At 50.1% G+C, this 284,141-nt stretch overlaps 4 protein-coding genes across 10 annotated transcripts in view; 3 read left to right on the forward strand and 1 right to left on the reverse strand.

Moving 5' to 3' along the window:
• Nucleotides 1-26,356: 26,356 nt before the first annotated feature.
• Myo18a (myosin XVIIIA) lies at nucleotides 26,357-133,170 on the forward strand. 5 transcript variants are annotated; one of them, XM_059271263.1, is made up of 41 exons: nucleotides 26,357-26,461; nucleotides 39,682-40,761; nucleotides 85,544-85,631; nucleotides 85,827-85,933; nucleotides 86,031-86,207; nucleotides 86,525-86,738; nucleotides 86,967-87,109; nucleotides 87,928-88,028; nucleotides 88,778-88,841; nucleotides 89,021-89,165; nucleotides 91,282-91,458; nucleotides 91,668-91,758; nucleotides 91,996-92,188; nucleotides 92,979-93,065; nucleotides 95,621-95,762; nucleotides 95,877-96,036; nucleotides 97,101-97,287; nucleotides 97,578-97,821; nucleotides 100,331-100,440; nucleotides 104,163-104,228; nucleotides 108,292-108,420; nucleotides 109,045-109,188; nucleotides 109,529-109,618; nucleotides 109,750-109,869; nucleotides 110,060-110,171; nucleotides 110,743-110,870; nucleotides 111,126-111,280; nucleotides 112,924-113,047; nucleotides 113,132-113,332; nucleotides 113,901-114,011; nucleotides 114,501-114,605; nucleotides 114,917-115,063; nucleotides 115,574-115,687; nucleotides 116,996-117,112; nucleotides 117,416-117,499; nucleotides 117,945-118,082; nucleotides 120,425-120,610; nucleotides 120,990-121,129; nucleotides 121,888-121,932; nucleotides 125,412-125,534; nucleotides 131,884-133,170. In XM_059271263.1, exons 2-41 carry the CDS (start codon nucleotides 39,763-39,765, stop codon nucleotides 132,032-132,034), a joined length of 6,159 nt encoding a protein of 2,052 aa, XP_059127246.1. In that variant the 5' UTR covers nucleotides 26,357-26,461; nucleotides 39,682-39,762; the 3' UTR covers nucleotides 132,035-133,170. The 5 variants fall into 5 exon arrangements, with proteins under 5 accessions (XP_059127246.1, XP_059127247.1, XP_059127248.1 ...); XM_059271264.1 differs by lacking the exon at nucleotides 121,888-121,932; XM_059271265.1 differs by lacking the exons at nucleotides 26,357-26,461; nucleotides 39,682-40,761 and adding an exon at nucleotides 70,210-70,307.
• A 14,952-nt stretch (nucleotides 133,171-148,122) lies between these two features.
• On the reverse strand, nucleotides 148,123-189,356 carry Pipox (pipecolic acid and sarcosine oxidase). 2 transcript variants are annotated; one of them, XM_059271268.1, is made up of 10 exons: nucleotides 188,994-189,356; nucleotides 186,952-187,091; nucleotides 161,217-161,388; nucleotides 159,565-159,713; nucleotides 151,313-151,526; nucleotides 150,737-150,919; nucleotides 150,104-150,250; nucleotides 149,593-149,751; nucleotides 148,988-149,063; nucleotides 148,123-148,733 (listed from the first exon to the last, which is right to left on the reverse strand). In XM_059271268.1, the coding sequence occupies exons 3-10, from the start codon at nucleotides 161,328-161,330 to the stop codon at nucleotides 148,603-148,605; spliced, it is 1,173 nt and encodes a 390-aa protein (XP_059127251.1). In that variant the 5' UTR covers nucleotides 161,331-161,388; nucleotides 186,952-187,091; nucleotides 188,994-189,356; the 3' UTR covers nucleotides 148,123-148,602. The 2 variants fall into 2 exon arrangements, with proteins under 2 accessions (XP_059127251.1, XP_059127252.1); XM_059271269.1 differs by lacking the exon at nucleotides 161,217-161,388 and having other exon boundaries at nucleotides 188,994-189,355.
• A 24,988-nt stretch (nucleotides 189,357-214,344) lies between these two features.
• On the forward strand, nucleotides 214,345-243,320 carry Sez6 (seizure related 6 homolog). The gene is made up of 18 exons (XM_059270676.1): nucleotides 214,345-214,403; nucleotides 215,114-215,256; nucleotides 219,263-219,931; nucleotides 220,687-220,820; nucleotides 228,505-228,700; nucleotides 233,618-233,803; nucleotides 237,123-237,291; nucleotides 237,392-237,558; nucleotides 238,104-238,298; nucleotides 238,531-238,669; nucleotides 238,781-238,977; nucleotides 239,509-239,703; nucleotides 240,792-240,983; nucleotides 241,064-241,261; nucleotides 241,532-241,570; nucleotides 241,819-241,936; nucleotides 242,022-242,124; nucleotides 242,278-243,320. Exons 1-18 carry the CDS (start codon nucleotides 214,345-214,347, stop codon nucleotides 242,308-242,310), a joined length of 3,132 nt encoding a protein of 1,043 aa, XP_059126659.1. The 3' UTR covers nucleotides 242,311-243,320.
• Nucleotides 243,321-248,481: 5,161 nt separating this feature from the next.
• Nucleotides 248,482-284,141, forward strand: part of Phf12 (PHD finger protein 12) — a 50,221-nt gene continuing 14,561 nt past the window's right edge. For both annotated transcript variants that reach the window (XM_059271270.1, XM_059271271.1), the window contains exons 1-6: nucleotides 248,482-248,677; nucleotides 249,317-249,498; nucleotides 273,784-273,856; nucleotides 276,714-277,107; nucleotides 280,248-280,368; nucleotides 282,943-283,075. In XM_059271270.1, coding sequence (XP_059127253.1) covers nucleotides 248,612-248,677; nucleotides 249,317-249,498; nucleotides 273,784-273,856; nucleotides 276,714-277,107; nucleotides 280,248-280,368; nucleotides 282,943-283,075 — 969 coding nt within the window. In that variant the 5' untranslated portion in view covers nucleotides 248,482-248,611. The remainder of the gene's footprint in view (nucleotides 248,678-249,316; nucleotides 249,499-273,783; nucleotides 273,857-276,713; nucleotides 277,108-280,247; nucleotides 280,369-282,942; nucleotides 283,076-284,141) is intronic.

Genomic DNA, 284,141 nt, shown 5'->3' on the forward strand with positions numbered 1-284,141 from the left:
CTTGACTTTGAGCAGGAAATCTGGATCCAGCTTCCAGGTCTGAGGCCACATCTTTTCTCCCCAGAAGGGCGTTACATTCCTGATTCTGATACCCCACGGGACTCTGGGCTTCAGCTCATGATAAGTTGAGTCCTGAGCGTTGTCCTATGTAGAGGAGTTTTTTGTTTGTTTGTTTTGTTTTGTTTGTTTGCTTGACTTGTGGTAAATATTTGAGACAGGGTCTCCCAGTGTAGCCAGTTGACCTTGAACTCACAATCCTCCTGCCTCTGTATCCTAAGTGTTGGGATTACAGGTGTGTACCACCACACCCACCTCCCACCAAGATATTTTAGATGTCCTTTTTATTTTAAATATAACATAAGCACAACAGTTCACAAATTATGAACAAATAATTTGATGAGATGTTAGGAAATACACTGAGATTGGTTCATGGAGCCTCCCCAGCATCCCCAGCTGAGACCTCCCCAGGTACTTCCAGTCACCCTCTATCCACTTAAAGCCAGCTCCTACTCTGTTCTGGCATTGTGGATTCATTTCAGCCAGTGGGGTTCTGCATGCGTGACACATCCAGATAGGCTCTTCAGCGCTGGCCTCCTTCCTCTCACAGCTGTGTGAGTGAGCTCTGCCATGCTGTTGCCTGAAGCCGGGTTGTGTTTACTGTCAGTGCTGGGGGGTACCCTGGCCTATAAAAGTACTATTCTAGTGTTGCTAATCACTCAGGCCAGTGCTCATCAACCTTCCCGATGCTCGACCCTTTCATACAGTTCCTCAAGCTGTGGTGACTCCCAACCATAAAATTATTTCATTGCTACTTTATGACTGTAATATTGTTACTGTTATGAGAAATGTAGCATAAACATCTGACATGCAGGACATCTGATATGTGATCCCTGTCAAAGGGTCACTGGGTCCACCCAAAGGGGGTCTTGAACCACATGATGAGAACCATTAACTCGGGCACCTTTCCCACTTTGCATCTATCATTCACAGCATTGGTAAAAACCTTCTCGTCTGTGTTTCAGGTTCACATAGCTGTTTGGGAGATACACAGGATGGAATCACTGGGTGAGAAATACATTCAATTTTAGTAGACACTGTAAACAGATTTTCAACATGTACTAACTTTACATTTGCACTCACAATGTGACATGGCTCTGAGGTCCATAGGTCACAGAGGATTCAGAACTAGGACATGTCTTGTTCCTCCACTGCATTGAAAATTATTGCTATTTTTTTTTCAGGATGGATGATTTAAGACTGATGTGAGGCCAGGCAAGATAGCGCACACCTGTAATTTCAGCACTTTGGGAGGCTGAGGCAGGAGGATTTTAAGTTCCAGATTAGCCTGTCTCAAAGGGAAAACAAAAATCTGTGTGGGATGGGATGGTACATGCTTATAATCCCAGCCTGGAGGTAGAGGTCAGCCCGGCTACATGAGACCTTGACACAAAAACAAAACAAAAGAAAATATCTGTGAAGTCTTGTAAAGTCCTAGAATCTAGAGCTACATGTTGTAAGATACAAATAACTGGACCAGATACAATCTGTCCACCTGCAGTTTGGAATGGATATATCTATGGGTTAAATCAGGTGGACAGTCACCCTGGAGGATCTGGCATATGAAGTCTTGTTTCTCTTAGGTATATTGTGTGTGGCACTGGCTTACTGCTGGCAGGGGCTCATTGGCTGAATGGAATTCTAGAATATTGGAATTTGTCCTGTTGACAAGGATCCTGTTGGCTAGCCTCCTGATCTTTTGTCTCTGACCACCAGGGGGCATATGTCCGGCTTCAGAACACAAGCATTTCCTGCCCATCCAGAAAGCAAGTTCATTGGGGATGAGGGATCAGAAGCATAGGAAAGACTTTGCTAGAAGAAAAGATGGGAGTTTTCAAAGTGACAGGCTATGCAATTAAAATGCAATCCTGCTTGTGATTTGAGGCCCAGAGAGTCATACTCTCTGGGGATGGAGCCTGGGAATTCTATGTTAAGCAATGGCAATAGCCATTCCCTCTATCCACAGGGCAGGACTGACTGTATTCAGACTACCTGGGCTCAACACTGGCTTTGGGCATGTTAACTACGTGATCTTCACTATTATCTTTCAGGCTGATACAAAATCACATTTAGCTCTTAGAATTTTTATGAGCAGTAAAGGAATCAATTTGCTTAAAGAGTAGTACCTGGAAGCAGCTATCTCCGTAACACACACACATACACTACACATACATATACACACGCACATACACACATACGCACATACACACACACACACACACACACACACACACACACACACACACACACGATAAAACCCAGAGCCTCACACATGCTGAAAAAGTCCTCTACCATAGCACTAATTTACGTCCATCGCAGCCCTATCTTAGCACTTATACCTTTCCTTCTTTCCTTCCTTCCTTCTTTCCTTCCTTCCTTCCTTCCTTCCTTCCTTCCTTCCTTCCTTCCTTGTTGCCTTATAGACAGGGTCTCACTGTGTAGTCCTGGCTGTCCTGGAATTCACTATATAGACCAGGCTGTCCTTGAACTCACAGTAAGACATCTGCCCTGAGTGCTGGGATTAAAGATGCCGCGAGCCACCATGTCCCACTTCTTGTTTTGTTTTTTAGATAAAGTCTCAGGTAAGCCTTGAATTCCTCATCCTCTTGCCTCCTGCTAGGATTGCAGGCCTGTGCCACCACGTCTGGCTACACTTCAGAAGGGAGGCAGGCAGACCTCTGTGAGCTGGAAACCACATTGGCCTACATAGTGTAGGCCAGGCAGGACTATATAGTGAGTCCCTGTCTCAAAAGCAAAACAAATGTCTGGAGAAATTGGCTTGGCAATTGGCTGCGTTAGGATCCAGTACCCACTGGGTGGTTCAGTGGCACCCAACACCCTCTTCTGTCCTCTGTCAGCACACATGTACACACACACACACACACACACACACACACACACAAAACACACACACACAAAAATAAAAAAAAAAAAAAGAAAAACTAAAAGAAAAAGAAAAAGAAACACACACACACATTTTTATAAGTCAGGGGTTGGGGAGAAAGCTGGGTGTGGTGGAGTATGCTTTAATCCAATCCCTCAGGAGACAGAGACAGGTGGATCTCTATGAGTTCAAGACCAGCCCTGATCTACATATCAAGTTTCAGGATAGCCAGGGCTACATAGAGAAGCCCTGTCTCAAAAAAAGCTAACACCCAAACAAATAAATGTCACTTTTACTGAAGGAAGTAGAAATACAAAGAATGTCAAAAATGAAGGTGTAAAGATAATTTTCATTCCTACTAGATTTTTCTTTGGTGGAGGACTTGAGAGAGGGTCTCACTATGTAGCCTAGGATGGTCTTGAACTTGCCGAAGTTCTCATGCCTCTGCCTCTCAAGTGCCTGACTCTAACCTATTTTTTAGGATGGTAGCAGGGAAAGGCTGGCAAGATGTCTTAGCAGTTAAGAGCACGTGTACTGCTCTTGCAGAGAACCCAGGTTTGGTTCTCAGATCCCACATCAGGTTCCCAGCAACCACTTGCAACTCCAGCTCCAGGGGGACCCAACACCTCTGATCCCTGAAGGTATCCACACTCATGTGCATATACCCACCCACAGACACATAGATAATTTAAAATGAAATAAATATATTTTGAAAGGAGAGGGCAGGAATGGCTAAAGGTGGCCTGGGGGCCTAAAGAGGGCATTTTCAAGCAGTGAGTAGACAGGGAACTTGGTGGGGAGATGGGGAGAAGAGAAGCAGGGTGAGGTAAGAGCTTAGGATGTGGCTCACCTGCCAGGGTTCTCCAGCAATTAACTTGCTCTTCCTGATAGGGTTTTTCTTTTCTTTTTTTCTTTTTTGAGGTGAGGAGAAGGGGGGGGGGAAGGGGTTAGTGTCCTGTACCCTGCGCTCCAAATATTTAAAATAATTTAACCTTAGCTAAAAATCATAATCATAGGACTAGAGAGCCAGCTCAGCAGTTGAGAACACTGGCTACTCTTCCAGAGGACTAGGATTGGGTTCCCAGCATCACACAGTGGCTCACACCATCTATAACTCCAGTTCTAGGGAAACATGCTTTCTGCTTCCTCAGGCACCAGGCATGCATGTGATATACAGACATGCATGCACAAAAAAACAGCCATATATATATATATGTGTAGCTAGAGTTTTCCTGCCTGGCCCACAGTCAGGACAAATCTCTGTTACCTGCCAGTCCCACAGACGCTCAGACCCAATCAAGTAAACACAGAGACTTATATTGCTTACAAACTGTATGGCCATGGCAGGCTTCTTGCTAACTGTTCTTATATCTTAAATTAATCCATTTCTATAAATCTATACCTTGCCACATGGCTCGTGGCTTACCGGCATCTTCACATGCTGCTTGTCATGGTGGCGGTTGGCAGTGACTCCCACTCAGCCTACCACTTCCCAGAATTCTCCTCTCTCCTTGTCCCACCTATACTTCCTGCCTGGCCACTGGCCAATCAGTGTTTTATTTATACAGAACAATATTTACAGCATATATATATATATATTAATTCTTAAATTATTGTTATAGTTTAATAATAACAAAATGTCAGGGGTAGAAGAGAAGAGGAAGGCCTATGGTATCCTTCTTCTCATTTAAAACAAAATAGAAAACTAGGAGGCCAGGTGGAGGGCCTTCATGTCACCACACATTGGGAAGAGGTTGGTAAGGCTGTGGGTCAGATCCCTGCCCTGGAGGCTGATTCCTTCCATACTTTGAAAAAGGAGAGAGACTTGTAATTGTTTTGTTGTTGTTGTTGTTTTTAACTCTTTACTCTTTTAGGGGGTCCACCACCCAGCTCCCAAATAATCACACATGGAGGCTTACTCTTTTTTATGAATGTCCAGCCTTAGCTTGGCTTATTTCTAGCCAGCTTTTCTTAAATTATCCTGTCTATCTTTTGCCTCTGGGCTCTTACCTTTCTCTATTCTATATACCTTTCTTTACTTCTTATTCCACGGCTGGCTGTGTGGCTGGGTGGCTGTGTGGCTGGGTGGCTGGCCCTGGAGTCCTCCATGGCTGGCTGGGTGGCTGTGTGGCTGTGTGGCTGGCCCCTGGAGTCCTCCATGGCTGGCTGGGTGGCTGTGTGGCTGGGTGGCTGGCCCTGGAGTCCTCCATGGCTGGCTGGGTGGCTGGGTGGCTGGGTGGCTGTGTGGCTGTGTGGCTGTGTGGCTGTGTGGCTGTGTGGCTGTGTGGCTGTGTGGCTGTGTGGCTGGGTGGCTGGGTGGCTGGGTGGCTGGGTGGCTGGCCCTGGAGTCCTCCATGGCTGGCTGGGTGGCTGTGTGGCTGGGTGGCTGGGTGGCTGTGTGGCTGGGTGGCTGGCCCCTGGAGTCCTCCTCTCCTTCTCCTCTCTTGCTCCTCGAACCTCTCCTCCCAGATTTCTCCTTCTATTTATTCTCGCTGCCCGCCAGCCCCACCCCTCCTGTCCTTTCTCCTGCCATGCTATTGTTGTTCAGCTCTTTATTAGCCCAATCAGGTGTTTTAGACAGGCAAAATAATGCAGCTTCACAGAGTTAAACAAATGCAACATAAAAGAATGCAACACATCTTTGCATCATAAAACAAATGTTCCACAGCATAAACGAATGTAACATATCTTAAAATAATACTCCACAACAGAGACTTACAGACTCTGAGGAAAATCCAGAGCATCTACTTCAGAGGAGCCAGAGGCACACAAGCTGGGGTATTTCTGAATGCCCAGTATGCCATTTCACCGTCTTTGGGTCCCTCAACTCTGTTTCTAGCTCCCTCCAGTATGGCTGCACTGGCTGTTTTCTGGTTCCTCCCTCCCTATTTGTAATGTAGGGGGCTCACACTGAGCTTCTTACATCTGCCCGAGCCTCCTTCTCTGTCTCCTCTTTCAGCAAACAGTGTCACTGGTCATTTCCACTCTCTGTCTTTGCCTCCTGCTTCCCACAACTGTCAGTGCCTGTCAACCTGTCTCCTGCTCTCTCCCCATTTCTCCCATCACATTAACTGAGGCCTCTTTCACCAAAAGACCTATCACTTCAGTCACCTGGCCGGAACAGGCTTGTAAGCAGACTCATGGTTCTACACTCATCTCCAGTCTCCCGCAGCCCCGAGTGTCCGGAATGTTGTACAACATGAAGCTGCTCAAATATTAATCGAACCCTGAGCTTGGTGCAAAAAGGATGATGACAGTGTGAGCTGACCTGAGCAAGGATGATACAGACAAGTGCGTCTTTGATCACAATGGTGCATGGTGAGGAGCACTGGGCAGGGGGAGCCGAGGGAGGTGTGAGTGTTGGAAAGAGAGATGCTACATGTGCTATGTTGAATGAGTTCATGTGAGCACACTAAAACGACCCTGTGCCATTTCAGTGTCTGCTGACTCCTCCTGTCATGTGGGCTGAATGTACTTATCTTGGGAGAACATCTGTGTACGTATGTGTGAGGTAGTGGGCTGAATGTACTTATCTTGGGAGAACATCTGTGTACGTGTGTGAGGTAGGACAGGAATGACAGGTAAGATAACCAAGAAATCAGTGGTGTAAACCAGTTCAAACAAAGTTCACTTTTTCTCTTAATTAAGGTGTAATCTAAATGGTCTGCTGCCACTTGTTTGATTGGTTTTTTCCAGTGTGTGTGGGGTGTTAGTATTTAGCAATGAACAAATTAACTAACAAACAAATAGGGCTGGAGAGGCGGCTCAGTGGTTAAGGGCACTTGCTGCTCTTGCCGAGGATCTGAGTTTGGTTCTGAGAATGTACAAGGTGACTCACAGCAGTCTAACGCCACTTCTAGGAGATCTGACACGTCTTTGGCCTTTGGGTACTATCTGCACATAGAGCCTTCATATACCTGCAGGCAAACAGCCATAGACATACCTTTTTAACCTTTAATGTGCATTGGTGTTTGGCCTGCATATATGTCTGTGAAGGTGCCAGATCCCCTAGGATTGGAGCTACAGATAGTTATAGGTGCTGGAAATTGAACTTCACCCCACCTCCCCAAAAAATAAAAGAGAAACTGGTATGCATCTGGAATCCAGCACCCAAGAGGCAGAGACATGAAGATTGCAAGTTCAAGGCTGGCCTGAGTTACGTAGTGAAACCCTGTTTCCAAAATGGAGTAGGGGATAGAGATATTGAGAAGAAATGGAAGTAATAACCATCACAAACTTAGGGCTGGAGAGAAGGCTCAGTGACTACGAGCTTTTACTAATCTTCCAGAGGACCTGAGTTCACTTCCAAACACCCAGATTGGGTGGTTCACAATTGTCTGTAATTCCACCTCTAGGGGAATTCACTGCCTTCTTCTGGCTTCCACACTTCTGTAAGCACCCATGAGTGCTGAGATTAAAGGTGTGCACCACCATCACCCTGCTCTTACTAGTGGTTTTTTTTTTTCTTTTCTTTTCTCCCCCCCCCCCCCCCCCCCCCCCCCGAGATAGGGTTTCTCTGTGTAGTTTTGGTGCCTGTCCTGGATCTTGCTCTGTAGACCAGGCTGGCCTCAAACTCACAGAGATCCACCTGGCTCTGCCTCCCGAGGGCTGGGATTAAAGGCGTGCGCCACCACCGCTCAGCCTGGTGTTTTAAAGAAAGATTTATTTTACGTTTAAGTGTGTGTGTGTGTGTGTGTGTGTGTGTGTGTGTGTGTGTGTGTGTGTGTAGTATGCGCACACATGACTGCAGATGCATTTTGAATCCAGAAGAGGCCATTGAATCCCCTGGAGCTGGAGTTCCAGGAGGTCATGAGCCACCTGGGAACCAAACTCAGGTCCTCTGCCAGAGCAGTGCGCGCTCTGGATCCCAGAGCCAGCTCTCCAGCCAGCTCACCACTGTCTCCTTTCCAAGGGGCTTGTCTGTCCTGTGCTCACTGCCTCAGAGACAAGCCTCAAGAATCAAGCTTCTTTTTGACCCGGACTGTGGGGGACCAGGGTGTCCTCCTGGCATAGCCCAGACGATCCAGGAAAATACAGAAATGAAAGGTGGGTGGCGTAGGCACGAGGGGGCAGGAAGCCAGAGAAACTAGAAACTAGAAAAGAAAGTAGAATCTAGGCCTTCTCCATCGAAGAGGAAGTGACAGAGGGGACATGATGCCTGTGGGGGTGGTTACTCCAGCGAGAGGGATCCTACTGTGTTTGGGGGGACAGAGCCTGGGGACACGGCAAGGGAATGGCTGTAGCATGAGGCTGGGAAGGTAGAAAACTTGGCTTCAAAACCTAGGACCTCATACCTGGAATGGAGGGAGCAGGGAAAGCCACCAGGCTAATCATTAAAGTCATCTCAGTGGAAACCCACATGAGGATCTTCCCCCCCCCTCCCCCACCCCCAAGACAATGTTTCTCTGTGCCGCTCTGGCTGTCCTGGAACTCACTCTGTAGACCAGGGTGGTCTTGAACTCAGAGATCCACCTGCCTCTGCCTCCCAAGTGCTGGGATTAAAGACATGAGGTGGGCACCATATGTCTTTAAATGGATGGATGGTTGGTGACCCAGAGATACCAACCAGGAACAGAGTATGTAGTGGCTTAATGCTTCACACCTGTTTAAGGACATTTTGACAAAATGCTGCTGTGGATGGAAGAAGAACTTAATGCTGCCTGGCTATACAAAAGTGACCATCTGTTCCCTATGGCCTGCAATTAAGGACAGCCATTCCTGTCCGCTTAGGTCAAGTACTGTGTGATTGATGACATAAAGCTGTAGCCTGGGTTAGTCTCCAGGCCTTGCTTTGAATTTCAGCTATGTGGCCCAAGCTTGCCTTTTTTTTTTAATTAAATTTTATTTTATTTTATGTGTATTAGTGTTTCACCAGCGTGTTTGTCTGTGTACCATATGTATGCCTGGTGCCTAAGGAGACCAGAAGAGGGAGTCAGACTCCCTGGAACTAGAGGTGGTGAGCCACCATGTACTCTACCAAACTGACTCACATCCCCAGCTCCCGACACAGAGATTCTGTTATCAGCCTAATACTGTTGGTAGGAAGTTTTGAATGAAGCAAGGGATGGTAGGCGTCCATGGGTTTGGCCCTGGGAAGCCATCAGGCGAAGTTGGTTTATTATACAGTGGTGGACCAGAGAGATGGTGGGAGCCCACGGAGGTTTCCTAGTGAGATCTGAGCTTGCTTTACCCAGCATTACTGCATAAGAGGATGATTGGACCACGGACCTGGGTACCAGGTGTTTGGAAGGCTTTACACTTGGCTGTAACTAGCAAGGGGGAGGTTTTTTGCCTTACCCCATGGCATTGTTATAAAAAGCCCTTTTGAATAAAGTTCTGCGTCATTGGGTATTGACCCAGGTCCTCCTGAAGCTATACTGTGTTTCTGTCTTTTCTCTCTTCAGCTAGGCCTACCATTTTACCTAGTATTTCTTATTCCTTTCTCCTTCTCCAAAGAACCCTAGAAGATGTGGGAGCAGACCTCCCACAAGAGATAGATTGATTGTGTTGACCAAAGCCACCCAGGAAGTGATGGAGAGCAGGATCCCTGTGTTCAGGCTGATATAGAATAGGGAGCCAAAGAAGCAGGTAAAGCTTCCAAGTTGGAGCATGAGGGTATCTGACCCCCCTCTCTGGACTACTCAAATATCTGCACTCATATGTGCACACACACACATACACACACACATAAATAATTAAAAGTAAAATAAATATTATTTTGAGACAGGGTCTCACTGTGTCTGAATAGCCTGGGACTCGCTGTGTAGGCCAGGCTGGTCTTGAACTCGCAGAGGTCCACCAGCTTCTGTGTCCTGAGTGCTGGGATCAAATGAGTGTGCCACCATGCCCTGCAAAATAAATCTTAAACAACAAAAAACAAGAAAAACAAAAGAAGGCCGGGGATGCAATTCAGTGGGGTGCTTGAGTGGCCTGTGTGAGGCCCTGGGTTCTATCATCAGCATTACCAAAGAAAAGGATGTAGCTCTCCTGCCTCTAGCTAGGAAACACTGCCTGGTGTGGATCAGTGAGTCTTAGATTGGGGCAGGGGAGATTTTGCCTCTCAGGGGACACTTGGCAGTAGCTGATTTTGATTGCCATGACTGAGGATGGGGTATTGCCAGCATATAGGGTAGGCCAGGTCAAGATGTTGCCATAGCTCTCCCAGTGACCTCGAGAGACCCCAAACTGTGTCCCCAGTGCCACTGTGCTGAGGTTGCAGCTGAAGTTGAGAAACTGGCCTGTAAAGCTGGAGCTCTGTCCCATTTTCAAAGTCCTCCTGGGAGTCTGTTTTCTTCCATCACCTTGGAGTCCAGGCTGCAGAACCATCTAACCCTGTTCGCTCCTAGTGTTATTCTTATGGCCTTTTCTTCCCACTAGCCTGAAGACAGACAGACAAATTCCTCAGTCCCATCCTGTCCTTGGGCTATCTGGCATTTTTATCCCAATCCCTAGGTCTTATTGATTTCTTTTTCTACAGTCAGTTTTGGAAAATATTTTTATTATTTTATATGTATGGGTGCTTTGCCTACATGTATGTATGTCTGTGCACCGCTAAAGTGCCTGGAGTCCAGAAGAGGGTATTGGATCTCTTGGAACTGGAATTTCAGACAGTTGTGAGCTGCCATGTGGGTGCTGGGTAGGAATCAAATCCCAGGTCCTTTGGAAGAACATCCAGTGTTCTTAACTGTTGAACCATCTCTCCATCCCTTATTTTATTTTTATTCATGTGTGTCTCTGTGTGACTATGTACGTGTGAGAGCAATGTCTTCAGAGACCAGAAGAGGGCACCAGATCATTGGAAGGTAGAATTGCAGGCAGTTGTAAGCCACACAACGTGGGTGCTAGGAACCAAACTCAGGTCCTTTACAAAAACAGTATGTTCTCTTAATGGCTAAGCCATCTCTCCAGCCCTGACTTTTGTCTTTTTTTTTTCCCTTGAGACAGGGTTTTTCTATGAAACAGTCCTGGCTGTCCTGGAACTCACTGTGTAGAACAGGCTGGCATTGAACTCACAGAGATCTGCCTGCCTCTGCCTCCCAAATGCTAGGATTAAAGATATGCTCAGCTTCTGCACTTATATGGTTGAATAGTGTTAGACTTATTAAAATTTTTATTTTATTTTTGCCGGGCGGTGGTGGCGCATGCCTTTAATCCCAGCACTCGGGAGGCAGAGGCAGGCGGATCTCTGTGAGTTCGAGGCCAGCCTGGTCTACAAAGCAAGTTCCAAGAAAGGTGCAAAGCTACACAGAGAAACCCTGTCTCAAAAAACCAAAAACCAAAAAACCCACTTTTATTTTAATTTATTTAAAACTTTTTTTAAAAAAAGATTTGCTTATTTTTATTTTATTTTATGTGTGTGGGTGTTTTGCCTGCATGTGTGTATGTTCACTATGTGCATGCCTGGTGCCAATAGAGGTCAGAAGCCGTCAGATTCCCTGGAACCAGAGTTACAGACAGTTTGTGAGCCACCCTGTGGGTGCTGGGAACTGAGTGTGGGTGGCACCATCCCTTCCCACCATCCCTTGGGCTGGGTTCCTGGGCTGAATTAAAAAGAGAGTGATGCCAGGTGTAGTGGCACACACAGGGACAGGTGGATCTCTGTGAGCTTGAGGTCTGCCCGGTCTACATAATGAGTTCGAGAACAGCCAGGGTTACACAGACAGACTCGTCTCAAAAACCAAACAAAAACCATGGGGATATTGAAGTGAGCACCAGCATCATCTCTCTCTGTCTTCCTGACTGTAGCTGTGACCCCTTCCCACCATGATGGACTGCATCCTTAGATTGGGAGCCAAAATAAACTAATGCTTCCTTCCTTCCTTCCTTCCTTCCTTCCTTCCTTCCTTCCTTCCTTCCTTCCTTCCTTCCTGATGTGGTTTTGTCAGGTATTTGTCAGAGTAGAGAAAAGTAGCGACTTTAGCTGTCCAGAGCCATGTGACAACTATGGGAAGTCGCTTTACCTTTCTACACTAGTGTTTCTTCATTGGTGTGCTAGGGAGCACAGTGACTTTGGTCTCATCAAATTGTGCTGGTCTCTTTCTTTCTTTCTTTCTTTCTTTCTTTCTTTCTTTCTTTCTTTCTTTCTTTCTTTCTTTCTTTCCCCGAGACAGGGTTTCTCCGTGTAGTTTTGGAGTTGTCCTGGATCTCGCTCTGTAGACCAGGCTGGCTTCGAACTCACAGAGATCTGCTTGCCTCTGCCTCCCAAGTGCTGGGATTAAAGGCATGCACCACCACCGCCCAGCCCAAGTTGTGCTGGTTTCTTTTTTTTTTTTTTTTTTTTTTTTTTTGAGACAGGGTTTCTCTGTGTAGCTTTGCGCCTTTTCCTGGAACTCACTTGGTAGCCCAGGCTGGCCTCGAACTCACAGAGATCCGCCTGGCTCTGCCTCCCGAGTGCTGGGATTAAAGGCGTGCGCCACCACCGCCCGGCGTGCTGGTTTCTTGAATGAATGCATATAAAGCAGAGAGAAAAGAGCTGGGCACACACAGAGTGGGTGCTTCATTAACAATGGATGCTACTGTCGCTGCTCTGAACATACCAGTCTTCCTGTGCTGGTGAAAGGCACCATTGTCTAAACCCAAACCCTTCCCACAATTATTGTCTTTTGCCTCTTCTCCATATCTAATCATCCCCTCAAGTTACCATTTTAATATAGCTCCTATCTCATTGTAGACAGACTGCCTCTCCTTCCCCAAGGAGGAAGGTGACCTGGGACATGCTGAGTTACAGACGCTTGCAGCCTCTTCCTAACAGACTGTTTTCAACAGGACTGGGCAGGGGCTGAGACATCTTAGGAGATGTTTTCAGCAGGAAGGGAGTGAGTGACATTTTGGCCACAATGGAGCAGCCATTCATTTCCTGAAAGCTAAAGAAGAGGTCTACAGGCAGTTGGGGTGCAGTTTCTGAGGCGGGCAGGGATGGCCGTCCATGAAGGCTTGCCTGCTTCGGACGTACCCTCACTCTGTCTGTCCGGGAGGCTGAAGGAGGGTGTGCATTCTCATCATGGGGTGCCACTGTCCTCCCTAAACTACAACTTGTTGATTTGTCCAGAAGCTCTCAGGGTCAGAGCTACAGAGATGTAATGTCAACAGTGATGGGACAGGGACACGATTCCATACTGTCACCCTGGTAACCTGAGGATTTCCCCCGAATCTTTGAAGGACCTTGATGCAGCTCAAATCAGGATTCGTGGCTTGGATGCTGAAAAGAATCTCAGGAATAGATGGCATGATGAAGCAGGGCTGGGGATTTTGTTAACCTTATGAAGGGAGGAGGCGGGTAGGTAAAGTGCTTGCCAGCAAACCCGATGACCTGAGTTCAGCCATGGGACCCACACAGTAAGGGGAGAACTGCCCCCGACAGGCTCTTCCGCCAGTCAGCTCCCGTGTGTCGTGGCATGAACGCATTCACAGACTTACCCACTGAGCCAGCTCACCAGCCAGTGCTTGCCCTTTTGCTAAGGGAGTTAAATGTGGTGGCTCCAGAGGTACCTTGCTTGGAACTGTAATCTGATAAGATAAAACCAGAAACCACTAGGGTTACCCCGGAAGTTTAGTCCAGGTCTTTTTTCTTGTAAATGGGGTTTCTGGTAAGATTCCTAGAAAACTGCAGGTTCAGAGCTGGGGAGGGAGGAAAGCATCTGTTCACTGCGCTGGAGCTTTTGCTTCCTGGCTGACTGGAAGTTTCAACTGAGTACCTGGATACCAGTTTCAACTGGATAACCTATGCTGATCTCTGTGAGTTCGAGGCCAGCCTGATCTACAGAGCGAGATCCAGGACAGGCACCAAAACTACACGGAGAAACCCTGTCCCGGGGGGGGGGGGGGGGGAAAGAAAGAAATAAAAAGAAAAAAGAGAGAAAGAAAGAAAGAAAAAGAAAGAAAGAAAGAAAGAAAGAAAGAAAGAAAGAAAGAAAGAAAGAAAGAAGAGAAAGAAACCAGCACAACTTGAGGAGACCAAAGTCACCGTGCTCCCTACTACATTGGTGATCCGTGCTCCCTAGTACACTGTTGAAGAAATATTCTCATAGAAAGGTAAAGCGACAAGGTGATTCTGGGACCCAGAGGAGAAATGAAGCTAAGTCATGAACTGACCATAAGATGTCTTGGAATAGATTTACCTGATTCGCTGTAGGGCGGGGGAAAATGTCTGGGCTCTCTGGAAGCCCTGAAGGCCTACTGCGCTGAGAGCATTTCTCCAGGAGAGTGCTGGGCCCTCAGCTTGCAGTCCAGTGAAGTAATTTGGGGTCAGGCTTGAGCTGCATCCGAGGGTGGCTGTTCTGTCTTTTTGGCACCCATGTCCTTCTGTCCTCTAGTTTGTTCCTCCTGTCCTTGTCAAAGCTAGTGGTATGCCTGGTCATCAGAAATAAGTCCACTGGAGCTCTTGCTGTGGGTCTGAAATAGCTTTCCATGTCTGGAAGCTCCATCTTTCCATCCCCGTCTCTCCAAAGCCCCGTCCTTTCAATCTCCTCCTGCTGCTCCTTCTCTTCTTCCTCTTCCACCTCTCCTCTACCTCAAATTAAGTTATCTGACTAATTGGCTTAATTCATTTTGAGACAGGGTATTGCTATGTAGCTCATATTTGATCTGGAACTGTCTCAGCCTTCCAGGTGTGATGATTACAGGCATGTGTCACTATGCCTGGCTCCTCCTCCTCTTTCTCTTTAATTTGGAGACAGGTTTCCTTATGTATCCCAGGTCAGCATTAAATTCACCATGTATCCGAGACCTTACTAGAACTAACAGTCTTCCTGACTCTGCCTCCTAAGTGCTGGGATGACCTTTGTGCACTATGACACCTGGCCTTTCACCTTCTCTCAGGCTTGTGATTTCTGTGTCCACAGATGGTGACCGGTCCTTCCTGGTCTCAGCTCCTGACCAAAGAGCCTAGACACTCTGCAGTGGTTGTCAGTATAACTCCGTGTCTTGCTGGGCTCCCTGGTGGGAGATGCAGTGAGGACAAGCCACGTGAGTTCATGGGCCACATGTTGCAGTCAGGCCTCACTAAACCACTGCATCTGCTTCTCGCTTATTCCCGTGTCTACTTGCAGAGTTTCTAGAACCTACTGCAGGCCATTCCCTCCAGCTTCTATGTTCTGTACCAGTTTGTGGCAGAGGTGGGATTGGAGGAGAGGCCTTAGAGAAGCTGCCAGTCTGAGACTCAGGGTCTTGGTCCTTCCTAGAGGGACCTGGCTAAAGAGGAGGTTCCCCTTACATTCTTGGGGCTACAGCCTAGAAGCCTGGTCCATAGTCACACAGGGTCTTGTAGTGCCCATCACCCTAGGGTGCTGCAGAACCTCCTGGAGCTGGACCTGTGGGGCAATGCTCTCTGGGTTTGGTATTCTAGCTTTATTTCACTGCCGGCCTTCCCCTGACTCAGAAATGCCCATCACATTCTGTCCAGTGTTTCAGAGAAGACTGTCTTCTTTTTTTTTTTTTTTTTTTTAAACATTTTCCTTTTTTTTTTAAAGATTTATTTATTTATTATGTATACAGTATTCTGCCTGCACATATGTCTGCAGGCCAGAAGAGGGCACCAGATCTCATTACAGATGGTTGTGAGCCACCATGTGGTTGCTGGGAACTGAACTCAGGACCTCTAGAAGAACAGTCAGTGCTCTTAACCTCTGAGCCATTTCTCCAGCCCGAAGAAGACTGTCTTCTTGCCATCCATGTGTGGTGGGTGGCGGGCTGTTCCCTTCCATACCTGGTGGAGCTTGAGATGACTATTCTTGGTTGTCAACCTGACTGCATCTGGAATTAACTAAAACCCAAGGGGCTGGGTACACCTGTGAGGGATTTTTTTTTCTTAATTAAATAATTTCAAGTGGGAAGACCCACTTTTTTGAAAAATAATTTATTTACTTTTATTTCATTTGCATTGGTATTTTGCCTGCATGTATGTCTGTGTGAGGGTGTCAAATCTTGGAGTTAGAGACAGTTGTTAGCTGCCATATAGGTGCTGGGACTTGAACTTAAGTCCTCTGGAAGAGCAGCCAGTGCTCTTAACTGCTGAGCCATCTCTCTAGCTCGGGAAGACTCACTTTTTTTTTTTTTTTTTGTTTTTGTTTTTCGAGACAGGGTTTCTCTGTGTAGCTTTGCGCCTTTCCTGGAACTCACTTGGTAGCCCAGGCTGGCCTCGAACTCACAGAGATCCGCCTGGCTCTGCCTCCCGAGTGCTGGGATTAAAGGCGTGCGCCACCACTGCCCGGCGAAGACTCACTTTTAATCCAGATCTTTTGAGGTGGGAAGACCCACCTTTAACCTGGGTCACATCATCTGCTGACAGCCTATATAAAGGACATTAAAGAAGGGAGCTTGCTCTCTTTGTCTTCTTGCTGTGTCTGGCAAATCCATTCCTTCACTGGCATTAGAGCCTACTTCCTCAGGATTCTGGCGTATACTGAAGTCCAGCTGAGACATCCAGCCTCATGGACTGAACATCTCCTGGATTCTTGGACCTTCCATTGTTAGACAGCCATTGTTGGACTAGTTGGACCACAGTCTGTAAGCCAGTGTAATAAATCTCATGTGTGTGTGTGTGTGTGTGTGTGTGTGTGTGTGTGTGTACGCATAGTCTTTCTTTCTACCAGATCGTTCCTCTAGAGAACCCTGACTAATACAGAGCTGCAGTGCCAGGGTCGAGCTTTTCTGCCAGATTTCCTTGCAGCCTGTGCCAACAGAAACCATGGCTGAGGGCTGCCCATCTACCCTCCACTCTGAAGAAAGACTGGGCTTCAGCTGTTCCCATTCTGGTCAGTGCCTGGGCACACCAGGCCCTAGAATGGTGTTCCCCAGGCTTACAGCACAGGATAGCAGGAGGGACGCAGACTCTGATGAGGCATCACCCTTGTCTTAGAAAGGGTTTCTATTGCTGCAACAAAACACCATGACTTTTTAAAAATAAAGTTGGGAGGGGAAAGGTTTATTTGGCTTACACTTCTGTATTGTAGACCATCATTGAAAGAAGTCAGGACAGGAACTCAAACAGGGCAGGAACCTGGAGGTGGAAGCTGATGCAGAGGCCATGGAGGGGTGCTGTTTACTGGCTTGCTCAGTTCCTGCCCCCACTTCAATCACTAATTAAGAAAATGCCCTACAGCTGGATCTTATGGAGGCCAATTCTCAATTGAGGTTCCCTCCTCTCAGATAACTCTAGCTTGTGTCAAGTTGATATAAAACTAGCCAGGACAGCCATCCAGGGAAAAATCCTGGCATCTTGTTTATCCTTGAAAGTGAGGAATGTGGACTGTATACAGTAAATCCCTCTTCTTCCTCCGGAGGGTGCTGCCTCAACAGAGATCACAATGATATGAGAGGCCTGTGGTTCTGGGGAGATGGCCCAGTCAGTAAAGTGCTTGCTGCACAAACGTGGGAAGCAGAGCCTAATCCCCAGCACCCAGAGAACCGCTGGACACAGAGGCCTGTGCTTGTAAGTCAGTATTAGAGAGGCCGAGACAGGAAGATCCCCAAGCTTTGCAATCCACGGCCAGCCTACCCCATCTTGTGTCTCCAGGTTCAGGGAGAGTCCTTGTCTCAAAAAATAAGGTGGACAGGCTGGGCTACCAAGTGAGTTCCAGGAAAGAGGCAAAGCTACACAGAGAAACCCTGTCTCAAAAAACCAAAAAAAAAAAAAAAAAAAAAAAAAAAAAAGGTGGCGAGGGACTGAGAATGACGCTTGTCACCAGCCTGTGCACACCCTCCCGGTACTGACTGGCTGTGTTGCCTTGGGTAGGCCATGTGCTACTGTGGTGACACTTTCCCCATGTGTAAAAAGGAATCTCATAATGCTACCTGCTGCAAAGATTAAATTAAAAAATGCAAGTAGCCGGGCGGTGGTGGCTCACGCCTTTAATCCCAGCACTCGGGAGGCAGAGCCAGGCGGATCTCTGTGAGTTCGAGGCCAGCCTGGGCTACCAAGTGAGTCCCAGGAAATGCGCAAAGCTACATAGAGAAACCCTGCCTTGAAAAACCAAAAAATAAAAAATAAATAAAAAATGCAAGTCCAGTTGCACACACTCTTTAACAGGCAGAGAGGCTGGATGGAGCCCCACAGGAGTGCCTGACTAGCCTGTGTGAGGTCCTTAGGTGCCCGATCACCTCTCTTTCTGGGAAGCTCCTGCCCTACCCATCTCCCGCCATTTCTTCCCTCTGAGGCCCCAAGTCCATTTCACTTCATAATTAGTCACCCGTTCCACTTCATAATTAGCTCTGTGACTTATTCCTGTTGTGGTCTTGAACATTTCCATCTGTCCTGCTGGGTTGCTTTGAGTCATTTCAGTCTATCCTGCTGGGTTGCTTTGCACTGTTCTCTGGGCAATCCATCTCAGTCACAAGGAGGGGCAGGACCAGGGGGTGTGATGCAGGGTGTGGTATGTGTGTGTGTCTTGCAAGGGATACATGGATTAGGGGCTCAGCTCATTATGCTAACTTAATTGATTTCAATATATTTGGAAACACCAGGGTGGCACACACCTGTAATCCCAACATGGGGAGGTGGCCACTGGAGGATTAGAAAATCAAGGTCATCCTCAGCTATAGTGAGTTTGAGGCTGGCCTGAACTATATGTAATCCTGTCTCAAAATGAATAAATGTATAGGGGCTGGGGAGATGGCTCAGTGGTTAAGATTACCTGGCGTACTCCAGAGGACCTGAGTTAACTTTTCAGCATCCATGTCAGTCAGCTCTCAACTGCCTGTAACTCCACCTCCAAAGGACCCCACTGCTGTGGGATGTTCTGTGTGGCAAATGTGTTGTTCCGATTGGTTAGTAGATAAAACACTGATTGGCCAGTAGTCAAGCAGGAGGAAGTATAGGCGGGACAAGGAGGAGAATAAAGCTGGGAAGTGGAAGGCTGAGTCAGAGACACTGCCAGCCTCCACGATGACAAACAGCATGTGAAGATGCCAGTAAGCCACAGAAATGGATTAATTTAAATTGTAAGAACAGTTAGCAAGAAGCCTGGTATGGCCATACAGTTTGTAAGTAATATAAGTCTCTGTGTTTACTTGGTCGGGTCTGAGCGGCTGTGGGACTGACAGGTGAGAGAGATTTGTCCTGACCGTGGGCCAGGCAGGAAAACTCTAGCTACACCTCACAACCATACATATGTGGCATATACTCACACAAATATACACACATACATATAAATAAAAATAAATCTTAAACAAACAAGCAAACAAAACACCTGACTCTAAACGGACAAGCAGGGCCGGGTGGCAGTGGCGCACGCCTTTAGTCCCAGCACTCAGGAGGCAAAGCCAGGCGGATCTCTGTGAGTTCACGGCCAGCCTGATCTACAGAGGTGAGATCCAGGGCAAGCACCAAAACTACATGGAGAACCCTGTCTCAAGAAACAAAAAAACTGGGGCTGGGGGCTGGAGAGATGGCTCAGAGGTTAGGAGCACTGACTGCTCTTCCAGAGGTCCTGAGTTCAATTCCCAGCAACCACATGGTGGCTCACAACCATCTGTAATGAGATCTGGTGCCCTCTTCTGGCATGTAGGCATACATGCAGACAGAACACTGTATACATAATAAATAAATAAAAAAATTAAAAAAAAAAAAAAAAAACTGGGGCTGGAAAGATGGCTCAGTGGCTCAGTGGTTGAGTGGTTGAGAGCACTGGCTGCTCTTCCAGAGGACCCGGGTTCAATTCCCAGCACCCACATGGCAGCTCACAACTGTCTATGACTCCAGTTCCAGTCCTTCTGACACCCTTGCACAGATATACATGCAGGTGAAACATCAATGAACATAAAATAAAAATAAATTATAAACCGGGCGGTGGTGGCGCACGCCTTTAATCCCAGCACTCGGGAGGCAGAGCCAGATGGATCTCTGTGAGTTTGAGGCCAGCCTGGGCTACCAAGTGAGTTCCAGGAGAGGCACAAAGCTACACAGAGAAACCCTGTCTCGAAAAACCAAAAATAAATAAATAAATAAATAAATAATAAAAAAACCCCAAAACTAACTAAATAAATAAATAAAAATAAAAGAAGAGGTTGATAAGGCAGCCTATAATCCCAGCTACTTGGGAGGCTGAGGCAGGAAGATCTAAAGTTCAAGGCCAATTCGGGCAACTTATCAAGACCTTGTCTAAACAAACAAACAAATAAATAAATAAGAAAAAATATATTTGAAATAGGGTCTCTCTATGTAGCCCTGTAACTATTCTGGCTGTCCTGGAACTCTCTGTCCAGGCTGGTCTTGAACTCATAGAGATCCACCTGCCACTGTCTCTCAAGTGCTAAGATTAAAGGCATACAACATTATGCCTGGATAAAAAGATTTGTTTTTAATGCTAGGGATGAAGCTCAGTGGTAGGGTGTTTGTCCAGCATGCATCAGACCTTCCTTTCAGTCCCAGAACCACAGAAACTGAAACAGAATGAAGTTGATGGAGAAACTAGTACATTTGGTTTTGGACAAAAGTATTTTAGGGTATTTGCCGCCAATCTTGACAACCTGAGTTTAAGTCCTGGGACCCACACAGCAGAAGGGAGATCCACCCCCTGAAAGTTGTTCTTTGACCCCTACATGTGTGCTGGGGTATGCACACCCCCTCCTTACACATAATAAAAATTAAAAGTGTAATAAACAGTAACAACAAAGAGGGGGCTGGAGAGATGATACAGCAGTGAAGAGCACTGGCTTCGCCGGCAGTGGTGGCGCACACCTTTGATCCCAGCACTTGGGAGGCAGAGGCAGGCAGATCTCTGTGAGTTCGAGGCCAGCCTGGTCTACAGAGAGAGATCTCGGACAGGCACCAAAACTACACAGAGAAACCCTGTCTTGAAAAAACAAAACAAACAACAAAAAAGAGCACTGGCTTCTCTTCCAGAGGACGCAGGTTCTATTCCCAGCACTCACATGGTGGCTCACAACCACCTATAACTCCAGTTCCAGGGGTTCCAAAGCTCTTGTCTGACCTCCACAGGCACCAGGCATGCACACACAGACATACATGGGAGCAAAACACTTACACACATACGATAAGGTTTTTTTAAAGGTTTATTTATTATATATACAGTGTTCTGCCTGCTGTATGCCTGCGGGCCAGAAGAGGGCACCAGATCTCACTACAGATGGTTGTGATCCACCATGTGGGTGCTGGGAATTGAACTCAGGACTTCTGGAAGAGCAGTGGGTGCTCTTAACTGCTGAGCCATCTCTCCAGCCCACGATAAGTTTTTTGAAAAAGGAAAAAAATTAAAAAAAAAAGAAGACAATTAATTAACAGTAATATGTGGATCTTGATTCAAACAAATTGCTTTTAGAAACACATTTTCGGAAATAATTGGAATCTGCACATTTGAATATTTGAATTTTTTCTTTTTTCTTTTGAGACAGGGTTTCTCTGTGCAGCCCAGGCTGTCCTCAAACTCAGAGATCCCCCTGCCTCTGCCTCCTGAGTGCTGGGATTAAAGGCATGCGCCACTGCTGCCCGAAGGAAAATAAGCCTCTTTGTGAAGACAGCTACAGCGCTGACTCAGCCGTTTATTTAGCATGTTTATTGCTCTCCCAGAGGACTTGAGTTTGGTTCCCACACCTACAGCTCACAACTGCCTGTAACTTCAGGGTCTGACATTAGCTTTTGACCTCTGCAGGCACCCACACACATGGCACACACTCATACAGACACACAGACACATACGTGTAAGTAAAAATGAAAATACAGTTTTAAAAGCGTAATAGTCCTTATTTTAGTGGAACACTCAAAACATTTTCAGCTGGAAAAATGTGATACCTGGGATTTGCTTCAAATTTATACTGACCAGGGGGCAGTCAGGAATGCAGCTGAGAGATCTCATGAGTTGGTGACTCCTGAAGTTGAGACAGGTACCTACAGGTTTAGGTTTATCATATTAGTTTGCTTACTTTTGTATTTGTCTGAATTTCCCCAAACAAAGTCTCTTTGTGTTTTATTTATTCATTTTTGAGTCAGGGTCTCACTATGTAGCCCTGGTTGGCTGGGAACTTTTTATGTAGATAAAGCTATACTTCAATTCACAGAGATCCACCTGCCTCTGCCTCCCAAGTGCTGGGATTAAAGATGTGCGCCACCACACCCAGCTATTTTATTTATTTGTATGTGTATCTGTTTTAGCTGAGGCAGTGTCTTGCTCAGGCTGACTTTGAACTCGCAATGATCCTTCGGTTTCTGCCTCCCAAAACCTGGAATGACAGGCATGTCCCACCACACTCATCTTCATCTATGTTCTTAAAGCAAACACAAAAATTTGAGGGCCTGGAAAGATGGCTCAGTGGTTAAGAGCACTGGTTGATCTTCCAGAGGACCTGGGTTTGATTCCTAGCACCCACATGACAGCTCACAACCATCTGTAACTCTAGTTCCAGAGGATCTGACATACTCTTCTGGCCTCTGTGGGTACTACAAGCACATGGTGCACAGATATACACACAGGCCAAACACCCATACACATAAAGTAATAATAATAAAAAGATAACTGGCTGTGGTGGCGCACGCCTTTAATCCCAGAATTCGGGAGGCAGAGGCAGGCGGATCTCTATGAGTTCGAGACCAGCCTGGTCTACAAAGTGAGACCAAGACAGGCACCAAAACACCAGAGAAACCCTGTCTCGAAAAAACAAAAAAAAAAAAACAAAAAAAAAAAAAAAAAAAAAAAACAAAAAAGAAAAGAAAAATAAATAAATAAAAAACTGAATATCTTGATTTGCAAGGGTTTGATGTTGTTTGTTTTAAATCCATTCTCATCATGTGCCTAAGCTGCTCTCAAACTCCTGGGCTCCAGGGATGCTCCTTCAGCCCCCCAAGTCCCCAGGGCCACAGGTCCCCACCTAGTTCTCTCTGGAGGAATATAGCATGGTAGCTAGTCATTTTGTGAGTTTTACACCTGCTGTCTCCTAAGCCTCACACTAACTCTGTGTCATACATGTTATTAGCACCTCCCATTTTACAGATGAGGAAATAGAGGTCCAGAGAGATGAATAATAGCTAACGTTTGCTAACCACGTACCACATTTCAAGTACTGGGCTAATTGCTTTAAGTGAATTTATTCGTTTAATCTTCTCCCAGCCTTCAGAGCTAAGCTAAGCACTATTATTATCCCCATTTTATAGATGAGGAAATGGAGGTTTAGAGAGGGTAAGGAACTTGCTGGCAGGCAGCTGGTAGAGTCAAGGATCCTCTCTGTGTGGCTCCAAAGATCAGGGGCTATTCATGGAAAACTCCCAGGATGCAATTGATCTGAGCAGTTCTGAGCAAGCGCTCAGATCTGCTACTTGTTAGAGCCACGGCCTGGCCTTGGGGGGCGGGGGAGGGGACAGGGAGGGAGGGTGTCTTGGCTTTCTGAAGCCTGGTTTCTAACCGGTAAGATGGAAACAATAATAACAACTCTCTAATAGGGCAATTGTGGAGATTAAATGAGACAGTTCTGTCAAGGAGTCAGCTGGTGTCTGACCCATACCAAGGGGATTTTAATTACTGTGCTTGTTTCTCACTTGGCCTACCAAAGTAAGATTACCTTAGGAGTTTAGAAGAAGTCTATAAAAAACAAGATGGGTATGGTAGCCCATGTCGGTAATCTGAGTCCTCTAGAGGCTGAGGGAGGAGACTCACTGTGAGTTTGAGGCCAGCCTGGGCTACCTAGTGAGCTGCAGACCAGTCAGAGCTATATAGCAGGACCCTGTCACAAAAACAAAAACAAACAAAAGAACAACCTGGAGTATAGCCCAGTTCCTAGCATGCGTGAAATCCTGGGTATGATCTCAACCCAGGCTCCCATAAAATGGCATGGTGACCCATGTGAGGAATCCAGCATTTGGGAGGCACAGACAGGAAGACCAGAAGCTCAAGGCCAGCTCAGGCTACTTAAGACTGTGTCTTAAGAACAATGATTAGAGAAACGGCCCCTGAGTTATTTTATGGGGAAATCCCTCTGGTATTTTTCTCTGTGAGAGGGGAGAGGTGTTTTACTTTTACTTCCATTTATAATGAAGACAAAGCGGAGGAGCACATCTTTAACCCCAACACTCAGGAGGCAGGGGCAGCAGGTCTCTGTGAGTTCAAGCCTGGCCTGGTATACATAGAGCCAGAGCTGCATCCTGAGACCCTGTCTCAAACCAAAACCAAAAACCAAAACCACAAATCCAAACAACCAACCCTTACAGTTTGACATTTATGGCAAAATTGAGTGCAAAGTACAGAGGGTTTGTTTTGTTTTTGTTTTTGTTTTTTCCAAAACATGTCCTCTGTCTCCCAAGTGCTGGGATCAAAGGTGTGTGCCCCACCGCATGGCTATACCCCTTCCTCCATCACCCAGGTGTCTTTTTTTTTTTTTTTTTTTTTTGGTTTTTCGAGACAGGGTTTCTCTGTGTAGCTTTGCGCCTTTTCCTGGAACTCACTTGGTAGCCCAGGCTGGCCTCAAACTCACAGAGATCCGCCTGGCTCTGCCTCCCGAGTGCTGGGATTAAAGGCGTGCACCACCACCGCCCGGCTTTTTTTTTTTTTTTTTTTTTTTTAATTTGGTTTTTCGCAGGGTTTCTCTGTGTAGCCTTGGCTATAGACTAAGCTGGCCTTGAATTCAGAGATCCGCTTGCCTCTGCCTCCCAAGTGATGAGATCAAAGGTGTGTGCCACCACCATCTGGATTCCCAGATGTCTTAGTGTTTCTATTGCTGTGATGAAACACCATGACCAAAAGCAAATTGGGGAGCAAAGGGTTATTTCTGCTTACACTTCCACATCAGTGCTCATCATCAAAGGAAGTCAGGACAGGAACTCAAACAGGGCAGGAACCTGGAGGCAGGAGCTGATGCAGAGGCCACAGAGGATTGCTGCTTACTGGCTTGCAGCCTATGGCTTGCTTAGCCAGCTTTTTTTTTTTTTTTTTTTTTTTTAGAACCCAGGACCACCAGCTGAGGGGTAACCCCATCCACAATGGCATGGGCCCTCCCCATCAACCACTGATTAAGAAAATGCCCTCCAGGCATGCTTGCAGCCGGATCTTATGGAGACATTTTCTCAGCTGAGGTTCCCTCCTTTCAGATGACTTTAGCCTGTGTCAAGCTGACATACAACTATCCAACACACCAGCTGAGGTTCATTGAGGTGATATACAACCTGTGGATTGCCAAAAAATGTATCGTGACATGTGTTCACCAATGTAGTATCATACAGACTAGTTTACCACCCTAAAAGAAATCCCTGTGCTCTGCCCTTCTGTCCATCCTTCCACCCTAGCTCCTGACAACCAGTAACCTTCCATCACCCCTATAGGAATCTCACTAGCTCTGCCTTTTCCAGAACAACATATAATACCCAAAAAGTATGTAACCTTTTTCCAATTGGCTTCTTTCATCTAGTAATATGCAACAGGGCTCCTCCCCATCGTTCCATGGCTTAGTTGCTCATTTCTCTTTGGCATTGAAGATTTCATTGTCTAGATGTACTATACATTTTACTGATTTATCCACCTACTGAAGAGATCTTGCTCACTTCCATGTTTTGGCGATTATGAATGAAGCTATTAGAAAGTCATGTGCGGGTTTTGTGTGCACATGATTTCAATTCGTTTGGGTAAATATCAAGAAGAGGTTACATTTTGTAGGAAACTGTCTTTCAGAGACGGGTGTGGTGGTTCTCGCCTTTCGTCCCAGCACTCAGGGGGCAGAGGCAGAGTCAGGTGGATCTCGGAGCTCAAGACCAGCCTGGTCAACAGAGAGAGTTCCAGGAGAGCCAGGGCTACACAAAGAAACCCTGTCTCGAAAGACCAAAATAAATAAATAAATTATATTAAATAAACCGTCTTTCAATGTAGCTGTGTCCCCACCACCATGGTGTTTGAACTCGTTCCCCTTCTCTCCCATGCTGGGCTCTGGACTCGGGGCCTTGTGAGTGTTAGAGACTCTCAGAGCCTCAAGGGCTTTCTCTGACTAAGCTACTGAGAGCCTGTTCCCACCTTGGGGTGTAGCCTTGGAAGTGCCCTCTTGGGTTTAGCCCGTTGGCATCGTCCAGCAGGGACTTGTGCATACCTCTGCAAAGCCACTCTGGGAAGCGGCAGCCACCAAGACTCAGTTCCAATCTTTGTACAGCCCTTTCCTGAGCAAGCCCATGAATGTCCAGTGCCTGCCTTGTGTAGAACTTCCAAACCTTTAGCACGTCCCTCTGGTGTCTTCCCTGGACAGTGCAGCTCAGCCCCTTTCAGATCTGCCCGCAGCCTTCAGCGGCTAGAGCGGACGGAATCTCCAGGCAAGGCCTCTGGGACAGGGCTTCCAGGGTCTCGGAGTCCATCGCGGACCATCTCTGGGCAGCGCCGGGCGCCCCCTTGCCTCTGGGTCTGGCGGCGCGCCCGGGCCTTAGGCCGGCGGGTGTCTATCCCGCCAGTCGCCAGCAGGGGGCGCCCTTCGGTCCGCTCGACTCGCGCGGGCGCGGGGGGCGGCGCTGCGCCGCGCCGTGCTGCGCTCCAGCCCGGACCCGGCCGGGGCCGCTGGATGCCGCGTCTCCGCTCCTGCTGCCTGCCGGGCGGGCTCCGGCGGCCGGTGAGTGCGGGGCAGTCCGGCGGTGGTGAGCCGGGCCCGGGAGGGTGGCGTGGTGGGCTCGGGCCGGCCGGCGGGGCCCGCGGGCTCCTGCTCCTCCCCTGTCCCCTGGAAGCGGCGGCCCGGGCTCTAGGCTCGGTCCCTGGCGGCGCCGCGGGGCTGGACAGCCTGGGTGGGGGCCGATCGGGAGCGGCGGGCAGGGAAAGCGCGGGGCCCGTGCTGGCAGGCTGGGCGCCGGAGGCAGGGTAAGGGTGGCCTTTGGCTTGGGAGGGACTGAAGGTTTAGAGGACCCCGGTGGCCCAGAGCTGCGGGATGGGGGGCTGCAGCCTCGGGACTGGGTCGGGGGGGGGCGTCTCTGGGCTAGGCCCGAGACCCCCAAATGAAGCGAGCGGAGGAGGCACTGAGGAAGACAGCGAGGAGAGCGAGCACCTCCGCCGAGTCCTTTATCCCTGCCAGCGGCCTTCACCCTTTCACTGCCGGGCCGACAGCGGGCTCCTCTCAAAGGAGCAGCTGCTAGACAGCTGGCAAAACAATGGAGACCCCGCTTCCCGGGCCCCCTCCTCTTGGGACAGATGATGGGGGCGGGTGGGCGAATGTCAGGCTCGGGGGATTAGCAGGGTAGGCTGCCCCGTGTTGTAACTGGTTGCCCACTTCACCTTTCCCTGCAGGGGGTGGGGTGTGTGTGTGTGTGTGGGAAGGTAGGGCAGCCTGCCCCAGGCCTCTGGGAGAGCGCACCGACGCCCCGCCCTGCGAACCTGCCATGCCAGTTGTTCCGCCAATGGAAGGGGAGGTGGCAGGGTCAGGTGCCCCCGCCCTTCCCTGGGCTGGAGGCACACAGGTTGGTACCCAGCCTGACCCAAGGAGTGGGTCACACTCCTGGAAGAGATAAGGCCCGCCGGGACACACCACAGGTTGGGGCTTTGTTGTGGGGGGTGTCGCCCGGTGGCAAGGCACATGTGTCCTACTGATTAGTTGGAACGGCTGCTGCCAGAATGAGCTAGAGGTGGCTGGAGGTGGGAAGGGAGGGCAGCCAGCTTGGTCTTGTATTCATTTTGCCTGGTCTGTTAGCCAACAAGGCATGTGTTTGTCAGCCTCCTAGCGTGTGGAGAGGGCAGGGAGGCATTTCCTGGAAGGGGCTCTCCTGTAGGGCCTTCCTGCCCTCAGGGAGTCCTCCAAATAATAGAATTAGGGTCCTTCTCCCTTGGTCTCACTAATGCCCCGGGCTTGTTTGCATAGGTTGACTTTGCCTCTCTGCGTCCCTGACATAGCTGTCTGTGGTTGAGGAGACCCTGAAAGCTCCCCTCTGGTAGGTAGTTGAGCGAGTACATATTGGAAAGAAGGTTAAGTTCACCCCGGGACTAAGAGCAGGGCCACTCTAGCAGATGATGAATCCAGAGGACGCTGATTCAGGCTGCCTTGGCTTATGCTCACCAAATCTGGAGCCTTTTCCTTGAGCAGGTTGGTGTCCTGTTGCCATGGCAATAGGCCTGGCTAAACTGTGCGCCCACCCTTTCTGGTTCTGGGGCTACTTTCTATTTGGGGATGTTGAAAGTTGCTCTCCTGATGTCCCCGGCTTCCTGACAGGCCTTGTTGGGTCTTTCTCAAAGGCCTGCCTCCTCAGCTTCCCCTCTGTCCTTTCATGAAGAGGCTTTCCAGGAAGCATCTTCCTGGTTGTTGGACAAGACTTGGTTGGTTATATATAGCCTTGGGTGGAGGTGTGCTTGGCTACTGGGGAATGGAGGATATTGGGAGTGGAGCCTCAATTCCAGGAAAACAATGGCTTTGGTGTGAGCTCTTGTGTTGCAGGCTTAGGAGACTGAGGAAGGGTTGTAGCCAGGGGAGGAGGGAGGGAGGAGGAAGGTCACTGGCTATGGACACTTCCTTTGAGAGCTTGGACTTTGGATAGTTGACTACCGGATACCAGCATCTGAGTATTTCACTTGTTTGCTCTCTCCTGGCCTGGCTCAGGTCCCGGCTTGTATGTCAGAAGGCTTCTTCCTCAGAAGCCTTCATCACATGGACGGTGCCCTTCCTGACTCCAGGGCTGTCTGGGCTTATTGCCCAGATCCCCTTCAGTAGCTTCTCCTTGAAGAGGGCATGTGTTCAGGGTTCCCCAGAAGCAGGTATTTGAAGGGGAACTGGGTGGGGTAGAACTGGGCATTACATGCAAAGGGAATCCACCCTGCTGGGGTGGAGGAGGGAATCGGGACTCCGGAAGTCTTCATCCAGACTTAGTGTCAAAGGATTTCAGGAGAGCAGGGCTGTTCTTGCTCCTTCCAACCACAGATCTGTCCCTAGCCTCTGGAGTGGGCACCACAGCCTAGAAGCAGAGCATCTATGTGAGTCCTGGTATGGAGGGTAAAGCTGAAGGGCTGGGATCCACTGTGCGTTGTGATTGACAGGTTCTCACAGGACTCAGGACCTGCCGAATGAAGCTGTAAAGTTGTACTCTGGGTTTGGTCCTGGCTGCTCTAAGATCTGTACACCTCATCCTACCCCAGTCATCACTCTGTTTCCTCACCCCAGCTCTACTGAGGCCTTTTATTATTATTTTTTATTTAACCACTTTCTGGGGTAGCCAGAATTAGGGGGTACAGAGCAGTCAAGTTTGGAGCTAGAGTGGTGGGAGTGGGTGGCGACTCTTCAGTTCCCCTACTTGCTTCATCTCCCCGCCCCCCCTTTGTGGAGGTAGGAATTGTGTGGCTTGTAAATGATACACGTTCCCTTGACATTTCGGTTTGGACAAACAGGGGTTTCAAGTTGTAGACTGAGGGTTTTATAGGGCTCAAGGGCGAGTTTCTCTTTTTGCCAGGTACTTCATCATCTTAGAGTATATATATATTTTTTTCCTCCGGTATTCAGAGAGATGTTGGTGTTGGGTTCAAGGTCACACAGCAAGCCGGAGACAGAGAGGGATTCGAACCTGTATTTTGTAGTAGAACAGAATTTCTCTCAGGCAGAGGTTAGGGGCCAAGTCTGGGCTGTCAGACCCTTGAAGATTTTACAGCTGGAAGACCCGAGGCTGGAAAGGAGATGCCCCTTGCTCAAGGTCACACAGAAGGGGTGGATGGCCTGCAGGGCCATGGCAGGGCTGGGCTGCGGGCAGGAGGCGCTGGAGGCTGAGGTGACACTTGGCCAGGCCGGGCTGGAACTCAGGCATTCTCCCGCCCTGGTCTTCCCCGGCTGGCAGCTTGCTGCTTGTTCCCGGAGTGGGTTCCGCAGCAGCAGCAGGCGGTGCGGGGCTGCATGCAGATGCTGCTGCTGCTGCTGCTGCTGCTGCCGCTGCTGCCGCCGCCGCCGCCGCCGCCGCCGTGCGGGCTGGCTGGCAGGGAAAGGCCGAGGGCCGCGGGGCGACCGGGCTGCTCTGGGCGGGCCGGCTGATGTCATGTGAGAAGCGCGCACACCTGGAGCCAGATAAGCTCCGTGTGACCTGGCTGTGAGTCACGCGGCACTGCGGAGCTCAGCAGAACCCGCGGGCGCGGCGGCGGGCGCGGGCCAGGTCAGCCTGCGCGACCCTGCCTGGCGCGGCATCGTGGCAGGCCGGCCTGGGGAGGGGGGCCTCGGCTGGAGGGAACCGCGGCTCCCGAGGTCAGAGGCCAAGGGAGAGAGGCCGGCCCCCTCGGGAAGGCATTTCCTTTGTATTTATTTATGAGTGTGGGCTGGGGTGGGGGCTGGGGGACCGACCTGAGGGTCCATCCACAGCAGCCGAGTCAGGGCCTCCGTGTGGGGGATGCTAGTGTGGTGGTAGTTTCCATTTCCTGGGGTTTCTTCTTTGCCCACGGCAGGATGGTCCATTTAACTCTGTCCTAAAGCTACAGGATGCCACTCAAAGTATTTGAAGACAAGAAGGCAAGCCTTATACTGACCATGGCAAATCCTGTTTACAGCTTTGATACCGGTGGAGCTCACGACCTTGTCAAGACTCCTTTTTTCATTTTTTGAAGTGGCCACCGGCTCCCCATCTCCAACTCTGGAGTCAGACCTTTTGGTTTTGGTGCAGCGCTGGCAATTCAAACCCGGGCCTGTGGCAGGTGCTGGTCAAACCCTTTACCGCGGAGCTATAGGCTAGCTCTGCAGAGCTTTTAAAAGCTTATTGTATGGATATGTAGAGAGGGTTACATCAAAATATAATTTAACATACTTATTTTTATGTTTTCTGTAGAAAATAAAGCATGCAGAAAAGTAGAAGAAAAGTTGATCAGAATCCCATTCCACTCAATTGCCGTGCCCACACTTGGACACACATACACATCTACCAGCTGAATATTCATGCCAGGCGATGGTGTCACACGCCTTTAATTCCAGCACTCGGGAGGCAGAGCCAGGCGGATCTCTGTGAGTTCAGGCCAGCCTGGTCTACAAAGCGAGATCCAGGACAGGTACCAAAACTACACAGAGAAACCTTGTCTCGAAAATTAAAAAAAAAAAAAAAAAAAATTATAACATGGGCCAGAAAGAAATGCCTAGCTGGAAAAGGTACTTACTGACGTGCCTGATGATCCGAGTCAATTCCTGGGGCCCACATGGTAGATAGAAGGAGAGAACTCTCACAAGTTGTCCTCTTCTGTCCACAGTGGTGCTATGGTACATGAGCTCATACACACACAGATAAATAAATAAAATGTAATAAAAATTAAAAGCACACACGCACATATATATCATAAACCTGTTTTTAGCTGTTCTAAACTCTGTATCTCCTCCTCGAAGCATACATTCCCCACCCTATGAACATGCAAATAAAATGTGTAATATACATGTGTACATGCACACACACACATAGATTAAAAAATTTTAGCTGGGTAGTGGTGGCACACGCCTTTGACCCCAGGACTTGGGAGGCAGGGGGAATCTCTGTAACTTTGAGGCCAGTCTGGTCTACACGCACATGGTGGTTCACAACTTCTGTAGCTGCAGTTCTAGGGCATCCAGAACCCTCTTGTAGCTTTCATAGGCACCTATAGGTACCTATAGGTACATACAAACAAAACACTGGTACACATTAGAAAAAGAAACCAGAATACACTATGCAACAACTTGCTTTTTTTTTTTTTAATTTAATAGTATAGAATTTTTCCATCCAGTATATACAAATGTACCCTCACCCCTTTTTTTCAGCCTGGGGAATTGAACCTAGGGCCTTGTACATGCTAGGCGAGCACTCTAATGCTGAATTATGCCCACAGCCTGTACCTCATTCTTTTAATAACTTCCTAGTTATTTTGTAATTTAGCAATTTATTTAGTAGCGCACATTTATGTTTATAGATTTGCTGTTATAAACAAAGCCACAAAAGATTAGTTATGTTTATTGTGTGAAACGTCTACAGATGATGTACCAGTAGATTGACCAGGCAAGGCCTGGAGATGGCTCTGTGATTAAGAGCACTTGCTTCTCTTCCAGGGGCCCAAGTTCAGTTCTCTACAGTTCATAACCACTTTGTTGTTTTTTCCTTTTTTGGTTTTTCAAGACAGGGTTTCTCTGTGTAGCCCTGGCTGTCCTGGAACTCATTCTGTAGACCAGGCTGGCCTTGAACTCACAGAGATCCACCTGCCTCTGCTTCCCAAGTGCTGGGATTAAAGGCATGTGCTGCCAGGGTGCAGATTCATAACTACTTGTAAGAGCAGCTCCAAGGGACTGGACACCCTCTTCTGGCTTTTTCATGTACCAGTGCACACGTGGTGTTACTCAAGTAGACACACACATACACATAAAACTTAAAATAATTGGACAGGTCAAAAAACATGTATATAAGTAATGTCATAGGCACCACCACTTGCCCTACTAGAAAATCATGCCAGGGCTCACTCCCTCAGTGAATGATCCAGGGATTAGCATGGCTCCTGGCAAGGACCACATACAAGTTTATGAAGCAGTTCCTGAGTTTGCCCCCCCCACACACACACACACAGACACACACACCGCCCTCAGACAGGGTTTTTCTGTGTACCCTGGCTGTCCTGGAACTTGCTCTGTAGACCGGGCTGTCCTCAAACTCAGAGATCTGCCTGCCCCTGCCTCCCAAGTGCTGGGATTAAAGGCTTTCACCACCACTGCTAGCTAGCTTAGCAGTTCCTATTTTTATAATAAAAGTGGCCTGGCCTTTTTGATAGTCAAAAAGAAATTCTGGGGCTGGTGAGAAGACTCAGCAGGTAAAGGTACTTGCCACCAAGACCGGCGGCCTGAGTTCTGAGTTTGAGCCCTTGAGCCTACATAGTGGAAAGAGAGAAATGACGACTCCAAGTCGTCCTCTGACCCCCCCACTTGTGCACATCGGCCCCCACCCCTAGAATAAATACATATAATTACAATTGTTTAAGGAAATCACATCAGTTTGTACTTTAATCAACATATATGAGAGTCTGTCTCCCATGCCCTAGCTGATATTGCTCTTGAAGCCCTGCTATTAAACTAAGTAAAAAGTGCTACGTGCTTGTATCACATGTCTGTGACTACTTCGGAAGCTGAATTGCTGTTCTCGTTGGCCAGCCTTTTGTGTTTCTGCATCTGTGAATTTCCTGTCTATATTCTTAGCAGTAACTATGGAGGGCTCTGGACTCAAGCCAGTAGACCCATCTGGCCACGTGCTCACTGGCTTGACTTCACACCTTTGGGCTTTACTGTCTGTATACAAAGGTCTAAAGCAGGATGGTGGTAGTGCATACTTTTATTAAGCGCAGCACTCAGGAGGCAAAGGCGGGTGGATGTCTGTGAGTTCGAGGCCAGCCCGGTCTACAGAGCGAGTTCAGGACAGACAAGGCTACACAGAGAAACCCTGTCTTCAAAAACTGAAACAAAACGGAAACAAAGATCTGGACTTAATTTAGTTACATTTGTGCTGGTTCGCGCACTCTTCAATACTAAAGGCAAGGATTGTGCCTTGGGAGGTGGAAGCAGGAGACTCTGATGTTCAGGGTCATCCTTCTGCTGTGGGCTGAGTCTGAGGCTAGCTCAGCCTGTCCCTTCCCAAATAAAAATGCTTTGCTTCTGTTAGATAATTAATTAATTAAAAAATAACTAGTGTGTGTGTGTTTGGGGGAAGTGTCTGATATGCTATGGCACACATGCCAAGATTGGAGAACAACCTTGTGGAGTTAAGTCTCTCCTTCTACTCTTCCAGGGGTCCGGGGATAGATAATTCAAGGCATCAGGCTTGCATTTCAGGTGACAAATGCCTTTAGCTCTTGGACTCTCTTGGTAGCCCTTTGGTGCTGTTCTTGAGAGCTTCCTATGTGGCTAGGCATTGTAAGAACATCTCTATGTACATAGGATATAGTAAATGATACCTATACATATTTCATTCCCACTCCTTTTGTGGTACGTACTATTATTTTGTTCACCTTACAAATGAGGAAAAGGAAGCGTTCAGGGTCTCTAAGTGACTTACCCCAAACAGCTAGATATTAAATTTTTGTTCTTACGTTTTTACCTAAATCCAAAGTCTGAGCTCTTTACTAGGTCCGTTTGTTTTTATATCATTTGTATTTAGTAGGTACTTGGTTCATATTTTTTTTTCCAACATCTTATCACAGAGATTGGCAAATACACCAAAAAGTTCAAGAATTTTACCGCTACCCCAACTCCTAGAGTCTACAATGACTATTCCTCATTCTTGTTTTGTCAAATCATGTTTATCCCTTTTCATCCATGAAGTTGTATGAAAAATTTGACAAATCGCAAAGTAAATTAAAGCTATCAGTATGCCCCACTCCAAATCCTGTAGCAAATATTCACTAACTAGAATTTGATATTTGTTTACAGGTTTGTTTGTTTGTTTGTTTTTTAATGAGACAGGGTCTCACAGTGTAGCCCTAGCTGTCCTAGAACTCTATCTGTAGACCAGGCTGGCCTTGAACTCAGAGATCTACTTGCCTTTGCCTCCCAAGTGCTGAGATCAATGGCATGTGCCACGATGCCCAGCAGTTCTCTCTCTCTGTCTGTCTGTCTGTCTCTCTAGTAAATATTTATGCTCAAACAAATGCACTGATCTTACAGCACACTATCTGATAACACCTGACAGATCCATAAACTTGTCACCTCATACTTCTATGAACACACATGGCATGACCATTACTCCAGAAAGTCCCCTCATGCCCTTTCTCATGCATTCCTGGCCTCTAGGCCCCAAGGATAACCGCTGCTCTGGCCTTTCTCCCCATAGGTTAGTTTTGGTTGCAATAAGTAGACTCCTATCACCAGGTATATTGTGGCACATGCCTGTCAACCCAGTGCTCAGGAGGATCAGAGATTCAGGGTCATCCTTAGCTACACAGTGAGTTTAAGTCCAGCTTGGGCCATATGAGATCTTGTCTTAAAAAAGGAAAAAGAAAAAAAAAAAAAGAAAAAAAAAACAAAACAAAACAAAAAAACCAGAATCAGCTGGGGCGGTTGTGGCGCACGCCTTTAATCCCAGCACTTGGGAGGCAGAGGCAGGTGAATTTCTGTGAGTTTGAGGTCAGCCTGGTCCACAGAGCAAGTTCCAGGATAGCCAGGGCTACACAGAGAAACCCTGTCCAAACAACAAACAAACAGAATCATATTAATGTGTACGCTTGTGTTAGTGGTTTCTTTCCCTCCTGTCTCAAATGTTTTTGAGATTTATTCTTGTTACGTGAGTAGTATTCCGTTTGTGGATATGTAAACTGTTTATTCTTGTACTTTGAGCTAATGGAGGCACATCTGAGTCGAGTGCTCCTTGCCTTCAAGAGGCTCACTGTCCCAAAATGACATAGCTGAGCTGACAGAGTGTCCTTGGAGACAGGAGGGTCAAGATAACTTACAGACATACTTACCTTTCCTCCAGTCAAAATTAGGAGAAGCTTCCTGGTCAGGGGAGTCAGAGAAAGAAGTCAGGATGATTATAAGGCTAAAGTCACTGGAAGGAAGGGAGAGGGTAAGAGAGGAAGGGGCGGGGCGGGAGAGCTGTAACCAGAATGAGGATCTGGGAGATGGTGGTTTCCAGCTGCCGGAGGTTTCCATCTGAGGCCAGGGCAGCCAGCAAGTCCCAGGACTCCGAGAAGGGTATGGAATCCAGCTCTTCAGGGAACTGAGCAAGGCCGAGGAGGGCAGCAGCAGCGGTAGCTGCCCGGCAGATTTGCTTCTGGAGAGGGAGGGTGTAGGAGTCAGGTAGTGGCGGACACATGGCTCAGCAGAGACTTGATCCACAGCCAGGCCCAACCACATGGGGCTGGCTGTGGGGAAAGGCTGCCTTGTGAGCTGTGCAGATAATAGTCGCAGGACAGGAGTGGTAAGAGACTCCACGACGCAGCCTCTTAAGGCCTCCGGCTTGCGATGAGTGGAGTGTCTTTGACAGAAAGTTAATAGCTAGCTTGTGTCCACAAGACGCTTGGACTGTTGGAGTTTTAGGGCTGGAAGAGGTCTAGATCATTTAGTTCAACCTTGAGCAAAGTGACAGGCTCAAGGTCCCCTGGAGATCTGTGGCAAATCTGGGCCTAGACACAAAATCCTTAACGGTTTTAGTCAGAGCTATCCCCTGTGGTACGGTCTGGTCCTGTCTATTGTGGTGACAGTGAGGGACAAGCTGTCAATGGGAGAGGGGTTTACATGAAATTACTTCGAAGGGACTTTTCCAGCTCAAAGATTCTAGAGTCCTTTTTTGTTTGTTTGTTTGTTTTTTTGAGACAGGGTTTCTCTGTGTAGATTTGGAGCCTGTCCAGGAACTCACTCTGTAGCCCAGGCTGGCCTTGAACTCACAGAGATCCACCTGTCTCTACCTCCCAAGTGCTGGGATCAAAGGCGTGTGCCACTACCACCCGGCAGATTCTAGAATCTTGGGACTGTTTTCCGTTAATAGCGCTCAGTTATCTAACCTCCAGCGAGCCAGGATTGGGTAAGGACAGCATGGTTGACAGTTGGTTCTCTGTGGCTAAGGTCCCCTTGTTTGTCCCCTCTTAAGTCCTCAAGTGTTCTCCATTTTCTTCTCCAGGTATCCTGGAGCTGTCATCTAAATTAGTCCCCTAGGGCAGTGTGGGTGGTGACCAGCCAGAGATCCCACAGCCTGGCATAGGGTGGATCTGTGCCTTACTCCATCAGCACTGGGAGGAGATAGTCCCCCTAGGAAGTACCCCACACTTTCTGCCCACTGCACTGAGTCCAGACCCAGCTGACCAGGAATGCTCCTGATTGGTGCTTTTAGGGGTCTATGTTTCCTGTCTTCCAGCTTCCAGGGACTGACTGTTCATTGGAACATTTCGAAGCAAAAATTTCAGTTTTACCAAGGAGAAACTGAGGCCTGAGGAGCTGGAGGGATAGCTTAGTTACAAAGGCTTGCCTTGTAAGCGTGAGTACCTGAGTCCTTCCCCAGGACTCAGGTTTAAAAACAAACAAACAAACAAACAAACAAACAGCAAATGAGCAAGTGGGACGTGGTGGTGGTACAGACTGTAACCCCAGGGCTGGGGAGCAGAGACAGGCGGGTCCCTGGAATTCGGTGGCCTGCCAGCATAGCGGACTCTGTGAGCTCCAGGCTAGTGAAAGACCCTGCCTGAGGTTGACCTCTGGTTTCCATCTGCACATGTACAACCACACCTATGTGCACCAGTGCACACACAGAGAAACTGTTGGTCTACAACAGCTATAAGCAGTTAGTGGCCAAACCAGATTTCTTACCCCTATGAATACGTTCTGTCCTGGTTTGCCTTCTTTTGACTCGATAAACACCATGACCAAAAACAATCTGGGGAGAAAAGGATTTTCAGAGTTCCTCCTGAAGGGAAGTCAGGGCAGGAACTGAGGCAGAGGCCATGGAGGAGTGCTGCTTACTGGCTTTTTTCTCATAGCTTACTCAGCCTACTTATACCTCCTGGGACCTCCTGCCTAGGAGTGGCATTGCCCACAGTTAATGGAGAAAATGCCCTACAGGTTTGTCTGATGGGGGCCATTCTCTGAATTGATTCTCCTCTTCCCAGATAACTCTAGCTTGTGTCAAGTTGACAAAAAACAAACCAGGATGCATTCTATGGCTAGAGCTCTCTAGAGCTGTACTGGCCCCTCCAGCAGTCCTGGACTGAATATCTGAAATGTAGCATGTCTGAATTGAATTGTGCTCTAAATGTAAAATCCACACCAGAATTTTATTTGTTTGTTTATTTATTTATTTAGAGACCAAAACAGAACCAAATATGGAAAATTGAATATAAAATATTTCAATGTTTTTTTATGAAGATTACATGTTGAGATGACAACAGTTTGAATATATCAAGTGAAATACATTATTAAACTTAAGTTCATCTAGTTTTTTTGAAACAAGGTTTCTATTTCCTGTTCAAATTGGCCTCAAATTTAAGATTCTGTCTCAGCCTTTCAAGTAGTTAGAATTATAGGTATGCGTCACCCTACCCAAATTCACCTCTTTCTTCCTCTTTGTTATTTATTTTATGTGTATGGGTGTTTTACTTGCATGTATGTGTGTGTACCACATATGTGCCTGGTGCCCACGGAGGCCAGAAATGGCCACTGGGTCTCCTGGAACTGGAGTTACAGATGATTGTGAATTGCCATGTGTGTGCTGGGATCAAACCTGGGTCCTCCTGGAGAGCAGCCAGTGCTCTTAACTGCTGAGCCATCTCTCCATCCCCTCTGCTTGTTTCTCTTTATCTTTTTAAATATGGCTACTTATTTAAAAAAAATGTCTGTACACATATATGTATTAATTTGGGTTTTATTCCATATAGATAGTACTGCTTTAGAAGGAAGATCTGCTAGGGACCACATGGATCAGGGTGATTTGCAGAGGTGAAGAGATTGGGCAGTACCCAGGAGTGTACTTGGGAGTTCCTGGTCTTGATGCCTTCCTGGGCATTGAACCTTGGTTGGTGAGGATTGGTCCCTCTCAGTGGAATGGGGATACTGCAGGACTTTGCCTGGCCATGGGGGTGGGATAGAGAGAGGAAATGCCTGTCCAGGGCCTGGCAATAGGCCATTACTGGAGGGGGTAAGCTCATAGATCCTCTGTCTGGAATTCAGAGGGGAGGCTTTCATGGAGAGAGAAAAATTACAGTTAATTTCTAATTAGATGGTATGGCCTACTTCTGTTTTGTGTTCCCTGCTGGTTAGAACAAGAAAGGCTCTCTGAGCTCCACCCCCACCAGGTTTTTCTTAGTTCTGCCCCCAATTGGGTGTGCAGGGGAGTGGGGGTCGGACCAACCGTAGGTGCTCACATCCTGGAGCTGGGCCTTTCTCTCAGGCCACCACAACTTTCTTCTCGAGGCTATATTTAGGTGTTGGTCTGGGGAAAAGGATGTGAGTTTTTCAGGATCCTGTTTATCTAGCTGACCCCACCCCACCCCCACCTCACAACTGTCTGTCCTGTGTACAGTCTGGGATTTCCCCTTCCTTCTCTCCCTGCTTTACTTTGGGCACCCAGGGCCTGAGAAGGGACACAGTAGTATTGCCACTCAGTTCATGGGTCACACCTAACATATGCTCAACTTCCTAAGCGCATTTTTTTCTGATTTGTGAAGCAGACACGAAGACATATACTTTGCAGGAATGCTGTGAGGACTGAATAGGAAGGAGCGTGTGTGTGTGTGTGTGTGTGTGTGTGTGTGTGTGTGTGTGTGTGTGTGAAGTTCCTGATAAAAGACATCAAATAATACTGGGTCCCAGGTGCTGGAAAGATGGTTCAGTGGCTAAAAGCACTTGTTTTTGCAAAGGACCTGCATTCAGTTCCCTACATCCCCCTGGGGGGTTCACAACTGTCTGTCATTCCAGTACCAGGGATCTAACACCGTTCTGGTCTTTTTTGGCACTGGATATACATGTGGTGAATATACAGGCAGGCAGGCAAGACACTCATACAAATGAATGTTGTTTTAAAAGGTTGGACCCTTCAAGGTCTTTGAGGCAGGGGCTAAGGCTGCTGCTCTGGGGTTACCAGGCATAGGAAAGAGCCCAGTCACATGGGATGTCCATTGCTTCAGTGGACATGCTTTTGGGGAGGTGATGTTGCAGAATTCCTTCTGTTTGCTTTTGCGTTCTGCTCTTCATTTGGGTTCCAGGTTGGCACAGGTCTTTCTGTAGGTCAGGTCTCTCCAGGTACACCTACACTTTGGTCTAAAGAGTGAAGTGAAGTTAGGTAAAATTATGTAAATTAAAGTGTCTGGTACATCATTAGCGCTTGGTGAGGGGCGACTGGTTTATCATTCTCAGCTGCTTCTGTCTGAACTGGAAAAGACTGAATAGCTTTTCTCTATTTCTGCTTACAGCTGCAAGGTGGGGTCCAAAGACGCTGTGTTAACCACCCATAATCCGCTAGGGGTACATCCCCTAAAAACAGCACACCCACCATGTTTAATCTCATGAAGAAAGATAAGGACAAAGATGGCGGGCGGAAAGAGAAGAAGGAGAAAAAGGAGAAGAAGGAGCGGATGTCAGCCGCAGAACTGCGGAGCTTGGAAGAGATGAGCATGCGCCGTGGCTTCTTCAACCTGAACCGGTCCTCCAAGCGTGAATCCAAGACACGCCTGGAAATCTCCAACCCCATCCCTATCAAGGTGGCCAGCGGCTCTGACCTGCACCTGACTGACATTGACTCTGACAGCAATCGGGGCAGCATCATCCTGGACTCAGGCCACCTGAGCACAGCCAGCTCCAGTGATGACCTCAAGGGTGAGGAAGGCAGCTTCCGGGGCTCTGTGCTGCAGCGGGCAGCCAAGTTCGGCTCACTGGCCAAGCAGAACTCTCAGATGATTGTCAAACGTTTTTCCTTTTCCCAACGGAGCCGGGATGAGAGTGCCTCAGAGACCTCCACCCCTTCAGAGCACTCTGCAGCCCCATCACCTCAGGTGGAGGTGAGGACGCTTGAGGGACAGCTAATGCAGCATCCTGGGCTAGGTGTCCCTCGACCAGGACCACGGTCTCGAGTCCCTGAGCTGGTGACTAAAAGATTCCCAGCTGACCTCCGCCTCCCTGCTGTGGTGCCCCCACCACCTCCTGCTCTCCGGGAGCTGGAGTTGCAACGCCGACCCACGGGAGACTTTGGCTTCTCACTTCGGCGCACAACTATGCTGGACCGGGCCCCTGAGGGTCAGGCCTATCGCCGGGTGGTTCACTTTGCAGAGCCAGGTGCAGGCACCAAGGACCTGGCCTTGGGGCTAGTGCCAGGAGATCGACTGGTAGAGATTAACGGACAGAATGTGGAGAATAAGTCCAGAGATGAAATTGTGGAGATGATCCGGCAGTCTGGGGACAGTGTACGGCTCAAGGTACAGCCCATCCCAGAGCTTAGTGAGCTGAGCCGGAGCTGGCTGCGGACTGGTGAGGGACACCGCAGGGAGCCGGCTGATGTGAGTGCTTCCCTGGGCATCAGGGGTGAGCAGGGGAGTGGGCATGTGAGCATCTCCCGTTGGTGTACGGGAGTGGGTGATTGAGGGTACCCAGAACCTTGAGCAGAGCTTAGCAAGTGAGCAAATGGAAAGCTGGGCCAGTAGGTAGGCACCACCCTCCAGGAGAGGGTGCCCCATACTAGATACTCGTGGAAATCACACCTTTGCTTCTTCTGTGCCTTGTCAAGATGCTGAAGGCAATTCCCCAAAAGTTCACTGGGACAAAGCCCTCAGCAATTCAGCTGGGCCTCCTGGTCCGATGTTTCCCTCTAATATCCTTGGGAGGCCGTTGGGTCTCCTGAACTTCCGCCGCTTCCCTGGCACTATCAGGAGGAGTGAGATGCCATGGGTAGTTGGTGAGGAAGTATTCAGCTTCATCATATAGAGATAGCTTAGGGGCCTGGGTACCATATTTCCTGAGCCCTAAATTGGAGGTTAACAGGTGCCACCTCCAGATCTGAGAGTATGTGAGCATCAAAGTATAGGAAGTCCAGTGGCGGTGGCGCACGCCTTTAATCCCAGCACTCGGGAGGCGGAGGCAGAGGCAGGCGGATCTCTCTGAGTTTGAGGCCAGCCTGGTCTACAGAGTGAGTTCCAGTATAGTCAAGGCTACACAGAGAAACTCTGTTTTGGGGGGGGAAAGATAGGAAGCCCATGTTATTTAGATCTCAGAGGTGAAAACAATATGATAAATGACTTACAATCGTGGCTATCTGGGGGTGTATAGCTGTTGTGGTGACAGTTCTGGGGGAGATGACTTCTGCTAGGGCTTTCCTTTTACCCTGAGTGAGTGAGGCATGGCACAGCAGGTGAACTAGGAGGAGTCGGGCCGGAAAGAACCTGTGAGCCATGATTGCAGTTTAGATTTACTTACACTACAGAGACAGTTTGCATCCTGACTGTCCCCGAGCCCCACCAGCTGTGATCTCTGTGAAAAACCCCAGTGGAAGGCATGAGAGCAGAGATTCAGAGCAAACGCATGGGTGGGTCTCAATGGAGCATCAAGACTTCTGACCTCAGGGATCTTTTGGTGCAGGGAGAGTGGAAGGATGTTGAGTGTCCTGTGTGGACATGGTGTGTGAAGGACAAGGTGGCCTGTAGTCGTTGTTCTTGTCCAGCTGTGTGTTTCAGGACTGTGCAGATGTAGGCCCTGCTGCCTGAGCGGTGCATGACCTGCCTGGGACCTTTCAGCATTAAGTGACTAGCCAGGTGTGCCCAAGTCAGGAAAGGGAGGAAGCAGGCAGAGCCCAGCTCCCAGTGACGGGGAGCAGGATGCCGGGGGTGATGGCTCAGTCTTACAGTATGCTGTGTCCAGAGGAGGCTGAGAGTGCAGGTCGGACTTAGGTGGACACACTGGACTTGTGTTCCAGGCCTTCCTTTATACTGGAACTGGTTGGGTTTAGGCAGCTTCGCAGGAGGTAGGTTAGCGGCTAGGAGGATGCCTATGTGGGATCCAGAGAGGAACCTGGACTTCTTCCTTCTGGAGATACACGTTGAGGGCCGGATGGCTCAGCAGGTACATGTACTTAGCTTGCAAGGCTAGCAGCCTTGAGTTTGGTTCCCAGATCCCAGAGAAGGAGAGAACCGACTTCTCAAGTGTCCTCTGACCTCCACATGCATGCCGGTACTCACACATACACACTCAAAATAAGAAGAAAAGGAGGAGGCTAGAGAGATGGCTCGGTACTTAAAAGCTCTTGTTGCTTCTGCAGAGAACCCGAGTCTGGTTCCCAGCACCCACATGGTAGCTTACAACCAAACATAACTCCAGCTCCAGGGGATCTGAAGCCCTCTTCTGGTTTCCTGGGGCACCAGGAATGCTGAGGTGCATATACATACATGCTGCAGGCAAAATGCTCCTACATCATACACATAAATAAATCTTAAAAAAAAAAAAATAAGAAAAAGGCCAGGTGCAGTGGTGCATGCCTGTAATCCCCACACACTTGGGAGGCAGAGGCAGGCGGATCTCTGTGAATTTGAAGCCAGCCTGGTCTACAGAGTGAGTTCTAGGACAGCCAGGGCTATGTGGAGAGACCCTGTCTCAAAAACAGAAACAGACAAACAAAACACACAGAGAGAGCCATACACACTGAGCATCTTCTCTGTGTTGTCCACCCAGCTATGCTGAATTCAAGAAACGATGATTTAAGGGATGAAAAAGAGAAACATTTTATCTCAGATCCAAGGTTACAGTATGCTGCCGTGCTGTATAGCTTCTCCTCTGCCAATACTGCTTTTAACAGATGGAATTTTCTTCTTCAAGCATGAATCCCCCAGAGTATTGTTGCCAGCTCCCTGCCGAACCACACAGCCAGGCCTCTGGGGCCCTGAGCCTGGCATCCCAGATGCCACTACGTTTATTCTTTATAGTTCAGGGACCATCCGGTATCTCACGTTTCCCAGCCACCTTCCCTTCCCAGCTAGCTGCTGCTACCCCATCCCCAGGGAAGAGGATGCTTGGAAGGTGCGGGTAGCATCCCCCTTGCAGCTGGTATCTCCGGAGTCTGGCTTTCTCTGGCCCCCGTGGGACAAGTCTGGCTGGTGCCCAGAGGACATCTTCCCCAGACTTTAGCCTAGCAGATCTGACAGAGGACACCGTAGGGAACCCCATGCCTATGTGACTTCTGAAGCAATGCGACAGCACAGTGAGACACAGGGGGCTGAAAGAACCTCTGTATCTTCTTCCAGTCGGGTAGTGGTGAGGACTCACGCAGAAGCAGAGGAGCGTGGCGAGCCCAGCATTCCCAGCTTGAGCTGAGTGGAGAGGCTTGCCAACTCTCCTGGGGGCCCTCAGCTTATCTTCTTCTCTTCTTCCCACTCCAACTTCTGCTCCTCGTCTTGGCAATAGTTCCAACCCCACTTCCATGCCAAGAGTCTCCCCGCATCCTCGAGCCTCTGGGTGGGGTACCCTGATGACAGTAGCTCCATAGGGACAGCTACTGGCAGCCACCCTGCCCATCAGGCCATCCGTCAACTGTGTCCACACGCTGCCTGTCTCCAGGGAACTCCGAGGGAGTCGACTAGCCATCTGTTCTCTCCCCCACACAGATGGGGGCCTGAGGCCTGGATTCTGTGTGGTCTCTTTTGAAGGCCCCGGGGGAGAGACAACCTTTGGGATTCCCCCTCACAAGGTGTAAGCAGAATATGCAAACCCTCTTCATCTGTCCTGTAGCTATGAGATGAGTGCCGTTGAAGGGGGTGAGGGGTGAACCAGAGTGGTGAGGGAGACCTGGGGTCTGAGTGACAGAAATCACTCAGAAGGCCTGGGAGAAGCACCCAGTTCTCACGCCACTGACACCTGTTCTCCATTAAATAGACATCTGTTTGAAGAGCCTGGCTTGGGCTTTGCCAGTTTCCAAACTTCTCTGAGCCATTAACTCATTCCCCCAATAGACAGAGAAGTCTGATTAAGGGCCAGGCACAGTGCTGGGCATGAGGAGGTTAAGTAAGTAAACTATGACCTTGAGGAAGCGCAGCCCTGGGTACAGATGTGCCACGGAGCATCGGAGCTGCTTTGGCATGAGGCTGGGCGCGTGCACAGAAGGGTGGGAAGGAGGAAGTGGCCAAGTCTGATCCTAGGAAAGGTGGCAGGCAGCACAGGCCACCTTAGTGGAAGTGACCCTTGATTCTATAAAGATGTGTCTGTCCTCTCCTCCCAGAGATTCAGGTTAGATTGGATAAGCAGCGACACCCAGCAACTTTCCTCTTGGGATCTCTGGGAAAGGCAGAGCTGGAGGCGAGCAGCTTAGCCCAGGGCGCTGTCCTCTGTGGGTCTTTATAGAAGATGAGCATGTTTATGGTAGGAGGTGAGCCGGCTCATGTGAGACTTTGGGAAGTTAGTACCAACACCCCACCCCCACCCCATCCCCTCCTCCACCACCATCACTACCACCACCACCTCCACCCCTCCCCACCCCCCTCCACTACCATCACCACCACCCTCATCACCTCCACCATCACCACCACCTCCACCCCACCACCACCCCTCCCCCCACTATCACCATCACCCCCCCCACACACACACCCGTACCCCCCACTCCCACCCCTGCCCAGTCTGTTAAGCCATCCAAGGATGCAGCTTCCTCATTCAAACTCTGCAGTACTTCCTTCTGGTACAGTTTTCTATCTAAGAGGATTCCCAGGCTTTTACCTAAGCTTTCTCTTGAAGATGGTCAGCAGTGGCTGGGCTATCGCAGAGCATTGCTTAGCTTGTGGGGAAGTCCCGAGTGTTATCCCAGCTCTGAAATAAATAAATGAATAAACAAATAAATAAGTCAGCAGAATGGGTGTTCCGAATCCTTGTCCAGGTTTCTGTAGTGGAGACTCGTGGGAGACCGGCTGGTCAGGGTTGTCTCTGTCTGGGAAGAGGGCACCAGAGTCCTTTTGGCTGTTGTGGAATTTCGAGACTCCTGGGTGGAAATGGTGTGAACCGTTAACCTTGTCAATGAGGTTCCAGGTGCCATCAGGAATGGGACCTGCAGGGTTCCAAGGGCAGCTTGGAAACTGTGCAGCTTCCAGGGTCTCCAGGCCAGCCGTGGAGCACTGGCCTTGCTGTGGGTGGGGATTCAACAGGGGCGGAGCTGCTGGGTGCTGCTGGAGTTCGGGTCTGATGGTGCTTCTGTTCTTAATTTTTTCCCCCAAATGATCCCTAGAGGACTTTTGAGACTTTTGTTTGTTTTAGACAGGACATTTTTATTTCATTTTATGTCAAAGCTTCAGGCCCCTCTGGCATCAGAGTCTTACCACGTGAGAGCCCAAACTAAGTTCTTTTGGTAATGAAGGGCCAGTGGGCAGGTGTCAAAAGTGCAGGAAGTGGTGAGTGGAAGGTCCTGGGAGTGCTTGGGGTTCACCACCCTGCATCGCTAGGTTCCAGGAGCAGAGCAGTGAGCGAGGCTAGCTCCATTCAGCCAGGTTTCCTTTCTCTGTCCTTAGAGGCACCATTCTCCTACTTCCTTGTGGTGAAGGGCAGTCCCAGAGTGCTCTGGTCATGCAGCCCGTGGGTGGTGGGCACAGTGCCTAGGCCACATTGAACGGGGTGTGGGTACATGCCCTGGTCAATGGTTGTTTTTGTAGGCGCAGCTCCGCATGGGGGCAGGGTCTTAAAAGTAGCTTGCTCTGAGCCACCCAGGACACTGCCCTCTGCCCTCTGCTTCCTTCTAATCTCTTTATTTACATTGAAATGGTTCTGGAAAATACCAGATAGGCAAGCACCCTGACTGGGGGTGGCTGGGGAGTGGGGTGAAGGGGGGTGTGTGTGGCGGGTGGGAACGCAAGTATTTTAAAAATGCTGCAAATCTCTACAGCGTTTCCCAGAAACCACAAGCATGTGCTCTGCCTGCCAGCAGGGTTCCCGCCACCCCACTGCACTGAGCAGCTAGATTCTCCTGGCGAAGCCTGGAGTGGAAGCCAGCATGGTGGGGGAGCAGTGGGGATCCACCACCCAGTTGAGGTAGGGGCTCCCCTGCTGCCAGGACAGGACGTCTGTCTGGCGCCTCCTTTGTCAGTCCTGTGGTACGGAAGTGCCCCAGGCACCAGGCAAGTCTGTGGGCACCTACTGTGTCAGATGGGCATGGTTTTCATGGTTTCCTTGTCCCCTGTTGAGCGGTTTGGGGGGTGTGGGGGATGGGGGGCAGCCGATTCCAGCTCCCGGACGGTGGTTGGCAACAGCCTTGGAGCTGTTAAACACGGAGGACAGTGTCCGCACACTTAGTTTGCAGTTGGCTGCAGTTGGGTTGGGAGACTATTTCCTTAGACCTGGGTCACCACTCTGAGTCCCTTAATCCTCCGCCATATGCCTCTGGGCAGCAGGGCACGGCCTTCAGCCCTGGCCTCTGGGCAGCAGGGCACGGCCTTCAGCCCTGGCTGGCTCAGCCTCTACTTTGCATAGACTCTGGCCCGGAAGAATATGTGGTGGCCAGTCCAGTGTGGATGTGGGGGCAGATGGGCTCCCTAGTGGCGATGACTGGATCTAGATAAGATTACACGGAGCAGAAAGGCCTTGAGGAACGGCCTGGCAAATGATGACAGGCGAGGCTGTCAGCCTCACTTATAAACTCACTGCCGACCTGAGCCCTCTGATGCCCCAAGTCTGGAACCCTCCTCCTTCCTCGTCTTTCTGCAATGGAGGAAGGAGGAGCTAGAGGTGACCGTCTTGTCCCGCAGAAGGATGTAACTGGTGTTCTCAGTTGTCCCAAGAGTTCGCTGGAGGAATGAACAGCCGGTAGCAGTCAGTGTGACTGGAGACTGAGGACTTAACAGAAGAAGGGGAGCTGAGGAAGCCTCCAGAAGGGCTAGGGCAGCTGCCCTTGGCAGGTTAGGGTGTGGTTCCCCCAGGCCGGAGGAGGAACTCACTCTGTCGCCCCCTTCACAGCTTCCCTTGCAGACCCTGGATCTAGGAGGCATGGACTTTGCCTTTCTCACCTTCGGCCCATCCTCTCACTCTCCTCAGAACTTCTGGTAGCAGGGCCACTCCTCTGACAATGGCAGGCCCTCCGCATCACGCAGGGCTGGGCACTGTTGTTCTTCTGTGTGTACTGTGGGAAAAGCTGAAGGAGTAGGGCCAGTGGAGGGCCCGTCAGGTGGGTGTCCAACCCTGAGGTTCTCATTGGTTCCTAATCTGGAGTTCTGGGGCATTCCTCTTGTCCAGAGTACTTTGCCCTGCATGCTGCATGCACCCAGGCACATTTCCCAAAGTTTGAATGTCACTTCCTCTGGGAAGCCTTCCCTGGTTCTCTCAGACCATGTCTGGGTCCATCTTAGCAACCCCCCCCCCCCCATAGCATCTGTTGGGACTTGGTTAGTTACCCGCTTGTTTCTCCATACAGCAGGTGGAGGTCAGCATGGGGGGGGGGGCATGCAGACATTTGTGGATGATAAGACGGTCCTTTAGCCAGAAACTGGGTTCCCATTCTCTTGTTCGGTATTCTTTGTGTAGCTAAGGTTTGGTTGCTAGAGGCTCTGGTGACCTGTCTGCAGTGTGTTGCCTTCTCTCGCGTGTTTAGGACTTGGCATCTCTCACAGGCGTGGAGAGAAGGAGGCTCTTCAGGTATCCGGGAGCAGGATCCCGGCTAGGGAGAGAGACCCAGGTGCAGCCTGTTCCTGTGCCTGCAGGGAAGTCCCCATGAGCCCCTGGAGACCCAGGGCTACAAGGGAGCCTACAGAGTCCGGTCCAGGAGACCCCAGTGGAATGTGCCTATCTGCAGGTCTCTGAGGGGTTGGAATGTGGCCTGGGCTCCCGGCTCCCGGCTCCCTCTTCCCTCTGCTGTTTTTCTCTAGGCTGCCTCCGTGCTGGAATGTCGGCAGGCTGGGAAGGTTCATGGTAAGGATCTCTTCCAGTCTCAGCAACAAATTCCAGCTGGAGCCTGAGGACAGCTCCCACATGGGTATAGAGGCCACCAGACACAGCGGCGGGAGCGCTAGGCCGGTGGGAACGGATGCATTCTTGGATCCCAGAGCGGTGGGCTTTCAGTCCCCCAGGCAGATGTAAACATCTCTCACCCTGTTGGCCAGGTCCTGAGGAACCTCGGCTTCAGGAGCAGCAGGACTCAGTAGTGGGAAGGGAAGGCCTGGGAGGCTGGTCCTTTCCCACAAGGCCTTGCCTTGTCCAGCCCTGACATGAAACAGGAAGGGAGCAGGCTCAGATTCCATCTTCAGGTGGGGCCTGCCTACCAGCACCAGGTTCTCTGGTCCATGGGGACCATCCAGACTCCCCTGAGTTCGTCAGCCATATCTGCCTTCTTAACATTTCTCGGACCTGGTTCCCGTCTCGGTGACCTTTGCAGCTCCTGTGCCCTTTGTCCCTTGATCTCATTTCTTTTCCCTCCCATTCCCATCTCTGTAAGGAGCTGACTCACTTCCTCCCTCCTCCCTGACTCTTCTGACTGCCAGGCCCTGTGGCAAACAGGGTGTATCGGGAGAGAGCTCTCACCCAGGGCACTTCAGTGGGACTTGGAGGCTAGCCTTGGCTCTGGAGTAGGACAGCGCTGACTGTGAGGTGGTGAGGAGGTGACTCCAGGCCGTAGGGATTCCCCCTCCTCCCCCTGCCATTGTGCAGTCTGGGTAGGGCTTCAGGGAGCACCTGCCCGTGTCACACTGTGGGCTTGTCGGGAGGGGACTGGCTGTCCCAGCCCTGTGATGAAGGAGCCCATGCTTTCACTGGAACTGTAGGCTCCTGTCGAAAGCTAGATCTCAGCTCTGGGTGGCATGGGCCAGGGGCCAAGTGGTGACAGCACCGTCAGGCAGCCTGAAGACGTCATGACCCTCTGTGACACCCCGTCATGCCCAGACCCATCACACTGAAGGGGCAATATTTGGAGATGTACGGTGAGGGACAAAGATTGGATGCTGACTCCTGTGTGAGTTCTTGCTGCTGGGCTCTGCCTCCTGCCTCCTTAATGAACTGGTTTGGTTGTGGAACCAACTACAGAAGCCCTGGCTGGGCTGGCATCTTCCACCTCACAGGCTGTCTAGGCTGTCATAGCCTGTGTGCCTGACAGTGTAGACACTGGGGGGACCCAGCTTGTGCTGAGTCTGGCATAGCCTTGTATCCTTCGGAGAGGATGCCTGGGTTACTACCTAAAGGACCAGGCACAGGGTGGGATCAAGTCCCTGCTCATTTGGATATATATCAAGTTTAAAAAGAAAAAATAGTGGGGACAGGCAAGAAGGCTCAGTGGATACAACGGATAGAGGACTTGAGTTTGGAGCACTGTACTCATATAAAAAGCTAAGTGTATGGAATGCCTGTAATTCTAGCATTGGGAGGCACAGATGGGAGATCTTGAAGGCTTACCACCGGCCAGCCATACTGACTGTCACTGAGCACCTGGTTCGGTGATAAACCCTGTCTTAGTGAAAAGAAGCGATGGAACTGTAGAGATGCTTAGCTCAGCAGTTAAGAGGTTATTGCTTTTGCAGAGGACCTGGGCTTGGCTTCTAGCATCTCATGCAGGCTCACAACCATCTGGAACCCCAATTCCAGGAGACCCAATGCCCTCTGTGGTGTACATACATATATGCAGGCAAAACACTAATACACATAAAATTAAAATGAAATAAATCTTTAAAAAAATAAAAAAAGAAAGAAAAGGTAGAAAGGTAGAGAAAGATGCCTGACATCAGCCTCTGGCCTACACACACAGACAGATCACACACACACACACACACACACACACACACACACACACACACATACACACATACATAGAGGCACACACAAACATGCATACACCACACACACACACACACACACACACACACACACACACACACACACGAGTTGGGGGCAGGGATAGATATCAATAGAGAAACTGGGCCCACGGCCTTTGAGGCAGGGTGTGTGTGTTGGGGAAACATGGCTGAGGTCTCCTTCCTGGAATCCAGTGACAGCAGACAGCCCTGTTCCCCACAGCACGGAGCTATGCCCGACAGTGCCGCCACCGCTGTACTGTAGCTTCAGAGTCTGGACTCAGGACTTCGGGACGACAGGAGTTTCTTGTGTAGGCTGTGGGGACTGGGGAAAGTGAGGGGTACCCTTGCCCTTGCTGGTGGAAGCCAATCACACTGCAGGCGCACGGAGGCCCCTCTGTGTTCGCTTAGGCACTGTGACTGGTTCTTGCTCCACTGGACTCTGGCTTTACCCTTAGTGTGAGAATGGCCTAGGTGCCGCCCATGTACCCCTTGCAGAATCTAGACAGAGCTGTTATTTTTTCCCAGACTCTCCAAGTGTTTTTTGCTATTAGCCTCCAGTCCTTCCTTGGTCCTTCCCTTCTCTGTCCATATGAAACTCCCCAGCAGAGGAGTGGGTCTCTGGGAAGGCAAAGCTGAATGTTTCCACTTTACCCAGCCCATCTGTCTTTTCTTCAGCGGTTGGTGTTCAGGTGTCTCTTCTCTGCCATTGGAGAGAGACCTCGTTGGGTGCGATGGACATCTGTAATCTATCGTATTTCTTGGGAGTTGGAGGCAAAAAGATCAAGAGTTCAAATTTAGCATCAGCTACATAGCAAGTCTGAGATGAGGCCAGCCTAGGCTACATAAGACTGCCTCAACAAAAAAACAAACAAACAAACAAACAAAAACAACCAAAAGGGACCGGAGAGAAGAGACGTCTCAGTGGCTAATAACCTTGTTCTTGCAGAGGATCAGGATTCAGTTCCCATATGATGGCTCATGACACCCGTAACTCCAGTTCCAGGGAATCTGACACCCTCTTCTGACCTCTGTGGGCACCAGGCATGCACATAGTCCACATACATACCTGCAGACAAAACACTCTTACACATAAACATATGAAAGTAAATAATTCTAAAAATATTTGACTTATTAAAAAAGAGTAAAGACGGAGGGGGTAACACAATCTGTAGAAGGTGCCCTTCTGGTTGCCCCTCCCACTCTCAAAGTCCTCAGTCTGGCACACAGGGCAATGTCAGCTGGGGGCTGGCTTTGTCTGTAGGAACTGCTCCCAGCTCATCTGGGACAAGAAGGAGGAGGAAGGCAGGGAACAGAGAAGGGCCCAGAAATCAGAACTGTTGTGTGCTTGTGTGGGCATTTTCAGTGTGTTGTAACATTTTGGGCAGTGTGTGGGCTCTAGCTGGATTGCCTGGTCCAAATCTGGCCTTTAGCTGAATGACCTTGGACAAATTCTTTCATTTCTTTGGCCTTTATTTCCCTCTATAAAATAAGAGTGATGATGGTACTTTGTTCTGAGTGTTCTGAGGGCTGATGCAGATAGTGCATTTATAGTCATTTTGAGTAATGCCTCAAAACTATTAAGGTAGTTTCCCACATCCTCAGAGGGTGTAAAACCCTTAGTGGATGCCCCAAACCCTGCACATACTGTTTCTTCTACATGCATATTTATAGTAAAGTTTAATTTATAAATTAGGAAACAGTAAGAGGTTAACAGTAATAGATAAAATAATCCTAACAGAATGTTGTAATAAAATTTATAAATTACTATGTGCAGTGATTGACACCTGTAATCCCAGCATGTAGGAAGCAGAGGCAGGAGGATTAGAAATTCAAGATCACTCTGGACTACATAGTGAGTTTGATGCCATCCTGGGCTACATGAGACCCTATCCAAACACACACACACACATACACACACACACACACACACACACACACACACACACACACAAACAAGCACATGACAAACCTGAAGAATTATTTGTTGCTGTGAACTTGCTGTTACGATGTTTTGGACCGCAGTTGACCGTGGCTGACTGAAACTGTAGCAGGTGGAACCATGACTAAGGACTGCTGTACGGGCTCAGAAGTGAGCATCACTGTCATCAGTCCAGCTCTGAACCCCAGGAAGTGCTCGTGTCTGGCATGGAGACCATCTGCCCACGGGAGTGCTGCAGGCTCCATTCCTGCTCATGACTCAGCTGAGCGACTCATGCCCTCGGGCTAGTGCTTTTGCCCAAAGTGTCTTTCCAGTGGAAACAGGGAAGCAGCCCCAGCTTCCTCGGGGCCACTCTGTAACCTCTTCCTATTTGTTTTCCGGTGGGCAAACCTCCTCTGCTCTGCTGTTGTCTGTCTTCATGCCTGTCTTGCTCCCAGCAGCCAGGCTCCAGCAGCGCTTCTAAGCGTGGGCAGAAAACTAGAGGCAGCCCCCGCCTGCTATTTCCTGGCTTCGTCCTCATCACACATAGGAGTTTGCCCAGACTCTCTTGTATGGATTTTCTAACGAATGTAGCAAGACCCTCAGTCCCTGTGGTAGAATGTTCTGGCAGTCAGGTCCACTCTGTTGCCTTGTTCTTCCATGCACCCAGGCCTGGTAGAGCTTGTCTGAGCCGCTCTAGCAGGTGCCCAGAGTCCACTCCTCTTCCTCATTTACTTCATTTGGCTGGCTAGAAGTTGATGTCCAATTATGGCCTTCATGGCCCCATGACCGAAGACCTGACCTGGGACAAGGTGACTTCGTTGCTTTTATTTGCCCTGGAACATTGAAGGTTTCATTTAGGTCTGTTCTGGGGGACTACTGACCATTGTGAGTCCGGCAGCCAGTGCTGTGGTGGGGACCCCTCAGGCCGTTACATTCCAGACGTCTTACCCGTTCCTGGCCCAGAGACTGGAAACAAGGACGGATTGTGCTGGACTGAGGGGCTTTCTCCCAAGCCAGGACGCCTTGGGGTGGAGGCAGGCTTCCATTCAGTCTGTCTTTTCAGCCCTGTGGCATCTGGCTTCTGCTGGTTGGCTGGATGCTAATTGTGATTTCTCCCTCTTCCCCACTTCTTTTTGAGGCCCGGGGAACAAGATGCGACACTTGGGACAAGGGTGGAAGCAGACTGTGGGCAGGGGTGGAAGAGAACAGTAGCAAGTCAGGGACACCCTCCGGAGGAGGCTTGCACCAGGCTGCCCTGAAGCACCCTGAGGGGGATCTCCTGGACCAGAGCTGTCCGACAGAAAACGCTGTGAAAACAGAAATGTTCTGTGGTCCTGCGGCCGCCGAACACTTGGAATGTGGCTAGTGCAGCAGAGAAACGGGACTTTATGTTTTATTTGATTTTAATTTAAGGAGAAATAGTCCTGATGTTTTGATTTAACTTAGATTTAAATGGCCACCCAGTGGCCAGTGGCTACTGTATGGAACAGTACAGCTCCACAAGGCTCCCAGAAGTGTGGAGTGGGGGCGGGGAGACAGGTCTGGCAGTCTTATCTCCTTCTGCAGAGTGCCCTCCTCCCCCTCCCCCTTCCCCCTCCTCCAGGCTGGGCCTGGTGGCATTTCCCCTTCCTTTCCGGAAGGAAGGTTGGTTCTCTCTGGCAGTTTCTCCACTTCACCAACTCTGGAATCCTGATGCCCTAGGGACAGCAGGTCCCTGGCAATGTGCCACCACAACTGGGGCAGTGCTTCCTCATCTTGCCAAGCATGACTTCTGCCCGGCTTGGTAACGACACAGGTGCTCACACGCCCGCCTGGTGGGTTTGGCGGGCTGTGCACGTGGGGGCGGGGGTGGAGACCAGGTAGGGAAAGCAGAAGCCTTCTCTTCCTGCTCCTGTAGGGACTGGGATGGGCTTTGTTGTTACTTCAAAGGGTTCTAGAAACAGGCCCAGTAAAGGCCTCCAGAAGTGAACATACAGATCTTCAAACACTGGCTCTGTGTCGTCATCCCCTTCCCCCACCCTACCCCAACCTGGGAACCTGAGGGTGTCTGGAGGGGCCTCTCTGACTTTGAGAAGGATTCATACAGTTCAGCATTCACACCCTGGAAGACCTCCCTGGGGCTTTGCTAATCAGTGAAGCCAACCCTGACGCTGGTTTTCCTTCCTTCTTCTGTGGAAACAGAGAAAAGTGGTCATTTATATGAAAAGAGCACAATACTTCATTATGCTCATTCTCGAGTGTTGGCCAGACAGGATGGGATGGGAGTATAGTTGAATGTGGTGTGTTTAGGTAGACCCAGAGACCCAAGTCTCCCTGAGATTGAGGCAGAGCATGGAAGGCTTGGGGAGACTGTCATCAAGACTGGTCCTGGGCTTTGGGCCTTGTGGAGGATTGGGAAAGCAGAGGCATTTTGGAAATCCCCCAGGAGCTGAGGAAATCCCCAGCAACTGAGAGTCCCTAGAGAGAAGCAGGACCCTGGAGCCACCAATCAGGTGGACTCTCCCTTGGATCTGACTTCTTAGTTTTGGGGGCAGACACCAGTTCTTGGCAGAGTAGGCAAAATGGTGTGGCGGTGCAGGGCTCTGAGCAAACCTTTGGATGTGTTAAGCTAGAGTCTGGTGGAATGGAGGGTATGGGGAGTGGCTGATCCCTGACTCCAGGACAGTGATCTCCTCTCCTTGCCCACTGACTCTACTGACTGCTTGTTTCATCCCTCTCTCCACTATAAAATCCAGGGCATCCCTTGAATTTTCCAACTGTATCCATTCATTCATTTTATTCCATCAGTAAACGCTTATTAAATGTCTTCTATGTGTTGGAACTATTTCAGGTACTGAGGATAAGTCAGTAGTGAAAAAAAATGTAGGCGCCAGCTCATTTTTGCACCTTCTTTTCCGTCTGTCTCCTGGGTAAAGCGAGAGGCCATCTTGCGGCTGCAGCCCCCCTGAAGCCTCTGCTCCCCGGGATGCTTGCTGGGGGCGGGGCCCAGCGGAGGCGAAGTCCTGCCACCTCCTGGGTGCCAGCAGATCCATGAGAAGGGGAAGGCTGCCCTCTGCCGGGCTCCGGTGGAGCTGCAGGGCGGAGCGACCGTGGAGCTCCAAGCGCATGTGCTAAGCCTGGCTCCACCCTTGCGCTGGCGGCTGGGCGGAACAGGAAGTGCGGAGATATTTCAAGGCTAAGACGTATTTGACCGCCACTGAGAACTCTCAGTGTCTGGACTTTGAGCCAGTCCGGTTTTCCTTTTACCGGCCCCTACCCTCTATGAAGTCATCTTTAAGGAGTTTAGCCTCTTCCCTTTCAGAGTCCACCAATCACTTTAGCGTATTAAATACGGAGACACCCCTGCTTTGGTGTTTTCTGTAAATACTGTCTTTAAAGCTAGGAACCTAGGAAGTCCTCTGATGGGGTGCACGTGTCTGCACTGGTGGCTGGTACACTCCTACCCAGGAAGCATAAGTTCTGCAGTCTCTCCCTAGTCCTTGGGGCTGAGTGCTTGCAACAGGGCTCCCCACAACTTCCCCAAATAACGCGTTCCATTTACTTTATGTTATTACATACTGAAAATTAGTAATACAAGCGTTATGTAGTTGGTACGCATTTATGGAAACAGTGTTTATGAATTCTTTTTGTTTTGTTTGTTTGTTTCCAGTCAGGGTTTCTCTGTGTAGCCCTGGCTGTCCTGGAGCTCACTCTGTAGACCAGGCTGGCCTTGAACTCAGAGATCTGCCTGGCTCTGCCTCCCAAGTGCTGGGATTAAAGGCGTGCATCACCACCGCCCTGCTAGATTCTTAAAAAAAAGTTTTATTTTATGTGCATTGGTGTTTTGCCTGCATGCATGTCTGTGTGAGGGCATCAGATCCCCTGGGAACTGGAATTACAGACTGTTGTGAGCTGCCTTGTGGTCGCTGGGAGTTGAACTCCGGTCCTCCGGAGCAGCAGTCAATACTCCTAACTGCTGAGCCATCTCTCCATCCCTATAGATTCTTTCATATTTATTTATTTATTTATTTATTTATTTATTTATTTATTTATTTATTTATTTATCTATCTATCTATCTATCTATCTATCTATCTATCTATCTATCTATCTATCTATTTTGTGTGTGTGTGTGTGTGTGTGTGTGTGTGTGTGTGTAAGAATGAACATGCTACAGCACACATGGATGGAGATTAGAGAACTTGTGGACTCACTTCTCTCCATCATCATGTGGATTCCAGGATCAAACTCAAGTTTTCCTTGTCCAACTTGATGGCAACTGCCTTTACCCACTGGGCCATCTCAGTCCCATAGACTGCCTAAAAATGTTTATGTGTTTATTTATATATTTAGAGACAGGGTCTCTCTGTGTATCTCTGGCTGTCCTGGAACTCACTGTAAACCAGACTGGCCTGGAACTCACAAAAATCTGCCTGCCTTGCCGGGCGGTGGTGGCGCACGCCTTTAATCCCAGCACTCGGGAGGCAGAGCCAGGCGGATCTCTGTGAGTTCGAGGCCAGCCTGGACTACCAAGTGAGTTCCAGGAAAGGCGCAAAGCTACACAGAGAAACCCTGTCTCGAAAAACCAAAAAAAAAAAGGAAAAAAAAAAAAAAAATCTGCCTGCCTCTGTCTCCTGAAAGCTAGGATTAAATTTGTGGGCCATCACGCCCAATTTGACATGTATACTTATATATGCACTTATATATATGTATGTATATATATTTATAAGAGTTTTGATTTACAAAAAAAGAGGAACAAGGGACAAATGAGGTTGGGGACATGCTTTTTTTTTTTTTTTTTTTTTTTTGGTTTTTCGAGACAGGTTTCTCTGTGTAGCTTTGCGCCTTTCCTGGAACTCACTTGGTAGCCCAGGCTGGCCTCGAACTCACAGAGATCCACCTGGCTCTGCCTCCCGAGTGCTGGGATTAAAGGCGTCCGCCACCACCGCCCGGCGCTTTTTTTTTTTTTTTTTTTAAGGTTTTGAAGAGAACTTCAGGGGCTGAAGCGTTAGCTCAGAGGTTAAGAGCACTGACTGCTCTTCCAGAGGACCTGGGTTCAATTCCCAGCACCCACATGACAATTCACAACTATCTGTAACTCCCATTCCAAAGGATCTGGCACCCTCACATAGATATACATGCACATAAAATCAAAATAAATAAATCTCTAAAGAGAACCTCAGTTTTAGTGTTTTCCATACCTCATCTTTTCTGATAAACCAACCATCTATGATACCAGCACTTGTGCAGCTGAGTGAGGTCACTGTGAGTTTGGAGGCCAGCCAGGAGTACTTATCACAGTGAAATCTTGTTTCCAAAAACAGATAAACAACAAAACCCCTGGGCCAGGAAGTGATGGTGCACGCCTTTATTTTATTTATTGATTTATTTACTTTTCTACTTGTTTTTTTATTATTATTATTATTTTTATTTTTTCTTATTTATTTATTTTTCTATTATCAGCTTGATACAGTATAAATTCTTATCCTAATAGTGAAATGTTTCATTGAGGCTTGCCCAGTAATGTAGTAAAACCAAAACTTATTATAAGACACAGTCATCCTAGGGTCCCCCCTAGTTCTGTGGGTTGCAGTCTGATTGTTCTTTGCTTTTTATCTAGTATCCACTTATGAGTGAGTACATACCATGTTTGTCCTTCTGAGTCTGGGTTACCTCACTCAGGATGATATTTTCTAGTTCCATCCATTTGCCTGCAAATTTCATGCTGTCATTGTTTTTCTCTGCTGAGTAGTACTCCACTGTGTCTATGTACCACATTTTCTTAATCCATTCTTCAGTTGACGGGCATCTAGGTTGTTTCCAGGTTCTGGCTATTACAAATAGTGCTGCTATGAACATAGTTGAGCATGTATCTTTGTGGTATGATTGAGCATTCCTTGGGTATATGCCCAAGAGTGGTATGGCTGGGTCTTGAGGTAGATTGATTCCCAATTTTCTGAGAAACCTCCATACTGATTTCCACAGTGGTTGTACAAGTTTGCATTCCCACCAACAGTGAAAGAGTGTTCCCTTTGCTCCGCATCCTCTCCAACACTGACTGTCATTAGTGTTTGATCTTAGCCATTCTGACAGATGTAAGGTGGTATCTCAGAGTCGTTTTGATTTGCATTTCTCTGATGATTAAGGATGTTGAGCATCTTTAAATGTCTTTCAGCCATTTGTGATTCTTCTTTTGAGAATTCTCTGTTTAGCTCTTCAGCCCATTTTTTAATCGGATTGTTCAGTATTTTGATGTCTAGTTTCTTGAATTCTTTATATACTTTGGAGATCAGTCCTCTGTCAGATGTGGGGTTGGTGAGGGTCTTTTCCCATTCTGTAGGCTGTCTTTTTGTCTTATTGACCGTGTCCTTTTCTCTACAAAAGCTTCTCAGTTTCAAGAGGTCCCATTTATTAATTGTTGTGCTCAGTGTCTGTGCTGCTGGTGTTATATTTAGGAAGTGATCTCCTGTGCCAATACATTCAAGAGTACTTCCTACTTTCTCTTCTATTAAGTTTAGTATAACTGGATATATGTTGAGGTCTTTGATTCACTTGGACTTGAGTTTTGGGTGCACGCCTTTAATCCCAACACTTGGGAGGCAGAGGCAGGCGGATTTCTGAGTTCGAGGCCAGCTTGGTCTACAGAATGAATTCCAGGACAACTAGGACTACACAGAGGGACCCTGTCTCTAAAAAAATAAGAAACAAACAATCAAAAAACCCTTTTATGGCCTTGCTCCGAGCTGTCTGTACCGTGTGTCTACTCCTCTCCCCCCCCCCAGACATTCTCAGCCTTTGAGTCTCCCCAGAACTCGGTTGGCGCCCCTTGCTGGAGGAGCACATGCTGACTTCAGTTGTAACTATTATAGTGCATTTATTCTTTCCTCTGCTGGCCATTTTCTGGGGGGAGGTGGGAGGGACTTAGAATCGAAGTCCCTGTTGTGTGCCACTCACCCATTCTTGTATATGCCTCATCTCTAAGCAGAGTCCAATGGTGGATGAGTGACATCCCACCTCTGCCTGCTCAAAGGGTGGTTTGTTCTCTAGAGATGGAAAAGAACCAGACCTTGTGTTTCCCCACCGCATTCATGGTGAGGTGGTACGCTGCATTGCTAGCAGATGGCCAGCTTCCTCAGCCTCTCCAGCTTCCCACCAGTCTCACCGCGGCTCTGCTAGCCACCTACAGGGCCGACGACCTCTTACCTCATCATTCTACCAGCATGGCAGGGCAGAGTTTTGGCACCATGTGGATATCCTCTTTACTCAACCTCATTCCATCCAGCTTATTATTGCACCTTCTAGATGAGTTGGGTAAAATCCAGTGGCTTGTTGAATACCTACTGTGTGCTTAGTATTGGAGAGTAGGATGGTGTTGAGTAAGCCTTACAGGAAAATAAACAATTAAATATGCCTCAGCACCAACAGCCAGAAGAGCGGCTCATTCAAGTTTGTTGTCCCCCAACCTCCCAGAGTCGGGGACCTGTACTAGGTCTTGAACACAGGACTTCAAGCATACTAGGCAAGCATTCTACCACTGAATGACAGCCCTTCAAATTCATTTTGTTTTTTTGTGTTTTTTTTGTGTTTTTTTTTTTTTTTTTTTTTTGGTTTTTCGAGACAGGGTTTCTCTGTGTAGCTTTGCGCCTTTCCTGGAACTCACTTGGTAGTCCAGGCTGGCCTCGAACTCACAGAGATCCGCCTGGCTCTGCCTCCCGAGTGCTGGGATTAAAGGCGTGCGCCATCACCGCCCGGCTCAAATTCATTGTTTAGCTCCAGGGCCGGACAACCCAAAAGCATAGACCAGAGCAGAGTCTGGGAAAGGTGCATGCATGTGTGTAACAGGTCTTTCTTTGGACTGCCAGCTCCCCAATAATGACATGGAGACTTATTACTAATTATGAAAGCTTGCTTGGCCTTAGCTTAGGCTTGTTCCTAACTAGCTCTTATAACTTAAATTAACCTGTTTATATTAATGTACATTCTGCCACGTAGCTCATTATCTCTCCTCAGTACCATGTGTCTGACTTCCTCCCTAGCTGGCTAGCAAATCCCCACCTCAGTTTCTTCCCAGAGTTTCTCTCTCTGCCCAGAAGTCCCACCAGTCCTCTCCTGCCTAGCTATTGGCTGTTCAGGTTTTGATTAAACCAAGCAGAAGGTACCTGAGGCAGGTAAGGAAGGACAGAGACACATCTTTAAGACACAATGTGGGGCTGGAGAGATGGCTCAGAGGTTAAGAGCACTGACTGCTCTTCCAGAGGTCCTGAGTTCAATTCCCAGCAACCACATGGTGGCTCACAACCATCTGTAATGAGATCTGGTGCCCTCTTCTGACCTGTAGTCATACATGCTGTATACAAAATAAATAAATAAATCTTTAAAAAAACAAACAAACAAAAAAAACAAAATAAAAATAAGTCTTTTTTTTTTTTTTTTTTTAAAAAAGACACAATGTGATCAAATATCCTGCAACACATGTGTGTGTATTCCATGCTTGCCCTTACCAGAGCTTCTGCCAATCCCTGCAAACACCATCCAGCTGTGGGAAAAGATGACCGCCTTTTGTTGTAGCCTAGCTTGTAGAACAGCTAGACAGCAGCTTGCTGGCTAAAATGTGGAGGACCAGTCTCTACAGATGGCATATAAAGGGGGCAGAAAGTGGTCCTTATGGGAGAGCAGGCTTAAACATCAGACATCAGTCGATAACCACTCAGAACATTAGATTAGTCTCTGTAGTCACGGCATACGCACAAGAAACTTCAATGAGTTCAACTATATGTTTGTGCAAGAAATCATATTGGCCTAAAATTATAAAAGTAGTATTTTGGGTATTTTGATTATGTGTTGTACACCCTGTACATTGTACTTCCATGGTGATATATTGTATAGAATGGTACAGTGGCTCCCCCATCATCCACAGGGGATGTGTTTCAAGATCCATAGGAAATGCCCAAAAGCTTGGCTAATACCAAGTCCTATAAATAACTTTTTTTTTCCTGTATGCATACCTATGGTAAAGTTTAATTTATAAATTAAGCACAGTAAGAGATTAATAGGAAGTAATAAAATAGCAGCAATAATAACAATATGCTGTGATTAAAGGTTACATGAATGTCAATTCTCTCTCCAAAAGTCTTACTGTGTTCCCTTTGCAGCTTCTGTTCGCATGTCTGAGTTGCTGGCTGTTCTCATGTCTGAGTCGCTAGCTCCACTATTCCCCACTTCAGTATTTTTTTATTTAACAGTTCTGGTGAGTGAACCCACAGCTTTAAGCATGCCAAGCAAGTACTCTACCACTGAACTGCCTTCCCATCTCTGAGGTCATTATTAAGTAGAATTATTGTTATTGTTATTGTTAGAATTATTGATCTTGTGACAGTTTGCCTCATAGCCAGGATGGCTACTCAGTGACTCTTGGACAGACAGCATTTGTGGCATGGATTCATGTCTTGGTTAGGACAGAGTGGGATGATGGGAAATTTCATTGTGCTACTCAGAACTGCATGTAATAAAAACTTGCTGGGTGGCAGTGGTGCACACCTTTAATCCCAGCACTCGGGAGGCAGAGAGAGGCGGATCTCTGTGAGTTCGAGGCCAGCCTGATCTACAGAGCAAGATCCAGGACAGGCACCAAAACGACATGAAGAAACCCTGTCTCGAAAAAAACAAAAAACAAAAACAAAAAAAGCTTATGAAAACTGTTTATTTCTGGAATCGTCTAATATTTTCAAACCGTGGTTAATCTCAGACAACTGAAAGTCTGGACCATGAAACTTCACAGAAAGGGATTACTACAAAACCACGTGTACTGTACTTGCTGAACAATTTTAGGGATTTTAGATTTATTTATTTGTGTGTGTGTGTGGGGGGTTTGCCTACATGTATGTCTTTGCACCACATGTGTGCCTGGTGCCTGGGGAGGCCAGGGCATAGGATCTTCTGAGACTGGAGTTACAGATGGTTGTGAGCCACCTGTGGGAGCTGGGAACTGAACCCAGGTTCTCTGGAGGAGCAGCAGCCGGCGGTCTGCGCTAGTGAGCCGTTTCTCCAGCTCGGGGAGTTTTTGACACTGTCCTACTTTTGTATTACGTGATGATGGCAGAGTCGAATCCTGCGTAATGTGTGACTCTCCATCCGCAGCAGAGCCCCACACCAAGTGTAATCAGGAACCGCTGCTGAGGTGTGTAGGTAGGGAAGAAGGTGATCGCTGTGGTTTTACATGATAATTTAGTGATGTTAATCATGTAGTTACCCCCTACAATTTAATTTGTCAAGCATAAGCTTATATGTGCTGTCTTCTATTCTCACAACAACCACACAAGGCAAGAATCACATCACACTGCCGTGACGGGGAAGAGAAGAGGTGACGTGAAGAAGTGGAATAGTTCTGTCTTAGATCAGATGGCGGGAAACGGGCTCAGCCGGGATTCAGCCCCGGGGCGCTATGGCTCTGTCCCTTTCGCACTACACTTCGGGGTGGACCATTTATTTATTAATTAATTAACTCATCCATTTATGTGTTTGTTTGTTTGTTTGAGGCAGGGTTTCTCTGTGCAGCTTTGGCTGTCGTGGAACTCACTCTCTACACTTCGGGTGGGCCATTTATTTATTTATTTATTTATTTATTTATTTATTTATTTATTTATTCAATCATTTATTTATTTATTTGTTTGAGACAGGGTTTCACTGTGTACCTCTGGCTGTCATGGAACTCACTCTATAGACCCGGCTGGCTTTGAGCTCACAGAGATTCACCTGCCTCTGTCTCCCGAGTGTTGGGATAAAGGCCTACGCTTACCACTATGCAGCCGGTCTTTTATTTTTTAACCTTTTCTTACACCCCAGAAATGTATCGTAAAGAAAGCAGAACTATAGGTGGTCTCTAGGAATGAGGCGAGCTGGGCAAGATGGAGGGGCCGGTGACCACGTGGGCAGGGAGTGTAGGGAGATTTCCATGAGCTATCATGAGAGGAAAGGCCCACCATGGACAGGGAGAGACGACTAGAAAAGTAAAGGCCGAGGGCAAGTGGAACGGGCAGGTTCCAGACGGCTTGGAGGCAGGCGGCGTTGCCTGGGCCTGCTCTGACGGGCTGTGGAGCGCTGCATGGCCACAAAGATGTTCTTGGTCTCCCTGAAGATGTGGACCATGTGGGCAGCGCCTGCGCAGTAGGACTGGCTGTGGTAACCGGTGAAGCCCAGTGGGCTCTGGGTCTCGGGTATCTCTCTCTGGCCCAAGAGCCTGCCCTTTTCTCCAGGGGAAGGGAAACTGCTTTGGGATGATTTCCCTGTGGAGCCAAACAGCTCAGGGAGCTGACCGGAGTCAGTCATTCCCACAGGAAAGAGATACAGGTGGGAACGGGGCTGCTTGTAACTCAGAGCAAGACTGCAGGTGAAGTGACCTCCCTGTCACCCAGATGTCACCTTCCGGGGTACTGCTGAAGCGGGCAAGCAGCCACAATAGAGGATGCTAAGGCTTTGTTTGAAAGCCCAGGCCTTTTGCTTACCACAGGATTTCTGCTTGTTCTGCCCTGGACACTCCTCTCCCAGGCCTGGCTGTATGCTTCTCTAGCCTTTGCAGAAGTATTTACTGGAAGGAAGTGAGGCTCCTGGATGCAGGCATACTACTGTCGAGACAGTTGACAGCTTGACAGAGTTCCAGACAAAAGACTCGAAAGCGAACGCACAGCCTTCCTCGTGCACCCTAGGCTTGAGCTTGGCGATGGCACTTGACGGGACCGGCACCCTCTGAGAGAGCCTGTGGTGTTGGGAGGCAGGAACCAAGCTGTTGTAGTCAAGCAGAAAGGCCCAGAGCCATCACAGTGGGGACAGTTTACAGGAGGCTGTGGGAATGGGTTGAATGTGTGAAGGAAGAGGCGCCAGATCCCCTGGAATTGGAGTTACAGACAGTTGTAGGCTACCATGTGGATTTTGGGAATTGAACCTGGGTCCTCTAGAAGAGCAGCTGGTGCTCTTAACCGCTGAGTCGTCTCTAAAGCTCCCCCCACACCACCCTCTTTTGGCTTCCTGGTAATCTCAGTATATGAGGATAGTTGAAGTTTACTGGAAAGCTAATATACCAGAGAACATCTTCCCCCAGTGCTGGGCATTCAACTCAGGGCCTTGCAGGTGCCAGGCAAGCGCTCTTTCACTTAGCTACATCCCCCGCCATGTATACAGAATTTCATTTTAGAAACCTCACAGCGATTTATAGGTTCTGTGTGTGTGTGTGTGTGTGTGTGTGTGTTTACATGGAGGCCGCGATCAATGTTGGGTGTCATAATTGCTCTCCACTTCGTCTTTGAGACAAGGCTCTCATCGAACCTGGAGCATACCAATTCAGCTAGACTTAAGTGACCTGCAAGTCCTGGGGATCTTCCGTCTCCACCCTCCCAGCGCTGAGATTAAAGGCATGTGCTGTTGTGCTTGATTTTTTTGTTGTTGTTATTGTTGTTTGTTTGTTTTCAAGACAATGTTTCTCTGTGTAACAGTTCTGGCTATTCTAGAACTTGCTTTGTAGACAGATTCTGTTTTTTAATGTGATGGGTATTTTGCTGCATGTCATGGAAGCCAGAAGAGGATGTTGGATCCCCTGGAACTAGAGTTGCAGATAGTTGTGAGCCACCATGTGGGTACTGGGAATCGAACCCAGATCCTCTGAAAGAGGACTCTTAACTCCAGAGCTGTCCCTCCAGCTCCTGTGGCTGAGTCTTCCCATGAATGCTGAGGATCCAACTTAGGTCTTCACGCTAATACTACAAGCCCTTTACTGACTAGGCCGTTTCTCCTTCTTCACTTAAAAATTTGTTTTATGGAGAGATAGCTCAGTGGTTAAGAGCACTGACTGCTCTTCCAGAGGACCCAGGTTCAATTCCCAGCACCCACATGGTGGCTCACAACCATCTGTAATGAGATCTGGCATACATGTAGACCGAATATTGTATACATAATAAATAAATAAATCTTTAAAAAAAATTTGTTTTAGCCGGGCAGTGGTGGTGCATGCCTTTAATCCCAGCACTTGGGTGGCAGAGCCAGGCAGATCTCTGTGAGTTCGAGGCCAGCCTGGTCTACAGAGTGAGATCCAGGACAGGCACCAAAACTACACAGAGAAACCCTGTCTTGAAAAACAACAACAAAAAAATTTTGTTTTATATTTATTACTATGTATGTATGTATGTATGTATGTATGTATTTTAGAAAGAGTCTCACTGTGTAGCTCCTGAAACTCACTATGTATACTACTTAAGTTGCCTTTGAATTCACAGAGATCCATCTTCTTCTGCCTCTAGAGTGCTGAAATTAAAGCATGCACCACCACACTTAGATTATTAATTATTCTTTTATGTGTATAAATGTTTTGTGTACATTTTGTGTATAAATGTATGTGTATCATACATACATGCTTGATCTTCTTGGGAGGTTGGAAGAGAGTGTTGGATCCTCTGCAACTGGAATTACAAATGGTTATGAGCCATCATGTGGGATCGGAACCTGAGGTCCTTTGCAAGAGCGAGTGCTCTTAACCCCCGAGCCGTCTCTCCAGCCCTCCCCACCCTCTTTAAGATAACAATATTTACTTCTTTTTTTTCCCCTTTATCTTTTTCCCTTTGGTTTATATATGGAGACCAGAGGTGGACACTGGATGTCTTCTTCAATCTTTTTGTTTTGTTTTTGTTTTTTTGAGACAGGGTGTCTCTGTTATGTAGCCCTGGCTGTCCTGGAAATCACTATGTAGACCAGGCTGGTCTTGAACTCACAGAGACTTACCTATCTATCTCTTCTTCCTGTGCGCTGGGATTAAAGGCATGCCCCTCCCACAGCTGGCTTCCTTCAATCATTTTTTAATAGAAAATTATGTATTTAATGTGTGTGTGTGTCTATATGTGTGTTGTGTGATACGTGCACATATGCATGGGCAGAGACCCTGGAATTACAGGCCTAAAACCCAGGCATGTGTGAGCATGTGCATATATGTGTGCACGTGTTCCCTCATGTGTGCACATGTACGTGTCTGTGTATATGCCACATGTGTGAGAGCACCTGTGGAGGCCACAAGAGGACGTTGGATCCCCTGGAGCTGGAGTTACAGGCAGCTGTGATGACGTGGGTTCTGGGAACCAAACTCTGGTCTGGTCCTCTGGAAGAGCAGACCGTGCTCTTCACTTCAGAGCTGCTTCTCCAGCCCCTGTTGTTGGGTTTTAGTGTGGGTTCCAGGGGTTTGGACGCACGTCCTCACGCTCACACAGCAAGTGTTTTGACTCATTGAGACGTCTCAGCTGTTATATACATTTCGTTTGCAGTGCCCTCCCCCAAGTGCTGAGCATGGAACCCAGGAGCTCAAACATGCTGAATAGGTATTCTATTACTGAGCCCCAGCCCCAGAACTGGACAGTATTTTTAGAACTTTGTATGCACTAAATCTTTTATCCTATGTTAACTCTATACCATAGGTACTATTATTTCCCCTATTTGACAGGTGAAGAAAATTGAATTGTAGAATGTTCACTGTGTATAGTTACTGTGCGAAAGAACCAAGATTGAACTGGGAAGTCTGGCTTTGAAGGTGTTGTCTCTAACCATGGTATGCTGTGAATAATTCCTTTCAAGCAGTAGTTCTCAGGCTTCAGTGTGCCTCGGAATTACTAGAGGCTTGGCTGGAGCCACAAATACTGGGCCCCACATAGCGCTCTGGATTCAGGGGGCTGGAGTGAGGCTTTAGCGTCTCTAACCAGTTTCCAGTTGGTGTGGATGCTGCCGATCTGAGGACCACACTTGGAGAACTCTTTTCTATCTATTCTGTAGTTGCCTCTTATTGGCTGGGAAATAGTACAAGCATAATTTCCATTGTAGAGATAATGGGGAATTTGGCTACATAACCCACCCACCAACCCAGCCTACCCATCTATCCATCAGTCCATCCACCCATCCATCCACCCATCCATTCATCCAGTCTGCAGTTGGGGCACATGAGTGCCAGGCTTTATGTCTGCCTCAGTTCTTGGCCTTGGCTTAAGCCAGAATCACCAGGAGCCTAGCTTGGGGCACACACCTGTAATCCCAGTTTTGAGAGCCTAAGACAGGAGGATCTTAAGTTCAAAGCCAGTCTGGGCTACTTAGCCAGATTCTCTAAAAAACAAAAAAAACCAAACACTAAGCATGGTGACTCATGCCTGTAATTCCAGCTCTTGGGAGGCTGAGGCAAAATGATTAACTGTGGTGATATATTGTGCACCCCAATAAAGCTTGCCTGGGGATCAGAGGACAAAAGGACATAGAGGTTAGGCAGTGGTAGCACATGGCTTTAATCCTAGCATTCAGGAGGCAGAAATCCATCCAGATCTCTGTGAGTTCAAAGCCACACTGGGAACAGAGCCAGGCGTGGTGGCACACACCTTTAATTCCAGCACTAGAAAGAAAGTGAGATGGCAGGGCACAGAAAGGTGTATAAGGCATGAGTAAACAGGAAGTCTCTCTCTCTTAGCAGAGAATTTCATAGGGGTAAGAACTAGTGGTTTGCTCTTTGCCTCTCTGATCTTTCAGCTTTTACCCCAATATCTGGCTCTGGGTTTTGTATTTTTTTTTTTTTTATTATGTATACAGTGTTCTGCCTGCACATATCCCTGCAGGCCAGAAGAGGGCACCGAATCTCATTACAGATGGTTGTGAGCCACCATGTGGTTGCTGGGAATTGAACTCAGGACCTTTGGAAGAACAAGCAGTGCTCTTAACCTCTGAGCCATCTCTCCAGCCTGGGTTTTGTATTTTTTTTTAATTTCTTTTTTTTTTTTTTTTAAATTTCATATGCATTCATGTTTTGTGTGCATGTGTGTCTCTGTGAAGGTGTTGAATCCTCTGAAACTGGAGTTACAGGCAGTTATAAGCTGCCATGTGGGTGCTAGAAATTGAACCTGGGTCCTCTGGAAGAGCAGCCAGTGCTCTTAACTGCTGAGCCATCTCTCCAGCCCTCTGGGTTTTGTGTTTTTTTTTTTTAAAGATTTACTTATTTATTATGTATACAGTGAATGTTCAGCCTGCAGGCCAGAAGAGGGCGCCAGATCTCATTACAGATGGTTGTGAGCCACCATGTGGTTGCTGGGAATTGAACTCAGGACCTCTGGAAGAGCAGCCAGTGCTCTTAACCTCTGAGCCATCTCTCCAGCCCCCCCCCCTTTTTTTTTTTTTATAAAGAAGACCATTTAGCAATTTGTGTTACATCTGGCACACAATGTAGGGCTCCAAAATGTAGTTGGAAGTTTTCCTGGGTCCCGTCCGGTCCCACAGCCGCTCAGACCCAAGTAAACACACAGAGGCTTATATTGATTATGAACTGGATGGCCTATGGCTCAAGCTTCTTGCTTGCTAGTTCTTATGACTTAACCCATTTCTATTAATCTATAAGTTGCCATGTGGCCATGGCATTACTGATCTGCTGGCATCTTGCTGCTCCTTGGGCGGCAGCTGGTGTCTCCCCTTACTCTCCTTTCTCCTTTCACTGTCTCTCTTGGATTTTCCTGCCTGGTTCCATCCTGCCCTGCCATAGGCCAATGCAGCTTTATTTATCAACCAATCAGAGCAACACATATTCACAGCGCACAGAAAGACATCCCACAGCAGTTAACTGAGAGTTTGAAGTGACGTGGCTACACATAATGAGTTCCAAGTTAGCCTGGGCTGTAAAGTGAGGCCTTCTCACAAAAAGCTAAAACCAGCATTGCAGAGAGGGCTTAATAGTTAAGAGCCTTTGTTTTTCTTGCACAGGACCTGGGTTTGGTTCCTAGCACCCACATGGTGGCTCACAACCAGTTCTGCGAGATCTGATATCTGCTTCTCACTTCCTTGGGCACCACACACTCATGTGGTGCCCAGACAGAAATGCACACAAAACACCCATACACATTAAAAGCAAAACAAAACAAAAGACCACCCAAAGAATCACCTGGAATGTTTTAAAATTCCAGTGCCCAGGGCTCCTTCCCAGACCAGTTAAATCAGAAACTGAGAGGGAAACGGGAAGATCTAGGTATCATATCCTAAAGTCTTTCAGGGGCTTCAGTGAGCACCACTGTGGGGATGCAGGACCTTGGACACTGCACTGCCTCAGGAGGACCGGAGGACCTCCCTAGGAAGATGCCGTACTTCCCTGGCAAGCAGAGGCTCAAGCTTGTTCCTGATAGCCTGTGTATGTATGTGCATGTGTGTGGCATGGTAAGACTAGGTGACTTGCACAGTGTCGTGTAGAAAGGAGAGCTGGATTTGGTCCTTTTGGGCAGTGCTTATCAGTTTGTTCCTGGAGAATGTCCTAGATGCAGGACCACTGCTGCTTAGAACTAGCCGTGGGTGACAAGCTTGGGTTTTTCCAATCCCTCCCTCCCTGGAGAGGAAGAAGGAAGCAATGACTATTTCCTTTTCTCTATAGACACTTGGCAGGTCCTGTCTTTTTGCTTATTGACTTCTTTCTCCTAGCACCCATCTCAGCCTATCTATAGTTCTGATGGGTATTTGGTAGTGTTACTTAGAACCAGGCCAGGATTTCTCACAAGGAACACAAGCTCTTCATTGACAACATTGTTCATTGGCCAGACACCCCCAGTTTCCTCTGTTTGCAGGGCTAAGACCCACCCCTCCCTCCCCACCCACCCCACTTTCCTCTGCCTGTGCAGCAGCTGGCTGGTGTGTGGGAGAGGGAAATGTAGACAGAGGGAGAGCAATTGATTCCCTGCGTGTCTCTGTGCATCTATTGTGAGGCAGTAGCAGAAGGCCTCAGCCTGATCTTGCGGGTCTCTGCTCTTCCTGGACCTTCAGGACTGCTGCATGACTACTGCCTGGGCCTAGTGTGCACCGGCCTTGTATGTCATAGTGGTTGCAGTATTAGTATCTCCATACAGTAATTAGATGGCAGAGTTAGGCGTAGGATTGACGTGTTCTCAAGTACACTGTGCTGTGATTGAGTTTATGCGTGCTGGTATGTGTGTGTGTATGTGAGCATGCATGTGCTAGTCTCAATCTTGGCCCGAGGGGCCGGGGGCTGCAGGTCTCAAATTCCTCTGCTATTTTTAGGGGCCATATCAGTTCAGCTGTCCAGGAGCCCGAGTGTGTGTCAGAAGGAAAGTGCCACCCTTCCTATCTCCTGTCCCTAACCCCAGGACACTGTCTGTCCCCACCCATGCCCTTATTTGAATAGCCTCCTTTGCCCTCCACCCAGACCCCACTGCTCTCTGGCCGTGGACATACCTGGTACCCGCAGTCCTCCAGCCTCTGCTGTCTCCACAGCTCTGGCAGGGTTGGGCAGCTGCAGCGGGAGGGGCCTGGGAGAGGGAGGGGACCAGGGGCGGGGCTGCAGCCTGTGCTATTTTGAGCTGCTAACGGGAGCAGCAGAGAGGAGACTCCTTGCTCTGGGCTGCTGCAGGCCAGGCCATGCGGGTGAGTGTCCTTCTGACCCCCAACCCCGGAAATGCCCCAGGCTCCCCATGATGTTTTCTCATTTAAGAAAGGAAGGTGTCCTGTTATTTCCCCAGATGTGGCAGAAGTAGGTGGAGAGGAAGGGGTGGTGCTGCCTTGGGGCTCCTCTCTCAGTTACGTGGTTGAAAGGGCAGTACACAGCTCCAGCTGCCTCAAAACCTCTAGGAGACAAGGCACATATTAGGCCTGACTCATGATTTGGGGAGCATTGATGGGAGTCATCTGCTAAACCTCAGTTGACTGGGGCTGCCTCCGCCACACCACAGGCTGAGGCACGCCTTTCCCACAGTGAGATTGCTTCCAAAGCCCAGGAACCCAAGCATCTCTTTGGAGATGTTGGTCCTGCTTTGGGCTGGTATTGTGGCCCCTTCTCTAGATAGGACTAGACAGGAAAAAAGGGCTTAACAGGGGATGGTCCTCAAAGTTGGCTGGAATCTTCTTATTGTCTTCAGGAAGAACCCAGCATGGCCTCTTCTATTCCTGTGCCCAGCATACTTAGAAGGGACACATGTAGCATCTCAGGATGCCCTGTCTGTGAGCCTCTTTTTATTTTAATTTAAAGAAAACTTTTTATCTTTGTGTGTATGAGTGTGTGTGTGTGTGTGTGTGTGTGTGTGTGTGTGTGTATGTGTACACGCACGCATGAGCACACATGTACGTGCCTTGGCATGTGTGTGGAGGTCAGAGGACAACTTGTGTGAGTTAGTTTTGTACTTTCACCATATGAATTCTAGGGACCAAACACAGGTCCTCAGGCCTGGTTGGCAACAAGCGTCTCTACCTACTGAGCCTTTCTCCCAGCCCGTGGCTCTCTTTTAGCAGAGATTATTCCACAGAAGTAAGTTCCTTAAAAAAGCAAGTGAGGAGATACATAGCTGCCTCCCAGGCCATCCTGTCCTCCCCTCTACTCCCCCAGCCACTAAGGGTAAGGTTTTCAATTGAGTCAGCAGTTGGCAGAGTGTGGGCTGGCCTGGTGCGGAGGTGTATCAGCAGCCTGAGATATGCCCATAGCATTTGTATCTCTCTGTGCCCAAGGAATTGCCCTGTCCCAGCTGCCAAACTGGCACCATTGTGGAGGTGTGTGTGGGCAGAGCAGGGTGGTGCCGGAGAGAGCTCTTTGCTCTGTGAGCGGGCTGCTTCCTGCTCTGGTCTACTCCCCACCCCGCCCTGCATACCCAGGACACCAGTACCTTGACTGTCACAGATTCAGGGCCATGGGAAATGATGCTAGCAGATGGCACAGTGCCCTGCAGAGGAGCCTTGAGTGTCCTCAGGGAGGGGAGGCCTCCAGCAGGCTTCTCTGCCTGTCAGAGGAAGCCCTGGGCCTTCTGCAACCACAGCAGCAGCAGGAAGCCATCCCATGCACCTGCTTCCTCCGGGCTGGTGGGCAGTGGCCCAGGGTTCTCTGCTGCTTTCTGTTCCGCCCTGCAGTGGGGGAGGGTTCTGGCTAGAGGCTGGCCCTGAGGGCCCGCTCCTCTTCCTCTGGCTGGCAGTGTGGCCTTCAGGCTCTTCCCTGAACTGCTCTCCTTTAAAGCAGCTCTTTGAAGAGTGTGTTCAGGTCATGAGTGGAGAGCCAGGTCCTGCATGGAAACCACTGCTTTCTGCCCAAGCTGTTGCTACTGATGTGGACGGCCCATGGTATGGGTGAACAGGAGGTACTGGGGAGGGCTGACCACTTTCCCTTAAAGTAAGCCCTAAAGGCTTGATAGAAGACAGGTTGGAGTGTGAGTCCTCAATCTGCCACTTGCTGTCATGAGGCCGTGGGAAAGTCACATGATCTTCTGGGGCTCCTTTTGCTCATTTGTAAAGGAAAACTCATGCTGGTGTCTGCTTCAAAGGGATGTCGTGAGCATCAAATGGGACAGTGCTTGTTAGGGGCTGAGCACAGTGTCCAGCGCCAAGAAGATGCTCAATAAAGATGTGCTGTTGGGGCTGGATGTGTTGCTCAGCAGCAGACTGCTTGCTGAGCATGTTTGAAGCCTGGGGTTGATTCCCCAGCACTGCAAAGAAGTCGCTGCTGCTGTTATTATTTCTTCCCTTCTCCTCGTTCTTTTCAAAACCCTTGTTCCTTAGACAGGTGGCTGCTAGCTTGAGATTGTCAAGGACAGAGTCTCCCGAGAGCTGCCTTTTGTGCCTCAGAACGGGGATGAAGAGAGAAGAGGCAGTCCTGGGCTTCCTTGTCCTCAGAATGAGAAGGAAGAGCATTGCCAATGTTGTCACGGGGGCAGGCTGGGAACTTACTAGCTATTGATGACGTTCTGGTTCCTTCTAGACACAGTCTTTCTCTTGAAGTTACTGCTCTTGGGCTTAGATGGCTGGCTCAGACACGTAGGCCTTAACATATCCATGCGGCTAGGCATTCCTGGCCCGAGGGACTGCCCAGTGGATAGGATTATTCTTGAGGTCTTTGAGCTCCCTTTCCTTTTTTCTTTTCTTTTTTCTTTTCTTTTCTTTTCTTTTCTTTTCTTTCCTTTCCTTTCCCTTTCTTTCTTTCTTTCTTTCTTTCTTTCTTTCTTTCTTTCTTTCTTTCTTTCTTTCTTTTTCCTTCCTTCCTTTCTTTCTTTTTTAAAGATTTATTTATTTTTATGTGTGTGCACCTATATTATTTCTATTTTGCCTACACGTATGTCTGTGTGAGGGTGCCAGATCCTCTGGAACTGGAGTTACAGACAGTTATGAGCCGCCATGTGGGTGCTGAGAATTGTACCCAGATCCTCTGGAAGAGCAGCCAGTGCCCTTAACCGCTGAGCCGTCTCTCCAGCCCAAGCTCCCCTTTTCTTAACATAGTGGACTGTGGTAACTAAGGGAGGGTGGTGGTTGCTGGCATTGGGGACAGTAAAAACCAACCTCGTCTCCCTGAGTGACAGGCGCCTTTGGGTCTGTGGGTAGAGACAGTCCCTCAGCAGATTTCTCCTCTGTGAAAACAAATGCTTCTAGCCATTATCTCTTTTCTTTTTCTTTTTTTATTGACTATTTAGCCGTCTTGACAATAAAAACAAGCAGTAAGTGACAAATGCACACAAAATAAATAGCAAGTGTGTCTACTGTGTCTAATCCACACCATTTACAAAATTATTATGATCACCATTTGCATGCTATTTATGTTCTAGTTGTTTTTGATTGATGTCATTTTGTGTGGAATTTTCCATATGGTTTCATTGTCCACATCTTTGTCGGCTTCAATGGCAGCACAGCCGTGTGTTGGGCCGAAGCCATTGTTTACCTAACCGTCTCTGACTCTAGTCCTTTGGATTGTTTGAAGTTGTTACGTAGAGTGCATCTATGAAAAAATGCTAGTGTGAGCTTGTGGGTTTTCTTGTCCTCTTTGTGTCTTGAAGTCAGCTCATTGGGTGTACGTTCCTGTGGGTGGGCTGCCTAGACCAGAGGATGATGTGTTTCCAGCAAGCCCTTGCCTTCCCTACCTGGCTCCCATGGCATGGACCTTGCTGTCTTTTCACTGTTGCTGCGTTTGGAGATTACACCTCTCTTGTTTGAGTCACATCTCTGAGAATCAGGATGGACAACCTAATTCTCTGTAGTGTATATGTGGGAGAGACCAGATGGGACCTCTGCCCCCCACCCCTGTTTCCAGTACTGTCATGTGACAAACACTTGTAAGCGCCTAATGGTGTGATGGGTAAGAGAGTCCTGGCTGGGGGAGATCCCAGACAGAGAATGACGTAGTTACCAAGACCGCTCCTGGCTGTGAATGCCAGCCCTACCTCTTCCTAGCTGGGAACCTCTCAGCATCCCTCCCCCTTTGCTTCTCTGAAAAGTGGGTTGCTATGGGGAGAGTGAGGTCTGCAGTGCCTGATCCTGGGCCTGACTCCGGAGAATGCTCACAAGTGGTGGTTCCCTTTCCTTCCAAGGGAAGAGGTCAGAAATGACAGAGAGAGAGAGAGGTGGCCAGGGCCTCAGATGGTGATGGGGACATACTGGAGTCTCCCTTTTACAAGTTCAGAATCTCAGTTGGCAGGACCCATGTGGTTGAAGGAGAGAACTGACTCTGCCAGTGGTCCTGTGATCACACACACACCATGGTGCACGTGCGTGTGCACACACTCTCACATGTACACATGGTAATAAAATGAAAAGAATAGGGTGAGGACATGATTGAGAAAGACACTGTGATGTTAACCTCTGGCCTCCATACTTTTCTGCATGGGTGAGGACACCCACACCCACACATACATAAAAGGATGAATGGATGGATGAAAGAAAGAATGTGTGGATGGATAAATGAGGAAATGTATGTTGAATACCTTGTGTAGGGTCCATCTCAATGTAGGCATTCCACATTCAGTAGTTAACGTCAGAAATGGCTGGAATTACTAAAGCAGAAGTGTGTCAGGAGCAAGAGTCCTTTGTTCTGGGAAGCCTCGCTCCACAGCAAGTCCCTAGTTCCAGGAGAAACGTGTTTTTCCATCTGGGGTGACCATCAGAGGCACCGCCACCAGCTCTTTCCATGCTGGATAAAGATAGCCTGCTCCTGGGCCCAGGCGGCTGTAAGGGAGAGGAGAGATTCAGGCAGTTCTTTCCCAAGGCACAGAGGCGACTTGCTCTGGGGAGGTCCCCACATGCTGTCAGAGTACTGCTCCCTGGAGCAGCTGGAGCAGAGGAATGAACCAGATGTGTCTAGAGGCCAGTGTCCTTCTGGGTCAGATGGGACCTCCCTAGACAATAGGGAAACTTGGACCTGAGTTCAAAGAGCAAGTGAGTTAATTAAGTAAATTTAAAGCTGGTAGCATATTAACTGGATAGTAAGACAGAAGTCAACAGAGCCAATTAAAAATAGTGGAGGGAGCTGGGTGGTGGCGGCGCACACCTTTAATCCCAGCACTCGGGAAGCAGAGGCAGGTAGATCTCTGAGTTCAGGCTAGCCTGGTCTACATAGTGAGTTCCAGGACAGCCAGGGCTACACAGAGAAACCCTGTCTTGAAGCCCCACCACAAATAATAATAATAATAATAATAATAATAATAATAATAATAATAATAATTGAGAGCTAGGGCATAGCTCACAGGAGGAGCCCTTGCCTAGTATGTGTGAGGCCCTAGGTTCCATCCCTAGCATTTCAAAACAAAACTAATTTCTAACTATTTATTTACCACAGTCAGTTATGGGAACAAATCAGATCTCCAGTTGCATAGAGTCGAAGTGATTCTTTGGTGAAGCCTCCCCTGGGCAAGGGCAGACTCTGGCGCTGAGGGTCAGGAGGACCAGCAGATGGGAAAGCTTTGCCATCTGCAGACCTCTCATTCCTGGGAGGCGGCCTGAGCTGCAGGTGAAGGGAAAAGAGGTCTGCCTCCTGGAGAATCAAAGGCTTGGGGGCTCTCGCTGACTCCTACAGTGCTGGATCTGGAACTGACTTTATCCGTTATCTAGACCAGGCTAGCCCCAGGCAGGCCCAGAGGGGTGAAGTGGGTTATTGGAGGACGTACAGCCTCCCAGAAGTTCTCTATTCTATATCCACCTTGCTTTTGTTTTCGTCAACAGTTTATTCCTCTCTCAGAGGAATGTGACCTGAGTCACACCTCCCGTCTGTCTTCCTTTCCTCCTGTTACCCACAGCAGTTGTCCCAGCGGGTCCTGGCCTTTAGGAAGACGCGGAGTCCCTGAGAGGCCCTGCCCCTGTTTCTTCTCTGACTCAGGGTGCAGGCCGCCTTCAGCACTATGGCCTTCTCATCACGATTTGCCTTCTGGGAACAAAAGGGAAGTTGGATTTCAAAATCTTGGTTCTCTTATGTGCTTGGCATGGTGAAGCTAGAGACGGACTGGAGCATGTGTGTGCATTTGGGGGTGCCGAGAGTCACCAGTGGCTTTGGGGAGCCCTTTCTGCCTTGATGAGCTTCTGTGCTGAGTCACTTTCCTAAGCCCCATCTCTAGTAAGCTGAGCTGACTTTTGTACCACTGGTGCCCTCCGAGTTCATCGCTCCACACCCTTCTACAGCCTGTGGCTCAGACTCAGCCCTGGGACTGCGGGGTTCTGGGAAAGGCTCAGCCCTGATGCCTTTGGAGCTCAGATTCTCTGAGTCTGGGGGCTGAGGTGGGCAGAAGAAGAAAGGAGCTGGGAGAGAGGGAATCAGGCCAGTTGGCATCTGGGTCCAGAGAGTAATCCAGGCTGTGGCAGACTTGGGCATGCCTTTGTGCGTATGCACAGTCTCTGGCTGGACAATGACCTACAGCAGCCAGAACCTTTAGGGAGGGGAAGGGGGCGTGAGTCAGCCTGAGGCTAAATCCAGAGCTGAGCTCAGACCTGAGCCCAGTGTCTCAGACACTTTGGGGGGCAACCAGTGTTCCCAATGCCTCACCTTGGACAGCCGTTTGGGACCCCAAACAGAAGCTGCTGGAGAAAGGACAGATTTGGAGCTGGTGAGGGTTTCAGAGTGAACTTAGAATCTGGGCCATATCTGAAGCCAAGCTAACAGCACTGTGTGCACCATTGAAAGTGTCTGTGTGGTTTGGGGACACTGCTGTCCTCTAACCTGTGTGCCTAGGGGCTAATGCATGGTGTGATCCCTGTGGGGAGGGGTGATGGCCCTTGGTGAGGAGGGCAGCATGTACAGACCTGGCCACCCTGCATATATCCTCTCTATCCAGCCCTTCCCCTTCTCCGCACAGACCCCAGTTCCTGAAGTAGAAAGGTTTTCTCTGTGAGTATTTGCCATCTTCCCTCTGTCCATGTCTGTGAGAACTAACTGAACCCGGGACCCACTGAATATGCTTCGTGGACAAGATGCAGCTTCAATACTGCAGTGGTCATCCTGCTGGACAGTGTCCAGGCACTGCTAATTGGAGCTCAAAATTGACCACAGATCCTGGGTGAAAATGGACAGCATCACTTTGCTATTGGATAATTGATTCTGGATGTTGCTAAGAATATCTTCCGTTAGAGATCGGGCTTCTTCCTGGGTGCCTCTCTCTCTCCCCTACTGTGGGCTTAGGGACAGAGCTGCCTAGGGAAGGAAGACCCATTAAATCTCCTGGGCCTGCTGGGCTTTAGGAGGGAGAGATACTGAGAGGTCCTAGAAGAGCAGGCTTTCTGACCTGGGGACTACCCCCTTGGAGTTCCTTCCCAGCCAGTCTCTGAAGGGGAAGAACCTTCCCCAGACAGCTATGGCGTCTGCTCTTTCCCTGACTCTGCCCCTCCTGTCTGACTCAGGCTACCAGCTCCTGCTGTAGCCCAGACCCACACCCCAGTCAGGGGTATCTCTCTCCTCCATATCTTACTTTACCTTGGGGTTCCTTCCCCCATCTCCATGGCTGGTAATTTTGTGACCCTGAGGCCATGATGTGGACTTCTGACAGCCCCGGTGGGCTGGCTACTGAGCCCCCAGCATCCTTGGGGTTTACTTCCACGGAGACTCTTGGTTCTTAAAACACTGTCTCTGGACGGTTTCAATTACAAATGAAGAGATGCCTTCCTCAGCCCCCCACGGCCAGCACTGCTCTGGTTCTCGGGGAGAGAAAGACCCCTAGATCTTTTCATGCTGGTGTCAGGTCTCCCAGCTTGGACCTGCCAGTGAATTCTCTGTCTGCTCCCTCAGGTTAAAGAGGAGGACAAAACTCTGCCCAAACCTGGCCCTCCTGGCAAAGAGGAAGGGGCTGTAAGTGCTTCCCTGAGATCTGGGGTGTGGGGGTGGGGGGTGGGGCATGTACATGTGTGTATGCGTGTGTGCACATGTACACAAGTGTGGGTGTGTGCACATGTGTCTGGTGGATTGGCCTTATCACTTCCAGTGTTGCTGGTGTGGTTAAAGGGAATGTCAGTAATGGTGGAAAGTGTAGTGTGTGTGGCTGTACTTGTGGTGTATTAAGTGGGGGTAAGCCAAGGTGCTTTGGGGCCCCCCTCCGTCTTCCCCTCAGCCCCCTTTAGTTACCTTCCTTCAGGTCGTTTCTCGGACCCTTTGGGGCGGCGGTGCTCAGGTGGGTAAACTCTCAGATCAGCGAGCACCCACCAAATGAGGGCTCAGCTGTTGGGACTCTTCACTGCGCCGGGTGGCCCAGGACAAGGGCGCCGAGGGATTCACTGCAGCTGCTGCCGCTGCGTCCACCCCACCCCACCCCACCCCCTCAGCTGCTCTGTGCACAACCTGGAGGCTGCCCATGGCTGCCCAATGTCCCCTGCCACCTTGGGACAGAGACCCCGAATAAAGCTGGACTTTTACAGGGTGAGAGGGAAGACATCTGAGCAGTGAGTGGGCCAGATGTGTGTCCAAGAGAGGATGTAGTCCTTGCCAGGGCGGGCAAACTGCGGCACGAAACCATGCTTCCTTACCCCAAATAGTAGCTGTCCTAGCTGTCCCTGTCTTCCTTGGATGATTTGATTAGCCAGGCATGGGACTTCCTTTCTTTCTTCAAAAATAGCATGTACTTAGGAGAGTCTAGCAGGCAAAGCACTATGTATGTGTTAGCAATTACCATCATGTCGTCCTCTTCACCCGTGGGGGAGGGGAGGGGAGCCAGAAATCGGCAGAGAGAAAGAAAGACCTGGCAGTTGGCGCTATGGCCAGTTCCACAGTACCCTGGCATGCCACTGAATACTCTTGGCCTGAGAAGCTTTAGAAGAGCCACCGTCCAGCCCTCCCTCTTCACCCCTGCAGCAGAGCCTCCCTAGAGCAGAGACCTGGACTAAGGCCCTCGGCTCAGCCGTGCTCAGGAGGTGAGGTGCCCTCAGCATGTGGCAGGTCTATCATCTGTGAGCCTGTAAACAGGCGTGGCAGCTAGACCTTCACAGCAGTGTGATCTAAAATCACATTGCTCGGGGGATCGAGGACTGAGCTACAAGTCAGTGAGTAGCACATCACTGGTCAGCCCCCGAAATGACCTGAATTCTTCCCAGGCAGTGTGGCTAGCTTTGCAGGAAACTCTGCCCTGCCGTTAGCCAGTGTGGCCTTCCTAGTGGCCGCCTCAGACAGTTCCTGGCAGAGTGTCAGGGAGGAGGTGGGTTCTCTAGATGGAGAATGCCAACATACACCAAGCGACTCCTGGGTGCCCAGAGGCTGGGGCTCGGCAGCTCTCAGAGCGGAGGTGAAGGGGAGACCGTGGCTACACACCGGGAGGAGGGGAGGTGCACGGCGGCGGGGGGCTTGACTCAAGAGGAGTACCTCGGCAAGTCCTTTCTCCAGGATGGTCAGGCTGTGGGTCTGATGGCCTAGGGAATGAAGGAGGAGTGACCAAGGCAGCAAGCCCCGTGGAGATAGGGGCCTAAGGCTGGTGCTGGGAGCTGCCTTCCCGACCTCCTCACCTTCCAGCTCTGCTGAGTGTCAGCTGTGACCCTGAAAAAAGACAGCAATTCTAGAGTGCTCATGGGGGCTTTGGGGGCCTTTGTGTTGGTGTCTCCAGTGCCCTTCACACCTTCAGGGGGTGGGCAGTGGGATGGTTTGTGAGAAAGAGAAGGCAAACTTTTCAATGCGGTTGTTCTGTCTACATGTCTAGACTCTAGAGGGTGGAGAGAGGAGTACTGTGTGTGAGGGGGGCGCGTGGATCTGTGTGTTGTTCCGTGGGTGAATGGAAGATCGGTCTTGAGGCCCGAGGCTGCACCCCCTCGTCCCCTGTGTGCATGAGATGGGTAGGGACGTGGGGTGGCTACTCATGTCTACCTGTGTTTATGTGACTGTAGCCAGAGGGCAGGACTAAAGAGAGCAGAGGTCCTCAGCCTGCCGCCAGCCCGGTACCCTCAGAGACTGCCCAGACAGCAAAGAGCCCTGAACCCTCGCTCACTATGAATGGCCTGGGGGCCGCCTCAGCCGAAGGCCCAAATGAAGAGGCCCAAGGTCTGTCCCGGAAGCGGGTAGCGAATGCGGTGAGGAAGGTGGTGAGCAAGGTACTGCCTGGTGAGGAGCCTGGGAATGCTAAAGAGCCTCCAGGCCGAGGAGCCAAGTCCCCTGAGCACCCACCTCGAGGCAAGAAGGGAGAAAAGGCAGCCTCTAGTCCCAAGCCCCCACCCCCGCCGCCTCCTCCTCCGGCTCCACCAAAGCCTGAGGCGAAGAAGGAGGCAGTCAAGGATGAGCTCTCTGTGGGCCTGCGCAGTCTGATGTCCCGGGGCCGAGGCAAGGACCACAAGTCCCGCAGCAAGCAGCCTCCTGGAAGAGGAGAGAAGGCCCTCAGCCAGGAGCCAGGCTCCTCTGGAAAACCAGGCTCCCCAGACACGGTGGATGCCCCGAAGAAAGCAGGATCCCCAACCAAGCCTGGAACCCCAGATAAGCAGTGCTCCCCAGCCCCGGCACAAGAGCTGGCTAATCCAAATTCGGCTGGCCCGAAGTCAAACGTCTCCGGAGAGCAGCAGGCCAAGTCACCAGCCTCGGGTGTGCGGCAGGAGGTACCCAAGTGTGCCACTAACCTCCCATGTCCCTCACCACTCTTGCTTGAGGGCTGAGCACCCTCATGGTGGCTTCCTTAAGCCCGAAGGAGCCTCGCGTGATCCAGGCTGGTCCAGGGTTACGTGCCCACCCATGGCAGGGGCTGCATGACTTTCATTAACCCTGTGCTAGAATGAATGATGGCCTGGGCTCTGGCCGGGTGCTGAGAGATGAGAACCGCTAACCGGCATGCCGCAGGCCTTTCCATGAGAGTCAAGACCTGGTCTCTAGCTATACAAAGCCAGCTTGAGGCACCATATCCAAAGCTAAAGATCGGCTTCTCAGCAGATGAGTGCAAGGGAGAAACAGTGTTCTTAAGTCAGGTGGTCCAGGCTCATAACCACAGCCACACTTCTGTGAGACTTCAGCAAGGCCCACTGCTGAGAGCCTGTCTGTCAATTGGGGAGCTATAATGTGGGCCCTTAGTCCCTTCTGTGAAGTCTTAAGTACTGGGAATGAGTCATTTTTATATTTTGGAATGTTTTATGGTATACATACAAGCAGCCACCTGCAAACAAACTCATGATTCTTGCCAAAGCAAACCCATGAGTGTTCTCACTACCCAAGGGAAAACGATCAACAGTTTTGCCACCAAAATAATTAAGAAAAATCTTCTGTTTGGGGAACTCTTTGGATTTTTGACTTACAGACAAGGTGTAATACTTGCTTTGGAGGGTGGCTGTGCCGATTACATATGACACAGGTTATTTATTGCTCCCTGGCACCCGTCACCCACAAATGGTAGGACGGTCAGTGATACTGATGACATTTCTTAATGCCATCGCTGCTTTCTTCAGGCCTGGCCAGATTACCCACTCTGGCCGCAGGACTCTGGGGAAGCCCCGTACCTGGGTGTCAGGTAGGCAGAATGAACCCCTCTGTCTCTGTACTACTGCACCTTCACAGGTGATGGCCCCTTAGCTGGTCTTGAATTAGAGACAGTTCTTTTCAAGCTCCTCCACCTTGTGGGTCCTGCTGAGGTCTCACAGGCTATGTGTTGAGGGATAGACATTAACTTTCATCCTGCTTCCCTGAGCTTTCTTAGGTTTCTTGTAGCAAGAAGGAGAGGAATGAGGTGGATGCCAGGAGGCGGCCTGAGGGACCTTGAGGCACTCACTGGGTGCTTCCTCTTGGTAGCCATCTTTCCTGGAAGTGGCCTTGCCCCCATTCTTCCTGGGTATTACAGGATGTACAGGAAAGCCAGCTGCTGCCCTTCCCCATCCTCCTGGCATGCTCTGTCAGGGCAGTGTGTTCCTGGCCCCTAGGGAAGAGTTGGCAGGGCCTTTCTGGTCTGATGATCAGGGTAGGAGCTGAACTTTAGTCCCTCGGGGAACCTGTAAGTAGCCAGGGAGTATCATGTGCCTGTCCAGTGCTCTTGCCTCTCCCTCCGGCTCTCTGTCTCTTCTCCGTGCATGAGGGTGGAGTTGGGCGCTGAGACATGTCTTGACCTGGAGTTCATCTCTTGTACATCCTGGGACAGGAGTGAATGGGGGTAGCAGGTCATTTAGAGCTCACAATGGTTAGGGAAGTAGGAAGACAAAACCCCAGCCCTCTCGGGCATCTACCTCTTCCGTTTTTTGTTTTGTATAGTTCCACAACTCAAGTTAGCACTCAGCTTGTCTCCCGGATGCTGCTCCGCTCTGCATTGGGTCTCAGTGGCTCCCTGGGCTGAGAGCTTGGCATGTGGTGCCTCCTGCTGTCCCCTGAGCCAGAACTAATAGTGGTTTAACCTTTAGACAGGAGCTGACCCTGAGGTCCGGCTGAGTCCCGCAGAGGAGGCACATCAGCGACTTGAGAGGATCTTCACAGCTTCTGTAATGCCACCTCTCGTGTGTGGGTTCCCAATCCCCGGCCCGCTTCTTCCCAAGGCTGGTGGCTGAACTCTGTGTGTGTGTGTGTGTGTGTGTGTGTGTGTGTGTGTGTGTGATGATAGAAGGGAACCCTGTGGCTGTCCATGAAACCTCACAATGGCTCTGGAAAGCTGAACTCTGTAGAGTATTGATACTCCAGACAGCCCAGGGCCATGACCATGGAGGGGCCGTTCATAGCTGGGGACCTAGTCCCCTTCTCTAGCCCAGCTCTCCCACTTGGAGGACACTCATTGGGGTTAGGACCTGGTATGTGACAAGGCAGGAGTCAGTGTTTCCCACTTTGGTGCCTAGTGTCTTGACCCATGTGGGGATATTAGCCCTTCTCACTTCTGACAGGCAACATCCAGAGCTTGCCTGGCTCCCATTTCTCCCAGAAAGGCTTTTGAGGGTTTTAAGTAACATGACTGTAACGTAGAGGTCAAGGCTGGCTTGAGGGTTGGGCGGTTGGCAGGTAGCCCTAAGGTTGGAGCTGGGTGGAGTTATGCCTCTGCTTGCCATGTGGTCGGTGTACCTGCCCAGGAGTAGAACATGGTGCCATAGGGGCTCAAGGAAGGCGTCTTAGATTTAGGCTGTAGGTGTCCTTGTGTTATCTCTGAAATGTAGCCCTTAGCGTGGGGAGAGACACCCCGTGGGCATGTGTTTAGAGAGGAGGGACCGCCTTCTCTTGGTGCCTGGTAGCCATAGGGAAGCTGGTGCCCTGGGAAAAAAATCAGGAGGATTCCAGGGGGCCCAGGCCTTCAGTGTTGGGAGGTGGCCTGGCCTGCCAAGGGCGTGGAAGAGGGAGATTAATTCAGGGTGGGCTGAATAGCCAGTCCAGGAGAGACTGACTAGAGGCGGAGTGACAGATGCCTATGTACCACGAGGAGTGACCCACAGGAGCCTTTCCTCTGTAAGGTCTGATGATAACAAGGACCTCCAACCACCCCGCTGTGGTCTGGCCTCTCTTGCCTGGCCAGCGCCCACATCCCGGGCAAGTACTCTTGACCTCCACGCTGTATCTTGAACAGAGTGCTGGCTCACTGGTCCAGGGGTGTCTCTTGGGGACCTGCCGTGGTCCCCACCTTCTTCACCTTTGTCTCTCTTTCTCTCTTTGCTCGCTGCTGGCAGCTGGACCCCGAGGCCGCCTCTCCTGCCCACAGCCAGGTAGGGTGCTCCTGCCCCACCCAGGAGCTCTCTGCTTTCTCCAGTGACAACCCACCACCCCCACCTTACACCTGGGCTGGCGTCTGTGCTCGGGCCTCCTGCTGGAGTGTAAGGCCTCTTTCCCTCCTGGTTCCCACTCTAGTAGGGGACCCAGGGGAGCTGAGATGGTGCAGCTGTGGCTGTCGGGGAGCATCATGGCCCCAGCTTTGCCTCATGAGCTTCTCAGCCACTGGAGTCCAGGTCACTCTGGATAAGGAAAAACCCGGAAGACCCTTCTTCCTCCCCTTAGCCCCAGCCTGAAGATGAGATGGTCTCTGTCTCCACCTCATGGTCAGCATGAGAAATTTGTTCTCAGATGATCTCTAACAAAGCTAGTGGCAGGCCATGACCTTTGACATCACTCTAACACTTGGCCATAGAATGTGCTCATGCAAGAGAAAAGTTTCAGCTGGTTCGTGTGATCTGAAAAAAACAAAATACTGGTGATTTATTTTTGAGACAGAATCTCTCTTTGTAGTCCTGGATGTTCTAGAACTTACTCTGTAGACCAGGCTGGCCTTGAACTCAGAGATCCCCCTGCCTCTGCCTCCCGAGTGCTGGGATCAAAGGTGTGAGCCGACACTCCCAGCTCAGTCCTTCAAATATTAAAAAATAAAAATCCAGTATTTTAAAATTTTTCTCACTTTGACAAATCAAAACGTTGACAGCTTTATTCTCCCTCCTTTCCAAACCTAAAAATGTGCCGAAGACTGGACAGTACCATGCTTACCTGTTCTTGCCATTTTCTGATCTCTCACCCAGGGTTCAGTTCCACAGGGTGGTGTCTCTGCCTCAGTTTTGGCTCTCATGAGAATGGGGCACACCTGGAGCAAGAATGGGGGGAGGGGTGCCAGCTGGGGACAGCGTTGGAGCCGGTGCAAGCCTGAGGCCTGGTCTGCTGGGGTGGCCAGCCTCCCTCAAGATGCCATCACTTGGCTGGCATTTCGCCCACGTGCTGCCAAGGGGCCTGATAACCATGGCGGCCAGGCCCCTCGCTTGTCCCAGTTCTCTGGTGCCTCCCAGCTCAAGTGTTCTTATCAGAGGGCGTCGGATCTGATAGCCCCGCTCCGACAGGGCTTATAAATGCTTATTTTGATTGGTCATCTCCGGGGACCTTTCCTACCCTTTCCATGCACCCCATGTTTGATAAATCAGTGCTGTCTCCAAGCCCATGCAGCCCTGTGCCCTCATGTGGCATTAATATGCCTACTAGGTTTGTGCAGCTACCATCTTCCAAGTAGGGGCCTTTGTAGACTGTGACTTGGAGGAGAAGGGCATTACCCCCTTGCCCACATAGAGCATCTTCAGGCTAGAGCCCGGGGCCTCTTATCATTCCTTAAGGCAGAATCCTAGGATGCAGGAAATGGCTCTTCCCACCTTAGGGGAAGAGGCCTGTCTTTTGTTATGAAAGAACCCATGACTGTGGCCCAGAGTTCAGGGCTTGAGTCAGGGTGCAGATCTCAAGGCTCACAGGGAGGAAGGGATAGAGCAGCTGGAGGAGGAGCCTGGTGACTTGCTGGGGCCACGGTGTCCCTGGACCCTCACAGTTGGTATAATCCCTAATCTCCTTGTCTCTGTCCTCAGCACTGCCGGTGCCCTACCCTCCTTTCCTGACCTCTCACTCCCAACCCCAGGCCCTGTGTCCTGTGGCTCCCACCTGGCTTTCCCACTTGCCCAGTGGCTCAGCTTGAAGCCCTCTCTCCTCCCTGACTCCTCATTCCTGCTGTCTTTGTCTCTCTCTGTTTTAATGCAATGTCTGTTTATTCCTCCCCTCCCTCTGATAGGCCAAGACGGAAGAGCAGATTGCAGCCGAAGAGGCCTGGTATGAGACGGAGAAGGTGTGGCTGGTCCATAAGGATGGATTCTCCTTAGGTGAGTCTCTGGAGGTTGGGCATAGATGCTAAGACGTGGCTCAGGCCTGGTATGGGGAATGCCTCTACTTCTGGTAAGGGCTGGAGTGAGCAAGGAGAGGCTGACGAGCCAGAGGGGAGGAAGGCAGGACCAAGGAGGTCTAAGTAGAATAGCAGGGCTTTCCCAGGCCCAAGTCCAACTGTCCCTGCTCTGCAGCCAGCCAGCTCAAGTCGGAGGAGCTCAGCCTACCTGAGGGGAAGGTGCGTGTGAAGCTAGACCATGATGGAGCCATCCTGGATGTGGATGAAGACGATATAGAGAAGGTTGGAAGGAAGCTGCTGGCAAGGGAGGACCCAGGCAGGGCAAGCCTGTCCCCTGTGACGGAGATGGGATCTGAGTCTTCGCTGTCTGTCTTCCCAGGCGAATGCTCCCTCCTGTGACCGTCTAGAAGATCTAGCCTCACTGGTGTACCTCAACGAGTCCAGCGTCCTGCACACGCTGCGCCAGCGCTATGGGGCTAGCCTGCTACACACCTATGCTGGCCCTAGCTTGCTCGTCCTCAGCCCCCGAGGGGCCCCTGCTGTGTATTCAGAGAAGGTGTGCCTTCCTGTGGACCCACCCGCCCGCACCCTACCAGTTCTGGCTTTCTACTCCTCCTCTTTGGTGTCCACTGGCTTCCTGCCCACTCTCATAGTTGACCTTGGGAAGAGGAGTCAGAGGGTGGGGGACAGAAGGATATCCTGCAGTCCTTAATAGAGTTGGTGGATATCTGCTTTTCCATGCATGGCCTTGCCCTCAAAATGCCTGGGCATCTGTGGAATGGCAGTACAGAGATATGCAAACCCCAGCAGTGAGGCCAGGTGGGCCCTGCTCTAAAAGCCCACCCCCCTCACGTTGTGCCTTTCCTGTTCAAGGTGATGCACATGTTCAAGGGGTGTCGGCGGGAGGACATGGCACCCCACATCTATGCCGTGGCCCAAACTGCATACAGGGCGATGTTGATGAGCCGCCAGGACCAGTCCATTGTCCTCCTGGGTAGCAGCGGCAGTGGCAAGACCACCAGCTTCCAGCATCTGGTGCAGTATCTGGCCACCATTGCTGGCACCAGCGGGAGCAAGGTGTTTTCTGGTGAGGCATGGGCAGCGGGAAAAACAGACGGGTGGGGCAGGGCTGTGGGAAAGGAGAAGGACCCTCCTAGATGCTGGCTCTTTTATCCCCGGGTTCCTTATCTCCCCCCCCCCCCCCAACTCACTTACCCCAATCCCTGAGCAGTTGTTGTCTGGGGCATCCTGCAGCCCCTGGCTTGAGGGTGAGTGTCCCTGGTTTTCCTGATGGCCCCCGGGCCTGTGCTTGCAGTGGAGAAATGGCAGGCTCTGTACACCCTCCTGGAAGCCTTTGGGAACAGCCCTACTGTCATGAACGGCAGTGCCACCCGCTTCTCCCAGATTCTCTCCCTGGACTTTGACCAAGCTGGCCAGGTGGCCTCCGCCTCCATTCAGGTAAGGGCCATGCTCGGGCCTAGCGAGCAAAGAAAAATGGAACCCCTGGTTCCATGCCCTAGGAGTCAGCCTCCCCAGGGCCTCATTAACCTGGAAGTCCACCCTGGTGAAACGGAGGCCCATGACAGCATAGGCAAGGCTGGTCTGTGCTGACCTGATTCTGCCCTCCAGACCTCCTGCCCATCTCCTTTCCCCCTCCCCACCCTACTGCTGGGAACCCCACCCCTCTCTGCCGACTTTCTGAGACTTAGGACTTCTCTCAGGCTAGTGTTCCACACTTGGCAATAAAGGAAGGCCCAGGCACACCAACCTTTACCATGCTGAATACAATCTTTTCTTTTTAAAAGATTACATTTATTCATTTACTTGTGTGTATGTGTGTATCTGCACATACATATACATGCCATGGTACATGTATGAAGGTCAGAGAGCAACTTGCTGCAGTCAGTCATCTCTTTCCATCATGTGGTCCTGGGGATTGAACCCAGGTTGTTAGTTAGGCTTGGTGGCAAGCATTTTTGTCTGCTAAGCCATCTTGCCGTCCCCTAAATGAAATTTTCTGCCGTAAGTGGCTATCACCCAAAGAAGGCTGGTCCCTGGGTGGCTGGCCACGGCGGTGCCCACCCCTACCCCCGTTCCAGGAGTTTGGGACTTTCCCCTTTAGCCTGGCTCTGGTTTCTACCTTTTCTGGTCTTGGAGTGAAGTGGTTGGGAATAGGCTGCTCTGATGGTTCTGTGGCTTGGAGGACCAGGGCCTGGCTCCTCCTGCTGAGGCGTAGGTGGAGTGTGACTGTCTTCCTCATTCACGCTCTGCCACAGACGATGCTCCTGGAGAAGCTGCGTGTGGCCCGACGCCCAGCCAGCGAGGCCACTTTCAATGTCTTCTACTACTTGCTGGCCTGTGGTGATAGCGCCCTCAGGTGAGATGGGAGGGGGTGTTCCAGTGGGACTCTGGACTCCAGCCCACTGCTAGGATTTTGGGCCTTCCGGCCCACTGTGCCCTGTGTCCATTACCTGCTGTGTTCTGGCTCCAACCTGGGTCCTCGGGATGGCGAGATGATAGGGACTCAGGTCTTGCCATTTAGGAATCGCTTGTCCCTAAATCTTGGGGTCATGCTGTATGAAAGGGACACCACTGGCTCCTCAGTGTTCAGTGATGTCTGGTCTGGGGAAGAAGTTCACCTGGACGAAGGTGGTGTGGCTTGTGTGCAGTTTCACGGCTGCTGTAAGCTGAGCTGCTCTGGAAGCCAAGCCTCCTCCAGTACCCTCCAGCTGGCCCTCAGCCCCGCCCCCCATTGGATGTCCCTACTGTGTTCTTCCATACATGCCTCCAGACTGGCTCCCTGCTCAGGGTCAAGCGGGTAGCTCCAGGATCCTCTTCCTCTCCTTTCCCAGCAGCGGCACAGTCTGGCCTGGCTAGATGTGCCCTTCAGGCAGGCTCCCAGCTCCTTCCCAGGGTTCCGACTATACCCTTTCTCCTAGGGAGGCTGGTGACCTGCTGAGGCATCCACTCCAGTTAGGAAAGGTGGCAGATCTGGCTGGGTGATTGGGGTGATGGGCAGATAGTCCATGTAGTCTGGAAGCTTTAATTAGTTGTCACCCCCCTGAGAGGGGCAAGGCCTCGGCCCGGGGACCAAACCTCATGCTGATGCCTCCTTTGTACCCCTAGGACAGAGCTCCACCTGAACCACTTGGCAGAGAACAATGTGTTTGGAATTGTGCCATTGGCCAAGGTGAGAGCCGGGTTGTGGGGACTGAGTTGGTGGCTCTGGGGCTGGAAGCCTCCATTGGCAGGTGGTTCCCCATGGCTGGTTCTAGCATGGCCGTGCATTCCCAGAGGGTCCAGGGGTGTGGGGCAGGCTGGAAGGGAAGCACCAGAGGTTCAGAGGCAGCACCCCTGTCTGCCCTCCAGCCGGAGGAGAAACAGAAAGCTGCTCAGCAATTCAGTAAGCTACAGACGGCCATGAAGGTGCTGGCCATCTCCCCCGAGGAACAGAAGGCCTGCTGGCTTATCCTGGCTTCCATCTACCACCTGGGGGCTGCTGGAGCTACCAAAGGTAAGGGGCAGCCTGTCCTGTTACCCAGAATGCCTCGGAGGTCCCTACGCACCGTGTGGTTTGTTCTTGTCCCACACACTCAGCTGTTACCAGACAACCTTCTCCTGCTCCATGCATACTTTGGCTTGTACCCTGTCTCAGTCCTCCACATCGGAGCAGAAGGCTAGAGAAACATCTCTGCCCATGATTGCCTGAGGCTTGGCCTTAGCAGTCAAGACAGACCACAGTGAGCCGTGAGTGGGTGGCTGGGGTGTGGGACTGAGGGATGGAAGGTACTCCCTCAGAGCGGCGCCCGGAGTGACTGTCCTTCTCATTCCCTTCCTGATAGAGCCCATTGAGGAGGAAGCCGGTAACTGACCTTGGTGTACCTTGGGGTGTAGGGACCTGCTTGACGGTCTTGGTGCTTCCCTGGGCTCCTGGGCACTGGGCTCATTCTCATGGGGAACTGGTCTAAGGGAGAAGCCCTATGTTAAGGGTAGAAGAGGAACCTGCTAGCTATAGTAGAGCCTCCAGAATATCAGTTTTTTCTTCCCATTTTACATCCAGAACCTGGGGCTTCCTGAGACCAGTTTCCCCATCTTCCAATCCACTGGTTTGGTAGTTGCTTGCTCTTTCTCCTGCATGTCAAGGTGGAGGTCACTAGGGGGCAGCAGGCACCTGGTAGTGGATGGACTTTAGCTTCTGCACTTGGGATCCATGCTTGTGGATGGCTGGGCACAATCGGACTTGGAAGAACTGTTCTCTTCCTTGGATCTTGCACTGAAGGGCCACGATTGTAGCGGCTCTTCACCCCCTTTTCCTCCAGCCTTGGGAAAGGGGGTGCTGGCTCTGGATGGCATTTCTGGCTTTTGCTCTGTCTTGGAGATGTGAGAACGTGAAGGCTGCTTATCCCGAGTTGGGAAGCATTGGTGGTTGTGGGTGCATGCAGGAACAAGTGTGGGTGTCTGCTCTCTATGATACCAGTAGGTGATACCTGCGTCAAGAAGCACCAGCTTTGGGTTAAATCTTCAGACTGTTGGGCAGAGAGTGTGAAGTCGTGTGATTGTGTCTTGAGAGAAGTTCTTGTATTCTGAGGAGTCAGGCCAGGTTTCCTCTGACCCTTCTCGGTTGTGACAACAGATGGAATGCTCTGAGTGTTCACAAGGGTCGTTCTCTCCTAAGTTTCTAGTATTTCCCAGGGGTGTGTGTGTGTGTGTGTGTGTGTGTGTGTGTGTTCATGCATTTGTGTGTGTGTGCACAAGTGTGCGTGCTTATGGTACGTGTGTGTGCCCACATACACAGTAGGACATCTTTTGTGTGTCTCTTTCTCTGTCAGTGTGATGACATCCACAAACACATTCCTTTGAGACTGTGCACTTTTGTATCTCAGGGCTAAATGTGATCGTGTTTTCTTGCCTGCTCATCTTCATAAACCCCTGCCTCCCACAGTCCCTTCCCGAGGGCCTGGCGGGCTCAGATGATGACTGTTTGCTAACACACTGTTTTTCTTTGCATGCTGCATGCTGGTCCTTTGCCTTACAGAAGCTGCTGAAGGTAAAAACCTTGTTTCTTGTTAGCGTTCCCTAATTGCTGTGATTAGGCCCATGTTGGCTCAGGCGCACATGTCTGTGTGGGCTGTTCCTTTCCCCTGCGGCTCAGTTGCCTCCCCACTGTGGAGCCATTAAGGTGTCTGTGGTCTCCCTTAGGGTATGGGGGGGGATGTCTTAATGTATCGGGGAAGGGACAGGTGCAGTTGCTCTCTCTTGCTAAACCCCCTGCAGGCACACATGGCTGTAGTGCTGCTGCTGGGTGGGCCTCCTCATCCCCTGACTGACCCTGCCCTCACCCAGCTCAAGCTGTACACCCCTGGATTAAAGAGATTTTTGCAACTGATTGTGTGCCCTCTAGTGGCAGCCTGTGGAGTTAGTGCCTCTTTTAGGACCTTCTCTCCTCTTTCCACCCCTAAGGGAAGAGCTGGCAGCTACTGGCTGTTCCGTTCCCATGTCAAGCTCAAGTAGCGTTGTCAGGAAGATGCCAACTCCCCCATCCTATGGGGTGAGGGTGCCAAAAGTCACAGAGGTTTTCTCTTGTCCCAGGAAAACCTAAGATGCTAGATCTTTCCCCCTCTACCCCTCAGCTGGACGTAAGCAGTTTGCCCGCCATGAATGGGCCCAGAAAGCCGCGTACCTGCTGGGCTGCAGCCTGGAGGAGCTTTCCTCAGCTGTCTTTAAGCACCAACTTAAAGGTGGTACCCTGCAACGTTCCACATCCTTCCGTCAGGGCCCTGAGGAGAGCGGCCTGGGAGAGGGCACAGGTACCTGGAGCTCCTTTGCTAATGAGTAGGATTGGAAGGGCCTTGCCTGGGACTCGTTGCCATCCTGGGGGTGGGAGGGACTACTAGAGTGACTAGGTGTTTCCGGTGGGATAGCCCCAGGTCAGCCGACTATGTGGGTGGAGAGCATTCCTGGGCAGGTGGAGTAGCCCCCAAGGACTGACGCTACAGCTGCTCCTCTTACCCCACAGGCCCCAAACTGAGTGCTCTGGAGTGCTTAGAGGGCATGGCATCTGGCCTCTACAGCGAGCTCTTTACCCTTCTCATCTCTCTGGTAAACAGGTAAGTGTCAAGTGGAACCCAGATGCTCCCCACTTTCTGCTTTAGTAAAAGTGGGGTTGGTGCTTATGTGGTGACTTAGGCGGGCTGTCCTCCACCAGCAGAGGACTCACTGTCCCTATAAGCCAAGTGAGGGGTCCTGGGCAGGGAAAGGGGTTGGCCATATGCCAGGGGCAGAGAAGTGGGGCCCCCTGTGTGGTAATGCCCCATCCAGCTCTGACTCAGGCTCTTCCTGCTAAGGGCTCTCAAGTCCAGCCAGCACTCGCTCTGTTCCATGATGATTGTGGATACACCAGGCTTCCAGAACCCTGAGCGGGGTGGCTCAGCCCGTGGAGCCTCCTTCGAGGAGCTATGCCACAACTATGCCCAAGACAGGCTGCAGAGGCTGTTCCATGAGCGCACCTTCCTGCAGGAGTTGGAAAGATACAAGGAGGTAGGTAGCTGCCATCAGGGTGCCCAAACCCTACTCCACCTCACCTTCCGGCCAAGGCATCCTGGGCAGGACATCTACAAATGTGTAAAACTAATCCCCAGCTCTCTGTCCATCCTCATGTCTGCCTTCCCTGTTTCCTGGAGCAGGAATTTTGTCCTGGACCTTGGCTGTGCTCCAGGAAGCTGAAGGCACATTCAGAGTCCCTGGGAGGTCTCCTTTTTCCTCTTTAGGCCCCCACCCACCCCTTTCAGTCTGTGAATTGCCACAGTGCAGTTTCTGCCTCAAGGGGGGCCTGGGGGCCTCTTCTCCCAGATCTCTGTCTAGATCTCTTAGAATCTAAGGCTTTAGGTGGTGGCTAGCTGTTGAGCCCTCCCTGGAGAGGTCTCTGGGATGCGCTGAGTTCTGGGATTTCTTCCTCCTGTGGAGGAGGGTATTTGTCTTGATTAAAAGAAACCCCCAGAGGGAGGGATATGACTTTGTCTTCATGAGCTCTGAGGATGATTGTGTGAAATGGAGAGAAGGCTTATTCTGCATGGCCTAATCAACTGCTGTGACTAACACCAGAGTGTGACTGCAGTTTAGTATAAAGAGATTATGAGAATTTTAGCTGTCAAAAGATACTGAGTATTACCTTGGGAGGCAGCGAGCAGTTTGTCCTGTGGGATAGTTTGGGGGCTCCTGCGTGGAGAGGAGGCACTGGATTCGCCCCCAGAGGCCCCGCCCAGCCTGCTCCTGTGGCTGTCTACCCTTCGTGGAGCCTTGAGTATTCCTATCACGCCTTCCTTCCTAGGAGAACATCGAACTGGCGTTTGATGACTTGGAGCCGGCCACAGATGACTCGGTGGCTGTTGTGGACCAAGCCTCCCACCAGTCCCTGGTAGGAATGCCAGGGAAGCCTGGGCTAGCCTCGACTCTTTCCTACTCATCTGCCTCTGGTAGAGCCCTCCCAACTGAGCTGCTTGCTGGAGTTGTCACTGTGGGCTAAAGAAGGCTCCCACCCGTATAGCATGCCCTGCACAACTACAGGGCTCTACCCTTGGGCACTCAGTCTGTCTGGGAAGGTGGCACATTCCCCTGCCTAGTGAGTGGAAAACCATAATTCAGAGTCCCAGCCAAGCCAGAAAAATGTCCCTCTTCTCTTGCTACCCGAGGCTGAGACCCTATCCTGAGCCCGACTGAGCCTTCAGTGTATCTGCCCCAAGTCTGCTGTCTGCTGCTTTGGGGTGAGAATCCAAATCCAGAGGATATAATCATTCCTTCCCACAGTCCATCAGGGCCTGGGTGAGGAGGCAGCAGCACCCTCAAACAGGGAAACAGTGTCAAATTTAAAATATCCCAAGGGGGGCAGACAAGGATGTCAGCCCTCACCCCTCAACCTTGGGAACAAGATGTCACATCTTTGGACACTGGCTGGCTTAATGAGTACTTGTCTTCAGATTGGGGATTTGCAACCTGTGCCTTTTTTGTTTTGTTTTGTTTTGTTTGTTTTTTTTGGTTTTTCGAGACAGGGTCTCTCTGTGTAGCTTTGGTACCTTTCTTGGATCTCGCTTTGTAGACCAGGCTGGCCTCGAACTCACAGAGATCCACCGGGCTCTGCCTCCCGAGTGCTGGGATTAAAGGCGTGCACCACCACCACCCAGTACCTATGCTTTTTTGGAAAGGTATTTATGCTGGGCAGCAGAGTTCTCCTTCGGCTGGCGCTCCCTCTAGGCTCTCCTTATTGCCTTGCATTGAGTCCCTGCTGGGCTAGCACAGGCATGGGCACAAATGCTTAAAGCGCCAGGGCTCTCCAGGGAAGATGGATTTCCTGTTCCTGATACCTGGCTCCCGTGGTGGCCTCCCTGCAGAGCCTTTGCTGTCTTCAGATGGAAGGAAGTTGTCCTTGTGTCTCATGAGCACCAGGGGGCAGACGTGTGTTAGGCTGCAGATCAGTCATCCTCGCGCTTAGGTTTCTGCTGTTTGATGGTGCTGGGGAGGGGGGGTCTCTAGTCCCATTACCATGTCACTCCTTCCTGTCATTCATCTCTAGCTATAGAATGCTGTCACCACCCACTGACCCTTGGCCTTCTGGGAGTCCTGTGATTCCTATGGGGAAAAGATGCAGGCAATAGATCAAAGAGAGGGAAAATAGCCCTTATTATTCTTGTCTGCCAGGCCCTAAAAGCCAAGCAAGAATGGGGTATGGGCAGTTCTTCCTGCATAAAGAAGACAAGGGAGATACACACACACACACACACACACACACACACACACACACACACACACACGCGCGTGCACGCGCAACTTCAGGCCAGATGTGGTCACAGGCCTAGTTACTATGTCTCCATGGGGTTAGGAAGCAGAATTCTACCTTCTCTTGAAAAACCAGAGGCTTAGAGGCCTGGAGTTAGCTTGCTGGATAAATCTCGTGCTGTGTAAGCATGAGGATTGGAATTCACCCAGGAGGCAAAGACAGAGGTCTCTAGAGCAAGCTGGCTAGCTAGAGTAGCCAAATTGGTAAGTTCAAGCAAGAAACCCTGTCTCAATATGTTGGGGAAGATACCTGACATTAACCTCTGACCTCCACATGCATTTGCGCGCACGCACACACACACACACACACACACACACACACACACACACACACACGAGACAGACAGACAGACAGACAGACAGACAGAGACAGAGAGACAGAGAAAGAGAATTTACTAACACTCACTATTGTTTTTCCAGGACAGTGGTCTGCTTGAGTGGCAGCCAGTCATTCCCTTCAGATGGGGACACACCATGCTTCCCCCACTCCGCTTCTGTTGGCCATTGCCTCCATAGTCACCTGCCTCAGGGTGTTGGTCTTTGAGTTTATAGCCAGCAGTGATCTGTGCACTCTGGGTTCTCCCCTAGGGACCAATGCAAACCGCACAGCCATCATTTATTAAGAGCCTTCTTTGAAGCTGAGTGTGGTGGTGCACACCTTTAATCCCAACACTCTGGGGGTAGAGCCAGATCGATCTCTATGGGTCTGAGGCCAGCCTGGTCCACATAGTCAGACCCTGTTTCAGAATGAACAGAGGAAGCCTTGCTTGAGCTTCTGCTGTACATAGACTTTGTCCTGAATCTGCTGGGAACTGAGGGCAGTATGGGATGGCCTCGCTCCTGTGCCCTCTGCGGAGGTAAGGGTTGAGGAGAAGCTCTGAATATGGGTGCAGATTGGAAGAAATTTCAGTCTTGAGTACCTTTGGACCCCAAGTCCCTGCAATCTTCTTAGAATTCTTTCTCAGCTAGTTTCCCTTCTATGCTCATCTATTCCACAAGGTGTCAGTAGTGAGCAGCCAGCGCCACACTGTTCATATTCAAACAAGTGTGACTACAGTGGTGAATGGTGTATTGTTGGGAGGGAGCATCTCCTTTGCACAGCTCCACGTGGCTGAGCTGGATCTTCACCCTTGTCCATAGGTCCGCTCACTGGCCCATGCTGATGAGGCAAGGGGACTACTGTGGCTGCTGGAAGAGGAGGCACTGGTGCCAGGGGCCACGGAGGACGCTCTCCTCGATCGTCTTTTCTCCTATTACGGCCCCCAGGAAGGGGACAAAAAAGGTAGGTGGTGCCTGGAGGACTACCCTTCTGCTTTGGAAGAGCCAGGTGGCACTCTCTAGCCCTATGTCTATGTCTGCGCCCTGACGACCTGAACTTTACCTCATGTACCCTCAGGCCAGAGTCCTCTCCTGCGCAGCAGCAAACCACGGCACTTTCTCCTGGGCCACAGCCACGGTACTAACTGGGTGGAGTACAGTGTGACCGGCTGGCTGAACTACACCAAGCAGAACCCAGCTACCCAGAATGCACCCCGGCTCCTGCAGGATTCCCAGAAGTAAGGCCATCTCGCATCCTGTCCCTACAGCTGTTCTCTGGGTTCCCTTCCTCTGGTGATATGTCAGAGGCCCATCACCAGCAAGGCAGAGAAGCCTCTAGTCCCTGAGAGACAGCAGTCAAGGCCCTGTGGCCTTGAAGACACGGGAATCGCCTGCAGAAATAGAGATGAGAAACAGATGGTTAGAGGTGTATGTAATTTTCTGTTTGAACTGCTCTATCACACTCTCCAGAGAAAGCAGAAACACCAGTCAGCAAACTTGGCAGCACATACCTATCACCTTAGCACTCAGAAGTTAGAGGCAGGGGAGTCAGAAGTTCAAGGTCGTCCTCGGCTACATTTTTAAAAGATCTTATTTTTTAATTATGTATACATGGGGTTCGGGGAGATGGGCACCTGAGTACAGGTGCTTATGGAGGCCAGAAGAGGGCATCAGATTCCCCCCAGAGCTGGAGTTACAGATGGTTGTGAGCCTTCTAACGTGGGTATTGGGAACTGAACTTGGGTCCTCTGCAAGAGTAGTCTGCACTCTGAACTGCTGAGCCATCTCTTCAGACCCCTCAGGAAAATTTAAAAAGTGAAAAATTATTTTAAAACCCGGAAATCCCATAAGCTCTATCATCCACTCATTTGTGTCATAGATTAGTAGATAGTCCCTCAGTAGACAGGGACTTGCAGGTGCTGGACAGTTAGCAGTGAAGAGAGAGAGCACACACCTCTGCCCTATGGAGTTACATTCTAGTGGAATAGAGGTAACGAACAAGAGATGAAACACAGATTATATAGTGTGCTGAACTGTATATTAGAAACAGTCTCTGCCCTCACTGGTGAGGAAGAGGAGTGGATTGCCCCCACTGCCCAATCCTTGCCTGCTTGGCCTCTGTCTATCTTGGGTTTTCTCTTTTTTTTTCTAGTTTTGCAGTAGGGTGTAGGACATACTGCCCCAGCAAGATGACCCAGGCCCCTGGCCACAGCCATATTGGGGAGGGGGGGGGCAGGGGGCAGGAGGGGGCAGCTTCTATTGCCCTGTGTTCTGACTCCTTTTCTCTTGCCTCCCCCTGCAGAAAGATCATCAGCAACTTGTTTCTAGGCCGGGCTGGCAGTGCCACGGTGCTATCAGGCTCTATCGCAGGCCTGGAGGGTGGCTCCCAGCTGGCCTTGCGCCGGGCGACCAGCATGAGGAAAACTTTCACCACTGGCATGGCAGCTGTCAAGAAGAAGTCCCTGTGCATACAGATCAAGCTGCAGGTGGTGAGTGTCCAGCAAGGTCCCAGGTCTCTTTCTGCTGGCAGGTAGGCACTCAGCACACTCATGGCATCAGTGCCCACCCAGCTCACCTGCTTTGACCGCTGCTGGTGGGATTGCCTTTTTAGGGCCGCTACCATGACTGGCCAGCCAGGCCTGAGGATGGCAGAGCTGTCCAGGCTTAGCAATGTCCCAGCAGGGGGCAGACCAGCTGCTACCCTGTGAGGAATGGAGATGCTAGCTTCCTAGGATGCTGGACACCAGAGCCCTGAGGGTGGTCCCTTTCCTTTTGGCAGGATGCCCTCATCGACACCATCAAGAGGTCTAAGATGCACTTTGTGCACTGCTTCCTGCCAGTGGCTGAGGGCTGGCCCGGGGAACCCCGATCTGCCTCTTCCCGCCGAGTGAGCAGCAGCAGTGAGCTGGACCTGCCCCCGGGAGACCCCTGTGAGGCTGGGCTGCTGCAACTGGATGTGTCCCTGCTCCGTGCCCAGCTTCGGGGCTCCCGCCTGCTTGATGCAATGCGCATGTACCGCCAAGGTGAGGCACCTCCCCGTTCTGCCAAGCTCTGGTGCTCTTTTCTGAGCTGGCCAGATCCCACTCCTCTGCTGCTATGCTGCCTAGGGACTGACTGGCTTGAGGTCCCCTTCCTTCTGAAGGTCCTTTCTCCTCACTATTCCCAGCCCAACCTGTTGCTTTCTATTTTGGGACTCCTCTCTTCCTCCTCTCCCTTTCTCATTCAAGTCCTATGCTTGCGTGTGTTTGTACACGTACACGTACACACACACCACACACCACACACATACACACACACACACACATACACACACACACCACACACACACACACCACACACCACACACCACACACCACATACACACGCACATGCACACGCACACGCATACACACACCACCCCATACACACCACACCACACCACACACACCACACCACACACACACACACACACACACACACACCACACACCACACACACACACACACACACACACACACACCACACACCACACACCACACCACACACACACACTCCATCCCAAATGCCCTAGTATTTGTTCTCGGGGCTCTTCTTGCCCATCATCCCTAGTCTGGGCGGGTCAGCTCTGCCTGTAGCAGCAGACAGAGTGTACCCTTTCAGCACTATCCACCCCAGGGGAAACAGGTCTAAATCTCTCGGAAGTACTTAAAATTCCCAAGAAAGGTCAGATAGATCCTTTTAATGGACCTAGCTCCTGGAGGGGACTAGGGTGAGGGTAGGAGCCCTTGTCATCCACACAGTATTTATGGCTCACCAGGTGCTATTCCCCGCTCTTTTACATACTAATTCACAGCAGCCTCACGAGGTGGTAACTACTATCATCCCTAAATAAGGAGGCAAGGCTCACCGAGGCTAAGGAGCATGCCCAGGGTCACCCAGTGGCAGAACTGGATTCCAGCCAGGCAGGCTGGCTCACCAGGCCTCTCGAGCTGAGGAGTTAGGAATTGCCAGGTTTCTGTTCTTTTCTTCCCCTCCCTCTCAGCTAGAAGTGCAGGCTGGGTCCTACCCACCCACAGACAGGTCCCCTTGAGGTAACCCCATGGATACCCTCACTTTTCCTCAGCAGTGAAAGCCAGGAAACAGGCTCCCTACCCTGTTCTAAATAAATCATCGATCTGTCCCCACGTCTTGATATGGAGTTGGTGTTTATTATTTCAAAACCAGATTGTTACCGCTCTGAACCAAAATCAATGTGCTTTACTCAAACAAGCAGATCGATGAGGCCAACGGCGGCAGCCTCCCCCTCCCCCTCCCCCCGGCCCCCAGCCACCATCGATAGCGCTGATGATTAATTAAGATGCCAGGCGCCCAGACCGCTATCCTGGCCCATCAATTTAATTGCAATTCAGATACAATCAATAGCTCACTTTGTCTTGGCCCCTCGGTAGCCCCCGCCTCCTGTTTCAATTATCAGGCACATGCATCAGCCTATCTCCCAGTTGGAGGGTTTCCCAGAGCTGGCTGGCCAGAGCAAGCCCCCAGCCGGCTGTCAGCAGCCCAGGTGTGAACTCCACTTCTGCCTCTGGCGAAGCCTTTGTGACCTTGGGTAACCCAATGGCTCCAGTCTCAGGCCTCAGTTTCCCTGGCTGAAAGCTGAAGCGGATCTAGCTGGGATCCCTTTCTGGCTTGAAATGCTGTAATCTGGAGGAGTGGACCGTTTGGCCCTCCTCTGCTGTGGGCCCTGGAGAGATCAGTGTAATTGGGGGCACTTCCTGCTGTCCACTATTCCGGCCGTGTTCAAAGTCAGAAGCCACCTTCCCTGGACCTCAAGCCCAGACATACTTTAGGAAAAGGGAATTTCAGGAGTCTTGGTCATTTAGCCTTAAACTCAAGGTCAAGGCAGGACAAGGAGGGAGTCCTTTCTGTAATCCTGTTGCGGGAGAGAGGAGACAGGGAAATCCTGTTTCTCTGAGTCTTCACCAAGCTGTGCTTGCTATATATTTTCTGACTTGGTCTCCATGACTGCCATGTGGAATGAGGTCCAGGGACCCTGTTTAAAGGTGAAGGTGGGTTTGGAGTGGGCTCATGATAGACAAGGGAGCCCCCACTCAGTAAGGCCTCCGGTGAAGATGAGGGAAGACAGCCTGGGAGGTCTGGGTGACTTCTAGGATACTCTCTACCCTCCCAAGTGTGTGACTCTGTGATAATGCAGAGACCAAAGCCTTGAAGAATCAATCAGGAAAAACAATAGGAAATCAGATTATAGCTGAAGGAAAATGTGGGGGCTGGCCTGGAATCCAGACCCAGCTCCTTACAGCCATGTGACCACACCACTTCTAAGCCGCATTTTCTCTCTCTCTCTCTCGCTCTCTCTGATGTTGGGAATGGAACATGCCCATGCTCTATCTTGAGCTGAAGTCGTCCTATCCTACTGTAGAACAGCTCTGATGGTCTGTCCTTTCTGGGCCTTCCCTGTCCCAGCCCCCTCCTACACCCTCCCTCGCCCAATCAAGTCAGGTGTCCACAAGGCTCTGGCTCTGGCTCTCTCTCCAGGTTACCCAGACCACATGGTGTTTTCTGAGTTCCGTCGTCGCTTTGATGTCCTGGCTCCACACCTGACCAAGAAACATGGGCGCCACTACATAGTGGTGGATGAGAAGCGGGTAGGTTTGGGTCTCCAGGATCTCTGCAGTCCCCTCACTCACTCAGAGCCCTGTGCCCATCTTTCCTAGATAATTACAGACTGGCTCTGGCTCAAGGTTACAGAGTTGCAGCCAGCCAGGGCTGCTAGGACAGACACAACACTGTGGCAGTGGGAAGTGGCTCAGAGCATGAGCTGCAGGGGCTAGGGAGGAACCATTGTTATTGGAGGCCAAAGATTTGGGGTGTCTGTGCTTTAGGAAGCCAGGCAGTCACACTGAGTAAACATACCAGAGCCTCCCGAGTAGATGACTAGGATTTACGTTTTGAGTATCCCACTGACGGCATGGGGTCCCTTAGCCTTAGCTTCTGTGGCGGGATCTGGTTCCTGAAGCAAGAAGCTGTCTAGGGCTGGACAAGCATTCTTCCTAGGAGGAGGCTGAGATAGCAAGTCTGCTTTGGTGTCCAGAGCACATAAGTCTGTGGGCCTCTTACAATCAAGAAAGGTGAACTCATGGCTTCAGAAGTGTCTTTATTACTTCACACTCCCACTTTGACCCCCAGAGGCAACTCCTCAGGCAGCCAAAAGGCTCCTTGAATAGAGGAGACCTCCTCCCCTGGGCACTGGCCTCAGGCTTCCAGCTTGACTCTGTGAAAGCACCTCAGTCCTTAGGAGGCTTCCCTGAAGGGAGTGTGCTCTGTAGGCTGGGGAAGGAAAGCCCACAACATCACCTAGTCTGTCCCTGCATCTTCTACCCCTTGCCTCTGACTCACAGACAAGCATTCACGGGAGCCTCAGAGATTTCTGCAGTCTTAGGCCCGTCAGCGTTCCACCTTCCTCTCCTCCCTGGCCCCGACTTCCATCCCTGCTTCCCGCTCACAGCGCCAGGCTGTACTTGTCTCCCAGGAAATGCTGTCCTTCCCAGACTGTCCTTTCTCCGTGAACCTCTCTGATCCCAGCACCCTGCCTGTGGTGTCCCCTGCTCAGGAAGTCTGCTGTTGGAGTCATGGAGACCTTTCAAGTCTGTTCTCTCTTCCATCGTTTACTCTGTAGCCTTGACACCATGGCCCCACCTATCCCGCACTTAGCCTTCATCACCCTCCGTTCTCCTGAGTCTCCCATAGCTCTAGCTTACCCTGAAGGGCCATCCCTGGGGTGGCCGCACTCTCCATATTCGACTCCCCAGGGCTATGGAAAGAAGCTATACAACCCTCTAGACCTAATTCCTACAGATTTGTGATCTTCAGCCCTAGGTGGGCCCTTGGCATGGCCTAGTAAGTCTTCTGTGTGTCCTTCCTTAGATGGCCTTATCACCCAGCTCCTTGCCTGTTCTTCCATTCACTGCCTTTCTCCTCAAATCTTCTCCAACCCTACCCCGCCTTCCCAGGTCATCTTCCCAGCAGATGACCTTGATTCTGAACTAATGAGATCAAGGGTCTAGCTTCTTTCACCGTCTTCGTATGTCCCTTCGTCTTCCTCCTTCTTCCCAGCCCCCATCCTGCCTCGGTGGGAACAGGGTGGAGGTGAGCCATTTGGGGCAGTTCCTTCCTCCATGGTGTAGAATGCATTCCCTCCTGACTCTTTTCTCTGTTAAAATGGTTCCACGGACAGCAACCTCCACCTGAAAGAGGCTTTTTGTCCAGCTCTCACGCCGACCCATGTGTGTCTCAGCTCTAGCCTGGGACCATCCTCGGCGTCCTGTTCTCCACCCTGGTATCCTGGGGCTGGTCTCCCTGGGTCTCCATGTTGCCAGAGCCACTGGGCATTTTTCTAGCCTCTGTTCCTTGAATTTTTTAAAAAAATATTTATTTTTATGTGTCTGTTTGCCTGCATGTATGTATGTATACAATTTGCATGCTAGGTGCCCATGGAGGCCAGAATAGGGCGCCAGATCCCCTGGAACTGGAGTTACAGATGATTATGAGCCACGTGGGTGCTGGGAATGGAACCCAGGTCCTCTGGTGTCGTACATCTTTTTTTTTTTTTTAGACAGGGTTTCTCTGTGTCATTTTGGTGCCTGTCCTGGATCTCACTCTGTAGACCAGGCTGGCCTCGAACTCACAGAGATCCGCCTGGCTCTGCCTCCTGAGTGCTGGGATTAAAGGCATGCGCCACCACCGACCCTCTCGAATATTATTAAGGACCAGCCTTAATAATATTCTTCCCAGGGGCCCAGAAGAGAAACTATGAATGGCGAGAATTATTTTCGGGAAAAGAATCTAAGTACACCGAGCTCTTTGTCCATCTACTTTACTCCTCTGGGATAAAAATCCTATCTACACAGCTTCAGTTCTGTTCTTGTGCCTGGCTCCTTTCTTGCCTAATTTCTCTCTACATTTATCCGCTGTCTCCTCCAAGTTCTATCTTAATTCTCTCATCTTAGTTCTGTCCCATCTTGGTCTTTCTCATCTCGTTCTTCCCCATCTGGCTCTTCCTCATCTTCCATCTCATTCTTCTAGTTCTCCATCTAGTTCTCCAGTCAAAATCCTCTCTCAGTCTCTGAGGTTTACAGTTCTACACCCATGCAATAGCAGTGCTCTATCCAAAGCAAGGTCACCAGGCTTGAGTTCTTACAGGGTCATAAAGGCAGACAAGCGTTTTCCTCAGGCAGTGACCATCAGGCTTTCTTTTACAACCCAAAAAGGGAGTGGTAAAGGAGGAGGTCAGCTGAGAGCTAATATCGGTTAGTATATCAAAAAGGGAATTTATGTGATCAACTTTTAGGAATGTAGATTCCTAGAAGTGATTAGGTAAGAAGTTAGGAGTCTATAATGTTAGTAAGGCTGTATAAGAAAGGAGGGTCTCAAGCTGGAGAGATGGCTCAGAGGTTAAGAGCACTGGCTGTTCTTCCAAAGGCCCTGAGTTCAATTCCCAGCAACCACATGGTGGCTGAAAACCATCTGTAATGAGATCTGGTTCCCTCTTTGGGCCTGCAGGGATACATGGATCATGCAGGCAGAACACTGTATACATAGTAAATAAATAAATCTTAAAAAAAAAAAAAAGAAAGAAAGAAAGAAAGAAAGGGTCTCAGCTTAAATTGCATAAGAAATGAAGCTATCCGCCTGGCCTAGGAGACAGGTGTTGTTTCCATAAGGGTGTTATCTTAGTTCAGGAGATCGTTTGGCCTTGGATGCTTGATAGATATTTTAGATAAATACACTGTTAGGAGTTCTTGGAAACACACAAGAAAGTCATTGTAGGAACCAGCTAATATATATACAAAAGCTAAAATATCACCAAGACTTCTTAAGCCATCGCTTGACCTTTGGAAAAGTCCTTGACCTTTCCAAGTAGTAGCTTTTGTGGCAGTCGCTGAATTCCATTACGTTTTCCTGCGGCTTGCAGCAGCCCTCCCCTCGGTTGCACTTTAATCCCCACCCCTCACTCTTGCAACATGGATTCTCCTCTTGTGATCCCAGGCCTTTGCTCAAGTTGGAGGCATAACTGGTAGCTAAATTCACAGGCCAAGCCGTGCGCCTCTGGGGTGCTTCACACCCCGTTCCAAACTGACTCCCAGGCCTTTTTTATGAACTTCGCGAAGTCTTGCTCTCCAGCAACACAAGCTGTTCCTCTTCTAGTCACCTCTGGTCCCCAGAGTGGACATAGTGGCTGGCACCATGGAAACCTACCTGAAGGGCTGTGGAAGAAAAGATGGACTTTCTGGGAGGGACCAAGGGAGGGCTCAGTGAATGGAGATGGGAAGAGCCTGTGCAGATCTGATGGCAGCCTTTCCCTCCTCAGGCTGTGGAGGAACTGCTAGAGTCCCTGGACCTGGAAAAGAGCAGCTGCTGCATGGGCCTGAGTCGGGTAAGTTGCCCACAGATGGGCAGCCAGGCGTTCACTTTCTGGCGGCCCTAGTCAGATGGCTGGCCCTCCCTCCCCGTTCTGCTGCTCAGTCAGACTTTGAAATCTCCCTATGTCCCTAGCTCCCCACTGACCACTCAGGCCAGGGTGTAGATGTTCCAGTTTCGGCTAACTTGACTTAATTGCCAGGATAGCTGACTGGTTCAGGACTGTGAAACGTCTGTGATGGCAGAAGGGAGTGGGTTGGAACCTGGTCCTGAACTTGGCCCAAGTAGGGAGTGAGAAACAGAAGGGCTGGGTTTGGAGGGAGGGGGCGGGGCTTGGAGGAAGGGGCGGGGCTTGGAGGGAGGGGGCTGGGGAAAGCCGGAGGTAGCAGAAGAGCAAGCAAGGACATGGTGCGCTGAGCCACCACTACCTGCCCACAGGCCAAATTCCTCATCTACATGGAATGTGTAGCATAAAAGGCAGGCATACCTGGCCCTGGGTCCACACCAAAGGGTCAGCAGAACAGTCTTCCTGCCCACCTGAACAGGGAGCCTGCCCACCTCTCCCCTAGCTAAAAAGCTTAGCTAGGGGCATTCTCAAATGTGCTCTGGGGACTGGCATGGAGGAAGGGCAGGGGGTGGCCAGAGAAAGAGTCATGGATGTGTTCCTCTGTCAGCAGAGGAAAGGGGCGCTGGTCACAAGACCTCCTGCAGAGTGTGGGGTGGAGGCGAGGCATACATATTACGTGTCCTGTGTCCTGTAGTCTGCAGGTTGAGCAAGGTCGCGATTTTCCCTGACCCTCTCACTGTGTCTTCTCAGCGCAGTCTCTTGTGTCCTTGGCTTTCTCAAAGTCCCTCCTGCCCTGGTTATTGCTTCCCGGTCCCGTTTTTCCTTTCTCTCCTTATTCTGTGTTTGTTCCATACCTTTGGTGTCATCTTCCTGCTCTGGTCTCTGTTTTGTCTGTGACATCTGGCCCCCCTTCTTTCTCTCTGGTCACCCTCCACCACACACACATGCATGCACGCACGCACGAACACACGCACGCATGCACACACACCTTTTCTGAGACTCAGAGGCAGCCAGCTGGGCCGCCTGCAGTCAAAACCATTCCTTTAGCTGCTCAGCACCTCTCAGGTTAGTTCACACCCAGGCTTTTCTGTGAGCTCCTACCCCTCTAGCAGGCTGGACCACTGCTGGCTGGTCCTGGGAGTGGCACTCCTCCAAGCCAGTTCCCAGGTTCCCAGACACATCTCAGACAGGAACAGGCCTGTGCAGGTTGGTCTTCTTCTGGCCACATCTTAGACCCTCGGCTGTCCTGATTCCTCCCAGGTGCCAAGCTGAGGCAGGTGAGCCGCAGGGTCTCCTGGTACTCAGGGGGAAAGTGGGTAAGGTTGGATGTTTGCTTTGAGACAAAAAGCTTTAGCTTTGCAGGCTGTGCTTAGCACTGGCTGGTGAGCAAGGACTGGGTGTTCATAGTGCTTCAGTGGAGGGGCCCTGGAAGGTCAGGCAAAGACTCTGGAGTCTGAGAGCCTCCTGACACTGTAAAGTTTGCATTAATAGGTACTTGAGAAGGAGATGACCATAGTCTTTCACCTAATACTCAAAAGGATCCTAATTTTTTTCTGTATGTGTGTAAATGTGTGTTCACACATATGTGCTTGTAGTGAGCGCTGTTGAATAGAGGCCAAGGGTTGAATCAGGTGTCTTCCTCCATTGTTCTCTGCCTTATTTATTACTATTGAGGGTTTTTTTGGGTTTTTTTTTGTTGTTGTTGTTTTGTTTTGTTTTGTTTTGTTTTGTTTTGTTTTGTTTTCTGAGACAGAGTTTCTCTGTGTAGTTTTGGTGCCTATCCTGGATCTCACTCTGTAGACCAGGCTGGCCTCGAACTCACAGAGATCCGCCTGGCTCTGCCTCCCGAGTGCTGGAATTAAAGGCATGCGCCACTGATGCCCAGCCCACCTTAATTTTTTGAGAGAAGGTCTCTTACTGAGTTGGGAACTCACTGACTGGCTAGACAGACTGGCCAGCAAGCTACAGGATCCTCTTCTCTCTGCTCTTCCCCAGTCCCCAGCACTGGGGCTACAGACAAATGTAACCACACCTGGCTTTTATGTGGGTGCTGGGGATTTGGATTCAGGTCCCTTTGCTTGTGCAGCAGGCATTTTACAGGGTGAGCCATCTCCTTAGTTCCCCTCAAAGGACTCTTAACTCCACAAATGTTCAAGAGGTTTGAGGCTGGCATTTGTAGCCTTTAGACCATTCATGTGTGTGTGTGTGTGTGTGTGTGTTTTCTAGACAGGGTTTCTCTGTGTAGCTCTGGCTGTCCTGGACCTCGCTTTGTAGACCAGGCTGGCCTTGAACTCACAGAGATCCGCCTGGCTCTGCCTCCCGAGTACTGGGACTAAAGGCATGCACCACCGCTGCCTGGCCTAGACCATCCTTTCTCACTGTTTCCAAACCATTATGTCTCTCTGTATCAGTACTCCCTGCTTCCCTGTTTGCTAACCAAGTATATTTGCTTGGCCTGGGAACAAACTGGCTATCTCTTCCCTTAGTGGCTCACATATATATTACTGGAAACTGAGATGTGAGTCAGACTTAAGATACATGGGAAATCCCAGCTCGTAGGATTTGGGGCAGGATCACAAGGACTGAGCTGGCTTTTTTTTTTTTTTTTTTTTTTTTTTCCAAAGCTAGTCTCAGAGGATGAGGCTTTTGTGAAGTCACCAGATGCAACGTTCTCATCGGGGTTAGGCTCTCTCCCTACTTCTTCCCTGAAGCGGACCCTGGTATCCTTCCCCTACAGAGACTAGATTACCTGTGTTCTTGGTTCCCCACTTCATTTTCTTTCTTTCTTAAGGTTTGTTGCTGCCATGTGTATGTGCATGTGTGTGTGTGCCCTGTGTGCAAAGGTGCTCACAGAGGACAGAAGAAGGGGTCAGATACCCTGGAACTGGAGTTACAGTGATTATGCTGATATGGGTGCTTTGAAATAAATTCAGGTCTTCCCGAAGAGCCGGTAGTGGTCTTAACTGCTGAGCCATCTCTCTAGACTGACTTTTTAAGGATGCGTTACGTTTATTTATTTACTTGTTTGTTTCTTTATTTATGGATGCGTGCATGCCACAGTACACATATGGTGGTTAGGATAACCTCAGGTAGTCAGTTCTCTCCTTCTCCCACATGCATCTTGGGGATCAAACTCGGGTTGTCAGGCTTGGCAGCCTAGCCATCTCTGTGTGTGTGTGTGTGTGTGTGTGTGTGTGTGTGTGTGTGTGTGTGTGCTCTGTACCAGGTGAGGGTGGGTATATACCTTGTGCCCCTTTGCCTTCTCAAGGACACCAGAGTCATCATCACCCTGCTCCACATCTCTTACACTCAGGGCAGCAAAGAATGAGAGGCACAGCTGGGTGTAAGGTGCCCAGCAGGTTCCCCACACATCTGTCTTCCAGCCCCCAAACCTGTACGACAGGACCAGCTTCTCCATGAGAGTGTGAAACGTGGGGGTGGGTGGGGCACTGAAAAGAAGAGGTGGCTGGAATGAAGCTGAGCAGGCGGGTAGAAGGACAGAAGCCTCGCCCCCACTCCAGTCGTCCCCCACATGCAGCTTTTTAGACCGCCTCACACCGGGACACACCTTCTCACTCTCCACCTGATCCTGGGTAGCCAGAGCTGTGCCTGGGCCCTGCAGTGGGCCGTGCACCGGGCACAGTGACAGCATCACAGCTGTAGATGAAGGGCCTCCCCTCCTGGTCTGGCCAGTGAGTGCTTCCTGTTCCTCTTTGCCCCAGGGATCTTCTCTGGCCCTGGGCTGCTGTTCTTTCTCTTTGAAGTTAGACTCACCACCTCACTCCTCCAGACCCAGAGCCCTCCTTCCACCTGGGCCTGGCACTTCCCCTGCTAGGGCCCCTCCCCTTCCACTCTTGGGCAAGTGGATTTTCAGGCTCTGCCTGAACCAGAGTCCACACTCCCTCGCCTGCTGGCTCCCTGTGCCAGCTGCCTGTCCCTCTGGCACCTCATCTTGCCTCTCTTTGCTGCCCCAGCCCAGTCTCCGGCTTTTACCAGGCTGCTTCTCCGACAGGTGTTCTTCCGGGCAGGCACTTTGGCACGGTTGGAAGAGCAGCGGGATGAGCAAACCAGCAGGCACCTGACCCTGTTCCAAGCGGCATGCCGGGGCTACCTCGCCCGCCAGCATTTCAAGAAGAGAAAGGTGCTGCTCTAGGGACACCCCGGCCTAGATGGCACAGCAGAGTACCAGTGGGAGGGCGTGCAGGATACCTGCCGGGGAGGCCAAGCAGTTACCATCATCTGAGAAGGAGGTGGGAACCTCCCAAGAGCGCCATGCCCGGGCCAGAGTGGGAAGCATGCTTGAGTGCCCAGCAGCGTGGACATGCGCCCTGGCCAGGGGGCTGTATTGCAAGAGTGGGGGGGGGGAGCAGGGCCCAGGCAAAGGTGGGCTCTGGTTCATGGACTGCTCTATGAAGATTAAGGAGCTGTGTCAGCGACTCCTTTTCTTATTAGCAAGTCCATAAAACAGCCAGCGCGGCCGCCTCGTGTGTTTCAGCAAGATTAGGTTTTATAGCACAGCTAGGCCAGGGTGCTGGAAATAATCAGGCAGCAGCTAAAGCAGATGAAATTATTCCTAATGATGGCGGGACGCGAGTGCCCCATGCACAGCTCCCCGGACTGCCCACCCTCTGAGGGGTAGGGCGGTGTGGGAGCCAAGGTGGGCACGAGAGGGGTCCTGGGGAGCTGGTACAGGGGCTGTGCTGGTGGTGGGACATGGCTTGGCCGAGGGAACTCAAAGTCCATCATGTGGCGACCCCAACTGCAGATCCAGGACCTGGCCATTCGCTGCGTGCAGAAGAACATCAAGAAGAACAAAGGGGTGAAGGACTGGCCCTGGTGGAAGCTGTTCACCACCGTGCGGCCCCTCATCCAAGTCCAGCTGTCGGAAGAACAGATCCGCAACAAAGACGTGCGTGACTTCCGGGGCCAGCTGGGTCCTGGGAGGGACCCTGTGTATACAAGGGTCTTGCTGGCTTGTCTTGAATTAAGGCACTCTTAGGATTAGTCAAAAGAACTGGTGTCTTTGAACTATGCCCATCAAGCAGATGTTCCTCTGGAGTGTTCTATGGGCCTTAGGTAGCTTCTTAGGATAAAATTGTAGTCATCCGCTGCCTATGGAGGAGGGTCTAGGGGTCAGGGGTTCTGGGAGCCTCTCCTCTTGGGGATGTTTCCCTCCTTGAGTCCTCAGGGGACAGACCTGGGGTCTTCACCCCTCACAGCACCTCACTTTGTCTCCTTGCTCCCCGCAGGAGGAGATCCAGCAGCTACGCAGCAAGCTTGAGAAGGTGGAGAAGGAGCGGAATGAGCTTCGGCTCAACAGTGACCGGCTGGAGACCCGGGTGAGTGACTCCAGTCACCAGACAGACTAGCCCCACTGTCCCAAAGTGCCCTGGCCCATGAGCCCTGGCATGAGTTCTGGCTGAGTGAGGCAGTCACTTCAGCTGGTGACCCCTCCCTCCCCCAACCCCAGATCTCAGAGCTGACATCGGAGCTGACTGATGAGCGGAACACAGGAGAGTCCGCCTCCCAGCTGCTGGACGCGGAGACAGCCGAGAGGCTCCGAGCAGAGAAGGAAATGAAAGAGCTGCAGGTGAGAGCAGGCCAGGGTGAAGACAGCGGGCTGTGACTGCCACACTCTGCTTCCCCAAAGCCGCTTGGCACCTCCCCTACTAGCTTGACATCTCTGTCTGCCTGGGGCAAGCGTGTGGCCCGTGTGGTTCAGGACCTTGGGTAGGACAGGCAAGGGGAAGACTCGCAAGGCTTACAAGCTGTTTCCTCAGACCCAGTACGATGCATTGAAGAAACAGATGGAAGTTATGGAAATGGAGGTGATGGAAGCCAGGCTTCTTCGGGCAGCCGAGATCAACGGGGAAGTGGATGATGATGATGCAGGTGGGTCTGACGTAGAGGAGGTAGGCGGAAGCCTGAATGGCAAGCCCTGATGCCCATCCCTGGGTAATCACACACCCTGTCCAGGCTTGCCTCCCCTCTGTGAGCTGTTTTAATACTAAAATATAATAAATGGATGAGAAAGTAGAGTTGCTAAAACCAGGCATGGTGATGCATGCTTATAATCCCAGGTGACCAAAGTTCAAGGTCATCAACTACACAATAAACTTAAGGACAGCCAGGGATACACGAGATCTTGTCTCAAAAGCCAAACAAACACAAACCTCAAAACCACAATGTCAAGGTACTGAAAATAAACAGGTTGAACTGCTGTGGCGACGACCAGGGCCATGGTCCTGGCGGCCTCCAGGGAGAGGATAGCACAGGTCCCCTGTCGCCCTCTCTAGACTTTCCCTGATAGTGGTTCTTTCTAGCCATCATTTCAGAAACACTCCTGAGTCCCTCTGGCTGGCTCCACCCGCTCCTCCTTCCTACCCCTCTCCTTCTGTGCCCTGCCCCTTCCTGGGGATCCTCAACTGACTCTGAATGGTGCTGTCTGCCCGCTACCCTGCAGGCGGAGAGTGGCGGCTGAAGTATGAGCGTGCTGTGCGGGAGGTGGACTTCACCAAGAAGCGGCTCCAGCAGGAGTTAGAAGACAAGATGGAGGTGGAGCAGCAGAGCAGGAGGCAGCTGGAGAGGCGGGTGAGGCTGGCCAGGGAACTGAGGCCTGAACTCGGAGGGCCGGGGCTCAGTGCCAGCTCTACTGGCAAACAGACCAGAGGCAGGCAGCCCCTGGGAGGAACAGGGCAGTGGTGTGTGAGCCGGTCCTGAAGGGACAGCTGGCCACTCCCCTTAGGGTAGTGCCGTGCCGCGTAGGTTCTGAAGATGTCCCTGATCTTGTCCTCCACCCCCGAACTCCTGGTGGCTGCTGACCGCGCACCCTTTCTCCACCTCCAGCTCGGGGACCTGCAAGCAGATAGCGACGAGAGTCAGCGGGCTCTGCAGCAGATCAAGAAGAAGTGCCAGCGCCTCACGGCCGAGCTGCAGGACACCAAGCTGCACCTGGAGGGCCAGCAGGTCCGGAACCATGAGCTGGAGAAGAAGCAGAGGAGGTGGGTGGCCCGGCCTTCTGCCCTCAGAGCCTTCGAGCCACAGGGCCTGCACGTGGCCCCGAGCCTCACCTGCACGGCCCTTGGCACTGGCTGGCGTGTGAAGCAGGCTCCCTTCTGATCTCCCAGGGCTCAGGCCGTGTCTCCTGGGAAGGCCATCCGGGCCTCCAGTCACATGTGTCCACTCAGAGCATACCTGTCATCTGTCCCAAACCAAAAAGGACAGGCTTTAGCCAAGTCCGGGACCACTGGGCCCCCGCCCCTGCCCCCGGTGCCCTCACCTCGGCCCTGCCTGAGTTGCTTTCATTTGCCTGCACCACACAAACACACTCTCCTGACTAATGTCATTAAACTCCCGTGCCACTTCCATCTCATTATGGTAATGACAGAAGGGGGGAGGCAGCCCTCACAGGAGAAAATCCAATCTAAATTAATTTCCCTGCCTGGGAATGGGAATGGGACGCCTTCATTAGCAGCATGAGGAGCCCACACACCCTGGGAACAGTGGGGTACCTCAGGGAGCAGAACAGTGCCTGTTTCCCTCTGCCAGCTTCCAGTAAAGGTACCAATTACCTCTGTGAAGGGTGACCTCACCCCACGACCTGGGAGTGGGAGGGGCAGAACAGATCCCGCGCTCCCCCCAGGAATGAGTTACCTATGTGTCTGTCTCCAGCTCCCAGTCACCTTCCTTGCTAACGGCTTCCTGATACTCTGAGGAGAACAAGGCCGTCCGGGAGGTTTTTTTGTCCCTCCCAGAACAACCAAGCAGTCCACTTCTCCCATTCTTTGACCCTACGCTGTAAGCTGTCCTTTTACCTAAAGACAGCACTCTTAACAGGAACCCCTCCTTCATGAGTACCCCCATAAAGGTGCCAGCTTGGCCTAGTTACCATGTCGCTGTGCTCCCCGCTGGGCAACTTATTAGGTTTCGGCTGCCCGGGGTTTTCTTCCTCTTTTTTCTGCTGTGGGATAGGGAGGGGTGCTGTGGAGTTTCCACAGGAACCTGATTAGCTATGCAGGGAAGGGCTAAGAGGGATTTCAGCAATTTGCTCCCGATTTAGAGTCACTGGGCAGGAAATGGAAGGCTGGGAAGTCGAGGAGTGTCTCTGGGAGCACCTGGCCAGCTGGGCCTGCTAGGAATGCCGTCCAGCCCAGCATGGGGTGCCCTGGTAGTGACTCTGGGGCTGCTGAGGCGGATGGTACTGACCAGAGGCAGATGCCAGAGGCTGGGGAGAAGCCAGCAACTGTACCTGCAGTTGCTGAGTTGAGCATAGAGTGAGTTGTACAAACAGAACATCATTTCTACTCACTCTGATGCCACCCTGCTCTCACCCTGGCACCTTAAACTTTGATCTGTTGGAGGATGTAGAGACTTGTCTCCCGAGGCAAGGTTTGGTCTGCCTCTTTCCCAGAAGCAGTGTGTGCGACCCTCCTAGGCCGCTTCATGACGGACTGTTCATCAGGTGCCTCAGCAGTCTGACCTGTAGGCCCCGAATTCCAATTTCATGTCTCCAGGGCCCCAAGTGATGACTGTATGTGTCTTGTTGGGGCCTTGCTCCATCTATGGCCCCACTTCCTGGCACTTGCTGGGTGCTGGAGACCTAGACTTTGTCCTTTTCTGATGAGGCCACCATGCTCCCACACAGGTTTGACAGTGAGCTTTCCCAGGCACATGAGGAGACCCAGCGGGAGAAGCTGCAGAGGGAGAAACTTCAGCGGGAGAAAGACATGCTCCTGGCTGAGGCTTTCAGCTTGAAGCAGCAGATGGAGGTACCAGAGCTGACCCTCTTCCTCTCCATCCCCCCCACAGCCTGGGGACAGCCCTATGCCAACCTCACCTTCCTTTTGATCTAGGAGAAAGACATGGACATTGCGGGGTTTACCCAGAAGGTCGTCTCCTTGGAGGCTGAGCTCCAGGACATTTCTTCTCAAGAGACCAAGGATGAGGCGTCTCTGGCCAAGGTCAAGAAGCAGCTCCGGGACTTGGAGGCCAAGGTCAAGGATCAGGAAGAGGAGCTGGATGAACAGGCAGGGAGCATACAGATGCTGGAGCAGGTACCAGAGGGTTGGCCAGGGGAGGGACAAGGTGCAGCGGGAAGTATTGCCACCCGCACTGTTAGCACAGGGCACCCGCCAGGGAAGGGCAAGGTCCACATCATTCCTTCACTCTCTCATTCACTCATTCACCTACTCATAAAATGTGCGAGTACTTGGTCAGCGCCAGCCACAATGTGGAGATAGTTAAGTTGCCATGGAGATTTTCACAAAAGCAGGTCTGGGTTGGAAAGATCTAGTGAGGAAAGAATGAGGAGAAGATAATGCAGCCAGAGGGCCAGGAGCTAGCTGAGCATGTGACTGAACAGCCGAGTCAGTTCAGGGGGACCTGCCCAGAGAGGGAAAGCGTCAAGAGCATCTCCAGCAGCAAGCCTCTTCCTGAGTCTTGGCCAGGTGTTTAGCAGGGAGGCACACTCCAGCTGCCCTGGAGAAGCTGTCTGCCAGGGGCTAAGAGTGATCAGGTAAAGAGAGCTATGATGGAGAGCGAGCCTGTGCTCCTGAACGGGGAGCCGCACTTCGGGCAGGACCTTGTGGGGAAAGGAACCCAGTCCTGACTCCCAACCCGCAGGCCAAGCTGCGTCTGGAGATGGAGATGGAGAGGATGAGACAGACCCATTCAAAGGAGATGGAGAGTCGGGATGAGGAGGTGGAGGAGGCCCGGCAGTCATGTCAGAAGAAGGTATGGCATCTGGACCGTCCGGGCTCTTCCTAGGCTGGTGTAAGGACCTGTTCTTTGTCGCTGCTTCCAAGTGAGGAGTTTTCCACATTATCCTCTGTATTCTACTGCTGGTCTGGACCAGCATTTCCCCTCTTAGGACTCAGGCCTGGCCTGGTTGTGCCGTTCAGCCTATAAAAAAGCTTGGGCCCTTAAAAAACCATAGCTCCTCGTCTGCTGTATCAAGCAGTAGCCCTACCTGTGTGTGCACCACTGGGGCCACCAGCTAGGTCAGCCAGCCTAGCTGGACAGGTCCCCACCCTCCTCACTCTGTGAAGTCTCCTGTGGCTGTAGTAGCTGCTGGTGGCCTTCTGCCCCCCTCCAGCACTCACAGCTCCTTGGGTCCCCCACACTGTCCTGCCCCATTGTTCTGGGTTGGGACACTTAGCATGGGAAGGGACTATTGCCCCTGCACACAAAGGACAGCGAGCCTCTGTCCCTGTGACCCTGCAGCTAAAGCAGATGGAAGTGCAGCTTGAGGAGGAGTATGAAGACAAGCAGAAGGCTCTGCGGGAGAAGCGGGAGCTGGAGAGCAAGCTCTCCACACTCAGTGACCAGGTACGCGTGCGCGTGCGCGGGGACCCCACAGCTCCCTGCTCCACCGGCCTAGGACTGGGGTCTTGAGGACAGAAAGCTGGGTACGGGGTGGGGCTCTGCAGCAGGTACCATATCACAGGGGTCGATGAGGGCATCATCCATCACCCAGGCCTTTCTCATTAGCCAGCATGATCCTGACATGCCCAGGAGAGCATCCTTGCTCATTTTGGAGAGTGTGAGGGTGGGCAAGATTAGCAGTCAGCTTGGGAAGGACTCAAGGGAGTCCCATGGTGGAGCTCAGTGTCTTCCTGGATGGTGTCATCCCCCCGCAGGTGAACCAGAGGGACTTTGAATCAGAGAAGCGGTTGCGGAAAGACCTGAAGCGCACCAAGGCGCTGCTGGCAGATGCCCAGATCATGCTGGACCACTTAAAGAACAACGCCCCCAGCAAGAGGGAGATTGCCCAGCTGAAGAACCAGGTACTGTGCTCAGTTGAATCCACTGAAGCTTATTTGTTTAGTTTTCTTCTCCACTATTCTTTTTTTTTTTTTTTTTTTTTGGTGAGCTGAGGACCAAACCCAGGGTCTTGCGCTTGCTAGGCAAGCGCTCTACCACTGAGCTAAATCCCCAACCCTCTTCTCCACTACTGTTAAATCCTTGAAAAGGAAGATGGCTGGAATGTGGGGAGGAAGCCACCCATAGCAGCCAGCTTCCCCAGGGTCTGTGTATGCCCTGCAGTGTGACTGCCAAGCCCTAGGGTGATGTGGATGCAGCGTGCACACTGAAGGAGAGAACAATGTATGCACCACAGCACAACTATGGCTCTGAAACTGCCCTTCATGAAGAAAGAGGCGGGGCAAGAAGGGGGAGGAGGTGGCAGGGGAGGACAGGGAGAGTGCCTGGGCCCCTTCTCCCTGTGAGCCAGTGCCCTGCACGGCCCAGAGCGTGGCTGACGTCTATCCCCTGGGTGGGGGTGGCTCTGTGTCCAGCTGGAAGAGTCGGAGTTCACCTGCGCAGCAGCTGTCAAAGCGCGGAAGGCCATGGAGGTGGAGATGGAAGATCTGCACCTGCAGATTGACGACATCGTCAAAGCCAAGACAGCGGTGAGGGGCAGGGCTGGGGACCGTGACAGGAGCTGCGGTCACCCCACACAGGGCCTTTCATGCCAGGGATTTCTGCAGGACAGAGCACCCCCCCATCTCTGTCCTCTGCTCCCCCCACCCACTCAGAGCAGTATTGAGAGGAGGGAGGGCTGGCAGAAGAGGGAACCAGCTTGGGTGCACATCTCCCTGTTTAACCACCTGCCTCTGGGAGCTTGGCCGCAGGCCCTGGAACCATAAATAAAGGCAGCTAATGTGGCTGAGGGATGTAAACAGGTGCCTGGAGATTAGCAGAAGCACCGATAAGAGGATAGGATGGCTAGGCTTCCTTCCCCTCCCCCTGCCCAGCCCACTGACAAGCCCAGGCGGCAGCTAATTAGAGCTTTTATTTAATGCCTCCCTTTTAATTCCCCACCTCTCCCACGGCCCATCCATTGGCTGAGTGTTCACTCCGGGGATGTGGCCACCACCTGTACCTCCTCAGGCCAGGAATGGGGCAGGGGAGGAGGCTGAGTTTGGCTGTTGGCCTCATGGCCCCCAGCTAGTCCCCCTGCTGCTGAGAGATGCCAATCTCACAGGCCTGATTTATCTTGTGACATTTGTGCTCTTCAGCAGTTTCCAGGTGAGTAATTCAAATTCCTTAATTGTGTTAAAAAAGGCTGTTATAAAATTACCATTTTATTTAAATCTGAGTTAATAAATTTCTTGGCGGAGGCTTCCCCAGCTCCCCACAGCCCAGTAACAAGATGGATGGGGCAGAGAAGGCTCCGACGCAGTCATTTTGGTTTGGAATTACAGGCTAATAGATTCATTCATTTCCTGAAGCTGCTGGTACCTGTCTCTTCCCCTCCCCCAAGGCTGGGAGAGCCGGATGACCCAAGAGTGGGCCATCCCCAGGGGATGTCACCAGCTTGAAAGGTCCTTCCCTGAGGCCTGATGTGGGCAGAGTGCATGCTGGTCAGGCTGATGGTCAGGCTGATGTGCCGGGATGCTGGGTCATTTGTCATGGCAGAATTTCTACCTTCTCATTAGCCTTGACAGAGCTGCCAGAAAGCAGCTGTCATTTAGCACCTAGAAGCCCAGGGTCTGCTGCCTGTCCCCCACAGACAGCTCTGTCCCTCATCTCCCTGCCCAGAACCCACCAGAGAACTTCGCTGGCTCTGGGACTCACTCCAACATACCATCATGTCCCTATCCTACTATCACCCCCAGTAGGAGAGGTGGCATAGGGTGGGGCAGGTTTGGACTTGGCATCCCAGGACCTGAAGACACAGGCCTGATGCCCTCTGATCTACCCCTGCCTCTGTGCAGTTGGAGGAGCAGCTGAGTCGCCTTCAGCGTGAGAAAAATGAGATCCAGAACCGGCTGGAAGAGGATCAGGAGGACATGAATGAGCTGATGAAGAAGCACAAGGCAGCCGTGGCCCAGGTACCCCCGCCAGGAATGACATCATAGTTAAGGTCCCGGGACCACCTCGTAGATCCCTAGCTAGACACCTCCTTTTGGAGATATGTAGCCCTGGCTGCCCTGGAACTCTCTTTATAGACCAGGCTGCCCTTGAACTCACAGAGATCTGTCTGCCTCTGCCTCCCAAGTGCTGGATTAAAGGTGCGCACTACCGCGCCTGGCTCCAGACACTTATTTGGAGAGACATCCCTTGTGAGTCTGAATGGATAGGGGCAGAATTTCTGTTTGGGGGACATTTTCCCCATTCTTCCTCTCCTTTCCCAGGCCTCCCGGGACATGGCGCAGATGAATGACCTCCAAGCTCAGCTAGAAGAATCCAACAAGGAGAAGCAAGAGCTGCAGGAGAAGGTGGGTACCATGGCTTCCCTTGGGAGTGAGAATTCAGGGATCACTGGGGCTGAAGCCTTGATCTCCTAGTATGGAGGGTGTTTCTCTCAGTCATCAGTAAATCACAGAGCAGTGTGAGCTGGCAGGAAGAGCCATGCTTGAAGCCACATCACTATGGTAGATGTTTTGGCTTCAGCTGCCTCGCTTTGCATTTCTATTCCCTCTCTGGTCCTTAGCACCCTCCTTCCTCTCAGAAGGGCAGTATCAGTGCCAAGTGCAGGGGCAGGTGGGGATGCCTTTGCTGGGGGCGGGGGTGGGGCTCCTCATCCTCCTCCTTGTATCTCTCCCTCCCTCCCTCAGCCTTCTCGTCACCATGGTGACACTGCCTATCCCAGACTCGCCACTGCCCTCCCGCTTCTGGATTCATTCTGGACTCTCATTCTTCTCTCGCTCCCTCCACCCCTAGCTACAAGCCCTGCAGAGCCAGGTGGAGTTCCTGGAGCAGTCCATGGTGGACAAGTCCCTGGTCAGCAGGCAGGAGGCGAAGATCAGGGAGCTGGAAACACGCCTGGAGTTCGAGAAGACCCAAGTGAAGCGTCTGGAGGTAGGTTCAGCCTGGCATGCTTCACTGCAAGCCAAGCCAGGCTGCCCTAGTGGCTGGAGCCACGCATGCTCTGAAGGGCTGTGCAAGCCAGGGACTCCTCAGAGTCCTCTGCCAAGCTGCCAGGCCAGCTGACAGGGCGGGAGCTCCCCTCCCGCCTGCCCGGCCTGCTCTCTGGGCCCCGCAGAGCCCGCCTATTTTACATTCTTTATCCGTGCCTGCTTTCTGCCAAGGGACCAGAGCAGCTTGGCTTTTCGTCTTCATATTTTCCTCTGCCACGAGCTCCCCCTCCCGTCCCCCTCACTCACTCTCTGGGAGGGTCATAAATATGCAGCGGATGGTGCCACTGCTCTGAGGGCTGAAGTCTGTTCTCATGGCTCTCTCCTCTTCTCCTCTTCCTTTTTACGTCCCCCCCCCCCTTCCCTCGCTCATGCCACCCTTTCTGGCTCGGCTCTTCTCCTTTCTCTCTCCTCTGTTACTGTCTTTCTTACTCTCTTCCTGTGTCTTCATTTCTTTCCTCATCCCCCCCCTTTTCTTTTAGCCCTCCCCCCTCTATTGGTTGGCCTCTTTTCATCATGCTTTGATCCCTCCTTCCCCACAGTGGCCTCTCCGTCCTCCACCCCGGCCCCTTCCTCTTCGGGTCTCCTGTAACCAGCATGCTCCAGCCCTCCCTGTGTAAAGAGACCCGTCAGAGCCCAGTCTGAGTGTTGACGTGGAGCCTTGTCTTGAAGCTCTCCTGAGCTTATGGACGTCTGTCCAAACACCGTCAGGCCTGCCCGGGAACATGTTCATTGTGGTGGATAAGGAGCTTCTCTGTTGCCCCTTCCCGTCAGTCCCCCTGTCAGCAGAGAAGACTACAGGAGAGAGGTGGACACAGGTGGGCAGCCAAGGGCATTACCCGCCTGGACACAGGAGAGGAGTATGGACAAAACTCCCAACATGGAGAACCAGGCAGAACTACCCAGAACTTAGTAGCTTATTTTCTGCCCCCAGGACCTCAGGGCAGTGGATCACATTTCAGTCCCCATTATCACACACAGGAAAGGGTTCGAGTGGCCGCAAGGGGCGGAAGAAGCCACTGATGGTGGATGGCGGCTCCACCCTCTGCACTCGTCACCTTACTTTTCTCTCAGGCTGGGATCTCTGCACTCGTCACCTTACTTTTCTCTCAGGCTGGGATCTCTGCCCTCAGATTCCCTTCTAACCAGAAAGGAACTGTGGTTCAGACTCCTCCTGAGTGACCCTGTAACCTGCGCCTGTCATTCTACACACCAGGCTGGGGCAGGGCAGGTGGCAGTCAGTGGGAGAACCAGATTGGGCACTGACTCAGTCCTTCCTCACCCTCCCTCCACTCCAAATCATTTCCTGCTTAGGACGCTTCTGCCTGGCAGGGAAGACATGTTCGTCTTTCTGAAGGAGACAGATTCACGAGGCCCAGAGAGATAGCTCTGGATGGGTCTCTTAATCAGGCACTCACAATGCAGCCAGTCACCTCTGAACACCGGCTGCACCTTCTGAGTTCAGCATCTCCGAAAAAATCTCTGATGACCGTGGAGACACTTATATGACAGGCCAGCCTCTGCCCAGAGCCTGCCCGAGTCTCTGCAGTCATAAGAACGACCACAACCCTTCTTCCAGATGGTCTTCTCATTACTGCCCTCCCTAGTCCTGCAAAGACCCCAATACAGGTGTCCCCTTCCCCTTTGACAGACAGCGAAGATCTAAGGGGGCAGATCAGTTGGTAAAGTGCTTACCCTGCACAGCTGAGGTCCTGAGTCCACTCAGCACCTACATAAAAAGCCAAGTGTAGGGAGCGGGAGAGATGGCTCAGTGGTTAAGAGCACTGGCTGTTCTTCCAGAGGCTCCGGGTTCAATTCCATGGCAGCTCACAACTGCCTGTAATTCCAGTTCCAAGGGATCCAACACCTTCACACAAACATATGTGCAGGCAAAACCCAAAAGCACATAAAGTAAAAATAAATTTAAAAAATAATGAAAAAATCCAGGTGTAGTGCTGTAATCCCAGCACTGGATCACCAAGGTTTGCTGTACAGACAGCCTAATTGGTGAGCTCTAGGTCTCAATAAGAGACCGTGTCTCAAAGGACAAGATGGATGCCACCTAAGGAATAATACAGGTTGACTTCTGGCCTACACACGTGTTCCTTCACACAGGAAGACACAACAAGAAAGGATGGGGTGGGGAGAAGTTAAAAGTGAACTCCCGCATCCCTTAGCCATAACTAAGTAGTGGGACCAGAGCGCTTGGCCAGATTTCCCACCAACAGCCCCTCTGCCTGGCTGACAGCCTACCCCCTGGTCTTCCTTCTCAACCTGCTCCCCCAGAGCCTGGCCAATCGGCTCAAGGAAAACATGGAGAAGCTGACTGAGGAACGGGACCAGCGCGCTGCTGCTGAGAACCGTGAGAAGGAACAGAACAAGAGACTCCAGAGACAGCTCCGTGACACCAAGGAGGAGATGAGCGAGCTTGCCAGGAAGGAAGCTGAGGCCAGCCGCAAGAAGCATGAACTGGTAATGTCCTGCTCCTCATGGGTCCCAAGCTGGAGCACCCCACCCCCCAGGTCCTGCTAAGTACATATCCACCTCACCCTGGGCTGTGGGGGGCATTTCAGTGCCCAAGTCCTGTTACATATACACTCACCTCACCCTAGGTTTGGGTGGAGGACAGTTCAGTTCCGAGGACAGGCAAGAGAGTCAGGGGTGGCCTCAGAAGTCTCCATCAGGTGAAGCCCCCACCCAGCCAGCCTAGTAGCCCTTGAATAGAGAAGCCTTTGGAGGCTTCAAGGAGCACCAGGGTAGGTCCTGTCTGGCAGCAAGTAACTTGCTACAGGCTCCTTCAGAGATGCTAGGGGACAGTGTGGCCCTCCTGTACACTAGACTCCCCTCCTAGGAAATGGACCTGGAGAGCCTGGAAGCTGCTAACCAAAGCTTGCAAGCTGACCTAAAGCTGGCGTTCAAGCGCATTGGGGACTTGCAAGCCGCCATTGAGGATGAGATGGAGAGCGATGAGAATGAGGACCTTATCAACAGGTAGGAGGTGGAGCCTCTGGCGTTTCAGGTGGGACAAAGCCCTCGACCGGTGGAGTCGGGCCCCAGGTGGCAGCTTCAACCTGTTATCCCATAGCTAAGCTACCAAATCACCCTCCCAGTGCTAGACCCAGATGGGAGAGGCGGAGGATGCTGGGGAGGGGGGCGGTTAGAAGCTCTCCCATCCTCCCGAGCTCTCCTTCCCAGGCCTTCCAAAGCCTCTGGTGCTGCCTGCTCCCCGTGAGTTATTCCCCCAGTTTAGCTGCACTTCCGATGGCGTCTGCTCCACTCCAGGGAGAGCAGAGATTTAAGGGCGGTGGTGCCTTGCTACCGCGCTAGAGATTTTCCCGCATAAAACCTACCCAGGGAATGGTTTTGGAGAAGGAAAGAGATTTGTAGTCCTAGGCTGAGGAAAAAGTCACAAATCCAGAGGACCAGCAGTGTGGGGGTGGGGCTGGGACCTAAGTAGATCCCGGAGATCCCCACTTGCCACCTCTGGGTCAGGTCCCATCATATGGGCAGGGCAGGGCAGGGCAGGGCAGCCCAGGAAGCTTGCTCCTTTGGGATGAGTGCTGGCAGTGGAGGATCAGGCCTGGTTCTGAGAATTGTGTTACTCACTTCTGCCTGATCTCAGCCAGCCAGAGCTCTCATTTACTGAAGAAAGAAGCGTGGATGAGGGTACTCCTCAGTCTGTCCGTCGATCCCCACCCCCCACCTGCTTCTTCTGGCCCCTTTGCCCACGGTTTCCTTTCTGTTTCCAGTTTACAGGACATGGTGACAAAGTATCAGAAAAGAAAGAATAAACTGTGAGGACCAGAGCCGTGTGCTCTTTGCTCCCCACGGGTGTCTAACCATCCCTAACACAGGGCTTCCTGCCCGGCCCCTGCTGCATGCGGCACGGCTCGCAGACACAGCTTCACACTCTCTCTAGCTGGTCTCTCATGCTAACACCACTGACTGTCCTTAGGCTGGAATGGAAGAACGGGCTGGCTGTGAAGTGTGTTCCTAGAAGGCCAGACTGACCTTCATGGCCCCGGTAGCTAGGATGAGGCTCCATCTCCCTGGCTAAGTCCCAGCCTCCCCTCTCTAGGAACCAAGTGTGGCCACCACCCTGGCCTGTCTCTCTAGGGGTCCAGTGTTCAGGATACATCCTTGGGCTCTTGGAAGGCAAGCTGCCTGCAAGGAATGGGTCTGTTTCGTGTTTAAGGCCTGTCACCTTCCTTAGGCAGATGAGGGTTGAAGGTGAGGGGCATCTCACAGCTGCTTGTGTGGAGAAAGCCTTCAGGCAGCTAATGTGGGGCAGCTCTGCTGTGGCAGGAGAAGGCGGCAGCCGGCTGGGTTTGCTTTGCTCCCTGGGGGCACCTCGGGCAGTGGTGGTGCTCGTGCTGGTGGGAGGAGGAACCTATCTGTGTTGGTATGTCTGTCAGGTGGTGGGAAGCCTAGGACATCTGCCCTTCCCTGTTTTCTCTTTCCAGCGTGTGGGGGGTGGAAAGCGGTGCGGATGTGCAAGGCCTTCAGGCGGGTTTGCTGATCCTCTGTCGAGTTCGACAGGGCTGCTTTGGAGGTTGTTTTTTCAGCATAGGACTGAATTTCCTGCCTGGCAGGCCTCCTCCCCTGGCCAGGATGGGCTGGCGGCCCTGCAAAGGAGTCCGGGAGAGCTAATGATAAATGTAATAGTGTGTAACAGTGATAGAGGGCCGCTGGAGCCCGGTTGTCACACACAATTAATATCCCCTGCCGTTCTGTCTCCGTTTGTTTGTTCCCCCGTGATTCGGCTCCCAGTTAACTAATAGCACATGAGCCCGGACATAAATTGTATTTGACGCGAGGTTTAATTCCGACCATTTAAAATTTCAACTGCCCCCTGAGCCTGCCTGCCCCTGGAGTTTGTTTACGGGCCTGATTATTTAAGGAAGAGAACCCGAACATTGTCTGGATTCTTGCAACTAAAAGGAAGGTGAGGGCAGGCAGGCCAGCTTCTCAGCCCACTGACTGCTCTGAATGTAAGGAAGGAAATTCATATTCTGGGCCTCAATCTGTCCCCGGTGTGTTCCATCCTGCCATCCTTGGGCAGAAGGAGCTTTGAGGGCTGATAAAATGTGCACTGAAGATCATATTCTGAACCGTAGTTGGGCACACACAGACTCAACACACACACACACACACACACACACACACACACACACACACACACACCAGCGTGCACTCAAAGCAGGTGCATGAAAACGTGCAATTCTAAGCAGGCTCCACTGATGGCAGAGGGGCTCCTTCCTCAGCAGCTCCAAGTTATCGAACGAGCATGCTAAGGCGGGCAGAAAAATAATGTTTCGATTTACTTAGAGATACAGTTGTTATTGCCATAACCTTAATGAAAGCAGTAAACAGTGCAGTATTAAGGGAGATTTATACAGAAACACTTTTAACATGTAGACATAGATTTTGCGATGCATACAGCTCCTCCTTTCTAAAGGCAATCAATATGGTTATGAACGGCGGTGATAAATTACAGGCTCTGAAGCCATAGAGGAAGGTTTTTTGCACGGGTGTGTAAATCAGGTGGTATTGGCGTTCCATGGGACCCGTGCACCACAGTAAATCTGCCAGGCTCAGATGGGCACAGAGCTTGTATTAGTGGTTTGGGGGCTGCCTGCTAAACTCCTGTTTACCCGGGGCATCGGCAGGCCTCGTCCCTGTTATAATTCTGTATTTGATGGAAGCCCATAAAATACGCCTCTTTGTTCCCCTTCCCCATATGCCAGGCTCTCTTGTGGTCCCCAGATCTCTGGTTTCCTCTGATGTGTGTGTGTGTGTGTGTGTGTGTGTGTGTGTGTGTGTGTATTTGTGTGTGTATTTGTGTGTGTGCATGCGTGTAAGTATACATGCATGCGCCTGTGTGGCTATTTATTCAAGAACATAATTCAGGACCAGGCCACTCCTGTTGACACAGATGAAAGGAACTTTATATCAAGGAGAAATCTCAGCCTATCCATAGCAGGGGATCTTAGAGAGCAGACATTTTGCAGAATTTGCAAAGCATTTGCACTTAGAAACTATCTCTGTGCCCCCACTGCTTGATGAGGGGTCACCCCGACTCTAGCCTTAGAATTAGACTCTGAGGCTTTCTCGCAGGTCCTGGGGTCACCCTGTCCAGCAGTAGCAGTGGGGAGCAGGGGCTGGAGGCTGCCTGAGGCAGGGATGAGGAGCCTGGAGAGTTAGAGCCCTGCCTGGAGACTCTCTGAGCCCACTGGGCTTCCTGGAGCTGCCCGGATCCTGAAGGCACCAGCAGGCCCTCGGGGAAGGTGCTGCTCCCCTCCCCTTTTTTTCCTGTTTCTAAAAGCCAGAGACACCACAACCTGGTCTAGGATGTGGCTGGTGCTTCATTAACTTAGGTTTGTATTGTTAGCAGCTAAAGAGACCTTCAGGCTCAAGTTAGCCTGAAGTCATGTGAAGGTCCTGCCTCTGTCCTGTGTATGACTGGCAGCCCTGCTTTTGTAATGAAGACATAGAAAATGGTGGTAATCATAGCCACAGTCTGAGGCATCTCAACAAGAAATAGCAACATGGGCCTCAAGGGGGAGCTGAAAGACCCAGGAAAACACACACACACACACACACACACACCTATTTGTTTTATTTGGTTTTTCCAGACAGGGTTTCTCTGTGTAGCTCTGGCTGTCCTGGAACTCACTCTGTAGACCAGGCTGGTCTTGAACTCACAGAAATCAACCTGCCTCTGCCTCCCGAGTGCTGGGATTAAAGGTGTGAGCCACCACTGCCCAGCAATACAAACAATATTGTGTGGATATATGTATATATGTGTGCTACAGCATATATATGGCTTCCAGGGCTTGAACTCAGGCTTGGTGGTGAATGCTATTACTCACTGAATCATCTTGTCAGCTCTAAGACTTCTCTTTAACCAAGCGCCATTAGGCTAGAATTGCGAAGTAGATGGCCCACCTACCATGCTCATCTGGTCGGTCAGCTGACTAGCCTGTCACTCATACCTGGAGGAACGGGTGGTGCTTCCACACTTCCAGGATCTTCTTAGTGGCTGTCTGTCACCCAGTGTGGTCTGCTGAGGGAAGGGACGGGCACCTCGTGGGGTGACGTGGGGTGACGTGCTCACTCTAACCTTTCTGCCCTCCCTGACTCACTGATGCGCATGCCACCTGCATTCCATCCCCCCGCCCCAAGGTGCACCCTCCTCCCTTCTTGCTTTCCTCCCGGCCAGCGGTCCTCAGCTGCCTAGCCTTGCCTACCTCTTTGCTCCTCGCCCCAACAGTGAGGGGGACTCTGACGTGGACTCAGAGCTGGAGGACCGGGTCGACGGGGTCAAGTCTTGGCTGTCAAAGAACAAGGGACCTTCCAAGGCAGCTTCTGATGATGGCAGCTTCAAGAGTCCCAGGTGAGTACTTGGCCTGAAGCAAGGAGGAGAAGCCATCTCAGGCCCGGTCAGGGGCGGGCAGTATCCTGGCACCAAGGGTGCCTCCCTCAGGCCATGTGTACGCTCCTCTGGCCCGTGGAAAGAACACAGAAGGCCAGCTGCTTAGCCAGGTAGTGGTTCCCTGGTTGGGTGTGAGCTCTTGTACAGCAACCATCTATCTACCTGTTGGTGCCTTTGAAGTCAAGACTTGGGTAGGGCACCGGGGACTCTGGGTCCTGGAGCCTGCACAGGGCGGCCCAGTGGCTCTGGACCTCCATACAGCAGCAATGCAAAGGCACAGTTCCCAGAGCTGCGCTGCATTTCCGCCTCCTCCTCTTCCTCTGCTTCCCTATGCTTTTCACTGCCCACCCCTCCAGACTCGCCTGCTGATCTGGGGGCTTGCTCCCCAGCTCTCTAGCCAGTCACGGTCTTCTGATCATACAGACAGCCACCTGGAGAAGCCAGAGCTCCCATTTTTGTCCGTCGCTGGCCAGTTATGGCCTACTCCCTGCACCCCTTCCCACACAGAGTCCCTTGCTCCCTTCCCCACCTCTCCAGAGACCGTAGGCAGGCTGAGTGGAAAAAAGAATCTCTCTCTTTCTTTTCCCCCAAGTCCAGCCCCTCACCACTAGCACCCAGCGGCCCCCTGTAATTGGTTTAATTTATTCGGCCAAACAACATTTTGTTATTGCAGATAATGCCGCCTTCCCCGCCCCGCTGCCGTTCACCACAGTGTGGCACGAGGCTCCAGGTAGTTGACAATGAAATAAATTGAACTAAACGTTTTAGAGGGGGAAAAGTGATGAAATAGAACAATAGTCTAATTTACATGACATTCTCCATGAAGCTATTTTCACTGACGCAAATTATTTTGCTTCATTTCCTCGGATGCTCTTGCCACCGCTTTGCCAGGGCTGTGCGGGTTTTCTCCTCCTTCCTCCCTCCCACTGTGTCCTTATTTTTGTTAATGCCTCTCTCTCTCTCTCTCTCTCTCTCTCTCTCTCTCTCTCTCTCTCTCTCTCTCTCCTGTCATTCATCCACTCTGGGTCTCTCCTCTTGGGCTTCCTGTCCCCCTCAGGACGGCTCACAGCAGCCTTCCTAAGGAGGGCAAGGGGCCAGAGGAGAGACCGGCCTCTGCCCTCAGCTCCCTCAGCTACCGCAAGAGGCTCACCCTGAAGGACTCCATCGGGGGCACTGGGGACCAGGACTCACTCCTCACTACCCTGAGTGAGCGTGCCACCTCCCCTGAAAGGCCCCCCAGGAAGGCCCGTGTGGGCCCCAGGGAGGAACCCGAGCAGGCCCAGGGCAGGAGGAGTGAGGAACAGGATGACTGTAGCTCGGTCTGCTCAGGGGCCGGGAGCCGCACTGGCCGCGGTCTGGAGAAGCGCTGGGGCTCAGACTTTGACCGAGCCTCGACGGTCTCCGCCCCAGTCAGCCGGGCCTCCTCAGCCACGCGGGGCTCTGGGGAGGACAGGGCTCGCTCCTCGCTGAGCTTCTCACTGTCAGGCTCACCCAGCTCCCGCCGCAGCACGTCCAGGCTCGACAGCCTGGCAAGGACCCTGAGCCCTTCCTGGAACAGGGCCTCCGGCCTGGGCCGCGAGAGCCCTGACTCCCGGCTGTCCCTCGGCCAGAGCTGCCTGGATGAGTGGGATGATGGAGCCAGCGTGGCCCTCAGCGAGGCACACTCGCAGTTCAGCCACCCGTCACTGGCCCGGAGTCTGTCTGTGCCCCCCCAGCCACGGGGCTCAGCCTCAGCCTCAGCCTCAGCCACTGAGGGCTCCGGCGTCCGACCAGTCAGCCGCCACTCCTACCTGGATCCAGACCTGGAGGCTGCCATCAACGAGGTTCTGAGCTACAAACCTGTGCCTTTCAAGCGGAGCAGCCTGGAGCCTGACTCTGAGGATGACGACCGGAAGAGCATCCAGAGTGCCCGGAGTGCGCAGCTGGATTGCCCAGAAAGGGGCTCCAGCATCCGCCGCTCTGCCTCTGCCGTGGATGTCTCTGGGTCACGCGGTGGCCACAAAAGCCGGAGCAAGCGCAGGAGCAAACGGAGGAGCCCCAGCCCCAGCTCCAGCTCCAGCTCCAGCTCCAGCTCCTCCAGCTCGGAAGGTTCCTCAGCGCACAAGCGGCGGAGGAAAGGGCGCTCTCGGAAGAGCAAGAAGAGATCCAAGTCAAGAAGGAAGAAAACAGAGACCGAGTCGGAATCCTCGTCCTCGTCCAGCGGCTCCACTGTCTCGGGCCACAGCCGCTCCAGTGTGAAAAGGGGCCCAGCCGCAGACACGGAGGAAACCACCGGGCAAGCGCCCAGGCGCTCCAAGAAGGAAGAGAAGCAGCGCAAGAAGGAGGTCGACAGTCTGATGATGCGGTACCTGTACCGGCCAGAGAGTGACTAGCGTAGTAGGTGATGCCCGGCCTGGCGTGGAGTGCGGCATGGCGTGTGCCACCCTCTGAGAACTAACCTGCTCCCTGCCCCCTCCAACCACCACCTCAGGCTCCCCTCTCGGGCCTCCGAGAGCCTCCTGTGTTGTTTTTGGAACTAATCTTCACTACGACTGTCTAACAAAGGTCTGATCAGCTCTGTTTCATAGAAAGTCAAGGCCCAGAGAGGTTAAGTTAGTTACCTGCCAAGGTTACACAACTGGGAAGTAAGATTACCAGGAGCTCATGGGATCTGTTTAACACCTTTAACCTTTACTGCAGAGCATGTGGGTGACACATAGGTGTCACCCGCATGCACGCACCCATTTCAGAGCTCTCATCCAACAAGGTGGACCCAGAGAAGGCCACTAGCTGACATGGCACACTGGCTGTGAGCTCTGATGAGGCACTTGGCTCCCTGCTCTGCTGCCCTCCTCCCTAACATGGATCTCGAGCTGCAGCCTACACTGTGCCCCACCCTCCAGCAGCCCCAGGAGATGCCTGCTGCCTCCCTAGCCCTCCCACCCACACTCAGCCCACACATGGGCGTCACCTCAGCTTTGCTCATCTTGTAAAGTTCTAATGACTAGAAATTAGCAGCTGCTGAGTGACAACCCCCTCTCTGCTCTCCTGCCTCCCCCGGCTCTTCCCTCTTTGTGCCCACACCTTCCACAGAGAGAGGCAGAGCCTGAATCATTGGGATCCCATTGTTACCAGTTTCCCTGGTGGGTGGTGACATTTCGAATCACCCCTGTTGTGAGACGTTTTCAGCATGGCACCCTCACAGGGCATGCTTGCTGCTTCCCAGGAGGCACAACCCCAGGCTGTAGCCACCTGGGGTGCTACAGTTGTTTCCCCGAAGCATGAACTAACACACCTGTAGCATGCTTGTGTCATGGGCCATCTGGTGAATTGGGCTACGCCAAAAGGGGTCTGCTGAAGGTCCCTTCAAGGAACAGAACAAGAGGAAGTTGCTGTGGCCCTTTGGAAATGGGGAAGGGGAGGCGGTGATTGAGAAGTAGGAGTGAGGAAATAGAGCTTGAATCCAGACCGGGCTTGTGGCAGCTCGGGCCTGCGTGGTGAAAGCACTCCGGGTCTCAGCACTGCTCTGTCGCTTCTCTCATGGCAGATGGTTTCAGAGTGCTCCAGGGAGGGCAGGGAGCATTTGTGGCCTTTGTTAGCTCCACCGGGAGCAAAGATAGTCAAAATATTTGGTCTACAATTTCAGCTTCCTTTTAGCAGCCTTGCTAAGGACCCCGCACCACAGGCGAGAAGTCAGTTGGTGGGTGGAAGGGGAGGTCTAGAAATAAAGAACGCCAGGCCTTTCTGTACCCCTTTCCAGAAGGAAGCCAGTGTCTTTCTGGGCCATCCCAGACTTGACTGGTGACTAGCGGATGTCCTACTGAATCCCTCCAGCTCCCAGTCACCTTTCACAGTGAATAAGACAGAAAACCCGTTCCTTCAGCCTCCTCTCACCCACAGCTCAGATGCTTTTGCCTACAGGGAGAGCCACCCAGTCCTGAAAATGTACACTGTGTCACTCTGAGGATTAGAGTCCATGTTGACAGAGTGGTCCCCAGCTAGGACACAGTCAACTAACACAAAGGGGGTGTGCGGGGAGGACTTTGCTGGCTGCCTTTGAACTGGATATGCTGTGCAAAGGTGGGGGACAGAGCCTCACCTGGGGAGAAGGACCAGTGAAGAATTCCCAAACACAGAAGGCGGGTGTCACCCAGGGCTTTCCCAGCAGGAATTAGCTTGTGTACCAAATTGTTTGTGACAGCACAGAGCAGGAGACGCTGGCGTGTGGGGAGGAAAGCTTTTTAAACAATTTAGTTAAAATGTTCCAGTTGCCAGCCCTGACTCTTGCTCTGGGGACAGGGAGCTGCCCCCACCCCCGGGCGCCCAGTGGGTGGCTTACTGATGGTGGTGGTGGCAATAGGCACGGACACTGGCTAAGGATCTTGTGGCCCCACAGCCAGGCAGAGCTTGCCCTGTTCCTGGTTCCCTCTGCCTCTTCTTTAGAGCAACCTGACTGCGTTTACCTGGGTGCCTGGGGTGTGGGAGTTGGGGCTGGAGACCCACACAGGGCTGTGCTTCATTTACATCTGGACCCCAGCCCTGGCATCTGCCTCATGCCCTCTGCTCACAGAGTAACCCCACTGTCTTTCCTCAAAGCCCACGTTCCTTAGCTGGAAAGCAAACCTTTAGCACGGGGTGTGTGGAAATTCTGTGTTTAAAAAAAGACAACTGAGTCCCACTAACTCAGGACTCAAACAACCCCAGGGCTACAGTGACCCCCATTTTTTCTGTGTTGCACAGTTATCATTGAGCTTTATAATTTTGTCCTGGAGATGCTGCAAGGCCCTAAGTGCTTCTGGCCCATCAGAATAAGACTCATTTATGTTCAGTCTAGTTTGTATTAAGTGTGTTTTGTGCTATTCTGATTCCTTTAAAAATGGTAATTCATTCATGAGAAATACGATAACTATTAACCAGACTGCCCCGTTGCTGAGCCATTTTGCATAATTGAACATATATTTTCCCAGGCTCTTCCTTTCCGCCAGGGACACGGAGACTTGTCTTTACATACCCCAGGCCCTCCTCCCCTCCCCCGCTAGCCAGCGGGAGACTTCAGGTTTGGACTAGTTTTCTTCTTGTCTAGTGGCAGAGTGCCCCAAGGCTAAGGTGCAGATTCCGGTTCGGGTCTGGTTCTTGGTCCAGATGCTTCTTCCCTTTGAGCTAGCTTTTTCATCATAGGTTGCTGGGAGAATAAGACCAGGTTTGAAAAGGACCAGCAAGTAAAGGCCATCCTTGGGTTCCTAGTTCAGAATATAGCCGGCCTAGCGATTGTAGAAACTCATTACGAGGACCTGGAGGCAGGGCTGTGTCCCTTTGTCACTCAGAGCTCAGGCAACGGCAGCAGCCCCAGGGACCCCAGATGAGGACAGGGCACCAGTGGAGGTGAAGCTGTGTTGGGCTGCATCTTCTCCAGTGGTGCATGTGATCAGGGGACAGGAGGGGCTCTGAAGCTCTGGGAAAGAGAGAATGTGATGGAGCCGCAAGATGAGGTCCTGTAGGATGTCAAGGTCCTCCTCCCTCCAGGGGACAGTGAGTGCTTCTTCATCCTCCAGTGCCAGGGGCCTAATGAAGACTCCCAGGAGCTAAGGACATTGCCCACTGGCCCATCCTGAAACAGGTCTTGCCAGCCTCTGTCCTGGGTCTCCATTCCTTTTCCAGTAGAGAAGGCCATGATCAAGGACAGAAGTCTTCCAAGCCCAGGAGAACCCTGATTAGGGGAAATAGTCCAGATCTGAGATCCTGTCAGGAGTGACTTGCCTGAGAGTTTCCTCCTTGGACAAGTTGTAATCAATCTCGAATCTGTGTGGTCTGTGGCCTACCTGCATCGGAGGAGGGAGCTGAACACTCCGAATCCCTGGGTTCCTCCCCTATGACTCAGTCCCAGCTTCTCAGGGGAAGGAGCCAGGAACATGTGGCTGTTTCTTTTTTTTTTTTTTTGGTTTTTCGAGACAGGGTTTCTCTGTGTAGCTTTGCGCCTTTCCTGGAACTCACTCTGTAGCCCAGGCTGGCCTCGAACTCACAGAGATCCGCCTGTCTCTGCCTCCCGAGTGCTGGGATTAAAGGCGTGCGCCACCGCCGCCCGGCTCATGTGGCTGTTTCTTAGGCTCACGGAAGCCTGGCCCCCCGCTGCCACCAGCCTCCCTGTCCTGATCATCTTCAAAGCTTTCCAGGTGCCAACCGTGTGCTCCTTTCTCTACATCGAGCATCTCCTGGGTGAGCCCAGGAGGGCGTTGACCCAGCAACACTTGGGTTTTGAAGTGCAGGAACAGAGCCTTGGTGCCCCAGAGTGGGAGTAGTAGTTGACCTTGACCTTGTTCCTTTGTCTCTGCAGCCCAACCAGCCACTGGAAGTCCCTCGCCCCTGACCCGTCAGATGATGAACATGACCCTGTGGACAGCACCTCCAGACCCCGACTCTCCCACAACTATTTGAGTGACAGCGACACAGAGGCCAAGCCGACGACGACGGAGACCAATGCTTAACCCGGGGGAGTGGCTCACAGCCCTCCCACCCCACAGCCTCGCCCAGGAAATAGAGGGGTACCACTGCCCCTGCTTGACTGCCGATCTGCATGGAAAACACCTCGGCTCTCTGTCAGGGGGACTCTCCAGGCTGTGGGTGTCTGATGGCTCCACGTGGACGAGGTGGGGGGAAAGAGGAGTCTCTCTCTGCAGGGAGAACTTCCACTCCTGCCTCAGAAATGCCACACTGTTGGCGCCGACCCCGGGCCATTCTGGACAATGTCAGGTGGCCTGGCACTTCACAGAGCCAGTAGTGGACCTCCATCTCAGCCTCCTGCTCAGGGATGGTGGATAGGTTACCTGCTGGACCACTCCAAGTTGCTGGGCCCATGGGAAAGAGTCAGGAGGGAGCAGCAATGCCTTCCCTCTGCTGGGGTGAGGGCTTTCTCTTCTCAGTGCCTGCTGTCTTTTTACTGTTTAATTTAAATACCCAAACCTCCACGCAGCTGCATCCTGGAAAGTGGGAGGGGCCGCCGTCGCAGCTGGGCCCTGTGGGATGCCTTGGGAATCTCCTCTCCATCTTCACTCCTCCAGAGGTCCTTTCTCATGCAGCCCGCAGCCGGGGACACTGGTGAGCAGAGCCGGGGGCCCTGGTTCTTAAGAGGTAGTGTGGGGAGGCATGGCAGCCCTGGTGCTTCTGGCTTGGGCTTAGCAAGCCTTGTTGGAGTATTAAGTGCAATGAGCAATTATTTAAGAGCTGATCTCTTCCACCTGCACCAGTCCACGGCTTCCAGCACTGCCTGCCTTCAGTCCACGGTGTAACCAGCTCATTTGGTGCTGAGGACTTGCGGTGGGCACAATGGAAGGTGGATGTTCTGGTCTGTTTACCAGACCAGAGTCCTAACCCTTTGCCATCTTTCTTCTGCCCGTGTCCCTGTTCCCACACACTTACCCCAGACATGGCAACAAGTGGTCTGGACATCCCAGCTGCTTCCCGTAAAGCTCATCTTGTCCACTCCACCAGACTCGGGGCCACGGGCGGTGCCCGGTGCTGGACCTGTCTGCCGCCCTTTCCCTTCTACAATTGGTTTGTGCACATCGGGCTGTGCTCGCCTTGTGGACCTGATTGAGGAAATAAAGGCCCCTTCCCTCCTGGCCATGTGTGTCCCTGCCTCTCCTTGCAGGCCCAGGGGAAATCCGGGGTGACCCCAGGGCAGGGTTAGAGGTGGGATTCTGATGGGGACATGAGGGGCCACCTCGGCCTGTGGAGGCCTCTACTCTCAAGCCAGACCAGGGCCACTCATGGAGCCTTGGCAGGTCACTTGAAATAGGTGAGGAGATTGGCTAATGGAGACAGAGCCCCCACATTTATGTTGAGGCTAGTGGATTGGCAGCTCACCGTGCCCTCAATCTCTCTCCCCCTCCCCCATCCTTCTCAAAACTTTAGTCACTTCAAAGATGACTTTTTGATCAAAATTTGGCAGTATTTTCTCTGTTCCTCAGCCCTTTTTGGCCGCAGGGAATTTGAATAAGCTGAGAATACTGCCTCACATGCGTGCTCAGCCCCTGCCTGCCTGCCTCAGCTACATTTGGGCTGTGCTTCGTGGCAGTCATAGGGCAGCTCCTGCAGATGAGCAAGAAACCAAAGACCTCCCCCTCCTCCGAACACTCATGGCCAGATATATTTCCCACAGGAATTAAATGGTCTGGGGAGGTATGTGGGCAGGCTCTGGTGATGTCAGCCACCCAGAAAGTCAAGAGAGGAAAACAGGGGGAAGTCACCAAAACAAGCTGGGGAGAACTATGAAGTGGATTCTTCTAGAACGAAGCTGCCTGCCCTCCCACAAAGAGAAAATGCAATGAAAGTGAAGTTATATTTGTTTGTTGAATCTCACTGTGCAGCCCAGGCTGACCCCCAATTCCCACTTCTCCTGCCTCAGCCTCCCTAATGCCAGGATCCCAGGTGCGAGCCCCACACACTCAGTTTGGGGCGAGGAGGCTTTTGCTCCAGTCAGAAAATGTGTGTTACTCAATCCACTCGGCAGTTGAGAAAGCTGTCTTTATTAGCTCCTGTGGTTTGGGCGTGGTCCTCTCGGACCAGGGATAATCCCGGTGAGGAATTCGACACTCAGAGCATATGCCTCACCTGCTGCCGTGTGTCAGCTTCCACACGAGAGGAGTAAATCATAGTGCCTGTCCTCCAGGGATGTGAGCAAGGGATATTGCAGGAGGACAGAGAAGGTGCTTCAGAGCTGTGAAAAGACAATGCCTTGGGAAGGCAGACTGAAGGAGCCTCAAAGCAGTATCTGGGGCTAGGGCTGCAGGTGAATGATTGCATGGGTGGGCAGTTATTGCCGGGGCACCCACGGGAAAGAAAGAACAAAGGTCCTGAGGCAGAGCGGGATGAACAGTGCTCATACCACAGCCGCCTGGGAAAACCAGAGGCCACAGCACTGCCACCACCAATGCTTCTCCAAGCTTCCACGTAAGCCTTGGCTAGGCTTGTAGGCTCCAGGTTATGAAGGGGCAGCTCCCTTGGTTCCCACTCCCTGAGGCCCAGAAGGCCACCAAGGCATGTCTTCATTTGGGTCACACCTGGAAAACTCCACAAGTTCCGGAATACCCACAGTACCCCTCATCCCCGAGATGCTTGTGAGTCCACAAAGCAAAGCCCAAGTCCGGGTGCCCGTCTTGCAGCCGCCCTGTGTCCCGTTCAATTCTCCCTGAATGAATAAGAGGCAAGGGCAGGAACCAAAGCCCTGGGGGGGTCCCCCATAGCGCCCAGACACCACAACAGCAGACGGTCACCCCCAAACTGCTCCCTTTGTCCACGAGTCCTCTTGGCAGATTATCCTGGCTGTCCTTCCCCCATCCCCGGCCCCCGTGCCTGGTGGCACAGACACTTAGCGATTTGCTCCTTAATTGTCCCCCAGCTAGGCTGCGCAGATGCCGCTCTTTAATCTCTCCTGATAAATGAATCGCGCCGCTCCTTTAATCATATGTTCATATCCAAGCCAATTTGAATCAATTTGGCAGGGAGCGTGTTGCAAGAGATGCCATGACTGCTGTTCTCCCCCCAGGGCCCCAGAGCCTGAACGACTGCAGTCCTCACGCTCAGCAAGGAGCCCAGGAGGCCCATCTAGGAAAAGGAGCGCCTACCTGAATGGCGGGGACTTTTTAAAGTCAGCCACCTCATTTGCTTCCTGCACTCCAAGCAGGCTGTGTGGGACTGGAAGACGGATTCCCAAAGGCCTCAGGAGTGGGAGGGACAGGGGATGAGTTCACAGCCTGCCTTGGTCACTGAATAAAAGGCCACATTATCATCCCTGGGAGAAAGTGCTCTCTTAAATCTAACCTTAATCCCTTCTGTTCCCCTTTCATTTCCTCGGAGCCAGAGCCCGGTTCTCGGGAACCTGGAACAACTCATCACCTCTTACACAGCAGCACATGTCAGACCGGACTCTGCTAGTCTGTCCCCGCCCGCTACAGCTCCTTTCATCTCTCACTAGGCTGTAGTCTTCTCTAAACCCTCTAGCCCAGGGACATCCCTGCACCACGGTTCTGCCTTTGGGGCAGCTGCCAATACACTGTCTCAGTCGGAGTTCAGGCACAGTGACAAAACCCAACAGGCTACCGACTTCGCAACCTTTGGAAAAGGGGCTGACTCTTCTGGCCTCAGTTTCCCCATTTGTAAAGTGAGTGGTGTTGCTAGCAAGAGCTTTTGGTTCCTAAGTTCAGAGCTCACTGCTGCAGCCAGGGCACCCAGAGGTGGCACCCATAGGGCTGGGAGGCCTGTGGGTGCTGGGGAAGCTCATGGTCTGGCAGAGTTTGCCTTCCATCCAGTGACCTTGTCCCTCATCACCCTCTTTCCTTCCCCACTCTGCCAGACCAGGCAGGTGCCGGTCTTTCCGAGACAGGTTTTCTCGGTGGAGTTTTGGTGCCTGTCCTGGATCTCGCTCTCTAGCCCAGGCTGGCCTCGAACTCACAGAAATCCACCTGCCTCTGCCTCCCAAGTGCTGGGATTAAAGGCGTGCGCCATAGTCAGATCTTATTTGCAAGTCCACAGCCCTGGTTTTAGAGCTCAGTAGACTCTGGCTCCACGCCCCCACCTGGAGATTCCTCCCATATTGCTCCCAGAAGCCACACATTTTAAAAGGGCAATGTTGGCTTTGTCTCAAGCAGTTGACAGGGCCTTCTGTATGGCATTGCTTTTTTTTTTTTTTTTTTTTTTTTTTTTCCTCCTGTTACAGGACCTCTCTGTGTCGTCCTGGCTGTCCTGGAACTCAGTCTGTAGACCAGGCTGGCCTCAAACTGCCTCCCAAGTGCTTTGGAACTGTCTCTTCTCAGATCAAATCACAAGAGTGGTCTGGATTGTTCTGGATTCTTCATCATATTTGGCATTGCCTTTTTAATGGTTTCAGCATCAAGAGAGCCAAGGAAGCAGTTTCCTTCCTTTTTAAGGCCTCTTGGAAGTCTTGGGGCTGAGGCAACGGTGGACAGGGGTGGAGGAGATGGGGGTGAGTGGCAGGAGTGCTTCCCAGTTCCCTGTTTGGTGAGGAGGTAGCAATCGCTCCCATGCCCTGAGTTTGCTGGGTCTCCAGCCCTTGTGCACTTGGCCGGCATAATCCCTCACAATTCTGTTAAGTGTCATCGTCCCCTTGTCCCCCCAGGTCCCTGAGGTTCAAAGAGGTGATGTCAGCTTTTCAAGCAAAGTCCTCTGCTTGGTTCCAGCAGCTGGCCAGGCATCTGGAACCATTCCAGGCTTGTCAGAAAAAGAAAGAAGAGGCAGGAAAGTGAAGACCCACTGTCATAGCTGCTATGTGCTTGGTATTCAGCAGGCCTGGCCTGAGGAAGAAAACGCTCTTGGCAATTTAAGGATAAAATGCCTACCTCACATTTGTGTTGCTCTTTATAATTTTCAGAGCATTCCCCCCCCCATACATTATCACATTTGCACTGCACTCCCACTGTGCCTACAATATGAATAACAGTTCCACACGTCTCTGAGTGCATATTTTAAGTGATATTCACTTCATCTAATTTCGGGACAGTATGACAGAACAATCCAGACCATTCTTGAGATTTGATCTGGGAAGAGAGAGATCCAAAGCAATAGCCATTTTGGAGCTAACAAGGATGCTAGATCTGTTTAGAAGGAATTTGACAGAGAAATTGAGTTTTCTTCAGTGTCTGCTCCTACGGTGGGTCATATCCATCAGGGAGATTCCAGAAAGACTATGTGCTTTGTGATTGAAGTTGGTGGCACAAATCTCCCAGTAGAATACTTATATGTGCAGATAGAATTTGCTTTTGATATCAAAAGTCAGCTATGACAGTTTTATCAAAAAAAATTTTTAAAGGATATTAAGTTTTGACACCGTTCAGGCAAATTATATTTGAGGTGACTTAAGAGTCAAAGAGTCTCCACATTTTAATAAATTTTTATATGTTTTGTGCCACATTTACGATCTGACTAGATTAGGAGAAGAAGCAAATACATTTGAGGAAGAGAGGGCACTAGGGGATTTCAAAGTGGGGAATAAAATAAAAAAAAAAGGGTGTTAAGGGGGAAAAAGGTGGTGCTGTGGGAAAGATGGAGCTGGCAGCTTTTGAAACAGTGAGTCTTTGAAAGACAGGTCAACAGCCAGCAGCCAGACACATAAAATCGTGTGTGATGAAATAGGTCAGTGTCTCATTTAAACCCCGAGGCTTGGCATCAATTGCAGGTTGGCACCCTTGCTGGAGGGCACAGTCCGGCCCCTAGGTACTGCTACATGATGTAGAGCGGGTCATAGTAACCCTGGTGGGTGGCACTCTCTGGAAGGTTTTGTGCCAAGGACAAGTCTTGTGATGTGCCTCCATGGACCTTAGCTCTTCTGGGGGCATCTCTTCCTAGTGGACACATACTTAGCCATCAAGCAGGCACTGGCGATAGGAAGGCTGCTCCTGCTCACAAGGACCTACTGGAATAAACCTAGAGAGCGGCGAGGCAGCTTGGGGCTGAAGATGTAGCTCAGGGGTACCACGCTTGTCTAGCCTGTGCAACACCCTGGGTTCCATCCCCAGAATGGAGGAAGGAAAGGGAGAAGGGTTGGAACGGAGAGAGAAATGTTTTTATAGATGTTAATGGGCTTTTAAAGGTTACAAGTACACATGACAACTGGCCGTGGTAGTAAATGCCTTTAATCCCAACACTCTGGGAGACAGGGACAGATGGATCTTCCTGAGTTTGAGGCTAGCCTGGTCTATATAACAAGTCCCAAGGCCAGGCTGTGGTGGTACACACCTTTAATCCCAGCACTCGGGAGGCAGAGCCGGGAGGGTCTTTGTGAGTTCAAGGCCACCCTGGGCTACCAAGTGAGTTCCAGGAAAGGCGCAAAGCTACATAGAGAGACCCTGTCTCGAAAAACCAAACCAAACCAAACCAAACCAAACCAAAACAAAAAAAAAACAAGTCCCAGGCCAGCTAGAGCCATAACATGAAAAGAAAAAAAGTACACCCAAGAATGCAAGACAGTAAATAAATGGGGAGCCAGGGAGATAGCTCTGAGTGGTGAAGAACATGTGTGAGGCCTTGGGTTCTCTTCCCAGCCAAGCATGTGTGCCGGAGCTGGGAAGGTGGTGAGTATCTGTAATTCCTGGTACTAGGGCCAGTCCGCAGCATAGCCAAATACATACCCCTTCCCTACCCCCTCCCCGTGTGTGTGCATGCCTGTGTGTGTGTGTGTGTGTGTGTGTGTGTGTGTGTGTGTGTGTTGTAAGGTATCTGTGCTGTTAACATGACATGTGTATGTGATTTTTGAAAGTCGGCACAGGTGTGGGCACTAACGCCAAAGAAGGCCCCTCCGCTGTCCTATGTGGCTGACGGGAAGATTCTTTCTTCTTAGCCTCTTCTGTGTAGATGTCAGGGCTGTGTGTGGTGTGGTGGGGGGTGGGTAAGCCATGTGGCAAAGCTGCTTAGGAGCTGCTTGGCTCCTTGCTCAGGGAATGCCGCCCTTAAAGCAGCAGGCATCTGCCGGCAGGCCTGAGAGTAGAAGCTGGAAAAGAAACAGATTGGAGGGTGGAAGGATGGGGAGAAGAGAATCCAAACCTCACTCTCCCACCAGCCCAGAGCCCTGCAGGGAATGGCTTTGGGTAAGGACATTCCTATTGATAAAGGGGCTGGAGGTGAATTGGAGAAGGTCATATGGATATAGATAGATAGATAGATAGATAGATAGATAGATAGATAGATAGATAGATCCCCGTCTCTAAAGAGACATTTCTCACTGGCCCAACTTTGTACTGGCTGATAGATTTGTGCGTCTAATGTCTGTTTCCACCTGGGAAGGTTTATCCTCTTAAGGAAAAGGAAAAAGCGTTCTTATTGAATCAAGTGACCAGGGAGTTTCTCGAAGGAAACAAGAAGGTTTGGGTGTAGAAGGAGCCACCTGGGACTTCAGGCATACCAGAAGGACTGGGAAGGACAGTGGGTCCCCCAGGGCCTGAGTGCAATTTCATTTCCCTCCCCACCCCCACTCCTGGCTCCCCAGTAGAAATCAGCTACAAATCTCAGCTTGTTGGGAACAGATGGCCTTGGCTGACGAATAAGCCACCGCAGGCTGCTCCACCTGTTCTGGAGCTGGAATAATCAGCTCGAGACAAACATGGATGCTGAAATAACTCATGGCAGCGGGTGATGCGCAGGCACGGATTCCAACACTCTCTTAAGCAGACCTCCCCTCCCCCCTCCCCAACCCTCCCCTTTCCCCAGTTCTCCCCCGTTTCCAGCCCCTGGAGGCCATCAGGGAAAGTAATGGAGCAGAGATGATTGAGACCCGAACGGAGCAAGAGAGGCCGGAGGAGCTAGCCGTGTCAGGCAGGGCCGGGTGGAGGGCAGGGCCGGGTGGAGGGCAGGGCTAAGTTCTGTGACAGGAAACTCACCCTATTGGGTGAGAAATTGTGTCTCCGGGGCCTTGGAGAAGGTGCAAATGGTTGGTGCCAGGGTGGCCTGGCTAAGCTGAGGAGGAGACTGCTCCCGGATGGAAGAGGCTTAAGGACCTGAGATTTGTTTCATTAAAGGAGAGCTATGCAAATAGGACCTAGCTAGGAAGTGGCTCCCAGCACAGCAACAGCCACAGAGCTGCTTCCGCCGCTGTGGGTGGGTGCCTGGCGCCGGCCCGCATTCTCTCCACTTGTGTATAGCATCCCCTCACCTCCGTGATGATGAAGTCATCTGGGCTAGTGTGCCCTGACTGGCCGAGGCCGATGAGCCCAGGGAAGAGTGGCTGACAGCCCGTGGGGGTCAGGCTCCTAGAGAGCCGGTTAAGAGGGGGAATGCTTCAGGAAGTGGCTTTCTGGTCCACAGAACATAGATAGGGGTTCGGAGCACAGATTCTCAACCTGTCGCGACCCTTTATGAGTCAAACGACCCTTTTACAGGAGTCGAAAATCAGATATCCTATATATCAGATATTTATAGTAACAAATTACAGTTATGAAGTAGCAATGAAAATAATTTTATGGTTGGGGTGGGGTCACCACAACACCAGGAACTGTGCTAAAGGGTTGAGTTAGGAAGGTTGAGACCCACTGCTCTAGAGGCTGGTGGGCACAAGAAGCCTGATGAGGACTCTGCAGCTCTGGTTATAGCTCGAAATGCCAGTTTTTGCCAGTTTTTGTGCCCATGTAGCCTGAGGCCTCAGACGTTAGAGGACGGGGCCTTCCACTGTTATGCAGAATCATGCAAAACCCTTCTAGAAGCTGGTTCTGTTCTCAGAGGAGTTCTGGGTCCCTGCGCTCCTAAGTCCTGGTTCTGCCGAGTGTCAGAAGCTGCAGCCATTTCTGTTTGTGAACAAAAAAGACTCCGTGTTACCCCTAGAGTCACAACAGTGTTCAGCAGGGATCTGTGTCCCACTCCCTTCTCCTGTCAGGTGATGGCAGATCTGGCGATTCATCAGGAAACCCTTTTTATTGATCCCCCCAAAGAAAAGAAAATGGCTCTTACAAAAAGATAATCACAATACTCTCATCACACCCAAAAACTGATCAATAGTTTCTTACTATCAAACATCAAGTCAGTATTTAAATTTCCCTACTGTTACTAGTTTTTATTTTACATATATTTATACATGTGTTTTATATAAAACAGATGCACAGGCCTGTAATCCCAAGTATTCAGGAGGGTGAGGCAGGAAAATCACAAGTTCAAGGCCAGCCTAGGCAACTTAGTGAGTCTGTCTCAAAAATAAAAATAAAAAGAGGATAGGAGCCAGGCGGCGGTGGTGGCACACGCCTTTAATCCTAGCACTCAGGAGGCAGAGCCAGGTGGATCTCTGTGAGTTCGAGGCCAGCTTGGTCTACAGAACGAGATCCAGGACAGGCAGCAAAACTACTCAGAGAAACCCTGTCTCAAAAAAAAAAAAAAAAAAAAAAAGGCGGGGGGAGGGGATAAGGGCTGAGGAGATGGCTCAGTGGGTAGAACTCTTGCTTTGTTAGCCTGAGGACCTGGGTTCAGATCCCAGAGCCTGTATAAAAGCAGGTCTTGGTAGCATGTCAGCCGTCACAGTGCTCTGACAAGGTGGGAGAATCCAAGGAGGCTCTCTGTCCAGCTAGCCTGGAGTACTACACAGTGGTGAACAAGGTGGAAGATAAAGACAGATACCAGAGGCCTGATCTCTACACATGGCAAGCTTGCACCTGCATTCACCCACGTGCACACCCGGGCACAAAATGATAAAATAGTAAGAGGTGGGGATACAGCTCAACTGTGTATCATTTGACCGGCATGTGCAGGACCCTGAATTCAGTCCCCAGTACTGAAAAAAAAAAGGGAGGGGGGGTTGGTTTGTTCAAGACAAGATCCAAACAAGATTAAAGGGCTTTAAAAAAATAATAATAAAAGACTATGTGCACAACCTTTTCTCTCAGGGATTCCGATTTAACTGGCCTTGGGTGTGGCCCCTGCATCACATTGGTTTTCACAGGCAGCCAGGTTTGAGAAAAGCCCTGTCTGTCTTCCAGCACTTGGAGGTCCCTGCAAGAGCCTCCTATCCAGGCTGTGAAATACATCTCCCAGCCTTCAGTCGGCAGACAGATCAGGCAGTTCACAGGGCTGCCAGCATGAGCAAACTGGCCAAGAGGGTGCACACCTCCTCCGGGCGCCTCTTTTTTTTTTTGGTTTTTCGAGACAGGGTTTCTCTGCGTAGCTTTGCGCCTTTCCTGGAACTCGCTTTGTAGGCCAGGCTGGCCTCGAACTCACAGAGATCCGCCTGCCTCTGCCTCCCGAGTGCTGGGATTAAAAGCGTGCGCCACCATCACCCGGGATCCGGGCGCCTCTTTTGAGGTGTACCACACAGGGTGCTCCTTTCCCTCCAAATTCACACCGTGCGTGCCTGCTCCCGTCCGGTCCCTTTCTCCCTAATAGCCCAGTGTTGCTTCTTGCCTTTCAAGGATAACAGATTTTTTTTTTTTTTTACCCTTTTCTGTGCAAATAGCAAAATTCCTGCCTCAGGAAAAAGTGAGAACTTCCCCAGGGGCTGTACTCACTTGGCTGCTCAAGACGCTGCAGCATGCAGAGCTGGAGCTGAGCCAGAGCCTAGTGGGAGCTTGGCGGCAGACCTAAGCAAAGTGAGGGATTTGAGTAGGATTTGAACCCAGTACATACAGTTCAGCGACTCTACGAAATGGCTCTGTCCTAAGATGTTGGCCCCAGGATCAAGTTAAAGAAATATGCTCTGGTCGGTAGCTGCCCTGTCTCTGCTTGGAGCTGGCCTCGAACTTGCCTTCTTGTAGTTGTTTCCACACTCCGATCCGACCCCTCCACTCTTCCTGCCCACTGGATCCGTTCCTCCCTCCTGCGTCCCCCGCTCCATGCCTCACTGGATGTTGGTGAAACAAATCTAGTCTAAAATAATGAGCAATCAGCTACCCTGATGCTCGGGGCAGGCTGGGCAGGGCTGAGGGAAGGGGTAGAGAGCTGAATCATTTATAAAGCTTAATAAAGATGCAGATGAGCGGTGCTGAGTAGGAACCCCAGAGCTGGGCTTATTCATTATTCAAAGTTATGCAAATGCCACTGGGCACGCATGATAGAATCCTGCCCCTTGTCCCTCCCCACCCCTCCCCCACCCCCACCCGGGCTGACAGATCCAACCCTCCTTGTGTATCCCTCCTACACCTAGCAACCTTTTTCCAATGGTGCAGAGTAACAGGGAGCCTAGCCAGCTGTCTTCCAGAGGGAGGCCACAGGCCCTGGCCTTCAGGTGAGCCTCTCCAGGCCTGAGGAGAAGGGCTTCTCCATGCCGACGATGCTCACAGAAAAGTGCTCTAACAGTGCTCATGTCCATGTCTTAATTTCTCACGCTTCTGCCTAAGGGGATAGATTTCCTGAAGTCTAATCTAAATCCCTCTTGCTGCACAGCCTGTCCAACACAGAAATAGCCAGATTCTCTTTAATTGTTCTCCCTGAGAAGTGAAATGCAGGCATGCCTAGAGTCATCTTCCAGCCTGTGTCTGGAGGTCAGCTCTTCTCTTTGCCTTGTTTTGGCCCCTTCCAGGTTGGATTCACATCCCTTAAGCTCTCGGGCCTGTTGGGGAATACCAGACTTCGCCGAGAGAGTTGAACCAGGCCTGACCTTCAGATCACCGAGTTCCTAGGTCCTGCCCTCCCTCTGCACCAGTCTCCCTGTCTTTCCCCACCAAGACCTCATTTGTCAATTTGGTGAGGCTGAGGGATGAAGAATTGGGTCAGAGTGGGGAGCACCATCGATTGCCTCGGCTCCCCGCCTTCTCTGGCCTGGCTCTCCTCCCTCTGCAGCCCCGGTCTATTTTTAGCCTGCCTCTGTTTTCCGTAGTCTGGTTGGCAACGACTCTGGCCTCTTCTCTCTTCATTGCCCTTATCTTTCCCTCGCAGCCTGTGCAGACCCCAGCTGCCCCTCCTGAGGACTCTTACTGCCTCCCAATTGCTTCTGATTTTCTTCCATCTTGAAGATATGGAGGGGCTGCCCGTGAGGGGCTGCCTGGCCATGCTCAGGCGAATGAGATAATGCTGTGCTGGGCAAAGCCCTCACTATAACAGAGGCCCTCACACCGTCCTCCAACCCCTTCCGCAGGGACTTCTGCTTCCCTGTGCTCCCAGACTTCCCCCTAGGTCACCTCTCCTGTGATCCCATCCAAATGCAACTAAGGACAGCTCCCTCCTCTGGCTTTCCTCCTCCGGCTTTGTGTGTGCCACGCTCCCGCAGGCCCTGCTTTCCTCCTTGGTCGCAGGATGCCAGTCTCTCCTCACCTGACCCCCGTTTCACCCCATTCTCTGCCAGCCTGGTCCCACACACCCCTTGGCCCCCTGCTACTGCTCTGCGTCTCTCAGCTGTAGCTTCCGTGGAGACTCTCTGGTCAAGGCCTAAGGCTGCTCAGGCAGGGTTTGCTAGTCTCCCCCACTTGTCCTTTCTCAGCCTCTGCAAGACATTGGTCTCCCCTTTTGGCTGTCACTGACAAGCTGAATAAAGCTGGATATTTTGGAAGGGGAACTGCAGCTGGCTGGGGGAGGAGGCCGGCGCATCGGAGAGGCAGAGGAAACAGAAGGCGGGCGGTAGGCCATGGAGCAGAGGCATGCTCCTTAGAAGGCTCTTGCCAGCTTTGTCAGCATGAGATGGAGTTGCTGAGCTCATGGGCAGGACGCTGGCCCTTCTCAGCATCTGGTCTGTTTGACACGCCCCGCCCCCCCCCCCCATGCTATACTATACCACAGTCCTTTGCTTTGTGGCTCATTCCTTTTCTTTTTTAAACAGAACCACCCTGGCCTCAAGTTCATCTGTATATAGCTGAGCATGACCTTGAACTTCTGGTCCTCCTGCCTCTGTCTTCCAAGTGCTGAGGTTACAGGTGAGCACCATGCCTGGTTTGTGTGCTGCTGGGGATCTGGATCTGGGGCTTCATGCACATTAGGCAGATACTCTACCAAGCGAGTCACGTCCCCTCAGCTCTTCACGCTGTTCTTTAATAGACATCCAGTGCATGGCTCGCCCTTTGTGACCCACTCCTCAGTAAGACTACTGTTGACCACTCATGGGAAGGCTCAGCTTCTCCCAGAGTTTCTTGTCCCTCCCTAGTCTGATGTCCCCCAAAACATTATGTGTTTTAATTTATATGTGTTATAATTTACACGTATGTTCTTAGCTCAAGGTCAGCCTGGTCTACAGAGCGAGTTCCAGGAAAACCAGGGCTACAGAGAGAAACCCTGTCTCAGAAAAAAAAAAAAAAAAATTCTTTTTAAATTTAAATTTAAAGCATTGCTTACGTGTCTTCTCACCGTCACCGTCAGCTCCATAAGAGTGAATTTTTAAAAGTCGTGGTCGCCGGGCGGTGGTGGCGCACGCCTTTAATCCCAGCACTCGGGAGGCAGAGCCAGATGGATCTCTGTGAGTTCGAGGCCAGCGTGGGCTACCAAGTGAGTTCCAGGAAAGTCACAAAGCTACACAGAGAAACCCTGTCTCTAAAAACCAAAAAAAAAAAGAAAAAAAAAGAAAAAAAAAAGAAAAAAAGAAAGTCGTGGTAGAATACATGTAACATTTATCGTCTTAGCTACTTGAGGTGCATAGTTAGCTCAGTGACATTAAACACATTCGCACGACTCCCAGAACTTTTGTCATCTTCCAAAAACTGAGGCTCTGGATGCATAACAAAGCACAGCTTCCTCTTCCTTCTCTCAGCCCTGGCGCATTCTCTCTCTGCCTCTGTGAATCTCACGACTGGACTCGCACAAGTGGGCCTGCACAGGATTGGTCCTTCTGTCTCTTTGCTTATTTCACTTAATGCGCCCTCATTTCAGCCATGAAGCAGTACGTGTCAGGGTCTCTTCCTTTTCAAGACTCAGTACTACCCCATGACATGTACAGACTACGTTTTGTTCATCCGTTCATGTGTTAATGGACATCTGGGCTGTTTCTGTCCATTGTGAATAATGATGCTAAATCATGGGTGTATAGATATCATTTGGAGACCCTACTCTCAAATCTTTAGGAGATCTACTCAGAAGTGGAACTGCCAGATCATAGGTTACTTCTCTTTCTAATTTTTTTGAGGCCCTGTGCGGGCTAGTTTTATGTCAACTTGACACAAGCTAGAGTCATTTGGGAAGAAGAACTCTCAACTGAGAAAATGCCTCTAAAAGATCAGGTTGCAAGCAAGCCTGCAGGGCATTTTCTTAACTAGATTCATGTGGGAGGGCCCAGTTCATTGTGAGTGGTGCTACACCTGGGCTGGTGGTTCTGGGTGCTATAAGAAAGCAGGCTGAGCAAGCCAGTAAGAGAAAGCCAGTAAGCAGCACTCCTCCATGGCCTCTACATCAACTCCGGACTCCAGGTTCCTGCCTTGTTTGAGTTCCTGCCGACATCCTTCAGCAGTGGAGTTTGAGGATGAGACCAACAGCAGAGAGAAGGGCATAGTGCGTCGCCGGGACAGAGACTCCGTGGATTCCTGGGGGTAGCAGACTCTGGGATGCTAATTTAGATCATTAAAGCCGATAAGAAATAGAGTTACATAGACAATAAAGACTTCCTCAGACACTGTACAATGCGGGGTCTTTGTTTGTTTTTTCCCAGCAACTTGAGACTTGAGAGTTTTAAGCTGAAGTCAACCCTTTCCTCCCCAAGTTGTTTATGGTCATGGTGCTTTATCAGAACAACAGAAACCCTAACTAACTAAGACAGGCCCACTCTGCTGTTTCAGAACAGGGATTTCCATCTGTGTGTTTACTGATTGTCTTGGTTCCTTTTTCTGTTGCTGTGACAAATATCCTGGAAAAAGCAATTTAGGGAAGAAAAGGATTTATTTGTCTTACAAATCCAGATTAGAGACCATTATTGTAGGGAAGTCAAGGCAGAAACTTACAAGTATCGCATCTATGGTCAAGAGCAGAGAGAGAAAAAAAATGTATGTGTCCTTGCTTGCCCAGCAGGACTTCCCTCAGCAGCCTTCCCTATCCTTATAGAGTGTAGAGACCTCTGCCTAGGGAATGATGATGCCCACAGTGGCCTGGGTCTTCACATGTCAGTAATCAAGACAATCCTTCACAGACATGCCACAGGTCAATCTAGGGAATTCCTCATTAAGATTCTCTTCCCAGATATTCTGGGTTGTGTCAAATAGACAGTTAAAACTAACTAGCACACTGATGCATCTACATAGTACCTGACACACAATAGAAACTAAGTCAATATTTCTGTGTCAGATGAGTAGGTGATAATAATATCTGATCCTTACACACCTCTGTATAGTTGGTCAGTATTATTATTGCCATTTTATAGAGACTGAGTTTCTGAGAACTGTGTGAAATTGCCCCAAAAACAGACTTGGCATGGGGCTGACAGGATGAGCTAGCTTTTGGAACTCACTGGAGAAATCAATCAGGGCTAAGGCACATGTCTGGGCCTTTAAGGACTGAGGTAAGTGGAGCAATTTTCCTTGCGGCGTATTTCTTTGTGAATATTTTATTCCTATTGTTCACTTTCCCTGTCATATCTGCCCCTCTTTGTCCCAGCTTCTCTCTCCCTAGAACACTAAGATCCTGCTCTCCAGGGTGGAACTGGCCCTCTCTGGAGGTCCCCTCTGCCCCCTGGCTTTTGGGTACCATCTAAGCACATCAACCTTGCCTGAATCCCTGTTCACACCCCTCACCCCTCCACCCACCCAGGGGTAGTTACAAGCCCCATTCTCTTCCAAAGCAATTAGTGCAAGGAGGCCAGCCGCCCGGGTGCTAATGCTGTTTCATTAAGTGGGAGCAATCCTAATGATAATAAAATGGCACATTTAACATTCAAACATTGAACGGGGTTTCTAAGCGAGTGTGTCTCTGGCTTCCTTTCTGGTATAACAGTTCTATCTTCATAAGGACCTGACAATACACCTTAATGAGAGAGTGGGGAGCTGAGCATCTTCACAGATCCAGAGAGAAGATGAGGATGAGACAAACAGCAGAGAGAAGGGCACAGTGCGTCGCTGGGACAGAGACTCCGTGGATTCCTGGGGTAGCAGACTCTGGGGTGCTAATTTAGATCATTAAAGCCGATAAGAAATAGAGTTACATAGACAATAAAGACTTCCTCAGACACTGTACAATGTGAGGTCTTTGTTTATTTTTTTCCAGCAACTTTTTTTTTTTTTTCCTGGCAAATGTTTATTTATTAGAGGTGAGACTTGATGTGAGTTGGTGATGGAGACCGGCTCAAGCTCTTGGGAAGGAAACCCCAAAGGCACTAGTGGTTTATAAAAGATAATCTTCTTCACGCTCCCCTGTGCAGATTCAGTCAGAGCATGCTCAAGAAAGAGAAATTTAAGGAGCCCCTTAGTCTACTGAGCCCATCTCAGGCCCCTCCCCATTGAGACGTCCATCTTAAAGCTCCTTGCTGTTCTGGGATGGTGAATCTCTGGCTGACTTTCTGGGGATGGGAAAGGAGATGGACTTGGGAAGATGACTGGGAAAAGAGGGCCAATCATTTGGTGTTTACAGGAGATTCCATAGAAGCAGAAGGAAAGGAAACATGTCAAGGTCACTTATTCTCCTAGAAGTCTTCCCCATGAGGACTCTCCTCCCCAGGAGTCAGCTGGAATCAAAGGTGGGCTTTGCTCCGAGGAGAGAATCGGCTCATTCGAAACGGCGACAAGTCATAGGACGGTGGTAATTTCATGCTTAGCTCACAGAGGATCTTCCCCACGACAGGGGAGAGCTTGAATCCATGCCCTGGGTGAAGAACGTGTATCTTCAAGTACAGACTCTGGGCTCTAGGGAAGTTCCCTCCACACCCAAACAGTGCTACCTTTCCTCTTGGTCTCATCCCAAAGCTAGACATTGCCTTCTGCCACAAGTGCCCCCTTTTTTTGACTGCCTACCCTCCCTATACACCCAGTGTCCGGACTTCAGTTAATGCCCACGGGATCCCCTTCTGTCTGGTACTTCAGTGGGTCTGTTTGCAGGCTCCCCACCCTCAAGCTCACCAGAGAATCCAGCGCCGATGACGATGTTGTCGTACTTCGGGTGACAATCAAGAATGAAGTGCTCATCGGGCGTGTTCTAGAAAGAAGGCCATGCCTGTGTCCTCTGAGGACAGGAGGGGTAGGGACTACAGGCTGGGGCAGGAAGGACCTGGCCTGGGACTCTTTCCATAGAGGACTGCATGGGGCTGAGGTGGCCCCCTGCCTGTCCCATCCCCTCTAGACATGCTGGTTCTCACTGCACAGCTGTCACAGCAGGTAGTCATCTTCGCGAACTAACGTTAGCCAAGATGCCTCGGGCCCAGTGGCATCTGTCTCTTCTCTTTGTCCCCAAGGCCTGCTCAACTGGGAGCATCCTGCCAAGAACTGTTTTAGAGCTCTTCTGGGAAATATAGGGAAGGACTGCCAGGCAAAAGCCTCGCCGCCTAATAAAAAGAAATATGAATAATCCCTAACAGGTCCCGCTCTTATCGAGGTGAACCACCCACAGGAATTAGCTGGCTGGTTTAAAGTCACATACTGGGTGAGAGGTCAAATGGAGTCGGGCCTGGCAGTTGTGGGTCTGTCTATCTCCTCCCCTGTTCTGCAGCTCGGAACAGCCGGCTTACCGTGTACATGCAGCGCTCCATGATGTCCGGCTCGGGCTGAAGGCCTGGTAAGTGGTCTCTGACAAAGTGGCATAGAATCTGAACATCTTGGATGCCCGAGAAGGTTGTGGGGCAATCCCGCTCCTCTGGGTCCACACTGTCACCATGGTGATAGCAGATCTATGCCCCCATTGGAATAGCACAGGCTGTAAAGCTGGCCTTCTGAACATACCAGCCAGTGAAGGGTGGGTTTGGACGCTGGGTGTCTCCACCCATCTTCCCAGTCCCCAATCCTGGCAGGGGCTAGGATGTGTTAGCACCTGAAGTTGGCTAGTGCTCATCTCCAGCCCCACCCTGTGTTTATAAGGACCACACACCCTAGGCCTCAGGGCAGGGCTGGGACATAGGATATTATGCTGTAAATGGCCAATAGTGAAGCAGTCTCCAGGGGGGTCCTACAGAAGTATGTTGGAATGTGAATTAGGTATGAGTGCCCAGAACTGCATGGACACCTAGTAGTACAGCAGCTTACCTTCATCAGCCCTGGGTACTCTGATGCTGGAAGTCCATAGATGTGGTGGGGGGCCATGTCCAGACTCAGAATACACGGGAAAGCCTGTGATGCACTATAGCTCCCAGGGACCTTCTCTCGCCAGTAACACACATTGATCCTAAGGGTCTTGATGCAGGAGGAAAAAGGAGATAAAGGGGGAAGCCATGGAACAGCCGATTCTGGTAAGGTCCTGTGGCCCTTTCCTAGCCAACCTGCTTGACCTAATTCTTGTCTCACGTACTCATAATATACATTATGTTGCACAAAGGTCTCCAAACTTATCTTGTCCCTATTCTTAGATTTCTCCCACGGCAGCACCCCATCCCTCCTTCACCATCTTTCCAGGAGTCCATACACTTCATATTTATTCATATTATGCTTACTATAAGTCTGGTCATCTCCTGGAGGCACGATACACAGCAGATAAATTAGTTTACTAATAGCCTTTTGAGGTAGCTGTAATTTCCCGTACTGGTAAACCTGACGCTTAATGAGGTGAACTGATTTCCAGTGTTGACTGCTAGGAAGTGGCAAGTCCAAGGCTAAGTCAAGCCTGGCTGGCTCCAAGGCTTCTTCTCTTAGCTACTGACTCTCAGGCTCAGCTTGCCCTACCTGGAGAGGCAACTCAATTCCCAGGGGACGGAGAACCCGGTTGGTCCAGGGACCAGCAGTGATGACCAAGCTGTTGGCTTGATAGCTCTTCGAGGTGGTTTTCACCGTGACAGGTAGACCGGGTATTATCTCCACCACCTTCTCTCCGTCACACACTGTGCCTCCTAGCTGGCAAATCACGTGCTGAAAGGGCAGGCCCAAGAAAGAAGAATTAATTAATTGTGATGTGGTTCACCCTAGGAGACAAGAGCTGCTCACTTAGGGCAGACAAGATTTCAGAATCTCAGGATGGGCAGCGGTGGCGCATGCCTTTAATCCCAGTGCTAGGGAGGCGGAGACAGGTGGGTCTCTGTGAGTTCGAGGCCAGCCTGGTTTACAAAGTGAGATCCAGGACAGCCAGGGTGGAGAGAGAGAGAGAGAGAGAGAGAGAGAGAGAGAGAGAACCCTGCCTTAAAAAAATTAGGACCAAAGTGAACAAGGCAAAAACCTTCATATTGAATGCACTGGGGGCCGCCAGCCTGAAGCCAGGATGCCCAGAGAAGGGAGCTATATTGCTCTGGGGCTGCACAGCCTTACCTGGAGGGCTCTGAGGGCTTTGTCTGCATAGAGGATACCTCCAGTCTTGTCCAAGAGCCCCGCTTCTCCGCTGGTGAGCCGAATGTTTGGGAAACGTTGCTTTAAATCCGCTGATGAAAGATACTCATGGTCAATCCCCTGCCTAGACAGAGTGGCCTGGATTGTCTTTAATTCTGGATTCTCCTTCTTTCCCAGAAACAAGAGCTCAGTATGCCTATTTCAAAAAAGAAAAGGCCATCTGGGTGAAGGGATTTGTCATGGCCCTGGCCACCTACCCTCATTCCTCAGTGAGGGACCCACGTCTACATCATTCCAGCTTGCCCTGACATTCAGAGCCCAGGTGATGCCATCCAGATTCCGCAGCCGGTTTCCAGACCATTCCCAAGTCCTCCCTTGACACTGAGTTCTGTTTTGCTTGTCCCTCCATCCTGACAGCAGAGGTCCTAAGTCCCCACAACCTTTACTACACCTTGGAAATGCCAAACGAAGTAGCAGGTGTCCGCCCAAATGCGGTTGCTCACCCTTCCTCCTGTTCCCTCTTTGAGGGGCCCTCTGTGCTGTTCCGCTTCCTTTCCCATTTCTTTTTTTTCCCCTTCCCCACTTTATTTTTCAAAGATTTATTTTATTATAAATTTTTAAAAGTTTGTATGTGTGCGTGCATACTTGAGTGTAAGGGCCCACAAAGGCTAGAGGTGTCTGATGCCCCCAGGAGCTGGGGTTACAGGCAGCTGTGAAACACCCAACATGGTTGCTGGGAACAGAGCTCAGGTCCTCTGGAAGAGCAGTGTGCATTCTTATGTCCCAGCCTCTAGCTCCCACCCCCAACCCCCTCACCCCACCCCCACCCCCACCCTCACCCCACCCTCACCCCATCCCCACCCCCTCACCCCACCCCCACCCTCACCCCATCCCCACCCCCTCACCCCACCCCCACCCTCACCCCATCCCCACCCCCTCACCCCACCCCCACCCCCACCCCCTCACCCCACCCCCACCCCCACCCTCACCCCACCCCCACCCCCACCCTCACCCCACCCCCACCCTCACCCCACCCCCACCCCCACCCTCACCCTCACCCCCACCCTCACCCCACCCCCACCCTCACCCCACCCCCACCCCCACCCTCACCCCACCCCCACCCTCACCCCATCCCCACCCCCTCACCCCACCCCCACCCCCACCCTCACCCCACCCCCACCCTCACCCCATCCCCACCCTCACCCTCACCCCCACCCTCACCCCACCCCCACCCTCACCCCACCCCCACCCCCACCCTCACCCCACCCCCACCCTCACCCCATCCCCACCCCCTCACCCCACCCCCACCCCCACCCTCACCCCATCCCCACCCCCTCACCCCACCCTCACCCTCACCCCACCCCCACCCTCACCCTCACCCCACCCCCACCCCCACCCTCACCCCACCCCCACCCTCACCCCATCCCCATCCCCTCACCCCACCCCCACCCTCACCCCACCCTCACCCTCACCCCACCCCACCCTCACCCCACCCCCACCCCGTCTGTCTTCTTATTACACACTGCCTTGTCCTTCCTGTGCATTTGTCTGCCTCATTTGTTTCTTCTCTGTGGCTTGTTTCATGGAAAAGGAGCTCTGACTCTGCTTCTAATCTGGGTGTCACCTTGATGTGACCTTGACCAGTGACTCACTATTCCGCGTCCCAAATTCCTCCTGTGAAACCCAGGACATTGAATGGAAGTGGTACCGGCCGGTCCGTGGTTGTCACCCGGATGCCTGGGGTTGCCACTCAACATTCAGGGGATGCCAAGCCTGCGGCGCTCCAAAAGATCACCCCAAGGCCTGAGGCACTTCCGAACGCAAGCGCAGACACCAGTTGGTGCACAGATCGCCAACAATAAACTCAGAGAATCTCTGGTTTTAAATCTCTAGGCTTCTCCCACCCTTCTCATTCTGTGAGGGAGACAGCTGTTTCCCTTCGGTGGTTTCTAACTCTCCGACACAAGAGACCAGAGTCCCTTTTGGGGGGGGGGAGCTATCTAAACAATGGAAAGGTGCCTCTGGCCCTTGGGACTGCTCCTATGTTCCCTCTTGGCTTCAGCAGCCCCACAGCACAGCAGCAGCCTGCTGCATCCCCCAGGTACTGCCTATAAAGCTCGTAATAGCCTATAATGGAGTCTCATGGATATTACATGCTTCCAAATCCCACATTATCTGGTTGTGGGGATTAAAGAGGAGACTGGGAGGGGGTAGGGATGCCGTGGGCCTGGGGGCCGGTGTCAGTACACAGAGCCGCGCAGCACGGCCAATCCATTCGCCATGGCCCCCGCCTACCCAGCATTCATGGGGAGATAGCCACGCCAGCTCTGCCTCTTCAAAGCTCAGCTTAGGCTCCATGAGACAGAATCCTCAGCCAGGAGCCAGTCTCTTTTCTGTAGCCGCCCAAAAGAACTTCAGATTAGTTCTTAGGTCATGAAAACTTGCCTACTCAACTTCTTGGTCAACAAGATAATTAAGAAGCCACCCCAAAGGCTGGGGGTGTGGGTGGGAGGTGTGGCTTAGTGGAGAGCCCTTGCCTAGCATGCACAAGTCCGTGGGTCACATCCCAGCATCTCCAAAAATAAAAAGCACCCAGTGTTTTGTAGTTAGGTTGTGATGCTGGAGATGGAACCCAGGGATTCCTGCACACTAGGCAAATACCTCACCCAGCCACACCCCCTGTCTCAGATGTGTGTTTTTGTTTTGATTTGTTTGAGAAAGGGACTTACTATGTATCCTAGACTGGCCTCAACCTCGAGGTCTTTCTGCCATGGTCTCCCAAATGTTGAACTTCAGGCATGTACCACTACGCCTAGTCAGGTGTTCTTGAACCTTTTTACCTGATGGACTCGAGGCTGAGTGGAATTGTGGGAAAGATGCGGCTTACAGCTCACCCAAGCAGATATCTCCGCTCTCTGGTCCAGAAACCCCACAGAGTGGCTCTTGAGCCCTGCCTTTAATCTAGCAGCCTTGGTCTCCCATGTGCTCTTCCTTTCTTCCATCTTGCCTTTCTTCCTACCTTCCTTCTTTCCTTGAAACAGAACTCCATTTACAGAGACATATTGTATGGGGAAAATGAACTTGTGCCAAGACAACGGGCAAATCTGTCGAATTATGAAATGCTGAGTGATGTTCTAATTCCCAAGCCGTCCTATGGAGGGTGAAACCAGAGCTCCCCAACCCTAGGAGTAATCAGTGAGCTGATTCTGCGGTGAATGTAATTGTGCCGATTGTAATCATTTTGCTCCAGCTCTCTGCCCCTGTGGCATTTATTTCTTAGCCCAGATATTGATCTAACAGTGGGAAATTTTCCATCTGAATCTGTGATGCTAGACCCTCCCCAAGTCCGAAGATGTGTTTGGGAAATTCTCATTTTCCGTGGATCACAGCTGAGCTATTTGGCCTGAGGGAAACCGTGCACTGTTGGAGAAATGCCTTGGATTGAAGAGAGATTTTTGACCATTATGAGCAAATCAGAAATAAATGTAAAACACTGCCTGGAAATGCAAAGGCCTGTCATTATGGGAGATAGGTGAGAGGCTCCTATGGGAAATGCTCAGAGAATTGGAAATCAGTCAATCAAAACCGGGATTGGAGACCGGGCCTTTCCCCAAGTATGAAGACAGATGACTTCCACAGGCAGATTGAAAATCATTTAAGTGCTTATTTTCTTAATGGTTTTTCCTAGATCCCAATAAATAGCCTACTCATTCGGCATCAATTCCTTACTCCTGTGCTTAGGGTGCTTAGGGATCCCCCCCTTCTCTTTTCTCTTTTCTTTTCTTTCTTTTTCTTTTCTTTTTTTTTTCTCAGATACAAGCTACAAAGTTTGAGAAGAAAGACAAAAAGACAAAGACCTTTACATAAAGGGAGGACTAAGAAATGAATAGTTAGGGCTAGTCTAGAAAGGAGGGTCTAAAACCCTAGGGTTACTGGGGAACCCCAGCAAGTTTGCAACTGCCACCTCCCAGCATGCCCATCGCCTGAACTGGGGGCCCTTGCTGTGAACTACACCTTCCTTACAGCCCGCTTTGCTCCAGCACTGAGAAGAGGCCGTTGAAGATTGCTCTAGAAGGCCTTGTTGACGCCTCTGTGGCCCACGGACTATGGGGAGCCAGTGATGGATGAGGAATCTCCAGCAGTTACAAAATAGGGCAGGGGGTCAGGAGGGAGGAAGGAGCAGGAAGGCGCGGGGAGGGGCAGACAACCCTCCTGAATCAGTTTCCCATCACCGGCTCCGGCTGCCTTTCTCTCTGCTCCAGTTCAAAGTGCCAGGTGAACCAGCTTTCAGCATCACCTTGGGGAAGGGCCTCAGCAATGGCTGCTGTCTTTGTCGGTTTGGGAACAGCTCTCTGTATTTCATCTTCTGCTCAGTGGGCCGAAGTGGAATTGGTTAACAAAGATTGCTCCAGGGAGGGGATGTGGCTGACAAGCCCGACACTTTGCAGGCACAGGAAGCAGCAGCTGCGGAGGGGGCCGCCAGGTTCTGCCCGCAGCTGTACTGCCTACGGCTGTGATCTTGTCTGATACTGTCAGTGAAGCAGGGGCAGCCCGGGTCAGGAGCGGATAATAGGACTCAAAGGGAGAAGGCGGGGCAGGAAGGAGGTGGGCCTCAGAGCCTGGCTTTTCTGTTGGTACCAGCATCCCGGCTGTACACATCACAAAAGACTCGGGCCTTGTGATCCGACACATGTCATTGTCTGTTCCCAGAATATATGCAAATATCCCGAGCCCACCCATGTTCCTATGCGCTGTCACAGGAGGCAGAACAGAAGAACTGGGCAACCTGCTCCACGACTGGCTCGGAAAGGATTTTGTGGTTTTTTTAAATCATCGTCGGATGACATTAAATATACTCATTTCTATCATTTATCTTATGGTATTATGCCCGTGTGTCTAGAAGGAGCTAGAGAGCAGCGAGAACGACAAAGATGATGAAATCATTTAGAAAATCAAAATTAAGAGCAAAGCTAAGGCAATTTGGATGGCATTCAGCCCAAAGGTGGAGAGCTATATTCAGATTCCATTCAGAGAGTGGGAAGGAGCTGTGCTGCAACCTACTCAGTAACAGGAATAAAAAAATCTAGTACACGTGAGAGAATGAGGGTAGCCATAAGACAGGACTTGCTAATGATGGAATAATAGCAACAACAATAATAATACTTAGCGCTCTATCGTGCTTTGAAGGTTTTTAAAGCACATTCACATTACTCTTCATTTGTCTTCATTGGAGCTGTGAGACATCTGAATACTCTTCTCGTACAGGTTATGGTATTCTCTTTAAAAGCACAGACGCACTTTTTCAACCTGGAATTCCTTAGGCCTGAATTTGTTTGGAGATAGGCACGGACAACATAACCAGTTTGGACCAAATCTAGCTTCGTGTCTATTTAATCCACAAGTTAAGATGACTTTTATATTTCTAAGTGGTTGATTTTTTAAAATCTAAAGCCGAATTTCATTTGAAAACACACACATCTCGAGCAGGGTGGTGCCCATGCCCAGAAGCACTCCAGAGACTAAGTGGGGGGGGGGGGGTCTCAAATTTGAAGTCAGCCTGGCCTACTTAGTAAGCCTGGGGCCAGCTACAAAATAAAACCTTGTCTCAAAAAGGAGGGTATGTGGAGAGATGGCTTAGTGGCCAAGAGCACTGGCTGCTCTTTCTGAAGACCCAGGTTCAGTTCCCAGCACCCACATGGTGACTAACAACTGTCTATAACTCCAGTTCTTAGGGATATGATGCCCTCTTCTGGCTTTCTTGGGCACCAGGTACATGGATGGTGCACATACACATATGTAGACAAAACACTCATACACATAAAAAATAAAAAATAGGGTGGGAGAGATGGATGGTTCAGCTGTTAGGAGCACTTGTTGCTCTTGCAGAAGATATAGATTCGGTTCCCTGCACCCACATGGTGGCTCCCAACTATCTGTAAATCCATTTCTGAGGATCAACTTCCCTCCTCTGGTGCCTCCAAGGGCAGCAGGCATGTATGATTTGCACACACATATATGCAGGCAAAACACACAAAATAAAAAGAAATTAAAAATCTAAAAATAAACCTTTAAAAAAAACAAAAGGAATAACATGAAATTCAAATTTCAGTGTCTTGAAATAAAGTGTATTTTTTTTTTAGAAATAAAGTTTTATTGGAACACTTCCAGGCTCATTTATTTGTGTCTTAGGCTGCTTTCACACTACAATGGCAGACTTGGATATTTGCAAGAGAGACCATATGGCCAGGGAAGCCTAACATACTTGCTGTGTGGCTTACAGAAGAAGTTTGCTGACCCCTGTTACAAACCAAGAGTGCAGTAATTCATTGATTTACCGTAATTATGACTGCTACACAGCCAATGGTGGCACATGCCTGCAGTCCCCAATGCCTCAGTGGAACCCGGGGCTTTGAGACCAGCCCGGGGAACACAAAGAGACTCTGTCTTAAAAACAGCAGAACAGGAGGAGGAGGAAGAGGAGGGAGGGAGAGGGAGAGGGAGCTGACCCTAACCTCAGTGGCTCCCCTTTTCATTTTTATAAAGTTGTGGAATGAACTAAGCGAGCTGTACATGTAGGGAGAATGGCCCTTCCCGGAATGCCTGGAACCAGAAGTGTTTCTTATCTCTTTAGACGTCGATACCTGGAGGCAGGGACCCCCAAACTCTGGTCCTCAAGTCCATGCAGCAAGCTCTTCTGCCTCTGTCTCCCAAGCGCTGGGATTACAGGAGTATACCGCCATGCCCAGCATCATGGGGCGCTGGAGATCAAACCCAGGGCCTTATGCAATCTAGACAAGCACTCTACCAGCTGAGCTACGCCCCTTTTGTTTCCTCTTGTTCTTTCCTCGATAGCCCCAACAGACCCAAGATGCGGCTGGCCAGAATAGGGGGACAGACCTCCGGGCACTGTGCCGAGTATTTCCCAAGGTCTCAGTTAACCTGCACAGTTCCTTATGAGAGAGGTGGAGACCCCCACACCATTCCACATGGCTGGTAGGAGTTGAGGCAGGAAGTCAAACTCAAACTGTGTCTGTCAACATTTGCTGGGCAGACTGGTACCCTTCAAGACCTCAGGCCCGTCTCTGACCTCAAAATGCTCAGTAGTAGTCACAGCCAACTACCAGGGAAGGGTCCCTGGGCCAGGCCACTCCTCAGAAAGACATTCTCCTTTATTTGGGTGCTTTATTTCGCTGTCGCTGAATAAATCCTTAATTAGCTGCCCTGGCTGTATTTGCATAATGGATTTCACTTTGTTCTTAAGTTAATGGTGTTTTCGTAACAGAACAGTAACCTCTTGGTTCACAGCCATTAAAGTAACTGCCACCCTGTGGGGTAGAGCCAGGGTTATGTAAAGGGAGGTCAGTTAAGAGTTCAGAGGAGTAAAAGGCGATGCGGGAGTGGTTTCTGCCTCCTCCTTAGGAGTGTCTGAGGGTCAGTGACTGAGGAGCCCTAAAGTTTGGAGAGAACCACAGGGGAACAGAACATTGCTACAGGAGTACTTCCTGGTAAACTGTCTGGCCCATGGAACACCCTCATTTTGTTCCCCGAAGATAACCTATCAATAAAATGCATTTGTGGGTTATTATGGGGGTGAGGACCCAGCATAAAAAGATAGGATACTAAGGAGCTGGATAGATGGCACAGGGGTTGACAGTACTTGTCGCTCTTGGAGAGGGTCCAGGATCAATTCCTGGCACCCACAAGGCAGCTCACAACATCTGTAACTCCAATTGCAAGGTCTGATACCCTCTTTTGACTTTTCTGGGCACCAGGCACCAGGCACACGTGTAGTTGTACCTACATATATGCAGGCAAAACATTCATACACATAAAATATGTATAAGTAATTTTTTAAAGTTACGACACGAATAAGAATATACAGCTGCCTCTTCCGTTTTGACCCAGGCCCTATAAGATAGCTCCAGAAGGCTCTGTGTAGGCCTGCCCTGCTCTGGCTATCTGCCCACAGTGGTTCTTCAGGTTTTCAGAACACAACATGTACTAACTAGCCTTGGACACAGGGTCTAACGCAGGCCTGGGACTCAGAGCTGGTAGGGGCCAGCAGGGCTGATGGAGAGACAATGACAGTGATCCGAAGGCTTCCCTATGACTGGCACCTCCCTCCCAGGCTTGTGCCCCTCCAGTTACATTTCAAGCTCACACCTTCGCGTTAAATATTCAAAGCACCTGGAGGCATGGAGCCCCTGCATTCAAGGTCTTCCTCCCTTGCCCACCTGTGCAATTGGGTTCCCGCCTCATGCTCCAGCTGGGCCCATGTCTGATAGCACTCGTCCATCATCCTCGTGTAGAAATCCTCCGGATAAGCCTTTCTGATGATGCGGCTCTGTCCATGGGAGCTTCCTCGGGAATGCGGGAGAAAGAACTAGAAGAAGAGAACAAGAGAGATGGAAGCTACCGCCCTTTGTTCAACCCCCCCTTTGCCCTTCAGGAGCCGATGGAAGCTACTGCCCTTTGTTCAACGCCCCCTTTGCCCTTCAGGAGCCATCTTGTCTTTCACATGTTTCCTTTTTTCTGATCCCGGGGATTGAACCTCTGGCCTCGCACACGCTAGGCTAGTGCTGTGCGGCTGAGCCCTAGCGCTGGCCCTCCTTTTACTTTTTATTTTGAGAGACGGTCTTGTTATATAGCATAGGCAGGCTTTAAACTTGCAATCCTCCGGCATCAGCTTCCTGAGTACCTGGGATTTTAGGTCCCCATTGCCAGGCCTAGCTATTTTCAGATATTTCCACACAATCCTTCAGTCCAGCGTCTCCTTGCAACCCACTGACTGGCAAGGCAAGCGGTCAGCCCTTTCTCAGAGACGCTGAGTGAGTTTTCCCTTTTGCAAACAGCCCTCGCAGCCACTAGTTCCTTTGTTAGCAAATCTCCCATCTTCCACTGTGCCGCATCCCAGTCAGACTCCTAGAAAAGCAGAATTAGAAAGAACCTTCCAGATTATGCCAATCTAGCCCCTTGGCTTCATGGCAGAAAAAGGATGCCATTTCTCTGTGTCTTCAGGTTACTCAGAATAAGGGAACTAACTACCTTGGGATTGGGGTGGGAAGAGGGTGTGTGTCTAAAATAAAATAAAATAAAATAAAATAAAAAATGGGGAGCTTCCTGAGGGATGTAACAGGAATCCCTTGGGCTTTGGGCAAACGGATAGAGAAACTGGAGACAATTTCTAACTATTCCAGGAAGGATAAGTGGTAACCAGCGTGGAGAGCTGCAGGCAGACTGGGAAGGGAGAAGCCCTGAAGTAGAAAACTCCATGTGATGGACGGTGTAGGCTCGCAACCCTGAGGGGTCCTGCAGGTTCCCAGTGCCACCCTCATTTGCAGTAGTCACGTGACCACCTTTCCTTTAAGGAAGAGAAGGCCTGAGTCTTAGTTCCTGTGCATCAGGCAAAGAGGCTGCTATTACCCAAAGGCGGTGGGATGGACAGAGGCCCTGCTAGGTTCTGGAAGGAGAAGCAGGGACGATCCCTTCCTCCAAAGCTGGCACGTCACCTTTGCTTAGGCAAAACCGGCCTTATTTAAGGCTACCCAGGGTAGAACTGATTCTTTTTCTGGACTGGATCAACAGTTTGGGCACAGAAAAGACAGGGTAACAAGAATGAAGAGAGGTGAGACACATCTTGATCCAGGCCAAGAACTGAGAGGCAGTAAAAAGAATATACCAAGAAACTCCACATGGACTTGAGGGTGGGGCATTTCTTTGACTTGTCAAGATTCACATGAAGTAGCTAAGCTATGAAGTGCACAGAATTTGTGATGTCCAGCCTTTTGGCTTCACCCATAGCCCACAGGTTCTGGAAAGCCCTCCCTATGTGAGGAAAGAGGAAGGGACAGTCTTGAACAGCAAAGGGGCAGAAGGGACAGTATACCTGCTCCAGTAGGAGGACCCTCTTGGAGTGTTTGGCCAGGTGGTATGCGGTGAAGCATCCCTGGATGCCTGCTCCAATCACAATGGCATCCCAGAGACCTTTCTGAGCAGCCATGATGTCCGCTTAGGCCTCCAGTCACGAAGTCCAGGAATGAGAGAGAAAACAAAGGCACCTCCCGGGTAGAGAAGGAGGAGGAAGGCAAAGTCCAGCTTGGCCAGAGTTCCCACAATCCCCTGGTGCCCGTGTCCTTGTCTTTCTTTCCCTCCCGCAAGCCTGGCACGGGACTCAGCCTCCGCCTCCCCTGCAGAGCAGAACTGGGTAGACTGATTTGTGAGGTTTAGCCCAGCTCAGCTGCCAGCCTCACCCTTGCATCCCTCCGGCTTACTATTCTTGGCTCAATTATTGTCATGCAAATGGGCTCCTTCCTATGCCACCTTCCTGTCTCATTATGATCTTTGTCTCAGGACTTCGGCCCTGGAATTTCAATGCCTCCTAGACCAAGCTGGGCACCATGAATGCTGCCTCCCCCTGCTGGCTTTTCCTCTCTGCAGCTTGATTTCCCCTAGAGATCTACAGGGCCAGCTAAGAACTTGGCAGCATGCCCAGGGTCTGGCCCTCCTCCCTGGTGGGTGGTGAGGTCAGGGGGTAGATGCAGGGGCCAATTGGGAGGGCAGTTTTGTGATTATGAAATCATTCTCAGTGTGTTTTACTTTCATGTTGAAAACGGAGAATAAATGATCCTGGGGGGAAAAAAAATAAATGACAGGAAAGGACAGTGAGGAAGAACCTTGTCCTCAGGCACACAGGGAGCCAGGCACCAGCCCGTCACATGTAGGGCCATGTGTAGAGAAGCCTTCTGTGCCCGGCATCAGGCTCAATGGGTATTGTTACAGTCAGTGGGGACAGAGCCAGGGTTGGCAGGTCCTGATTCTTACACAATTTGGAGGTCCATTTTTAAGATAAAAGGAGAAGGAGACTGGAGGCATAGTATTGGGTTCAGCATGCTTGAGGTCCTGGGTTCAATCCCCACTAAAAATATAAGAGAAAAAAAAATAGAAAGAAAAAAATTAGTCATGCAAAATTAAATGGCAGGACTTAGGAGAGCCTGCTCAATGAGGGAGCCCCATGGTTGAGGTTTTATTAGCTTCCTGGTAAATTTGCCTCTGAATACATTATCTCATTAAATTCTCATTTTTTGTGTATTTTTATCCTCATTTTTTGGCAGAATGAAGATAGCCTCAAGTTCTTTGTCAGTGTTCCCACCACATGCTTGCCTGATAGAACACGGTGACTGCCACGCTATTTCCGGCCTAGGCCTGTGGGCAACTTTCTCTTCTTGCTTTGGAGAACTCATTCTTAGATCCTGAGCCACGCATAAGAGACACGCCATCTTGGACCTCATGCCCAGATGGACTCAACACCACTGAGTAGCCCAGTCAGAGCCACATGACCCAGCATCAGTATTCCTCGATTTTGTGAGGTAAAAAGAAAACGCGTGTTTTTAGACACTAACATTTGAGAACGATTGTTTACGTAGTCATAACTCAAACACCACCACACAGCCAAAGGTGGCAGGATCTGCCCCAAACCCATACCCAGTGTATCTAGATGCTGAGACATAAACCCAGGTCTGTCTGCTCCGAAACTCACTTGCTCTTGTTGTTTTTATTTCTTTTTTGGATACAGGGTCTCAGGCATTGCTTCACTGGCCTCTAACTTGCTTTGCAGCAGAGGGGAACCTTGAACCTTTGGTTCTTCTGCCTCTGCCTCCTGGGAGTATAGACTCTATCATCCTATTTGGTTTAAAATGGTACTGAGGGCCTGGGCGGTGGTGGTACATGCCTTTAATCCCAGCACTCAGGAGGCAGAGGCAGGCGGATCTCTGAGTTCAAGGCCAGCCTGGGCTACAGAGTAAGTTCCAGGACAGCCAGGGTTACAAAGAGAAACCTTGTCTCCAAAAACAAAAAACAAAAACAAACAAGCAAAAAAACGTGTTGGGGATCAAACCCAGGTTTCATGCATGCTAGGCAAGTGCTCATCAACATGCCCGGCCTCATGACATTCCCCTTTCACTGCGAAGCTATCGTGACAGTTCATCAGAGCTTATAGTTAAGTTTCTGATTTCCATACTTTGCTGTTTTTCTGATGACCATACAACAAAGAGAGAAAATAGTGATATGGGATGCACATAGGACTACAGGGAGCTGCTTCACCTCAGCACAGTGGCTGACTGAGGCCCCCAGCAACACTTCTGCTCCACAGACAACCCCCAGAGTAGCCTCGGCAACCAGCTGTCTTCTGGCCAGCCCTTCCTGTCCTAAGAACACAGGAGCCCACGGAGGGACTGCCATCTGACCAGGTTGTTTTTTTTTTCCCCCAAAGAGAAGTAGAGAAAAAGAAAAGAAAAAGACAAATCCTTCTAGAGTCTAAAGGTCACAGCATTCTGTCTCCCCACCCCACAGAAGGCAGAACAGCATCTGCTTCACCACTGGACGGATCCCTTACAGTAAAATATTAGCAGATATAACCAAGAAAAATATGGTACCCCGAGTGTGTAAGGGCTTGATAGAAATATATAAGATCAGTCCCTGGATTTCTTATAAGATGTCAGCGGAGATGAACAGCTTGCACGGAAGAAAAGCAGGCAATAAATCCTTGCATGGAAGTGTGCCCAGTTCCGCCAGCAGTCAAAGAGAAGGGAATTAAATAACTCTAAGGTACTATTACGTGTCTATTAAATAAACAAAAATAAAAATGATGCAACCGTATTATGTTGTCCGTGTTGCAGGTGGCAATTCAGATTGGATCCTGTGGAATGTTCTGGGACCATGCACAATAGGATAAAAGAGTTCAAACATTCTGACCTAGAAATTCTACTTGACAAACTACTCCCCCAGGGGAGAAAAGGCATTTGTATGAAGGCATGCATATCTATGCTTTTAAAATATTAAAAAAAAAAAAAGAAAGAAAGAAACAATCCAACAACAGGGAATAGCTAAGCAAACGCTGACATGTTGACATACTGCAATAACTGTGTGGCTATTCCAAATGGCAGGCGTGAGGACCCTGCTTTGTAGAAATGCCGATATGAAATTGATACAGAGACACAGAACACATGACACACACTGATCACGGCCATGACTTCTGTGCATGCTGATCAAAGATCTAAAAGAAATTGGTGAGGTAATTGAGCTTAATGCTCATTAGTTCCCGTATTCTATAAAAATGGTGCCTCCATTCACAATTTGTAAAAGAAGGAGAAATCCCCGGGGGAAGCAGACGCTTCACATCTCCCGGTCACTGGTTCCAGGGCCGGGAAGTTCTTTCTTTGTTCTAATCTCAGTTCTTTCTGCTGCCGACATTGTTCAGTCCTCCAGGGAAGCTGCAGGGAAGCGGCCAAGCCACTCTGTATTCCCCCCACCCCCGTTTAATATAATATCCCTTCAGAGATAAAATGACAATCCCATTTCCCCGTCCCTACTTCACAAGCCTGCCCTGGATTCCTGGACTCAAGCATTCTGTTTCTTGTTAAGAATTTCAAACGGCAGCTCCTCCGAAAGCCGCCAGTGGCCACGGCCCAACCTTGAAATGAAAAGCAAATCTGCTTCTAAAGGCTTCCCCTTCTCTCAGGATTGCCCGTCCTTGCATATGTCCTGACAGGGGCAGGCAGAGAGACGCGATCCCCTCAAATTCCATTTTAACACCCATTCTGGATCGGAGGACTATTAAAGGGCGAGCCAACAGCCCTACACCTTGCTGCTTGTGTGTGTCAGCTGTCGCGGCTCGTGTCCTGGGGCAGAGACGCTGAGGGTGTGAGGCTGAACTGCTCATCCGATAGCTTGATTGACACTTTGCAGACAGGGGTGGAAGGAGCGAGCCAGGGAAGCAGCAAGCTGTACAGCTCAGAAATAATGAGAGGACCCGAATGGAGAGAGAGCGTGGAATAAATAAGAGAGAACTAGGAGGGAATGGGAGAGTCTTCTGCTGCTTTCTTCCCTGCCCCACTTTGCCAAGGAGCTGAAGCCTGGGGCAAGGAGGCGGGCAGGCAGGGATGAGCTGTACCCTGAGGGCAGATCCTTCCTGCTGCCGGGGAGCCTGGGGTCCTGAATGCTCAGAGGATGCCGGGTGTGGGAACGCAAAGAACAGGCTTTGTGAGCGCTTTCCATACACATCGCTGATCCGCTGGCTGTCTGATCTCAGGTTGATCGCCCCCCCCCCCCCCCCCCCCCCCCGCCTCCTCAGTTCTGGTCCCCTTAGGTCTGGTCATCCACCCATCTCTTTAAATGGCAAATCTGGACAGGTTACTCCCCGTTAAAATTTTCTTCATAGCTGCCCTTTCCTTTTAGGATAAAAATTTGAACTCCTTAGCTTGGCACACGAGGTGGCTTTCGTTCTGACCTCTCTGCTGCTTCTCGGAGCTCCACCACTGACCCTTTCTTTCTCACTGTGCGCCTGGCACCCTAGCAACACTGAGTGGAGAGAGGTTCCAGCACTCGCCTGATTATTTCAAACTCCCAGGCACCCCCGAGCAGATGCAGTCTTTCCTATACCTCCTCCCTATCCTGCAGAGGGTCCATGATAACAATACGCATATTGTGCTGTAATTGTTTGCATATCTGCCTTCCCCCTATGCCTCTTAAAAGGAGGGAGTCTTCTTTCTATTGTCATTTTTCATAGGTAATACATACACACGGAACAACAGTAAACCGTACCAAAGAGAACACTGTGGAGTCTCCTTTCCACCCATTCCCAGAGCTCAGCTCGCCTATCAGATGCAACATTGTTGCTATTGTCTTTTGTGCCTTTTCAGAGATGTTCTGTGAGTATACAAACATGCTTATACAGTATGTACTCTGTGTGTGTGTGTGTGTGTGTGTGTGTGTGTGTGTGCGCGCGCGCGCCTGTGTGATCCTATATAACACCCTGCTAGCTTCATTTCCTTTATCTCCGAGATCCACATCAGTCATAAGGAGCTGGCACATTTTTGTGATGACTGTGTAGTATACATGGTACGAAGGAGGCGTTTGGCACAGAAACAGCACCCATACATGCTTGTGATGGATGTCAGGGTTCTTCAGTTATAACAGATGCCCTGGATTCCCAGGACTCTGACTGTTCTGGTTCTAGGTGTTCAGCAAGGGAGAGTTGCCTCCCTGAGCTGCTCAGGACAGTCTGTGCCTTGAGGTGGTGAGTGCAGAGACCATGGCTCTTGCATCCTGATGTCCCTCTGATTTTATATTTATTAAAAGGCAGCTCTACAGCAGTGAAATCCCTAGGCTGATTCCAGGGAAGGGAGATAAATGAAAGTCCTGGGAATGAGGGCTGACAGCTCTACGAAAATATGAAATCATCTTTTCCTCTGACAGAGCTGGACTACAGCTAGAAAAGGATACTCTCCAGCCTGGTGTGATGACACACACCGTAATCTAAGCCCTTGAGAAGCTATGGCAGAAGGATCAGGAATTCAAAGCCACCCACAGCTATATAGCAAGTTTGAAGCTAGCCTGGACTTCACAAGACCCTGTTTTTGAGGGATGGGGAGTATAAAATACTCTTTACTAGCCATGGAGGCACATGTCTGTAGTGGGAGGCTGAGGCAGGAAGATTGCCACTTCAAGTCCAGCCTGAGACACATAGAAAGACCCAGTCTCCAAAAACTAAGGACTGGGATGTAGCTGAGCAGGGGAGCCCTTGACTAGCAGGAATAAAATCCTGTTTGAACCCTATGCACTGAGGGTCAAGGGGATTTCTCAGAGTTCATTGGGATAAGGAGATGTACTAAAAATTAGGTGGGATTCACTGTGTAGTTCTTGCTGTCCTAGAACTTGCTCTGTAGACCAGGTTGGCTTTGAACACAGAGATCCACCTGCCTCTGCCTCCCAAGTGTTGAGATTAAATTTATGCACCACCATCACCCGGCTGAGACAGGATTTTTATTTAAGGGAAAACTTCCCCTAAGATCACTGAATCTTTTTTTTTTAAGGTTTGTTTTATATGTAGGGATATTTTACCTATATGTATATATGCATGTCCCAAGTTCAGCTGGTGACCTTGGAAGTCAGAAGAGCATGTTAGAACCCCTAAAGCTGGAGTTACAGATGGTTGTGAGTTGCCATGTGGGTGCTGGGAACTGAACCTGGGTCTTCTGCAAGAGCAGCAAGTGACCCAAACCATTAAGCTATCTCTCCAGCCCCATACACTGAATCTTCTTGCCCTTATCTCCAGGTTGGTCTGTCTCGGTCCCATAGATACGTGTGTATCTTGCACCCTTGTCTGAGGAGCTCTAAAATACGCCTGGCGTTCACTAGCAGGTGTCTTTACTCTGCTGTGTCCCAGTGGGTGCATTCCTCCCGCTAAAGAGCATCCCACCGAAGCTCAGCAGACATCAAAGGAAGGACAAGTCAGAGGTCTGAGAAGTGTCCGTCATGACTGTGGAGGTGAGGCTCTGTCAGGGATTGAGACTATCAGCAGCCTTCCTCTCTCAGGCACCTGCTTTTTTTCCCTTGCCTTTCCCAGTCTCCATAGCCTGACATTGTCGCTACAAGGTGGGCGTTCCCAGCCTGAGGTTCCCTGGACTACCCACGCAACATGAACCAGGCTGCCGGACTGCCAACTGCCATGCTCCTTCTCCTGCTGTGGTATCCCTTCAGGGCTGCATCCTATTAGGAGGAATCTTTGGTTTTGTACTAGAGTTTGAACCTAGGGCCTTGGGTCAGACAGACGCTGCCACCACTGAACTATGTCCCCAGCCCCCTTTAACTTTTATTTTGAGACAGAATCCAGGATAGCTTCAGACTCACTCTGAAGCCCTTGAACTTGTGATCATCCTGCCTCAGACTCCAGAGTATCCGTGATCACAGGCTCCTGCATCCATGCTTGACTAGAACTTTCTCTGTTAGTCTCTCCACTCTACATAGGCAGTGGGCTTGGATTTCTAGGTCCCTCCCTATACCAAGATATCAAAATGAAAATTGAGATTTGCAAGGATTGACACGGACTTTTTAAGGAAAGAATGTGGTGGCGCACGCCTTTAACCCCAGCACTCGGGAGTTAGAGGCAGGTGGATCTCTGTGAGTTCAAGGCCAGCCTGGTCTACAAAGTGAGTTCCAGGACAGCAATGCTACGGGAATGGAGAGAAACCCTGTCTCAAAAAAAAAAAAAAAAAAAAAAAAAAGAAAGAAAGAAAGAATGTTTTTACCCTCTGGTCTCTTCCATGTTAGCCTGTTAACATCTTGCTATGTTCAAGGCTTTAAAGGTGTGTCCTCAATATCCATTTTTTTTCTATTGTTTTCCTTTGTTTATTGGCATGGTTGGCCCAAATAACCAGGCTTCCAGACTTGGTTCTTGTCCAGTCATTGAGCTTCAGAACACACAAACCCTCCAGGATGGCCTCCATTTATACTGCTCTCATGTCATCCAATCCCCTTCCTTCCTAGATATCAGTGGTGGAAAAGGACAATGACAATTGTCAGCAAAAATGACCAGCTCCCTCCTTGGGCAGCAAAGTGGGAATCTCATCCTAATAGGCAACAGGAGAGCTAGCTTTGTGTGAGGCAGCCGGGTTTCGGCTGGGGGGACCAGTATGCATCCACCAAAGCACGTTTGAGTTGAAATAAGTGCAGGAGGAATTTTACTGAAGAGATTGCCTTTAGGAAATCACTGTATTTGTTTAAAAGAAGGCCATGTTGATAAGGTGTGGGTGTAGGCTATGACCCCAAGGTTAATTGTCTTTAGCTGAGACAGGGTCCTGCTTCCTGCATATGTTTTGAAGAATGAGATGTATAATGACCCACCATCCCAAATGGTACGGAACACCTGAGAATCGCAGCCTAGCGTTCATCGTCCCCCGTGTGGTACCTAACCTCTCTAAATAAAGCGTTGAACAAATGTTTAAAGAAAATCAGGTTTTTCTTGGTTCCTGTAACAAGAAGCGCCAGTAGCTGCCTCTGGGGAGTGTAGCTGGGTGGAATCTTGTTATGTATAGGAAAGGCTTAGAAGGAAATGCTGTGCAGATCACTGCATTCCTGATGGGACCCAGGAATAGGCTCTGGGCATCATCAGCATCCTGCCTACAGCCTCACTCTCAGCCACAGCCTGCCCTTGGCTTAGATAGAATCCAAATCCACAGAAAAGCTAGAATAGGTGAAAGGTCACGAGCAAGCAGTGTCTGGAAAGTCCAAGAATATAAAGAAAAGGAAGTTTGTGGGGCCCATGCTGGGCTTCATCTCACTAGCAGGGTTCTCTACAGAACCTTAAAAGGAGCCTGCTGGGTTCTCAGTGGCATGGTGAGTTGTAACCAGCTGCTACCAGCTTCCTGCCTCACAGTGGTTGTCAGCCCCTCCCCACTCCCCTCTCCCTGCAGTCCCCCCTCCCCTCTCCCTGCAGTCCCCCCTCCGTACCCTGCCCCCACTCGCTGGCAGGCTCTCCCTTTGCACATTTGTCCACCTTTATTTGCTTGCTGTTTAAGGGGGCAGGAGAAAGAAAGGTTTAGAAAAGACATTGGGATGATTCCAGCTGTGTTTGGAACAGACTCTCAGGGCACCTTGCCCAGAATTCTCAAAGGAAAGAAGAAAGTGGAGGTTCCTGGAATGGACAAGGAAAGGTCTACAGGGAGCTGCCTCAGAAAGCCAGAGAGATGGCTCAGTGGGCCAAGGTGCTTGCTGCCAAGCCTGAAGACCCAAGTTCAAGCCCCTAGACCCACAAGATGAAAAGAGAGAATCAGTTCCTGAAAGTTATACACATACACACACACACACACACACACACACACACACACACACACACACACACACAGAGTGTCAAGTATCCCTGTTCCCTGCACCCCCCACACAAATAAAAATGTAATAAAAAATTTTTATTCTTTTTTTTTTAATTTATTTTATGTGCATTGGCATGAAGGTGCCAGATTACCTGGAACTGGAGTTATAGACAGTTGTGAGCTGCCATGTGGGTGCTGGGAATTGAACCTGGGTCCTCTGGAAGAGCAGCCAGTGCTCTTAACCACTGAGCCATCTCTCCAGCCCCTGTAATAAAACATTTTTAAAGCTGCTTCTGGACATCTCAGATGGCTTCTTCTCATGACTTCTTCACATATACTTGCTACAGGTTTCAGAGTGCTTACTTCCCAGGCTTCTCAGTCCATCACCAGCAGCCCTGTAAAGTCAACAGGCGGGTACATCCTTCCTTCCTTCCTTCCTTCCTTCCTTCCTTCCTTCCTTCCTTCCTCCCTCCCTCCCTCCCTCCCTCCCTCCCTCCCTTCCTCTATACTTACTTTTAATTTGCGGGTGTGCATGCGAATGTCTGTGTATGTGTGCTACATGTGTGTAGGTACCCCCAGAGGCCAGAAGAAAGTAAGAGATCCCTTGGAGCTGGAGTTACTAAGCCGCCAACATGAGACCTGAACTCATGTCTTCTAAAAAAACATTAAGTGCTCTTAAATGCTGAGGCACCCCTCATACACACACACCCTCACACCTACTTTTCTTTCTGGACAGGGTTTTATCATGTTGTCCAGACTGGCCTCAAACTTGAAGTGATTCTCCTGTCTCACACTCCCAGGTGCTAGGATTATGTGTGCCAACATGCCCAGCTAAGAAGGAAGGCACGTATGTATGTAGGCATATATGTATGTATATGTACATATGTATATATTGTAGCTTGGAGACAGAGGCCGGTAGACCTCTAAGAGTTGCAGGCCAGCCAGGACTACACAGTTGAGACGCTGTCTCAAAACAAAACTAGACAAAAAATTAAAAACAAAATTCACAGATGAAGAAACTGATAGCTGCAGTGTGGAGCCAGCACCCTCCCACCCTGGACTTCTCCCCATCCTCTCTCTGGGTGCTACTGGGTGCTGGGTCCTGGTGTCTTCTGTGAAGCTAGGGCAAAGACTGTAGTTCACTCTGGGTTGCACACGGCTGTGCTCCACTTTCTGTGTGGCACACCACCATGCTCTATGCTCCCACTTCTGCAAAGACGGAGAAGACGACCAACTCCTGATAGGAAGAAAGTCTAAAGCAGCCCTAGGGACCCTTGGAGAAACCATTCGATTTATTCCAGTCCCTCCTGGCAGTCTGTGCCACATCCATAACGTCAGAGCTGGAAGTGAAGTCCCCACTGTCCCAGCAGCTGCTGGTTTCCGCTGTTGCTCACTCAGGGTTTGCCTCTGGTTGATTTGATAAGGAGCCTAGGAAACAAAAGCCCCCCAGAGTATTGACGAAGGGAGGGGCAGCCTCTCCAGATGAGAAAAGGACGGATCTGGAAAAGTGGAAGGGGGTGGAGGGTGGGGTCTTGTCTGTCTGTCAGTGTATATGGAAAAGACCTAACTGTGTGGAAAATACCTTCCACTTAGGTGGAGAGAGAAAAAATGCATCTTTAATCAAAGCAAGGCAGTCTTTCAAGAGTCTGTATCCGCCTGAGGGAAGGCAAGACCCTCCTCAGTCAGGCTGTCTTTCTGACCTGCAGGCTCTCTTCTCTGGGAACGCCTGTCATCCTCCAAGGTCTGGGGCAGGGAAAAGGATGGCAGAGAGTAAGAGCCCCAAAGGCCCTGGAGGAGAATGGAAAGACACGGAAGAGGGTCTGAGGAGGTTGCACAGACTAAAGACAGTATCCCATTAATGGAACCGGGAGCTGCTAGGGGTGAACGGCTCTGGCGGAAGCACTTCCGTAGGCATGACTCCTGCATTGGCCCTCCGGCCCCTGTGATGGTCTCTGATCCTGGCGAACTGCTGGTTGTGACCAGCTCATGCAGTCTCAGCCAAGCACACAGGAACACATCAGTCAGCGAGGGATGGTCCGAGCGGTCCCAAAACAAGACATTTAAAGTTGTCTGGAATTCGTCCTTTGTCTGCTTCTTTTATTTACTTATCTATTTATTTGTTTGTTTGTTTATATAGTTTTTTGTGTTTTTTTCCCCGAAACAGGGTTTCTCTGTGTAGCCCCAGCTTTTCTGGAACTCACTCTGTAGACCTGGCTGGCCTCAGACTTAGAGATCTGCCTGCCTCTGCCTCCCGAGTGCTGAGATTAAAGGCGTGCGCCACCACACCTGGCTGTACGCTTATTTTTAATCACACCCAACCAAATGTTTCAAAATGATGGTCATTCTCTTTAAAGTCAGCCTTTCCCCCTTTGACGCTATGTGGCTAGCCAGCAGCCCTTAATGTGTGGCCCAAATCGTCTTGCAGGGTGATCTGTGAAAAACCTCCAGGGTCGGTTTATAACCCAGGCAATACACTATCTTGTTACTTTGTAGGCATTTTTTTTCTCCCTTTGCTTGCTTTGTCAGACGGGGTTTCCTGTCACTATTGGCCCTTCCCCCACACCACATGCTGAGCCAAGCAGCATTCCCAGTCAGCCTTTAGGGAGCTCAGTTATTTAATGATGGAACACAAGATTAATTATTAGCAGAGGAGAGGTGAGACCGTCTCAAAGGGCAGAAGTATCCTCACCTCAGTGAGAGGGGTCCGAGAGGGTTCTCTTCAACATCCTTATATGGAAAATATTTTTAAGGCTGAAATTGTTGTTTGTTTTGTTTTGTTTTTCCAGACAGGGTTTTTCCGTGTAGTTTTGGTGCCCTCCTGGATCTTGCTCTGTAGACCAGGCTGGTCTTGGGCCTTGAACTCAAAGAGATCCTTCTGGCTCTGCCTCCCAAGTGCTGGAACTAAAGGTGTGTGACACCGCCTCCCGGCAAGGCTGGATTTTTTTTTTTTTAAGGTGTAATAAAATTTGGCAGTTCATACAAAAGAATATGATGCAACCTTAAAAAGGGGTCATTTTCTGGGGCTGGAGGGATGGCTCAGTGGTTAAGAGCACTTGCTGCTTTTCCAGAGGACTGGATCTGAGCTCAGTTCCCAGCACCTACATCAGGCAGCTCACAACTGTCTGTAATTACAGCTCAGGGGACCTGGACCTCTGGCTTCTGTGGGCACCTGCACACATACATACACACACACACACACACACACACACACACACAATTAAAATTAGTGAAAACAAATCTTTTCTAAAAGCAGAAACAAAATAGGTAGGGTCACTTTCTCTCCCATCTGACAGCCCGGGTGAGCCCGGGGACAGTGTGCTGAGCGGAACAAGCAGACCCAGGATGAAAACGTGCCACTTACAAGGGCTGTCTAGCACAGGGACTCATTGAGGCCAAAAAGCAGGAGCCAGGTTAGTGGTGGAGTGGGGATAGAATTTTGGTTTGGAAAGATGTAAAAAGTTCTGGAGATGGTGATGGAACAGTGTGACTTTCAAAATAATTAAATGCTAAATTTTCTTTTAAATATGTCTTATGAAAATTTTAACCAAGTTCAGGTAACAAAATCCAGTCTGTCTTCTTCAAAAGCTGAGCAGTTGACATCAACAATGTTACTCAATGTTACTCTTGACAGTGTGGGCCAGAGTCCAAAGACAAAGGTCAGAATCTCTCTTCAGGGGGAAGTAGATGAGCTTAGCTGGATTAACTACGGGTGTCTAACATTCCGGCTCTAAGTACCTTTAGAATGGTCCCTGTGTGTGTGTGTGTGTGTGTGTGTGTGTGTGTGTGTGTGTGTGTGTGTGTGTGTCCCTGGCTGTCCTGGATCCCGCTCTGTAGACCAGGCTGGCCTTGAACTCAGAGAGATTCGCCTGACTCTGCCTCCCGAGTGCTGGGAATAAAGGCGTGCGCCACCACCTCTATAACATCTTGATTTGGCTGCCTTGATGTCTTAGCACCTCTCCCAGCTCTGGAATGTTCTGCAGCCTAACCTGGGTGTCTCTATCTAGCCCTCCAGGTCTGGCCCACTCCCCTGGCAGCAAGACAAGGCTATAGCAAACCACAGCTCTGCTAGCCAGGAGGCTGCTGAGGTGGCTTTTTAATCCTCCAGCCGTGCCATCCTAGTGATTGCTTTTATTAGGAAATGTAATGAAAAAGACTATATGAAGCCCCTGCCAGAAAAAAAAAAAAAAAAAAAAAAAAGCTAATAAGATTTTGCACCAAGTGTGGCGAGAAAAGAAAGGGGGGAAGAAGCACATTAGGAGTCAGATAATGAGATAAATGAAAGACCGCAGGGAAGATCATTTTTGCAGACTTGCTGGATGGTTGTAAAATTTTTAATTTGCTGAATTCTCTTTTTTTCGTCGCCCCTGATTCTCCACACCTCAGTCTTCCACAGGGTCTCTCTGATGCTATGGATTCTCTCTCTCTCTCTCTCTCTCTCTCTCTCTCTCTCTGTGTGTGTGTGTGTGTGTGTGTGTGTGTGTGTGTGTGTGTGTGTGTCTCCACTCCCACCGAGGACAGAACCTGCCTCATGACTTAAGTAGGAGGCTAGGACCCACCCAGTCACAGGACACAAGAGGACAAAGACCTGTCCCCCTTCCCCCAACAGAGCCCGCTGAGATTCAGCTAGTGTGGGGAGGGGGTGGAGAGGAATGGAACTATGGAGGGAGGACAAGAGATCAAAGATCTGGGAAGTAAGGAGGAAGAGAAGGCCCCCGCTGCTCCCGCAAATCGATTCTCTGCAATGCCTGCCTCCCCGTCTGTGCTCCAAGCTCCTAAGCAGAATGCTGCCTCCATGGGATGCCAGGCCTGAACAGAAGGGCCCAGGAGCACTGGGCAGACATGCAAGCCAGGCTGCCAGAACCGCTGGGCCTGATCTGCTCTACAGGGAGGTCCTGCATTCCCAGGACAGCCCCCACCTCCACCTGTCTGCAAAATCTCCACTCTCTTCTTGCTTCAGTAGATTCCTGCCTCCTCCTCAGCACCTGGGGATTCTGGGATGTCTTTTCACTGCTGTGCCTGTCTCAGTTCTCAGCTGCAGCTGGCCAGACTGAGGGTAGACTTGATGGGTAGCTTCCCTGATGGAGCAGGTTGGGGTACGGAAGCCTGTGAAATGAATAGCTCAGGATGGAGACGCATTACTGACTGTTAGGAAAATTACTCGCTCTTCCATTCTTTGTACCTACCCCAGTGGAGATGACCTGTTGTTTCCCTCTAAGAAAAGCTGTCTCCTCATGTTCTGCCTCCTGTAAATACACCACCAGTTCCTTAGAGGATAGACATGTCCTGTACCGGCCACCATAGGAGACAGAAAAGTCAGGCCAAGTTCACAAGGATGAGAGGGCCTGTTAGAAACAAACAAACAACAAAACAAAAAAACCCAAAACCAACAACAACAAAATGATCCGGCCAGTCTGGCTTGTAATCCCAGAGCTCAAGAGGTAGAGGAAGATCAGGAGTTCAGGGTCATCCTTGGCTATTTATGAGTTTGAAGCTACTTTGAGCTACAAGAGATGCTACCCCAAAAACAAAAAGATCTGGCCAAATCTGATACCTGTCAACAGAATTCGGGGAAGTCTCTAAAAACCTAAAGGAATGGGAGTGTTTGGAGAAGTGTGACTATGGGGCCCCAGCCAAGGTGGACAGAAGCAAAAGAGGCCAGGAACGGGCTAGGTGGATCGGAATAGAAATGGAAGAGTGGGTCTTCCCAGAGAAGGAAGATGGAATGGTGTCAAAGTCAGCTGGGAAGAGAACGGCTACATGATTGTGGAAAGGCTATCGATAGCAGCTAATTACATCCAAACATGACGGCACAGGCACATAGTCCCGCCCTTTCAGGAAGCTGAGGCAGGAAGGTCTCTTGAGCCTAGGAGTCGGAGGCAGGGAGCCTGGACAACATAACAAGACCCTGCTTTCAGAAAAAAACAAACAAACCAGAAAATATACATGGTGTAGCCTGTGTTCTGAGCACTGCTCTGGAGACCCGAAGACATTTATTAAATTGTCACCCAGATCTTGGAATGTCACTGTGAGCAACTCCATTTTATACACAGGACACTGAGGCATAGGAAGAGGCTGAGGAGAAGACCTGGGAGGCCTTGCATTGTCTGGGCTTCTAAGTCTTCTCTCTTGTTCCCCGCAGCACTGGGCAGAGGGGCGGCAGAGCACCTCAGGCTACTTGGTAGAGAAGCAGCATGTAGTTAAGAAGGGGAACTTCCAGAGACTGGGGAGTGGGCTCAGCACCTAAGACCACTTGCTGCCTTTCCACTGGACTCAAGTTCGGTTCCCAGAACCTACATGATAGCTCACAGCCGTCTGTAACTCCAGTTCTGGGGGATCTGACACCCTCTTCTAGCCTCCATGGTGCACATACATACATGCAGGCAAAACCCTCACACACAAAGTAAAATCAATAAACTAAAAATGAAGATGTTTTAAATGTGAACTTTCAGAGGCCCCCTCTCAACCACCAAAGAGGCCTTGGCTAGGATCTAACTTAGTACTCAGGCCACCCCCTTGGAAAGACATGAAGAGTGGCTGAAGTGTGTAGGTAAAAACACAAACACAGCGCTGTGCCCTGAGCCTGGACATGGCTTCTCTGCTTGCTGAGATGAAAGAAGCATCTTGGGTGCTTAGCAACCAGACAGCCTCAACTTCCCACCCTCAAGAAATACTGGAGCAGGGCCCTCCCAGGAACCAGCTTCTTAAGGGCACACTATCCTGCAAACAGGCTCCCCAAAACCCCAGCACACACAGCACAGCCCCCTCCCTGGAACAGCACTCCTCTAGCTCTGTTCTGTCAACCCTAGAAGTTCCCAGGCTCTGGGAGCAGCCCCTGGTGCTGAGGCTCCTTGAATTATTCCAGGAAGTATGTGTCACCACCCTCCTCCCCAGCCTCCTGCTGTCCCCCAAACCCCTGTTTTTCTCTTTATGGAGAGGGCACAAATTAAGCAGAAAGGAAAATGTTGACAGTTCCCGGCCCTCCCTTGCTGGGGATAAAGAGAAGTACGCTAACGGTTGAAGCTTTAGGCGGATCAAACACAGTTTGTGAGATGCTTCAAATGTATTATTCATCTCACCAATGAGATGCAATCTTGGGCTTTCTTCCCCCACCCCCATCAAGAGGAAACCTCAGCTACTATGGAGATGCAGGGCTCCAGAGGAGAGAGGCACCTTCAGAAAGCCATCTTTCCATACTAAATCAACAAGTCTTTCTTAGGACCATCTTGTTTCTCTAAACATTTCCAAACGACACGGGTCCACTTGCCAGAAAGCTAAAGGGGCTAAGGTTCAAGGCAAGACACAGAGCTGGGTGTTCAGAATCAAAGAGAAGTCTGATTTTGACTTTGAGAGGGTACAGTAGCTAGAGACATTGGTTCTAGAAGGTCTTCTACTGTGCCATACGAACTTGACCAGATGTGACTCTAAAAGGAGCCATTGAAGCCATGCCTTTAGCTCTGTGACATTAACTCATGGATGTGGAACATCTAGGGGAAAGATCTAGATCTCTCCTGGCTACCTAACACTTTGATCTTATAATTCAGACTCCTGGAGGCCCCTGCCCCTCCTGCTGAGAGATTCCATACCCCAGGTTCCATCAACTTCCCATTTGGTCACAAAGGCTCTCCTGGCACCTCCCCATGACCTAGAAAAAAAAGAAATTTTGCCACCGGGTGGTGGTGGCACACGCCTTTAATCCCAGCACTCGGGAGGCAGAGGCAGGCGGATCTTTCTGAGTTCAAGGCCAGCCTGGTCTACAGAGCGAGATCCAGGAAAGGCACAAAGCTACACAGAGAAACCCTGTCTCCAAAAATAAAATAAAATAAAATTGCCCCAGGGCTGGGGTTGGGGCTCAGTGGTAGAGTACATGCAAGTCACTGGGTCTGATCTTCAGTATAAAGGAATAAACATGGGGCTGGAAGGATGACTCAGTGGTTAAAAGCACTGGCTGCTCTTCCAGAGGACCTGGGTTCAATTCCCAGCACCCAGATGGCAGCTCACAATTGAATTGTCTGTAACTCCAGTTCCAGGGGACCAGACACCCTCACACAGACATACATGCAGGCAAAACACATAAAATAATAAATAGTAAAATAATAAATAATGTGTCAGGGGAAAAGCAAACCAATCAGTCTCTTGCTTCCATCTCAGCCTCCCTAACCTGACCCTTGGCTTGTGAGGAATGAGTCTGGCGGTGGGGCTTGGGTCAGGTGCTACTGGTTGAGGTAGAGAAGAGAACAACCTAGAAGGAAAGAAATGTGACACTATGGATCCAAAAACCTCACAAAGTATATATACACTTTATTTTTTCTTTTCTTCCTTTAAACTAATGGGGTTTTTTTGTTTTGTTTTTGTTTTTGTTTTTGTTTTTTTTGGTTTTTCGAGACAGGGTTTCTCTGTGTAGCTTTGCGCCTTTCCTGGAACTCGCTTTGGAGACCAGGCTGGCCTCGAACTCACAGAGATCCGCCTGCCTCTGCCTCCCAAGTGCTGGGATTAAAGGCTTGCGCCACCACCTCCCGGCTAAACTAATGTTTTTAATAGTCCAGGCTGGCCTCAAACTTGCTATGATCCTCCTGCCTCAGGCTCCTGAGTGCTGAGATCACAAATGTGTGCCACTACACTAGTCTACATGACTTTTTTTTTTAAGCCAAGGCTTCACTACGTAGCCCTGGCTGTCCTCAAACTCCCAGAGATCAGCCTACTCCTGCCTCCCAAGTGCTAGGATTACAGGCTGTGCCACCATGCCCACTTCCACAGACAGGCTCTTTTACCCAGTCGTTCCATTGCTCAAAACGCTCACAAAGAGGCCAGGTGTGGTGCACACACCTTTCAGCTCAGCACTCAGGAGGCAGAGGCAGGCGGATCTCTGAGAGTTCCAGGCCAGCCAGCCAGGACTACATAATACTCTATCTAAAATAAAACAAACAAAAAACATTGTAAACATCTTAAGATCACAATAATGAAGGATTAGTTTAATAGTAGCCTTCTGAAGCAGTCGTTTAGAATGACATATAGAGAAGCACCAGGAGGAAGTACTGTATAAATGCATTTTTCATGCTGAAAGGATTTCAAATAATACCAGTGAGGCAGAGTTCCCCTTTAATGCCGTCACTCTCCCCAAGGTACCCCATTTCCAGCCAGTTCGAATGTGTCCTCTCTGATCTTTGTTTCTGAAGAGTCATATTTAACATAAACAAGTAATAAAGCTGGGTTATGCAAGCTTGTAGCCATCTATGTGAAGAAAAGGCTGGCTGATTAAACACCAAAATGTGCAGAGCACTCAGCTCTGAGTAGTGTGGCACATGTGATTTTTATTTTCTTCTGCAGGAATTATTTTATTTTCTACATGAACAGAAAAGAGAAACAATGCTATTTTTAAATATCACGAAACAAGCTATTGATGGCATCGGCTGCCTCTGAGGACTAGGAGAGACTGTTTGCTGTGTGCTCTTTTATGTTTTTTGAATTGTGCACCTTGGGCACATATTACCTATTCCAAAAATGAATAGAAAAAAATTTTCAAATTTAATATGGCAATAAAATAAAATGAGAGACCTGCTAGAAGACCTGTGAAGAGCGGCAAACCCTGAGACGTGAATTCTGCAGAAACTCGACGCTGTGGGTTACGGTTTCTGGACCTGCTCTGGATTCACCCCCATAGTGCCAGTCTCTTTCTCAGCAGGCAAGGAAATGAGGAAGGGTCTAAAATAAACCAGACTGCGGTCCAGAAATAACTTGATGCTAATTCGCGGCCTGGCCCTGGGAAGGGTTTCACTGAGCCCGTTTCCACTCTCTTTCAAAGAACTTTTCATCTTCCTTGGTGTGCCTGTATATTCCTCAAGGCTACGTGTGTTGTCAGGGTCCTGGGGAGGAAAGGCTAAGACCAAAGACCTTGTCTAAAGGGCCTTTGTTTGAAGTCAGCCTGTAAGATCGGAGCTTCGAGCTTCCCAGGCCTCAGCCTCAAGCAGCAGTCCCCTTGTTATTTAGCTCAGGGTGGACTTGAACTTAAGATCCTCCACATGTTGGACTTGCACTATTACACCTGGCTGCCGACAACTATTTTTAGCTGTTGGTTTTGTTGGTTTTGTCTGTTATGAAAGAGGGTGCCTTATAGCCGAGGCTAGCCAGGAGACCCTGCTCCTGCCGCCTCCACCTCCCAGGTGCAGGCTTGCTTGCACCACTATGCCCAGATCCTGACAGCTATTTTCAATCAGCCATGTTGAGAGAATGAAATAAGACGTGAGTGTCTGAGTGAGGACACAGGCAGTCCACCAGCTGGCTGAAGTATTAATTCTCTCCCCTGGAAACCTACCCTCCCCACATACACCTGCCAGTCACATCTTCCTAAGCGTCTCCATCTGCCTGGGCTGTAAAGGTGTTCCTCGGTCATACACAGCCTCCCCAGGCTGGGTTCCTTTATGGCACAATTTATTCCCATGTCATCTTATACCCTCGTAGAAGGTCCTCAAAAACAATTTGCTGAATGAATACGTGAATGCTATTTATATAGCCATGATCTTTGTAGTTCCCACTGGGCTGCCTCTTGTTCCTGGCCCCATGGCTGCCAGAACCCACTCCAAGCTGACCCAGAGGAGGTGGAAGCTGGCAGATTTGAAAGAGGCAGTGTGGTAGGGTGAAAAGTAGACAAGGCTGTGGCCCTGGCGTTCGGGAACCGTTTCTTTATCTCTACACAGCCATTACAGGAGGTCAGGCTGAAAACCCGAATGTGCACAGAGCCTGGAAAACAGCAGAGAAGGGAGACAAAGGACGGGCCAGGCAGTAGCTGGAGAGCAGGCACACTCCTTAAACGGCTCTGCCCTCCAGTGACCCCAAGGTCATTACCAATTGACCACGGGTCAAGTGTGGCAAGAGTCTCTGATTTTTTCAAGAGAAGCCATAAATCTTTAGCTTTTATGAGCAGGTCCAACTCAGACTCGTAGTTGGTCTACAGGCCCCACACCCCAGCTACTTCTGATCCTCATGCCGTGGGGTCATCACTCAGCTGGCTCACCTGGGTGCCTCAACCCTGTGATTTCAGGACAGAAACTTAAAGGTCTCCCATTTGGGGAATTAACCTTTGATCGGTTTTATTTTTGTTTTGCAAAAATGGCGTCCTCACATATCCCAGGCTGGCCTCAAACTCTGTTGTATAGTCGGAGGATGACCTTGAACTTCTGATCCTCCTGCCTCCACCTCCGAGGCCCTGGGATTACAGATGCGATCCACCAAGCCCAGTTTTATGTGGTGTTGTGGCTAAAACACAGGGCTTCCTGCATGGCTTGAAAGCATCCTAGCAACTGGGCTACATTGCCTCCAACCCTGGGAATAATCCTTTAAATGGAGGGACCCCGGGTCTTGGCAGCTTGTTTTCTGGCCAAGTGCTACCTTGACCCCCCACCCCACCCCCAACTACAGCTTTAGGCAAACACAGGGGCCCTGGCTGCTGCCTTCCTCCATCCTCCATCCCTCATTGGGCAGAAATGAGGGTGCAGAGAGGGTAATGGGCCCTTCACAGTCGCCCCTGTCAGGACATCCAGGCCTAGAGGCAACTCCCTCACCTTCACACTGCCCCTGTGCAGGGCACCCACCAGTGACACAGCATCACCCATAAATTCCTGTCAGAGAAGCTGTCAGGGCTTGGGAAATAAATAATGATATTTAACATTTTGTAATAACAACAATTAACCAGTAAATAATGTCCTTTAAACTGCAAACGCTGGAGTAAATTAATTCTTCTAATGAGCTGTCAGGCAGGGAAGAAAAAAAGCACCGGTGTTCTTTGGTGCCACGCGGCTGCCGTGTGAGCAGCCGGGGGAAGCTCACCTTGGGCCCTGGGAGCTCATTACCGGGAAGCATGCCGGCAACGGATTGCGGGGAAGCAACCGGGCCTCTCCAGCACCCACGTGAGCACCAGGCCGCAGCCCCCTCCGCACCGCACCGCCGCTCTCTCGCTGAGCATCAGCGGCCGGCGCATCCTGCCAGGTGCTGGTCCAGAGCGAGCAATGCATTTCAATTAGAGACGCCCCCCTCCTCCCTACCTCCCCTCTGGTCGCCTGGGCAGCGCTGTGATGAAGGGGGACAGGAGCTAGGGACATCGGAGGGGGAAAGCTCCCAGCGCAGGTCTCCAGTCCTTGCTGCGTGACCTTGGAGAGGTTTCCAGCCCTCTCTGGGCTGAGATGTTGTAAACGGCAACATCTGAAGCTAATCAAACCAGCTGTGATTACTTCTGTGAGCCTGAGAAGCCTGTGACCATAAAAAGACACCTGAGTAAGGCACTCTTTATGTACTGATTCCCAGTCATCGCCAAGATATACTGTCAGGTGACAAAGCAAGGTACAGAGGAGTGTGTGGGGACTGCTAAGGAGCGGCCATGTGTCCCTGTTTGCTGGCTGAACATCCAGATAGGAAAAGGGTAACACCACTGGCCCCCGGGGAAGGAAGCTTCGCTGTCCAACCTCTATGCTCTTATTTTCAGAGCCATGTGCAGAAATTACCTATTTAAAAAAAAAATACTGGAAGTTAGGGAAGACAAAGGCACGATCAGGTCATCTTGCCTCTCAGTAGCTTTCAGGGTGTGAAAGCCACCAGGGGCCCTGCTGAAGTATGACCCCACCATAACCTCCCAGTACAATGCATCTCCAATATCCTATCCTGTACGTAAACTAATGAGGAAGTCCCTCCAGGGGCTAACCCTATTCCCTCCAGCTTCAATCTCAGTTTCTCTCTTCTTGTTCTGTATTGGGTGGGTGAAAGGGCTGCTAGATGATTTCTGCAGAACAGGAGTGGGGAGCAGAGAGAAGGGAAGGAAGGGGAGGGAAGAAGAGGGGAGGGAAGAGCAAGCCAAGGGAAGTCCTAGCCCTCAGAAAGCACACAGGCCCAGGGCTTCCTTCATACCTGTGTGGTTTAGGTCACTCTGCATTTGCTGAGCCTCCCTCAGGAGCCCAGCCCAGCCAGTGCTCCCCAGGATGGACAGACGTTCCCTCCATGATCTGAGACCTCCCCAGCCTTGACACTCACCCCACCCCAGAGCAGAAGACTGAGTGGCCTCCCTATCACCAGGGTAGTTTCGTGCAGCAGCAGCACGGACACACTCTCCACAGTAGGCTGAGGGGCTGGTGGCTGAGGCATTGCTGGAGTCAGGAAAGCCCCACCCCTGCTCTGAGGTAAGGCTGGTGACTGCTTTGGAGCTAGGGCTGTGAGGAACCCCAAGCCCCACACATCTGACCCCAACTGTTTTGTTTTTGTGCCCTTGCCTTCCCAGTGAGACGAATCCTGATTTAAGACTTTCTTGCCAGTGCCTCATGCAAGGGGCTATAATGCCAAGCTACCTCAGTCAGTTCAAAACCTGCCTGGTCCACAAAGTGAGTTCAAAGCTAGCCTGGAATACTTAGTGAGACTCTAAATGAGGGCATCAGGGAGATGGCTCACGGGTGAAGTGAGGGGTGTTCAAGCAGGAGGTCCTGACTTTGGATCCCTAGTGTCCCCTGAAAAGTCTGGCACAACAGACCGCCTGTAACTCCGGCGTTGGAGGAGGAAGCTAGGCAGAGTTCTGGCGCTGCCGAGCAGCCAGACTAGCCAATCAGTGAGCTCCAAGTTCAGTGATTGATCAGTCTCAAGAAATATGATGGAGCCAGGCAGTGGCAGTGCACGCTTTTAGTCCGAGCACTCGGGAGGCCGAGGCAGGCAGATCTCTGTGAGTTCGAGGCCAGCCTGGGCTACAGAGCGAGATCCAGGACAGGCACCAAAACTACACAGAGAAACGCTGTCTCGAAAAACCAAAAACCAAAAAAAAAAAAAAAAAAAAAAGAAAGAAAGAAAGAAAGAAAAGAAATACGACAGAGAGCAATAGAGGAAGACACCTTGCATCAAGTTCTACCCCTCCACCTTCCCTCCCACCTCCTACTACCTCCATCCCGTCACAGAAACACACACACACACACACACACACACACACACACACACACACACACACACGGGCTATGGAGCTAAGTATATAGTGCAGTGCTCACTGAGTGGGCACTTGCTTAACATGGGGGAGGCCCTGGGTTCTAGTCTTGCTACTACTAAAAGAAAAAGTCTGAGGCAGCCTAGGCTACTCAGCAAAGACCCTGTCTCAAAATCTCAAGAACAATGGGATACGGTGGTACATGTCTTTTGATCTCAGGAGGCAGACCGAGAGATCTCTGTGAGGTCATGAGTTCAACATCAGCCAGGGTTGCACAGTGAGCCTGACTCACACAACAACAACAACAACAACAACAACAACAACAAAACCCAGGAGTAGAGAATGTTGTTCAGTAGAAGTAGAGCACTTGCCTAAGTGTGTGCAAGACCCGGGGTTTGATCTTTTGCACTCCAAAAAGAGGTGTGTAAAATACACAGCCTAGTGTCCAGGCAAAAACCAAGCACTCCCAAATCACTATCTCGGTGAGCTCTTGCCCTGCTAGACAAGCCCAGTTTCCAACACTGAGAGAAGTCACCCTGGTGGCTCCTGAGGTAGGCAGCATACCTCTGCAGTGCCTGCTTGGGAGGCAGCCCACAAGAGCCTCCAGGCCTGCTGCTTTTTTTTTTTTTTTTTTTTTTTTTTTGCATCAGGCAGCGGAAACTGGAGCTGAAGCTAGCAAAACAAAGTTCCCAGCTTTGGGTCTGAGTCAGCTGCTTCTGGACCTGGGGGCTCAAGAGTTTCAAAGTCATAAGCTCTTCAAGGTCACCTGGACCTTGATTCTGTTGGCCCCTTGGCCTGAGCCCTCCGAAGGTCTCCTGTGCCTGGGGGTGGAGCACCACCTGGCCCGGGGGTGGAGCACCAGCTGTACTGGGAGTGGAGCACCAGCTGGAAGAGGGGGATGCTCCCGTGTGCACAGGAAACTGAGTTTCAGCTGCATGGAAATTAAAACCAGCTTGCCCAGTGCTGAGCTACCACGATGCTTGCAATCAGATTGATTTCTTGGGCTTGTTGTGACGGCAGGGTTGCGATTGATTCGTCTGGGTGGCGGGGAGTTTATCTATTCGGAGCTGTCTGTCATTGATCTGGAAAAGCTTCTGAAACAGCCCAAATACCTAGCAAGGCTGAGGTTACCACCAACCCCAGCTCAATATTAATTATAATAATGAACAGGCATGAAGAGGGTGGGTTCATTGCCTGCCCTGCAGGGCTGGCCTCTGTGAGGTTCTGTGTTTAGTATTCATTTTAAATCGACAACGTGCAAAGTGCTGCTGCTGGACATGCCTGGACGGAGAGAAGTCTGCATGGGTGAGAACACCATCCTCTACTTCTATAGGACTGAGAAGACGCAAGCACTGCTGGAACAGGAAAGGTTTAGGGTAGACTTCAAGAGAGACTTCCTCGTGGACACACGATATTAATCCGCTTAAAATCTTAGGTTGCTTCCGTTTGAGTCTGTTTCTTTGTATGTGTTTGCATGTGAGTAGCATGTGTATGAGGCGGGTAGAGGATAACCCTGGGTGTTGTTCATTGGGTTCTAGCTACCTTTTTTTTTTTAATATATCTTTTTTTCCCCCACCCCTAAATATATCTTTAGAAACAGAGTCTCTCACTGGCACAAGCCTTGTGCATTCGGCTAGGCTGGCCAGCCAGTGAGACCCAGATCCACCTGGTTTTCACATGGGCACAGGGATGGAACTTGCGTCCTCATGCTTGCATGGAAATCACTTTACCCCCTGGGCCATCTCCCCAGGCCCTGAGCCTGACTGCTCCTCTGTAAAGTGGCTTCTCAAAGTCGCTGCTCCGCATCAAAAATCTAGATCTGACAGCGCAAGACTAGAGGGCTCTTCTGGGCAGTATTCCGGTGCAGGGGGTATCAGAGGACCCCTACTTCTGGTCATAAACACCTGCCCTTCTCACGCTAGACACAGAGTAAGTGGGCAGCCGAAGGACTGAAGTGCAGGTTAATTCAATGAGTGTTGACTGAGTACTTGGTACAAGCCTGCAAATGTACTGGAGAAGCTACGGTGACCTGCTTTTGAGGTGAAGTCTGGAGTGGCCATGGAGCTGGGCACCCCCTCACTGGAGACCTCAGAAATGCCTTGCCCCTGGGGCATCTCTTGGAAGTTGTGCCTGGAGACATACCAGTAGATTGAGGACGGAGACAGGGCACAATTCCAAGGACCGCCAGTCAAGAGGAGTCTGTGCAGCACATCGGTCCTGGAGAAGACTTCACCTTCACCCAGCAGAAATGTGGTCAGACTCCGGGGATCGTTTACCAGAAGCAGAGACTACCAGCTGACTGCCAGGACCCATCCCACAGAAGCCAAGCCGAAGTCACAGCAAGAAACACTGAAGTTAAAAATCAATAAGGACTTCCTGGCTGAGGTCTGGACAGTGAAGGTAAGGCTGGATGGAGAGGCTTCCTGTCTGCCTGACAGTCTGCCCTATTCTCTTCCCTGTGACACCCCCACCCCCTGTTCCTACAAAGCTCTCCTCTGTCCTCTAGCTTAGCCACTGCAGAGACCCCCATGACCAGCCCTAAGAGAAACATCAGAAGAAAGTTAATAGTGAAGTGCTGTGGCGGATCTAATTGATTTTTTTCCTATTGGTTCCCTAATATAGGCAACACTGTTCCTGCCGCTTTTCTGGGCTGGAGATTATGTCATAAATAAAGAGATTTGCTCCCTATTTCCATGTGCTTATCTTTAATAAGTTAAGAACTCAACAAGCTTTAGGAGGACTTGAAATAAGCAACGGATCCGGTGGTGGTTCCTGCTGTGGTGGCAGCAGCCGAAAGCTTTGCTTGAGGGAAGCGGGAGGCGGGTGACTGAGGCAAGCAGAGAATCTGCATTCTTTGGGCTGCACTGGGAATAGATCAGAAGAAGAAGAGGGAGTAAGAGGAAAAGCTGGGAGAGAGCCTAGGCAGATACGGCTGACTGGACAGGCAGGAGCTGTGGGGTTGTGGGTAAAGTGGGAATTAAGTGTGTGGGTTCAGAGGAGGCTGAAGCCCAGTTGGTAGGGCTTGCCTAGCATACCTGAAGCCTTATCACCTCATCAGCCAGGCGTGGCGATGCACATCTGTAATCTCAGAACTCCAGTGGTGGAGGCAGGACCATCAGAAGTCCTCAGCTAAATAGCAAGTTCCAGGTCAGGCCAGGATACATGAAACCCTTATCTAAAAGAAAAGAAAAATAAAAGAAAAGAAAAGTCTGCGACGCCAGAACTTGGGAGGCAGAGACAGATTGCTATGAGTTCAAGTCCAATCTGATCTACATAGGGAGTTCTAAGGCAGCCAGGTCTACATGTTTAAAAAAAAAAAAGGAGAAACAAAATGTAATAATAGTAGTAGCAATAATAATAATAACAACAACAATAGAGTGTGTGGGCTTAAACACTAACTCCATCATTGCATACTATCTATGTGACATTGGGCAAATCACTCATTCTCTGTGCTTCGTTATTTTACAACAGAGAGCTTGTGAGATGGCTTAGCAGGTAAATGCACTTACCCCCAAGCCCGACAAGCCAAGTTTGATCTCCAGGATCTACATGGCAAAAGGAGAGAACCAACTTCCAAAAGTTGTTCTCTGACCTCTACACGTGCACCGTGCAGGCGCATGAACATACACACACATACTAACTAACTAAACAAATGTAATCCATCCTCATCATCATCACTTAAAAACATGGTGGCACACATCTGTAACCCTGTAATCCCAGTATTCAGGAGGCAAAGACCGGAAGATTGCTACACATTGGAGACCAGCCTGAGCTATAAAGACAGACCCTGTCTCAAAACAAAGCCTGCTCTACAGAGCAAGCTCCAAAGCTACACAGAGAAACCCTGTCTCTGAAAAGGAAGCTAAAAAAAAAAAAAAAAGAAAGAAAGAAAGAAAGAAAGAAAGAAAGAAAGAAAGAAAAACAAAACAACAAAAAACCCAACAACAAACAAACAAAAGTAAAACAACCTGTGGGGCTGGAGATCTAGCTCAGAGACATAGCACTTGCCTAATGTGTATGAGGCCCTCTGTTAAATCCCCAGTACCACCAAGAAACAAAAGAACAATGATGGATAACAATAGTAACACACATCTATTGGTTGTTATAGGGACTGGCTATATAAAACGCTGAGGGCAGAGCCTGGTCCAGGATATTCAGAGAAACAATATTAGCTTGTCTGATGTTGGCCTTCACCGAACCTTAACCATGACTGAGGCCCTGCCCCGTGTCAGGCTCTAGCTTGGCCTTCTCAGTGCGTCATGGATGCTCCTGAGCAGGGAGCACACAGCCCCTGTGACTGGCCTAAGACAGGTAGCATGACAGGGTACTGCACCGGGGGACCCAGAAAGGGTACAGTGACCCTTCTTGGGCAGGCAGCTTCCCTGTGGTCCTGTCCTGAGGCTCCCGGCTCTCCAGTTCCTGTGAGGAACTCCCACTTCCTGTGAGGTGGCTGAGGCAGAAGTAAGGGCCTTCAAGACAGAGCTGACCTGCTGCAGACCTTCAAGCAGACTTCAAGACCATCCGCCCTGCTTTGATATGCTGTTGTGCTGCTCAAAGCAGCTTCCTTTCAGCCTAGACAATGCTATTTCTATTTTTCATTTTGTAGTCACGGACACTGAGGTCCAGAGGTGTGGGAACTGGCTCAAAGGCTTAAAGCTGAGAAGTAGCAGAGGCAGGATTTGAACCCTGCTCTAAACACTGCCCTATGTCTTCACACAGCAATAGTGACCAGTGAGAAAGACACAGGTGATCAGGTGTTTAAGAGCACTGGCTGCTCTTCCAGATGACAGATTTGATTCCTAGCACCCACAGGGTGACTCAGAACTGTCTGTAACTCCAGTTCCCGGGAATCTGATGCCCTCTTCTGGCCTCCATGGACAGCAGCTATGCAAGAGGTACATAGATATACATGTAGGCAAAACACCCACATACATAAATAATTTTTTAAAAAGCCAACCAATACCACCTACCTTAAATACATATAATTATAAATCATAAAAATATATAATTAAATTTAAGAATTCAGGCTAAGGACAGAGGAAGTAGGGAATATAAAAAGCATTTAATGATTACCAACCGTATGTCATGTCCTCCTGTGGGTCTTCTCACTGAATGCACATCTGGGAGGCTGGTGACACAATTTTCCTTTCATAGGTGAAGACATGGAGACTCAGAAGCATGCCTGATGCAGGCATTAGGCTGGGATCACTTGAACTCGAGGCCTGTTCTTGCAGCCTCTGGGTGAACAGTGTCTCACAGGCTTTGTCCTCGGAAGTCACCCCTGTGGCCTCACTGAAGACGGATGGACAGAGTCCTCCCTGCGTTGGTTTGGAAGCCCTGCTATTTCTGGAGGGAGAAGGATCTCTAACTCTTGGGTGTGTTATTTTATAGCCTCTCTTTTCTCCAGGCATTGTCTGGACCTGCAGACTCTGTCTGTGGCTTTAAGGACCAATGACCTCACAATCGGTTGCCATAGAGACCATTGTGATGTCACAATCAGAGGACAAGTAGTTCAAGGAGAGGAGTCGGGGATGGGAATGCACAGCTCGAATTGAGCACCATTTGAGATTTGTGTCCTATATTCCTGCCCAGAAAATGAAGAGGCGGGAGGCAGGCCCGCAGCTGGCTCCTTAGGGACCTCGAGGGAGAACAAGCGCTTCTGACACTCCACCTGGGGTCTCATGGGGCAGCACTGTGCTGGTACTCAAAGAAAAGGTCCAGAAAAAGAAACAACAAACCCATTCCCACACTGTGGGGCTGTAGGAAATGGGTTACTTCTACAGCAGGAAGGAGTAGGGTTAGACACCTGGAGGATCTGTAGCTAGACGATCTCCCTGAAAGAGATATGTACCCTAGTCTCTGATTGCAAGGTCCAAGGGAGACGTTGCATCTCACTGACCTCCAGAGCCTTGTAGAGACAGTGATGTTGTACCACAGCGTGTTAGGACTCCATCTTCTGACCGAGGCTGGAGAGCTCCTTGAGGACTCTGGTCCTGGCATACACAAAGTGTTCAACAAAGGCTTCCTCATTCTGTAGACAAGTGACTGAGAATAATGAATGACCAGGGTCTGTAGTGAAGGATAAATGGAGAGACAGGTGGAGAGGTCTGTGGGGAACCTAGAGGCCACACAAGCTTTGGCCACACAGGAGAATGGCTCCTCATTCTCTGCCACACGGCCACATCTCCATTTTGCATTCAGCGAGATGCTTCTGAGTGCTGTCTCTGAGGATATGGAGCACTTGAAGTCTGCTCTGGATCCCAGCTAAGTGCTGGCCATTTAATTGAATATCTGCTGGCTGAATTATAGAACCAACCATCCCTACTGGTTCTAAGCAGCTACCCCCCAGACCCTGTTCCTGGGTGACCCTCTAGGCCTAGGCCCCTACAGATGAACTCTGGGCAGAAGCCCTGGCCCAGAGAACCTGTGACCCCTCTGCCACCTGCTCCACAAAGGCCCACTGACACATGCCTTTCTTCCTAACTTTCACAGTATAGCACAACTATACCATTAAGTAGCTGTGAATCAATCACCAAGTCTCCTGGCGCCTCAATGTCCCTATCTGTACAATGGAGACAATGACAGCTTTATGCCTGCCTCATAGGATTGTTATGAAGGTGTTGTTAAATCCCCTAGTTTAATGCCCTCAAACAGCAAATGATAAAATGGAGCTATTATTATTTTTAAAGGTAAAGAAGAAGAAGAAAAAACCCACTGAACTCAGGGCCTGACTCCCTTTAAATGGAGAATAGACAGATCTATTGTGAATTTGCTTTCAATGCATGTGGCAATCTTTTTAAAGAGGAAATACTTGAGGCCTTTCTGTAAAATGTGAATCAGCTGCAAGCCCATGCCTTCTACAATTGCAAAGCTTCATAGACGGGTTTGTTCCAAAGGGGAGACATGATTATTCTCTCATATTATTCAAACCAACCCCCCCAGTCCTGCCTCAGGCATAAGGAGAACAAACACTTTTTTGCCTTCACTTTGGCCCAGGCTGGGCAGCTATCAGAGACAGTGGTATGAGGTCAGGTGTAAGGTCAGCCTGGATGGGCTGTTTGTTCACACCAACGCTCTCCTGCCTTGTATCAGCAGAAGTGAATGGCGCTGGCCCCAGCATCTGCATCTGAGGGGTCATTCCAGCTGCAATCCCCTCCCCAGAGAGATAACTGTAGTGGGGAGGGTGCTTTGAGACAGGGTCTCATATAGCCCAGACTGAGCCCAAGCTGGATATACAGTTGAGGTTGGCCTTGAACTTCTGATCTTCCCACCTCTACCATCTGAGGGCTGGCTGGGATTATAGGCATGAATCGTCACGCCCAGCTTATGTAGTGCTGGGCACTGAACCCAGGGATTCATGCATGCTAGGCAAGCACTCCGCCAACTGAGCCATTTCCCTATCTCAGAACTCGGATGTTTTGAGAGGGTGTTTCAGCCAACTGGCAAGCCTGACTCTCGGGCCACCATTTCCAGATCACCGTGGAATCCCTGGTGTCCACTGACCTAGGAAGTCTAAATGGTGTGCCTAAGGCCTCTTCCATCTTCTCCAGAGCTTAACCCACCAGGTGACCCATTTCCTTACCACTTGGCCAACAACCCGGTGCTGAGTCCCCAGCCCCTGAGCAGCACCGTAAACCCAATGCCTCTGGCGGTTATGTTTTATGTCAGCTCAGGCACTAGGACAACTGAGTTCAGAGGATTTTATTTCCAGAGCCTTCCATATTTCTCTGAGATTATCACCTGTCTTTGTTCCCTCCCTCTCTTGCTTATTATCCTTGGACACTCTCCAAGCCAAGCTGCTTTGATTGCTTGGGGAGACGAAGGCCCCCAGCATCCTCCATGGTGTCTCTGGGTCTGGCAAGGGTGCCCTTGGGGACCATTTCTTCTTCCTTCAGCATAACTCTGCAACCGGCCACAGTGTAGGTGGCCTTGGCTTTTAGGAGTTGGTTTGCCTAAGAGACTTTCCGTGTGTCAGGGAACACGGAGGGGGAAGTGGAAGTGGAGACCTCTGTCTCCGAGGTTGGGGAGGGCTATGTGAAGAGTAAGCCCCGGGGTACAGAGGGGAGGGAGAAGGCCAGCTGTTCTCTTTCTTACACCGTGCCAACCTAGCCTGACACCAAATTAATAGCATTCAAATGAGATGCAAAGCATTATGCAAATATTGAGGAGAAGGCCACTGTTACCCGAGCCTCTGGGTTGTTGGAAGGCCAGTGCCTGGAGCCCTTTCATGGAGGACCCCATGGGCTCTCTTCAACTTCAATCCTCATACCTCAGTACCAGCTTGTGCATAGGACCAAAGAGACCGGCCAGGAACTCAAATTGGCTTTGCCTCCCAAGCACTCAGCGTCTCTTCCCATCTAAAACAACCTGCAGGCAGCCGTGAGGGTAGCATAACCTCCCCGGGTCCCGGTTCCCCACTCATCAGCGTGTATGCAAACTAGATGCAAGGTTTTTGCATCTATTTAACTGTCCATTAAAATAGCCCCATGCCCGTCACCTCTGCACGGGCCCAGGCTTCCAAATTGCCAACCCCTGCTGCCTGCAAAAGCCATGTGTTTCCTGAGCCTGGTAATTGCTGTAGTGTTTGTTGAGCTGTATTTGCATTTGATTGTCATTTAACTTTCTATCTTTCTCCTTCAATCAAACCGGGGGGGGGGGGTGTTGGGGGGTTGGAGGGGGAAGGTGGGGAGGGGGAGGAGAATTGGGCTTCTACAATTGATTCTTCATTTCAGTTTCAGCCCCATCGTGGTTTCAAAGAGCTTCATTTATTAGTGCCACAGACTTGAACCCTGGCACTTCTCCCTCCACATGGTTGGGGAGGGCCTCCTCCCACCCATCCCAGGACTCCTGGGTGCAAATAATTTAGCCAACAGGATGGATCTCAAGTCCTATCTCCAGTCTGCATGTTCCAGCACCTTCCTCATTTCTGCCCAGCTAGTGGCATTAAACATTTATGGCGCTGTGGAGGATCAAAGGCCTCGGCTGGGGGTGGTGGGCAGGCTGGAGGCCTGAGTTTGGAGATGGAAAGTAGTTCACATCAAACCGCTTTCTGCTGCTGTCTCGGTGCACCCTAGGCTCTTGCCACAGTGATCTGGTCCCATTCCTGGAGTGGGAGCGAATGCTCAGAGCCAGGACCCTTGGCTGATTGACTTTGAGTAACCCAGGAAACCAGGCTTGACATCCCTGGCAGTGCCAGAAGCCACTGAGTCTGTGGACATACTCCAAGAAGATGGTGGCGGTGAATAGAAAGCTGTGCCCATATAGGCCCTGAGATAAAGTCACAGCCCCCTTCCCCTGCCCCCCTAAAACCCTAAACCCCTTTGGATGCTCTCTTTGCTTTCAAAGCTGTCTTGGAGAAGAATGGATTTGGATTCCGCCCCCCCCCCCCTTTTCTTGATCAGAAAGCAAGTGTCATCCCAGCAGAGACTTCAAAACAAGTCACCAATATGCCTGTGACCCCATGAGCTGACAGGCTGTTTAGAATTGGAGAAGAAGTGAGGCTGGCTTCCCCAGGGAAGTGGTTAGAGACCCACTCCTGTCTGGGCAGTGGCTAGGAGCCCCCTCTCTGGCTTTCAACCTTAATCTGTAGTAGTCTTCCTTCCGGGTTAGCAGTGAAATACCATTCTTCCCAGGGTTCTCAGTGCCCAAAACCCACCCAATGATGCCAGACTGATATGTTTTAGTTTGTATACCTTCATAATGAAGCAATCCCTTCAAGGTAGCCACCAAGAACAACCTGTCACTCAGATGACTGAAAAAACCAAAAACAAAAAACTCCTACAGCCCAGCCACAGATGACTCCAGCCCTTCCTCACACTTTTCTGTGGGGGCTCAGCTTTGTTGAACCAGTCTCCTTCCTGAGCTCAGCTATCTGGCAGTTTCCATCACGTCGCTAGCTACATAAGCCACACCCCCACGCTGTCCTCCCTCCTCCAGTCACTGAAACATAGGCAGATTCAACTTGGTTTCACCATCTGCTGTGGGAAATCCTCACTGATTTAAAGCAATGCCCCTGTCTCACAGCTTTCATATGGCATCAGTGGCCTGCCCTAGGCTTTAGACACCCCCATGTAGTCACAACATTCACTGAACCATCTAGGATGTGCTGGTCACTGTGCTAGGTTTGAGTAGAGGGCACACAGGCCATGTAGTCAGTCACCAAGTCAACAACTAGTAAAAACAAAAGAGGTAATTTAGTGATCAGATTACACAGGAGAAATTAGAACCTCTGAGAGCAAACAGCTAGGTGTAGACACAGGAAAAGGGCCTTGCAGGTCATCCTAGGTTGGGGTGTGTGTGTGTGTGTGTGTGTGTGTGTGTGTGTGTGTGTGTGTACACAGAAACCAAAGGATAACTTACAGGAATTGGTTCTCTAGTCATCAGCAAGTGCCTTTACCCACTGAGCCAGCTCACTGGCCCATGCCACTCTCCAATGTGTATATGAATTGAGTAAACTTTCAAACTGTAAGCCTTGAATATGGATGAATGTCCCCTTGGGTATTTTATTGTCCTCAGTTATGGGTAATACCAAGCTCTAGGAAAAATGGGCCCTTTGAAAAGCATGAGAAGAGATGCTTACCAAAAACTCTACTGCTTCTTAGCTTGGTCCAGGCTCTGCCTCAACCTTGTATGGAGCCCATTCCGCAGAAGCCAGGCTTACCAGATCTTTAGTAAAGAGTGACCTCAAACTTTGTTGTTATTCCAATCATGCAGCACAGACCCATCCTCTGGGTTCAGGGGAGAGTGCTGTATTCTGGGACTGTAGTCTCCAATGGACCACTCTTGAGTGCTCAGGCCGTCGGGAAGGTCATGTTGCAGGTTTCCAGAGAGCATGCTTGCCTTCCTTCTTGTAGGCAGTGCCCAGTCCAGGCACAGTTGAGTGAGACCACCAGCAGCCTTTAAGTCACTATGAACCTTCCTGATGTATACGGTTTAACCTGCATTATGGCTCGCCCCAGAGTTGTGTGGTCCTGAGGGACCCAGGGATGTGGGAAGCACTCAGGAATACCTTTCCCGGCTTCTCCTCACTTAGGCTCCTTTCATCAAAGGCCTCCTTCCTCCCAGCCTTCTGCTGTTCTCCTCTTTTTCTTCTCTTCTCCAAACAACTGTCCAAAAATCCTCTCCAGCATCTTTCCCCAGGTAATGCCACATGCCACCTGCTGCCTGGGACTCTTCACAACAAGCCAAGTGGCTCCCCAGAGCCCACAGAAGGATCTACAGAGAATCGAAGGAGCAGAGCTGGAAGACCATAAGGACCAAAAGACTCTCTGGGGACTGAAACTTCGGTCAGAAGTCACCCACTTCCAGGATGAGACGGAGGAAATGCGGTGGACAATGATTGCGTTCCTCTACAGATTTTAACATCAGCTGCATGGCGGTGCCTTTTGCGTCCATTGAAACTCCCCTAGCAAGCCTAACCACGGTCCCTTGGGTCTAAATAGCAGGCTCAAGTTCTGTACAATTACGGCTAGCCTGCTGTTGGCCTGTGGCTTACGGAGGCTCCTCAGATCACCAAGAGTCACTGAATCTTATTTGTCCATACTATTGAATGGTATAGCCTTTTGGTTACTATCCCTCCTTTCAAGTTTCCCTCCATCTGAAACAACCCTAGAGGACTTCTCCAAACAACTGTCCAAAAATCCTCTCCAGCATCTTCCCCAGGTAATCCCACATACCACCTGCTGCCCGGGATTCTTTACAACAGGCAAGGTTGTGCAACGGTAGAGCGCCTTTTTATCAAGTATGAGATCATGTGGGAGGCTCTGGTTCCTAGCACTGGGGGAAAAAAGCAATTAAATGAAAATGTAAAACTAAAACAGCCATAAAGACCCCTGATGCTCATGTTTACCCCATTTTCTCCATCAGTTCCAAGACCTGAGCTGGTACTGGCATAAAAGATCTGTGTCACTGTGGCTGTTCTGGCCCCACAGAGGGGATAAAGGTAGCAGGATCTGGAAGTCCAGGACTGCATGGGGACCAGGGTGCCTTCAGCACCCCACAGCCTGACCCAGGTTGTCTCCTACCAAGTGGAGAATGTCTCCCCAGGACACAAGTGCCACTGGCTTTTAACTATAATATCAGGATAATTAAGCTTTTCTGTGAGCACAGTTTGCTGCTGATGCAGCTGCCTGGAGCCCTGGCATTTATTGAGCGCAAAGTAATAATTTATTGTCCTTTGTACACTCAAAAGCCGTCTTCATTATCGGCCCAGGATGGAGCTGCCACAAGGGCAGGCGGGCCTCACCAGCTGCCTCACTGGTGTGCATCTTCCCTGGTCACCCTCGGAGCCTTCAGGTACTAGGATGGGGTGGAAAAGGGTGAGTAGGGGGTTGTTCTCTTTAATGGAGAATCCGATTAGAACCTAACACCTTGGGAGGCTGCTAACTCGGGAGAGGTTGGCAAGCTTCGCTGGGCGTGGGCAGCTCGGGAAGGCGGGGAGGGGGGGGCTGTGTGCCACATTAACAGGGCAGTCCTTTCTCCAGGGCTGGCGGCGTGGCTCGGAAGCCCGTGCTCTTGCCTCCGGGTCTTCTGCGCCTTTGCTTGAGACTTTACGGTAAGCCGCTCCTCCCGCGCCCCCGCCCCCAGCCCCGCGCGGCGATCCCCGGCGCCGACGCCAGGCGCTGGCCGTGGTGCTGATTCTGTCAGGCGCTGGCGGCGGCGGCGGCGGCGGCCCCGCTGCTCTCCCGGGGACCGACTCTGCTCCCCCCGCGCCCACGCCTCTCCGAGTCTCCAGTCCCCCTGCCGCGGCCCCGACCCGGGGCGCGGCCGCAAGCAGCACCATGCGCCCAGCAGCCCTGCTGCTCCTGCCCTCGCTGTTGGCGCTCCTGGCTCACGGTAAGGGACCCCGGCGTCCGGCCACAGGACGGGGGCGGGCGCGGACTCCCAGGGGTAGGAAAGCGGGACCAGCCCAGCGCCTCGCTCTGCGCGTCTTGTTGTCCCTCCCAAGCACCATGTCCCGCCGGCTGCGCTGTCCCCGGCGCCGACCCAGCCGGGCGGGGCGCGGGCTCCACCGGCGGGAAGCTGCCTCGGCTCCCGCCATTCGCTCCCGGCCGAGACCTCGCCTTTAATCATCTCCCCGGATCTAATGGGATTTCTCTGCTGCAATTCATCACGCCACCCCCTCCCCGCACACACACGCTCACCCGCGCGCTACCTCGCTCCACTCCAGGCGTCTAGGGGCGCCAGGGCGCGTTGCGAGGGTGGGGAGGTCCGGGAGATCGCGGTGCGGGTGCGGAGTCCGGACCGTCCACGGCCCGCCGTTCTGCTTCCCTTGCCGCTCTCCAAACTTTGCTCGACTTTGCTGCTGAGTCTGTGTCCCCTCGCATCCTCACTGCAGAGGAACCGGGTAGGGTGATGGCGGGACCCGGGATTAGGACATCTCTCACCTCTCTTCGCCTTGGCACTGTCATGTCGGAATTGGAACCTATTGCACAATTCTGGGGAGACATTCAGGGACCCAAGGAGACTTCTGTACATCCCCTCGCTCTTTGCTGGGCTGCAGCGACTGAGGTCCTGGGACTGGCTGTCCTCCCCGAAATTCTTTTATTGCACATATACATGCACATGCACATGCCCGGAGTGCTGCCTCCCTCTGAGTCTGCCTTCCTGCAGGGTCCTATCGACCCCAGAGCGGCAGACTAGTTGGCGGAGCTCACCGTTTGCCCCAGCCCCGGACTCCGAGTCAAGCCCCAACTTCATTGGTCTCGGTCAAGAAAAGCTTGGCCTTGGAGTAGGCAGCAAGGGAGTTTGGAGGAAAGATGAATGGGAAGCAGAAAAGATGCTAATGTAATCTGAGGCAAGCGGTGTCAGAGTCTACAATTGCTCAAGTCCTTCTCCGCTTTTACTGGTCGCTTGGTGGGGTCCACGAAACCTCACTTGGACTTGGGACTCCAAGTCCCTCGCCATATGGTTATGGTTCCTAGCGTCTGCTGTGGAGGAGGGAGGAAGGGGAATTTCTAACCTTCGGGCTCCATCTTCCTAGGCCGAGAGTTTGGAGGTCAGATCAGCCCGGCTAGGGCTGTTCTGGGTTGAGCTGGCACCAAGCAGCTGTTCTCCTGCCCTGGGGGCGCTGGAGCACGTCTTTGAACCTCTAGGTCTACCCACAAGCAGACCAGGTCTTTACCCAGACCATCTGGCTGCCCACACTGGCTCCTCCTAGGGCTAGGAAAACTTGCGATTGTATGTTCACCTTGCTAGGAGGTGGAAGAATTTCACAAGCCCCACTCCAGGGATGAGAAGGGATGAAGAGAAATCCATCTCCTGGGCCAACAATCTAAGGATACCTCTCTGTATTCAGGACCCGTATGGGGTCTGGTCACATCCTGGCTCCTTCCCTGGGGAACAGAGTCTGTGTTGGTTCTCTGGCAATGGAGTCCTTGTCTGAGGGTGTGAGTGTGGTCTGGATTCTGCAGGTCCCAGGATGTCCACACTTCAGGAGCTCTGAGTGTTGGGTGACAATTCACCAGTTAAGCCACTAGTGTGCAGATCTAGTCCCTGCCAGTCAGCTCCTTGCAGGTTGGAAAAAAAGACCACAGGTCTCCGGGAAGAAAGCTGGTATGGCTGACAGTCCAGCCTAGACTGGAGGTGTGGAGGTTCTTGTTGGGAGGAATTTACCCACTCTGGCCAGAAGTCTGTGTGCCCAGCCAGTGTCCTTCTGTGATTCATTAGATTCTCGGGTGCTGTGGGATTGCCTTTCTGGTGGGTTTCATAGGTAGAAAAAGATGATTTGGAATCAGTGGCAAGCCTGACAGGTGAGAGAGCCTGAACCTAGAGCTGGGTGGCCAGGAGGCCCCTATCTCCACGACATAGAGGAAGGTTACTCATTAGGGTTCTGAGCCCTCTCATTTGGGAGGTAGCTCACTTGACTATCTCCTGGTAGTCCTGGAGAGTTTAGGAGAGATGTGAGGAGTAAAGGCCTTACACTGTAAGTCTTTCAGCCAGAGGATGCATCCCTGCAGCCTGGGAGACCTCAGAGCTTCGCTCGAAAGAGGGACTCAGGCCACGGGATGCAGTCAGTCACAGTCTGAACCTTCAACCTTCAGTAGTCCAGGGGAGGCAGAGGCCCTGAAAACCAAGAAGATAGATGGGTGGTGCCCCCACCCCATGGGCTCAATTCCCCATTTCTTTCGCAGCCTCTTAGATGTGATTGGTTCCAGGTATGACAGGCATTACTGACTATGGGGCGTCCTCCAAACCCCTGGGAAGTGCCAGGGACGTCTTACCACAGTGGGAGAGAAGACAGTTCGGCAGGAGCTAGGCCTGCCCAGGCCTGCTGTGTCAGTTTAATGATTTTTAATGAGCAATTACCTTTAGTCATTCTCTTAATTTCTGAATATCAATAAAGTTAATTAAACTCTGCGTGTGTGAATGTGGCCTGGGGAGATTGTGAAGGTAAAAGCAGCCAAGACTGGGGTGGGACTAGGTCTCCAGGTATAGAAGCTGCCTTCCATAGTTATGTGACCTTGGACCCGGGGTTCCACCTCTCTAAGCTCCCTTGAGAGTGTGGTAGAAAGATGGGGGAAACCAGAAATAGCAAGCCTCAACTGCTTATTCTTCCAAAAACTGGAGGATAGTGTGTGGGAGAAAAAAAAAAAAAGGAAGGATTTGGCTTCCAGGATCCCCACTGATGCAAGGACTAACAGCCTAGGACCTACTTAACCTAAAATGCTAATTGCTGCTTGCGGTGGAGCTCGGGTTGGTGCTGAGTCTGGGGGCTGCTTCAGAAGCATTCCTGCTTCCTGTGGTCTAGCCTGGCACTTTAGGATGAGGGCTTTTCCTGGGGACAAGGGCCTGTGGGAGATAGCTTGGATTCCACTAGGAGGCTCAGAGGTGGACACTGCAGGCAGGGAACCCCTGCTGGGTTTCTGAGGAGACCGCTCTGAGAGGAGGATAACTCTGAGTTGGCTTTTTGCCCCTCACAGGCCTAAGTGAATCAAGTTTGGCAGGCCCTGGCGGCCATCCCAGCCTCCTCAGCAGGGTGGCAGCTTAAAATGCCTTGGGGGATGCTGTGGGGCACTAATGGGGAGCAAGAAGACAATGGGACTGGGCTTAATTAGAAACTGAGCTTCCATGCCCCCCCCCCACGTGTCTGCCTAAACAGAGGGGGCATGTCAGAAAGGCTGCCTCCTTCCCCTCTCTCTCATCCAGTCCCAGGCCCTCCAGACTCCTCCAGCCCTTCTTGTCTCCACCTCTCCTAGCAACAGTCAAGTCCATCTTCTAGGTGGGGCTCAGCTTAGGAATCCTGCACCCCCCACTTGGGCAGAGCTATCAGGGTTCATTATTCTACCCCCCAACCTCCCCAGAGAGAAAAGGGGGTGATAGACAGGGGTAACTTCAGTAAAAGAGTCTCTCAGCCCAGACGGGGAAGAGCCCAGCCTACCATGTCCTTGGCTTCCCTAGACCTCCACTCTCCGGAGCCTGCAGTGTATGGTTGCATGAAATTGGCAGTTGCCAAGCTGGCTTTTTCACCTATGAGAAGGTAAGCTCTATAAATAAGAGTCACCTAGAAGAGGAAAAGCTGCCAGCCCTCGTCCACAGCCAGGAGGTAGAAGGCAGGTACCAGGAGGTCTCCAAGGCCGGTTTCAACAGGAAGCAACATCATACCGGAAAGATGACTAATCCAGCCAGGTCAAAGGAATCTCCAAATCAGTTTTTCAGACTCAACAGCTTTTGGGCTCTTCATGTTCCTTCTGCCTGATTTGTTTTCCTCCTCCTCGGCCAGCCTGGTTAGTCTACGTCATGCTTCAAGTACGGCTTGACCGGCACTTGGGTAACTGGCATGAGGCATCTGCTCTGTGGTGTGTGTCTTCCAGCCTGAGTCTGAGGACTTGTCCAGGCTCCCACTGTCTGTTTGCTGCCCCGTCTGGTCCCCAGATGGTTGGATCAGAAGCCTTTGCTGGTCGCTTGATGTCCCTTCCAGCAGCAACAACCCAGAAAAGAGGAAGTCTGCTCACCTCGTGTATCTCGGGCAGCTCCAGAGTTCCTACTTAGGAGGAGCTTAGGGGTCAGCATTCCGGTTAGAATGGGATGATAGGCCCCTGGCAGCTGGGACTGTGTCTTGAAGCTGAATCGGCATAGCAAGCACACTATTTTTACATAGATTGTATGTTGAGTTTTTTTTCCCCTTCCCTAACAGTTGGCCAATTATTCTGCCTGTAAATTACAGCCTTTACTTAGTTTTTTGTTTTTTTTTTTTCCCTTCTGCAAATTAAGCTGTCATGCCATCAGCCTTAGGTGGTTCGGGGGGCGGGGCCTGGATGGCCATTCTTAATGCGATAAAGCTTTTTCTCAGTCATCCCTTAGGGCCGCCATTGCTTGTGTCCCCAGTGGCTTGAGGCCTCGTAGGTGGCACACATTAAATACATGTTAAGACATCTGTAGGAATTGCGTGGACAGAAATCAGCACAGGAAAGCACAGGGCCTGGCCTTTCAAAGCCCCTCCCTCCCACAGTTCACAACTGGCTGAGAGGGAAGCCTCATATGAACTTAAGGACTGGGGCTCCTGAGTGTACTCATCCGTTCAAGCTTCAGAAACCATTGCATAGCCTGGAGAGACCAATATGGAGCTGTGAGATCAGATATGCCCTTGAATGGAGTCTCGGAAGCCTAAGATTAATCTAGATAGCGATGCAGGTCCATGAACCTTTCTCAGCTCCTAAAAAAAAAAAAAAAAAAAAAGCGGGTGTTGGGGTACAGCCATCCAACCATTCAGTCCATCATTCGTTTGCTTAATGCACAAACATGGTTCGGGGTGTGAGGACTGGCCCAGAGAACACCCTCACCCACAGGGGCCCAGGCTTCACTGAGCAAGCCTTTTCTACTCCTTTTCTTTTTTTTTTTTTTTTTTTTTTTTGGTTTTTCAAGACAGGGTTTCTCTGTGTAGCTTTGCGCCTTTCCTGGAACTCACTTGGTAGCCCAGGCTGGCCTCGAACTCACAGAGATCCGCCTGCCTCTGCCTCCCGAGTGCTGGGATTAAAGGCGTGCGCCACCACCGCCCGGCTTCTACTCCTTTTCTATTTAATGTTCACAGTAAGAGGTTGCTATCCCCACTTTACAGATGGGAAAACTGAGTTTAGGGGAGATCAAGTCACTTACCCTGGGCTGCCTAGCTAGTGAACAGAAAGGATACCCCAAAGTGCCTGCCCGTTTTGCAAGGTGTTGCATCAGCCAAGACTCTGTCTCTCGTAGCCTAGAGAAGAGTGGTAGTATAGGCAAATAGGAACCCAGAACACCACGATTCAAATAATATCAGTGGCAACAATAATAGCAAATGTTTGTTAGGACCAACTACATGCCAGGCTCCCTATGTGCTTTATATACATTCTCTCATTGCCCCTCATATCATTTCCATGAAATAAAAGCTATTCTTTGCCTTTCGTAGACCAAGTTCAAGCTCATACTGTCTGACAGACTCAAGGCATAAATAGTCCATAACTTTCTCCTGACACATTTCTGGCCTTGGCAGTTGCTTTCCTGGTGATGTCTATTCTCAGTCTTCATTGTAGTAGGTTAACAGACACTTTATCATACTCTATCCTTAATGCAAAGGACCAAAACATCTCAACTCAAAGGTCCATAGTAACTCCTGCCCTTTGGGAGCCTTGGTAAATGACAGAACTGGTCTCACCTGTCTTGGCATCTTGGGTTACCCCACCTCATCAGCCTCTATTGAGGCCCAGGCCCCAGATGGAAGGCCGAAGCCTTTCCCCAGCTTCCTTCCAACTACCTACCTGCCGTCCGGCCGCCAGCCCTTCGGGGAGAAGATCGATGCTGCAGCTGCAGGCTGAGTGTTGTTGGCCATTGATTGTTGAGATTTCTCGGAGGGCTTGGGAGCAAACAAACCTGCCACGTCTCCGACAACAATCCCAGGCCCTGGCTGCAGAGCCTGCATGCAGTCTTGTTGGCAGGGTGTCTGGCAGGAAGAGAAGGGGTGAGGTGGGAGGTCCTAACTGAGACCAGCAGGAACAAGGGACTCTGCCAGGAGATGAGCAGGGACTGAGGAAGCATGGGAGGGAGGGGAGGAGAGATAGTGAGGATGCCTTAACTGGCCCTGCCTTTACACACTGTCATTCTGTCCTTCTGTCTGTCTCCACTCTCCCGCCTCCCCTTTCCTGATCACCCAGCAAATACTACCCATCAAGAACTCATCTGTTCATTCACACGTTCTTCCATTCTCCATTCAGCAATCCCTACTAAAACAAGCACCTATTAAAAGCCAGACTATAGCACAAGCCCTGACCTTAAGGAACTTGGTTTAGAGACAAGCTACGGCCTTGATAACTAAGATCAGCTCTTGCTACCTCTCTAAGTAGACCAGAGACTTCTATTTTCGTTGTTTTTATTGTTGTTTTCTCCTCTGATATTAATTGAATAAGCTAGATATGACAAATGGCACCCACAGATCCAGCTAACCCTGGACTTCAGAAGGACGGATGACTCCTGGCCGGGAATCCTTCTGCATCTCACTGTCTCACTTGTAGCAGGAAATCACCATCTCATTCTGTGAAGGCCCAGAAAGTCTCTGGGGTCCCCAGGCCAGGCCGTGATGGATGTCCTTCATCAAAACTTACCCATCTCGCCGGGTGGTGGTGGTGCATACCTTTAATCCCAGCAGAGCCAGGTGGATCTCTGTGAGTCTGAGGCCAGCCTGGTCTACAGAGCAAGTTCCAGGACAGGCTCCAAAGCTACACACCAAAACCTTGTCTCAAAAAACCAACAAATGCTGGGCGGTGGTGGCGCACGCCTTTAATCCCAGCACTCGGGAGGCAGAGCCAGGCGGATCTCTGTGAGTTCGAGGCCAGCCTGGGCCACCAAGTGAGTCCCAGGAAAGGTGCAAAGCTACACAGAGAAACCCTGTCTCAAAAAAAAAAAAAAAAAAAAAAACAACAACAACAACAACAACAACAAAAACCTTTCCCATCTCTGCTGAGTCTGTGCGTCCCTGTAACTTTCAACAGGCGGATATGGTACAGGGTCCCACTTGCTTGTCACCAAACGAAATACATTGCATAATTCAAGTTGTGGGTCTCCATCCCCAAAGTGCATCCCCAAGGGCTTAACCAGAACTGTCATACCCTGGTAGTAACCTCATCATGTCCTCCAGAGGTCCCTTCACCCCTTTTATCCCCTCCCCCAAAGGCTCTTCTCTTTACAATCAAGCCTCTCCCTCCCATCAGAAAGGGCAGAATTTAGGGAGGCTCAGTAGAAAGCCCCCAAACCACCGAGCGCCCCTACATCTTATCTACATGCTGTTTTCCTCCTTCTGTCCCGATTCTCAGCCCAGATTCAGCTACACTGCCCCCCTCAGTTCTCCCTGCTCCCTCCTCCCTCTCAGCTCTGCAGCCGATCACCAGCCTCTTTGTCCCTCAAGCAGCCACCTGCTGAGTGTCTGGCCAGGGTCCCACAAGCCAGCAGGTGCCTAGGGAGTCCCCAGTGCCTGGGGAGCGGGAGAATCAGGCAGTGTGGAGAGCCACACTGTGTCTCAGGGAAAAATTCCAACAACACAGAGCTAATCAGAGAGCCAAGACCCAAGTTTAAACCTTGTGCTGGCTCTGGGTGTCTAGGTGACCTTGGATAAATCATGTCACCTCCCTGTGCCAGTGGGAATTAATTCACGGCACCAGATTCTATCCCACCTCTTTTCTAGACAGCATAGAATCAAAGGAAATCAGAGAGGTTAGGGACTGGGAAGAGACTAGAATCCCTATTGGAGGAGCCGGGCCTCCAATGGCCAGAGAGATACAGGGCACCAAGACAGGAGCCTCTTTGTCAGGCAGTCACTGGTGGGGTGACTTCCTGATGACCCAGGAAGTCAGGGGTGAGCATTAGCCCAACAAGGTCTTCCAGCAAGATGAGACTGACATCCAGACAGAGAGCCCGGGTTCATGGACCTTTGCAGGGTCTTCACCTGGCACACCGCTCTGCCAACGTTGTCATAGACATTATTTATATCCAGCTGGGAGATGTGCTGGTGATTTGAAACATCTGGTCCAACAGCTGGCAGTCCCCCTCCTATCAAGACACCCTATTCTGTGGCTAGCTAAAGAGACTGGAGGAAAGTCCCATTTTGAGGATCAAAGTACCCCCGATATCTCCATGCAAAAGTGTGAAGAGGTATCCGATAAGGTAAGCAAAAGTCAGCTCCCTGGCACATTTATTTACCCAGATTCCTTTCTCCTCCCTCCTGCACTGCCCACTCAATACCCATCCTGTAGCAGAGCCCTGTTCTACCCCACTGTCCAGTCACCTTTCTCCCGTCCCTCTCTGTCTACAGCCCAGGCTAAGACAGCTTGTTACTCAGGTCAAGGTGATGCTCATGAGGCCCTGACTGCTGGCTGGTCCTGATTCTGAGCCCTGCTGTACCTGTAACCTCATTACTGACTCTGGCACTCCCTTGGCCTTCCTTGCCCTGGGCCTCAAGCAACAGAAACCGGAAAAGACGGGGCGGGGGGTGGGGGGGGGTGGGGGGAGTTTAGCTCTCTCTATTAGAGGTATCCATCCACATAGCTCAGCAGAGTCCTTGGAGGTCAAAACAAGGTTGAGGAAAGAGAAAGGGTATGAGGAGTGGGGGGAGCTGAACAGCCAGCAACCCTAAGATTCTGTGGGGGAAAGAAGCCTAGACATACAAGTAGCCTTGACTGTGCATGCTTGTCTGGCTTCATCGGTTCCTGGGTGTCGGTGCCCTCTGTCTCTGCATTCTGGGGCAGGGGCCTATGGAATAAGTAGATCACACCTCAGCTTGGGCTGTTGTCTTCCCCTTCCCACCAGCCTATGCCATTCTTCCCCCCCATCTCAGGCTCCACTGAGCCCCTCAAGGAAACTGGGGGAGTCCCCCCTTCCCTGCTGAAGATTTCTGTGGAAGTTGAGGGACAGGGCAAGCCTGGGGCGCCTCACAGACTAGGGTGCTCAGAAGTTGAGGCCCTTTCCCTCAGTCGCACAAAAACATAGAGGCAAAGCACCCTGCTCCCCACCCCTGCTCTCCCCCCCCCACCCTGCCTCACTGCCTCACTGGGTGGCCAAGTCCACAGGTAGTGGGTGGCAAGTGGTACCCGCTGGAAGAAGACCCTAGGCTTCTCTCCTTCTGCTCCCCACCCTCACCTTGCCAAGTCCCCAAAGACAGGGCTTAACTCTCCCTTCCAAATAACTCTCCCCTAGGTTGTTTGGAAATAGGGCAGATCTCCCAGCAGTCCCCCACAGAAGCTGGGGAAGATGGAGAGGGGTGCTGAAGGGTCAAGAAGCAGAGAGAAGGGAGGCACGCCCAATGAAGCTACCCATCCAGGGGCCTCTGATATGGTCCTCGCACTTTCTAGTGGGGCGTCAGGCCCAAACTAAGGCTCAATTCTACCCAAAGGCCACCATCAAATCATTATCTCCAAACCCAGCAGCAACAAGCACTCACCCCATCACTGCTCCCACTGGCCCTGGAAACTAGTCTCAGCTGGAAGAGCACAGAGCGAAGTGGTTCCAGGAGCTGAGCCAATGGACCGAAAAGGGAGACAGCCCTTGCTCCCTCAGAGGAGGTCCAGCTCTGGGCACAGCCTGTCTTTGCTCCCAGAGGCCTTTTGTTTCTATATCTGTCCTCGGTCCTGATCTCAGACTCCTAGGCCTGCCTCCCGGCCATACCACCTGCCACTGGTTGGCTCTCTGTCTGGGCTTCCTCACCTGTAGGATTGGGGGCAGTTATCAGAGAGTGCAAGAGAACAGTGATCCAGAGCCAGAGCACAGCAGGTGCTCAGAAACCGTGGGGCTCTCATGGTCCTCCAGCCCCACCTGAGTCCCCCCCTCATGCATGCACACATGAGCACAAACATGCCACAAGCCCACACACAGACACGTGTGCACCCACTCACTTATACACATGCTTTGGCATTTGCACATACACATGCATGCTCACACATGCACACACGTAACATGCACGTGCAGACATAGACACTCTCACAGATGTGCACACATAGCCTAACTCTCCAATGCTCAGCAAATCTATCCAAGAGATAGATAAAAGGAGATGGGCTCCAGAGCATGCAGAAGGAAAGCGGCCAGTAACAGGGTATAATCCCCCACTCTGCCCACCAGGAGGCTCTACTGGAGCTCCCAGAGTTGGGCACCAATAACAGAAAAGTTGTAACTGCCTCTCCCACCTAAAGACTTCTGAAGAGATCAAGAACCTAGAGAAAAAACAAAAAAACAAAACAAAACAAAAAACAAAAAACAAAAACCAGACAGGCCCAGAGAGGGTAGGCCAAGCCCAAAGTCACACAGCCTCTCGGTGGTAGAAGTACAGCCACATGGGAGCCAGGGCTCTGAGAAGGCCTCCACAGCTAAGAGCAGATGCCATAGTGACCTTCAGACAAAGTAGTAGCTGGAGTCCAGCTTGGCATTGAGAACCAGGGACCCTTTCCTCCTTGATTGCATTTTCTGAATCCATATTCCCCCAGATGCAGCATCAGGAAAAGCATCAGGGGGCAAAGACGGCAGAGTTAGGGAGGTGAGTGGCCCTCAGGCACCAAGTAAGTCCCTTCGTAGGAGCCAAAGCTCATGGACTCTTGGGAGTACACCCACTAAGGACCCTTCCCAGAGGTGGCCAAAAGTGCTGGGATTGGCCTCAGGGGCGGCGGCTTTTGAACACTGGGGTAGGGGTAGGAGGGGCAGCCGCCTTGAGATGCTGGTCTGGGGCCCAGGAAGACAGCTGCTTTACAGCCCTGTCACCTTGTGCCTCTGCCTTGCTGGCCTGGTGGCTCTGAGGGACTATTCATGGCTGGTGCGGAGAGGGCAGAAGGTGGAGGGAATGGCTGTTCCTCTCTTGATCACCCCCTGTTCCTTAGCTTTGTTGCTGGACTGGCTGAGCTGGTCCAGCTACTGGCTCCAGGGAGAACATAGTTCCTGCCTCTGCAGACTTCTTGTCCTGCTGACATTTCCAAGGTTTGCCGTTCGGAGAAATACAGTCTTTTGCCGCTGATGGTTTGGTAATGGAGGAGGAGGGCTGTGACCGGAGCACCCAGCTCAGGCCATGCTCTTCTGCCCCTCTGCTCTATACCTCTGCCCTGGGACCAGCAGATAGCCCCCCTGTCTCCTAAGATCCTAAACAGAAGAAGGGGCTTTTGGTAGCCCATGGACAGAAGAGCTGATGGATAGAAACCCCACATGAGGAAAGACAGCCTCAGTGCCTAATTAGACCCTTTGTTCGCTACAGCCCAGTCAAGGTGAGGAACAGTGGATTAGACTGGCAAGGGTAACAAGACGGGGGCTCCTTCCATTGTTTCCATCCTGTCCCAAGGGCAGGGACCAATCCTACGGTCCCTACTTCTCACGGCAGTGCTCTAAGGCCCTGGCCCCAGGAATCACTAGTGGGCAGGCAGGGTTCTGGCCCCCAGGTCCCCAGGGCCAGCAGGCAGACAGGAGGGGAGAACACAAGGCCGCAGGGGAAGGTGTAGAACGCAGCAGGTGACGCTGTAGCAGAGGCCTCATTAATCACCTCTCCAGCCCCCAGCTCTGCAGTGGCGAGACCATATTAGATTTTAAATTGGAAAGCGGAGAACGTGGCAGTTAGCAGGGAGCTCCTTCCACCCTGGGTCCCTGATCACAGCCTCACAGGAGGGAAGGGACACTGGAGTGAAAAGGGCTAGCCTGACTACTGCAGCCCAGAGCAGTGTCCTCTCCTCCTCCCCGCCTCCTCAGAGTCTGGGGAGCTGTCAAGACAAATAGCTCTGGAAAAGGTCAGGTTAGGGTCCAAGGAGGATGGTTAAAAACGGGGCCACAGCAGCCTTCGTGGGGAACAGTATCCCCTTCTGCTGGGTCCAGGGTCTTTCTAGGCTTAAGGTTCTAGGCTGTGATAGTCATAGCAAGGGTAAATGGTAATGACTAGTGGCCCGTGCATATATTTGGATTTACACACACACACACACACACACACACACACACACAGAGACGTACACACACATATACTGAGACATACACAAATGCATACACACACATACACAGACACACACACAAAGCAGCAACCAATGCATTAGCAGCGTTGATCCCAGGCTGTGAAACAGGCAGATTCTGATGGCTGTTTTCCCTTCAAAAAAACTGGGATGGTACCGGGCGGTGATGGCGCACGCCTTTAATCCCAGCACTTGGGAGGCAGAGCCAGGGGGATCTCTGTGAGTTTGAGGCCAGCCTGGGCTACCAAGTGAGTTCCAGGAAAGGTGCAAAGCTACACAGAGAAACCCTGTCTCGAAAAACAAAAAAACAAAAACAAACAAAAAAAAAAAAAAAAAAAAAAAACTGGGATGGTCCATATTGCTTCTCAGCCTCAAGTTCTTCACATGAAAAAATGTAAAATATCGATTCTAAGCACAGCTCTGAAGGGAAGATGGCTCTTGGGAAGGTTGGTGACCGGCTCATAGCGATTGCTTGGTAGATATGAGTGTCCTCCCCTGGCCTCGTGGCTGGGCAGCTGCTCCAGGACTGCCCCCAGGGTGCTCTGCCCTCTGCTGCTGACCGGGCAGTAAGGAAGGAAGGAAAAGCGGAGCAGGAGTCCCTCGAAACACACACATGCCCAGCCCCAACTTAGATGTGATCACAGGAGGCCAAATGCTCTTTCCACAAAGTCAAGATCTTCTTAAATTGCCTCTGCTCCAGTCCTTAGAATTGCCCATTGAGCACCCAACAACCTGGGCTGGAGGGATGGCTCAGTGGTTAAGAGCACTTGATGCTTTTACAGAGGACTCAGGTTCAGATCCCAGCACCCACATGGTGGCTCACAGCTATCTGTAATTCCATGATGCCCTCTTCTGGACTCTGAGAACACCAGACAGGTGGGTGGTGCTTATACATGCATACAGACAAAATGCTCATATGTATAAAATAAGATAAATAAATCTTAAAAAAAAAAAAAAAAGCACCCAACAACCCACAGAATATTGGCCACAGCTGGGAAGCAAATGCCATTAGAGAACTGAGGGGTGATAGGCCCAGCCCTCCTGTGGGCTTCACAAAAGCCCTGAAGAAGTCCTCGGGTTCTTTGTCATCTTCCTTGACCAACCTGAGTCCTCAGCTCTCCAGCTTCCAATCTTTTTTTTTTTTTTAAGGTTTGGTATACAGTGTTCTGCCTGCATGTTTGCCTACGCACCAGAAGAGGGCACCAGATCTCATTATAGATAGTTGTGAGCTGCCATGTGGGTGCTGGGAATTGAACTCAGGACCTCTGGAAGAGCAGCCAGTGCGCTTAACCTCTGAACCATCTCTCCAGCTCCCTGCAGCCCCTCCAATCTTACTCTTCCAGGATTCTCACCTTAGGTTCTTCCCTCCTGAGAGGTAGTGAATATTGTTGGGTTGGGAGATCAGGCTATGAACCTTGCATTTTTTCATTGTATGTAGTAGTCACTAACATGAAATTAAGTTAAAATGTACTACCTCATCCTCACTAGCCACATTTAGAATGCTCCTCAGCCTCATGTGACTATGGCTAACTTTTGTCTTTAACCTTTTGCAATGCTAGAAATCAAAGCCGGACCCTTGAGCATGCTAGGCAAGCATTTTACTTCTGAGCTATGTCCCTGCTCCCTGACTATCATTCTGAACACACAGACATAGAACATTTCCATGGGACCTGGAGAAATGGCTCGGCACTCACTGCCCTCACAAAGGACCCTAGTTAGATTTCCATCATCCACATGGCAGCCAACAATCATCTGTTATTCCAGTTCCAGGAGGGAATCTGATGCCCTCTTCTGGCCCCTGTGAGCATTGCACACATGTGGTGCTCATATATTCAAGCAGGCAAACACAGATATACACAAAATAAAAATAAATAAATCTTTTTTAAAATCTTTAAAACAGGGAATGGAAAGATGGTTCAACAGTGGTTAAGAGCACTGGCTGCTCTTCCTGAGGACCCAAGTTTGATTCCCAGCATGCACATGATGGCTCACAACCATCTATAATTCCAGTCTTCGGGGATCTGACACCCTCCTCTGACCTCTGCAGGCACCAGCTACACAATTGTTGCACAGACATACATGCAGGCAAAACACCCAAAACACATAAAATAAAAACAAAAATTTTATTTAAAAAAAAACTCTTTAAAACATCTCCATTATTGCAAAAAATTTTTTATTGCAAAATGTACTGCTTGGGGGCTAGACAACCCATGTTCAAACTCTAAAACTGGGAGGGAGCTGTGCTTCTCTGGTCTATTCCGTCAACTGTACAGTGGGGTGACAGTTCCTCTCTGATAGAACTATGTGAAGCTCAGTGAGCTGACTCTGGTGAAACACTTGGGATGTCACTGGGCATTCGGTACATGAGGGATTAAACAGTACCTTGCAATAGTTCCACACACTAAGCCCTTCATGGTTCGTGGTGTTCTGGTATGTGAGAGCAGACAGCACCCCTACACCCTTCTCCATTTTATCGATGGGGTATGGAGGCTTAGACTGGGGAAGTGGTTTGGAGAGCAGCACCAGGCCTGGGGAGGTGGCCTGACCCCTGGTTTGTACCACTGTCCCCACCCCTCCTCCCTCCACCTGGCAATAAGACTCCAACCTAAAGATATTAAAGCATGCTGGGGTGGTAGCTATTCCTAGCCACTTAGGAGGCAATGAGTGCTCTGTCCCTGGAGGTATGACCAGGGATGGTGGATACTGGAGGGTTCCATCTTTGGAGCAGCTGGGACAGGTGCCTTCCTAGCCACAACACTAAATCTGGCCCTACCCCTGGTCTGCTGTGGAAGACCTTCTGTACTGCTTCCTCCTGGGCAAACGAAGGACGGGTGAGATGCTCACAGAGGTGACAAGAACTCAAGTTCTGGAAACCAGCCACTTCTCCACCCAGCATCTAACTGAAAGGAGGCATCCTTGCTCACATTTGAAGTCTGGGCTTCATTGGATCAGCAGGGGCTGAGCAGGAAAGAGGACTGTGACAAAGTGTGATGGGAAAGTTAGTCATAGGGAAAGCAGACAGATGTGGATGGGGGACCTGCTGGCTCCTGCTAGCAGACACTCCCCACCGATTGTCAAAGGCAGCTACCCAGCTTCTCCCTGCTGGACCCACCACTGCCCACCCATGCTGGTCAAGAGCCAGGCTTTGGGGAGCAGGATGGTTCTTGATTGTGTAGACAAGCAGACCCAGGCTCAGGAACTGTGCTCTGAGACCACCCTTCACCAAGCCCAGCACCAGGGGCCAACACTTGTGGGCAGAGTTATGTGGAAAGAGAGATGCCTGGTGCCGTATCCTTGCCACATTGCAAACTAATCATGTGATCGAGACCCATCAGGAAGTATCCCAGGAGATCAGAGGACAGGCAGGCAGGGATGGCCATCCAGAGGGGAGACAGGAATTGGACCCAGAAGGATGGGGAGGTTGTGAAGAGACAAAGGGGTAGAGAAAGCATGGCAAGAGGATGGTTGGGATGAGCAAATGGGGTATTGTGGAAGGTACCTGTTCTGACAACGAAAATCTCTTCTCACCTTAAAATACTTCCCCTCCAGGACACCACCAAGCCTCCCCATCACCACAAGCTGCAGGATTCCCACATAGATGCCCTAGTATAACAGCCCCCAGATATGAGGGGAGAAAGGAGGCCCCGTGAGAGCAGCCAACAGAGCTAGGCTGTGGGTTCTAATCCTAGGTCTCTGTGTGATCATGAATGAATTACTTAACCACTCTGGGCCCCCAGAATGTCTATCTCTTGGGATAATGACACAAACTTCCCTAGACTGAGGAGGTAGAGGGTGCTGAGAACACAGTCCTCATACAGCAAGCACTGAGGAAGGCAGGGGATGACAGCTGTTACCAGTCCCAGCTGTTGGCCTTAGACCACAGCAGGAAGTGTGTCCATTCTAGCTCTTGAATAGCTTTTAGATAACCTTGGAAACCCACATCTCAGCTCCTTGTCTCAGTTTCCCCATATGTAGTATAAGGCTTATATTGTCTTTCCTGTCAGTATAAGCAGACACACAGCATTGAACCTATTCAAAGGCTGGATACTATGGGGTAGTATGGTTACATGAGTATGGAATCAGAAGTTTCTAGAACTGGATGGACTTCAGGGCCCTGTGGCCCTGCCAACTTCTACCTGGTACCTCAGTACAGAGACAGAGCTGAGCCACTACTCTGTCAGTGTGGTGATCAGACTCAGACCTAGGGACACCCTGGCACTCTGACACACACAGCCCCCTTCCCTCCCTCAGGCTCTGGGATAATAGGGGTCTGCAGGGCCAGGCCCTCACTAATCCCCTATTAAAACTTGAAAGGGGCCAGGAACCCTCCAGAATAAACTCATTAATTTTTATGGGATAATAAATGGATCCCATTAAATTCTCATTCTTCCAATGCTGGGCCAGCTTAACCTTTAGAACTCAGAGGAGTGGACTCCCTACCCACTGCATCCCCCAGGCTCTCCTGGCCCCCCATGTTGTCATACTTCCTCTTCCAAGCTGAGAATTGGTTCTACCCTGTGGTGGGAGAATTCATCTGAACCCATCCCAGAACCATAGGGCTTCTCTCCACACTGGACATATAAGCCTCTTAGGCCTTCTGTCTCTGAGACATGAGCCCTGGTCACAGCTGGGGCCTGCCCTGCACTGGGCTTTGAAGTGATAGACAACCCCACGCTTGTAGAAGCTGGAGCTGGGGCTGGCGGGTGGAAGCTGTGTCTGTCAGGAGAGTTCTCCTACCAGAACTCAGGTCTTCCCTTCACAGATGGGGAGACAGTTCACACGCTGGTGAGACACAGCTTTGAAGTTAGAGCCCACTCCTGCTGTGTGGTCCAGAAAGATCCATAGATGTGATGGGACTGAGGGGCCAAGTCCTGAGGCTGCACACAAGTCCTCCCGGAAGAGACACTGTATAAGGCCTCCAGCTTCACTGCCCACCAGCCTTGTGGTCATCTGTAAAATAGACCTCAAGACTTACCTAGCAGAAGGTAGAAAGGTCTCCAGTTTTCCCTCCTGATCCAGACCTGCCAGGTGTGGAACACACAGCCCTCATCTGTACCCCTGCACCTTTGGGCTCTGCAGGGGAAAACAGGACAGAGATCCACTAGGCTAGGCCTAAGGGGTGGGATTTCTACTCCTAAGAGGGGCCACAGTGGGGGGGAGGCACAGGGGCCGGGAGGCGGAGCGGGAGAGAATCCTCTGGGGAGGCATCCTGAATGGCTCATTAGTGCCGATGAAAGCCTTTTTTCATTTCGTCTAAATACTTTAAACAGGGCTCCCTCCGATGTCTATTTGCATAGCTTAAGAGCTAATGCGGGGGGAGGGCCCAGGCTGCAGCGCCCAGGGCTGGGGGTTGCTGGGATGCTGTAGGGGACTGCCCAAGCCCAAGGAGGGTGTTTCCCAGACCCAGACTATTATAGAGGGGCAGCCCCAAGTCCATGGAGTTCTGAGGGGAGTGGGGGATCTTCCCTGTGTCCAGGTACCAGGTGAACTGAGCAGGTGTGGATCATGGAAGTTTATCTGGTTGTACCCCCAGCTTTGTCCCCAGGGATGAGCAAGGCCTTGAGGTAACCGCCCTCTTCGTGGCTGATGCCCAACTATCCTTATTTTGTGGATGGCATGCCCCACGGTCATACACATTGTCACCCAACAGATATGAGAGTTCCCCAAAGAGAGACCTCTCCTTCAGCTAAATCCTTCCTGTCCTAGTGAACCTGCCTCCTTGCTTCCTTGTCTCAGGCCCCAGGACATTGCTATCTAGAGCATCCAGAGGAGACCAACCTTTCCTCTTCTTTCTTTCCTTTTCCTCCTCGTCCTCCTCTTCTTCTTCTTCTATGTAGACCAGGCTGGCCTCAAACTACGAGAGATCTGCCTTGTCTCTTGCCTCCCAAGTGCTGAGTTTAAAGGTGCAGGAAAGTCTGCCTGCAGGCCAAGATGACTTTGAAGTGACTTCTAAGCAGCAGAGCTGACACTGGGAACCAGGTCTGTGTGCTTGTATTCTAGCACTGTTGAGCCACATTGGGTTCCAGGCTCAGGTGAGCTTTGGGAATGGATGGGGACTCTCTCGGTTGCAGCTGAGACACCTTCCCAAGAACCAGGGTCAATTCCAACCTGCAGAGACCTTGGATGGATCCCTTCCTCTCTGTCCGCTCTGTGGCTTCTTCAGATGGCTAGAGTGTTCACTGCTGGTAGCTTCATTCATCCCTGCCACAAGTCACCATGATCTGGAATGACTGGGGACCATCCCTGTGACTCTCCCTTTCTGATTCTCGCACAGCCATTTTGAAAACAGAGACCAGGACTATTCTCCTAGCCTCCTCGGAGCTGACAAAATTCTGTATGAACTGAAAGTGGAACCAGCATCCGCTGACCTTTTCTTGGCAGTGAAGGATCTAGAGTCCAGTGGGCCCCAAGTAGAACGTGCGTCATCTCTTCAGTGACGTGGCTAAATGAGCCCACACAATCAATAGTGAGGTGATGGTCCCAGATTGACTCAGCTCCAGCACTGGGCAAGTCTAAGTGACACATGAGGAAGATTCCTCTGTCACCGAGTGGCTGTGTCAATTAAGTAATGCAAGCTTGCTGGGGATGTTGGCACTTGCCTATAATCCTGGCACTTGACAGGTAGAGAGACAAGAGGATCCATGAGCCAAACGCCACCTTTGACTATGTAGCAAGTTCAAGTTCAGCCTGAGCTACATGAGACCCTGTCTTGAAAAAAAATAAACAAAAAACAAACAAACAAAAAAACAACCCAGAACAACAAAAACAAAAACCGAAAGCCCTAGCCCTTGGAAGACTAAGGCAGGAGGATTGAAAGCTTAAAGCCACCTTGGGCTATATAGCAAAATTTAATAACAATAGTAATAGTAAATAATAATACAAGGTCTTGGAGGGGACTGATTTAGCAGTCTGGACCCTTAGCACCTGCTTCTGCTGGTCCTTGTATCACACTTTGCCCTTAAGTCAGCTCCTGAACATTGAATTCAGCCAGGCAAAGAGAAGCCCATGACTTCCACACCACAACCCGTGGGACCCCAGGGACATGTCACCGACCCTCAGGCCTTCAACAGTCAACTAGGGTATCTAGGAGATACCTCCTGCAGAAACAGCTTATCTCCCAGAGATTATCTTCCCCTCGCTGACAGTGGGTGGCTCCCGCAGGGAACAAGTGGCAGCCGATTTGGGAATCAATTTGCTCGTTTGATATGCTATCTCGATCTCATTTAACCAAGTGCTTCGGTCCCCCTAGATAACACAATCAGCTCAGTCGACAGTGACGGGAGGTGCCCATTAGCTCCACTCCATTGCCCAGCACCCACCTGACTGCTGGCAGGAGAGCTGTGCCAGCTATGGTCACTTCCTGAGGCAGAGGCTGTCTGTGTGCTCTCTCGCTCTTCCAAGGTGCCCACAGGTGCCCACCCCGAGAGCCGTAGGACAATGCTTCCTGATAGGCACCCCTGGAAAACAGACCTGGAACAAATAGAGAGTTCCAGGGGTTCCAGCCTGTGTGTCACGCTAAGAATAGTCACTGCTTACCTGGCAAAGACAGAATGACATCTGGGGGGTGGAAAAAGAAAGTAGCCTTGTCCTGGCATGTCACAGACACTACCTCAATCCCTCCCCTCCACATCACTGATTCAGATGAAAGACACCCAGCACTGTCGGACCATCTGCTCTGGGGGATATGAGCCTGGCTGGGTATCTAGTTTGGACACTGTGATATCGGTGCTTGGCACAAATGCCAGGGCACAGATGGGCTACTTTAGTGGGCATTGTAGGATGTAGCAGTTGGTCCAGGTTTCTCAAAGCTTTGGACAGCCTGGGCCCCGTGACCCAGAAGAATGGAGAACCCTCCAAACTAAAACCTGCCTTTCCCACCCCAATTTTCTCGCTCCTCCCGTTTGTCTGACACATCAGAGCTACAATGGTCTCCTGAACAGAATGTAGCCCATCTGCCACCTCTTCGTGCCTGCCAATCCATGGGGTGGGTGTGAGCCTTTGGAATGACAGCCCCACCAGCAGACGTGGAGAGGAACCGACCTCCTTGCAAACTCTGCTATCTCACCCCAATTATACGTCCTTTCCAGGTCCTCCAAGCAGCCATTTTGAGAGCTGTAGACATTGGAAATACCACTCCCGCACCCCCTCCCTGTCCCCTCCCCCCGACTTCTCAGAGCTGACAAAATTCTGTATGAACTGAATGTGGAACCAGCATCCACTGACCTTTTCTTGGCAGTTAAGGATCTAGAGAGTCCGTCGGGCCCACAAGTAGAACGTGCGTCATCTCTTCAGTGATGAGTCAACATAATCAATAGCAGAGCAGTCTATACTACTGACCAGGGATCGGAAATAAGTTTCATTTTCTGTAGCCCTGATTGGTTGCTAATGGCTGCCTGGATCACTGTTGAGAAGGAGTCTGAAGTCTCACGTGGTCTTAGCAAGAAATTATCAAAATTGATCAGGGACGTATGCCATGAATGGAGGGGTGGCATCCCATTCTACCTCTGTTTAAGATACTGCCTAGTATCCTAAGAAAGATAAAAGAAGTGGGCATGATAATGCGTGGGTGCATGCCTGTTATCCCAGCGCTCAGCTGTTAGAGGATTATGAGTTTCAGGCCAGTCTATGGAGTGAGATTGCGTCTCAAAATAAAAGAAAGGGAGAATTCAATGATTCATATCAAGTGGGAAACAGCATTTTCTCAACCAATCCTAAAATCCTAAAAATGAAGCTCCACTTTACAGATAAGAAAACCAAGGTTTAAAGGACGTAGGTGCCTTACCCAGACCACACAGCCCCAAAGAAATGGACCTGAGCTCTGAAGTCCTAGCTATTCCAGAACTTGAGCCTCCCCATTCTAACAACACTACTGCTCTAGAAGGACGATAAAAATCAGGAAAGGAGCCGGGCGGTGGTGGCGCACGCCTTTAATCCCAGCACTCGGGAGGCAGAGGCAGGTGGATCCCTCTGAGTAAGAGGCCAGCCTGGTCTACAGAATGAGTTCCAGGACAGCCAGAGCTACATTGAGAAACCCTGTTTAATAATAATACTAATTAATAATAACATCATCATCACAGGAAAGGGGAGGAGTGAAATCATTTCCTGAGAAGTTAGAGAACTGGAATTTCATGGGGACCAAACAAAGAAGCCAAGCCTGAGAAGATCTAAAATAAAATTCCAAATATGTGATACGTTTCCTGAAACTAATGACCAGCAGTTTCACTGGGAACAGGACATGAATTTGAATGTCTTGTAATTTCAGCCAGAAAAGTCACTATTGTGAGGGACATCACTCTTGTTAAAATCTTTGTCCTTCCCACTGCAGGTTATATGACTCTAAGAGAGGCATTTCCTTCTTATTTTCTTTCTTTCTTTTTCTCTTGAGAAAGAGTCTCTCTATGTAGCCCTGGCTATCCTACTCATTATATAGACCAGGCTTGCCTAGAACCCTTTGTCCCCTGCATGCTCAAACCAAAGGTGCCACTACATCTGCTTTTCTTTATTTCTTACTTTTTTTTTTTTTCCCCTAAGATAGGGCTTTTCTGAGTAACCACCCTGGCTTTCCAGGAACTTGCTCTGTAGACTAGGCTGACCTCAAACTGGCCTCGAACCCACAGAGATCCTCCTGTCTCTGCTTCCTGAGTGCTAGGATCAAAGGTGTGGGCCACCCCTGCCCATCTCTGAGCCAGTGCTTTAACCCTAGCACTCAAGAGGCCGAGGCAGGTATATCTCTGTGAGTTCAAAGCCAGCCTGGTCTACAAAGTTCTAGGACAGCCAGGGCTACATAGAGAAACTCTGTCCTTTACCAAACAAACCAAACCAAAAAGACAGTCTCCTGTATCCCAGGCTGGTCTCAAACTCATTATGTAATTTGAAGCTGACCTTGAATTTCTGATTGTCCTGCTGGGATTGCAGGTGTAAGCTGTCACACTTGGTTTATACAGAGCTGGGATCGAACCCAGCACTTTATGCTTGTTAGGCAAGCATCCTTCCAGCTGAGCTACAGCCCCAGCCCTAGTGCTTGCTTTTCATGACCCATCTCCTCATTAGTAAAATAAGGCCTTTGAGGTACATTAGGAATGGCAAATATATATTTGGCATGTCATGGCTTCTTAGCATTCTGTGTTGAAAAGGATTCTGAAGCTGAATCTGGAAACAGCAGGAAATAGTGCAATGATCGATTTGTAATGTCTGTCTTGGTTGCTGGAGGAGAAAGGATAGCTCATGTGCCATCTTTGAAGTATGTGATATCACCTCGCTTCCAGCTCTAAAATTTTATAGCTCCATGATTCTCAACAATGAGCACACTCTCCAAGGCTCTCTGTCAAAAGCAAGATGGATCTCCTCCTGCCTGTGCTGGGTGGGATGCTGTTCACTGTGGCGTAGCAGGAGAACCTCTGATCGTTCGTTATTATTATTTCAGGACTCTCCTCAGAGACTCCAATCACAGGGGAAGGTCAAGCCACAGGCATCAAGGAGATGGATGGGGAGCTGACCGCAGCCCCAACACCTGAGCAGCCAGACCGGGGCGTCCACTTTGTCACCACGGCTCCCACCCTCAAGCTGCTCAACCACCATCCACTTCTGGAGGAATTCCTTCAAGAGGGGCTAGAAAGGAGTGAGGAAGCCCTGAGGCCGGCACTGCCCTTCCAGCCTGATTCACCTACACCCTTCACTCCAAGCCCCCTTCCCCGCCTGGCCAACCAGGACAGCCGCCCGGTTTTTACCAGTCCAACTCCAGCTGTGGCTGCAGCACCCACCCAGCCCCACTCCAGGGAGAAGCCTTGGAACCTAGAGTCAGAGCCCCCTGAGCTTCATATCACATCTCCTCTACCTCCAGGGCCTAGTATGGCAGTGCCCACTTTGCACTCAGAGGACAGACCGAGTACGACACCCACCAGCCGAACATGGACTCCAACCCAGGAGGGTCCTGGAGACATGGGCAGACCTTGGGTTCCAGAGGTCATGTCTCAGACCACAGGGCTTGGTATCGAGGGGACCGTTGCCACCTCCCCAGCTTCCGGGGATGACGAAGAGACCACCACCACCACCACCATCATTACTACTACCATCACCACAGTCCAGCCACCAGGTCAGCTTACCTGCTGGCTGGCAGAGCTAAAAGTGAGGGTGGGGGGAGCATACCATGATCCCTAAATGCCTTTGTTTCTGACACTGCACCAACCTACCCTACCCTTTGCACCAAGGGTCATCTTATATAAAGCCTGTGGATTGGAACCATATAATCCCAGGTTCAAGTTCTGATTCTCCAAATCTAACATGGCCCTAGAGGTTTTACTCAGCCTCTCTGAGTCTCATATGTAAAGTGACGGTTAAAAAGCCTGGGGTTGGAAAGATGGCTTAGCAGCTAAGAGCACTTGCTGCTCTTGCAGAGATCCTGGGTTCCTAGCACCAACATGGACACTAACAATCATCTGTAAGTCTAGTTCCAGGGAATCTGATGGCCTCTTCAGGCCTCAGTGGGCACCAGGCACACATGTGGTACACACACATCCATCCATGCAGGAGAAACACTCATACACACACACACACACACACTCACATACTCACACACTCACACACATACAAATAATAATAGTAATAATAGTAATAAGTAAGTGAAAGCCTACCTCACGGGACCATTGTGAGAAATGAATAGGGCTGCATGGTAGTCACTCAGTGTAAGGTGGTTCCTTCCATTCTTTCAACAAGGGAATAGACATTCCTAGAAGTGGGCTTCAACACACACACACACACACACACACACACACACACTCACACACAAGCTATAGCTGAATCTATCCCACCTGAGCTGGTCTTAGCCTCCTGTTTCCTCCTGTTTCCCAGGCCCTTGTAGCTGGAATTTCTCAGGCCCAGAGGGCTCTCTGGACTCCCCCACAGTCCCCAGCTCACCCTCTGATGTTGGCCTGGACTGTTTCTACTACATCTCTGTCTATCCTGGCTATGGAGTAGAGATCAAGGTGAGTGATCTGGATCCATCAAGAGCAAAGCCACCCTCCCCCCAGAAAGGGGCCTTCTATGGGGAGCGGTAGAAATACTTAGGGTACTAGTTGAGTGGGGGATGCCTAGGGCTTGAGGAATAGATGTGGCTGGATTCTGTCTCGTGCACCAGTCGCCATGCCTGGAAGGGCTCCTAGCAAAAGCAAGTGTGCTTAGCCTCTTCCTCGGGCTCAATGAATGCCTTAGCAGAGCCTGGATGAGGAGCTCAGCCTTGGGTGGACAGGGGACCGGGTGAATGTGAGTTCTGCATCTGAAACCACATGGGAACGGAGACAACACAGGACCACCTGTGAAGAAGCTGTGGCACCTCATCCATGCCCCTGTTTCTCTCTTCATTCCTTCCACGGATGTGTCCTGGGATGCAGATGTGGGGAGACTGCCGTGGCTGCACCATAGTCAAATCTGTCGCTAGTCTCCTGAGTAGCTCATCCTTTCCTTTGGATTCAGAGGGTCCTTGAAGCCCCAGACCTGAGCCTGAACATCCTCACCGATGTTCTAGAGACTTTTCGGCCCCCACAAAGCTAGATATTCCTTTTGTTGCCCCAAACCTGCTTTTTATCCCATTATATCCAGGCCAGATACCTGGAATAGGGCCACCATGGTACAATGTGGATTTTGTCTCATGAGCAACATGGGGTCCCCCTGGTCTTTTTCTCTTAGTCTAACCAAACTCACCCCCATATTCTGTCACCACAACTACCTTGAAAAACTCATCCTCCCCTGCTTCTCTTCCCCCGTCACCCCGACACTGTATGGCCCCCCAGTTATCCTTCCTGGTGGTTTGGTGGCCGCCTCACACGTTCCCTGTCAGCCTCCCTTACCCACACGGCAGTCACTTTTCTCAAGTGAGAGTCTAGCACTTTTCTCTCCCACCTTGCCCCGAGGGCCTTGAATCTGGGCAGCCCTGGGCCCACCTCTGCTACTTCTTTTTTTTTTTCCTTTTTTTTTTTTTTTTGATTTTTCGAGACAGGGTTTCTCTGTGTAGCTTTGGAGCCTTTCCTGGATCTCGCTCTGTAGCCCAGGCTGGCCTCGAACTCACAGAGATCCACCTGGCTCTGCCTCCCGAGTGCTGGGATTAAAGGCGTGCGCCACCACCGCCCGGCCTCTGCTACTTCTTACCTCACAGCCAGCTCCTTCTTTGTTTTGAACAGCTTGCAACTGATCGAACGGACATCCGCGTCTTCTCCCACAAGCCCCAGTTACACATGCCAGTCCCTTTGCCTGGATAAATTCAGGACCCAGCACTAGTATCAGGTTCTCTGGGCCTTCTTACGTTATCCCCAGAGTCTGGGGCTGTCATCTTAGCCCTCGCCATTCTCCTCTGTGGCTCTGTGTGTAGCGGTCTACCTCCCTGGCTAGACTGTAAGATGCTAGAGGGCCACTTTGTAGTACAAGGGATCAACATGGTGTAGAGGGAAAAACACAGACATTTGACTGGCGTCTTAAAGACTGTGGAAAGTGGAAAGGAAAGCATTTCACCTATCTAAGGGAAGCAGGCAGGGAGCCAGGAAGCCACAGGAAGGGAGCTCAGAAGTCTGGATTGCACCACCGTGCTCCCTACTCACCAACTCTGGGCCTGCTTCCCACCTGTCCCAGCTCATGGGGGCCCTGGATCTGGGCAGGCAGCCAGTGGGCGCACGTCTCCAGGCACCACCTCCAGCTCTCCTCTCTGGGGCAGTCAAGTTCAGGTCTCCCAGGCAGGAAGGGGAGGCAGGGGCTCTCCTACCTGCACTGGCCTCCCCTCTTCTTGCTTCAGCTGTTTATTCCTGCTCTAGCGAGCTCCAGGCCCCTCATTGTGGGCTGACTGGAAGGGCAATTAAAAACAGCCACCCCCCTCTCAAGCCATTAGCACTCAGCACCGCTTAATTAAGGTAATTAATGTAAAATCATCACCAAATGAGAGGTGGCACCGGCTGTGGCTCACAGGGTGGAAGGTGCCAGCTGCAGGTGTGAGGAAGGAGATGGGAGGGGGCAAATACCAGACTGGATACCCCACTGCAAACCTGGACTGGCCCTACCTGTCCCTCAACTCTGACACCCACCTGAAATCTCAGGCCAGGCTGGGTTCAGCTCTTGACACACACCCCCCACCTGGGGGGGAAGATAATGGGGCAAGATGTACTGATGGCTCTGCCTGCCTCTAGTCTGGCCCTAGCCCAAGCCCAAGCCCCACCCTGGATGCCCACCCCTCAGGCAGCCCTGGGTCTGGCACTGCCACACGTTTTCATCAGGATGCAAAAGCGGTTACCAGGTAACCTTGAGACGAAAGCCACAGCCCTGGACCGCCGTCAGCGGCCCTCAGGAAACACGGCATGTGCTGGCTCACCCTCCATCTCATCCCCACAGAAGCAGAGTCCTTGAGGACTCTGTGGCCTGAGACAGAATCTGAGGTTGGGGTGGGGGATGGAGGGGGCAGCGGCGGGGGCACAGCGTGACCGCAGCCAGGTCACCACCTACTTTAGGGAAAGAGAAAAAGATGCAATAGCAGGATGTAGGGTCGGAACTATTCCTGGCTGCCTCCCCCAGACCTAGTCCTCTTGGCCACACCACACAGGCCACTTGAGACCTGTAGAGTTACCGATACTATATAGACCAATATACCCACTACATAGCTGGGGAAACTGAGGCCTAGGCAAGGAAAGGGATTTGCCCGAGATCATTCAGTTAATGATTAACTAATGGCCTTTGGTTAACAGGTTTGTTTCACAATCAGAATTTGAGCACCATAGTCCTGGTCTCTGTGCTGAGCATTGAGGGCACAGATGTCCCCGTTCAAGGAGGGTCACCATAGGATGTTCAGTGCAGGTGGGACTGGGACACAAAAGAGCTTCGGAACTCCAGGGTCTGGGTTTCTCCCTCAACCTGGAAGGGCTTTCTAGAGGTAGACACACCCATTTGGAAGCCTGTAGGGTGACAGGCAGCAGCCACTGCCTGGGCTGGGAAGAAGCAGATGTGCCAGGCTTGGCCCCTGGAGGCTTTCCAGGATGTTTTGAGAAAGCAGTGTCATTGTGTAGGCAGCAGATGAGGGCCAGGGATGGGACTCAACTATGGGGAACCCCAGTGTGGACCTCTAGTTCACCAGGATCACCAGGCCGTGTGGGAGTTGGAGATGGGGAAGGAAGATGTGAGAAGCCAGGGAAAGGATTGCACTAAGTGCCCACAAATCACACTCCTGGGCAGGTTAGCCAGGTTCCAGGCTGAGGCAGCACTTAATCCAACTCTGGTCTGCCTTTTGTTGTTTGTTTAAGGTGCAGCCTGGGAATACCAGGTTCTCTGAAAGCTGAGTTCTCCCATTTGGGCCACCACAAGCCTCCATAATCTGTTCCACTCCATGCCTGCCCTTTCTCCATGATGCTGTACCTCTCCACGTCCTCTGAGGGTCTGAGTCAGGAGGAGGCCAGGTCAGATCCTCCATAGTCCAAGGAGTCTGACTTGCTGCAGCTGAGCATTGGGCACTGGGCTGGGCTCTTTCCTGAAAGATCCAAAGAAACCCCTCAGGTCAGAGGACATGGACCCTACGACCCACATGGGTCCTGCGCCCTCCCTGGGTAGCCAGTCTCCCATGAGCACTATAGGCCATTCTAGACTTGGTGCCTGCCTCTCACTACATTTGGCATTCTAAGAGCCTTCCCGCTGCCAGCCTCCATCTTGGCTTGGCTGCTCTCTGTGCCATCTGGAGCCCAGGCACAGCTGCCCACCGTCCCTGCCCTCATGCCCAGACGGCCCCATTGGCACACAGCTTCCTCAGGCCAGCTGTCAGTTTGATGGGCAGAACACCCTACCCTGCTGAGCTAGGTCAGGACCGGCCCTGATGAGAGCATCAGTAATGTGTGATGGGTTGGGGTGGCGTTCTGGGCAATTTCTTGTTTCCTGACTCTGGGAAGGCCCATCTGAGGGCAGTGAGAGAACCTGGGAAGTCTGGCTCCATGGATTTAGGTCCTTCATCCCATCCCTCAAGCAGACCCTACCCCACCTCCCCGACACACACATAAAAGGTATTATAGAGAAGTACCAGATCTCAAGGGATTGGAGTCTGGTTCTGCCTTCTGTAGCCCAGCTCTTAGTGACTGGCTAAGACCCTGACCTTCTCTGGGCCTCAGTTTCTCCCTCCATAAAAGGTTAAGTTAGATCAGTCCCTACCACTGAGTCCCTCTGATTCAGGACGTTCGTCCCTAAGCTCAGCTGCACAGTGGTCCGTCAGGCTTTGGCCTTGCTTCCTGGTAGCTACAAGCAGGGGCCTCTGTTAGATGTGGGAGTGGCCAGAATCTGGGGGATGACACACAGGCTCACCCTGGTGTCCACTAAAAAAAAATGGTAGCATCATCTTACTTGCCTAGGAGGGTCACACCACTGCAATCTGCCTATGTCAATCAGACACTACTGACTACACACATGACCTTGGGGCTGCAGAAGGGCAACCTGAGCCCTCCCTACCTTTCATCCAGGAAGAACCAGTCCCCCCTCAACATGACTATGTTTTCTCCTTGAGCGTCTCCCTGGTCTTCCAGAGGCAGGATAGTGCTGCTGGAAAGGCCAGGGTCCTATGGGAATTGTCCTCCAAGCTCTCTCTGCTTCTGGCTCCGGCTGCCTGGCTCCCAGGGCCCCTCCTGTCACTGGATGGGGTGTGGGAAGACAGCCCTCATGAGCAGAGCTGACATTTCAATCTGCCTCCCCGACTCCTCAGATGCCTGCAAATTACATCAAGACTTCATCTCCCCCCCTTGTCCAACACCCAGCCCTGTCTGGCCCCTGTCAGCCTGGCCCTCCAACAAGTGACGAATTACATTCCAGCTTCTGCCACAGGCCTGCAAGCGGGTCCTCAGAACCCAGAGGCTCAGCAAGGCGGCAGCCGCACAGCTATCCCCGGGCTGCTCGGGGAGCCCCATCCCGGCCCTCATCCCCAGGCTTAGCTGGGAGCCAGATCTCTTTCCTGGCTCCAAAGAGGGGGTGCCGAGGTCTCAGCTCTCAATTTCCCAAGCTATACAGATTGCCAGAGAAAGGATGGCTCATGGGAACTCAAATCCCAACATCTTGAAAAGGCCAGGGCAGGCCAAGCCAAAATCCACCTCCCTGCTAAACCTGGGGCCCTGGAGCCTGGGAATAAAGATGTCTAGTAGTCTATTTCTGCAGGTGATAGCCCCAGGAGACTGGGAGGGGAAAGAAGCTGCCTTGTGCCTCCAGCAAGGCAAGACTCTGTTTCTTAATAGCTGCGTGCCCTTTTCAAAGTTCCTTAGCCTCTCTGAGCCTCTTTTACCCCCTCGACACACTGTAGATGCTCTATGAATGGTCACTGTTGAGGCATCTGCTGCTGCACCCACTCTCTGGTCCCAGCAGGACAAGATACAGGAAGTTAGAAGTCAAGCTGGAGGTATTAATCTATGAGAAACTAGGAAGAAAAGGCCTCCTTGACTTCAACACCTCTGCTTCCTCCCACACCCAGCTCTCTCGGCTCTTCAAGGCGCTCTGAGACCCACCTGCACCATGCGGATCTGGGAACTGCCAAGCCCTTCTGCTCTCCCCTTGAGGATTCCTGTTGCCTGCATTCGGTGCCGCTTAAGGCGGAATTGTATGCTGCCTGGCATCTCTCGATAATTACAGATTCCACGTGTGTGAGGCTTGTTTTCCCAACTCTAGCATCACACAATCTCCAAGTTTGAAGGGACCTCATCCAGCCTCCGCCTGCTAGGGATTCCCTGAGGGATGTCCCCAGCAGATGGTCAGGCAGCCGCCACCCAAATGTGCCTGGGCGGGGAGCTCCCGGCATACAGGAGGTGTTTTTGCCCCTAGCGTCCTGACTTGAACCTTCTCTTCAACACCCCCACCCCCACCTGATATTTCCTCCCTGCCAGGGACGGGAGCTTCTCCTCTCCTCGCAGCTGCTCCCCTCCCCAGCGGTCCCCCGGAACACCTATTCTCAGCCACCATCAGAGGAATCCCTCTGAGCCTGGTAGCACCTGTCTCCTTGGACCTGACTGGGCTTAGCATGTCATGCTTGTCAGCTCCTAAGGACACAGCAGAGGCCTCCAGAGGTCTGCATACCTTCATTCCACCCCTCTGTGCTAAGACTTGCCTATGAAGAGCTTGAATTCAAGACTTAAGTATGTTGATGAGAAGAGGGTGGTCTGATGGAAGCCTGGTGAAGAGGGATTGATGGCTTGGTGTGGGAAACGGAGGAAGGCCTGCCTGCCTCTCGAGGGAGGAAAGGGGAGGCGGTAATTCCTGTGCTCATATCCAGAGGGTATGAATCACCTGTGTCCACCTCCTGTGTGCTGGGATTACAGGCATATACCATCACACAGTGTATGTAGCACTCAGTACCAGGGCTTCTTGTTTGCTAAGCAAGCGCCCTATCAGCTGAGCTGCACTCCCAACCCTGATTCTCTTTTCCTTAGAAACCCCCATGTGATGTGGACGCTGATGATCTAGGGGCCATATTTTGAGTAACAAAGTTCAGCCAGGCATGGTGATGCACACTTGTAATCCCAGCACTCAAGAGGCTGAGGCAGGAGGATCACAAATTTGAGGCTAACCTGGGCCGCATAATGAGACTCTACTAAAAATAATAAAAAATAAAATGAAGCCCCAATAGTGTACTTGTCCAGGAACACAGGGTGAAGATGAGTCCCTCTATTTCTAGGCTCCTTCTACCCACCCACGGCATCTTTCCTCTCTGGCCCGAGTCTGTTGTTGTCTGGTCCTTGAACGGGAGCATGGCACCCAGAAGCATGCTCAGGGATAAGGGTCTGAAGAACGGGATGGTTTAAAGGGGCCTCTGCAACAAACGAAGTAATCAGAGCAGGTATCATGGCATGAAAGAAGACCAAGCTGAGGGCCAGCCAGAGAGTCTGGACTAATACCACAGGCTTCCTAGACTCGATGGAGAAATACTGGGTGATTTAAACAAGAAAGCCCTGTGATCAGCAGCAGGGACTAAAACTATTAATGGCTTCAGTTCAGAAAATATTGATGTGCAGGGCAGAGTGGGCTAAGCCCTCCAGACAGGGAGGCTGGCCAGGAGGCCGCTTCGGTGATCTAGGTAATAATAGTGATGAGCTAGAGAATGGGCAATAGAGACCAGTTTGCAGATCTGCAGTCCATCTGCCAGACTAAATGACTGATTGGATGTGGGGTATGAGGGAGGAAGCAAGGCTTTGGGTGCCCAGGTAGTGAGCAAGATTACTGTCAGCAGCCTGAGGAGCTGCTGTTGGGGGAAGAGGTGGATCACCACAAGGCAGGCTGGGCATGAGAAGTATGTGCAGCATACAACAGGAATGACCAGGGGAAGCTGGGCACATGGGCCTGGATTTAGGGCCTCACACTCCTGGCCAGACCCTCAAGTACCATCAAACTTACAAATAGAAAATACAACCCAGAGGAGGCAGCAATAGAAAGCAGGTCGGTAGTTCAGCCCATAACCTCTGTGTGAACTTGGGTAACATGCTTGAATATCTCTGAACCTCGGGCCCCATCGCATACTTATGAGGAAGCAGGGTGGGCTCTTTCTGGGTGAAGCGCCTAGTATGGGGCCTCGGGGCTCCAGTGTACAAGAGGCTCACGTGTGACACTGACGGAGTCACAGGTCAGCAGGGCTCAGGTACAAGAAGTCCTGAGAGCACTGTTTCCTTCCCTCCCATCCACCTGCAGGTGGAGAACATCAGCCTGCAGGAAGGGGAGACCATAACGGTGGAGGGCCTGGGGGGGCCTGACCCAGTGCCCCTGGCTAACCAGTCTTTCCTGCTGAGGGGCCAAGTCATTCGCAGCCCCACCCACCAAGCAGCCCTGAGGTTCCAAAGCCTTCCACCACCTGCTGGGCCTGGCACCTTCCATTTCCACTACCAAGGTAAGACCTGAGGAAGAGAGAGAGGAACCAGCCAGGACTGGCTGCTCTCCGGGGTGGCTTTGGTGTTATTACAGTCTAGGTCAGGCAGGAGCTGAAGGGACTTGACAATGACCATCTGGAGGTCTTTAGCTAACCAGACTGGGTTTCCTCACCCACCTGGGGTCCAGTCTAGGCCCCATGTGGTGACTGAGAACGCCTCAGGAAAGGCGTGGGACTTAAGGAAATGGGCCACAAACGCTCTGAGTGAGGGGATGGACTTCTTGCTAGCTGCTGACTTTGAGCTGGTTGTTTGATTTCTCTGACTTCTCTTCCTTCTATTCCTTTTTAGTACACTAGCTGTCATTTTTAATCTTTAAAAACTTATTTATTTATTTATTTGTTTGTTTGTTTGTTTAATGTGAGGGCAGTTTGTGGAAATCAGAGCTCTCCTCTTCTCCTACCATGTGGGTCCCAGGGATCAAACTCAGGTCATCAGGCTTGGGAGCAAGTGCTTTTGCGTCTGGTCATCTCTATGTCCCCTTTTTGTAATTTTAATAAATAAGATAATTTCATATTACATGGAGAATCAAGACTGGCCATTCATCACTGATAAAATTTTAGAAATATTTTCTGTTAAGTGTTTGCACTGGGCATGGTTGTGCACACCTTTAACCCCAGTGTTAGAGAGGCTGAGGGAGGGGGATCTCCGTGTGCTGGAGGCCAGCCTAGTCAACAGATAGTAAGTTCCAGGCTAGCCAGGTCTATGCAGTGAGACTCTTCCTCAAAAATTAAAAAAAAAAAAAAAAATTAGCTGGGCATGGGGTCGCACACCTTTAATCCCAGCACTCAGGTGGTAGAGGATTTCTGTAAGTTCAAGGTCAGCCTGGTCTACAGGGAGAGTTCCAGGACAAATGAAAATAATAACTAAAAGTAGTTGATTGGGAATTACTCTATTTTTTTAACTCTATAATTTTTGTTGTTGTTGCTTTTTTGTTTGTTTGTTTTTGTTTTTCAAGACAGGGTTTCTCTGTGTAGCCCTGGTTGTCCTGGATCTCGCTCTGTAGACCAGGCTGGCTTTAAATTCACAGAGATCCACCTGCCTCTGCCTCCTGAGTGCTGGGATTAAAGTCGTGCACCACCACCACCTGACCTATTGTAGTATTTCTAGAGTCAAGTGCCCACCTTGACCACAATTCTTATTCATTTTGAAAACATTTAAAACTATGGAAAAGTACAAAAAAAATAAGATATTATCTACACACCACAATTCAGAATTAGCCAGCATCTTCACACATTTATTTACAGTCTTTATTAGCACATGCCTCAAAGGCGTACCAGAACACACACACACACACACACACACACACACACACACACACACACACCCCACACACCCCACACACACATACACACATACCACACACACACACACACACACTACACACACATACCACACACACATACCACACACACATACCACACACACACCCACCACACACACACACCACACCCACCACACACACACCCACACACACCACATACACACACATACACCACACACACACACCACACCCACCACACACACACACCCACACACACCACATACACACACATACACCACACACACACACCACACACCACACACACACACACACACACACACACACACACACCACACACACACACACACACACACACACCACATGATGGTCAGAGGACGACCTGCAGGGAGTCGTTTTCTTCTTTTACCATGTAGGTTCAGGGGGTTGAACTCAGATTGTCAAGCTTGGAGTAGACACCTTTACCCGATGAGCCATCTCACCAACCCTTGTCTTGCCGTGTAGCTCAGGCTGGCCTCAAACTCACCACACAACCCTAAGGCCTACTGTACTGTTTACAGGCCTGAGCTATCTATCGTGCTGGCTGGAAAAAAATGTTTATACGAAATGCTTTCCCACTTCCCCATCCACCCTCAATTCTTTTCCCTTCTCTGCTCTTCACAGGCCATCACTATCTGACCCTCCCTTTCCTGCTGTAAAATAAGGCTAAACCATCTGTACCGCAAAATTAAGATTTAAACAGAAAGTGCTTAGCGTGTCCTCCATTAGAGAAACTAGTATTGTACCACCGTTTGCAGGATGAGGGAGCCAGGCAAAGCTGCCGCTTCCCCGTAGGGATCCTTCTTGCCCCTCCCCCTCCCTGGGCTGGAAGTCAGTTCCATCCTTTGCACAGGTTAACTTTAATTCGGATCCCGGAGTGCTAATAGGGAAATAATCGGTAGAAACAATCAAGGCATTGTCTTGCATTGGCATGGACCACTTCCGCAGCCCCGTAAGGGGGGGGGGGGGAGCTGATGGATGGGCAAGCCCTCTGGCGTTAGGGATGCTCGCACCCTGCTTACTCACCTTGTCAAGGCTTTGTCACCCAAACTAGGGGAGCAGTCTGGTGTGAGAGCAGGGATCCTAGTGGTGGGCAGAGGTTATTCAGGCACTCAGCAGAGGTAAGGCCTCGGCCTGGGGAAGGGATGACCGACTGGGCGGCCCCTCCATCCTCCCTAATGGCTCATCAATCCTCCTCGGCAGCAGGCATAATTTCACGCCACAGCAACCTTTTCTCTTGCTGCAAATTCCTTTGCACAAAACTCCAGTCCCCTCTTTGTGTGGCCAGACAAAAGTGGCGGAATGCAATGGGGCCGGAGGCCGAGCGAGAGGGAGCGGATCCCTAGGAGAGACTTGGAGAGCTGGCCCGCTCCTGCTCTTTGTCCCAGAAGCCCTCCCTCCTCTGCCCAGTTTTTGTCAATGATCAGCTCTTTCCTTAATGAGTGTAATTCCCCTAATTATAGGCTGTAATTAGCCCTGATCCCAGAGATGGGAACAGGAGGAGCGTATGCTCACAGGCACTTCTCGTGGGCTGGAGAAAGAGGATACGAGAACGTGCGTGAGGGCCGAGAACCACGCCTATGCAGCCACTGTCCAAGCTGATGAAGGAGGTCACAATTATGAGCATGCACACAGGCCTTGTGGCAGGATAGATTCCTCTGGCCCAGTCCCAGGCCGGGTGGAGAGGCAGAGTGCCTGATAGGCCCCTCCCTCCTCCATCCAAGCATTCCTGGCACTGGACTTGGCTCCAGAAACAGCCGCCAGCAAGAAAATAACTCAACAGATTGTGGTGGTGCAGACTCCCTGGGAACAGTTGGTTGTCATGGCAATAGGAGGAAGCTCATCTTGGGAAGTGGCACTTACCCATTATGGAGTCTGGGGGTGCTTCTCAATGCCACCAGCCTCCTGCTTTCACATCATCCCAGCCCACTCCCTTCCCTGGTTGTGCTGGGACTCACAGGGAAGAAGAAAGTACAGGTGCTGAGCCTGACACCTGGCCACGGCTCCCAGGGTGTCAGCCGCTCACCCCTCCACTCTCGTATAGTCCTCCCTATCCTAGCCTGGGGGGGGGGGGGTAAATGACCCACTGAACAACCTCCAAGGCCAGCCTTGTCCGTTACTCTCAGGTTTCTCTGACCCCTCGGGCCAGGGTTCCATATTAACTGGGGCCAGGTAGGAAGCAGGGGGCATTGAGGAACCCAAATCCATACCCTACCATACACTTGCAGTATGCTGAGGATACACAGGCTCTCTGAACCTCAGTCTCTCCAAACCTCAGCTTTCCTTATCTTAAAATGGGTTAACAGCCCATACCTTACCTTCTTCTTTCCATGTATATTATAGGTACTAAGTGAGAAGGGTGTGACGGTGCTTTAGGAGCTGGAAAGTATGGCAAATACGAGACACGGTTAGGATTCATGACCGCAAACATTAACCGTCGACTGGGGTGTTAGGTGGGTGTTTTGTGCCAGGCACCGCAACATGGCCTCTCACTTAACCTCCCCAGCATTGGAAGCATTGCTCTAAATCACTGATTGAACACAGGAACCAAGACACGGAGCAAAGACATAACTTGCCCAAGGCGGCACAGGAAGGAGCGGAGTCTGCATTGAAATCCAGGCAGTCTTGTTTAGTTAAACCCAGAACCAATCTCATAGGCATTGCCCTGTACCACCTGCCAATCATAACTAGCCTCTTATTGGTCATACCCTCAGAACTCTCTTCCTGTTTTCACTTAGTAACTAAGAATAAGACAGGTGTGAAAAGCCTCAAAACTGAGTCACAGTCAACTCAAGCTTTGGAACCTCATCTACCCAAAGGCAGCCCCTCTTTCTGTTCACATAAAGGCACACAGAGGCGTAGCCAAACCTTCTCTCCACTTCTCTCCTCGACTGCTCCAGGGCATACCCACCTCTTAGACCGAAGCCAGACTCCCCATTTTTAAGCATTTCTGGGGCTTAGCCTAAGAGTTGGGGTTTACCAGGCAATTTTATGGGATTTGCTGCCACTATATGGTCATATATGGTATAACAACTCCAAAGGCAACCAAGTTTCCCAGAAAGGCTAATCCCACCTCCAATTTTCAAGAAGGTTAGTGTGACTTTCTCACACCCCTCCCACATCTTTAAAAGTTGTTTACTAAATTGGGCGGTGGAGGCCCATGCCTCTAATCCCAGTGCTCGGGAGGCAGAGACAGGTGGATCTCAGTAAGTTCGGGGCCAGCCTGGTCTACAGAAGCGAGTTCCAGGCTAAGGCTGCACAGAGAGATCTTGTCTTGAAAACAAAAAAACAAAACAAAATTAAAAAAGTCGTTCACTGGTCGTGAGGGTGGGGGTGGGAGAAGTAATAGAAAGGAAACCCACAGAGAAAGTTTAGGCAGGTTGTGCAATGTGTTACCTGGGCTTGGACCAGAACCTTAGCCTCCGAGTCCTCTGCTGTTCTGCAAGGGAACAGACGGGACACTTTAGTGGAACTTCCAACGCTTCCCCTGAGCCCAGTGACGCCCGGAGCAGGCTGTGCAGGCCCCCCCTCCTCACCGTCCCCCATTCTCTCTTTATAGCCTACCTCCTGAGCTGCCACTTTCCCCGACGTCCAGCTTACGGAGATGTGACTGTTACCAGCCTCCACCCAGGAGGCAGTGCCCGCTTCCACTGTGCCACTGGCTACCAGCTGAAGGGTGCCAGGTTCCTCACCTGTCTCAATGCTACCCAGCCCTTCTGGGATTCCCAAGAGCCTGTCTGCATCGGTGAGTGGGTCCCCACAGAGAAGGCTCCGCTGCCAAGCTGAGGAGTACAGCGGGGGTCGTCTCACATCTCCATTGCTGTCTGGAACTTTCTATAAGGAAGCCAGAAGATGGTTGCACATCTCAGTGGTGTGGAGCCACTCTACATTTATCATCCATTATGTCAGCATCACAGGTCAGGCTCAGAGTTGGTTTTCCATGTTGGGTGAGCAAGATGAATGCATGAATGTAGAGAGGAAACAGGATCGATCGACCGGGGATGATTCATGCCTTGGCAGATCGCTAGCCACAGGTGGCCTCAGATACCTTCTGCAGTAGCTCCCTAAGAGTCACAACACTGTTATTCATTGACTGACTGCTGAGGAACTCTCAAACTGAACCCCCTGGCCTGGGACTGCCACTTCGTCCCCAAAGAAAGGCTGAGCTGCTTGTCTGGGCCCAGCAGTGAGAGTTTCTGGGCCATTTGACCACAAAATTCACAGAAAGAGAGTGGGGCCAAGAAGGGCCTGAGTCAAACAGGGCTTCTACTCTCAGAGCCCCACAGTTCCAGGGAAGAGGAAAGAAGGGACATAGAGGTGCCGGAGAGATGGTTCAGTAGTTAGGGCTACATGCTGCTCTTGTAGAGGACCTGAGTTCTATTCCCAGCACACAATCGGGCAGATCACAGTTGCCTGTAGCTCCAGTTTGAGGATCTAACGCCCCCTTCTGGCCTCCACAAGCACTGAACTCACATGTATAAGCTCACACTCTGACACACTCATATACATATGACTTTGGAAATAATAAATCAACCAGGAGCATAGATCACTAATTCTAAAGCAGGGAGAAAAAGATACCAAGGAGGAGTCATAAAGTGGCTGGCATGGTAGTCATAACTGCAGTCCCGGCACCCAAGAGGCTGAGGCATGAAGGTTTTGAGTTCTAGGCCAGCTTGAGCTACATCATCGAAGGGTGGGGGTTGAACTGACCTGGGGAGAAAGCAACCATTCATTCCCAGTTGGCATTGAGATAGCTCCCTTGAGGAGGTAGGCACTGATGGTTTGATGTTTCTATGCAGGGAACAACGTGAGCAATGACAGAGGGGTAGGGAAGAGAGGGTGTTTATGGCATAGAAGACAGCCAGGTGGAGTGGACAGTGGGAAGGACCTGGACTGCCAGTCCGAGACACTAGGTATATAGGTTTTTTGAGGAGAAAGGGGAGGAAGTCAGAACTGCTCTGGAGAAACAGCAGTAGTTGTCTGAAGGCGGGAGGCCATCCTGTAGAGAGGATTTGAAGTGGAGTAGTGGCTTTGTGGCTTTGGGAATAGAGAGGAGGGAAGTTCAGAGATGCTGATCAGAGAGCCAGGCTGAGTGAGCAGGGACACCAGTTCTGGTTCATGGTTCCTAGGTCTGAGATGGCTACAGACCCAGAAGGCTCATGGAGGAAGTGTTGGGTTTGCCACATGACAGACAACGTGTGCATTTTGTCATTTGGAAGGGGAGAGACTTAGGCTTTTGAACCCTGTTTCCTTTTATAGTCTTCCTAGCGCTGGTCACTGAGAGACAGACATGCTCGCTTACCTCCAAAGAGCACCATCTAGTGGGGATGTTGGGGAGTGGTTTAGTGTGGACAACATTGGGATGGGGTGATCTCAGTGTGGCAGGTACATGGGCAAGAGAGGTCAGTTCCAAATTGAGGAGACCTGGAGGGCTTCCCACAGAGATGGCCTGGAGGGCTTCCAGAAACATCAGCTCAGGGCAGTTTGTGTGAAGGCATGCAGAAACAGCATGATCTAGTAGGGTATGCCTGAAGGTTTCCAGGGGGGATGATGGAAAAGGAAAGCGGAGTTCCAGTCATCACGAGCTTGACCCTCATCCCGAGGGCAATAGAGAACCACCGAGTGGTTCCAAGTCAAACCTGGGACGGGTCGATGTGAAGGCCAGTTCCATGCTGAGACCAAGCAGAAAGTCAGATTGCTGCTCTGTGGAGAATAAGAGCCAAGACTCATCCTGGGCCCCACGATCTAGATTCGACTCTTTCGTTGTCCAAAGTCTTTGGAGGAAATAGTGCTCTGTTATGGGCAATGGTAGCCTGGCCTCCAAGAGCAAAGCTGTGTGTCTGAGAATAACCAGAACTGCCTGGAACCAGCTTCCTGCTTCAGGTCTGCTTCTCAGCCTCACTCCCCTTCTGTGAATTCTGTGGTCAAATGGCCCAGAAACCCTCACTGCTGGGCCCAAACAAGCAGCTCAGCCTTTCCTTGGGGACAAAGTGGCAGTCCCAGGCCAGAGGGGTCAGTTTGAGAGTTCCTCAGCAGTCAGTGAATGAATGGCAGTGTTGTGATGTCTGGAGAGCTACTGCAGAAGGTATCTGAGGCCACCTGTGGCTAGCGATCTGCCAAGGCATATTGGTCCTGTCTCCTCGCTACATTCCCACATTCATTTTGCTCACTCAACATGGAAAACCAACTCTAAGCCTGACTTCAAAAGACAAGGGGGACCTGGTTAAGGGACAGACACAAATAGATAACTGATTTGTTGTTGTTTTTGTTGTTGTTTTGTGTGCTGGGGTTCTAATCCAAGGCCTGCTATCATGCTAGGCAAGCCAGACTGCAAGTTCCAAACTAGCCTGGGCTACATAGGGAGACCCTGTTTTAAGAGAGAGAAAGAGAGAGAGAGAGAGAGAGAGAGAGAGAGAGAGAGAGAGAGAAAGAGAGAGAGAGAGAGAGAGAAGAAAAGAAAGAGGAAGAAGCCATGTATAATGGCACATGCCTATAATCTTAGTACTTGAGAGATGGAGGCACAAGAATCAGGAATTCAGGGTTATCATCCACTTCATACTGAGCTCAAGGCCAGCCTGGCCTACCTGAGGTTAAAAAAAAAAAGGAGGGAAGGACTAGAGAAAAGGAGGGAGGGAGGGGGAGAGGACGGGGTGGCATAAAAGTATCAACTATACCCAAGAAAGTCAGTCTTGGGTAAGCACTTTAACATAATGAAGTCAGCCTGGTGGCATTACAGTCAGCTCCTGAAGAAGTCAGTAGAGGGCAAAGAGGCTTGCCCACGGCCCCGCAGCCAGGCAGCAACAGATCTGCTCACTGCCAAGAAAGCCGCACATGAAGCCTCAGAGATGTGGATGGTCAGCAGGCGGGGATTCTGAAGTTTGGGCTGCTTGGAGCTGCAGTGTCAGGACTGCAAGACCGGCTTTCAGAGCCACCACAGCAAAGACGATGTCCAGGCAAAGGTCCCTAGTGCCCACGCTGAGGGTACAGGGCTGTGGTGGGAAGAGGCTTTGGAGACTGTTTCGAATAAAGGCAGGGACCAAGCATAAGTCCATTGCCACCCACAGCTGCTTGTGGCGGAGTGATTCGGAATGCCACCACTGGCCGCATTGTCTCTCCCGGCTTCCCGGGCAACTACAGCAACAACCTCACCTGCCACTGGTTGCTAGAGGCTCCTGAGAGCCAGAGGCTGCACCTGCACTTTGAAAAGGTCTCCCTGGCAGAAGATGATGACAGGTGAGAGGCTGTCCTGGCTGGCTGGGACCCTGACCTGGTGATACCCTGTTGGGGGTGGGGGGGGGATACCAAACATACAGCTGCCACTCTTCTGGCCCAGGCTCATCATCCGCAATGGGAACAACGTGGAGGCCCCACCAGTGTACGATTCCTACGAGGTGGAATACCTGCCCATTGAGGGCCTGCTCAGCTCTGGCAGACACTTCTTTGTGGAGTTTAGTACTGATAGCAGCGGCGCAGCAGCAGGCATGGCCCTGCGCTATGAGGGTGAGCCTGCTGAGCCTAACCCGGGTGCTCGGGATCTTTCTCCCGTGCCCTTCCCCTCTCTAACTGCATTCTATCACTCCTTCCAAGTTTAGCACCTGCTCCATGCCCCCTCCCTCCAGTCCAAGATTCCCAGCCCACATTTGCAGGAGCCCTTTGCTTCGACCACAGATTTCTAGCCTAAGGGAATGGATTCCCACGTTTTAAAAAAAAGCAAAAAGACCTCAATACTTGGGGGACACAGGGGACTGCTGCAAGAGGCATTCTAGACCCACACATACATGCATGTGCTCATTAACTCATCAAAAAGAGTACTGAGCACCTTCTGTATACTAAGCACCAACTAGCCAACAAGAACTCAATGGTGATTCAAGATGGCCTCCTGACCAAAAGAAGGTCGGATGCCCTGTTCCCCTGCCTCCTATTCCGAGCCCCGGGATACACATTTGCACTGAGGAAGAAAAGCCCGGAGGAGGGACGTAGGAGAGCACCTGCCCTCTGGCCTACCCCAGTGGAGGCTGAGCTGGGCTGGGCCCTGTGGTTCACAGCCTTTCAGCAGGGCCACTGCTATGAGCCTTTTGTCAAATATGGCAACTTCAGCAGCAGCGCACCCTCCTACCCTGTGGGTACCACTGTGGAGTTCAGCTGTGACCCTGGCTACACCCTGGAGCAGGGCTCCATCATCATCGAGTGTGTCGACCTCCACGACCCCCAGTGGAATGAGACAGAGCCAGCCTGCCGAGGTCAGCAGGCACCAGTGGGTGGGTCTGCCAGGGCAGCAGAGCAGGGTGGGCACCTAGGAGCAAGCCACAGAGCCAGGGGCCGGAGGCTCTGTTGCCTGTGATTGCTATTTCCCCCTGAGGGAGGAGGTGGGGACCCCTAGCGGTGGGGTGGGCACTTCTGTGGGCAGGTGGCAGCCTTTGGACGCGGCCGTATTGGAGAGAATGGGCCTTCTGGGCCTCCCCTTCCTTGCAGCCGTGTGCAGCGGGGAGATCACAGACTCTGCGGGCGTGGTGCTCTCTCCAAACTGGCCGGAACCTTATGGCCGAGGGCAGGATTGCATCTGGGGTGTGCATGTGGAGGAGGACAAGCGCATCATGCTGGATATCCGAGTGTGAGTGCCTCGGGTCAGGCAAGCCGGCTCCGGAGGCTGGGGACGCCTCTTGTCCAGCCCATCTTGGGCCCTTCCCCCAGCCTGTCCTGCCCTGATCCTCCTCCTCTACAGGCTGCGCATAGGCTCTGGGGACGTACTGACCTTCTACGATGGGGATGACCTGACAGCCCGGGTCCTGGGCCAATACTCAGGGCCCCGTGGCCACTTCAAGCTCTTTACCTCCATGGCTGATGTCACCATCCAGTTCCAGTCAGATCCTGGGACATCGGCGCTGGGCTACCAGCAAGGATTTGTCATCCACTTCTTTGGTGAGCTTGTCTCTGTCTGACTTGGATTGTAGATCCCAAATCACGGCAGGTCAAAGAGCGCAGGGCAACAAGGAGCCTGGATGCCCTTTCTGACAAGCAAAACCTGGCAGGGCACCAGGCATCACCAGGAGCCTTTGGTTAGAGCAGGAGAGATTTGGGGAGGCAGCAAGAACTTCCTAACAAAAACAGGAACTACAGAAAAGTGCCGGGGCCTTCCTTTCCGACAGTCTTGGACAGAAGTGATTTCCCTCACCCTGCTTTGCCCACCTCTCAGGCCTGAGGATCTGGGCACATGCTTCTGAGGGTAGAGTCAAAGCCAAGATGACAATCCTGGAATCTTGGGAGACTCGGTGATGTCAGGGGATGGGCAAGAGGGTGGGGCTTGAGAAGGGAGGCTGAGTCACTGAGCTTTCCTGGGCCAGTGTAGGCCCAGGATAATCTGCAGGAACCAAAGGGACCTCAGAGTTGGCACTAGCACAGTCACTTTGGTGCTGGCCAAGGGGCTGCATCGCCCTGCTTCTGTGTCCCCAGAGGTGCCCCGCAATGATACATGTCCAGAGCTACCCGAGATCCCCAACGGCTGGAAGAGCCCGTCACAGCCTGAGCTGGTGCATGGCACAGTGGTCACCTACCAGTGCTACCCTGGCTACCAGGTGGTGGGATCCAGTATTCTCATGTGCCAGTGGGACCTAAGCTGGAGTGAGGACCTGCCCTCATGCCAGAGGGGTGAGTGTGCCTGTCCCCATGGTCCCTCCCAGCCTGACTCCTATGTTCTCAGAGAAAAATCTAGCACTGGTCCTGTTTCTGCTAGTATTCTTGTTCTTCCAACTTGTCCCCTCAGTTTCCTTATCTGTGAAATAGAGATGACCCCTTGTCACAGGACTTCCAGGTAAGTCCTGCGAGCATTTCCTGGCTGACTGATGACCAGGCAGTGCTTGCTGACTCACATACATGGGAAGGGAATGGCTGGCTTTGCTGACCTTAGTGAGTGGGAAAAGGATACATCAGCAAAATGGTAGGCACAGTCAGGCACAGTGTGTCACATGCCTGTAATCTCAGCATTCAGGAAGCTGAGGCAGGAGGATCAGGAATTTGAATACTGCCTAAGGTACAGTGTGAGGCATTTATCTCCCCCAAAAAGGTGTGTGTAGGGGGGTATCTGAGCAGCTAAGAGCACTTACTGCTCTTGCAGAAGACCCAGATCTGGTTCCCAGCACTCACATCAGGCAACTCAGAGTCTCCTGTAACCAGTTCCAGGGGATCCAGCACCTTCTTCTAGCCTTGGTGGGCATCTACATGTGTGCAGTACACATAAATTCTGCACACACACATACATTTAAAAAAAAGGAAGCAAAGAAAACCAAAAGGCTGGGGATATAGCTCAGTGGTAGAATACCACCTGGCATGCATGCCATCCTGGGTTCTAACACCAAAAAAGGAAGATGCAGACATTTAAATGAGAGTAGAGCCATATAGCCTGGCATCAGCTGGCCTGTGCCACCTGAAGAAAACCAGGGTGAACAGGCCTTTCTTTTGACCCACCTCGATAGTGTCTCTGGCCTAGACTGGCCTCAAGCTTCTATGAAACTGAGGATTACTTTGAATTTCTGATCCTCCTGCCTCCACTTTCTTAGTACTGGGATTACATCCACCATCTGGAGTACTGGGATTACAGGCATGCACCAGCAGCCCGGGGTTATGTAGTGCTGTCCGTTAAATCCAGGGTTTCACGCATGCTTCCAGAGCACTCTTCCCAACTGAGCCATGCCCCAGATGCTGAGCCTTCCCTGCTTTTCCTTCTCTCTCGGTCACAGTGACATCCTGCCGTGACCCAGGGGATGTGGAACACAGCCGACGCCTCATATCCAGCCCCAAGTTTCCTGTGGGGGCAACTGTGCAGTATATTTGTGACCAGGGTTTTGTGCTGACGGGGAGTGCCATCCTCACCTGCCATGATCGCCAGGCTGGCAGCCCCAAGTGGAGTGACAGGGCCCCCAAATGTCTGTGTAAGTGTCGAGTGTGTAGGAGGGGGCCCTTTAGAAAGAGGGGGACCTGACACCTTCACCTGACTCTGCCTGCCTTGCAGTGGAACAGTTCAAGCCATGCCATGGCCTCAGTGCCCCGGAGAATGGTGCCCGCAGTCCTGAGAAGCGGATTCACCCAGCAGGGGCCACCATCCACTTCTCCTGTGCCCCTGGCTATGTGCTGAAGGGCCAGGCCAGCATCAAATGTGTGCCTGGACACCCCTCACATTGGAGTGACCCCCCACCCATCTGCAGGGCTGGTGAGTGCCACTGCTCCCTTAAAACCCTGTCTGGACCATAGAACTATTGTAGTAAAGCAATTCCATGTTGAGAACCAGAAGCACCTGCCCATGCCCCTTCCTGTCCCCCAGTCTCTGCCCGTCTCTGATCTAACATCACCAAGACAATGCAGAAGTGGGCTCTCCCTGGTCAGCTCCTCCCCCATGACCAGCCCACTTCTGTGCTCCTTGCATTGGTGGCTTGGTCCATCAGGCTCACCCACTGCCCTTGGCCCTCCCCTCTTGTTCCAGCCTCTCTGGATGGGTTCTACAACGGCCGTAGCCTGGATGGTGAGTCTCCATGCTTGGGAGCCAGATATGGTGGTCCCCCTGCACTTGGTTCTCACAGCTCCCAGGCCGTGGGTTCCCACAACTGGAAGGCAGAGAAAGAGCAGTTTGGGCCTAGAAGAGCGTAAAGCTTCTTCCCTACCCTAGCCAGCTAATGGGAGCTGGTCTCTGAATGCCCCTGAGAAGGGAGGGGACATAGGCTCTAAGGGACAGGGACATCAGCTCCAATCCCACCCACCCTTTGCTTTCAGTTGCCAAGGCACCTGCCACCTCCAGTGCCCTGGATGCTGCCCACATGGCAGCCGCCATCTTCCTACCACTGGTGGCCATGGTGCTGCTGGTGGGAGGTGTGTACCTCTACTTCTCCAGGTGAGTCTGGCTTCTCTTCCTGTTCTACATACCCAACTCACTCCTGCCCTGCGCTCCTGCCTCACAGGCTCCTCTGTTCTCACAGGCTCCAGGGGAAAAGTCCCCTGCAGCTTCCCCGAACTCATCCTCGCCCCTATAACCGCATCACGGTGGAGTCAGCATTTGACAACCCAACTTACGAGACTGGAGTAAGTATCCATGCTGGCCTGGATACCTCTTCAGGACTCAGTTCTTTGCTCCCTTGGGTGGGGATCCCTGTGGGTCCTGCCAAGGCCCACCTTTGCCTTGGGAAGGTGGGTTCTGACCCAACCAGTCTTCCACAAGTGTCCAACTCCCCGCAGTCTCTTTCCTTCGCAGGAGACGAGAGAATATGAAGTGTCCATCTAGGTGGGAGCAGCCTGTGGATGCGCCCGCAGGCCTGCATCACAGGCAGGCCAGTGGCAGGGCTGCCGGCTCTCTGCTGTCCCTTCACCTCCTGTACATACCACCTGGGAAGAGACACCACCAATCCCTCAAGAAGTTGTGCCCTTCCCTGCCTGCAATGCCCACAGTGACCTATTTTCTCGGAGCCACTGCCCACTTTGGGTCCAAGTCAGGGAGCACCTGACTTGGATCGAACATAGCTGGAGCACATTACCACCAGCCAACATTCTCCTGCTTCTCTTATGCACTGGCCCTCAGGCCTGGAAACTTCAGGCAGAGCAGAGGCACTTTCTACACATTGCCATCATCCAGCCCTGGCATGTGGGGACTCCGGAAGAGCTGGTTTGCAGCAGTGGAAATGGGACCAGAGTGCCCCTCACAGGGCCATCACCAGTGGCCAAGATGATTCTCAATGGTGACCTTTTGGTAGTCCTGGCATGCCAACACCAGCCCCTCAGGGCGATGTCTAGTCTTCTCTAAAGGCTCAGAATTGGAGTTATGCCTTCTGCCCTGTCCCGGGGAGGGGAGGATTTTAAGGAATCTTAAAAGGTTCAGGGACTCTGTCCCAAGCTCAGGTTGGGCTTCACTGGACACTCATGCTCCACACCAAAGCAGGACACCCTACTGCTCCCCAGCATCCCTCTACTCTGAGGAGGGACAGACCTTCCTTGATGTTTATCTGGCTGTCACAAATGCCCCCCTTTCCCACGAGTCCCTCTTTTGAGCCACTCACCATGCACCTCCTTCCTGCCACTGTGTTATGGCACACCAGGAGAGGGCAGGTACATTCTGGAGAGGAGCAGAAGTCCAAGGACCCAGGAATGTGGCACAGAACTGAAGTCAGAAATCCCCAGGAGGAAGCCCAGTCCAGACCGAAGGCCACTTTGTACATATGATGTATTATATGGGATCTGGGCTCCAGCCAGAGAACAATCTTTTATTTCTGTTGTTTCCTTATTAAAATGGCATTTTTTGGAAAAAACAATTCAGCAGTGTGAACAGTGCTTTCTTGGAGGGAAGAGAGGTGGTAGATGAATGTGATGTAGATCTTGGCATGCGAAGACCTGCTGGACCCACCAATCAATCCACCCCCAGATTTTATGAGAAAAAGTGTTATATATAGTTCATTAGGCAACACTGCCCCAAAGACATTAGTGTCACAGATGGCTGCTCAAGTGAGAGTCCCTGGTGGTTAATAGCACAGGGATGTGGGGACTCGCTAACTCAAGTGCTCATCCACCCCAATGCTTCATTTCCTCCTCTTTGCAGTGGCTAGAACTATAGATTGGCCCAGTCCCAAACCCCTTTAGTACCGCTGGACTGCTGACAAGGCCCCAAGTCTGGTGCAACTTTCCTTCTGCTGCTTCCTACCAAGTGAAGCTTGAGAGACTAGAATCAGATGGAACCCTTGTACACAAACTGGCTAACTTGGATTGGCCTCAGAAAATATCCAGACTGTGAGCAGGGTGACAGGGCACCCTGGGGGCACAGGCAAGAGCCCTCTCCATCGGCTCTTTAAAGTGGCTGCGGAAATCGCTTCTCGGCCTTTTGGCTAAGATCAAGTGTAAAGTGGCTGCTGGAAATATACATACAAGTAACATTATACAGACTGAGCAGGTTGTACTTATGTATTTAGAAATGTGTGTGTGTGTGTGTGTGTGTGTGTGTGTGTGTGTGTGTGTGTAGTCACATATGTATATGACAACAATTAATTTTAAAAGATGTCATGAATTTGAAAAAGAGCAAGAAGGCGTATATGAGGGGAGTTGGAAGGAGGAAAAGGAAAGGAGGAATGATGTAATTATATTATAATCTCAAAAAATAAAAGAAGGTGGGTGGTGGTGGCCCATGCCTTTAATCCCAGCACTCGGGAGGCAGAGGTAGGCAGATCTCTGAATTCAAGGCCTGTCTGGTCTACAGGACAGCGGGCTACACACACACACACAAAAATCCTATCTAGTAAAAGTCAGAAAATAAAAATAAAGTGTATCCAGTACTCGGGAGGCCAAGGCAGGTGGATCTCCCTGAGTCTGAGGCCAACCTGGTCTACAAAGTGAGTTCCAGGACAGCCAGGGCTTTTACACAGAGAAACCCTATTTCAAAAAAACAAAAATAAATAATTAAATAAATTTTAAGAAGTGGTGGCTTGCCCCTTCTCTATGGCCCCTAAAGCCTTCAGAGATGAAAGTATCTTCCCAGGAGGGAGGCAATAGAGAATTATGGGCAATCGGAAGATAAAAGACAAAAATCCCTGAAAGGAAGACCAGCACCCACTAGCACTTTCTGCTCCTACAATCTTCACCGGGAAGATGTAGTTGTGGACCAGAAATTCCTCCCAGCCTCTCTGCCTCTAAGCCGCGCACACACACACACACACGTCGGGGGTGGGGTGGGGTGGGAGGTGGGGTGGTGGTGGTGGTTCCAGTTCGTTCACAGTGCAATACCTAGGTTGACCACAAGAGGTCGCTTCCAAAGGCTTCTGCATCCCACCTGCTCTCTTTCCTGGAGTCCCCTTGAACACCCTGAGCTGGAGCTCTCCAAGGTGGCACCAAGTCCTGCCCCTCACTGGGCTGACCTCATCCTTCAGGCTCCAAAAGAAAGGTGTGTGGAGTGATTTGTTCCTCTGGCACCTGTCAACAGAGCCAACTCTCATTTTCCTCATTAGCCCATTGCCCGCTCCTGTCTTCAGCTGCAACGACTGTGTTGCTCAAAGCGAAGCCTTGCTCACTGGGCATGTGCCAGCAGCTCACTTCTCTGTCCAGTAATACCTTCAGGCTGACACAGCAGCACAGCTGTGCTCTGGGTGCAGGAAGGAAGCCAATGAGAGAGGCCATATGAGGTTTCAACTTCTGAGGTCACGTGGCACCAAGGCGGCATAAAGCCCGGCCTCTTCGTTCAAGGAACCTATCTCAGCCCTCTCCTCTGAGAGTCACATCTCAGTCCTATAGCTACTAATCTATTGTGGCCATGGCGACGATGGAAGTCAGAGAGCTGCCAATTTGCACGACATTCTCCACTTCTGCGTGGCCTTAGTCTTTCCAGGGACCAACACAGGGCCACCGGAGAAGTACAAAGCCACACACACACCTAAAACTTCACACAGTTATCCATATCCGTTTTGACCTATAGTTCTGACTGTCCTAAAAGGAGGAGCAACAGTTCCTCAGAGACAGTAAACATGGTGTAGTGGACACATCTGACCTATGAATCAAGAAATGTTTCCTTTTTAGGTTTTCTATAAATGCACTACGAAACCTAAGCAAATCACTGCTTCACTCTGTGTATCTGGAAATGAAGAGTTTAAATCAAATAGTCTCTGTGTCCTTTCCAGTTTTACGACTCTGAGAATGATGTGTGCAGTAACATAAAAATGAGTTTAGGTGGGGGGTGAAGAGATGGCTTAGAGGTTAAGGGCCCTGGCTGCTCTTCCAAAGGACCTGGGTTCAATTCCTAGCACCCACATGGCAGCTCACAACTGTCTGCATCTCAGTTCCAAGGAATCTGGCTCCCTCACACAGACATACAAGCAGGCAAAACACCAATGCACATAAAAATAAATAAATCTTTTTTAAAAATGAGTTTAGATGTCGGGTGGTGATGGTGCACACCTTTGATCCCACCACTCGAGAGGTAGAGGCAGGTGGATCTCCCTGAGTCTGAGGCCAGCCTGGTCTACAGAACGAATTCCAGGACAGCCAGAGCTGTTACACAGAGAAACCTTATCTCGAAAAATGAGCCGGGCGGTGGTGGTGGCGGCGCACGTCTTTAATCCCAGCACTCGGGAGGCAGAGCCAGGCGGATCTCTGTGAGTTCGAGGCCAGCCTGGTCTACTGAGCGAGATCCAGGAAAGGCGTAAAGCTACACAGAGAAACCCTGTCTCGGAAAAACAAAAAAAAAGAAAGAAAAGAAAAAAGAAAAACGGAGGAGGAGGAGGAGGAGGAGGAGAAAGAGAAGGAGGAGGAGAGGGAGAAGAAGAAGAAGAAGAAGAAGAAGAAGAAGAAGAAGAAGAAGAAGAAGAAGAAGAAGAAGAAAAGAGTTTATGAGCCGGGCGGTGGTGGCGCACGCCTTTAATCCCAGCACTCGGGAGGCAGAGCCAGGTGGATCTCTGTGAGTTCGAGGCCAGCTTGGGCTACCAAGTGAGTTCCAGGAAAGGCGCAAAGCTACACAGAGAAACCCTGTCTCGAAAAACCAAAAAAAAAAAAAAAAAAAAAAAGAGTTTATGAACAGCCGGGCATAGTAGCAACAGTAACACCTGTTAATCCCAGAAATGGAACCAGAAGCAGAGGTAGTCGGATTTCTGTGAGTTCATGGCCAACCTGGTCTACATAGCGAGTTCTAGGCCAGCTAGGGCTTTAGAGTAAGACTGTCTTTAGAGAAAAAAAAAATAAAGAAAGAAAAGAACGAAGGAAAGAAAGGAAGGAAGGAAGGAAGGAAGGAAGGAAGAAAGAAAGGGAGGAAGGGAGGGAGAGAGGGAAAGGGAGAAAAAAGATGAAAGGCAGGACACAGTTGTATTGTCACCAATGTTAATTAACGTCTAGTGGGGTTTATTCATCCAGTCCCCTTCTCAATTGCTTCATCCGCAGTTAGGCAGAAGTATCTGTCCATATCGGAAGGCGGTAATAAGGGGATAACAGCGCACACCCAAAGAGAAATATGTCTCTCTACCCAGAATTTGAGGCGAGGGGCTCAAACTACAAATCCCAGTACCCTTCCCAGCAGGCTCCCCACCCCCCGGCCCCAGACAGCCTACGGTACAGTGCAGCGTCTGCATATGAAACTACAACTCCCACAACTCATCAGACCCATCGCGATTCTTACTCCCAGGGTGCAATGCGTTCCCGTTCACCCTTGAATACTGCGCGTTGCAAGTTGGGGATTGAAGTCAGCTGTAGGCAGGTAGCTGGGCGTTGTCAGGATTACGGACTGTTGGGGTTTTTGACTTCCTCTTTAAGAGTGGTTCTCAGGGACAGTGGTTAAGAGAGGGTAGTAAGAGACAGCTTCAACTGTCCTTGGTTCCATCGCGATGCAAGGCAGCGATGTTCGTGCTAAAATTAAGTGTCGAGGGCGGGAGTTAAGTGGAAACAGCAGCCATCCAAACCGCCACCCAAAGCGTCTTTTTTTGTCGCAATGGCTTTTTTTTTTTTTTCCTTTACCAATATGGCGGCCTGCTCCAGCCACACCTGATGCTGAAGGCAAACAATCCACTACAACATCCCTATGAGTACTACTGCCGCCGACAGCATACCAGCGCCATACAACCTCACATCTCGGTGACTGAGGACTCCAAGGGCATGGTAGCCCAAATCCCATTGCCAAAATGGCGAAAGGAGAAGCTTTCTTGTGCAGGCCGCCAGGTGACAATACGCCTGCGCGTGAGGCGGGTGCGTTGTTAAGGGACGGGAGGGTGGCAACCCAACACGCCTGCGCGGGAACACAGCCCACGGTCCGCACACAAACACCAATGGGCGAAGCGTCCCCAAGTTCCTGCGGCTGCGCCATGACCCCTACGCGCTTTCCCAGGCGCCTGAGCGAGGCCTCGGGTCCCGCCCTTTTGACTCAGTACGCTGGCGCACGGCAGGAAGGCGGTGCTTCTGGGCTCCAGACGAATGCCAGCGCGGCTGCGCGCAGGGGGGTACCCCATCACCGCGGCTGCGCGGGAGCCCGGCCGCCGGCTGTCACTGCGGTTGCGCGCGGCGAGCGGCGATCCCGGGGCGCCTGCGCGGGTGGCTTTGCGGGCGCTCGCGGTAAGTTTGCGCCAAGTGCGCGGCAGCCGGGACGCAGACGGCGGCAGCGGCGAGAGGCGGAGCCCGGGGACCACCCCCCATCATCCTCCCCCGAGTCACCTCACGTCTCACAACCTCACCTAACCTCTCACCCCCCCTCCGGTCCCCCAATCCCGGGATGGCAGCGCCCTCCAGCCTTCCCGGCCGGACCAGCGGTCGCCAGCGCCAGCTTTAGCCTGTGGGCCTAGGCCCCGCCGAGGCCTGACCCCCCAAGCCGGGACCCACTGTGCAGCCAGCCGCCGGGCCGGGGCTGAGGGGTTGCTCCCCTCTCACGGCCCTTGGGGAGGACGCTGCCGTCTCAGGGACTGGGGGCCGGGGGGTGGGGGGGAGCCAGGGCGAGGAAGTCGGAACCTGTGTTGGGAAGAGAGAAAGGGGTCGGGGGTCAGGAGTGCCCCCTTCCCCCGCCTCCCCCCTCCCCCCGGGGCTGGGGGGGCCGGAGCAGAGAGCGCCCAGCCCAGGAGGTGGATGAATGTGGGAGAAAATGGAGACCAAGACGATCGTATACGACTTGGACACGTCGGGGGGGCTGATGGAGGTAAGAGTGGCCCTCATCCCCTTCCCCCAGTGCTGGGAGGGAACCTCCGCCCCACAAAGCCGGCCCTAAGCTCGAAGCGCCAGAGGGCCGGGGAAGGGGGGGGTTCTTCCTCATCCAGTCTCTCCCTCCCATCTTTGCAATTTGGGGGACTGAGCCTGAGCTTCCGAGGATGTTTGCAGCAGTTTCACCTACCCGCCGCCCTCGATTTGCTCTCCTGAGGCTTCAGCCCACTCCATTTCATTGCACCGGCAGGCCTCCCCACCCCCTTCTTGTCGGCCCCTTTGTGCTTCCCCCTGCACGTCCGGGTACCAAGCTTCGGGCCTCTCCGGAGCCGGGCTTTGGAGTCCCCCACTGTCCATACAAGGAAGTGGCGAGAAGGGAACCGCGCACCCTCTCCCCATCCCCCTACCCTGATCCTCCCCATTTGGAAGGAGCTTTTCTCGTTGTTGTGCTGCAGGAACGCAGTTAGGGTGGGCTCCCCCTGGTTCCGGGGACCGAGAGGTTCTGGAAGCAGCCTGGATGGGAGGAAGAAGGACAAAAGGGGGAAGAGGGGTGGGTGACGGGGAAGCCGCGCCTCGGGGACTACGGGCCGCCCGGGAACTCCGAATGTGCACACATGCCGTTTGTATGTGTGTGCAGCAAATCCAAGCTCTGCTGGCTCCCCCCAAGACGGACGAGACGGAAAAGCGGAGTCGGAAGCCGGAGAAAGAGTCCCGGAGAAGCGGCAGGGCCACCAACCACGACAGCTGTGATAGCTGCAAGGAAGGCGGGGATCTCCTGTGCTGCGACCACTGCCCTGCCGCCTTCCACCTCCAGTGCTGGTAAGGGCTGGGGACCCCTTTGGAGCCCGTTGGCAGACCCTACTCGGCACATTCCTTCACCAGGCCTGCAGAAATAACGGGCGCTTGCAGCCGCTAGCTGACTGCAGCCGCGGGGGCGAGCGCCTCTGCGATCCCGGCTTCTGCCGGAATCCGGACGATTTGCTGGAAGGAGCAGCGGCGTGACCCCGGGGTGGGGGTTGGGAGGAGTGAGGTGAGCCCCATCTGAGATTGGAAGTAGATAGGGTGCTGGGACTGATGGGGCCGAGTGCGGCCGGCAGCGGCGGCGGGGGAGGAAGGGGAGGAGCTCCAGGTCCAGTGCCGCTTGGCGGCCGCGCGCTCCCGCCGCCCTCAGGGCTCCTGCCTGCCTGAGCTCTCCTTGGGGTTGGTGCGCGGAGCCCTCGGCCACCCAGTTCGCCCTGGTCCAGACCCAGGCGAGCGGGTACTTGCGCCGATGTAGGAAATCATGGAGGGTGTCTCTCGAGTCCACTTCTCTGCCTTTCTGTTTACAATATGGCGACCTGCCTTTAAATTATATTTTTATTCTCAGCGCCATTTTGGCTGCATATATGATTTGCAAACGTCTCTGGGAGAACGGTGGGGGTAGCCCTTGAGCCCTTTTTGCAGCAGCTCCTCGAGGGCCAGGGCTAGGATCTCGCCGGCTTGATCCCTTTCTCTGCAGCTTGCCCCCTGTTGCCACTCCAGAGCTGCCTCCCTCCTCCCTCTTCCCTCCTCCCTCCCTGCTCTGCTGCCTCTTAGGAAATCGGGCCGAGTTAGACAATTAAAATTGCCCTTGGGCGCCGATTTCTCTTCCCTGCTCTGGATCAACGAGCCCTTCGCCGCAAAATTCTTTGCTGCTGGGGCAGGATTGTATTTGATGGCTCCGGAAAGGCAGTTTTAAGGAGCTGAGAGCTGGAAAGCTGCTCGTTCTCTCACCCCAACTGAATGGGGGGAGGGGAGGGGTTGATCGCCGGGTGCTTGATCCTTCTCATCGCAGAACAATCCGGCAAAAACGATAGTTTACACTATCTTCTGCCAGGAGACCACCTTTCTGCCCTGCACAAAAATCCCACATCTGCACTTGGAACCCAAATAGCCTCTTGTTCTGTTCAGCAACAGTTGACTGAGGCTAGTGTCTGGGAGGAAAGGGCTCCTGGGTCCGGTAGGGCTGTTCTGTTTGTTCCCACGTAGATTGGGAGGGAGGGGATCCTGGGTTTTTGTTTTCTCTTGATTTGGTTTTTGTTTTTTTCTTTTTGTGCTGCTCTTTTTAGCTGGTGTTGCCCATTTTAAAGCCGCTTGTTTTATAAAAAAAATGTTTAAGGGCTCTCTCCCCAGTTCCATCCACAGTCCATCTCTTGATTTGTGGAATAATGCCTGCTATATTTGTACTAATTGCAGGTTTTATTAGACAGATGACTGATACTGGGCCAGTTAAGACTGTGGTCAGGAGTTGTGTGGGACATTCCCATTACTAATCCCAAGACACTTTTGCCTAGGAGGGCACACCTCATCTTGGTTTGTAATGTTCCAGGGACAAAAATTATTATCCTGGAGGAAGCTTTGCTACTGGCCTTTAAATTTTTATTATGAAGTGAGTAATGCCAGTAGTAAGGGCCTGTGGGTTTTGTTTTTAGCCTTTACTTCCTTTCATATGTAATCCACCTGCAGAAAATATCTGATCCAGTTTCTCTTGCTAGTCTTTTGTTTGGGGTGTGGGTTAAGTTAGCCCAGCTTGGCCTTGAACTCAGTCATCCTCCAAAGTGTACATCATTATGCCTGGCTCTCCCTTGCTGTTCTTGAGCACAGGAGAAATTTGTACCTGAGTCTGTGTTGCTTATGGTTTTTATTGTACTTATTTGATATATTACTAAGCTGTGTTTTAAATTTCTTCTCTTTCTTCCTTTTTCTATGATTTTTGAGACAGTCTGGCTGTGTAGCCCTGTTTGGTCTGGCTTACCTTGGTACTTGTTATATAGCCCAGGGTGACTTCCAATCTATGCCCATCATCCTGCCTCACTCTCCTGAATACTGGGATTACAGGTGTGCACCACCATGTCCAGCTGTATTTTTTTTTATTATTATTATTTAAAGTTTGGGCTAATATTTATTGCCCCTAGGGTGAAGTGGGTGTTAACTAAGATTGGTGATTCCTTATTAAGAATCTGAAGCATCTTAATAGCATTTGCTTCACAATCATGAGGAACAGAATTCAGATCCCAGCACCCACACAGCAAACTGGGGGGTCTTGCATATGCCATTAGCTCCAGCCTTGGGTGTATGTGGGGGGGGCGGTGGGCAGAGACAAGGGATTACTGGCGCTTAACTGGCTTCTAGCCTTGCTGGGAGCCAGGTTGGTCCAGGTCATAGCTTAGCTGAGAAAACACCTAGAATTCTCAAAGAAATAGGCAGAGACTAATGGAGGACACCCAGTGCCCTCTGACCTTTCTGCTTAGGAGTATGCACTTGGACACATGTACCTTCACTCATATACACATTAGTTTTAGTTTTTTAAAAATTACATTTATTGCCAGAATGTGATGGCACAAGCCTTTAGTCCCAGCACTTGGGAGGCAGAGGCAGGTGGATCTCTGTTAGCTCAAGGCTTGCCTGGTTCCAGAACAGCCAGGACTGTTACACAGAGAAACCCTGTCTCAAATAAAAAAACAAAAAACCTTTTTATTTTGGGGTGCTGTGGAGCACAGGTGGAAGTTGGGGGACAGCTCCCAGGAGTCAGTTCTCTCCACTGTTGTGGTTCCTAGGAATTGGACTCAGGGTGTCAGGTCGCCATGTTTGGCAGCAAGTACCTTTACCTCCTGAGACATCTTGCTGGCTCCTAAAATAAATAACCTTTAATTTAAAAAAAAAAAAAAATTGAGACATGGAAAAAGTATGCTATCTTTTTGCCTAAGGTTGGGCTTTTAAACTCTTAAAAGCTGAACTCTGAATCTTTTAATAGATGAGTATAATAAATCTTGTCAAGTTTTAACTACAGTTTCTGCTTTAGCTAGAAGGAGAAAGGAGGAGGGACTTTAGTTGTTGATGAGACTCAGGCTTGCTCAGGCTATGCATTTCATTGATTACTTCCTCCCTTTCTTTCTGAGACCGTGAATGAGAACTGGTAATCAGAGGTTTGAAAATGGTAGTGAGCCGGGCGGTGGCGGCGCACGCCTTTAATCCCAGCACTCGGGAGGCAGAGGCAGGCGGATCTCTGTGAGTTCGAGGCCAGCCTGGGCTACCAAGTGAGTCCCAGGAAAGGCAAAGCTACACAGAGAAACCCTGTCTCGAAAAACCAAAAAAAAAAAAAAAAAAAAAAAAAAAAAGAAAAGAAAATGGTAGTGAATGAGGTAGGATTTGTTTCACATCTTCAGTGCTCCCTTGGAAGGTGTCACTACTGGATGAATGTACCATTGACTTATCTGAGTTACTCTCTAAATCACAAAACATTCTAAGTATGAGTGAAGGAGGAGGAAGCCATCTTATAAATAGAATGCCCTGGGTGCTTTCACTTCCTAAGTGAGGGTTTTCCCACTTTTCTGTGTTTTAAGCCACATTCTCCAACAAAATTGAAGTACTAATTCAGCCAGAGTTGTAAGGTCAAGCAGTTAATGCCTGAGATTTTGATTCCTGAGTGTGTTTTCAATAGTTTTCCTGTTACTACTTATTTATGTGGGGGTGAGGTTTGCTATAACTGTATTTTCTCCTGTTTTCCCTTTGAACTGGCCGAGACTGTTTTACTTAGATAAGCATAGTAAGGATAGTGCCCCTTATCTACAGAGTGTATGAGAATGAGGTTGGAATTTTATTAATGCTCTGGATCATAATTTCAGTGCTGCTGTTTTCTTCATTGAAAGCTCTGAGACAGCTGGGCGGTGGTGGCGCACGCCTTTAATCCCAGCATTCTAAAGGATGAGGCTAGAGTATTGAGAAGTCCAAGCCTGCCTGGGCTATATAGAAAGATCCTGTCTAAAGAAAACAAACAGAAAAAAGAAAGGAAAAGCTCTGTGAGACAAGTCCTTTGTGTGGCTGTTTTAATCAGTAGATATTAAAATGTCCCAGAAGTGCTTCCTTTTTGGTAGGATGGTACTTGGGGTTGAACCTAGCTAGGGCCTGGTAACTCTCCTGCCACAGTTTCCCATGTAGCCAAGATTGTAAACCGGAAATACCAAGCCTAGACAGAAGTAATAACTAGGCAAACCTTATCTCTTGGGCTTAAGACACAGCACTAAACTACAGATTTTTCTGAGATCAGTCACCTTACCGGAGGAAAGGACTGGTCACAACTTGCTTTTGTGATGCCTTTCTATCAGGGATTCATCCACTGTGGGAAGTCATTCCAGTTACATTTTTCTGGGTTTTCTGTGATGATCCTCTGGGTTAGGAAATATTCTGTGCTTGGTATTAATAACCTTGGAGTAATAACAGGAGTTACTACACCTGCCCCTGGAAAACTAGAAGGTTTTCAAGTGTCCCCTGGTGATCCTGACCTTCTTGTCATAGTCGTGTGTAAGTTGAGCCTTCTGAAAATCTGATCTACATAGACAGATCCCTAAAAATCTGTTAAAAAGTGGATAGCTGGGCTGGAGAGATGGCTCAGCAGATAAAAGCACTGGCTGCTCTTCCAGAGGACCCAAGTTCAAGTCAGGCACCCACAGGGTGGCTCACAACCATCTGTAACTCTGCTTCCAGGTGATCTGATGCCCTCTTCTGGCTTCTGTGGATATCAGGCACACAAGTAGACATATATGTAGACAAAACACCCAAACACATAAAATGATTTTTAATTTATTTTATTATTATTATTATTATTATTTTAAAGACAGGGTTTCTCTGTGTGGCCCTGGGCCCTGCCTGTCCTGGAACTCACTCTAGATTAGGTTGACCTCTAACTCAGAGATCCACCGCCTCTGCCTTTCCAGTGCTGGGATCAAAGGTATGCGCCACTGCCACCACCCAGCTTAATTTTAATCTTAAAGAAAAGTAGGCTGACGGTGGAGCTCTAGTTGATCGTCTTTCTGTTTGAGTTGGAGGATTATTGTCACTGATAGAGTGACTGCCACAGAGCAGCAGGAATGAGGAGGCTACTGCAAAGTGGGTGGTTTCCTCTTAAAACGGTTCATGGAATTCTGCTCCAAACCGACAGGACCGAAATGGTCTGATTGAGAAGTGCATCCACTTCAGTAGATCTCAGCGTGGTCCCTTCCCGTCAGACAGATTTCTGTAGCATTTGCCTCCGCGTGTTATATTTGGAATTGTTGGCTGGCTTTCCTCTCTCTGGTGTTGGCAGCAAGATCCAAAATGATGTTTTCGAAGAATAAGAGTGAAAAGGTCTCTGCGCAGGCAAAACTAAGCTCAGCTTGGAGTTTTGCATGTTTAATTTCCAGTGAGTCATAACAAAGGTTTCACACATACAATGGCATCTACAAGTTTTGTGCCTTGAAAAATCTTTCCCTCTAAACTTTTAAGAATTTTCTGATTATGTTGTGTTTGGTTCATTGGACTAATAGGTGGGTAACCAGTGAATTAAAATATGTAGGTTTAGCTGGGCGGTGGTGGCACACACCTTTAATCCCAGCACTTGGGAGGCATAGGCAGGTGGATCTCTGTGAGTTCGAGGCCAGCCTGGTCTACAGATCAAGATTCAGGACAGGTACCAAAACTACGCAGAGAAACTCTGTCTCCAAACAAACAACAACAACAGCAAAAAATGTAGTTTTTTTTTTAATCTCATGAATTTGCTTTCTAAGTACTTAGAGATCTGGTCCTGAGGAACTGCAGGTGATAGTGTCTTGGATTCCTTTCCCTCACTCTATTCCATGAACTAATATCATCCCACAATAAACAAACCTAAGTTGGTTTTATGCTTATTTTATTTACTTACTTTGTCTTTACTGTGATGAATTGGGATCTAGATGTGTTTATAACAGTCCACTTCAAAAAGGAGTGTTCAACTTGAGCTCAGATTCATAATGCATGCTTTTTGACTTAATATAGGGCTTGGCTGTTAGTCTTAGATGTGTAGTCAGTACAAAGATAAAGGATACTCATTGTTTAAAAATACTAGACTAGGGGCTGGAGAGATGGCTCAGTGCTAAAAGCACTGGCTGCTCTTCCAGTGGACCTTGGTTTGATTCTGAGCACCCATATGGCAGCTCACAGAGATCCACCTGGCTCTGCCTCCCGAGTGCTGGGATTAAACGCGTGCGCCACCACTGCCTGGCTCTCTTACATATTCTTGTATGTTGTCATGTGACTGAACTGTTTTTAGTTCTAATAGCATGCACCACCACCACCGCCCGGCTAATTTTTTTAATTAAAGACAAATGAGGTATAATTTTGGTGTATTTGTTGCCCAAATGGCTTGAGTTTAAAAAGGAAATAGATATATTAAAAGTAGGAAAGAAGGTAAGTTTTCTGTGAAATGATAGGTTTTGTTGTTTTTCTGGTGCTGGGATCCATCTAAGGACCTTTCACATGCTGGTCAAGTACTTTATCACCTAACTATATCCCCAGCCAGGTGGTTAGTTTTGTTTTGTTTTTGCCTTTGTCCATTTTCTTTTTTCTTTTTTCTTTTTTTTAAGACAGGGTTTCTCTGTAGCTTTGAAGCCTGTCCTGGAACTCACTCTGTAGGCCAGGCCTCAAACTCACAGAGATCCACCTGTTTCTGCCTCCCGAGTGCTGGGATTGAAAGCATGCACCACCGCCTAGCTGCCTTTTTCAAAAAAAATGTTTTGGCATTATGATCAAACCCAAGACCTTACATTCTAATACTGAGCTACATCCCAGTTGTTTATTGTTGTTATTATTATTTATTGGATTATAAGAGATTCAGATACAAGTCCCTAGTCAGATGTATGGTTTGCAGATGTTCTCTCATTCTGTTGGGTGTCTTTTCACTTCCCTTATCTCTTTTCTTCTTTTGGTGTGTGTGTGTGTGTGTGTGTGTGTGTGTGTATTTTCAAATACCCTAGTGCCAAAGGAGGTCAGAGAGGATGTTGGGTCCTCTGGAGCTGGAATTAGAATGTTTTATATATGTATGTGTGTGTGTGTGTGTGTGTGTGTGTGTATTATACATATATATGTGTATATATATATTATATACACACACATATATAATTTAAACAAGGAGGTAGGGTTATTACTCTTAGCTGAATAAGGGGATGGGATTATTACATATAGATGTCAAGAAGGCAGGGTATTATGTACAGCTGAACAAGGAGGCAGGTTCAGCTAACCTTAGTAGGAACAGTCTTCAGGCCAAAAACACCCGGGGTGGGCTGCACACACTATTGACTTTTGCACTTGAGCCAGAGGCAAGTTTTGCCATCCCTCTTGAGTTTCGCCCTGGGAAGACTTTGTCATTCCCGTGGCTGAGGCACTGGGGTCCTTGACATGGCTGTGCCCGTGTCAATAGCACACAGTCATTCGGAACTTCACTTGCTCTCCACATTTGAGTTCTGTCCCTGTAAACCACATGTGAGGCAGAGAACCAGTTCTTTTTGAGACAGGGTTACTCTGTGTAGCCCTGGCTGTCCTGGAACTCACTCTGTAGACCAAGCTGGCCTTGAACTTAGAAATTGGCCTGCCTTTGCCTCCTGAGTGCTGGGATTAATAGCGTGCACCACCACGCCCCGCTCAGAGAACCAATTTGTACTGGTTGTCTTCTGACCTCCATGTACATCCCACGCAAATATATATATATATACACACACAATAAATAAATGTGTGTTTGTATATTTTGTTTTTTAAGTAGTACATCTCATTGAAGAGAACTTTACTTACTATGTGGTTTGATTTAATACTGTTTCAACATTTCTGGATGACTCTCCTAGCAAAAAAATCTGAGGCTAGGAGTTACACTAGAAGAAATAATTGGAGCTGTAGCTCAATTGGTAGACTGCTTGCCTAGCTAGCATCCAGGAAGCCTTGCGTTCAGTCCCCAGCACTATATGCACTACATAAAGCAGGCATGGTTTGTACACACCTGTGATTCCAGTGCTCAAACAGGAAGATCAGGGGTTGAGGCCAGCCTTAGAAACATGAAACTCTTAAAAAAAAGAAGTGAGTAAAGGTGTTTGCTGCCCAGCTTGATGACCTGAGTGTGACCCCAGGAGCTGCATGTCGAAAGGAGAGAACCAACTCCTACAAGCTTTGCTTTGACATTCACAACCAGGAAATGGCATGTGTTTATTCCCTACCCTCCTACCCATAAATTAAAAAAGCATAAAAACGTGAAAAAGAAAAACAACAAAAACCCACTGCCCACATTTAGGCAGAATATATGAGTACTTCTCTTGGAGTTTAAGTTTAAAAATGTTTTCTGCCTCCTGAGTGCTGGTATTAAAAGTATGTGCCACCATGCCCGGCTGCCTTGTTTTTGTTTTTGTTTTTGTGTATGGGTGTTTTGACAGCATGCATGTCCATGCCACGTGTGTGGTACCCATGGAGGCCAGAAGAAGGTATTGGATCCCTTGGGACTGTTAGTTACAGACCATCATGAGCTGCCCGTGTAGCTGTTTGGAATTGACCCCAGGTCCTCTTTAAGATTTATTATTATTTATTATTATTATTATTATTTTATAATTCATGTATGTGTGTGTGTCTATATGAGTGTATATCAGGTATGTATGGAGGCCAAAAGAGGGCATCAAATTTCCTGCAACTGGAGTTATAGGTGATTGTGAGCACCCGATTGGGTTGCTGGAACGGGTGTCAGGAACTAAACTATAATCTTCTGGAAAAGTAGTAGGTATGCTTAACCACTGAGTCATCTCTCCAGTTCCCAAAAGGGAAGGGTTTTGTTTGTTTTTTCCCCCCCATTTTTGTAGTTTTTAATTATTTATTTTACTTTTATGTATGCATGGCTGTTTTTCCTGCAAGTATGTCTATATACCTTGTATGTGATACTCACGGAGGCCAGGGGACAGATCCTCCAGTCCTGGAGTTACAGAGTGGTAAACTACCATGTAGGTGCTAGGAATTGAACTCTCAAGTCTTCAGAAAGAGCAGTCCGTGTCCTCAACCACTGAGACATCTCTCCAGCTCCAGGTATAAAGTTTTTAATTGCCTTAGTTTGATTGGTAAAAGCTTGGGGTGGAAATAGCTCCATGTCAATCAGTTTTAAGCTTTTTGAACTGGTTAACAAGATCTGTCTTTTGTGCCTTGCAGCACACTCACTTGTCTGTACATATCTTTATGTAAACTTGGGTAGTAATAACTAGGGCCAAGTGTGGTAGTGATTCCTTGTAATCTCAGCACTTGGGAGGCAGAGGCAGGAGGATCCGGTCAGGTTCACCTTGTCTGTATGAGACCTTGTCCTAAAAAAGATAAAAGATAAACAAAAGGATAGTAAATAAGGAATCAGAATGTAGAGAATATTTGCCTCAAGGTTTATGTAGCTCATAGAATCAAGACAATTTTTTCTACTTTGACATGCAGGTATCATTTTGAGAGAATGAGTTATATCTTTTTCTTTTGCAAGTGACAAAACAGAAAACAGAGGGCAATAAATGTGTGCTTTTGGTTATGGGTAAGAGTGGTAATCCTTCTCTGAACTTGTCTTTAATCTCCAGTGCGCACGCATATACTTCCTTGGGTGTGTGGTTAAATGGGCCATTAGTGGGACATTCTCCTTAGGCTTCTAGTGGCTCTTATAATTAGTACAAGCTTCTTTTTTAAAAAAAAATATTTTCATTATTATTTATTTATGTGTACATGTGTATATATCTGTATATGTGCGTGTACCTGAGGTTAGGACCATCCTCTGGAGCTAGAGTTACAAGCAGTTGTAAGCTGCCTGATATGGGTGCTAGGAATTGAACTCAAGTCCTCTGCAAGAACAATACATGATCTTAACCAGTGGGCTATCTCTCCATCCCCCAGTATAAGCTTCTTAAAACCAGTATTTGGTTTTTGTTTTATTTTGTTTAAATAGGGGTGGGGTGGGTACTTTCACCACCTGCGTGGGAGTCAGGATACAGCTTGTGGGAGTCAGGTCTTTGTGTCTACCATGTAGGTCCCAGGGATCAAACTCAGGTCATCAGGCTTCATGGCCAGAGCCTTTTGCCTACTGAGCCACTTCTCCAGCTCCAGTAGTCTTGCTTTAAGGTGCCGGAATTCCAAATCAATAGATTGGAAGACAGATTAAAATCAATAAGTTCTTCTATCTCATTCCTCTACTCCCCCCACCCCCAGCACTGGGTTTCTCCTTTGACTTAAGGGCCTCCCTCAGGGAGTACAACATGATCAGCTGCATTGGCGTTCACACAGGTGACACTTATAAGAGTACCTCTACATAACGCTAGCCTCCCAGGGGACACTGGACAGGAGTACAGCTGTCCTCTTGCCAGTTTCCTGAAAGAGGAGGACATTGTATTCAGTACAAGTCCTAGACCACATTTTAGAAAGGCACTGTGGTGGTGCTGTTTGTCACCATGCCCAGGACACATGCACAGGTAGTCATTTGTTGACTGCTTTTCCCATGACTTGCAAGCAGTTAAGGAGAATAAGATGGTGACTGTTTTTCCTGCCTTCGATTTCACGCTATCAGAATCCTCATCCTCTGAAGCCGAAGGTTATTTCTAAATGTAGGTCTAAGCAAGTGAAAACAAAGATGAGGTTTTAGCATATCTCTATGGTAGGAGAAGTTGAATGAGATAGAAGTTATTGATTTTAATCCATCAATAAGAAGGAACCAAATTCACTACTACATAGAACAGTTGTTACATTCACAATAAGTAAATTATAGTACATCTTACAGACTGATGCAATTTCCTAAGTAATGAAAAACTTCATCCACTCCTTCCGAGTTCGCCTTCCATTTGCTCTTGCACTGAATGAACATTCACTAAAGGACTTGAAAGCCACTGGCTTTTCCTCCTGCTCTTCCCACATGATTACAAGTGAGAGGCGTGCAAAATAAACACTGGCTAGGGAACAGCGATGCTACATGGGTTATTCTATGGGGATGATACTTTAGTTAATACAAAATGTGGCTGGCTACTCCTTTCCTCCAGTAATAACATTTGCTTTCCTGTATGTTAATCACTCTGGTATTTAATTTTTCCTTCCTTTTTTTTCTGAAAAATTATATAAATATGGGATATCTCCCAAAAATGTTTCCTGGTTTTGACAGGACAAAACACCAGTGGAGTGCCAGTAAGTTGGGGAGTGCCAGAACCTAACACTGGTCTTTCCCTGTCTGCTCTGTGTGAGGCACCTTCTGAAACCTGCATGAACGAACAAGAGAGGACTCTCCATGGGTTGATTTTTAACACAGCCTGAAGACCTCACTTCCAATTCCAGGCCAGGCAGGGAACCTCTCAAAATTACTAACAAGCTTGAGTTCCAGGTAAAACCCAACTTGTAGCAACACCAGCACACCTGAATTGGAGGTTTTCACTCCGTTCTGACCCATACAAAGATGTTGGATATTATTTTTCTCCTGTCTTCTTTGTGCAGAGCAAAGAAGCTAGTAAAACACAGAGAACTTGGGATGAGCTGGGATGAGGCCCTGCATTATAAAATCAGGTGACAGGGACCTATCCGCTCTTGCTTTTTTTTCCACTACCATGGGCTTTTTTTTTTTTTCCTTTTTTCCAGACAGGGTTTCTCTGTGTAGCCTTGACTGTCCTGGAACCCACTCTGTACCCCAGGCTGACTTCGAACTCACAGAGAATCCACCTGCCTCTGCCTCAGTGCTGGGACTAAAGGTGTACGCCCCCACCGCCTGGCTTGCCATGTTTTTTGAAAGTATCCTCTTAAATGATTTTAGGGAGAATTCTGTCACTGACTTAAGCTGTTTGATACTTGCTTTGTTCTGTCATTTGTGATGACTTAATCCTTCCTCTGGTCCTCCTGGTTTTGCCCAGTATAGCTGTCCTTCACCTAGCGAATAAATGGACCTGGCTAATTCTGTTAATATCAGACGTCTTTGTAGGCTGTGGGGTTTTTGGTGTTGAAATAAGGTGTGTGTTAGCAAAGTGAGCACAGTTAAGGTAAATGACTCCTATCCGGGCTTGTGTGCTTGTTGCATTACTTCACTTTGTATGTGCACAGATATCCCAAAGTGAGCCAAAGGGAAAAATCATGGTTCTCTGAGAAGTGTGTTCAACTTGTAAATAGGTCAGTCACTGGAGGTGTAACTGCAGGGTCTGGAAGCCCGAGTCACCGCTTAGCTGTGGCATCAAACCACAAGAGCACAGCCTGACAGCGTGTCAGATCACTTCAGTCCTAAAGGATGGGGAGCTTTGAGGTTTATGAGTAGAATGGGGGGGGGGGACAAGCCTGATGCTGTAGGGCCCAATTAATTGTCTCCCTCCTCTGTCAGAGGGTAGCAAGTGAGGCAGAAGTCTCTTCCCCCCCCCCCCCCCCCAGACAGGGTTTCTCTGTGTAGTTTTGGTGCCTGTCCTGGATCTCGCTCTGTAGACCAGGCTGGCCTCAAACTCACAGAGAGTTCGCCTAGCTCTGTCCCCCAAATGCTGGGATTAAAGGTGTGCGCCACCACCACCCAGCGTCTCTTTAATATTAAGTAAAAACTTGCTGCCTAATAAGTTCAATTTTTTTTATTACTGTGTGTGTGTGTGTGTGTGTGTGTGTGTGTGTGTGTGTGTGTGTACACACGTGTGTGTACGTACTCGTGCACGCACAAGCCAAAGCAGGAGGATTGGGGCCAGCCTGGGCTATATATATAGTGTGACCTTGTCTCAAAAAAAGAAAGAAACCAGAAAAATATATTGTTAGTATTTTTAGCTTTCTAGGCCTTTATAGAGTTTTATATTCAATATTAATAACTGGCCCAGATTACTCAGTTGTTTCTATGAGTATGGTCTGGCTGTTGCCTTTTCCTAGGTCTCATTCTCTAAAATTTGGTGACAGAAGCTAGGTGTGATGGCTCACATCTGAAATCTCAGCATTTCACACATCCAAGGCCAACCTGGGCTACAGTGAGACTGTCTCAAACCAAACAACAATTTTGACATCAGAACAGTACTTGGTTTTAGTTTTTCCATACCTCTGATACTCTTATGAAATATACAGTTGTTCTTCCTGACATTAAAATATTCTCCTGGAGTATTAGAAAGTTACTGTTGCCAGGTGAAGTGGCGCACGCCTTTAATGCCAGCACTTGGGAGGCAGAGGCAGGCAGATCTCTGTGAGTTCCAGGACAGCCAGGGCTACAAAGAGAAACCCTGTCTTGAAAAACCAAAAAAAGAAGAAAGAAAATTACTGTTGAGGCCAGAATGTTGACCCTTTCCCAAAGTTACGTAGGCTGTAGCATCTACCAGGAGGTGAAAGAGTAAAGCCAGCCCATCTATTACAAAAAATTCGAGAACAGCCAGGTGAGAGATCAGACATGTGGCACTGGGCCTATCTTGTAGCAGAGGTGGCAGAGGCAAACACTGGTAGAACTCTAGTACTCTCCCTGCCTCCTCCCTTCCTGCACTAACTTGCCATGCTTTTCTCCAGGTGCCCTTTGCTGAGAAGATGCCACAAGCCAGTTCTACATGGAAGGCAGTAAAACTTGGGGCACAGTCAGCTAGTTTGAAAGCATTGTGTGCCTGTGGAAGTGACGCAGATAGCTAAGTTTCTCAATGGGGCATTTGTAGTTGTCTGGCACTTGGTTGGTTTCCTTGTTAACACTGCCACTGAGGCTTTGCAGGAAAAACCCATAGTCCTTGTACTTTTATGTACTTTGTGGCCTTAGCTGTGTTTGAGTGAGTGGTTAGGCTAGTAAAGAATTCACTCAGGCACCCCAAGACACTTCCCTCTCAGTATCCTTCAATGTGGCCGTTTTCTTTGCCTTTGAGAGATAGGCCATACCTAAAGATAACAGCTAGTGTCCACACAGGTGTCCAGGAGAAGCTTGCTGGTTTTGCTGACACTTAAATTTCATTCCCTTAAAGTATTACATTTGGATATGTTGCTAGAAATTCTTCATTTAATATTTTTAAATTAGTACACTCCTGAAGAAGGAATATCATGAGTTCAAGAACAGCCTCAAGGCTGACACATACCTCAGTAGTGGAGCACTTGCCTAGCATTCCCAAGGCACACTAGTTTTAGTTTCCAGTGTCACTCAAGAGTGGTGGGAGGGTGAAAACGAGAATGACAAGCCCTGGGCTACATTAATGACCCCAGGTTTCAAAAGAATTTTTTCTTTTCTTTGCTTACACAAGGCAGGGTCTCATGTAAGCCAGCAGGGCCTAGAACTCATTATATGGCCAAGGGTAGTCTTGAAATCCTCATCTTTCTGCCTCTGCCTTCCAAGAGCTAGGATAACAGGCATGCATTGCTGAGTTTGATCTGTGCAATGCTAGTGATTGAACCCACAGCCTTGGGAATGCTGGGCAAGTACTTACCAACTAAGCTATATTTCTAACGTGAAGATTTTTAATTTTTTAAGAAGTTTAGCTGGCCGGGCGGTGGTGGTGCACGCCTTTAATCCCAGCACTCGGGAGGCAGAGCCAGGCGGATCTCTGTGAGTTCGAGGCCAGCCTGGGCTACCAAGTGAGTTCCAGGAGAGACACAAAGCTACACAGAGAAACTCTGTCTCGAAAAACCAAAAAAAAAAAAGAAGTTTAGCTGACTGGGGAGGCAAAAGCATGCAGATCTCTTAAGTTTGAGGCAAACCTGGTCTGCATAGTAAGTTCTAGGACAGCCAGGGCTACACAGAGAAACTCTGGGAGGGTGAGGAGGCTAGCTGGGTATGGTAGCACACACCTTTAATCCCAGCACTCAGGATGCAAAGGCAGGCCGATCTCTGTGAGTTGGAGGCCAGCCTGGGCTACAGAGTGAAACCTTGTCTCCAAAAGGAGAGAGAAAATGTTAGTAGGGACCAGAGACAACTTTGAAGAGCTGGTTTCTCCTTCCATCAAGGGTTCTGAGAATGGAACTCAGATTGTCACTATTGTATTACAAGTGCTTTTATTCCGAGCCATCTCACAGGCTCAGATATATATATCTTACATAAATCTACCTATCTTTATTCATTCATTCATTTATTTTTAAGTTAAACGTTACCTACTGCCTCTTAGCTTTTCCATAACATACCTGGTTTCAGCATATTTTCTGAAAAGGCATATTTTCTTCCCCTCTCCTTTTTTTTGACCCCCTTTCTTTTGATGTTTGGAGTCAGGGTTTCTCCATGTAGTTTTGGTGCCTGTCCTCGATCTCACTCTGCAGACCAGGCTAGCCTTGAACTCACAGAGGTCCGCCTGGCTCTGCCTCCTGAGTGATGGGATTAAAGGTGTGCGCCACCACTGCCTGGCTTCCCTATTAGGTTTATTTTTATTTTATGTGTATGCGTGTTTTGCTTGTGTGTATGTATGTGTGCCACATGTGTGTCTGGCGCCTGTAGAGACCAGAAGAAGGTGTCAGATCCCCTGGAACTAGAGTTATAGACAGTTGTAAGCCACCATATAGGTGTTGGAAACCAAACCTGGGTCTTCTGGCGGGGGGAGGAGGGGGATAGTAAGTACTGTTAACCGCTGAGCCACCTTTCCAGTCCCAAGAGGCTTATTTTCAGAAGGACCCAGGGGTCCTCTTATAGATCAAGATGGCTGCTGTGAGGCTGAAATGATTGTGGTTCTGTAAGCAATCACCTTACCCCCTTACGGCTAGCGCCAATTTGTATGTGTGCATGCACACGCACACGTGTGCTAATTTCTAAGCCAGCCTAAGTCAGCAGCAACAAACTGAGAGAGTAAATCTAAGCCTGTATTGTCTTTTCTGTTGGTCTTTATGATGCTGCTGAATATAATTGGGAGATTTTAATCTAGTAATAGGCCTCAGATGGATAGAAAGGACTCGTGAACTATGAAATTACAACTCAAAACTGCTTAGTTTTTTGCTTGGTGAATACTACATCTCACACCAAAACAAGGCAGGGTGTACATCCATGGGGGTGGGTGTTAAGTCTTTTCTGAGTCTGCCACTGTATTTCAACTGAAACTGCCATAAATGGCTTAGAAAGCTTAAATCTTGGAGATGGGTGGTTTCTGACAGAAGGGACCCTACCAGCTCATGTGACTGACCTGTTTTTTTTTTTTTTTTTTAATTTTTTTTTTTTAAAGATTTATTTATTATGTATACAATGTTCTGCCTGCGTGTGCACCTGCAGGCCAGAAGAGGGCACCAGATCTCATTACAGATGGTTGTGAGCCACCATGTGGTTGCTGGGAATTGAACTCAGGACCTCAGGAAGAAGAGCCAGTACTCTTAACCTCTGAGCCATCTCTCCAGCCCCCGTGACTGACCTCTTTTACAAGCTCGGGAGAGAGCTTCTTGGTCTGTTGTGTTAAGATGGCGTTTGTATAGTGTCTCTGCTAAGTATTTGTATTTAACCAATATTTTCTCAGAACACAGAGAAAATGGAGTGTTTGGGGTTTTTTTGTTTGTTTGTTTGTTTTTAGTATTTTCATCCATTTATTCAATACCCTTTTGTTCTATAATATCTACCGACACCTTTGGTTAAGTGAGATTTTTCATTGTTTTTCAGGCTGCCATTGACTCCAGTTTTGTGTTATTGCTTAGATGAGTGGATCGTCTCAAGCCACACATCAGTGATCTCACTTTCCTTTCTTTCCTTTTTTCCTTTTTATGTCTAGCATTCAATGCCAGTTTGTTTTGTATTTTTGAAATCTGCCTGTTGTAATACAAAGAAAGGATCTCTGAAGTACAAGACAGTCTTCCTGCTTCTCTGTCCCTCTCTTCCCTTTGTTCTTGTGTTCCCCTCCCCTCCCTTCCAGTTCCATCTTGGAAAACTGCTTGTGCTGGGTGGATAATTAAGATGGTGCTGTGGAGCAACAGGTCCCACTGGTGGTGACTGGTTTCAAGTAAACGTTAGTGTTGTCTAGGTTCACATGGATTAGTAGGCCAGGGAAATGTGTGCAGTTAGACTCAGATCAATGGCACTGGTAGAGGACTTGAAATAGATGCTCTTAATTAGAGAGCCAAGAACCACGACAACTGTTAACATCTCTCGTTTGCGGTGGTGAGCTACAGCCTCATTAGAGAAGGAAAGGCATTCTAAATTAGAACTGGACTGTGAGTTGGGATCATCTGGCTATGGACTTTGAATCTTGGAGAAGTCTGTCAATGTAGGCATTGCAGTGACCCGGTGAGGGATGTCTGTAGTTTTTCCTGTAGGACTCTAGACATTCTCATCAGTAGTAGAGTCATTTGGGTCATTTGAATTTGTTCGTGGGAATCTAGCTATGTTGGAGTCGCACGGCAGAGGTTGGCTTTAAAAGGAGTATTTGTTTTGGCCAGGTGCCATGGCCATGGCACATGTCTTTTAAACACAGCACTTAGTAGGCGGAGGCAGGTAGATCTGTGTAAGTTCAAGGCCAACCCGATCTGCATAGTGAGTTCCAGGTGAGCCAGGGCTACATAGTGAGACCCTGTCTCAAAAAAAAGAAAGAAAAAAAGTTTTAGTTTGGAACTTTCTAATTGGTTGATGTATAAATAATAGCAATCTATAGGGCTTCTCTGGCCTAACAGAAAGCCACACCAAGATCAAAAAGCCTATCTTTAGTTGCATATGCAATCTATGAATACTCAGACCTTTAATATATGCACATGCTTGTGGAGGTTAGAGGTCAGCCTCTGGTTGTTATTCCTCAGGAGCCATCCATCTTGGTGTTTGAGACAGGGCTGCTCATTGGCCTAAGGCTTATCTATTAGGCTAAGCTGTCTGGCAGGTAAGTCCCCAGGGAATCCACCTGTCTGGCCTTCCAGTGGTAAGGTCACATGTGTGCACCATCACACCCAGATCGGTCTTTACCGGGGTGCTGGGCTAACTCACCTCCTCAAGCTTGTTCAGGAGATGCTTTACCAACGGAGCCATCCCCCTAACCCCCAACACTGTTTTAAAGCCAGAAAAGGAAGTAGAGGTCCTTGCTCTATTGGTTAAAAAGTTGGCTGGTTTTCCAAGACAAGACACCCAGGTACAGAAGACAGCTGTTACAGGACTTCAACCTTCATGGATGTTCTCAGGGGAATCTACAAGTTAAGATGCTACAGTACTTTTATGTATCTAAGCACCCATCTAGGAAATATGTCCCTACTCCCAGAGCCTTTTCTTTGTTAGATCATTGCTACCAAACTGCAGAAATAAATACTTCTAAAACTCTGGCTTCCTCTGGAATCCATATGTCTCTTAACTTCACCAACTTTAAAGGGTCACTGGCCTTTACTGAATAGCTATGAGTAATAGAGAGAGTGTGCTATCCACTGAAATACCAAATGACTGGTGTGGGTCTATCTGTAAGAACTGATTTGTTGTTGAGTAGATGTGGTATTGTTACTGGGGACCCTTTTTCCTTTGCCTGTGATCTCTGAAAAAAGACCCTGTCTGAAACCCCAACAGCACATTGCCAGTCAGTGTTTGAGTGGACAAATAGACTAGTCTGATCCTCTCCCCAGATCTGTTTGGAAACACTCAGGGTAGAGGTTAAGGACTCTGCTAGGCGTGACACACTGTGTCCTCAGAAATAGGAGGAGTGCTAAAGGTTCTTTAAAAAAAACAACTAGCCGGGCGGTGGTGGCGCACGCCTTTAATCCCAGCACTCGGGAGGCAGAGCCAGGCGGATCTCTGTGAGTTCGAGGCCAGCCTGGGCTACCAAGTGAGTTCCAGGAAAGGCGCAAAGCTACACAGAGAAACCCTGTCTCGAAAAACCAAAAAAAAAAAAAAAAAAAAAACAACTTGGTCCTTTCAGTCCCAAGAGCTTCGTTCAAGAGCTCAGATTACTGTGCAGACACGGCCAAATCCAAGAATCAGACCACACACAACCAGGCCCAAAAGAGGCCCAAGAATCTCCGATCACAAAGATAGCAATCTCTAAAGAGATAGACCCCAAGTTCCTGAGGAACAGGGCTTGCCGAGAAGCACAAGAGGGCCTGAAGACGATGGGTCAAACAGTGCCAAGGCAGTGAGTGCACATGCAAAGACCATCCAGGTCCTGTGAAGCATCTGGGAAGTCCAGGAGGCCAGCGGACCCCCAACTCAAGCTCTGCTGACTGCTTTCGTTGCTCACCCGAGCTTGAAAAGAGCCAAGGGCCACCGGCTGTGCCACCAAAGGCTAAAGCCTAAACCAAGGCCAACACAGTAGCTAGTTCCAGGTCAGGCCTCTGTGAATGCCTCATAAAAGGATCTATCTGCCAGTGTGAAGATAGACAGGTATAACCCTCCACACCCTCCATAGATGGCTTTGTTCCTCTTAGGAACAAACTTGAGGTAGCTCTGTTTAAAAAACAAACACAAAGCCACCTGGTCTTAAGCCAGATGTGTTTATTCCTGTAACATTAGCTCTTGGGACACCAGTGAGATGGGAGGATGAGAAGTTCAGCCATCTTCATCTACGTGGAGAACAAAGCCAGCCTGAAGTTCATGTGGTGAAACTTCAGGAGACTGTGTCTTAAAAGAAAAACCAGCTCCATTTCAAGATCTGAGAGCCTAGACACTGATTTAGGTTCTAACTCTGCTACAGCCTGGCTCCGTAGTCTTAGATATGCAATTCCTCATCTGTGCATTGACAGTAAAAAGTATTCCAGTGTTGTAAGAAGATCAAATGAGAGCATCTGTAGCAGGTGTGGTAGCTTGTGCCTTTAACCCAGATGGATCTCAGAGTTTGAGGCCATCCAGTGCTACATAGTGAGACCCTGTCTCAGAAAGAAGGGAGGGAGGGAGAGAAAGAGAGATCTTCTAAAATACTTTGTGAACTGTAATACACCAGACATGACATGAAGTCATCATTCTGCCATTTCTAGGCTTCAGTGATGAGGAGACATATTGATATCTTTAGGCAGCACTGGCTTGTTAGTGTTTTCATTGCTGCACAGTTGAATTGAAATAGATAGAAATAAGCTCAGCATAATCTGACTTGTAGTAATTTCCTTTTTTTTTTTTTTTTTTTTTTTTTTTGAGACAAAGTTTTTCTGTCCTGGAACTCACTCTGTAGCCCAGGCTGGCCTCGAACTCAGAGATCTGCCTGCCTCTGCCTCCCAAGTACGGAATTAAAGGGGTGCGCCACCACCGCCCAGGAAGTAATTTCCTTTTATGAAGGGTGGCCTCCAGCACCCTATCTTCATTGGTATGTGCAGAAGTGGGGGTGGAGCAGAACCTTGTTTTTCCCAACAGGCACATCATAAAGACCAGCATGCATATTTACAGTTTTCAGAGTTGTACACTAAACTAGTAGAAACACCGTTCTTTTTTTAAAAACTCTTATTTTTTATTATTCGAGTGTATATTGTTCTTAAGCTTAGTATCTATAAAAGTGATCTTTTGAAAACCAACAAGGAGCTACTCATCTAGCATGCAGGGGCCCTGGGTTTGCTATCGAGCACGGCACAAACGAGGAGAAATGTAGGGTGAGACAGTTTGCAAGTGTGGCCTTGGACGCCCATATTTCCTCATTGTTTTGTGACTTAGAAAACAAATAATTTCATATGTGATTTGACCATCAAGACAAGTGCCTGCCAAACTGCATGACCTTGTCTCCTGACTTCTGAGGGCCTGGGCTCACTTCCTGTAAGCTTACTCTTTCTGTATGTGTCTCAGCCCATTTTTAGACATGGTGCTGTGAGGAACCAGAGCTCTCAGAGAAAACTTTCTAGAAATAATACCTCACCTGATAGAAGTCCTCAAAAGATAAGGAACTCTGGCTGAAGGACTGGGCGAAGGCCTGTGTGGTTGTGGCTTGTGGCATTCGATGAGTAGAGACAGGAAGAGAGAGACAGTGCAGGCTGTGTAAAACACCAGCAGACTGATGGAGCCAGGTAAAAGGATGAGGTTCTGGCCATAGGGGTCTTCTAGTAGTGAGGAGCTTGAAATTTTGGTTTGTTAAAACAGGGTTTCTTTGTGTAGCCTTGGCTGTCCTGGGACTCGCTCTGTAGACCAGGCTAGCCTCGAACTCACAGAGATGTGCCTGCCTGTGCCTTCCTAGTATTGGCATTAAAGGCATGTGCCACCAAAATTTATGTTCTGATGCAGTAGTTCTCAACCTTCCTAATGGTGCAACCCTTTTAATGTTGTGGTGACCCCCAACCATGAAATTATTTTCATTACTATTTCATAACTAATTTTGTTACTGTTATGAATCATTAGTAAATATCTGATATGCAGGATATCTGATATGTGACTCTGAAAGGGATTGTGACCCACAGGTTGATAGATGAGAAAAGCTACTGTTGAAGGCACCTTTTTATTTATTGTAATCTGGGGAGAGAGAGAGAGAGAGAGAGAGAGAGAGAGAGAGAGAGAGAGAGAGAGAGAGAGAGAATGAATGAATGAATGTGCCTGCATATCAAAGAACAGCTTGTCTTGCAGGAGTTTGCTCTCTCCTTCCAACATGTGGGTTCTGCAGGAGGCCTCAGGCTCAGAGGCAACAAGTGTCTTTACTGGTTGAGTCATCTCATTGGCCCAGTTTATTAGGGTGGTGTGTGGGGGGGGGTGAGACAGAGTCTGACTGTGTGGTCCAAGCAGACCTCAAACTCACAGTGATCCTCCTGCTCCCAGCCTCCTTAATGCTAGGATTATAGGTGTGAGCCACCATGCCTGGCTTTGAAGGGCTTTTTAGTCTGAAGAGTGATATGATTAGAATGGGGGGAGGGGATTTTGAAACAGGGTCTTGCTTTGTAACCTTGGCACTTCTCAACTTACTATGCTCCTGCCTCAGTTTAATGAATAATTGTAGGCATATGCCAACACAAATGCCTGCTCCAGAATTTTTAGATCATTCTGCCAGCAACATTGAGAATCAACTGAATCATAAAGGGTACCCAATAAACATTGACATCTTGGCAAAAAATCTAAACCCAAACCACCTTGCCTTGTCCTTCTTGGCTTTCCATATTTGATATAGGGTGTCTTGGTATAGTGCCAGCAGACGATGAAAACAGACTTAGAAGTAACAGGCTTCAGGGTTAATTTTACTATGATGGCTATGGAAGCACTGGAAAGTCTGTAGGCCTTCACAGATGACATGTCTTTATTTCATTACTTAATGATCTGTTTAGAAATATAGTGGAGAGAATTGGGGAAGAATTTACAGGTGCTGTTCACCTGTGGTCCTCTAGGGCTCGGAGATCTGTCCCAACAGGCCACTCTGTCACTAGTTTCTGCTAAGAAAAGAAGAGGGAGGGAAGCAGTGAGCTATAAAGCAATGGTGGGTGTCTGACATGTGTACCCAGAGCTCCAGGGAAACATGGCAAAGCAGGAACACAGAAAACATAAGGCCAAATGCTCTTTGAGGAAGAAACAGCAGAGCATTAAGCACTGGGAAATTAAGGCCAGTTGTAGTATATATAAAAATGTTCCTCCCTCCCTCCTCTCTTTCCATATTTCTCATATCTTCTTAGCATTCCGACTAGGTGACTTGTAAGAACCAAAGGCAGGGATTTTTTCAGCATGAGCATGGATGTAGCCTTGTTCTGTACAGCATGATTTTCAAACTTTGTTCAGCAGAATCACTTTAAAGGCATGCCTGTTGCAGATTACTAAGTCCTAGAGTTTGCATTTCTTTTTTTTTTTTTTTTCTTCTCTTTCTGGAAAAAAACAAAAGCAATACCAGGGTTGAACTTGTGCCAAGGATGACCTTTGAACACTTGATCCCCCTGCTTCCGCCTCGGGAGTCCTGGGATTGTAGGTGTGCACCCCACAGCTGATTTATGCATGCTAGACAAGTACTCTACCAACTGAGTGATGTTCCCAGTTCAGAATTTACATTTCTAATGCGTTTCCAGATGCTACTGCTGCTGTTTAACTGGGAATCAGACTTCTAGAACAAAATACCTTTTGTGAGAGCAATATAAATGTGACTCTTCTGAGAAATTGATAAAAATCTTCATGTAATTTTAATGGAAATCAGTGATCTAACTGTGTGTGAAGTCCAGCCTTACATAGCTTGAGTTTTGTTTGGTCTGAGTTTTGCTTTGTTTGAGGAAGAGTTTCATGCAGCCTTGGCCAGCCTATAACTTTACTGTGTAGCCCAAGCTGGCATCAAACTAAAAATCTTTCTGCCTTCGCCTCCCAAATCTCGGCATATGTCATGCCTGATGTAGCTCTGATTTGAATTCAGTCTTTATTTATTAAAAGTACAAGGAGGTGGGCTAGAAAGATGGCTCCAGAGTTGAGAGTGCATACTGTTCTTTAAGAGGACCTGAGTTTGGCTCCCAGAATTCCTATCAGGTGGCTCACAGCTGCCTGTAACTCCAGCACCAAAGGATCCAGCATCCTCTTCTGGAGACTGAAGTCACTTGCACTCCATGCACATACCTACACACAGAGAAAAAGGAACTCAACTATTTATCAGGGAGAATAAGATTTATGAGAAGTCTAGAAAGTACTGATGGAGAAGCCATATCTGGTAACCTATCAGTATATAACAAACTACCAAAATTCAGTGACCCAAAACAGAAGCTAGTTATCTCAAAATTCTGAGGCTTGAACTGGGGTCAGCTGGGTGGTTTTCTGTTGTACATGTAGTTGGCCAGGACCACAGTTATTTGGAGGTTTATCTGTTCTGGTATGTCCAAGATGATTCATAGCAGTAGCTGGTATGACCTGTTGATTAGAGTACTTCAAACCTCCTCCATGAGGCTTTCTTAGCATGACAGCAGAGCTCTGAGACAGAACATTCCAAACATAAAGTTGGAATCTACAGATTGCTTAAGGCTCAGACTTGGAAGTTACAGCATATCACGTTGTTACATTCTGTTTGTCAAAGCAAGTTACAAGACAAGCCTAATTCAAGAGGAGGGTAAAGGACTGCTTGTGGATGGGAGACAAAACCATGGAGCCTAGAGCAAGCTTTAGGAATGGATAGTTGGGGAGGTACAGCTTTCCTGGCAGAAGAGTATTACAACAGAATAAGTGGCAAATGTTCACTGGTGGGCCTGGGTACCTGAGGAGGCCTGCCAGGTTGGAATGGACTGTATGACAAGATTCTGAACCACAGAGAAGAGGTTGGGTTTAGACTCAGACTTTTAAAACAGTGTGGAAGACCTCTTGGTATGGCGTAGTCCAGAATTTGGGAATGACTCTTCAGGCTCTCAACTAGTACTTTATGCCTTTTCCTGTAAGCCTAGGGTCAAGAGCTGTGGATTTGGCTTCTCTTTCTAAGATGTGAAAGGAATTTGTTAAATAGCAGTTTGAAGGACAGGAGAGCTCTATCAGGGCTCCAGAACTGGCCACAGTAGTAGTTTAGGGACATGCAGCTTGTGCCAGGTCTATTTTCAGCTGCATCCAAGGGTTAGTTACTTAGTCTTGCCCTTGTCTTTTCCCCACAGTAACCCTCCACTGAGTGAAGAGATGTTGCCTCCTGGGGAGTGGATGTGTCACCGGTGCACTGTTCGCCGAAAGGTAATAATGCTGCTTTCTGAAGGCTTCACTCCGAAGGCCAGATCTAGAGCAGTGAGACTGCAGGGTTAAGGGCTTGATCCTAAGGGCCTTCTCATCCTTTCTTGTTCTTAATGCTGGACTCACTACACTCTCTCCATGTTGACTGTAAGAGCTCAAACTCCAGACAAGGGTGTGAAAGAGGGCAGAAGGAAGGGGTGTGTTAATTCAATGAGCCTTGTGTAGTCACTAGTGACAGGCTTAGTCCATCTTGTTGGACTCTTAGGAAATAGCCTGAATGTGGTGTCCTCTGTCTGTGGCTCCAAAAAAGAAGGCTGCTTCTCAGTTCCACAGGGTCTCCAGAGGCTTGGTCAGTCGTATTAGAGAGGTGGATTTTGAACCCTCCATCCCCTTCCCCCTTCTGTTAGTTCAGTACTAACTGAATTGTGAACATGACTCATTATTTTCTACTTTGAAATTTTTAATTTAATTAGTTATTTATTTGTGTTTTGTTTTGTTTTTTCCTTTTTGGTTTTTCAAGACAGGATTTCTCTGTGAAACTGTCCTGGAACTCACTCTGTAGACCAGGCTGGCCTTGAACTCACAGAGATCCATCCACCTGCCTCTCCCCAGTGCTTGGCATTAAAGGTGTGTGCCACCACCACCCGGCTTATTTGGTTTTTCAAGACAAGGTTTCTCTGTGTGGCCCTGGCTGCCTTGGAGCTCGATCTGTAGACCAGGCTAGCCTCCAACTCAGAGAGGATCTACCTGTCTCCGCCTCCTGAGGGCTGGGATCACATGCACTGCTACTACCTGGCTACTTTGAAATTTTTTATGGAGAGCAAGAGCTAAACTTTCCTTTATTAAAAAAAGAAATAGGTATGTTCCACCAGATTATATTTGATCCCACCTTCCCATTAAAAGGCTGTCAATTAGGGTTTGTCTGTAGGCTACCCTGCTTTCTTCCTACACTAATTGTATAACCAGAGAATTTCTGTTCTTGTGACATTACTGCTGTTTTCTTGGTCACAACATGATGTCATGGTCAGTGATGACTTCCTCAGTTGCAGAAACAGAATGAGCTAATTCAGAGATTGTGGTTTATGAATCTGTTTTCAACATTTAAGAAGAAGGTGAACAAGCAGGCATTAGTTTTCCATTGTATGCACAATGGTTCCCATTAGAAAGCAAGCCAGAGCTCAGTCAGCCACTAACCAGAACTGTATGTAGTTTTGGACCTGAAGCCTAAAAAAAACCAGGCTATCTGTCAGGCTACCTAGCTTCCAAAGCCCTCTCCTGTGCATCCCTCAGAGTGTGTCCTGTCTGTTCAGAAACTTGCTATGCAAAGAAGCTAGGCTTGAAAGAGTTGGATGGGCCAGAGGAAAGAGGTGAGAACCTGCTGTGCCGTTTCAGGTGTTCTGTTCCTCCACTTCATCTATGCAGCAGCTATCCAAGAGTGCTGTAGTCGATCTTAATTAGGGAAGGGAAGAAACTGAGGCTACGAAGTACAGATTATTTTCCCAAGGACTCAAAGGAATGCAAAGAGCCAAGATTGGAACCAAATTTTATCTCATTCTAAAGCTCTGTTACCCCTTGAGTTCTCTGGGAACAGTGCTGCTTGCTGGAAATAGTATGATTTTTCCCTAGCATAGGGCGTTCCTCCTTAGATGCTGCTCTGACTCACTTTCACATGGACCTCTCTACCTAACAGTTCCAAATCTGCCTTGGCCACTGTCTACCACTCCCCTTTGACCTCCAGTGTTCACAGTGAAATGGATTGAAATATATATCCATCCTTGGGGCCTCAAGAACTCCTGATGGTCAGTCCTCTTATGATTCCTAGTGGAAGCTAGGTCTTTCCCAGCCCAGAGCCGTCCCTGTCTTTCATCTATGCTGTCCTTTTATTGCCACCGTATCCCTAAGAGGAAAAAGATTTAGTGCTTTCATTTGCAGATGAACTGTCTAGGGTCCACTGAATGAGATTAGTGTGGCACTCCTTTGATTTAGAGTCTTAGGAAAACGCATCGACTGCTGTCCAGTCCTACTAAATTCCCTGAAGTCCTTTTCCATTTTGTACCTTCTAGAAGTGGCACTTTTAAAGTTTCTAGTTAAGATGGAAAGCCACAGTTCTTGGCACCTGCTTGCTGCATTGGTTCTCTCCAGGTGGCACCCTTTTGTGCCATCCCCACTGAAAAGGGAGCTCTCCCAGCCTGTTTTACCTTTGCATACTTTCTCTGTTTTGAGCTGTTTTCAAAACCTTTCAGTAGGTCAGGATGCACTTGTCACAGGCAAGTAAGTGACAGTGACCTTTGTTTGCATTGTGGTGTTCTTACCTTAATCTCCCTGATTTTGTTCTCACCATGTTTAGTTGGTTAGCTGCTTGCCTTGTGTATATAGATGTTAAGTATCACACACTGAATTGCAATTATTCCAAACTTTCCAGACTGTTGTTGGTGACTCACTACTGCCATGTTTTCTCCATTTTAGTTAGTTCCATTAGTTATAACTGTATCCAGGGCTGGAGTGATGGCTCAGCAATAGAGTATTGCCCGTTCTTCCAGAGGACCTGGGTTCAATTCCCAACACCTACATGGCAGCTCTCAACTCCAGTTTCGGGTGATCTGAGGCCGCCTGCTAGCATTTATGGGTATCAGGCACATGCATGGTACACAGGCATACATGTAGGCAAAACACTAATACACACAAAATTAAAATGTGAAATATATATCTCAACTTTAATAGGCTGCTGTCCCAGGTCCCGAAGTGGATGGTTCTGTGATGTGTAAGGACTTTGTAATTTTCATAAGTGGTCTAGCAGGACACTGTATACCCATCTCTATTTTGTTCTTTTCATGATGGGCCCACCTATTCATTTGCACAGAAACGAGAGCAGAAAAAGGAGCTGGGCCACGTCAATGGACTGGTGGACAAATCCAGTAAACGGACTACATCCCCCAGCAGTGACACTGACTTGTTGGACAGATCAGCTAGCAAAACTGAACTCAAGGCCATTGCCCATGCCCGGATCCTGGAAAGGAGAGCCAGCCGGCCTGGCACCCCCACATCCAACGCCAGCACAGAGACCCCCACTTCTGAGCATAATGACGTCGATGAGGACATCATTGACGTGGACGAGGAGCCAGTAGCAACAGAGCCGGACTATGTGCAGCCTCAGCTTCGGCGGCCTTTTGAGCTGCTGATTGCTGCCGCCATGGAGCGGAACCCTACCCAATTTCAGTTGCCCAATGAACTGACTTGTACCACTGCACTACCAGGTTAGCGACATCATCATCATCATCATATCCCTTCTCTTACCCTGGCTTCCCAACGGATTATCATTTAGCCCAAAGAACAGTGCTGCCTGCAAGCTTACTGCCTGTAGCCACTGTCTTTTTTTGTTCCTCGGTTTGCCTGGAGATAGCATCAAAGGTTTTAGTTGTTATAGTACTTAATTGATTTTTCATTTTCTGAGTATTCTGTCTCCTGTCCTATTATTGACCTGTACTCTTTTTTTTTTTTTTTTTTTTTTTTATTACATAAGAAGCCAAGTATGGTGACACATACTAGTAATCTCAACACTTGGGAGGATAAGGCAAGAGGATGGTGAATTTGAGGCCAGCCTGAGCTACATATTGGGACTGTCTCAAAACATAAAAAGAGGGCTCAAAAAGATGGCTCAGTGGTTCAGTGCACTGGCTGCTTCTGCAGAGGACTGAGGTTTGGTTCCCATCACTTACATAGTGACTCACAACCATCAGTAACTCCAGTTTCAAGGGATCTGATGCCCTCTTCTGGCCTTTACAGGCACCAGGCATGCATATGGCGCACATATATACAGGTGGGCAAACATTCATATGCATAAAGGAATAAATAAATAAATAAAAATTAAAAGAGGGGCTGGAGAGACGGCTCAGCAGTTAAGAGTACTTGCTCTTCTTCCAGTGGACCTGAGTTCCATTCCCAGCACCCATATCAGGCAGCTCACAGCTGTCTCCAACTCTAGCCTCTGGGATCCAACACCTCTGGCCTCTGTAGGTACCTGCACCCACATGCACAAACCCACATGTAGATACATAGATGCACATATTTAAATTTTTTAAATTCTTAAATAAATGAAGAAACAAAGTTTAGGAATATAGTTGGGTGACAGAGCTACCATGGGTGATAAACTCCCATGCACAAAGTCTTGGATTTGATCCCCAGCATATCCTCCTCCCCTCTGCAGATAACTACTCATTGATTAGTTCTTATGTATCATTCTGGGGAGAGGGAGAGAGAGAGAGAGAGAGAGTGTGTGTGTGTGTGTGTGTGTGTGTGTGTGTGTGTGTGTGTGTGTGTGCTTGTATTTTCTTCTTAAATAACGTATTATACAAACTGTTCTGCAGTTTGTTCTTTATTTCTTCTTATAATGCAGTCCAGTGGTTTTAACATTACTCTAGCATTAATTTAAACAGTTTTCTATTCATTGCCATTTAGATTGTTCCTAATATATTTTCTAGTTTATTTATTGTTATGTGTATGGCTATTTTGCCTGCAAGTATGTCTTGTGCACCAAGTGTGGGACTGGTACCCACAGTCACCAGAAGAGGGTATCAGATCCACTGGGACTGGAGTTACAGATGGTTGTGAACCACCATGTGCTGGGAATTGAACTTGGGCCCTTGGAAAGAACAGCCAGTCCCCTTAACCACTGACCTATCTCTCTAGCCCTTCCCAATACCTGGTTACAAAGGCAGTGCTTCAGCGAATAACTTTGTGAATACATCATCTTACACATGGAAGATGTGGACATCTGTAGGATAGATTCCTAATAGTAAAATTGCTAGGTCATAGTTTACACTGGTAGGTTTGATAGTTATTATCAAATTGTCCCTTTTACAAAGAAAATCAAGTCATGGCATCTATTTGATACCACGATGCTTCTAGATCTTAATTTTTTTTTTCCTACAAAAAATGAGATTGACTAGGCATGGTGTCTTAAATGCCCATAGTTCCTGCCTCTGTGTTCAAAGCCAGCTTGAGCTATGCACTGAGTTCTTCACCAGCCTGGGCTACAAAGTGAGACCCTGTCTCAAAAAACAGAAGCGGGCTGGGAAGATGGCTTAGGGAATAAAGACTTAGCATGCAAATGTGAGGACTGGAGCTGGTGTCTTCAGAACCCATGTCACCATCCGGGTGGGTGTGATAGACAGCCTTCCTGTAATCTCAGACTGTGGGAGGCAGAGATGGAGTAAATAAACTGAAATAGTAAACTCCACAGGAAGAGCCTGCCTCAGTCTATTAAATAGAGTTGCAATCAAAGAACACATCTGACATCAGCCTCATGCCTTCACACACACACATGCATATGCAAAAACAAGAAAATTGGAAGGCTTAAAAAGTACACGTGAAGCCTGGCAGTGTGGCGCACGCCTTTAATCCCAGCACTTGGGAGGCAGAGACAGAACTCTGTGAGTTCGAGGCCAGCCTCCTATACAAAGTGAGTACCAGGAAGTACACATGAGCCAAATGTGGCACATCCCTTTAATCTCAGTATGGAAAGATAGAGGAAGATGGATGTCTGTGAGATTGAGGCCAGCGAGGGCTATATAGAGAGACCATGTATGTGAGAGAGGAGAGGGACAATGAATGAATGAATGAATGAATGAATGAATGAATGAATATGCCTATTGGGCTACTAGCAAGATGGCTAAGATGGTAAAGGCACTTGCCATGCAAGCCTAATAACCTGAGTTTGATCCCTGGAACCCATATAAAAATGGAAGTAGGGAAAAGTTATCCTCTGACCTTTACACGTGTACATGGCATGTGTACCCTCAGATACTATCATTTTTTAAAGGGTACATATAGCTGTGCTTATTGGTGCATATCTTTAATCTCAGCACTTGGGAGGCAGAGACAGATGGATATCTGAGTTCTAGGCCAGCCTGGTCTGCAGAGCAAGTTCCAAGTCAGCCAGAATTATATAGAGAGATCCTGTGTCAAATTGGGAGTGAGGGCTGAATGTAGAATCTGCTTTTCTGGTTTCTATAGAAACATGATTAAACTGCAGTCTTTTGCTCAGTTATTGTCACAGACTAGTCTTTGTTGAGCATGTAACTTGGACATAAATATACTTAGGTTGCTACTATCATAGGTTTCTTATTTCATATTGGTAAAATGAGTGTGTTTCTGCCACAAAGCAGGTAATATCTGTTCCTGGTCGCCTTGTCTGTCTCCCCACCCCCACTTTACCCCCCTTTCTTTCTTACTCTTCTTTTGTTACTTGAAACCAGCCCTAGGGTCCTCAGAAAGATATTTGCCCCAGCCATGGCACATGCTTTTGCTTAGATCTGTTCCTTTCACTTAATGTTTTCATATTCCAACAAGGAATTGGATGCCAAGGACAGTTCAGCACCACCAGCTTCTTTTCTAGGTTCTAGCAAACGGAGAAGAAAGGAGGAAACCACAGGGAAGAATGTTAAAAGAACACAGCATGAGTTAGATCATAATGGTCTCGTGCCCTTGCCGGTCAAAGTCTGCTTCACGTGTAACAGGTATTTTCTTTCTATGCCTATATTCAGCAAATGGAGTTGGTGTTTTCTTCTTACCCTTCTAAGTCCTATATGTTAAATGTAGACAGCCTATATTTTGATGGTATAAGCACACAGAACTAATTGGCCACTTCCTTGAATATGTCAGTAACAAATTACCTGAAGAATCAAGGTACAGAGCCAGATGTATGATAAATGCCTATAATCCCAGCACTTAGGAGGAAGAGGCAGTTTGGGGAGTTCAAAGCTAGCCTAGGCTCACAAAGCCTACTCTTTATTGGTTGATGGAGAGGGAGTGTCATTTTCTTTAATGGTATAGCCATTGAAAAGTCCATATTCAGTAAGTACCTCCTCCCCAGCTCACATGATCAACAGTGATGAAACACATTGGGTCAGAACTGATGAGATAGCTCATCGTGTTAAGGCTCTTATCATCACAGCCCAAGCTCAACTCCCAGGAACCAAGTTATCTTTTAACCTCTGCATAGGAGCTGTGACACATGCATGAACACACACGCACGCACACACGCACGTGCGCGCAAACACATACACACAAATGCACACTCTCACACGCGCACCAAATAAATGTTTAAAAAAAATTAAATTCTGGGTCACACTATAAAAGAGATGAAACTTGGGCTGGAGAGATGGCTCAGCCGTTAAAGGCTAGGCTCACAACCAAAAATATAAAAGCGATGAAACTCAGAGGGACTTGGGAAGTGGGAGGGGAACATAACTAAAATTTATTATGAAACTGTCAAAGACTAGACAGTTAAAAAAAAAGCAAGTGTGGTAGCATACATCCTTAATCCAGAGGCAAAGGCAGGCAGGTTACTATGAGTTCAAGGCCAGACTGGTCTACATAGTGAGTTCCAGGCTAGCCAGAGCTATATAATGAAACCCTGTCTCAAAAAAGAAAAATCACAGATCACAGTACAGAAGTAGTGTTAATTAAGTTGAAAGCAATTGCAGTAAGTAGTTAGAATTAAACTTAAACTGGAGAATTAGGGGCTGATGAGAAGGCTCGGTGGGTTAAGGTACTTACTGCCAAGCCTGGTGCTTGAGATTAATCCTAAGTGCCTACATGCTGGAAGGAGAGACTCAGTCCCCGAACAAACACTGTGGTACATGGGCTTTCCTTCCAATGCACATAAAATGATGGTTACTTTTTTTTTTTTTTTTAAACCAAACAAGCTGTTTAGACTAGCTAGCAAATTGTTAAAGATAAATTTTAAAGTCGTATGGGTATCTAGCCATGGTAGTTGGTGTGTTTTGGACTAGACAACTTGTAAAAGACTTTTGGCTAGGACACTGGTTTCCTTTAGAGAAGCTCTCCTCAATTATAGAAACCAGATGTTTCAATGACTAAAGCTGGATTAGTTGGCTTGCATATGTCAGAAAAACTGTATTATGGTTGGAGCAGGATAGCAGGAGAAAATGGCTATCACAAAGGATACTTGGGGACTGAGGATATAGCACAGTTGGTACAGTGTTTACCTGGCATGGTTGGATACCTAGCATCACAGACACCCAGGATGGTAGTGCAAACTTATCTTAGCACTCAGGAGTTAGATGCAGGAGGAACAAGAATTCAGGATCATTCTTAGCTACATAGTGAGTTCAGGCAACATGAGACTGTTTCACAGCCACACCCTCAACAACAACAACAAATAACTTGGGAAACTAGACCAAGTCTATTAGAACTATAGAACTTGACAGTGGTGGTGGTGGTGGTGTGCACCTTTAATCCTAGCACTTGGGAGGCAGAGGCAGGTGGATGGATCTCTGTGATCTGCGAGTTCAAGGCCAGCCTGATCTACAAAATGAGTTCCAGGACAGCCAGGGCTATTATACAACAGAAACCCTGTCTCAGGAAAAAAAGAACTATAGATCTCAGTTGCAGAACAGCTGTGGCTCTAGTATATCTTTGGGACTGTCTGTATTTGCTTACAACCTCTCCTTGAAGCATGCTTACATAAATACATACAAAATCATTTTCTTGCCTCCATCTCCATTTTTCAGTACTGGTTATCAGTCTTTTCACACAGAAGGGAAATCTTTTGTTGTGTCGGGACAACTCCAGAAAGACATTCGGGTTTTTGTTTGTTTGTTTGTTTGTGGGGGGAAGATACACATATGCCACAATATATGTGTGCAGATCAGAGGACAACCTGAAAGAGTTGATTCTCCCCATTAATCAGTGGGTCCCCTGAATTGAACTCGGGTAGTCAGGCTTGGTGGCAGGTTCCTTAAGTGAGAATTCCTTAAAAAAATAGGAAGATCACAGAGCAGAGCTGGGTACTAAGCGTTGGTCATTCTTGCTGTGATAGCCACTTTAGCCGTACTCCAAATAAACATTTACCTTCACAAGATGCATTCTCCCTGGAAGATAAAGTAATGAAGGACCCATTTTCCATTTTCCTTACTGACTGGGTATGTGACAGAACCCTGGAGGGGGAGGGGGTATGGAAGGAGCTGTGAGGACTGAGGAGGAAGGACTCTTTTACAGAGTAGAGTTAGTCTTAAATGTGCCCATCATGCCACAGAAATCACCCGTCACATCTCATCCCTTTGCAGGAGCTGCCGAGTGGCCCCTCTGATCCAGTGTGACTATTGCCCGCTCCTGTTCCACATGGACTGCCTCGAGCCCCCGCTCACTGCCATGCCCCTGGGCAGATGGATGTGTCCCAATCATATTGAGCATGTGGTGGTAAGCACAGTGCCCTCGGGTCTCTGTTCACAGGGCTCGCCTGTGCATCTTGCCTTCCCCGTGGACCTTGGGTGGCTGCTGTGCGGCAGACTTGACTTGCTTGTTGCTTTTACCCCGCAATGAAACATTGTGTTGCTGTTATAGCCCTAAAGAGTGAGTTTATTAGAGCCAACCTTAAGAAAATAAATGATTGGCTGTTGGAATACATGGGGCCCAAGCATCAAGTGACTTCATTGTCCTTCCCTTGCATTAGTTCTTTGTAACCAGCTTGTGTCAGCACATCCTAGGTTTTCAGTGAGGTGTTGAGTGAGTGAAAGTGAGTGCTGTAAAAAATCTTATTTCCCAATGCCCATTCCCCAATGGCCAACCCTATATATAAAAACTATTATATATAGTGTTTTCTGTCTGCATGTATGCCTGCACATCAGAAGAGGGCATCAGATCTCGTTATAGATGGTTGTGGGCCACCATGTGGGTGCTGGGAATTGAACTCAGGACCTCTGAAGGAGCAGCCAGTGCTCTTAACCTCTGAGCCATCTCTCCAGTCCCCTTTTTCTTCCCTTTTAAAAGTTTGCAGTGCTCAAGATTGAACCCTAGACCTTGTGTAGGCTGGGCAAGTGCTCTACCTACAGCCCCCGCACATTTTTTTATTTGAGGATGGATTTTTTTCTTTTTTTAATTACTATTTTATGGCCGGGTGGTGGTGATGCACGCTTGTAATCCCAGCACACGGGAGGCAGAGGCAGGTTGATCTCTGTGAGTTCGAGGCCAGCCTCGTCTACAGAGCTAGTCCAGGACAGGCTCCAAAGCTACAGAGAGAAACCAAAAAAAAAAAAAAAATTCTTATTTTATGTATGTATATTGCCTGCATGTATATAAGTGCACCATGTGCATGTCTGGTGCCTATGGTGACTGGGAGAGGTGTTGGAACTCCTAGAGCTGGATTTGGAAGTGGTTGTAAGCTACCATGGATGCTGGGAACTGAACCTGGATCCTCAGCAAGAGCATACCACTGAGCCTTCCCCAGCCCTTTTTTGTTTGTTTGTTTGTTTGTTTTGAGGGGCCT

Source organism: Peromyscus eremicus, chromosome 8a (genome assembly GCF_949786415.1).
Source record: "Peromyscus eremicus chromosome 8a, PerEre_H2_v1, whole genome shotgun sequence".
Classification (NCBI taxonomy): Eukaryota; Metazoa; Chordata; class Mammalia; order Rodentia; family Cricetidae; genus Peromyscus; species Peromyscus eremicus.

Bases quoted from the DNA above. Each gene is read 5' to 3' on its own strand.
- Myo18a (XM_059271263.1), top strand. From the start codon at position 39,763: ATGTTTAATCTCATGAAGAAAGATAAGGACAAAGATGGCGGGCGGAAA. The intron at 91,759-91,995 runs GTAAGTGTCAAG...CTTCCTGCTAAG, and splicing joins CTCATCTCTCTGGTAAACAG to GGCTCTCAAGTCCAGCCAGC. The intron at 120,611-120,989 runs GTAATGTCCTGC...CTCCCCTCCTAG, and splicing joins GCCGCAAGAAGCATGAACTG to GAAATGGACCTGGAGAGCCT.
- Pipox (XM_059271268.1), bottom strand. From the start codon at position 161,330: ATGGCTGCTCAGAAAGGTCTCTGGGATGCCATTGTGATTGGAGCAGGC. The intron at 150,251-150,736 runs GTAGGGCAAGCT...TCCTGCATCAAG, and splicing joins GAATTGAGTTGCCTCTCCAG to ACCCTTAGGATCAATGTGTG. The intron at 148,734-148,987 runs GTGAGCTTGAGG...TTCTTCACCCAG, and splicing joins CATCGGCGCTGGATTCTCTG to GGCATGGATTCAAGCTCTCC.
- Sez6 (XM_059270676.1), top strand. From the start codon at position 214,345: ATGGAAGTTTATCTGGTTGTACCCCCAGCTTTGTCCCCAGGGATGAGC. The intron at 214,404-215,113 runs GTAACCGCCCTC...ATTCTCGCACAG, and splicing joins GGGATGAGCAAGGCCTTGAG to CCATTTTGAAAACAGAGACC. The intron at 242,125-242,277 runs GTAAGTATCCAT...AACTCCCCGCAG, and splicing joins ACCCAACTTACGAGACTGGA to TCTCTTTCCTTCGCAGGAGA.